Source organism: Ammospiza caudacuta, chromosome 2, assembly GCF_027887145.1.
Source record: "Ammospiza caudacuta isolate bAmmCau1 chromosome 2, bAmmCau1.pri, whole genome shotgun sequence".
NCBI classification, from domain to species: domain Eukaryota; kingdom Metazoa; phylum Chordata; class Aves; order Passeriformes; family Passerellidae; genus Ammospiza; species Ammospiza caudacuta.
Window position 1 is genome coordinate 16073171 of NC_080594.1, and position 212693 is coordinate 16285863.

At 54.0% G+C, this 212693-nt stretch overlaps 6 protein-coding genes across 9 annotated transcripts; 2 read left to right on the top strand and 4 right to left on the bottom strand.

Moving 5' to 3' along the window:
• The first annotated feature begins 12022 nt into the window (after positions 1-12022).
• Positions 12023-17795, top strand: WDR73 (WD repeat domain 73). The gene is made up of 8 exons (XM_058800220.1): positions 12023-12090; positions 12164-12231; positions 12596-12684; positions 13335-13423; positions 14515-14582; positions 15236-15409; positions 16502-16876; positions 17456-17795. Exons 1-8 carry the CDS (start codon positions 12050-12052, stop codon positions 17692-17694), a joined length of 1143 nt encoding a protein of 380 aa, XP_058656203.1. The 5' UTR covers positions 12023-12049; the 3' UTR covers positions 17695-17795.
• A 3668-nt stretch (positions 17796-21463) lies between these two features.
• Positions 21464-34685, bottom strand: ARRB1 (arrestin beta 1). Of its 2 annotated transcripts, XM_058800657.1 has the most exons (16): positions 34359-34685; positions 29153-29183; positions 28608-28668; positions 28142-28186; positions 27602-27798; positions 26846-26905; positions 26659-26726; positions 26084-26219; positions 25920-26004; positions 25757-25829; positions 25299-25436; positions 25022-25105; positions 24802-24825; positions 23886-23956; positions 23476-23527; positions 21464-22841 (listed from the first exon to the last, which is right to left on the bottom strand). In XM_058800657.1, the coding sequence occupies exons 1-16, from the start codon at positions 34376-34378 to the stop codon at positions 22730-22732; spliced, it is 1257 nt and encodes a 418-aa protein (XP_058656640.1). In that variant the 5' UTR covers positions 34379-34685; the 3' UTR covers positions 21464-22729. The 2 variants fall into 2 exon arrangements, with proteins under 2 accessions (XP_058656640.1, XP_058656641.1); XM_058800658.1 differs by lacking the exon at positions 24802-24825.
• A 4254-nt stretch (positions 34686-38939) lies between these two features.
• Positions 38940-59824, bottom strand: PDE2A (phosphodiesterase 2A). Its single transcript, XM_058800670.1, has 30 exons — positions 59729-59824; positions 48601-48690; positions 48007-48095; positions 47462-47571; positions 46918-46973; positions 46783-46842; positions 46525-46684; positions 46386-46438; positions 45821-45895; positions 45669-45710; positions 45515-45583; positions 45271-45401; positions 45031-45142; positions 44905-44944; positions 44404-44467; positions 44235-44313; positions 43974-44151; positions 42827-42939; positions 42508-42585; positions 42186-42308; positions 41912-41982; positions 41441-41563; positions 41250-41337; positions 41093-41140; positions 40911-40985; positions 40655-40754; positions 40324-40436; positions 40027-40065; positions 39779-39885; positions 38940-39570 (listed from the first exon to the last, which is right to left on the bottom strand). Exons 1-30 carry the CDS (start codon positions 59819-59821, stop codon positions 39345-39347), a joined length of 2805 nt encoding a protein of 934 aa, XP_058656653.1. The 5' UTR covers positions 59822-59824; the 3' UTR covers positions 38940-39344.
• Positions 59825-91659: 31835 nt separating this feature from the next.
• ARAP1 (ArfGAP with RhoGAP domain, ankyrin repeat and PH domain 1) lies at positions 91660-119976 on the bottom strand. 2 transcript variants are annotated; one of them, XM_058823712.1, is made up of 32 exons: positions 113016-113161; positions 111455-111522; positions 110091-110194; positions 109401-109571; positions 107770-107839; positions 107387-107507; positions 107070-107275; positions 106618-106724; positions 106336-106535; positions 106154-106239; positions 104830-105012; positions 103702-103876; positions 102547-102681; positions 102177-102312; positions 101586-101688; positions 101303-101498; positions 100933-100978; positions 100563-100726; positions 100048-100260; positions 99099-99204; positions 98729-98876; positions 98442-98525; positions 98219-98287; positions 97949-98066; positions 97011-97124; positions 96496-96638; positions 94702-94784; positions 94186-94236; positions 93739-93802; positions 93421-93576; positions 92461-92498; positions 91660-92277 (listed from the first exon to the last, which is right to left on the bottom strand). In XM_058823712.1, the coding sequence occupies exons 2-31, from the start codon at positions 111461-111463 to the stop codon at positions 92481-92483; spliced, it is 3579 nt and encodes a 1192-aa protein (XP_058679695.1). In that variant the 5' UTR covers positions 111464-111522; positions 113016-113161; the 3' UTR covers positions 91660-92277; positions 92461-92480. The 2 variants fall into 2 exon arrangements, with proteins under 2 accessions (XP_058679695.1, XP_058679703.1); XM_058823720.1 differs by lacking the exons at positions 91660-92277; positions 92461-92498 and adding exons at positions 95622-95654; positions 119312-119976 and having other exon boundaries at positions 93358-93576; positions 113016-113179.
• Positions 119977-129298: 9322 nt separating this feature from the next.
• Positions 129299-136361, bottom strand: STARD10 (StAR related lipid transfer domain containing 10). 2 transcript variants are annotated; one of them, XM_058825288.1, is made up of 6 exons: positions 136146-136361; positions 132139-132286; positions 131824-131927; positions 131526-131643; positions 130743-130795; positions 129299-130669 (listed from the first exon to the last, which is right to left on the bottom strand). In XM_058825288.1, the coding sequence occupies exons 1-6, from the start codon at positions 136326-136328 to the stop codon at positions 130442-130444; spliced, it is 834 nt and encodes a 277-aa protein (XP_058681271.1). In that variant the 5' UTR covers positions 136329-136361; the 3' UTR covers positions 129299-130441. The 2 variants fall into 2 exon arrangements, with proteins under 2 accessions (XP_058681271.1, XP_058681272.1); XM_058825289.1 differs by having other exon boundaries at positions 132139-132311; positions 136146-136180.
• A 3054-nt stretch (positions 136362-139415) lies between these two features.
• Positions 139416-212383, top strand: CLPB (ClpB family mitochondrial disaggregase). The gene is made up of 16 exons (XM_058799882.1): positions 139416-140205; positions 141053-141104; positions 154689-154775; positions 166726-166829; positions 170941-171069; positions 184931-185028; positions 191003-191117; positions 197556-197633; positions 199917-199972; positions 203144-203188; positions 205028-205189; positions 206803-206959; positions 209812-209885; positions 210340-210459; positions 210865-210969; positions 211746-212383. The coding sequence occupies exons 1-16, from the start codon at positions 139416-139418 to the stop codon at positions 211995-211997; spliced, it is 2424 nt and encodes an 807-aa protein (XP_058655865.1). The 3' UTR covers positions 211998-212383.
• The last annotated feature ends 310 nt before the right edge of the window (positions 212384-212693 follow it).

Here is a 212693-nt window from a genome sequence, read left to right on the forward strand (position 1 = left end):
AGGGACAGGGGGTAGGGGGAGAAATAGAGGGATAGAGAGGAGCCCCCAGAGTCAGAGATCAATCCTCATGGAAGTAATGATCACTGCTCAATTTATTGCAAATCTGAGGGTACATTTATATGGTAATGCAGGGTTCAGATACATGAGAACACATTTGATTGGTTACAAAGTACTATGTGTAAGACAAAGAGCTAACACATCTTTGGTCACGTAGCGTAGCTTGGCAAAAGGGTCAGCAGAACATCTTGCCCTATATCTTCTCTTCACATCCTCAGAACATCCTCCTTCACATCCCTTTTCCTTGGGTACATCTTGGCAAACTTCCTTACATTTTATGCCCAAGGACAGCATGTCTCTGCTATCAGGCACGTATGCAGGGCTGTGCAGCTTGCTTCTATCCAGCGTCTGCTCTAAATGCTCTCTACATTTGTCAGTGTATGTTGATTTCTTCTACCCCACTGGCCCTTCCCCTTTGCTCTGCCTCTCTGCCCTCATCCCATTCACTCCTGTGTTCCATCCCACCCTCGAGATCCCTCTATAAAGCCCTACTTCCCCTAACTGAGTGGCTCTTTTCTCCCAGGATTCCTGCAAGGAAGAAGCTCAAAAAAGGTGCTAGAATGCTGTCAGTCACACTAATTGAGACTGCTAAGAAAATTAATCCACAAACACCAGAGGTTTGTGTCCAGAAAGGAGACAGAGGAGTCCTTTTACTTTATTCAAATTAAGGGAGAGACCATGAGAGGTTCCCCTGGGATCTCTCAAATTTTTGGAGGATGTAACCTCTTTTTTATCCTGATTTCCTGGGCACATTTCCCTTCTCTCTTTCCCCATTGGCTGAGGTACTGGAGAGGTACAGACTTCCCAGAATGCCTGATCCCAAATATTTCCCTCTAATCTATAACCCTCCCTTTTAATTCTTATGGAATTTAGGGGTTTTTCTTCCCCATTGTTTCTTTCATCTTTCAATGTCTAATTTCATTTATCAGCAAACCTAAAGTTTATTTGTAAAAGCAAATATCTTTTTCCATTCAACAATCAGTGGAATCCTTCCCATTGTTTCTTTTATCTCCCAGTGCTAGTTTTACCTACCAGCAGACCCACAGCTTGTTAGTAAAGACAAATCCACTATTCCTCTCAGCATGGAGCAAGAATATTTTCATCTTCTTTCATCTTTCACTAGTTTTTACATATATATGCTGATAAGTCTTTTGTCCCAGTAATATCTTGTGTGAGGGAAAAAATGTAACAGTTTAATGAGTCCATGTACTAATCAGCACGTATTTGTCATGTAAATTGTTACAAGAATTCAATTTTCCCTTTCAGAGTCCTCTCTTGTATTTTTCCACTCATGAACACACACAGAGGGCACAGCTCATTTCTGATTTTGATACAGTGGTCTGTAATGGACTAATTTCCATCTCATTTTTAGCTTTATTCATTTTCATATATACAAGCCACTGGGGTTGGTCGCTTGTTTGTTTGTTTTTAAGATATAATAATTTATACATGTGGTTCACAACTTGAGATTTCAATTAAACCTTTGTGATAAGATGAGGCCAGGTTGGACAGGGCTTGCAGCAATCTAGGCTAAAGGAAGAGGTCCCTGCCCATGGCAGCAGGGATGGAATGAGATGATCTTTAAAGTCCCTTCCAACCTTAACCCTTCTGTGATTCTGTGTTCGATCACTTATTTCACTCACTTGTTTTTTCAGGACCTTGTTTCTGGTTTGGGATGGGTTTTTTCTGCTCCTTTTCCCTTCATTTTGGGGGAAGAAGACTTTCTGCATAGTAAAATAACTCAGAATTTATTGGAACGTTTATTTTTTCAAATTCAATGTATTATTTTGTCAAATCTTCTAAAAAAACCTTTTGAATAATTCTATTTTATTGAATAGCAAAATCTTTTTTGAAAGAATTTTGAGTAATTATATTTTACTGAATATCCTATAAGGACACCCTTCTCTTTTAAGCAGAGAAGAAGCCTGTGATAACCCTTAAGATCCCTGCTAGCAGGATGCATTGCTGCTGCTTGCTCACTTGGCCTGTGAGCACCTGCCTGGCTACTCTCAGAGGAGAAATGGATGATGGTTGGATTTTTCCCCATGAAAGGATCTCCTTGTTATCCAAAACCCTTATTTACAGCTGTAATTTAGGTGAGGCTTAACATTATTAAGGCAAAGTTGTTCTGCATTTCTTTAATGTTCAAATATTCCTGCTGCTAATTTTTTCTCCATTAGAAGGGAAAAGAAAAAGTTTGTGCTCTTCTTTTGAGGCAACCAACCAAAGCTGAAGTTTATTTGTTGTACATTCAAACGAATTTGAGGTGTAATCCCAGGAATAAGATTAACTTCTTCCCTTTACCCCACACAGAAGACCAAGTTCCTGATAAGCCACTGACCTACTTAAGGATGACTTTCCTGCTTGTATACAGCAGGGAAAAGATTTCTAAGGAAAACAGAGGTGCTGAGTTCCACCAAAAGGGAAGGAGTTGATCAGTAGTGGTTTTAGTAGAGTTCTCCTTTCAGGAGACATGGATTTCACAGCAGCAACTGCAAACAATTCCAAAAATAACTAATTTGCATGGCAAAAAGTTGAAAATCTCTTTCCTTCATGCTCCTGCGGCACAGAGGAGATGTATTTGGTCTCCCAGACCCCATGTTTTTCACTGCACACATCAAATATCTATTCTTCCAAAGTCTTGTTCACATTGTAATCTGGGCAGGACAACAGAGTTTCTGAGCGACACACTCGTGGGAGCTGGGGAAATGGTGTTGCATTTCTGTATTGCATTTCTGTACCAGTTCAGAATTGTTGTGCAGGGTCAGTCCTAGAGTCCACTCAGCCCCAGTCCACCACCAGTCTCAGGCAGGTATCTTGAGAAGAATATGAATAGAGCAGGAACATAGGGTACTTTCTACTAATACTGACATTACCTTCAATTATTTTCAACTCTTAAGTACTCAGTTCCTGAGGGAGAAGTGTTTTCTATGCATTTTGTAACCCAGTTCAGTCTCCCCTTTGGTTTGTCTTGAACCTGGAGTATAAGGTCATCATTTTTTGCTAGTTGGAGGTTAGGGTTTTTCCTTTTGTTTTCTTCCTCTTAGGGAAGTTTCTCCCCATGAAAAATATGTATTTTATGATTGGCTTTTCACCAATATTAAAATGAATATTATATGTGTTGTGTTAGAAAGTAATGCTGTATTAATTCTCTTAAGTAGTGTGTTAAATGTAGTTTTAGGTTATAACAAAATGTTAAAATAGAAACTATGCTATGTAAGATACTTTTTTAAGAAAGGACTTGCACCGAGACAGCAGCCACAGGGCACCTAAATCTTTCAGAGAAAAAGAATTTATTGCTCTCTTATTGAGTTCTTCCTGCCTCGCTCAGCCCTGATGACACTCTCAGGATTAAGAGGAAGAAGTTGACGCTGACCAGACAGAATCCTGTGTTTGAATGGAATTTATGCATCATGTATGAGGTGTATGAATATGCAACAGGCTGTTGTTTTTAAGGCTTAATCCTGTGTTAACGTGTGTCCGTTTTCGGGCTTATTTTGCCCAGAAAAGGTACCTGGACATCTGTAACTCTTTGTTCTTATTGTCTCATATTGTCCTAATCCTAATTGTCCAAATTATTATTACTCGAATTGTATTACTATTTTTATAACCATTTTATTACTATTAAACTTTTAAAATTTTAACAACAAGTGACTGGCTTTTTTCACATCCCATTGTGTTGCTATGAGACAGTAACGACCGGCTACCTAGGAGAGACAGAAGAAGCCTGCCGTGGGTTTTTGCTGCACTGCGGCCCTGCACTCCCTGCCTGCCAGGAGCTTCCAGCTACAGCTGCAGAGCTTCTGCTGCCTCTTGCTCGCTGTACAAGGGGGTGTACCCGCCCTGCCATTCCAGCCTGCTGCTTTCCAGGTTCCTGCCACAGCTCCTTTCGCCATCCAAAGGGGGCAGCGGATGGGCGGTGCCTGGGGCTTTGTGAGGGAAGTTCCGTCTCCATCCCTTCCTGCCCACACGGCCGAGCCCGCGCCGCAGCGCCCCCTGCAGCCGCGGGGGAGTCACTGCACGGTCCCGCCCGGCTGGGAGCCGCCAGCGCCCCTGCAGCTGTGACTGCGTCCTGGTTTAGGGCAAATTTGGGAGAAAACCACCAAAAGAGGGCCCCTCCAGAAAGCAAACCTACACGGTACCTCCCCCCAGCCGGTTCGGGAAGGATTCCTCGGAGAGAAGTGGAAAGAACCTCTTTTTTTAACAGGCACAGCACCCCCCAGCACACAAAATGAACAATACCGGATGGCACCACTCTTTCACCGCTCTGAAAAAGATGACAAATTCAGAAAGTCTCTCTCGGGGGTGGTCGCTCTGTTATCAGTTCCTCCGGCGCTGGGGCAGCTGCTGCAGCCACAAGGTGCAGACTGTCGGTGTTCCCAGGTCCCAGTCCGGAGCAGGTTCGAGTAGGTCCAAAAAAAAGGAAAGGAAAAACAGTCCAGAAAAAAATTTGGACTGCTTAGCTACTAACTAATGAGCAGAAGCAAAAAGCAAGAGCAAAGCAGAAACAAGAGCAAGAGCAAAGCGAAAAGCAAAAAGCAAAAGCAGCACCATGTACAGCCCCATCTGTGTGTCCCACCAGCCATGGGGGAGCGGCTGATAGCAAAACCAAAACAAAACTTCGCTCTTCAAAGACAGTCTTGAAAGCACAGAACATGATATCCGCATAAACACATGGATGGGGATACAAACATCATAACGTCACCCTAGGACAGACTGGAACTGCACCCAAGGGGAAAGTGCCGCAGCCGAGAGAAGGCTGCTGCTGGGTCTCTGCTTTTGTTGTTGTTGGTTGCCTTTTTTGGTTTTGTTTTGCTGTTTGCCTTTCTATACCAGTAAAGAACTGTTATTCCTTTTCCTATATCTTCACCTGAAAGCTCCTTAATTTCCCTCCAGAGGGAAGGGTGTCATATTCTCCATTTCAAGGGAGATTCCCACCTCCCTTGGCAGACACCTGTCTTTCAAGCCAAGACATCACAATAGCTTAAAATGATAATATTAATGTTATCTACTTTGCAATCAGAATTTTTCTCCTTTGGCAGACACCTGTCTTACAAATCAAGACGTGCTTGTTTGGAGAAAGAAAAGTCTTAAATAAAACTATATAATCAAATAAATGACTGAAGAGACTCAGCCCGCTGTTTCACATTACTTGTATGCAGTCAATGTCCTCTCATAGCATCTGTCATGGAATCATTCCATTAACATAAATCTGCCTCTTTCTGCAGATTTGTAGGAACAGGATGTACATCAGGGATGTATACAGGATGTATATCAGGGCAGTTCTTATGAACAACTGTAGGGAGAATAAAGCTTGATGGCAAAGGGCTGAATCAAAACCACCTAAGTATCCTTTGACTAGGAGAGTGGATAAAGTGTAAATTTGTCCCTCAAAAGCAGTCTCAGAAGTCAAGCACCATTCCTAGGTTGGCAGTACAGGGATTATCTTGGTTTTCACCCATGACTGTCCTCACAGATCCTGCTCTGGCTGCCCTCAGCTATTCACAGCAGTGTTTGTTGCTTACTTGTACCATTTTTATTCATTGTTCCCTCAAATACTGTGAAAACCAACTTCCACAACATAACACTTCATCCTTCCTTGTGTCCATCATTGCTACTGGATTTAAATTAGGCGGAGTCAGAGAGATCTTATTAAAAAGGCATGCTCAGGTCTCTCACTCTGTTTTCATTACAAATGCAATGGAAATGGCACACTTTGTACCACACAGGCTGCACATAGTCTTATATAAACCCTACTTCTCAGACATTAACATTGGCAAAACTTTTTCACAGGTGGATCTTTTTTTCTGACATCACTTCCAAGGTACCTGCTCCCTCCCAGACAAGTATTATTGTAGATGGCCAGATCTGTGTGGGTGTTAGTGTGAATGCTGCAGCAGAATAGTGGGAAGACTGGCATCCATCTGTCCTTTATTACTGCTGAGGGCCAGTAAGAAAAGTTACTGGTAATTGGAAGGATCTGAGGTCTGCTTTCCTTCTGCTTGGTCAGCAAAAGTTATGTTCTTGGCATCAGTGTTCTCAAAGTCATTGGAGCAATGCTGGCTTTTTGCTCTCTCCTGGAGAGAAGAGTTCTAACCCCAAACTAACCTGCAACAAGAGACAGGCTCACTTCTGCAGCACCTCAAGGCACGCCACAGGCACAGGCTGAGCACACACCCACAAAGCAGCACGACCCAAAACCAGGGCAGCTCTTCTGGGGGAAGTCTTGCCTTCTTCCCTCTGCTCTGGGGATATTCAGGCTCTTTGACAACTCCTCTGTATTGAGTTTGTGTGGCCAGGTTTGGATAGCAGGGAGGCTACAGGGGTGGCTTCTGTGACAAGATGCCATAAACTCCCTCCATGTCTGGCAGAGGCAACCACAGGCAGCTCCAAGGAAGATCCATCGCTGGCCAAGGCTGAGCCCATCGGCCACACTGGGAGCACCTCTCAGACAAAGCATTCAGGAAAGTAAAGAATACTGGGCAACTTCAGCTGGACAGAGTGAGAACATGTGAGTGCAGCAGCCCTGCAGTGTCCAAGATCGGTGCAGAAGGAGGGGCAAGAGGCGCCAGAGCTGAGATTCCCTGGCAGCTGATAGTTCAGCCCATGGGGAGGCAGCTGTGCCCTGCAGCTGACGGAGCGCAGGGGGAAGCAGAGATCCACCTGCAGCAGCTGCAGGACTCCATGCCAGTCAAACTGAGCCTGGACTGAACTCAGGAAGAGTGGAAGAAGACAGGAATACAGGGAGAGTGTTTTAAGATTTGGGGGTTTTCCCTCATTATCCTACTCTGCTTTGATTGATAATAAATTAAACCAATTTCTCCAAATCAAATCTGTTTTGCCTGAGACGGTAATGACTGAGTGATCTCTCTCTGCCCTTATCTTGATTCATCAGACTTTTGGCAGATTTTCTCAGCCCTGCCCTGCTGGGGAGGGGAGTGACAGAGTGGTTTTATGGGCCACACCCTCACTTCACCTCGTGAGAAGTTTTTAGCTGTTAAAAACCATGAATGAGAAACAAGGAACGCAGAAGCTGAGTAGTCCAGCCTGGACAAGGACAATAAATATGCAACTGAGGGAGTCCTGAGCCTATCTTGAAGGGAACCTGTAATTTTGAAACTGAAGGTGACAATTTCATTTTGAACATACTTGTCACAATTTAATTTTGAACATCCTTGTGAATGTTGTCATGGCAGAAACGGAACATTTACAAGAGCACGGTTGCTCTGCAAGTAATAAAGAGTGCAAAAGTGGTTTTCAGCTTTGGTGAAAATGGCTTGAGAAATGCAAAAAAGCACTTTTTTTAAGCTGCAAAAAGACAAATACAACCATATTTCACCATCTATGTGCTGTCCTCTCTTCCCTGCTGCCTTTTTAGCACTTTCTAACATGACCATGACCTCAGTGATGGATTGGGAACTCCCACTGCCAACACAGCAAACACCAACAGATCAGTACAAGCCGCACAGCCCACGGCAGCCCATGACCAGGGGCATCAGACTGTCACCTTTGCACCCAACAGGTTGAACATTACTAGAGCAGCAGCTAAAGCTGAGTAACAAATTTATCTTAGGAGATGGATTTCATCCAGCCTGTCTCTGCTGTGCTATTCCCCAAATGAACACATGCCCATCTCAGGATTTATTTTTCACCCTGCAAAGCACATTTTTTCTTTTAGGTGTGTGACCTAAAGGATTGTCACTGTGATTTTGGATGGGCCCCTCTGGACTGCAGGCTGGAAGAGTTTGAAGGCAAACATGGATATGCAGCTGAGCTCCAGTTCTGAGAGGACAGGACATACAGGGATATTCTGCTGCCTTCCTATACATTGGGTGTTTTAAGTCACTCAGCAGTGCTCCACAAACCCGTTGCACACAACAGCTGACATCCTTCCACCTCTTCCTCAACCCTCTGCTCATTCATTTGTCTACTGGCAAAGAGCTTTTAGAACTTTCTGCTGTTTACTTGCTCAGGCAGGAAGAGGCCCCAAGGCACTGCAGAATGTCAACTGTTTTGGGCAGGTAACAGTCTGTAGATCAAATCAATCATTCTTCAATTATCAACCCATGGTGACATTTCGACATTTCACCTCTGTTCCCTTGGGAGGGAATCCAAGTGGCATTCCTTTGATTTCCACTCTATCCCTCACTGAAAATGTAATCAAATGTTGAAAAAAATTACTTTAAAATAGTGTGTGAAGGATAAATTCTCTCTTATCCTCTTATCATTTTATGCATTTTTTGCAGGTCAAATGGGCTTACAAGCTTAACTGAAAGAATATGGAAATGTGGCTGTAGACCAGGAGAATGTTCAAAATCCCAGACTAGGAAATGAACTGTTCAGGAACACATTTAGAACAGGTAGCTCAGTGTGCAAGCTGCAGGTGGAGTTCTGCATGGTGAGAAATGGCAGGAAATGGCCTCTGAAGTGAGGCCAGAGGCAGGTGAGCAGCCACTCAGAGATACACCAGGATTCAGTGACTCCAAAGACCCCAGACTATTGCACACAGGATGGAAAAAACTTTTGCTATTAAAAAAAAAAAAAAAAGTAAATGAGAAAATGCTTTAAAGTTCTGTTGTGGTCTTCCGGAAGTAGAATCACAGAATCACAAGATGGTTTGGCTTGGAACAGACCTCAAAGATCATCTGATTCCAAACTCCCTGCCATGGGCAGGGACACCTTCCACTAGACCAGGTTGCTCCAAGCCCTAACCAGCCTGGCCTTGAACACTTCTAGGGACAAGGCAGCCACAGCTTCTCCAGGCATCCTGTACCAGGGCTTCCCCACCCTGACAGCCAAGAATTTCTTCACAAGATCTCATCTAAGCCTGCTCCCTGGTAATGTGAAGCCGTTACCCCTTATCCTGTCACTACATGCCCTTGTAAATAGCCTCTCTCCATCTTTCCTGTTGGCTCCCTCTAGGTACTGAAAGGGGCTCTAAGGTTTCCCTGGAGCCTTCTCATCTCCAGGCTGAACGCTCCAAATTCCCTCAGCCTTTACTCACAGCAGAGGTGCTCCACCCCTCTAATCATCTCCATGACCTCCTCTAGACTTGCTCCATCAGGTCCAGGTCCTTCCTGTGCTGGGACCCCAGAGCTGGATGCAGCTCTGCAGGTGTAGAGGTGTAGAATTCTGCTCCTCTACACCTGAGTGGTGTAGAGGGGCAGAATTCCCCCCTTCCTTGCTGCCCACAGGGCTTTGGATGCAGCCCAGCACACAGAATCTTCTGGGCTCCCAGTGCACACAGCCAGGGTATGTTCAGCCTCTCATCCACCAGCACCCCCAAGTCCTTCTCAGCAGGGCTGCTCTCAAAACCATTCCCCACCCAGTCTGGAGTTGTGCTTGGACTTGACCCAGATGCAGCACCTTGCACTTAGTCTTGTTAAACCTCATGAGATTCCCATGAGCCAGTCCTCAAGGTGTCCAAGTCCCTCTGACTGACACCCCCTCCTTCACGTGGGTCACCTGCACCACTCAGCTTGGTGTCATCTGCAAACTGGCCAAGGGTGCACTCAATGCCTTTGTCTGTGCCATTAATGAAGGTATGAAATAACTCTGGTCCCAGTACAGGCCCAGTGATGTCCATCAGGACTGAGCCACTGATCACTACCTTCTGGATGTGACCATGCAACCAATTCCTTATCCATCTCCCAGCCCTGTTGTATCTGCAGAGAATGTTGGTACTTAATGCACTGCAATTAAGGGATAAAATTACTCCAGTTGTGTAGCAGACACTGTACATTACCTATTGTTCTAGCAAAAGGGTGGCACTGTGTCCATCCAAACCTCAGCTGTGCCAAAGCAAGATGAAATATTTAGGCTCTGTTTTGGGGAAGGGGCAACAAATGATAAATCCAAATGATAAATCCAGAAAGCATTGAGGGAATAATTGAGCTCCCATGCCTAGACACAAAAAGCAGGTAGGAGGTTTCCTCAGAGGTGTGGTGTTCTGTTGACTGTGGATTCCAAGGTTGGGAGAATTGCCTAAGTTTCTAACTAAAGCAGCCAAGAATGGAGAGACAGAGAAGAGCTGGCCCCACCTGGACCCAGGTGCAGCAGGAGTACCAGACTGCATTAACTTGGTGTCAGCAGCAACTTTTACACCAAACAAGTATAGGATGATTTAAGAAGATGCATCACCCTACATCCAGCAAGCCCATTACCTCTGCCTGGTGATGGAGAACATTCCAGTGTGAGCAAGGGATGCACATTTCAAATAACCCAAAGACTGATTTAACTGATGTTCCCTCACATTACCCCGACACAGTTCTATTTGCAGTTGGCTCATCCTCTTCCCTGCAAGGACATCTCATTCCAACCCCCCTTACCCCTGGACCAGGCTGCTCCAAGCTGCTTTCAGGGATGGGGCAGCCACAGCTTCTCTGGGCAATCTGGGCCTCTTTTCCTGCTCTTTCTGAATATTTCTCTCTCCAGTTTAGATCTCTTTATCCTATGTGATAGTCTTCAGAACAGATATAATCGTGCTTTCCCCTTAACATAGTGATCCATGGCACCTCAACTAAGAGACAGGATTTAACTCCAGATTTCTATTTTCTTGTAATTTTACATATTTATGTCAGAGAACACGTGACTCATCTGCATTCAGTTGAAGGCACCTAATGCTTGTTTTTTGAAAGATGTCATTGCCACACAGAACTATCAAATGCTTTGGGTTGAAAGGGACCTTAAAGTTTATCTTGTTCCAAACCCCTGCTATGGAAGGGGCAAGGAATTTCAAACATGAAGCACTGAAGATTCTACTGGATGGAGAGCTGGATATGATCTGGCAAATGAAAGATGTGACTGTACCTGTGTTTCTGGCTGTGGCTGCTGACAGAGAGCATCCTGCAGATGTTTGATAATAGGCTTTGTCATGTCTGCAAAAGAAAACAGACCAAAAGGAAGAGGAACAAAAAGAAGAGAGCCTGGAGCAACAGAACAAGAGGAAAGCAGGTTTTATGTTTAGGAGTTACACATCCAGCTCTGGGACCCCAAACATGAGGACATGCAGCTGGTGTGGCAAGCCCAGGAAAGCCATGGAGATGCTTCAAGGTATAAAAAACATCAATCACTTGTTTCTAAAATTTTAAAAGTTTAATAAAATGATTATAAAAATAGCAATATAATTAGAGTAATAAAAATTTTGGACAATTTGAATTAGGACAATATGACACAACAGAAACAAAGAGTTACGGACATCTGGGTACCTTTTCTGGGCAGCACGAGCCCGAAAAAGGACACACATTAACAGAGAATTAACCCTTAAAAGCAATAGCCTGTTGTATATTCATACACCTCATACATGATGCACAAATTCCATTCAAACAAAGGATTCTGTCTGGTCAGTGTCAACTTCTTCCTCTGAATCCTGACGGCGTCTTCATGGCTGAGCAAGGTGGGAAGAAGTTCGTTTCTTCTGATAATGAAGCAATAAATTCTCTTCCTCTGAAAGATTTAGGTGTCCTGTGGCTGCTATCTCCCTGCGAGTCCTTTCTTTAGAAAAAAAGTATCTTACATAGCATAGTTTCTATTTTAACATTATGTTATAACCTAAATATATAACCCACTACTTAAGAAAATTAATACAGCATCACTTTGTAACACAACACATATAATAATAATTTTAATATTTGCAAAAAGCCAATCATAAAATACGCATTTTTCACACTTCCCACTGTCAGGGGACAGGGTTAGATGGGATATTGGGCAGCAATTCTTGGCTGCGAGGGTGGCGAGGCAATGGCACAGGTTGCCCAGAGAAGCTGCGACTGCTGAGTCCCTGGAAGTATTCAAGGCCAGGCTGGACAGGGCTTGGAGCAATTTAGTCCTGTGGAAGATGTCCCTTCCCATGCCAGCTTTGAGTCCCCGCCGTCCCAGCCCGCTCCGCCTCCCGCGGCTGCCGCACCGCCACTCCCCGCCCTCAGCCTGCGTGACGTCACTGCCGCGCGTCAGCGCGTGACGTCACGGTGGCGCCGTGCGGGCGGGCGTTGCCATGGAGGCGGCGGACGAGTGGCTGCTGCAGTCGCTGCGACTGTGAGGGACCCCCGGCCCCCGGCCCCGGCACCGAGCCGGGCACCGCCGCCTCACAGCCGCCCTCTCCCCGCAGGTACCGCGACCTGCACACCTTCGAGCTCCAGGCGCCCACCCGCCTCATCGAATGGGCCCGCGGGGACCGTGAGTGCGAGGCGGGGAGCGCTGAGGGGAGGAGAGGGACCAGGCTGGAGGCTCCGGGGTGCGGGGCCCGGGGCTGGCCGGAGGAAAGGAGGAGGCCCAGGGGCCGGGCCGGGGGCCATGGGCGGGAGAAGGGGGAAAGGAGGCTCTGGGCATGGGCCAGTCTGGGGTCCCGAGGGTGGCCAGGGTGCGGGACCCCAGAAGTGGGGCTGAGTGGCTGGAGCTGCTCCGGGCTCAGTCTGGGCTCCAGCTCAGGGCCTGGCGGTCCAAGGACTGTGCGGTAACTCGGGTTTGTCTCAGGGAGGGTGGGCTGGGCAGGGGCGCAGCCGTCACCATATTCCTGGCTCTTCATGCCCACCCCACCAAGGTGTCTGTGTAGCCGGGTATGGACAGTCCGATGGGAACGAGATCCTGCAGCTGATCCCACCGCCAACGCTGCTGACAAAGGAGACCCAGGTGGGTGTTGCAGCCAGACCTCTCTGACCTCCTTGGCCTGATGTTTTCAGAGGCCAAGGCAGGGCTTGGTGGCCTTCATGAGCTGTTACCTATTGCTGTGACAAGGGCATGGCCAGGGATTGAGCAGCTTTGGTTGAAAGGAAAAACACATAAATCACCTGTGTGTTGTCCAGTCGTTATCCTGCAGCTGCTCTGCTGACAGCTTGGGTTGTGGACACTTCATCTCCAGGTATGTGAATGAAAGCATTTCCTGGAGAAAGAGAACAGCAAGCCAAGTGAAGAAGGGGCTTGCTGAGCAGCTCAGGCCTGGGGGACCACCCTGCAGAGCACCAAGGTTGGCCCTTGGGTGGGTGACCTCTGCACTAGAGTAGAAGGTGCTGTTTGGGTAAGTAGAAAGCTCCTGGGCTAGATGTGCACTGATGGCAACAAACACAGGCAGAGCTCTTGGCAACACCTTTCTCCAGGCTTCAGTTCTCTCTGACTGTTTTGGAATCCTTCAGTGCTGTATCTCCTGTTGAAAAGGGCAGCGCTGGACAGGGAAGAGCTGTAACCAAGCAAGAGTTTGCTTCATGTCTCTGTCATTTTGTGTGATAACTGAGCACAAGTTGTGCACCACTGTGTGAAGAAATGACTTTGCCTTTGATTTCTAGGGCCTGTGTCCAGAGAGAGATTTCAAGGTAGAATGTGGTGGATTTTCAGAGCGCCCAGTGTACAGCCTGAAATATGTGCCAGACACCAGGTATGACCACCAGGTCCTTCCCAGGGTGTATTGGAAATGGAGAAGGGACTTTTCCACTGAGAGCAAACTCCTTTTCCATACCTGCTTCCCAACCCAGCTGGTCAATCCTGCCAGCTCTGAGACCAGTGTGAGGCCGGGCCAGTTACATACCAAGAACTGCTGTTGTTGCTGCTCCCTACCCCACTTCTGAGCAGCAGGGGCCTGTAGAGTTTTCCTGCTCTACTTTCCCTTCCTTTGGCATTTGACATTGTTTGGAGCTGCTCAGCAGCAGAACAGGACACTGGTGGCTGGTGCCACTGCTCTGCAGGACCCTGTGTGTGCAGGTTCAGGAGCTTTTATCCTGCTCTGGATTTAGACCAAACAAATACTGCTGGCTGATCTCTTGTTCTTCCTACACAAGTCCCCACTGACTGCTTTGGGGCTGTCTGGATCATTCTCAGTCTAGTCCTTCTGGAAAGTGTGATAATTAAATCATGGAATCATTTAGGTAGGAAAAGCCCTCTGAGACCATTGGTTCCAAGCATTCCCCTGTCACTGCCAAACCCACCACTGACACATGTCCCCAAGTGCCACACACACCTTCTAATCCCTCAAGGGATGGCACGTCCACTTCTGTCCTGGGCAGCCTGTACCGAGGCTGGACAACACTTTCAGGGAAGGAATTTTCCCAATGTCCAACCTAAACATCTCCTGGTGCAATTTGAGCCCATTTCCTCTTGTCCTGTCCCTTGTTCCTTGGGAGCACCCAAGTTCCCACCTGGCTGCACCCTCCTGTCAGGGAGTTGTAGAGAGCAAAAAGATGCCCCCTGAGCCTTCTTTTCTTCAGGCTGGGCACCATCTCCAGCTCTCTCAGCCACTACTCAGCAGATCCTCATAAAATATCGTCATAAATGCTCTTGCCTGGGCTGCATGGAGCACACCCTGCATGAGGAGTTCTGGGATTATGGTCCTTCCAGCCACCACTCTGCTCCAAGCAGAGGCAGGAGTTCCTGCTGACAGGAGCAGCAGACCAGTTTGTCCCAGGCTGGGGAAAACAAGGCTGTTCTCTGCTCCTGAGGAGACTCTTTTGTGAGATTCTTCTGTTTCCTCAGCTTGCTGGTGACAAGTGGCCCACCCGACAGCTCCCTCCAGGTCTGGCAGGTGTCAGCAGAGGACTCTGGTAAGGCTTTCTGAGCTCAAGTATTTCCCAATGCAGTTGTTGTTGCATCTCACATCTCTAGCTTCCCCTTCTTCCTGTGTGTCAAAAATGAGGAGAGGAGTGCCACTTCCCTGTCCTGAGTGACCACACTTGTGTGGCACAGGCTGGAGAAGGGTACAAGACAAGGGTCTACACCAGTTTTGGTGGTTTGGAGTTAACAGCACAAACCTTGTCAGAGAATTAATATGTTCAGGCCTACCACAGTAGCCTTGTACTGATGTAGTTGGCATGCTGTCCCCTAGTAACTCCAATGGTTAGCTCCATCCATTGCCTTTTGGGATGGACTGTGATCCACCTTCTCTCAAAAAGAGAGAGGCTGCTACTGGGAAATACTTGTAAACCACCAGAAAGGAGGTGCAAAAGGAGAAAACTTCTTCATTGAACATAAACATCTCAATTCACAAATTTTCATTCAGTTTGTTCAGCATTTTGTCAGCCATGCTGGATGAGTTGCAAAGGGGTTTTACCCTCAAGAAGGGGTTAGGGATAATTGGATTTCTTATTGGTTTTGCAGGTCAGTTTTACCTTTGTGAGGTATTGTTGTGAAGCAGCTTAATTGGATGGATTACTTGTTCTCAATGTGTTTTACATCTGTTTTTATCTTTTCCTAATAGATGTTATTAAATCTGTAAGCACCATAGCAACAGAAAATGGCACTGGGCAGTCCTGGGCTAAAATTGACACCATTTCAGCCAGAGCCCCATGGGTCCTTCATGGTTCAAGACTTGACAGAGTCCAAATTACAGAGGTTGAATCAAGGAAAAATGTCTACACAGCAGGCATTCAAGGCAAGTCTAATGTCTTATTTTCGGAAAGATGGAGTTTGGGTAAAGCAATGCTAATTGCCTGAGTAGCAAACATTTCACTGAGCAGGTACTTTTGGACATGTGCAAGTGGTTATAAAGATATTTGCCATAAGTATATTGTCTTGAGGAAAGAGGTGACAATGGTCAGGTCCATCTCTAGCTGCTTACCACTCACATTACACTGATTTCTCACATTTCTGCTCCAAATCTGGGCACTACCTGAGTCCTGCAGATAGTTTCAGAGTGGAGAACTGGGTTCACAGAGGGGTGCTGTGTGTGCTGTCCCAAACAAGGGAGGTGACAGCCTGGTTACAACAGGTGGTGGGTGCAGGTCTGGTTTCCTTGGGGATCTGGAGACTCTGCTTTCACTGTGCAGTGAGACTCAGTCCCACAGAGCTCATCGCTGGGGAGGGAAGAGGGGATGTGTGGCAGTATCACAGCACTGAGGAAAAGGAAGGTCTGTTTGTCACTGTCCCTGTGCCAGAGGGACTCACAGAACCTTGGAGTGGTTTGGCTTGGAAGAGACATTTAAAGCTCATCTCATTCCAACTCCCTGCCATGAGCAGAGACGTCTTCCACTAGATGAGGTAGCTACAAGCCCTGTACAAATTGCAGGCGTTAGGCAGCCACAGCTTCTCTGGACAGCCTTGTCAGGGCCTCACCACCCTCACAGACAAGAATTTCTGCCCAGTATCCCATTTAACCCTGTTCCCTGTCAGTGGGAAGCCATACCCCCATGTCACTCCAGGCCCTTGTCCAGAGTCCCTCTCCAATTCTCGTGGAAAGGTGGAGAGGGACTTTGGACAAGGGAAAGCTCGTGGAAAGCTTTTAGGCACTGGCAGGGGCTCCTTCTCTTCTCCAGGCTGAACACTCCAAGCTGTCCCAGCCTGTCACTAGGACAGAGGGGCTGTAGCCCTCAGAGCCTCTCCATGGCCTCCTCTGGACTCATTCCAGCAGCTCCAGCTGGACACATTACTGCTGAGCATCCATCCTGCTTTCTCTCTCAGGCAATACTGCAGCACAGAAATCCTGAAATGCTCCTCACTGGACCTGAGCCCTGCCTCTGTTTTGCAGCTCCCCAAGGCAGCGAGGAGCTGAGCAGCCTGGCCTTCCTGGACTGCAGCCTGCTGCTGCTGTGCAGTGCCACGGGCCGGCTGTGCCTGGCCGACACACGGCAGCCGCAGGGCCTCACGGAGGCCGTGCCAGCGCCCTCGGTGCCCAGCAGTGAGCACTGGTGCATGGGCACCCAGCATGCAGCCCAGGGTTCCCAGCCCAGCTCCCAGCCCGTGGCTCGCCTCTCGAGCAGGGGGCTCCTGGCCCTGACAGACCTCAGGAAAACCTCGGAGTTTTTGGCTGTGGCAAAGGCCAGGGTCCCCTCTCCCGGCTCAGGTGCGGAGTTCCTGTGTGTGTCCTGGGCTCCTGCTCTGGAAGGCTACCTTGCCATTTCAGGTAGGTGCTTAGGGCAGAGATCTCCTTTTCTGGGTGCTTTTTTGATTTGTGTTTTTGTGAAGGCCAGTTCACTCCACCTAAAACCCCCCAGCGACAAGGTGGCTTTTCAGTGCTGCCTCTGGAGCGAGCAGAGACACCAGCTAATTGTCCTCTGCAGCTGCCTCTTTCCAACAACTCCAGAAGGGGCCTGGGTGGGTTCTGGAAGATGCCTGCTGCCCTTCTGTGAGATGAAAGGCCCCAAGCTAACCACAAGCACTGTGTGATAGTGCCAGTCACAGCCTGGCTGCAGTGTTGAAAATGCCAGCTGGGCAGCAAGGCTGCCTCTTGACCGGAGCCTTGCATGTTCACACCCATGAGTCCACAAACTTTGGGGATCTGGTCTGGGCTCTCCGCAGCAGCTGTTTCTTTGAGACACTCTTCTCAGAGGCAGAGCTGCTCTCTTCTCACAGGTTTCTAGTCTGGGCCATTTTTCCTTGCTCCTGCTGGGAGGTGATCCTGAGCCCAGCTGGACTAGACCAAAGCAGTTAATTTCTGCATGCTCTCTTCCTTCTTTATCCTTTTAATTCCCTTTTCTCCAAGGTTTTGATGGCACCGTGCATGTGTATGACACACAGAGCTGGGACAGCTCTGGCAGGGAAGCAGAGCCCATCTTCGTTCACAAAGGCCACATATTTGGTGGAGCAGGTGGCAGCAGGGACCCTCCCCTGGTCACTGTGCACACGTGGCATCTGCAGAAACCCAGAACTTTGTTGTCAGCAGCAAGTGATGGTTCCTTGCACGTCTGGGACTGGGTTCAGCCCTGTGGGAAGTGTGGGTAGGTGGTGTTTTGGTGAGATAGGGCATTTCCTGCCTCTGCTGTAGTTTGCATGGGCTGCAGTGTGTGTGTGTTTGCCTGCAGATACTGTTTGGAGACTGTTGCAGTGAGCAGAACAACTGTAAAATTTCTATTTTAATAATAGTAAAAATTTTTGCCTGTGTTACTTGTTCTCCTGTGTACCAGCCTGCAGATGAGAGCTGTGCTTGTGGTTCTGCCTGTGTTTCTGCTGCTGGCAGAAAACATCCTGCTCTTGTTTGATCATAGGCTTGTGTCATGTCTGCAGCAAGGGAGAGGAGCAAAAAGGAGACTTGTCAAGGGCCTGGGGGGACAGGACAAGAGGGAGTGGCTTCACACTGCCCAAGGGCAGGGTTAGATGGGATATTGGGAAGAAATTCTTCCCTGTGAGGGTGGGGAGGCCCTGGCACAGGTTGCCCACAGAAACTGCTGCTGCCTCATCCCTGGATGTGCCCAAGGCCAGGCTGGATGGATCTTTCAGCAACCTGGTCTAGTGGAAGGTGTCCCTGCCCGTGGCAGGGAGTTGGAACTGGATGAGTTTTGGGGTCCCTTCCAAACCAAACCATTCTCCAATTTAATGAAAAAAAAACCCCAGGAATTTGGGGAAACAGGCTCTTCTGTGGGATATTTACCCACTGTATTCCAGGCCCAGAGCACCAAGTGGAAGCTGCACCCCTGAGGGCTGTTGACATTTATCACGTGCTCACATGTCACGAGCAGTGACCTCCGCTCAGGAAGTTTCAGTGTGAGCACTTGTGTTCCTGCTTGCAGCCTGCAAAAGGAACAGGAACAATCTTTCCTGCCACAGCCTACTGCAAACTCTGCCCCTCCCCCTCCAGATCCTGAGAGCACTGGTCTGAGACAGGGCATTGGTGTCCTTTGGCTCTTTTCCCACAGCTGCATGTTTAGATTTGATCAAATGTGTTAGATGTTTAGATGTGATTTCCTGGGCTGTGTTGCAGCTCGTACAACACTCACACTTTTACCAAGGTGTTAATTGGGAGGAACAACCTGCCTGCACAAAGGCTCCCTTCTGCTTGGGTGTCACTGAGGTGAGGAGGGGTTGAAGACAGGTGAGATGGGGGTAAAATCTGTATTTCAAGAGCACCTGGGGAAACCTTACACTGGGAATGTGCTGTACTGACTCATTCTGTGCCATGGCAACAGTTGTCTGCCTGGCAGCTGGGAACCTGCCTCATTTTTCTTCCAGGACAAGCTATATGAGCATTTCTGCTCGTCCCAGAACTCTGCCTGGCAGCATGTGAAGCAGGGGCAACGTGTCCTGCCCAAGGCTGGGGATGGTAATGTTTTGTCAGTTACTAAAGGCATGGATCTCTGTCACCAGCAATCAACAAAAGGAAAAGCCTGTTTGAGTGCTAGAGGAGCTGAGCTCTCCTGCAGGAGTGCCTGAGCATCCTTTGTGCTTCCAGGGGTCCACAGTGAAACCAATGCAGTTGAGCCAGAGCTGAACTGGAGGAAATGGCTTCTGACCAAGAGCCTGGGAGCATTTCTGCCCCATGTGGGCAGCAGGGAGGGCTCCTGGCTCTCGAGTCTCTCCATCTGCCCTTGAGTCAGTTCCTTCCGGCTCTGGTAGAGCCCAGCGTGCCCTTCCCCAGCACCAAGACCTGCAGGGTTCTGTGTTTAGCAGGTGGGGCCTTTCTGCCCCATGACTGGGACCCCCAGCAGCCCCAGGAAGGGCAGCCTGAGGTACACAGACATGAAGGGCTCCCAGAGAGGGATCTTGGAGCTCAGTGGGTTTTCCTCAAGCACCCCTGGGAGCAGGCAATTTGGCAGAGGTGCACTCAGATTGTGCAGCTCCTCCTTCCTGGGGGAAACACCCACAGAGGGAGGGTCTCACTTTGGAGAGGTGAGCTCTGAGGCAGAGAGACCATTGGAGCCTTCCCAGGACCCCAGCTACCTCTTCCTGCCTCCTTTGCTGGGACATGTGGAGGAGCTGACCCCTCCCTCATCACAGTGTTGCAGATAGTACAATAAGGACAGGGAACTGAATTTGCTTGGCTTTCAAAATGGGGCTTAAGCAATAGCTCAGTTTGTACCCATCTAAACTTCCCTTTTCTTTCCTAAAATAACTTAAGCCTTCTTGTCCAGCTTGAAGCAGATTTGACAGGGGAATGGAGATATAAAAATTACTAAGTACTCACAGATGCTGTGGGAAGGGATTATGCACATAGGAGTGATCTGGAGAGTTGTGCTGGGCAGGAGGGACATTGCTCTCAGGAATGCACCACATGGAGCCTCTGGCAATGTCCATGTGCAATCAGAGTCTGGTTGTGTGATTGTGGAGACTTTGGCTTTGCTGAAGCCAGATTTGTCTTTGGCAGGGAAGGTCGGGACAGCCTCTGGCACAAATGCCAACACCCATGAAGTGAACCAACTTAGGGACAGTCTCTTCCTCCCCATAGCATCAGCATGGCAAGGGCAGCTCAAGCTATATGGGACATGAATGTGTCCAACCTCTGCTCTCCCTGGGACCATGGAAAGGTCCTCCAGAAGGCCTGTCTTCACTGAGGCCACAGAGTTTTAACCCCTGGGCAAGGTAACACAGCTGGAGACAGAATCCTGGAATCATTCATGTTGGAAAAGCTCTTTAAGATCATGGAGTCCATTCTTTACCCACACACAGCCAAATCTATCGCTAAATCATGTATGTCTTCAATTGACACATATACATATCTGTTAAATCCCTTCAGGGATGGGGACTCCACCACTGCCCTGGGCAGCCTATCCCAAGGCTGAACAATCCTTTCAGGGAAGGAATTTTCCCTAATATCCAATCTAAACCTCCTCTGGCACAACTTGAGGCGGGGTTTCTCCTTCCTTGGCTGTGAGGGGACAAACTACAGCCCTTCCATGAGGGACTCTCCAAATTCAGGTCCAGAAATGGAGGTGTCACTTGGCTCATTCCCCAGTACTGGCTCCTGCTGCTCTCAAAGGGGATGAGAAGCTCCCTGCACCATTAACAGATGTTTGGATGTGGCTCTTGGAGATATGGTTTATGTGCTCTGTGGTTTTTTATGTGGTCAATGGAGATATGGTCCCAGCCTTGGCAGGGACCACTGGGAACCACTGGACTCTATGATCCTAGAGGGTTTTTCCAACCTCCATGATTGTGTGATCATTAAAACAATCGGCTCTGAGCAGTTGCTCAGCAGGACACAGACTGGACATGGCTTGTTTAACAAGCAGGTTGTTAGTGCCCTGTGCTCATCAAGTACTGCATGACCATGCATTTCATCTCCAAAATAATGCCCAGTCCCTGCTGTGGGATATAGAATCCTTCTTCTCCTCCTTGGCTCTTCTGCATGCACACCAGGGAGGCTGTCATCAGTGGCATGGGGTGGCATGAGCAAGCCAGGTAGCTGCTGCTCCCTGGTCCTTGTGCAGGAGGGAAAAAATGAGGATGGTGAGGCCCTGGCACAGGTTGCCCAGAGAAGCTGCCCCATCTCTAGAAGTATTCATGGCTAGGTTCAATGGATCTTTCAGCAACCTGTTCTACTGGAAGGTGTCCCTGCCCATGGCAGGGAGGATGGAACTGGATAAGCTTCAAGGTCCCTCCCAACTTAAACCATTCTATGGTTCTGTGACTTGCTGCCTGTGCCAGTTCCCCCATCCTTAGCCAAGAAAAGTGTCCAGGCATTGGGACTGTGTTTTACTGTTTCTTCTTTTTTTCTATTTTTTTTCTGAGTTTAATAAACTAGAATAATTTATTTGACAGAACACAGAAACATCACAGACAGGGTGGAGAAACCAAAGCAGCAGGTATCAATGATCAGTACAAAGGAACCACTTTACAAAAAGAAGTACCACGCTGCCCATCAGCTTTACTCAAAAATTACGGGGGGGAGGGGGGTGGGCTCAGCTCAGCACCCCACAAACAGGGTGGGGGGGATGGAGCTATCCCTACAAAATGCTCTCAGATGACAACGCTGACTGCAACAGCACAATAAATAGTGGGAATGGCCTCTCAGTGAATGGTGGGAGACCAGAGACCCTCGGAGGGGAGAGGAGGTCCAGGCACCACCAATCTGGGAGGTACAAGCATCTGTTAAAACATTGATTAGGGTGGCAAAAGCCCTGATTCTCCCCTACCCCCAAACAGGTGCTGGATCCCATGCAGGCAGAGCGAAACATCAACCAGGGGGGCTTTGCAGCTTGGCAGGACAAAAGTATCCCTGGCAACATCCTGATGGGGAACAAGGCTGTTCTGCCACAACACTGCCACGGCTGTGAAGAGGCATTTGAGGCCTCTCCCAGAGCAAGCAGTGTGTGGTGGATAGCACAGACCCACAGGGTCCCCTCTGCCGCTTTAACCTGGCACCAGCAGCTCCCAGCTCTAAGCTGGTTTCCTCCAGGGAGATTATACTGGTGTGAAAACAGATGCAGCTGAGAGGACCCCTGGGGTTGGCCACTTTGGGGGGACTTGGGGGAAGAAAAGGGCAGGTGCTGCCCACCCCCTTTGTTTGGAGCAGCTGGGGCAGGGGCCAAAGTCAAAGCCAGGCTCATGCATCCCAGGGAGGGAACACATGCAGCAGGGCCGGACAGAGGGGGATTGGTCATGGGTGAAAGGAAGGGACACCAAAGTGCACAGGTGCCTTTTCCCATGAGAAGGCTGCCTAAAAAAAACACCCCCCCCAATTCTGCTGCACCCTCCCTCCCTGTAGCAAACTGCTGTTGAGACTGGGCTTATATAAAACTCATAAAAGGGGCATCTCATAGTAAAGGGCTCTAGTGAGTGGCAGGAGGCTGGACAGGGACGGAGTTATAGTGAGCCCCAGTGCCTCCAGCACCTCCCTGGCCGTGCCCTGCACAGGAAACAGCAGCTCTGGCAGCTGGATGAAGAGACAACACGGCACAGCTGGACGGTTATAGGTCCTGTGGCCATCGGGCAATTGGTAGGCTCCCAGTACAGGTAGAAAACAAAATGAATTAATTATAGAAAAGAGAAGCAGCCTAATGTAGGGGTGTCCCTGGGGCAGGGTGGCGAGCTGGGTGGGGCTCGCTTATCTGTCGTTGAGCTGTGGGGAATTTGTCCGCTCCTCCTCATCCTCCTTGTCATCCTTCATGCCTTTCAGTCGCTGGCGGGCGAAGTCTTCAAACACAATGTCATCATCGCTAGCAGGGACACAAGGGAAGTGGGTTTAGGTGGAGTGCAAGGTGAAACACCTCCTCTCCCACAAAGCTGTCCCAGCTTGCCCAGTGAGCTCAACTTGCACCACCACCATGTTACAGCAGCTCAGGGGGCCCCAAAACTTCCCATCCCTAGCAAACAGCCTTGGTTTTCAAAGCCTTATTAAATACTTGCCCAATGCACCCCAAAAAGAGACCCCAAGCTCTCCAGCAGGTGCAGCTTTACCAGAGCCATGGGCATTTGTCCCACTCTGGGGGAACCACGGACCGGCAGGAAGTAGCTGGGTGGGTTAAGTACCCTAAAACCTCCCAAACATATCACCAGCCCTTGGAACGCTGTGGCAACAACCTCCCGCACCCCAACACGATCCCAGCGGCCTCTTACTGCAGTTTCTCCTGTTTTTTGGAAAGCCATGCAGGGAAGGGCAAGGGAGGAGAGAAGAGAGAGGGGAACAGCACACGTCATGCATTACAGGTGACATGCGTGGGGTTAATCACACGTGCCAATCCCATGGCACAGCAGGTGTTAGAGAATTGGGGGAGTGCCATGCAACCGCCATATTTCACATTCCCACAGGACATGTGGGAATTGGGGGAGGGGTGTATTTTAGTCTCTTACTTTGTATCAAGCTCTATCAGATTTGTATCTATGGGCGCTTCATTCTCTGGAACTGAACAAAGGGATGACGCAGGATTAGTCACAGGGTGGTGAGTGCCATCCCACCAAGGTGGGTGACACCTTCCCCAGGATCATCTCTGCCCTCCTATCAGGGTGGGCGAGACCACACCCCCGCCACCATCACTGCCATCCCACTGGGGTGGCTGAGATTTCCCTGGAGTCATCACCACTTCCAGTGTGTGGATGCAACCCCCCCGGAGTTTGGCTACACTGGGGTGATGGGAGCACCCCCATTTAATGAACAGGGCCAACAGGAGGCAAGAGTCTCCCTCCATGCAGCCTCACTGGCTCCCTTTGCCCCCACCCACGCCCAGGGATGCTGCCCCTGTCACTCAGGGACAGACACTCACTGTCCCGGTGTACTGGCTCCTCCCTGGGTTTGGGATGCATCAGCGTGAAGGGCAGCTCCACTGCAACGTCGCTGGAAGAGACACCAGGGTAAAGCACAGGCCTGCCTGCACTTTACATGTAGAGCAAGGCAAATTTGCAGAGGGGGAGCAGAACAGCACCCCCATTAGAGCTGCTATAGAGACCACAAAGCTGGGCAAACCCCTGTGTCAATCTCCATGGAGCTGCTCAGCAGCTCTCATGCCTCTTGGCTGAGCATGGACACCAAGGTGGGGGATCAGCACAGGCCCCCTGGGAAGCAGAGGGGCATCAGGAGGGAGAGCTGCATGACAAAAATCTGTCTTTAGCAGCTGTTGGGGGGTATCCAAAATTCCTTGAGCTTAGGCTGCAGCCAGCAGTGCCATGGGAATGGCAGGAGGTGCACCAAGTTTTCCCAGTGCTCAGTGGCCATGGTGGCATCAGGGCATGACAGCCTAAGCACAGCCACACCCAGGGGCAGGTAGGACAGAGCTCAGACAGAAGTGTCCCAAAAGAGGATGAGTAGTCCCACGGCCCCTGTAGGGACCTCCCTGTGGGAGGGAAGTGATGTGAGGATGAAGACCTAGGAAGCCCCAGAGATTTGCCTCCCCACATCCAGAGATGCTCAGCCCTATGGAGCCACCTCTGTGCCCTGCTCACTCCACAGCAGCACCCACAGGCCTCTCACTCCAGTACAAGTAGGATGATGCAGAATTCAAACCCTGCCAGCATTCCCAGCAACATCACCCCAGCCCCACCTCTGCCAGGCTTTTTGCTCTAGGTGAGACAGCATCCCCAACACAGTGGAATTCCAAGGACAAGCATGGGATCAGGTAGCACCCTGAGGGGCTGAGGGGGTGCAGTGAGGATCAGGGGGCGCTGGGGGGAGTGCGGTGTTACCTGGAGGCGAGGTCTCCCAGCAGGCTGGCATGAGTCAAAGGATACAACACGTTAGTCACTGTCCCCTCCCAAGGACACACAACCCCCACACACCTTTTGTCCCACCCATGCTGCTTAGTCCCAGGGGAGCTTTAAGGATGATGGGGCCCCACCTGCAGCACAGACCAGTCCCAAGGTTAGAAAGGAGGTGCAGCACGGTGGGGGGGTGCCCAACACTCACCCTCCTCGTGACACCACCAGCTTCACCTTCACCTTGTAGGAGACAATGATGCCCAGGATCTCCTTGTTGGCTCCATCTCTTAATCTGGAGGAAGGGGCAGGTGGGCATAAGTGAGGTAACATCCATGGGGACCAGCCCCCTGTCCTCCTGGAGGTCCCCCCATGGGATCTCCTCCACCCCAAGCATCACCCCTGAGCAGGGGCTGGATGCCCCCCAGGGCCAGGTCCTGCCCCCACGCTGCAGGGGAGGCAGGAGCCCTGGGGGTAGAGGGGCTCACAGTGTGCTGGAGGCCAGGTTGGTGTCCTCGTGCTTGAGCTTCCCATCCAGCGCCAGCCCCCGCTTCTCCCGGTTGTTGGCAAGGAAGGGGGTCAGGGTGTAGACTTTGCAGAACGTCGAGCTCGGGGCCACCATATCACTGGAGATCATTTCCAAGGTCAGCCAGAGCCCCAGCCACCCACAGCCCCACAGGCCACCCCAGACATCTCCATCTTAGCCTGGTGAACTCCACATATTCCCATCCCTGCCACAGACTGATAAACATCTCTTTCCTGGAGGACGCAGAGGGTGACATCCCCAAGATGACACCAGAAAAAAGGTCTCCATCTCCCTGTTCCTCCCACTGGTTCCTGCTTCCCAAGTGCAACATCCCAGTGGGACTGCACTGGGGCAGGAGACCTCCAATGCTCCTCCAAGACCCCCTAGAGGTCTCCAGGGCTCCAAGGAGCCCGTACTCACTCAGCATCTTCCACAGCCACTGGACACTTGTACTGGGCAGTGTTGAAGAGGCAGATGTCAGCATACTGACGCACTGGGGAGAGACACAGCGAGATGGGGATCAGGGTAGGCCCCCACAGGGATAGGAACAGGGACACCAGCAGGGCGGGGCCCTACTCTTCACCTGAGATCTTGATTTTCTTCACTGTCTTGTTGGTGTTGTTGGTGACGTGCACGTTGACACTGATGGGCTCCCCGTGGTAGTATATCTGTAGAGCAGCAGAACAGAGAGGATGGTGAGGTCCCCAGGGTCACCCCACCAGTGTACACTCCCCAGTCCCTGCCCACCTCCTTGTCCAGGGATGCCTCAAGGTGCAGGGGCTTGTCTGACATGAGGAACTGCCGGGTGGTCTCTGCCATGGGCTGGGGGCCGGGTCTCTCTGGTGCATACTGGACCTTACGGATCACCAGGCGCACCGAATTCCTGGGGGAAGACAAGAGAACTCAGGCTGCCCACAGGCTACCCTCTTTCTTGGCCCATTCTGGGTCAAATCCCTCTTTTCTTCTCGTCTGCTGGGTCAGAAGGATGCAATGGAAGGTCTTGTCTGGATGCCCACCAGAGCTACAATGGGAAAGCCCTATGGCTGGGCCAGGTTGCCCACAGCAGGTGTTGGGCTCCTTGCACAGTGATGGATATCCCAGCCCCTAGATGTTCTCTGGCCCATCCCTACCCTGGAGAACACCTCCATCCCAGCCCCATTGTGGAAAATATCCCCATCCAAGCCCCTTCCTGGATAACAACTCTATCCTATTCTGGAAAACATCTCACCCAAGGTGGGTAACAAACTGCAGTGCCCCTTTCCTGCTGCCAGTACCAGGAGGATGCTGTTCCCACCCAGGCTGGATGGATCCCCTCTGCTTACCTCTTGTGGATCTTCTCCTCCAGGTTCTCAGCACAGAAAGCTTTAACCTCATAGTCCACTCCACAGGCCTGAAAACCAGGAATGGGGGAGAAGGAGGCAGAGAAACCCTTTTGCACTCTCCAAAGAGGTGACCCCAGCAGTGGCCACTCACCACAGCCTTGTGGCATGGGAACATGGGGGACCTTACCTTCCCCGTGTCCTCTGGGCCTGGCTGCAGTGTGACGGAGCAAGGCAGGTTGGGGGGGATCTGGAAGGGAAAGGGGGGTGAGGAGCTTTCTGGGGGGCTACCAGTACTTCCCTATCCTATCCACAATGGAAAGAGGGAAATACGGAAAGGATTTCCTCATTTTACTATTGCATTTCCCAAATCCCAAAGTGTTACAAAAGTACATTATTTTAGAGGGTTTTAATTAATTGGGGACTTTGAGAAATCAGGGCATCAGGGACATTTTTGAGGCCATAGGATTGAGCAAATGTCACAGAGCTCCAGAGGGGGTGGCTGTTGCCAGCCAGGGGCTGCGTACAAACCACAAACAGGACAGGGCTGCTGAGGAACGTGCCTTGAGCTGTTTTATTTTCCAGCATCACTCTCATTACACGGTTATGACAATGGGAAGATGCCAGCAGCTCACATCCCACAGTGGCCAGCATTGCCAAAGCTTTGCTGGGGAAATCAGAGGAGCAGGGGATCTACCCCCACCCCATTCCCTGCCAGAGCTGTGCAGTGCTGGCATGGATTCCCAGTGTTACCATGGACCCCCTGGTGCTGACACAGACTGGCAGTTTCCCTACTGGTGGCTACTTTCTGCTCACGAAGATCCACCACCAGAAGTTGTGTCTTGATCACAGATCAACCCCAAGCACGACCCCACAGGGCCAGATGGGACCCTGCTGTCCCCACCAAAGGGTTCACTGTCCCTTCAAGCAGCCCAGAGCACGGTACCTCGAAGGTGAAGGGGTAGGCGTGCTCGCCCAGCTTCTTGATGAGCCGCTCCTGCAGCCGTGTCAGGGGCTTCTTGTCCTCGGGGACCGGGGGGAAGGCCTGGGAGTTGGCCACGAACAGGTCCTTGCGGAAGGTCAGCCCCAGCACATCCAGGTCCTCACGGCCATAGCGGAAGGCGCAGGTCAACGTCACAAACACTGGAGAGAGTGACAAGGGGAGGTTGGAGCAGGGTGTGGGTCATGGAGGGACCATCATGGCATGGGGGCACCAAGGCAAGGTGGCATCCTGCCACCAGCACTGGGAAGCAGTGGCTTGAGGACAGGCCATGTTGAGAAGATGAGGATTCAGCAGCCAGCTGTGCCTTTGGATGCCCACCACAGCACCCCCATTCTCCACAGGACAGGGAATCTGTCGTGGGGACAGGGGCTGGAAATTGTCACCAAAGAGCCCAGAGATGCCAATGCCTGGGTAGGATTGCATGGGGATGCTGGCATCACCCTGTGGCAGTGCCACTTCTGTGGCCCCAGGGGCAGACATTACCTTTTCTCTCCTTCAGGTATTCAGGATCCACCAGCACTACTCCATCTGCAACAGAATAGCCAGGTGAGAAATGTGCCATGGGGACGGGGGGACACACTGGCAGGGTTAGGGGACACGATGGCAGGGTCAGGAAATGCAATGGCAGGGTCAGAGGACATGCTGGTAGGGTTACAGAGGAAAATAGAGGCAGGGTTTGGGGGGACACCAGCACAGTTAAGGGGAGACATGCTCCCCCTTTACACAGAGAGTCATCACCTCCAAGCTGCCAGCTGGGGCCTGGGGGCAACACACTGCTAGCAGGGACAGTCTGCACCTACCACACCCAGGACATATGCAAAGCCACAGCAGGACATGAACATTATCCCAAATCAGCTGTTTTCTGCTCCCCAAAATCCTTCCCAGACAGCCCAGCCCACCCTGGCATGCATTTTCCTACAACTGAGGTCCCCTTCCTGCCACCACATACCCACGGGGTCCACTACGTCAATGTGGTCCACGAAATCCCTCTTCCCAAGGTAGACAGTGAGCTGCAGGGGAGAACAGGGTGTCAGGGTGCACACAGCAGACCCCCCAGGGCCCCCCATGTTGTCACCACCCAGTGGGGTCTATAGCCCTCATCATCCCCAGTGTCACCCTGTCCCTGTGGTAGCCAAAAGCCAATCCCACCCCATTCCAGTGAAAGCCTGGAACCAGATGTTCCCAGAACAGGAGACACTTTGCATTTGGGGACTCTCAGGTGGCACCCCAGGGGTTTGTACTCCACTGTCAGGAGTGGAGTGCTGCTGCCTGACCCAAAACCCCCACAGGCAGAGTCACCTGCACCCCAGCACTCCAAAACCTGTCTGCTTGACTCCTGACCTTGGGAAAGCCGCCCACCAGCCCCACTGTGCCTCAGTTTCCCTTCCTGCCACCCTGGCAGGATGCTGAGGCAGACAGGGTTCAGGGACATGCCCACCCCCACTCCCAGCCATGTTTGTGACCCCGTGGTTCCCCCCACCATGTCCCCCTTACCTTCCCGTTAGGACTGGCTTTCTTAAACACCCTGCAAAACAGCAAAGGGAGGTGAGTGCTGGAGCGAGGGGTACCCCCTACTCCTGAACCCCCCTCTGCTCCTGGCTCCCTGCCCATGGAGCTGTCCAGCTCTCCCCTTCAGGAAGGGTCTCTGGGGGAAGAAGCATCCACTGGCACAGCCCCATGGTGCCAGGTGCATCCAACCCTCAGCACCCACTGCCAGGACCCAGCTTTGGATAATGGAGGCATCAGGATCTCAGCCCACCCCTTCACCTGAGGATGGTGCCCAGAGACCACTGTGAAAGGCAGCAGCACCCCAGCAACCACCTGGCCCTGGGGACAGCGTGTGGGACCATGGGGTCAAGGCATGCACAGGATGGGAGCATCCCATGGGATGAACCCACCTGACCATTACCTCACATGGATGCATCCCAAAGCCACTGGAGAAGCAGAAAAGTCTGGGTGCTCCTGTCCCCAGTGCTTTTTATTGCCATTCCAAACAATGGAACTAGCCCCCAGACACCCCTCTCAACTCCCAAAATCCTTCCGGAACACCCCACAGAGATATGGGAGAAAGGATGTGAATCCAACATGCCACTGCTGGGGAATGCCAGAGCATTCCCAGCCTGCCTGCTGCAGGCAGGAAGTGGTCAGAGACAGGTAGGGTGCCTGGTGCTGCCAGATATTTTGGAGCCTGCCCTGGCACGAAGCCACCCATAATGGGTTCTCCTCAGATAATCCTTCCTCGCCTTTAAATTCCATTAAAACCATCCGGGAAGATTAGTAGTGGTTTTAGGCTGGAAAAAAACCAATTTCCCAGGGCAGCTGCTTGGCTCTGCCAAAATGTCAAAGGTTGCTAGTGGATGATGACCCCTCAGCCACCCCAGTGCCTGCAGCTGTCCACACCAAGCCAGGGGCAGGCAGGGAAGCAGCAGCTGCTGGGTTGCAGCCTGGGGGTGACCACCACCCCAGCAATGGGGGAGGATGCATCAGGAGATGTGTGGGCACACCCCTCACTCCCATATCCCTGAAATGCTCTGTCCCCACCTCCCTGTATCCTATCTGTGCACTCCTGCACGCCCAAGCCTCCACATCCCTCTCTTGAGAGCCATGGGGACCAGCACAGCCTGGCCAGGCTCTGCCCAGGAAGCAGGATCTGGTCTGGATAAGGGAGTGTGGGGGCTGGGGGCCCTCGTTCCCTTGTCCCCAGATAAGCCACAGGAACCCTCTGCCACACACATAAAATATTGGGGACATCCTTCTGGCTGTCCCAAGCCACTGGGAGCATCAGGAACATCCTGCTGGCTCTTCCTGGATGGCTTTTCCCTGTGGGGGTTGGGGGATTGACTCTTCCCAGCCAAAATGGGAAAGCACTTCCACAGTAGGATGTTTGTCATGAGGGTTTGCTGATGAAGGTGTGATCCTGTGCTGGTGCAAAGAAAGGTGGAATTAATGGGAATTTAGTGGGAATTTAAGCTGCTCCAATTAAGTAACTTGGGGAGATAAAGGCCTCAGCTTGCCATGGAAGGGCATCAGCACCCCACAGTTTCTGGGATTTGAAAGCCATGGGAGGATCAGTCTCCATAGTCAGGGATGGAGGGGCAATGAATGCATCCTCCTGAGAGCCCAGAGCAACTAACAGCAGGATTCTCATGGCTAATTAATGAGGCATTACTTCAGAGCAGGATAAGGAGCATCCCCTGACAGCCTGTCACCCCACACCCCACAGTCCAGCTCCCAGGGGAAGCCCCAAAGAGGGTCCAGCATGCTGGATCACAACCTGAGGCACACTGGGAAGGCTGGAGGCTCAGTGGGTGCCACTGCCAGCCCCTGTGACACGGGTGGTGCTCCCAGCCAGCCCTGAAGGCACTAACATTCCTGCTAATGAAGCCAGTGCGAGTGAGACTGATGGCAGGTGCTGCAGGAAGCCATTCCTCACCACCCTGCCTGGCACATACTCGTGCTGGCACCACAATGGAACAGGCCCCATGGAGCCTGAGCCTTGCTGAGCCACACACTGCAGGTGCAGAAGCCCCAGGTTATGGGTGCAGAAGCCCCACAGAATGCAAGAGCTGCACAGCTGCACGCTGTGCATGCAGGAGCCCAGGCTGGCTCCCTACTGTGGGTACATGAGTGTGCTGTGCCCTCATCCTGTGGGTGCAGCAGCCCTGCCTGGCCCCAGGAGCTCACACCTCCCCTGCAACACGGGTGACAGAAGGGAAGGGGCACATGGGGACACGCTGGCCTCTTGCTGCCTCCGGATCTAGAGGGAGGAAAGGAGGAAGTGTGAAGCTTTCCCTCCCCCTCCAGCCCTTCCTGGTGTCGAAATCCTGGAGACATGAGGCAGGAAGTGGCCTCTGCTGCTGCCCATCAGAGACTTGGGGCCTCATGCCCTGGGCTGGCAGTGCCAGTGCCCCCTGAGCCTGTCACACTGCCACACAGCCACATCCCATCCCGCCTGCCCTCTCCCTGCCATGGATCCCATCCCTTAATGAGCTTGTTAGGCACCCAGCCAGGGCTATTATTAGTGGGGTCTGTTGGATCTTGATTGGAAGATTTATGAGGATTTAATTCCCCTAGGCATCGGAACAGGATCCGATGGCAACACCATTGATTGCCTTTGAACCCCGGGCAGAGAATTCAGGGGTTTTGCCAGCCCTCATGCTAACAAGGTTGGCTGGCAGATCTAATTAGCTAGGGCCACGTTAGAAGGGACCTCCAGGGATAATGGAACCACCAGCAACCACATCACACACACCGGCACAACCCCGCGGTGGCGGCCAGAAGCTCCATGCCAGCCTGGACAAGCCTGGAGAACCATGCCAGCCAATCCCAAAGCAAGAGCATGCCACAGGCCCAGTGCTGCATTCTGCATCCCTGCTGCATTCATCTGTCTGTCTATCCCCTCCCAGGGTCAGCAGCAGCATCCCCCAGCAGCTGGGTCAGAGCTCCACCAACTTCCTTGGCAAGGAAACGCCTGAGCTCTGGGATCCGGGATGTGTCTGGATCCTGCTGTTATTACCAGAGTTTGCTCTCCAAACAACATCCAGGAAGCAGGAGTCCTGGGCTACCCTCTCTTTCTCTTCCCAGTGGAGATCCCTGTCCTGCTCCCACACCCTATGGCTTCACCTAGGGGGATGAATGGGATGGTGGAGGGACTGAGCAGCAGGTCTGGCGGTAGGTGAGGGTCGCCCCCCTAGCAGCAAGGAGCTGTGGTGGAATGCTGCAGAGGGGCTGGATGGTACTGCTGGGCCAGAGGAACGGTGCCAGGGGTGCTTAATGCCAGCCAAGGTGGGCTCTGGTGTACCAGAAGCACTGCAGCACTTCCCAGCCACCAGGAAGCCACCCTCAAGTCACAGGCTGGAAATCCCAGCAGCCAGGAATTCCAGTAGCTGGGCATCCTGTGTGGGGCTGCAGCTGCCCTGGCTGGGTGCTGAGTGGGAAAAGCAGGGAAAGGTGATCAATGATGCCAACAGCCACCAACTCAGCTGTATCCTCCAGCTCTTCCCACTGGTGACTCCCAAGAAAAGTGGGTTGCCACAGCAGGAATCAGCCAAAATGGGCTTTTGGGGAAATCAGATAGTAAATCAGCTCCCACAGCTGAACCTCCTGATCAAACCCAGTGGATTTGGGTTTGGAGATCCGAACTGGAGTGGAAGAGGGATTTGTCAGCCTAATTCTTCCCCCCTCACCCTCCCCCAGCTCCCACGGTACCCGCTGCGTAGGCAGGGAGAAGATCAGCTCATGCCTCTCCTGCCGGCACGCCTGCTGATGGGAATGCTGCTCACCAAGCTCCCCCTGGCACCTGAAAAACCCTGCAGGCCAATCTAGCTGCATCCTGGGGTGTGCACCCAGACATTGGGGGGGATCCAGTGGCTGCTCCAGCCCCCTGATCTGTGGGGCTGCCCGCCAGCCCCAGGAGCGCAATACAAATTCTCAAGAATTCAGGATACTGAGCAAGGAGGAAGCGGATGCTGTCAGCCATGGCTGGGCCACCAACACCCAGCAGCAGGCCGGCAGCAGCAACAGCCGCTTCCCAGAATGCTGGATGAGTTCAACAGGCACCCACAGCTCCCATCCTGCCACTCCAAAACACTGCAATGCTTCTGGAAGGTTCTGCCCAGGCAGGCCAGAAGACCCCCTCACCCTTCTCTCACACCGTGGCCATGGTGAGGGGGGAGCAGAAGCTGCACCAAAGCCCCTGATCCTGCTGCCAGGGGACATGGGGATGAGCAAAGGGAGGGCCATGGTGTTGAGGGGTGAGCAGGAGCACTCTGAAATCCCTGATCCTACATGATTAATGGCTAAGGGGGCAGAAAGGGATTGGGGCGAGGAATGGGACTGTCAACACCTTGACCACTCTGCCAGTGCCAGCCGGCGAGCGGATGTCACAGGATGTCACACCTGTGAGCGGATGTCACACCCCCAGGCCTCCCTGCAAGGGCTGGCAGGGGTCATCAGGCTCTCCCTCAAATCCCAACAGTTCCCTGCAGGATGTGCAGCCCCATGGGTCCTGCAGCTCTCCTTAAATCCCAACAGTTCCCTGCAGGATGTGCAGCCCCATGGGTCCTGCAGCTCTCCTTAAATCCCAACAGTTCCCTGCAGGATGTGTACCCTCACAGGTCCTGCAGCTCTCCCTCAAATTCCAACAGTTCCCTGCAGGATGTGCAGCCCCACGGGCCCTGCAGCTCTCCCCCAAATCCCAACAGATCCCTGCAGGATGTGCACCAGGCCCTGCCACCGTCTGCACCTGGAGCCCTGGGGGGCACAGGGGGGGTCCCCATCCACCTCTGCACAGGGGCCCCTAAAAGACAGCATCCCCGTGGCAGCATTCCCATGGGATGAAGGCGTCGCAGGCCCTCGTGTCCCGGTGTTCCAGGGCTGGCACGTGCTCCCTGACACCCCCAGCTGTGCCGCATGCCGGGAGTGACATCAGGGCCTGGGTCCCCCGGCGTCACCGCGATGACAACAGCCTCCCCCATTCCCAAATCCATGCAGGCTCCAAATCTGATGGGGAGGGAGCAGTGACGCCCCCGGTCTCCGGATGCTCACTACCGCTCGGGGAGCGCCATATCCCAGCAGCGGGGCCACCTCAGGGGACCACCAGCTCCAGCGCAGGGCACGGGCAGCGCCTGTCCCACCCCTCCCCCGCCGCTGCCGGGCATGCCCCCCCGGGATGCTCCGCTCTGTCCCGGTCCTCACTCACCGGGTGCCTTTGTCTCCCATGGCCCCGCCGATCCTGCGGGCTCAGCCGAGAAGCGCCGGCTGGGCTTGGAAAATTACTGGCTGGATGGTGGAGGGAGCGGCGGCGGGGCGGGCGCGGGGCCCGGTGCGGCCCTGCTCGGGCCCGCTCGGAACCGCTCGAAACGCTCGAGCACGCTCGGAAACACTCGGAACCGCTCGGCTCGGCCCGGGCGGACGCCACGCCGGCCGGTTCGGGGCCGCTCGGAACCGCTCGGGCAGGTTCGGAACCGCTCGGAGCCTCTCGGAACCGCTCGGAACCGCTCGGACACGCTCGGAGCCGCTCGGCAGGGCTCGGCCCGTCCCGGTTCCGGTGCGGACGCTGCCGCCGCCGCCGCCTCCGCCCGCCCCTGAGCGGCGCGGCCCCGGGGCCGGGGGCGGCGGCGCGCAAGGGCCGCACGGGCGGGGAGAGGATACGGGGAGGCGGGGGGGGCACCGGGCTGACACGGGGTGGGCGGGAAGGCGGTGAGGGGGTAGGAGAGTGTGGGGCAGTGCGCGCGCACACACACACACGGAGCGGCGGGAGCACGCGCGCGGCTCGGGGCGCCCCCCAGCGGCTGCGCGGGCACAGCGGGGAGAGTCCCGCGTGTGATCCTGGGGACACGCGTGGGGAACGGAGACCGGCGTGTCAGCCGGGACACGTCTAAGGGCACACCGAGACACGTACGTGTGCACACACGCGGCAGTGTGAGTACAAAGTGTCTGTGGGCAGAGGGACACAACTTGCACGTACACGCGCACACATGTGCATACAGACGCCATGCACACACGCGTGAACTCACGCACACACACACACACACGTGCACAAACATGCATGCTCACACAAACACGTGCACACAAAATAGTGTGTACACGTGCGCATACCCCCCATGTGCACACACATGTACGCATGTGCGCCTACAACCCTTGCACAGATAGACAGACAGACGCACACACACAGACACACACGCACTTGCGAACACCCCGCCCCCGAGGTGTCCCTCCCCTCTCCAATGGAATCCGCCTTCCTTGCAGGAACACCTCCATCCTTCCGCCCCGCCCTCCCCGTCGGCCGTGTCCCCCTCCCGCCCGCCTCCTGTCGCGGAGCAGCCCGTGGGGAACGGGGATTCAGGTGATCCCGGTGCTAGGTGCATCCCCAGCTGGAGCATCCCTTCCTATCCCGCCCCATCGTGGGGCGGATGGAGGGGACCGAGGATGGACACGCGATGTCACCTGTGCCCACTGTGGGGACACGTGCACCCCACCCACGGGGCAGCTTTACCCCATCCTTGGGGAAACCTGCTCCCCACCGTAGGGATCAGCCAGGACGAAAGGACAGGAAGCAATGACGGGCCGAGGCTGCGGTGAGGGTCTGGAAGGAAGGCCGTGATACCCTGACGGATCCAGGCAGGAATGTCACCTAAGGGCACAGAGCCCTCGGTGGCAGAGCCAGAAGTGGGGCAGCTCCTGGCTGGGAACCATAAACCCTGCTCTGGGACTAGTTCGGAGGATTAAAGGGTTTAATCCCAGGATTTGAATCGGCGCTTGGAGCGGGATGGAGGCATTTGGTAGTTTGGAACATTTGGTAGTTTGGGCAGGTTTTCACGGTTTTTCACCCCCATTTTGGCAGCTCACGGAGTGCCAGAGCGTGCCAGCACCAAAGCCTCTGGGGACTTTTCCTCTGGGTATAAAATGCCCAAAAGCTGTCAGATTGGGCTGAGATGAAAGTGCTGCATTGATTTTGGATGATAAATTGCTCCTTAGCCGGATGGCGGGAATGAAAGCTGCAGTCCTGATGGATGATGGGCAGGCTAGGGGATCCCCTCTGGGGCTGTGCAAGGATGGCTGCAGGAACCAGAGGAGCAGCTGGATTCTGCCCCAGTCCCTGCCCAGGCTCAGAGGGGTCCCAACACAGGCCTGATCCTGCATCCCAGCCTAGGATCCCCCTGCAGTCCCAGCCCAAGCTGGATCCTGCCCCAGGCCCAGCTCCCCCTGCTGCCAGGCTGGATGGGGCCCAGCATTGCAGCATTCCATGAGAGTGGAACATCCAAGGAGGGGCTGGAGCCTCCTGGGGAGTCAGAGCTACACTGCCCAAGCTGGATTCTCCCCCTGAGGGTGATTTTGGTGTTCATAAGTTTCAATTGGAGCTCCCCAGACCCCAACAAGGCCACCCACCAACCTGTCACGGGAAGGTTGACATATGAAATTTATTTAGGAAAACCAAAACCCACCAAAAAAAGAGAAATAATAATAAAGAAGGAGCAGGAGGAGGAGAAACAGTAGGGGGGGGGGGGGTGAGGAGGAAGAGGAGAAGGAGGAGGAAGAAAAGAAGGAGAATAAGAAAAGGAGGAGGAGAGGAAGAAAGAGAAGCCATCTCCTCCTTAGGCTCCATTGGAGTCCAGAACAACCAGTGCCGCAAGACAGAAGGACAGAGAAGCTGGAGGAGGTTTGCACACCCACACACGCCTGTGCACGCTCCTGGGTGAGCTGGGCTGGCTGTGAGCTGCACTCCTCACTATCCAGAGGGGTATATACAGGGGCAGGAGCTGGGAAAGCTTTGACTACCTACACACACCAGCAGCAGGGGCTGGAAAAGTGGGATACAGCTGGGAAAAGGGCATCCCTGCGTGCCCCCACCACGGTGTGGTACCCGGGATGCAGAACCCAAGTGCAGGACATCCCCACATCTGTTGGATGGGGAGATGTGTGCATTGTCAGGCATCCCTGGGTGGCACTGGGATGCAGGGGCTGTCTTTGAACAGTTGTACCTACTGGCACCTTTGTGCCAGGGCTGTGCCAATGACACAACAGGGATGGGGCTGCTGTCCTCCTCTTGCAGCTTGGGGGTTTGCTGCCTTCTGGGACCATGCCCACCCCCTGTGGCAGTGTGGGGAAGGGGGAGGGCTTAAGGGGGTCTTGGAGGCAAAACCATGGGCCAGCAGACAGACTCAGTCAGCAGGTGGGTCCCACCAGGCTTCGGGCAAAGCATCTCACTAAAGGCATCTCCGAGTAGGTAAGGCAAAAGGAATTCAGGCCACTTCAGCCACGTGGAGCAGCTCAGCGTTGAGGTCTCCCATTGTTCCTGCAGACACGCTCCAGGTATCCCGAGAACACCGGCAAGTCATTGCTCACAGACAAGCCAAGGAGAGAAGCAGCCACTGTGCAGCCCAAATCCAGGAGGGACCCACTGTGGCACCACTGGGGATGGTGCCATGGGTTACCGCAGAGCAGTGGGCATGGGGTGGCAAAGGGCCCCACGTACACTCTTGATCCCTAAAGAACCAACACCAATGCCAGCAGTCCTGGAATTTTACCCTGCTGCTCCCATTGCCTTTCCCTGGTGTGGTGGTGGACTCATCCAGCCCCCACAAGCTGGATGATGCAGCCTGAGGGCTCAGTGCACCCTAATCCCCCGATGCTGAGCACACCCACTCAGCCCCAGCCCCCTCTTCAGCTCCGCCCCAGCAGTTCCCCTGCTCAGGGGTGTTTCAGGTGGCCTTGGCTGGGGTGATGGAGCCCAGGATCACATACAGCTGGTCGGACCCTGGGGGCTGGCAGAGCCCCTGGGACAGGGAGGGTCCATATGGGTTGGGTTGTGGGACTGGAGAGACCACAGGAGGGCAGCAGGGTCCATGCACAGTGGTCTGTAGGACCAGAAAAACCACAGGAGATTGGTGGGGTGCATGCATGGCAGTAAGGACAAGGAGAGAGTCATGGGAAAACACCAGGGTCCATGCATGACCAGATCAACCATGGCTGACCAACAGCATCCATGCATGGTGCCACGTAGGACTGGAGGGACCACAGGAAAATAGCAGGGTCAATGCATGGTGGTCTGCAGGACCAGATGGACCACAGGAGACCATTGGGGGTCATGTCCAGTGGTCTGCAAGACCAGAAGGATCCCAAATGTTGGCAGGATCCATGCACAGAGGTTGGTATGGCAGGAGTTGTGAAGCCACTGTGAGCTAGGGTTACTCACAACATGGTCACCAAGCAGAGAAGCTGCTTGCAGTGAGGAGGCTCCGGGTGGACACCTCAGAGGAACACCCATGTTCCTCTGCCTATGGCAAGGACATGTATGGGACCAGAAGGTGAAGATGATGTGTGGGACCAGATGGACCCCCTGTGGAGCACAGCCTCCCTCCCCTGTGCATGCAAACCAGCAGCAGGACCCCCAGCCTTGGCAGGTGTGTAGCCCTTGTAGGGGATGTGGTTGTGTGGTTGCATGGGACTGGGCTGTGTGAGATATGAGCCCTTCCATGGGTGAGTGGGTTCAGGGGTCCTGGAGGGGTGGGGCTTTCAGCCAAAGGATGCTCAGCAGCTTCTAGGGAGAGGCTGCAGCTGGTTCTCCAGTGTGGATCCCAGCAGGGGATGCAGGCACATCCCCATGGCCATGGCCATCCCACTCTGGTGCCCCTTCCCTCCTCCAGCTGGAGCCAACCTTCTTCCATGGACCTGATCTATGGTCCCCATAGATCTCCATAACACCCCCCATACGCTCTACAGCCACCCCAGAGATGTCCCACTGCCCCTCACCACCCTGCCCCACACCATCCCCTCTGTCCTGCTGACCCATGCACACCCATGTCATGGTGACCGAGCCCTCCATGGGTGCTTCTACCAAGGACATCGTTCTTATTGTCACCCCATGGGGACAGGACCTGCAGTCTTAAGGCAGCTTAAAGCACATCCATCCCCCAGCCCCACCGTGTCCCTTGGTGCTCCCAGCCACCAAGGCAGTGTCCCATGGACTCCCGGGTGGATGGGACACCTGAACACCCGCCCTGGAGGGAGGAGATAGTCACTCAGTGGTGGGGAAGGACCAGTGGCAGCTGCTGGCAGCACACAGCCCTTGCTGTGGTAGTCCAGATTCACTGATATCCCCCCAAACCTCCTCCCCATGAGCTGGGGGATGAGGCTTGGGGATGCTCCCAGCCCAGCCATGGCTGTGGCCCCCCCATCGCCTTCTTCACTCGGCCCCAGCCTCGGCGGGCTGCCCCGCCTCAGGTTCCAGGCAGCCATTGAGCTGGGGGTCAGGGACCTGTGGGTCATATTCCTCATCCAGAAAGTCCAGGGAGTTGTTACTGGGCAACCCCCGGATGGTGAATTTGTGGGAGACCTTGGTCCACTGCTCCCGGTTGCTGGCCACCCGCTCGTAGAGCTCTGCTGCCTTGGGGAAGAGATCCTGCAGCAATCTGGGGAGTGGGGGATGCATTCCATCAGCACAGGGCTGCACCCCTTACTTCAGTGTAACCCCCTTGGCTGACTGCAACCCCCATCCCCACTGCCTGGAACGCTCCCCAACATCTGCCAGACCTGGCACACACAGCCCCCGATCCCACCCTGAGGGAGGTGGGGGTGGCAGGGGGTCCTCCCCATCCCAGCTCCAGCACTGGGGCTCACTTGTAGATGGGCATGGCAATGTGCTCCATGAAACTGATCTGCAGCTCGGGGATGTAGGCTTTCTCCCGGTCCATCATCTCCAGCGGGCTGTTCCCCATGGCTTTCTCCTGCATGGGTGGTGAGGAGGGTCAGTGCTAGTGCTTTCCCCCCATTCCCAGGCAAGACCTCTCTGCCCACTGCCCACCCCCCATCCCATTGGTGCTGTCTAGGAGCATTGGCCAAGCCCAACCTTGCCAGCTGGTACCTACCAGGTCACCCTGGGAGAAGAACTCCTTGTAGATCAGCTCCTGCAAGAGACAGGTGTCAGCACAGGGGGTGCAGCCTGGGATGATCCCCCATCCCCACTGCCCTCCACACCCCTCCCCACAGCTCTGAACCAAGCAGGGATATGGTCTGGCTTGGAGAAACTGGGTTCTGCATGGTCCAGGGTCCTGCATGGAGGAACCCACTCCACAAGGGGCAGGTGTGTGCCTGGGGACATGCAGGTGGCCTAGGTGGGTTCTGAGGTGGCATTCAGGGGTTTAGCTCGGTGGTGTGGCACTCACTGCAATCTTCCTGGTGGTCTTCCAGCCCTTGGTCTGGTCAGACAGGTCACAGGAGGTCATGAGCAGGCAGAGCAGCAGGCTGCGGTGCTGCTTGTTCTTGGAGTCATATCCCACTGTGGGCACAGTGTGGGGCAGGGCTTGGGATGGGGGGCTCAGGACAGAGCTCCATAGCCCCCTTCATGCCACATTGTGAGCATTTAAGGGACAGCCAGAACCTTCTGTGTCATGTCCCAGCCATTATCACCCCTGACATAAGAACCTCCCAGCTTTGGTGGGATGAGTTCTTACCACCCCTCAAATCCCAATCCCAATCTCCATTGAGGATCTTCACCTTCTGCCATTTTCTGGAGATCCTTGAAGATGCGGAGGTGGTGGGCCAGGTCAGTAGCCAGGATGATGTCCCGCATCAAGTCCAGCATGCGCTGATAGTCCTGAGGGCAAGGCAGCTGCTGTGACCAGCTCTGTGCCCCTGCCAGCTCCCACACCCCCCGGGATCCAGGGATGGGGAGCAGGAGGTCTGGAGAGGATGCAGGGGCTCAGCATGGGCAGGGGGTGGCAGGAGAGAGGTGTTTGGGTGGGGGACTCACCTTTCTGGAGAAGTGGTCAAAGATGTTGCAGCCTTGGCTGTTGAGGATAGCAATGGCTTGGGCAAAGTGATGCCTCTGTGGGAGAAGGCAGGATGGTGAAAGCAGGCAGGGGGCAGGCAAGGATGCTGCCACGCAGCCAGAACCCAGGAGAGATGGGCAATGAGAGATGTGAGGGATCTCACCTCCATGACAGAGCCCTCTGAACTGTAGAGCGCAGCCAGGACTGATTTCTGCAAGGTAGAGCAGCCAGAATGATGGAACTATGGGGGTGAAGACCCCCACAGTTCTCCCCATACCTCTCCTCCCGCCTCGCCCATCCCAGCTCTGGGCTCGGCTCACCGAGGCCACCTGGAAGGAGTTATTTGTTCCTCTGTGGTCCAGGTCGTGGCACATGCAGGAGATGAAGAGGGCAAAGATCTCGATGTCTCTGGGGAGGGGGAGGAGGGAAACTGAGGCAGGCAGGAGAGCAGGGAGCAACCCAGCCTGACCAGGGGTTGGAGAACAGGGGCAGGGATAGCACCTGGCCTTACTCCAGGTAGTTAACGAGCTCCAGGTTCTTGTAGAGCAGGTAGCAGAAGTGGGAGACGGAGAAGGCGTGCATCCAGTTGTGGTAGGGAGGGTCACGGTACCCCTTCTTTACCATCAGGCAGAACCTGGACAGGGGCAAGCCATGCAGGGTGGGTCTCACCCCACAGGGACCTCCACCTTACCAGGTGCCCACCAGGCAGGCACAGGCACGGGCATAGGGATCAGGATGGGGATGAGGATGGGGAAGGGTTGGGGAAGAGTGATGGGAGGGGGATGGGGACAGGGAAGGTAGACAGTTTTCTGCATGGGGATGGGCATAGGGATAGGGATGAGGATACAGACAGGGGACAGAGAAGGTGGACAGGGATGAGGATGTGGATGGGGACAAGGAAGAAGATGGAGGGGATGAGGTAGGTGGATGGGAATGGAAATGAGGATGGAGACAGGGAAGGTGGACAGGGATAAGGACTCACCTGGTGAGCGTCTGACGGTCCATCTTGTAGGTGTTGATGAAATTCATGTCTTGCAGCATACTCAGGATGGCCTGGCAGGAGGGATAGAGGGAGTGGCAAGGAATGACAATGCCCAGCAAGGTCCCCCACGAGCCATCCCTGCCCCTGCTCAACAGGAAGATGCTCAGGGCTGCAACCACAACCCTTCACCCCAGCACCCCAGGTTGGGATATATGACCTGGCTGAGGCCAGGCAGGGGATGGTGGCAGTTGAGAGTTGTCCCCATGGTCCTCACCATGGAGGTGTCGTCCTCAGGCAGTGAGCGTGGTGTGTAGGTGAAGCTGGCAAAGTTGGGGTCAATGGTGGACACAGGCTGGATGCCCTCACTCAGCAGTTTGGTGTACTCATCATCAGACACCTGCAGGAGCCATAGCCAGTCACCCACTCTGTGGCCAGATGTCACCAGGTGTCCCAAAGGCCACATGAACCACAGGGACAGCAGAGAGCCCTGGGGTATCACCACCACCCAGCTGTGTGACCACCTTGAGATAAAGGGTGGGGGCACTATGCTGGCAGTGGGGGTCCCAATCCCTGTCCCTGTCCTCATGGTACCTCACCTTCATGTGGTACATCATCATCTCGTTGGCCAGGTGGCTTCGGTACTGTGCCTCATTCACCTTCTTGTACAGCAGGGACTGTGGGGCAGGATCAGGGATGGGAGTGCTGGGGGTGGGCAGACACCTCCAGCACCCACCCTGGCACCACAGCACATCTTTGTGCCCGTGAATTCCCTTCCCATCCCAGGGCCACCACCACTTGTCCCCAAGGAATGGGGACCACAAACACACATCCCCCCATCCATCGCTCTGTGCTTGGCAGAGCTGGGAGCCCACGCTGTGTGTGACCCCCTCCAAGTGGAGGACCCCCAGCACATACATGGGCGATGCTGATGCCGCAGTAGATGGAGAAGGCAGTGGCCAGGTCCTCATCGAACTTGCTGAACCAAGGGCCATTGATCTTGTTGACCAGCTCTGCCACCCCAATGACCTCTGGAGCAGAGGGGGAACAGCAGGGGTATCAGGCCCTTGTGCTGGGAACAGGGTCATGCCTGTATGCTGGGGACAGCACCGTGTCTGTGGGCTTAGGGCAGGGTTGTGCCCAACTAGCAGGGACAGTGCTGTGCCTGTGGGCTGGGGACAGCATGACATCCACATTCTGGGGACAGCATGGCATCCACATTCTGGGGACAGTGCAGTGCCTGTGGGCTGGGGACAGCATGGCATCCACATTCTGGGGACAGTGCGGTGCCCAGGGGCTGGGGACAGCATGGCATCCACATTCTGGGGACAGTGCGGTGCCCAGGGGCTGGGACAGGCTCATGCCCAGGGACAGTACTGTGCTCATGTGTTGGTGGACAGGATCGTGCCCACATGCAGGGTACATGATCATGCCCATGTGATCAAGGACAGTGCTGTGCCCATGGGCTGGGACAGAATCATGGCCATGGGCTGGGGGACAGTGCTGAGTGTCTGTAGGGGGACAGGGTCATGTCCAGGGACCACGCTGAGCCCACGGACTAGGACAAGGTCATGTCCATGTGCTGGGGTCAGTGCTGTGTTTGTCTGCAGGGGGACAGCCACACCCAGGAACTGTGCCCTTGTACCAGGAGACAGCACTGAGCCCAAGGGTCAGGACAGGACCATGCCCACATTCATGGGACAGAATGCTGCCCTGATGCTGGGGGCAGGACTGTGACCATGGGATTGGGACAGGGTCATGCCCATGTGCTGGGGCAGTGCTCTGTGTACGGGCTGGGGGCAGAATGGAGCCCATGGGCTGGGGACAGAAAGGTGTTCACATGCTAGGGATGAAGGGGGTTCACATGCTGGGGACAGAGCTGAGCCAGGATTGTGCCCCTGTGCTTGAACAGGATTCATGCCCACAGGCTGGGGATGATGCTGTGGCTGTGCTGCATGCTGGGGACAGTGTCATGTCCACATGATGGGTGACCAAACCACCATGTGCCAAGACGCCTGCTGGGCCAGACCCCCCTGTTCCCAGTGTGCCCCCATCCCTGGCTCACCCTGGCTCTCATTCTTGATGGGGAAGCAGAGGATGTTGCGGGTGCGGAAGCCAGTGCTGTCATCCACGCCGCGGTAGAAGAGCGGGTGTGAGTAGGCATCCTTGATGTTCAGGATCTTGCCAGTGGTGGCCACGTGCCCAGCGATGCCCTGGTCTGCTGGGATGCGGATCTCGTAGCTCTGTGGGCAGGGGAAGGGGATCACCAGAAAGGCCTGTGGGGAGGGACACAACCCCAGGCCCCCAAGCTCCAGGCTGTGCTCACCTCGTCATCCACCACTCCACCATCGAACACCTTGGCCACCAGCTCGTGACTGAGCCGGTCCAGCAGGAACACAGAGCATCTGCAAGACACCCCACTGCCATTCTCACCCACTGGGGAGCTCGGTGTCCCCTGTGTCCCCTCACCCACGTGCCCCACCACCACCACTCACATCTCAGCATTGCTGAGGTTCCGGGCCTCCGTAATGATCTCCTGCAGCAGGACAGAGACATCATCTGCAGGGGTAGCAGTGAAGGGTCAGGGACCCCAGCCAGGCAGCGCTGCCCCCTCTTCCCCACTCATGCAGTGAAAGCAGGGGGAGGGTTTAGTTCAGGGTCCCAGCAGGAAGTCTGGGGGGCACAGAGGGACAGGGGCAGTGTGGGGAATGTGCCTGTATGAGCAGCACATGTGTGCAGCAGTGCAGCTGCACATGTGTACATGTGTTTCTAGGAGCTCTGTGGTCATGCTATATGCATGCATGCAGCCATGCAGCATCAGTGCGTGCCAAGTTCTGTGCCAGCTCACACTCTTCTGTTACCATTCCCCAACAAGGGGACAAGGTTTTCCCTGGCTAGGGACAGAGACCCCATTGCTACCACCCTCCAGGGCTGGGAAGTGATCATCCGTTCCCCATTCCAGCACCCTCACCATGGGTGCTCTCCAGTGCACCTACCCAGGTGGGTGAAGAGGTTCTTGGCCACCTGCAGCAGGGCCTGAGGGGACAGAGAGAATGCCATTAGTGACCAGTGCAAGATGGGGCACGCACACACGCACATGGCACTGCCCTGCACATGCTCACCTGGCACTCACACTTGAGCTTTTGCTCCTTCTGGAAGGCCAGGGTGCTCGTGAGCACCGTGGAGGTGTAGCAGAAGCAGTGCTGGATCTTGTGCTCGTCCGTGTCTGTGAAGCTGGTGGGGGCACACCTCAGTTGTCTGTCCCCATTGGTCCCCCCCCTTCTCCATGGGGACAATGCTCCAGCATCCCAAAAGTGAGGGGGTGCAGCCCCACAGAGAGTCCCAGCCAAAACGCTGCTCACCTCTCCCCACTGAGTTTGTTGAAGGCGCAGGCCAGTGCCACCACCTGGGAGGTGGCCCGGCTAATGACAGGGACACAGAGCATGGAGGTGACCTCACAGCCCAGCATGCTGCTCAGCTGCTTGTGCTCCTCCTGCAGGGAGAGGGAAGATGGGGCTGGAACCCCTGGCCCACTCCAGGAAGCCCCATAGGACACTGGGGTGACACCTGTGCCCCAGGTGTGGAAGGCACAGAGCTGGTACCCACCTCACTGATGTCCTTCAGCGTGATGGGCTTCTTGTCCTCCACCACCTGCCCCAGGCGCCCAAAGGTGAGCTGTGGGGAAAGGGAACATGTTAGCACATAGCACCCACTGCCCACCCTCTGACCTCCCAACCCCTCACCACCTCCCCTTGCTCACTGAAAAGCTGATCTCCTCATCCAGGACACGGTCCCCCACCACCTGGAAAAAATGAGAAGGAGGGGGTGCCCATAAGGAAGACACCATGCCAGGGGGTGTCCTGTAGTCCTCTGTGGGGGTCAGGCTTGGGGGGCTGGCCCAGTGGCACCTACCTGGCAGAAGAGCTGGTGGTTGTCCTCAGAGACGAGCAGGAGGCAGCAGCACAGAGACTGGGTCTCCTGCTTCAGCTGGGGAGTTAAGGGGAGAGTCAGCACCCCAGCCTGCCCCGAGCACCCCCCAGGCAGAATCCAGCCCCTCCTGTGCCCCTCTGTGCCCAAGGCACCCACGCATGGCACAGAGAACTGGGTGCCCCTCCCCAGAACCTCCTCCCCATGACACAGCAGGTTCACTCTGGAGGCTGCTGATGGCAAGGGGAAGGCTGCTCACTCTGGACACTACTGAGGGTCATACTGAGGTACAGAATGATAGAAGCAGGAGAGGAACCTGGATGTTCTCTCAAGGAGCTTTTAGCGTGACAGTGGCACTGTTAACTCTGGAGACTATTGATGGTTGTTACAAGGCTGCTCGCTCTGGTCACTACTGATGACTCCACGGGTGATGCTTGAGGCTTTTCTTGGCTTTGGGGAATTTTCTTGTTTTGAAATAAAACAGGGCTCCCTGGTGTGTCCTGGGGCTGGGGGCAGATGGGGACAGGGGGCTGGTGGAGCAGCTACTCACGTAGTTGATGACCTTGAGCTGCAGCGAGGCGGCATCCAGGTCATACAGCTCACCTGTGTGAGGGTCACAGTGCTGTGAGGGGCTGAGCATGGCTTCACCCTGCCCACACACCCCTCCCTGCCCAGTGTCCCCCAGGTACCACAGAGCTGCAGGATCTTGCAGTCCAGGTCACTGTAGCTGCTGTCAGGTGCCTTCTCAGCCTTGGCCAGAGAGGTCTGGGAGGAGCTGGTGGAGAGGCTGACCTGGGGCCAGGGCTGCAGCTTCTGCAGGGCTTGCAGGCGCCGGACCGCCACCAGGGCCTGCAAGGTTGGGCAGAGGGGACAAGGAGCAGCAGGGCTGGGGGAAAGGCTGGCAGGTTCCCAGGTGGCGGGTCCACAGTTGAGAAGGAGTCACTCACGTGTCTCTCTAGCGCACGCAGGTTCTGCTCATCTGAGTCACTCAGCTGGCCACAGTGCACCTGGAGCAGGAGTGGGGTCAGGACCCTCATGGCCAGGCCCTGTCCCCAGAGCCCTGCCCATGTTCCTGCACTCACCAGGATGACACAAACCACAGCCCCACTGTTCTTGTCCACCAGCGGGATGATGAGCACTGCAAGCAAGAGAGGGTTGGTCCCAGCTGGGCCCCAGGGCCAGCCTGGAGCTGTGGAACTCAGCTCTTGGGGTGCATGACCCCATTACATCCTGATGTGTCATGACCCAGCCAGCCAGCCAGGCAGTCAGCCAGCCATCTCTCCATCTTCCCACCCATCCATTATCCATGTGCCCACCTCTCTGCTTCCTTGTCCCTGAGAACACCTCTCAGTCCCAGTGCCCACCTGTCCCTCATGCCTCCATCCCGTTTCTACCTACCTGTCTATGCACCCATCACTCACCCACACACAGCTGTCTCAGCCACTGCCTCTGACCACCCATGGACCGACCATCCATCCATCCATCCATCCCTCCCTCCCTCCCTCCCTCCCTCCCTCCCTCTATCCACTCACATCTCAATCTCCCTCCCTGTCCCACCACCCAGCCCTACACCCACACCCCCATACATGGGTGGTGCACCAAGAGCACCCTTCCCACAGCTCCCACCTTGTGTGCCAGCGGCCAGGGGCGCTGCCAGGGGTCCCAGGTGCCGGCCAGGGAGCTCAGCAGGGAGCAGCCCCCCACATTCCAGCCGCTTCTGCTTCTGCACAGCATCTCTGTGGGGACAGGGATACTTTGAGCACCCCCTGGGAAGGTGAACCCCCAGGAAGGGGCAATCCCTGGGCAGAGACACCCACGGGATAGGGACAGGTTCAAGGACTGTGCAACACACATGCATATGTGTGTTCCTGCAGGCATGCACAGCCCCTGGACACAAATGTGTGTGCTCCTGCACACACACAGCCCCTGTGCCAACATCTGTGTCCCTGCACATACACATAACCCCTGTGCACGTGTGCACATCCAGGATGAAGAAGAGGATGGGAAGAGACAGCAGATGGCCACAAGCATGGAGATGGAATGGAGATGGAGATGAGGACAGGGATGGAAACCCTCCTGCCTTCCATACACACCATGCCTGTTCATGCACTCCAGCAGGGCCCCCCCATGTGCCCATCCATGTCCAGGGCTGGGCAGGGGACCGAGCTCACCTGAGCTTCCCGTTGGGCGGCAGCTCGTGGGGGGGGTCATCGCAGAGCAGCCGCGTGTCCCCATCCAGCAGGTAGATGTAGACGTGCTCCTGGGGTACAGGGGCAGCCACACGTGTGTGCAAACACGTGAGCACAGCCACCGGTGTGCACAAACACGTGTGCACACCCGCAGTGGCACATGCACACATGCACAAACCTAGCCCTGCCCACGCACTGAGCCCTGCTCAGGTGTGCACAGGCAACTGTGCACATGCGCCCCATTCACATCCACCCATGGCTGGGGGGGCCCATGGCATGGCACTGACTGGCACAATGCCCAGCCACCACCAGCATCAGGGTCACCAGATCAGGGCCACCAGCACCCCCAGGGTCACCACCAGCACCCTGGGGCCACCATGAGCACCAGGGCCACCACCAGCACCACCCCAGGCTGAACCCCAGCATCAACCAGCAGATAATCCACTCTCTGCTCCCTCCAGGGCTTCCCCCAATCCAGGGAGTCTCAGCACACCCATAATCCCCACCCACCCGAGGAGGATGCTCTGCTCCACATCCCTCCCAGCCCCCAGGGATGCAGATGCATCTCCCACCTACCACGGCGGGCAGCAGGGTGACAAGGGCATGGCGGAGGGCATCGCGCAGGGCAGCGGCATCAAGCGCAGCCCCCAGGCTCAGCAGAGCATCCTGCAGGGACAAGAGCAGAGCAGGGGCTCGCTGGGGGTTGATTCCATGGAGAAGGGCACTGCAGCACCCACCCTCTCTGACCCCCGCCATGGCACAGGTCCTTCTGCTCCCAGACCCCTTGCAGTGGCCTCCAGTCTGCCTGGTGCCTTTTTTGGAGCCAAACCCTCCTGTGCTGGTCAATGTCCATTATGTGGGGAGGTGGGAGGTCCCCAAAAAGGGAGAAGAGGCTTTGGCACTGAGCCACACACTGCCCTCAGTGCTAGCCATGCCATAAAGCAACCAGTGAGAAGAGAAATGGGACAGGGAGATGGATTAAAGCTCATCTGGGGATTACAACCCCGTGGAGGGCAGAGGTGTTAGGATGGACACATGGAAAAGCTGGGGGGCACATGGAAAAGCTGGGGGGCACAGGGGGCTCTGTGGTGTGACCCCCCCAACTCTGCTCCTGCTTCCAGCCTTGTCTGGGAGACTGGGATAAGGATGATGTTATGATGGAAACAGTAGATGCTTGGAATCAGACTCTGGATAATGGCGTTGGGATTTGCTCTTCCTCTGGTTCCAGCCTTGCCAGGTGGCTCCAGGCTCCGTTCCCGATAACCAGACCTGGGGACTGTCATGCCCCCCATGACCCCATCCAGGACAGCAGCCCTGTGCAGGGCCATGCCACCCACCCACCCTGGGAACATTCTTGGCCACGGGGCCACATCCATGTGGCACTGGGAGCGTGGCTGGCGGTGAGGCTGCTTCCAGCTGAAGACATGGGCACTGGATGTTATTCCAACAGGGCTGCATCTCCAGTCACTTACTCACACTGGAGACACATGCACTGTAGAATACAGCCAGGCCTCAGCCAGGTGGCTGTCCTGCTGTCCCTCTGTCCCACCAGATCCTCCACAGCGGCCCCCTGGGGCAGGGGAAGATGGGTTAGAGCCTGAGTGGGTCCTGTAGGTCTGCTTGGGGCATCAAATGCCAGTGGCATTCCTGGTGTGGGGATGGACAGGTGGCAGCTGGACATGGGTGGTGGCTTTATTAGGGCTGGGAATACAGGTCCATCCCGGAAACAGTGAGGGAAAAGCTGCAGGAGCTAAAAGAAGATATTCCCAAGACAAAGAGACAGCAGCAGATGCTGGCAGGAGGGTTTGCAGCCTTGCAAGAAGGTAGAGAGAGTGAAGTGGGCTAGGAAGGACATCACACTCATTCCACTTATCCCACTCATCCTGCTAAACTGCTTCTCCCACTCATCCCAGCCTATTCACTATATTGATCCAGTTCATCCAACTCATCCCATTTGATGGCTCATCCCACTCAACTGCTTGTCCCACTTGTCCTGCCCATCCCACTCATCCCACTCAATGGCTTGTTCCTTTCATCCAGCTCAACCCACTCATCCCACTCAGTGGCTCATCCCATTCAATGGCTCATCCCACCCCTTCCACTTGCCCCACTCATCCTGCATATCCCACTTGCTCATCCCACTAATTCCATTTGTCCCACTCATGCCACTCCCAGTCCACATCCTCCAGTCCAGAGCAGAGGTTTCCCCCAACACCCTCACCCCCTGTCCCCCAGCCCGGAGGATGCTGCAGACCCACTCTGGAGGCTCTGCTAGGACAGAGCCTGGGCCCAGAGCCAGCACAGCCAGAGCCACTACCACAGCCACATCCCAGTTACTGCCATAAACAGCCTTTCCCTTTGCTGAGGAGCCCCCTGTGTCCTATTCCCAGCAATCCACACCATCCAGGCACTACTCCAGTTTGGGTGGGGACTCCTTCAGATCCAGCACTACTGCACAAGTGTCAGGGTCTTTGGATGAGGCTGCATTGGCACACACCCCCCAGCCCCAGTGGAGAGATGAAACCATCAGCCAGCCCATGCCTGTCACCAGGAATGTCACTAGGATGCACACAGTCCTGTACCTGCACCCAGTGGGGACCAGAGCTCTCCCAGGAGGAGCTCCCAGCACCTGCTCTGCATCCCAGCTTCCATGGAGGGCAGAGCTATGGTAACACTTCCCAAGTGGGCACAGGGGATTAATTAACATCACTAAAACAGGAGAAAGCCTAGAGGGATTGCAATTCCTGGCTGCTGAAGCAGAGTCAACACCCTCATCCCAGGTGCTGCACACCCAGCAGCTCTGGAGGGAAATGCTGTCTGGAAATGGGCATGGAGAGAGGGCTTTGGGAACAGATCCAAGGACAGGGTATGGGAAGGGGACACAGCATAGCATGGTATCACTGTCAGCCCCAGGAGCTGAGGAACAGCACCCTGTCCCTGTCCTGTCCCCATGGTGCACACTCATGGCCCTGTGAAGCCCCTACCCAGGGACTGCTGTCACCTTATCTCTGGCCCAAGAGGACAAGGATACTGATGTCACCCTGCCAGACTCCCTGAGCTGACAGGGTGACCCACGGGGACCTCAATGCTGGCAGGAATTTTGCCAGCTCTCCTTGGCCAGCATCCCATGGTGGGTGCAGCACCAGAGCCACATCTGCCTCAGTATTCCCACTGGGGCCAGTGGAAGATTAATGACACCATTCATCTCCTTGGAGTAAGGATTTGTCTCTGCTCCAACATGGACACCCCCACTCTGGCAAAGCCAAATCCTGCCACAGGCCAACTCCTGCTCTCTCCCTCATGGAAAATGGCCCTTTTTCTCCCCTGCTGTTTTTGCCCCTCTTTTCCCTTTGGATAGCTGCAGAAGCATCCTGTCCCCATGCTGCCCCTCTTTTCCCTTTGGATAGCTGCAGAAGCATCCTGTCCCCATGCTGCCCCTCTTTTCCCTTTGGATAGCTGCAGAAGCATCCTGTCCCCATGCATCCTGTCCCCCTCAGCACAGGCTCCCAAGCTGCCATCCCAGGCTTCCATAGATCCTGCTGGGATTTAAAAACAGCTTTTTTTTTTTTTTTTTTTTTTTTATCAGAGGGAATTCACCAGCAGTGAAAACATGAGGATCAGCAATGTCTGACCCCCTCCCCACCCCCACCAGCTGTGGAAGCTTGGTTTGTCCTCCCTGGCACCCCCAGCTTCTCTGGATATTTATGAAATAGAGAAATCCCATCCTGGCCAGCTTCCTCTCCAGAAAGGTTCATTGCACACCTGCCATGTGCAGGGTGGGGGCCTGGAGGAGGAGGACACTGACACCACAGGATCTCAGGTCTCTGAGCTCGCATGCCTTCTCCCGGCCTTGCTCCTGGGAGATGAATGGAGGCACCCCAAGGGTGAGGAGGAACCCCCTGGCAGCAGGCAGAGGCTGGATCTGTGCAGTGAGGCACCCACTGGGATGTTCAGCCCTCCTGAGGGTACCTGGGTCTTGGGGTCTCTCTCTGAGGGGGTACACACCTGAGCATACACTCGGTGAGTGGAGTTTGCATGAAACAGAGCTCAGAACAGGGACCTGCCACCCACTGGATTCCTCTTTCACCATGGGAAAACAGGCACAGAGAGCCAGGCAGCAATTCCAGGTGCCTGGGAGCATCCTGCTCCCAGAGGAGTGCTGAGCAGGGCTGCAGCACCCCCAGCCTGCCTGGCAAGGGAGTGCTGGGCTAGGGAGGCCCCAGATGGATCCTGCCATCGCTGCCATCATCCATGGGTGCTGATTCTGCAGGGAATGCTGGCAGCAGCCCAGGCTTCAGTGGCAGACTCCTGCCACAACCCTCCCCAAAGAACCTTGAGGAAATGAATCATCTCCCTGCCGAGCTTCCAGCCCAGCTTTGCTGTAAAGATTCCAAGTAAATGATCTGCCAGAGGTGACCGCTGCAGCTTGAGGCATCCATGGCACAGTGAGCCCTCAGAGCTCACTCGGCTCCTGCCCTCCAATGGGACCTTATCCATCTGTGAGCACGGGGAAAATGAGCCCAATTAATTTTGGCAGTGGATTAGTCTATTAGCCCCTGCCTGAGCAATGACCTTTGGGATGGAGCTGGACATCGCTCTGTCTGGACAACTTCATCCCCAGTTGTGGGCCCCAAATCAAATTAGAGCTTCCAAGATGCTGAGTGGGCAGCACATCCCAGTGCCTACATCCCATGCAGATGCTTCTCACTAGATTTACAGGTTCAGGTTGCAAATGGATTGGGATCCTTGGGAGTGCAGAACACAGCGAGGAGGGGTCTGGGGCACAGCAAAGGACCCCTCTGCTGTCTGTCTCACCAGCCCCAATGTCTCTCACAGAGGGTTTGCAGACTTCAAGGACACAGGAGCTGCTCCCCAGGGAATTCCCTCCCAAGCAGAGCCCTGGATGAGGAGGGTGACCATGTGGTCACCTCATTGCAAGGCTGAGAGCCAGTGCTGGGGGCTCAGGGCTCCCTCCCACTGAGGTCTCCTCAGATAGGGCGCATTTTTAGCCACCAGCCTCTGGATCTTGTTATATTTGACAGGTGAAAAGCAAAATCACGTTTGGATTCCTGGGAGGCAGCCTGCCTCCACCTGCAGAGCCCCTCACCACTCCTTGTGTCCCACCCACAGGGTGCCTGGGTACCTGTCCCTGTCCAAGGGCTCCCTATCCACCACAGCCCTGCAGGCAGACACACCCACCCTCTCTCTGCCTTTTCCCAGCCCTTTCCCCTTTCCAGGGAAAGTGATGGGGAACCATTTTCCCCTCCTGCCTCCCCTTCAAGGAGGAAGATGCTGCTCCAGGACCCCCTTTTGCCCCCACCCATCACACCCCGAGTTGTTTCCAAGTGCACGGGGACAGATGTCCCTGCCTTTGTCACCTCTCCAGTGCACGGCTGCAGAGTGACAGCACCACGGGGAGCAGCTGATCCCCCTGGGCCTCCAAGCTGAGCCACAGCTGCCAGCAAACACCCAGCCCGCGCCCGCGCCGCCCTGCCCAAGCATTTGCCGAGCAATCTGGCGGCATTAAAAATATCCCAAAATATCCCTGAGCCATGATTCATCCTCCTCTCCCACCTCCAGCAATGCTGAGCCACCCCAGCTCCCTCCAGCCCTGGGGGGCTGCTCTCCCCTGGCTGCTCTGGCCGTGGTGGTTAAATATAGCCCGGCTCTGTGGCAACGCCGGGCTGACAACAGCAGGGCCAGGCAGGAGAACACAGCTCCGACACCGGGCATGGATGGGGAAACTCAGCTAAGGAGCAGGGAAGCAGCTCCTGAAGGCAGCAGGTCACCAGCTGTGCTGTGGGCAGGTCACCAGCTGTGCTGTGGGCAGGTGACACTGCTCAAACCCTGTCACCCTTTCCCTGCTCCCCACCCCGCTCCTTCCCCCAGGCCCAAAGCCACGATTTCTAAGGGAATCCTCCCCACAGAGCTGGGCAGCATCCCTGTTCCCACCCCCCCAGGAGCATCCCTGATACTCTTCAGCTCTGCCATCCCACTTATGGGATGTTACACTGCTCAAACCCTGTCGCCCTGGCCCTATTCCCCACACCGCTCCTTCCCCCGGGCCCAAAGCCACAATTTCCCAGGGAATCCTCCCCACAGAGCTGGGGAAATGGAGGCAGCATCCCTGTTCCCATCCCCCCAGGAGCATCCCTGACACCCTTCAACTTTGCAACAGGCTCTTACACTGCTGACACCCTGTCACCCTGCCTCTGTCACCCCCCACACTGCTCCAGGCTTCTTCCCTCTGCCCCACAGTCACAATTCCCCAGGAAAATCTCTCTGTAGGGGTGAGAAAACAGCGGCATCCCCAGTGCCCCAAAGCAGCACCCCTGATAACCCTCCAGCAGTGTCCCTGGAGCAAGGTGCAGGGCAGCAGCGGATGGAGGGATGGATGGAAGGTAGAGCTGGCAGCTCTGCCCAACTCCAGTTGGGAAGCCATCCATCCATTTCCTCCCAGCACCGCTCTTAGTCCCAAATTACATTGCTTTAATCTAATCAGGCAGCAACAACCTGCAACACGGTAGCTCCTTAATTACCTCATCTTTTCCAGGGGGATAATGAGGGCAAACAGGAAGGAAACACTTCTGGGATATCTCTTGTCTCCTCATGGTCATTTGCCTCGGGTCCTGCTGCAATGTATGGATGGGAAGCAAGGGCTGAGGTGCAGGACCCTGCCATGGAGCTACCCTGGCACCCAGTCATCCAGGCTAAGGCTTCCAAGGGCTGGAGGAGACAAATCTGTGGAATCATCCCAAAAAATCACACAAGTAGCCCTGCATGCCTGTGCCTACCTCAGTTTCCCTTTCTGTGGAGTTTCCTACCTCAGTTTCCCTACCTGCAAAGGGTCTGCTTAGAATGGCACTAGAGTTTGGTTCCACTAGAGGTGGAATGAGCCGTGCTGAGCCCAGTGTCTCCCTGGAGCTCAGTGCATCCCTTACCCCATCCTTCTCCTCCTCACCCATACATCAGCCTGGCTGGAGCCTGGCATGCTCACACTGCACAGGACATTTGCACAGACCATTTGCACATGGAGTTTCTGCAGCCTGGAACCAGACAGATGCCATTCCCTGAGGATCCCATACATTCTGAGTGGGAGGTTTGCTGAACCAAGCAAATTTCCTAACCTCTGGCAGCTCACAAGCCCTTGGGGTGCTGCTAGCCTGTCCCCCCACATCCTGGCCTGGCCTCCCGGGGCCAAGAGAACTGGGCTGGAGTCAAGGTTGCTTCCTGTTGATGTCCCTTTGTCGGGCGGGACAAATCGGGACAGCAGCCACACTCCTCAAGGATTTCCGTCCCCAGAACATCGTGGCCTTCTTGGAACAGCAGGCTCGGCCACCAGCCTAATGATCTGTCACTAGTTTGTCACTAATTAGCTCACTATTCTCAGAAAGAAGTGGTGAGGGCTGGGGGTCTCACTGTCACTTGTGTCTAAGCCAGTCAGAGAGAGGGAAAGGGACCCCCCTCAGCCCGGTGTCACTTGTCCCTAACTCATGTCAGGGAGGGACATATGGACCCTCCTGCAACAGCTGCAGGAAAGCTGCTCCATGGTTTGGGGAATCCCTGCTATGCAGGTGCCTGCACCCCAAAGGACAGAGACATCCTGGCACCAAGCTTGGGGTGGTGGCAGTGCTGGGAGAGAGGTGGCATGATGGGCATTCCTGGGACATGGCATGGCTGGGAAAACTTCCCTGGCACACAGTCCCCTTCCCATCCACGCTGGCTGGGTTTCCAGGACTTTCCTAGATGTTTTCTGATGGATTAGCCTTGCAGGGCTCTCCGTGCCTGGCTCTGCTTGGGACCATCATGGCAAAGCTCAGGGGATGCAGCCAGAGAGGGCTCAGGGGACATGTAAGTCCCTTGGGGGGATAGGAATCAGTGGGGTGGGAAGGGGGATGCAGCATTCCCACATCCATCCGTGCAGCCCCTCCTGGCATGGCTGGTGCTAATGGGATCTGCACAGTGATTAGGGACCTCATTTATCAGACTCTGATGGGATCTGGGAAAATTGAATTCCTGGCCATCTGCAGCTGGAGAGGAATTCGATTTGGGCAGTGCTCCGGAGCAGGGTGTGGGGGGCTGGGGGCTGCCAGAGCTGCCCCCCCAGGGGCTTCCACTCTGTCTGTACAGGGACTGCTCTTATTTTCCATGCCTGGGAGGGTCTGATGGCGGGATGCAGCTCTTAATTGCCATGAAGGGGTCTAGGAATTGGGGTGGTCTCACTGCTCGGATGGGGAAATTGAGGCACGGCAAGGAGAAGAGCAAAGCCCATTACATGGCAGAAAGGGTCACAGTGCTGGTGTTTAATGGGTCAGCACCCAGCCAGGGGTCTGGCCTCCAGCTCCCCCTTATGTGTGGGGAGTTACAAAGCTGGGGCCAGGGCATCCAAAGGTGCCAGACACCCTCCATCTGCTGGAGCCAGCCAGGAGCAGTGATCTCTCCTGCCCCAAGAGGAGGGAGACTCGGGAGCTAGCTCTGCTCCCTGCCATTTTCCACCCCATGGCTCTCTCAGGCAGGTCCCCACCATCCTCTCCCCCACTTCCATGTGGAGTGCTCAGGGTAAGTATGCAACAGGATTCAGCTGCAAAGGTCCCAGGCCAGTCCCCAAATCCATGGACTCAGCTCCCAGAGGACCACCCTCCAGAGCCAAGCTTGCAGGGGATCCCAGCCCACCACCTCCCTGCCAAATGTCACAGCTCGACTCCAAAAAGCCAAGGTCACCCACGGGGCTTATCCCATTCAGGGGGAAGATGCCATCATGTCATCCTGCAACAGGAGCATCCTGTCCCAGCTCTCACTGCCCAGGATGCAGCAGAACTAATCCCCTCCAACTCCTTCTGCTTGGGGTGCAGCAGGAACATCCCCATCCCAGCTCCCCTGCCTGGGGTCCAGCAGGGCACTCCCACTCCAGACCTCCCTTCCCAGGTGATGTCACGAGGCATGAGAGCACTGGAACCCATATAGCAAACCCCACTGCCCCTCAAAAACCAGCAACAGAGCACTGCAGTGCTAGCACAGGCTGACTCCACGCTGCAAGCCTCGATCACTCCTTGATCCCTGATCTGTGGGGATCCCAGACCTAGCTGGGAAACACCATGCTGCCCCCAGCCATGCCAGTTTGGGGATCCAGCTCTGCCCCTGACCCTGCTGAGCGTGGGAGGAAGCCAGCCCTGCTGCATGTCATGGAAAGAAGCCGCCACGGCCCTTTCCTCCCCTTTATTGCCCTGCTGATGTGTTTGTGTCTGCCAGAGGAAACGCAAGGACAAACGCCCGCGTACGCATGTCCCCTCACTGGCCTCAGCAGGCCCTGGGCCCACTGAACGTGGCAGGCCCCATGCGGGGGGAAACTGAGGCAGGAGGAGCCCCATGTGCTGGCTGAACCCCCCAAGTCCCTGGCAGGTCAGTAAAGGTGCCTGACTGTCCCCCACAGCCCCTCCTGCTTCTCCAGGCTGTGAACATGTATCAATTACCGTTTGATTCATGATCCAGTCTGCCAGTAATTGCATTGCAGCTCGTGGCAGGGAGGGAGAGCAGGAACAGACATTCTCAGCCTCACCCCACTGCAGGGTGTTGGAGGGGAATAATGCCCCAAGCCCTATATACCCCCTATATGCGCCCCCAGGCTCAGTCAGGGATGGGAGTTCCAGATGCAGTCAGCACCTAGGACACCAATGGGGACAGGGGTGCTGTGGTATTTTGTGGGGGATGAGCTGTGTGGGATGTGCTGGAGAAGGGGCAGGATCCATCCCCACTCACTCGTCATACACCCTGGGTCACACCCCATTGCCATACACTGGGGCTGGGGCTGCATCTCTGCCCCACCGTGTGACCCACTGCTCCTCCTCCTCCTCCTTGCCACGCCAGCACTGGGTTAAAACCAGCCTGCCCAACCCCCCATATGGGTGCATTTTGTCCCCCCCAGGCTGGCAGTTGTGGCTCCCTGACCCCCCCATCCCCAGATCCCCTTGGGGGGCTGTGCCCGGCGTTCAGAGCCTGCCCAGCTGCCAGCACCCTCCTGGGTCCGGCCCGGGTGGGTTCTGGAGAGCTGGGACCCACAGGGATCACGGGGACCCCCGTGTCCCTGCGCTGGGCGGTAAGCAGGGTCACACCCCACCGCCGTGCTCAGCGACACTTCAGATGTCCCCAAGCCGCCACCTTCCCATCCGGAGGAGGAGGGGGGCTCATTTCCCCCCGCCCGGGGCACACTGGCCCTGCTCAGCTTCTTTCTCTCCGTCAGCAGCTTTCGGCAATTTCCTTCCCTTCGCTTCCCAGCTTCAATTTCCAGGTCCTCGCTCCTGTCTCGGACCTGCAGCCCCCTGGAGCCCCCCAAGCAGCTGTACCCCCGGGGGGACCGAGGCCACGGCTCTCACACCCAAAACCATCAGCACACAGGGCAGGGATCCATCCAGGCGAACAGAGAGGAAGAAACCCTCTCAAGTCACCCCCTCCCCAAATGTGGGTGTGCTCGAAGGCGCAGGAGCAGAGGGAACAAGTGTTTTCCCACTGATGCAGCCTCCATCTCTCCAAAATGTGCAGCTGGTGTAAGGAGGGTGGGGGGCTCAGGGCTGGGTGCTGCTGGGGGTGCTGAAGGGGCTCTGTCCTTCCCAGCACACCCACCCCGAGGTCTGGCAGTAGGATGGAATTCGCAGCCGAGCTCTTGAGGCTCTCATGGCCAGAGGGGCGAGGGGACACAGGGAAGGGGGAACTCCAACCCCCCAGGAAACCAAAACCCCCAGGCACTCCCAAGCACACCGCACCCCAAAGCCCCAGGGCAGGATGGACCCCCAGCCCGAGGGCACAGCTCCCCCGGGACTCCCAGGGTATCCCTTTCCCCAGGGTCGCTCACAGTGTCCTGGAGAGTCCCCATGGCGCGGCCCGGCTCCTGGCGCGGCTGCCGGAGGGCGTGAGGGTCCCCCCGGGACCGAGCCGCCCCCCTCCCTGCCAGTCCAGCCCATTTCCTCCCGGGATCCCGCCGGGATCCGCACCCCCCAGCCCGCTGCCTCCTCCCTGCGTGTCCTCGAACCTCGGACGCGGTCGGGGCGGGGGGGAAGGGACGACGGCACAAACGGCACCGTCACCCCCGTCTCGGGAGCCCCATGTGTGCCTCAGTTTCCCTGTCAAGCTCTCCCCGTGGGGTTCAGAGCCCCCCACCGAAAAGGGAGAGACAAGCGGGTGCAGAAAGCCCTCTCCGCCCTTGGGAAGGGATGGGGGGTCCGAGCACGGCGAATCGGGAGCCCCGACTCCCAACCCCGCCCCACAGCATGAACAGGGGGATCCCCCCACCTCCGGGACCCAGTGGGAAGGGAGGCCGCGGGAATGGGGTCCCGGGTGGAAGAGGAGGTGAATCGTGTGTCGTGGTTTGGGAGGGGAGGAGGGCTGAGGGTCCCGGCTGGGAGGAGAGGTGGGGTCCCTTGGGGTGGGGGTCCCCAGTAACCGGGCAGGTGAATCGGGTGTCCCAGGTGTCGGGGGACGTGGGTGGGGGTCCCGGGTAGGAACAGAGGGGAGTCTGAGTGCCCGGGTGGGATGGGGCGGGGGAATGGGGGGGTGGGTTGAGGGTCCCAGGTGGAACGGGTGATAGTTGGGATTGGGGTCCCGAATGGGAGGGGATGCGGCTGGGGATGGAAATCCCGGTTGAGAAGAGGAGGGTCCCGAGAGGGAGGGAGGTGCGGGGGAGCCCTCGGGGTGCAGGTCCCGACGTCCCTACCTGTAGCGCCTCGGGGCCGGGAGCGGCGTCCCCCGCCCGCAGGAACCCGCGGCTGAAAAAGCGAAGGAGCGCGATGAGGAGCCGCGGCACCATCCCGGCACCATCCCGGCAGCATCCCGGTCCCGCGCACCCCCGCACCGCCCGCGGGCTGCGGGCACGCCCCCGCCGCGACACGCCCCGTCACGACACGGCCGATCGCGACACGCCCCGCACCTGCTCTGCGGGGCTCCGCGGGGCGCTGGGAAGCGAGGATGGGTGGGGGCTGTGGGGCGGCCGGGGGATCGGACATCACTCTCCAACCGGGGGTGGGGGTCCCCGGGGTCGAGAGGGTGGTCCCGATGTGGGAATCGGGATGTCACTCCCCGGTATTGGGAGGGGGTCAGGAGTGGGAGTCCCAGTGTGGGGTGGTGAAGGGGGAAACGGGAATGGGGCGGGTGCGCCCATGTGGGGAGAGGATCAAGGCATGGCTCCCCACTCTGGAGCTTGCGGGGCAGGTGCCGACGGTGCCGTCACGGCTCTGGTATCCAGGAGGGCAACAACGCCCCTCCGTGTTAAACCCTCCCCTCCTGGGGGTCGGGCCAGGAGTTTCCCCTTGCCCCTTCTCCCTTCTGGGGCATGTTTCACCTCCCAGTCAAGAGACCCCTGTCACCTTAAAGGCTGCGCCCCACGTTTGGGTTGGGGCAGTCTTCCCCTCATCCTCCCTGATGGAGGGGCCGAATCTCATCCCATCCCTCGCCCTGGGGTAACCCTGATGCAGGGCTCAGTAGAGAAAGCCTCCCCTGCCCCCCCCCCCATCCTATAGGATACTGCAGGGGATCCTACCCAGTGTTCCTCTCTTGGATAAGGAGGGACCCTCATCTTGGGGACCCCTTATAGGGTCTGTTCACCCTCACCCTCCTATATTAACCCCCCATTCCTTTCAGTGAGGAGTGACACCTCCTCCCGTCCCCCCGGCACTTACAAGGATTTCGGGATGCCGCCCCTACCCCAATGGCCCCAGGGAATCTGCACGGAGGGTGGACATGCTCAAGCCGTGTCACACGAGGGCCACATGCCACACGGTGAGAGGAATATCGCATGGTGAGAGGGATATCGGCAGCGTGACAATCTCCAGCCCTCCCCCTCCTCCTTCTCTGGGCAGAAGAGAAAGTTCTAGTCTGGGGGAGGATGGCCTGCTCTTCCTCCGGATCCCGGGACTCCCGTGTCCCCAGGCACTCCCGTGTCCCTGCATCCCTGTATCCTTGCCCCTCCATGTTCCTGTGTCCCCGCAGTCCTGTGTCCCACACTCCCGTGTCCCTGCACCCTGTACCCTTGCCCCTCTGTGTTCCTGTGTCCCTGCAGTCCCGTGTCCCCCTCCCTGCCCAGGCACCCCTGTGTTCCTGCACCTCTGTGTCGCTGTCCCCAGGGTGCCCTTCAGGGACAGGACGCTACGAGGCTCCCCTGGGGATTTGCAAAGGACTCCTCCCATGGTTTCTGAACCCTCACTAGGACAGGTGGTGATAAGGAAATGCCACCCCGAGGCAGGAGCCAAGCAGGGTAGAGTTTAAGGACACTGCATGCTGCACTGCACCCTCCATCTGGCTCCCTGCTCCTCGAGCCCCGGGTTGCCGGGCCGGGGAGCCCGAGGGAGGCTCAGGGTAGCCCGGGGAGGCTCAGGGTGGGCCGGGGAGCCCGGGGGAGGCTCAGGGTGGGCCGGGGAGCCGAGCCTGGGAGAGGCTCAGGGTGGTCCGGGGGAGGCTCAGGGTGCGCCATGGAGCCCGGGGGACGCTCGAGGTGGGCCGGGGAGCCCGGGGGAAGCTCAGGAGGGCCCGGGGAGCCCGGGGGAGGCTCAGGGCGGGCCGTGGAGCCGCGGGGCCATCTAGCGGCCAGAGCCACCAGGAGCTCCCGGCCCATCCCGGACACTGCCGCAGGAGCCCCGGCCGCCGGCCGGTCCTGCCCTGCGGGTGACACAGGGCCATGGGCGTCTCTCGCCGGGGGTGGCACAGGATCATGGATACCCCTCAGGGCAGCGTCTCACAGCGCCCATCTTTCTGATTAGGACACCACCAGAGCCGCCAGATCCCCGAGATCAGGCTGTGGAATGCCCCGCTCTGGGGTCACCCTGCTGCAGGTGTGACCGAGTGTCACCTCAGCCCGGACAGGTCCTGCTGGCACGGATGTGGGTCCGGTGATCCATGAATAAAGCAGATGAATATAGATCTGAATATAGATCCATGAATATAGCAGGTTCCCTGTGGGGCCAGCAGTGGGAACACCCAAGGAGCTGGGCGCTGGCAGGATCCATGTCCTGCTACCTGGCACAATCCTGTCACTAGAGACACCCACAGCAGCTCACAGCCAGCACAGCTGCCCAGGGAACACAGAGGCATTGCTGGGTACAAGGACACAGCATGGAGCTGTCCCTTGGGCTCGCCCAGAGGTGCCTGGGGACAGGGGATGGGACAGAGGAGCTGCAAGGACACAGGGGTGCAGGGACACAGGAGCTGCAGGGACACAGGGGGTGGGACACAGGGTGCAGGGACACAGGAGCTGCAGGGACATAGTGGGGAGGGGCGGGGGGACAAGTGTTAGGACACGGCACAAAGGCCTGGGGACAGAGAGGGAGACACAGGTACAGGGACACAGGGAAATGGGACACAGGGACATGACAGTGTAGGGACACAGGGGCACCTGGGAACAGGGGAATGGGACACGGGTGCAGGGATGCAAGGGTGCAGGGACTTGTGCTGCAGCACCACTGTTGCATTCATACATCACTGCTCATCTCCCAGTCAGTCCTGGGGTAATTATGAGCTGATCCCTGGCTTTTCTGTGTGCCCCAGGAATCGCGTTCTTGGATGGGAACATCACAGCGGTCAGATGGAGAAACACACAGCCTCAGAACCCAGCCCTGGAGCTGCTGGGGAGTAACTGTAGGTGCTCAGGAGAGGCAGCAGTGTGGGCTTCCCACATTTCCATCCATCCTGTAGTTTTCTTTTGTTCCTGGCCTGAAGTGGATCAATAAAGTGCTGTGCCTCCTGTCTCTTCCTGGGAACTGGGGAGCAGCCACGCCGCATCCCATCTGGAGGGTGTCTGATGGCATCAGTGGGAATAAAGTTCATGCAGGCAAGTAAATATTGACCTTTATTCCATGCTAATGGAATATTCCACACCAAAGACACTCACATAAACGCCACTCCAGCTTTTCCTGGGAGGTGCTGGCAGCAAATGGTACCAAACTCCCAAACTTGAAGATTTTGGAGGGTTAAGGCACCAAGATGAGCCTTCACACCCTGTGTAACCCTGAAATCCCATTTCTCCCCATCTGTGCAGCACCTGTGGGCACACTGGATATCCTGGGAGCACTGGGATGGGAGAGCAGGGCAGGAGGAGCATGGCTGTTCCCAGCTGGGCCAGGAGTGCTGTGAGGCCTGTAGGATCAGCAGTGCTCCATTAAATTATGGCACCAGTGCAGACCCAGGGCTGGATGCTGGATCTGGGGAGGCACAGCACTGTGCTGCCTTCTGGAGCATCCCTGTCCTCTGGGAAAGCAGGGGACATAGTGGCCAGTGCAGGTGGCACATGGGGCTGGGGTCCTGCCCAAGAACAGAGATGACAGAGACTGAGCTGAGCCTGGGGACACACCATGAACAGAGCTGCTGGATCCGTGAATGAATTGGGGTGTTATTGTCTGGAACTGCTGGCACAAGGTACACTGGCAGCTCTAAACCCCACCAGAAATCAATCCATCTGCTCTTCCTCTCTGCACTAATCCCCACAATGGCACCCAATCAATATCCCATTTACTGCTCTGTGGTTTCCCCATGGATAAATCCCACTCAGTGCCCAGGATGCAGCTGCAGTGCCCGAGTGGGGCAGAGAATATGGCAGGGCAGGGAATGCTGTGGGACAGGGGATGCTGTGGGACAGGGAATGCTGTGGGACAGGAGATGCTGAGGGACAGGGAATGCTGAGGGACAGGGAATATGGCAGGGCAGGGAATGCTGAGGGACAGGGAATGTTGAGGGACAGGGAATGCTGTGGGACAGGGAATGCTGCAGGACAGGGAATGCTGTGGGACAGGGGATGCTGTGGGACAGGGAAAGCTGTGGGACAGGGAATATGGCAGGGCAGGGGATGCTGTGGGACAGGGAATGCTGCAGGACAGGGAATGCTGTGGGACAGGGAATATGGCAGGGCAGGGAATGCTGTGGGACAGGGGATGCTGTGGGACAGGGAATGCTGCAGGACAGGGAATGCTGCAGGACAGGGAATGCTGTGGGACAGGGGATGCTGTGGGACAGGGGATGCTGTGGGACAGGGGATGCTGTGGGACAGGGGATGCTGTAGGACAGGGAATGCTGCGGGACAGGGAATGCTGTGGGACACGGAATGCTGCGGGACAGGGGATGCTGTGGGACAGGGGATGCTGTAGGACCGGGAATGCTGCGGGACAGGGAATGCTGTGGGACAGGGAAAGCTGTGGCATCCCTCACCGAAGCAATGCCAGGCACAGGCTGGGGGTGCTAGAAGGTTCCATGGCATCGGGTGGGTTCACTGCATGGAGCTGCTGGGAGCAGCAGGAGAGTTGGGAATGTGTGGACACAAGAAGAGCTGAATGATCTCGGGCTGGGCAGGGATGGGGTGTCCTGGCAGCAGCCCCCCAGTGGGGACAGCCCCCAGAAGTGCCAGCAGCTGCAGAGACCTGGCTGCATCAGCTCTGGGGCTTGGGCTGTCCTTGGATTCAAAGCGGGATAACAAAAGGATGAGGAAGGGATGAGGAAGCCCTGCACCCTTAACATCTTTATAAATTAATTGGACACAGGACTGAAAGTTCAGACAAAGCAAGTTCACATAAAAACCTGGGAGGGGCTGCTGGCAAATTGGAGAGTTGGACAATTGCCGTGTGTGTGAAGTTCAATAAGGATTCTGCATCTGGGATGGGGCAACCCCGGTGTACACACAGACTGGGAAATTATTTGCTGGAAAGCAGTGTCGTGGAAAGGGACCTTTCCATGACAACAGTTGAACAGGAGTCACATGAGTCACACCCATGTCCTGGGGGCACCAGGCACAGCATCACCAGCTGAGCAAGGGAGGGAATTGTCCTGCTCTGCTCTGCTCTGCACTGGGGCAGCCTCACCTCGAGTGCTAAGGGCAGTTTTGGGCATCACAAAATAAAAAAGACATTAAATCTACTAGAGAGAGTCTAAAGAAACACCGTGAGGGTGGTGAAGGGCCTTGAGGTGAAGCTGTATGAGGAACAGGTGAGGTTACTTGGGCTGTTCAGCCTGGACAGGAGGAGACTGAGAGGACACCTCACTGCAGGTACAAATTCCTTGTGAGGGGAACAGGAGGGGCAGGCACTGACCTCTGCTGCCTGGTGACCAGTGACAGTCTGAGGGAATGGTCTGAAGTTGTGTCATGGGAGGGATAGGTTGGATATTAGGAAAAGATTCTTCACCCAGAGGGTGACTGGACACTGGAATAGGCTACCCAGAGCAGGACCAAGCCTGACAGGATCTGGACAGTATTTTGGGCATGTGATGTGACTCTTCGGGAGGACCAGGAGCTGGACTGGATGCTCCTTGTGGGCTCCTTCCAACTGAGCGGATTCTGTGGAGGGGTGACAAAGGGATAAGGAAGGGCCAGGCTGATAAGTGATACCACTGATGAGTGAGTGCTGGAGTCCTTGGAGGGTCTCTGTGGAGACATTTCAGAGCGGGGCCGGGGGGCCACCAGCAGCCCACAGACGTGACAGGGGTAATGAGGGGGACAGATGGGATGGCAGAGCCCTGCTGGCCCCACTGTGCTGGTCAGGTCCCTGTGGGGCTGAGACAGCTCTTGGCTCTGCTTCCACGCCTCTGTCCCCATTCTTTGGCTGCTTTCCCAGCCAGCTCACACGGTCCTCATGGACAAGCTCTGGGCATGGTGGCCACCAGCATCTTCAGCCTGGCTGGTGGGACTTCCTCTCCTGAGTTTCACACACCTGTCCCATGAGATTGTCCTGTGTGGGCAGGGACAGAGCACACCCCCACTGTGCCCTCAGAGGGGTGAGGGAGAGGGAGTATCCATAGGGACAGCCTATGGATAGGGACTGGCATGTGCCATGGTGAGAGCAGGCACCCAGAGGGACAGCATGTGTCCAAGGGGACAGCGTGTATCCAAAGGGACAGCATGTATCCATCAGGACACTGTGTATCCATGGGGACAGCATGCATCCACAGGGACAAGTGTGTCCATGGAAACAGCCTGAATCCCGGAGGACAGCACGTGTCCGTGGGTGACAGCCTGGACCCAGCAGCACAGCGTGTGTCCAGAGGGACAACCTGCTTCCAGGGTGACAGCATGCACTCATGGGACCAGCACATGTCCAGGGGCACAGGTGACATCCTGGGGGACACCCTGTGTGTGGAAGGACACGGCACACCTGGGGACGGCACGTGTATGAGGGAGAGCAGGTGCCTGAGAGGACAGCACGTTTGCAGAGGGACAGCATGTTTGACAAGGGACAGCACATGTCCATAAGGACAGGGCTTGCCTGGAGGAACAGGATGTCACTGGAGGGTCACATGGATTTTGGGGAAATTATGTGCCAGAATGAGAGTGTACAGCAGGAGAAGGGACAGCAGGAGAAGGGACAGTGTGTACTGGGGGCACAGCAGCTCCAGGACATGCAGTGCCATGCCACTATTCCAGGTGGCCCAGCAGCAATAAGGAAGGTCCCAGCCCAGCCCAAGCATATGGGGGACAGGAATTTACTGCCAGGTTAAATAAAAGATGAGGAGATGACATCCACTTGCACTGGCTGTGTCACTCTGAGCCGACCCCACTCCAGCTGCAGGACACAAGGATTTGGCCACCTGCTCTCACTGGTCCCTGCCACTCCCCTTGGCCCCTTATTTAGGGATGGGGTTGATGCCAGGTGACAGTGGAGTGTGGTGGTGCTACCATGAGCATCCAGGGATCTGTTCAGAGACAGAGAAGAAGGCCTGGTTCCCACCAGCCTGGAGACCCCAAAGAAATGTGGCACACAGGGAATAGGGTCCCTGTCCCTGTGCTGGTACCTGATCCCACAGGGTGACAGTGTCACTTCAGAAAGGGATGTTCCAAGCCCTGACTCCAGGGATGCTCTAAGCCCTGTTCCAATGGATGCTCCAAGCCCAAATCCCAGGTGTGCTCCGAGCCCTGATCCCAGATGTGCTCCATGCCTCCATCTTAAGAATGTTCTGACCCTCTTCCTAGGGGTGCTCCAAGCTCTGGGCTCCCCAGGATGGTCTGAGTGGTGATCCTGGGACACTCTGAGCCCTGAGCCCCTCTTCCAGATTCCTCTTCCAGCTTCCTACTGGCACCCTCAGGATTTTGCTCCCCACTCAGCACAGCTTTCCATGGGCAGCCCTTGGCACCTGGATGCTTGTTGGCATTGTCTCACCTGGCACCTGCCTGCTCCAATGCTCCCTCATCATCTCTTCTGCTAGCAAAGCAATCACTCCCCAATTTAACCTGGATTAAAGCAGCATTGCTCACTTGCTCCCTCGCTAGTTCTTTTCCAATTAATTTGTTCCTCGCTTTTATTTCCTAATTAATTCTTCAGGCTCTTTGGCAAGGAAACAGCAGTGGTGCCCAGGGTCTCAGGAAGGGATCAGGATTAATTATCCCAGTGGGAATGAGCAGAGGGGAAGAGAAGCAGGGGCTTAGCCCAGGATGGGGACATGGATCTGGGGTGAGCAGTGTTCCCTGGACCACCCATAAGCATCCCATACAAAGGAGAACCATGGGATGAGGGACTCACAGCTTACATAATTTCCATCTTCCCTTGGGAATGTCACAGGGACAAAATCCTCACAGAAACCAGTATGATGCCTCTGGGGGGGGCACCCTAGGGGCAGGTTGCAGTGGGAGCTCAAGTCCTGCAAGGGTTAATGCACAGTACAGCACAGGGTGTTGGAGCTAAAAATACTGTGCCTTTCTTGGGATTTGCTCCAATGACTCATTCCTTTCTGTAATTTATTGCTCGTTACATAATCACTTTCATTTTCAGCTGGAGAAAAATGGAATATGTTTTTTTCCCCTTTTCTTCTGTTTTTTCAAATGAAAAGGGCATTTTAGCACATAAGCACCAGCCATTTTCCCAGCTCTTCCTGGCATCTTCCTGGCAAAGGGCTGGCATGCTGCCTCCAGCTCCAGCCTTCATCCAAAGGCTCCCAAGAGCGTGGGGAGCTCTGGGGTCTGCTAAAGAGGGAAAGGGGAGTGAGAGCTCTCTGGGTACTGGGAGGGCAAAACACCCTGGGGCGGCTCTGGGATGGATGGAGGGGCTGGATCCACCCTTTGTGCCCATTGCCCAGCCAGGGTGAGCACCCCTGGCACTGCTGCAAGGGCACTGCTGGGCTCCAGCTGTGTCCCAGCAAACCCAGGGCTGCATCCCAGCAAGCCCAACGTAGTACTCCAGCAATTTGGGCACCACGGCCCAGCAAACCCAGTGCCGTGTCTGAGCAATCCTGGGGCTGCATCCCAGCAAGTCCAGCTCTGTGTCCCAGCAAATCACTGGGTTTGCTGCATCCCAGAAATCCCAGTGCTCTGTTCCACTGAGCCCAACAGAGCGTTCCAGCAAGCCCAGAGCCATCTCCCAGCGATCCAAGTGTCTGCCAGCACAGCTGTCTGCACCAAAGCAGGGCAGGACACTCCACAGGGGAAGGGGGGCTCTGGCTCAGGCCCTGGCTGGGACTGGGATGATTTTCTGGCACGGAGGTGAGAGCCCCACTCTCTGCCAGCCCCCCTGCCACCTCCACAGGGGGGCCAGGAAGCCTTGTGTTTGGAGCTGCAGCCTTGGAATTAACTGTGCCAAATGTTTTATTTGCGTAGAAACACAATTATGTTAATTAAAGCATATCTGTAATTACAGCACTTAGTGGCCTATAAGTGCACAAGTGACTCTGGTGACTTTAGAGAAGCTGGAAGGCTGGAGGGTGGCTTGGCCCCAGCTCCAGAGAGCTCTGTGGAGGGGAAAGCAGCAGTGTCCCCATGGGGTGACAGTGGTGACTCCAGTGCCTGGCCACTCTGCCAGGGACGGTGCAGTGAGATGGGCGGCTCAGTACCCACAGTCACACCCTGACCAAGCCACGGTCCTGCTGCTCTGGGAGTGAAGATAAAAAGAAGAATATGCCTCCAGCATCTCAGGGAAGAAAATGGGTTCCTGAGGTAGCCAACAGTGCTGGGCAAAGGGAGTTTTTTCCGTTTTTGCAGGCAGCAGGGGCTAAAGAGTGTATCTGTGAGGGGGAAATAAAGGGGAAGCAGAGAAAGATGACAGCTGGAGCAGCAGGCAACCAGCCCATGAAATGGCTGGGATACATCCCACAGTCTCCAGGCAAAGGGAGGGAGGGAGGGAGGTGGCATCTGTCCCCACCTCAGCAGAACCCTCGTTGTGGGCAGTGTGTTATGGGGGGATCAGGACCCCAGAGGGAACCTGGTCTGGGGCCATGGAGAGCCTGGAGCAAGGGAAGCAGCAATGGCATGGCGTGGTGCTCCAGGATCCCCACACACCCAGACACCTTTCCTCCATCACCAGGGCAGCCAGCCTCCCAGGCCAACACCTGCCAATGCAGTTTCCATCTCCCCCAGCCTCCAGCAGTGACAGAAAATCCTGCAATTGCTCAGTCCAGAGCAAAACCATTTCTCTGGAGCCGAAGGATCTCACCCTTCACATCCCCAGAACAGATCCCACACACGGTTCAGCAGCACCCTGGCATCTGCCGGCAGGAAAGGCAGGGAGGGCTGCTGAGCTGCCGTGTTCCATTTGAAGCCATCGGGAACCCTGCACAACTCCAGACCTGCACAATAATGGCCTGGTGCTGCATGGCAGTGCCAGGGCAGCTGGCAGGAGCTGCGGGAAGGGCAGCGGTGGCACCAAAGCTTTGCCGGGTGGGATTTGTTTGCTGAGCAAACGAGGGGAGGCCGCTGATCCGGCTGTGGAGGCTGAGCCCTGTTTGCTCGGCAAACACGCTGCTCCGGTGCTCCGCCCTGGAGCATCAGGTCCTGTGCAAGCAGCTGCCCCCACTGCCAGGCTGGAGAGCAGCTCCCGGGGCTGCCTGGAGCCACAGGAATGCAGCTGGCCCTGGTGGTGGGGCTAGAAAGCCTGGCAGCCCCGCAAGGCTGCAAATCCCTGTCCACATTGCACGGCAACCCTGCAAATCCCCGTTGTATGGCGCTCCTGTAAATCCATTCCTGTTGTACAGCATCCCTGCAAATCCCTGTCCCCACTCCACGGCATCCCTGCAAACCCCCAGGGGTGCCAGGAGCCACAGGAATGCAGCTGGTCTCAGTGATGGCAGCCCTGCAAGGCTGCAAATCCCTGTCCACACTGCGTGGCAGCCCTGCAAATCTCCATCCCTGCTGCATGGCATCCTTGCAAATCCCACCACCGTGGGGACCTCCAAGCAAAGCCACCGGCACCCCAAGGGAGCCAAACCAGGCAGGAGCATAGCCAGGTGAGAGGGAAAACACACAGTTACCCTGAATCCCTGGGGAATTATCCTTGGATAAATGCAACCCTACAGATGCTGCCAACTCATCTTTCAATTAGTCCATTTATTTGATAACTAGAGGAGGGAAGCAAGCTGCAGTTGATCGTTGTTCAGCATGTTTTTTTCACTTTGCTTTTTTTTTTCCTTTCCAGCATTGTTTTCCCTTAAAAATAGTGGGAATAGAGCAGGAGCCAGGATCTTGCCTGTGCTTTCCACGCCCCATGCTTTCCACGAACAACAGTGCCCTAGGAGCAGGGATCGTCTCCCAAGCAACACCACAGATTTCTAACTGGATCATCCATCTGTGAACATGGCACAAGTGGGAGCCACTCACTGGGCCAGGACTTCTTCTCAAATGATCCAAATATTCCCATGAGCCAGACTTAGTGCAGAGTTAGGGAGTGGGGACCATCTGTGGAGGGACAAGAGATGACAAAGCCACTCATGCCTTGGAGGCTCATCAGGGCAGGAGTGGCTCTGTTTGACACTTTCAACCCATTTCCCAGAGCTGAGTTGAGCTTTTAGCTTCCAAAACCTCAGCTTTCCCTGAGAGGAGGGGGAAACTGGGGATGGGCTGTATGGAGTGCCAGTGGTGGGGCTGGTGTGGGTAGAGATGGAACTGGCAGAGAAATGCAGCTCAGCCCTGGGACTGGCATGGAGATGCCATATGGAATATGGAAACAGAATTATTGAGGTTGTAAAAGCCCTCTGAGAACATCAAGTGCAACCATTCCCCCAGCAGTGCCAAGCCTGCCACTAACCCATGTCCCCAAATGCCACATCCACAAAACTTTTACATCCCTCCAGGGATGGGGACTCCACCCTGTTCTGGGCAGCCTGTTCTGCACCCCTTCAGGGAAGGAATTTTCCCTAATATCCAAATTAAATCTCCCCTGGTGCACCCTTCTGGGCTGCTCTCTGGCACAGCCAACATCCCGCTGGTACTGGGACCAGTGCCGGAGCAGCCAGGCTTTTATTCCTCGACCATGCTTTCCATTAATTAATGGCTTTTCTGTGGTTGAACTGCTGGCTCCAGCTCCCCTGCCACCCTGTGCCTGGACAGAGCCCTGCCAGGATGACTGGCAGCCAGGTGCCACCTGAAAAGTGTCCCCAGCCTCATCCTCTTCCCTGTGCCACAGTGCCCATGACAGGGCTGGTTCAGGGATCCAAGTGAGCTGCACAGGAAAGGATGGAAACAGGGATCCCAGATGATCCCCATGGTCCCTCCTGGGAGCACAGTGGTTCTCTGATGTGCCTGCAGGTTCAGGAGCTGGGATCCAACTGAGCTGCACAGGTCAGGATGGAAACAGGGTTCCCAGAGTATCCCCTGGGAGCACAGCAGTTCTCTGCTGTTCCTGCAGATCGGGGGCTGCAGGAGGGAGGGGACATAGCTGGGGTCCCCCTGGCCGTGCTGCAGCTCCCTGCACTGTCAGCTGGCACGTGGAGCTCGCTGCAGGCTCTGTGCACAGCAACACACCCCGTGCCTGACTCTGCATTCTCGGCAGCCCACGGACCTGCTGTCCCTGTCCCTGCTGTCCCTGTCCCTGCCTGCGCCGCGGGGGAGAGGGGCTTCTCCAGCAGCACCCCACCTTCGCAGAGCCCTCCATCTCCACCAGCACAGCACACCCACACAGCCAGGAGCCAGCTCCCACGCTGCTCCTGGGGGAAGGAGACCTTCTTTCCATCCCTTTTTTCCATCCCTGCACAGTGGCACAGTTGCTTCATCTCCTTGAGGTAAGGGAGATGGTCACAAAGGGACATGGGGGGCCCCAAGGACATTACCCTGACCTCGGGGTTCCCAAACCACATGGAGCTGGAGGTGGCACTGGTGGCCCCTCTGCACAGCCCGAGCATGGTACACACAGCACAAACCCTGCCCCAGGCAGCTCCAGCTGTGTCCTGTTGATCTGGTAGGTGCAGGACCAGCCACAGATGCCTGACTGGGACCCACAGCCATTCCCAGGAGCATCATTTCCCTGGAGACAGTCAGATCCAACAGCAGTCCCCTCAGCCTCTTCCTGAGCCTCCCAGGGTTCATCATACCCAGCTCCCACCATGAGCAGCTTGTTTCCTGTGGCATCCTTTGGAGCAAGAGCTCACCTGGCTCTTCTGCTGCATCCACCTGCACCTGGGTCCGACCAAAGGAAAACAGCACCCAAAGGGCACCTTAGTGCCCTTGAGCTGATTCTGGGGAATGCCTCTGAAGTTTGGCTGGCATTTCCACAGGGACACTCCTCATGCCTCAAGACCTGCATTGTCCACAGCCAGTACTGTTTTTCTTCACCTGAGCTTTAGCAAAACTCCCCAGTTTTGGGGGTTTCATCAAGCAGTGTTGCTGACTCAGATGTGTCCCACTTCCCACTGAAGCCAGGACAGGTGCAAGACCAAACCAAAGCCCATGATGGGTCCCAGAGAGCCTTTAGCTCAACCAAAGGGGGAAAAACAGGGATGGGAGGGCCCCAAGGCTGTGCTGGTGGGGAAAGTGGAGCATATTCTGCTGAGGGAGAATGGAGCACTGCAGCCTTTGTCCTGGCAGACCTACACTAACCCTAGTCAAGCACTAACTGTAATGCTGATCATAGACCTAACCATAAACCTACACCTTGGCATAGCTGTAACTCTAAACTTACACCCAGCCTAGCCCTAAATATAAACCTAACTATAACCCTAACAATAAACTAAGCCTTAAATCCAGCTCTAACACAGACACTAAACTAACCTGAAACATAATTCTAACCTGAGCCCTAAACCTAATCCGAGACTAACAATAACCCTAAACCTAAGCTTAAATCTAAACCTAAGCATAAGCCTAAAATTAGTACTACTCCTAATACTAATCTGAACCTTAAACTTAGCCATAGACCAAACACCAGCCCTAGACTTAACCTAAGTTTTAACACTACTCTTAGATCTAACCAGACCCTAAATCTTTTATCTTAGCTCTAGACCTAACCTTAAAGCTAAACTTAGCTTTAGCCTTAACCTTAAACCTATCCCTAATCCAAACACTAGCCCTGAACTTGATCATAGCCCTAAACCCAGACCTAAATTTAGTCCAACTTTAGCAGTAGCTCTGACTCTGACCCTAATCCTAACCTCAGGCCCAGCTTCAGCCCCTCAGCAGCCAAAGGGAGGCCAAGCTCTACCCCTGAGGTGCTGCAGAAGGACCGAGGGGGTCCCCATATCCTGCAGCTCCCAAGGATGTCCGTGCTCAGGATCCAACACTCTCCTCTCAGGAGGGGAGCAGGAGTGCCATCCCATTGCAGGACTTCCATCCCACTGCAGGAGTTCCATCCCATTCCAGGGGTTCCATCCCATTGCAGGAGTTCCATCCCACTGCAGGAGTTCCATCCCATTCCAGGGGTTCCATCTCATTGCAGGAGTTCCTGGCTTGAACAGCTGACAATCAAATTCTTGAAAATTTCCACCACCCTGCTTGAGTCAGGAGGTTGAGGACTCTGGCACTGTTCCCCATCACTAGCACCACCTTTCTTGACCCCAATTTCTTACTTAAAGCCTTCCTGGCTTCCACCTGCTTTTTCCATGCAGGAAGGATGCTGCCATCCTCCTGTCTGTGATCACACCAGTAAAAAACATGAGGAAAGCCCTCATTTTGGGGAGAGCAAGGGAAAACACAGCAACACCCACAGCTTGTGTCCTTTCAGCCAGGCTCAAGCCAAGTGTTGGCTCGAGGACAGGGCTGTGGAGACACAGGGCAGCTCTGGTGTGAGGATAAACCCCAAACCACCAAGAAGCTGCACAGACATCCCACAGCATCACCACCAAGCAGCAACATCCTCCTGAGGCTGATCATGCCACTGCTTGGCAGGGCTCCATGCCTCAGAGCCAGGCTGGGGACCATCAGAACAAGCAGGGGCTGCAAATCCCTGCATTCCCAAATTCTGGCTGCCCTGCCAGCTTTTGCCCTCACAGGCACTGGCATTAGGGCTCTGCTGCCATGGGGTGAGATTAAATGTGCAGGGAGGTTTTCATTGGAGCATCAGCATCCTCATGCTGTGGCAAGCAGATCCTGAACTTCAGGGGACATGGACAGGTCACCCTACAGACCTCACCCCACAGCCAAGCAAAGCACAGGCACGTTCAGCTGGCACCAGCTCCAGAGAAGAAAAGGATGAAGAAAAACCCTCCACCAGTCTCTGCCTTTCAAATGCGCCTTATAAATATCTGCTCACCGTCTTCTGAGTCACCCAGCTGAAACGTGCAAGTTATTAACAGCCTGGGAAGGGGCTGGGAAGCAACTGGGAGGCAGAAGAGGCTTCTGGCTAAGTCAGCACTTTGTCCCAGAGCTGCACTGGCAGCGCTGCTGTCTGCTTTTCATTCTTTGGGTGGAGAGCAGAGGGCTCTGGGGAAGCTGAAACACACAGTGAGGCTGTCCTCGATGGATGCAATGCTCAGGCTAAGCCCCAACCCAGCCCCAGCCAAAAAAAGTCTGGGTTTCATATTTTCAGTGCGAAATGCACCCCATCCCACTTCCAAATCCCTCTCTTTGTTCTATTTGATTTATCATAGAATATACAAACTGACAAAGGCCCAAAAGGTTTGAACCCACCCAAGATTCTCCCATGTCCTTCCTCCCCTCTGACTCCACACACCAGGGATGCAGGCAGGGCTCAGAACATGGGTCCAGGAGCAGGATTTGCTGCTGGGAGCAGCATTTGGGGACAGGAGAGGACCAAGGGCTGCTGCTGCCAAATAACCAGCTTCAGGGACATTTGGCACTCAGCAAGTCCCTGAGGCTGCCATACTGGTCCATTCCCCACAGGGGATCCTGTGTGGATGACAAGGTTTGGGGACAGCTTCCTACAAGGTGTTTCCAAACACCTTCCTACACATTTCTACACGGCCAGATTGGATGAGGAGGGACCTGGTGTACTGAAAGGTGTTCCTACCCACGGCAGGGACATAGGAACTGGATGAGCTTTAAGGTTCTTTCCAACCCAAACCACTCATCCCACAATTCAGGCTCCAACCCCTGAAACATCAAATCTGGCTGTCATCTCCCATTGCTAAGGCAGGTGAGACCCTTCCACCCACCCCTGACACCTGGGCTGGGAGAAGCCAAGCTCAGGCTGCCTGCTGCCCACTCAGCAGCCTCTGCACTGCCTGACCCTGCTGCTGCTGCTGTGCAGATGGAGCCATGGCAGCAAACAAAGCCTCTCCCAACACTCCCTATCCAGCTCATTCCCCCCTCCAGACAGGCCCATCCATTCAGGAGAAAGCTGGACAGGCAGAGAGTCCCAGGCAGCTCCGGGCCCTGCCGGCATTTCTGAGCCCAGCACAGCTCCCACTGAGCCACGTGGGAGCTGGCAATGAGACAAAAGCAATGACCAGGGTCAGAGGGCAGCAGGAGGAAAGAGGGATTCCCAGAAATTGCTGCTGCATCCACCATTGCCCCCAGGGAATGCTGTATTCAGCCCTAGATGGATGCTCAGGCTCCCAGAGCCCCCAAAGCAGCACAGCTCACAGGGGATGAGCAGGGCTCTACTGCAGATGATGGCCAGGGCACACCTGGTGAGGATCCTCACTAACAGAGCCAGAATCTGGCCCAGATCCCAACACCTCCAAACAACTGGCTGTTCTGAAGCTGGAGATGCTCGGGGAGATGCCCGGGGAGATGCCCTGGGGTGATGGAGAGGAAATTCCTCATTCACCCTGGAGACCTTCCATGGACAGGAGCAGGGTGCTGGGAAGCTCCTGGCATATGCAGAATGCAGGAAGCTTGCAGCCAGGAGTTTTCCCTCTATTTTCCCTGCCAGGAACCTCCAGGCTCTGGGGCTGGGTGCACAGGCAGGTGGGTGATCCTGAAGAGCCCCAGTTACAAGTGCAGGAAGAGCCTGAGGCTTTGAAAAACCTGGAGAACCTCACCTAAGAACCTCAACAATGGGGGACCAGGTTAACCTCCTACCACTGAACCCCTTTTCCTGCTGGAGGGGGAGCAGAGCCACCCAGCCAGACTGCCAGGACAAATGGAGTGATGGGGTGGGCATTTTCCATGGCATTTTACACATGCAGCCCAGGGACCAGCAATAACCATGAAGGGTCTGGGGGGGTTCTCCAAGGGGTTTTCAGGTGCTCCAAGGCTTCCAAAGGGTGGCTGAGCCCATGCTCCCTGTGTCCCAGACAGTGTTGTGCCCTGAAGGAAGCCCTGACCCCTCCCAGCCTCCGCTGAGCTGGATCCTTCCCGCAGGGATGCTCAGAGCTGCATCTCCTCCTCTGTGTTTTCCATCTGCAGAGCTCAGTAGCTGCTTCCCCAGCCCCAGCTGCTGTCAGATGCTGTGAAAGCAGCAGCTCCAGGCACCCTGGCACCCCACCCACCTCTAACCAGGTCAGCGTCCACCCACCCGGGAGCACACATCCCGGCAGGAGAAAGGGAGGAAATGGGTTAAAACATGACCTGGATAATGCTGCACCTGCATCCCCTTGCAAAAAAAATGCACCATGCACATGGGAGAGCTGGGCCACCTCTGGATGCCAGCCCCAGCGTCACTGGCAGCCCATGGAACAGGGCAGGGCTGGAGGGGAGGCTGGGAGCAGCAGCACCTTCCCCACAGCGCCAGCCTCACACTGCAGCCCCTCCAGGGAGCACTGCAGGGCCGAGGGCATCATCCTCTGGCAACTCCTGGGAAGCTTTTCCACCTCTCTGTACCCCGTGGGGTTCACAGGAGCAGGGACAAATATGAAGGACATATCCCATGTTAAAAGGGTAAAGCAGCTGGACTCACCATTCCCACCTTGCCTGCCAATTCCCACCTGGGCACAGCCAGCCCAGCTACACCAAGCTTTTATGTCATTTACTTTTCTTAAAAAAGCCTTTAAACAGCAGCAGCAGAGGCAGGAGGGAACATGGGGCTCGCATGGCATTTCAAGACCTTTGTGTGTTTTGCTTAAAGAAAAGGACACGTGCACGTGTTCAGGCAGCACCAGGGAAGGATCTCTGCAGGGAACAAAGCACACACAGCACCAGGGAGTGAGCCAGGAGAGCTGGGGGAAGGATGCTGCCTGCAGAGACAGACCCAGCACCCACAGGAGCGTGGGAGGATCAGCACCTATTGGGGCCTTGAGAAAACAGATCCAAGGCACACATTGCATGTAGGCAAGAGAGATGCTGGAGGGTGTTTTCTACAGAGAGGGAGAGGGTTCTCACCCAAAGGTCAACTCATGAAGGTGTGAAAATTCGGTGAGGGAAATGAGTAGCGCTGGAGCAGGAGTGGATGGAAGCTTCCCTGCACACCAACAGTCCTGCCATCACCTGAAGCACCTGCTCCAGGAGAGCCCAGGCTGCTCCTGGGCACATTCCGGTCCCTCCTGCTTCTGGTGGTCCTGGTGTGAGCAGCTGAGCCAGGCAGTTCGGCCAGAGCCCGAGCATGTGGAGCTGGCACTGTCAGACAAAGGAATCCAGCACTGAGAAGCCTTCCTCCTTTCTGCCCTAGACCTGCATTTCTTCCTGTGGTCCAGCTCACCCTCCCAGAGGGCTTTTCAAAATGTGGGATCTGCTCCCACTGGAGCAGGGGGAGGAGGGACTGGGAGCACCCCAGATCCTTGGTGCCCAGAGCACACACTGCGAACATCCATGCACATCCTGCTTCCCAGCAGCTGCGGCGCAGCCAGCGCTGCACACGGGGGTGCACGCACACGGGGGGCTCTGCCAGCCCCGCCAAGCCTCTGGGCACTGGGGATCCACACACTACAAGCGGCCCCTCTTGCCACGTGGGCTCTCCAGAGCATCACCCTTCCCTGCTTCCAGGGAGCACTGTCATCCCTCAGCAAGGTCACCCACGCTGTCACACAAAGCCCGCTGTGCCCGCTGCAGCAGGAGACCACCGTGAGCCCCATCCCCACGTGGCCTTACACAGACAGGCACTGTGACACTGGGAGCCCCAAATCTGCTTCTTGGTGAGCGGGTGGCCGTGCAGGGACTGGCTTCTCTTGCCCTGTGTGAAGCTGCCGAAACCACAATTCAGAAGGCTGACCTGAATTTCACAAAGTCACCCGGGCCCCCCTGCGGCCCACCACTGGGCCAGGAGCCTTCTACCCTTGCAGGAAATCATTATGGGATGAGGGTGATGGGGAGACAGGGAGATTCAGTTCACACCAGCCCTGTGGTACAGAAACACCGGCGATGACCTGCCCCGGGGCTAACATGGGTGGCGAGTGGGGAACAGGGAGGGGTCGCGGCCTCTTGTCATTTCCTTGCCACCCCCTCCCTGACAGCTGTCAGGCAGGAGGAACTTTTTCCTGCGTCCCTGACGTCTCCTTCGCTCCTCTGCCCGGCATTACTCCCAGAGCATCCCTCCCTCTTGGCGTGGTCCCCCATCCCCGGTGCCGGCGGGAGGGAACTCACATGTCAGATGCGGCCGCCTGGTACGGCTGGCTCCGGCAGAGAATGGAGTGTCCGCAGCCCTGGCCCATGGCTCCGCATGCTTCGGCAGCCCTCCCAGCCCCGCCGCCGCCGCGCCCGCTTCTCGGTGCCGGCTGCGAGCGGAGCCTCCCGCCGCGCTCAGCTCGCTGCTGTCACCGAGCCCGATGCAGCGCGCCGAGGCGTGCGGGAGGGGAGGACGGAGCGGGGGCGACGCTGATTGACGGCGCTGCTGCGGCTCCGCGGGGCTGGGCGGGGGCCGCGCCGCTCGGCGGAGGGCCCGGAGGGGCCGGAGGGGCCGCACCTGCCGCCCGCCGCCGCCCAACCCGCGCCGCGCCCGGCCTCGCCCGTGCGCCGCGCCGCGCCGGGGAGCGCCCGCCTTTGTCTCGGAGCGCCCGCGGGACCTGCCCTCCCCGCTCGCCCCTCCGGCCCTGCTGGGAGCGCAAGCCCCGTGTGCCGTGCGCTGTTACTGCCCCGGTGGCACCGGCAGCGCCACTGGGCAGCAGTGTTCCCGCCTGTCCCTGTCCCAGAGGTACTGAGCAGCACTGGTCCCACAGGTTCCTGTCCCAGCGGCAACGAGCTGCACTAGGCAACATTTGGACCACAGGCAGGCTGCAATGTATTTCTTCTCTTGTAAGGGAGATGGCCTCAAGTTTTTCAAGAGAGGTTTGGATTTGGTATTCGGGACAATTTCTTCCCCAATACTGTTGTCAAACGCTGCAGGCACCACGCCTGTGGGGATTTAAAAGCCATGTAAATGTGATACTTGGGGACATGGTTTAGTGGTGGGCTTGGCAGTGCTGGAAAATGGTTGGATTCAGTGGTCTCAGAGGGATTTTCCAAATCATGGTTCTGTGATTCTATCATACAGAATGGCACTGGACCACAAACATGTCCCTGCCAGAGAGTGGACACCCGGCAAACAGTCCCAGCCACGTGGGTGGTGTCCAGCTTGAACCTGCTGCTCTCCTGTCCTGGGGCCCATGGGCTGAGTTCTGGCAGTGTGAGCTGCCAGCAGGGTGGGACAGTGTCAGAGGTGCCTGGAGAAGGGTAAAAGTCACTGCAGTGCCAGCACTGCCTGTGCTCTTCAGGCAATGACCCCATGCACCGGAGCTACACTCCCAGGAGGGACCCTGGGGAAGGACACCCATCCTATACTGAATTCAGGTCAGAGGTTTCTGTGAAACCTCCTGGCACAAGGGAATCAAGAAGGAGTGACAGCAACCTGAGCTTTCAAAGATATTTAAGCATTTCAGCTTCTTCCAGTGAAAGCACTGGAGACAAAAAGGGAAGCTCCTAGGGACCAGGTGCTGGACAAAGACTGTGAGGAAATCATCCAGCTGATGAAGGTCTTGACTCAGGATCACAGAAACACTGAATGGTTTGGGTTGGAAGGGACATTTGAAGCTTCTCCAGTTCCACTCCGCTGCCATGAGCAGGGACATTTTCTACTAGACCAGGTGTCTGCAAGCCCCATCCAGTCTGGCCTTGAATGCTTCCAGGGATGGGGCAGTCACTGCTTTTCTGGGCAGCCTGTGCCAGGGTCTCACCACCCTCACAGCCAAGAATTTCTTCCCAGTATCCAATCTAACCCTACTGTCTGTCAGACAAAAGCCATCCCCGCTGTCCTGTCGCTCCAGGCCATTGTCCAACATCCCTCCCCAGCTCCCTTGGAGCTCTGTTATGCAATGGAAGGGGCTCCAATGTTTCCCCAGAACCTTCTCGTCTTCAGGCTTAACACTCCCAACTCTCTCAGCCATAGGAGGGATGCCCACAGCAGATGTGTTCCAGTTTCCAGAGCATCTCCACAGCATCCTCTGTATTCCCTCCACCAGCTTCATGTCCTTCTGATGCTGGGCCCCAGAGCTGGAAGCAGCTCTGCAGGACAGGTCTCACCACAGCAGAGCAGAGCAGAATCCCTTCCTTGCCTGCTGCCCACACTCCTGGGGACCAGCCCAGGACACAGGGGGTGTCTGGGCTGTCAGTGCACATGGCCAGGGCATCCTGAGCTTTTCAACTCTCAAGTCTTTCTCCCTAGGGCTGCTCTCAATCCATTCTCCAGCCATTCTGTGTTTGTGCTTGGGAATACTCCAACCCAGGTGCAAGACCTTGACTTACCTTGTTGAATTTCATGTGGCTGGCACAGTATCCCCTCTTCAGCCTGTCCAGGTCCCCCTCAATTCCATCCCTTCCCTCCAGCATGGTGATCACACCACAGAGCTTGCTGTAAACATGCTGGGGTACCCTGGATCCCACTGCCTGTGCCACTAACAAAGATCCATGTCTTTGCCCTGCTCTCTCTCTCACCCTCAGCGTCTCTGGGCCACTGGCTGCACAGAGCCATGGACCTTTGTTCTCAGCCAGCACAGGCACACAGGTGAATCTAGAGCGTGTCTGGGGTCTGCAGGCTCCACTGCACCGCTCTGCAGGTACCTGCATCCTCTGCACTCTCTCCCCATGCTGTGTGCTGCACCACAGGCCCAAACCACGCTCCCAAACTGGGAACTTGGCTTGGTGTATTGAGATTTTGCACCAAAAAGAGCTATTTGGGTTGCTCTTCACTAGCCTTGCAGACCTCCATCTACCCAGCATCATTTGCCTGTGGGGAGAAGGGAGGAATGTGCTTTAAAGTCATTATGGATCCACCAGCTGGGACGTCAGAGCAGCAATAGATATTAAGGGATTAGCACTCAAATCACATCAGTTCCTGTCAAATTCACCAGAATTAATATCCCCATGGCCTACAGATACAGGCAGAGTATCAGTTACACAAGATCCTCTGACTTTATCTGCAAGGGGAAACTGAGGCTCAGACCTGCAATTACTTTCCCAAATTTTCCCCCAAGAGAGCTGAGAGTAGAGCTGGGACTAATTGGAGATTATTTTAAGGATCATCACTTTAATCTAACCCCTATTTCCACCCTGAGCCTCAGATTTAATGACTTAAAGATAGGTTTTCATCATATCCTGCACTCCTTTAGGGGGAGAACCTGCTGTGGAGCACCATGGGGTGCCCTGAGGACTGGGAGCCATTCCAGCACTCATCCATCTCCTCCCACCAAGGTGGCCAAGTTGTTCCCAACACTCTGCAGTGGCAGTAGTGGATGGTGGGAGCAGGGTGGCTGCCACGTATGGGCCATCCCACACCCTGCTAACCCCATCACCTTGTAACATACAAGGAGTCCCCTCCTTTCCAGAAAAGCTAGTTCCATGCCTGTTTATCCCAGCCCCTCTTATTCCCCAAGGGATGTTTTTGTCTTGCAGTGGTCCCCAGACAGAAGCAGCTGAGAAGATCAGAGCAGATGTGGGTGCAAAGACCACCAGAAGGAATCATCCATCTCCAGATGCCGGGCAAGGACCGTCACGTCTGCATATTACCTTGGAATCATGGAATTTGTGTGGGAAAAGCCATTTGAGACCATCAAGTCCAACCATTCCCCACCACTGACAAGCCCTCCACCACACTATGGACCCAAGTGCCACATCCACATGGATTCCCACCATCCCACATGCTCCAAACCCCCTGGGACTCCCTCCATGGTGCCTGTGTGATGCCTAGCTCTCTCCCTTCTCATTCCCCTCTCCAAATGTCATTCCTGGTATTTAAGAGACGTGGTTTTCTCAGCTCCACATCTGCCTGTACTATTTTCTCCTCAAGAGAAAACTATGCCCCATATCCAAGAAGCTTCTTAGAGTCCTCCTGCAAATGGCAGCACAGTGTGTGAAGTCCCAGGGGTGTCATGGAGGCTAAGAATTGGAAAAACCCTCCTGGAATGTTTTGGTGTGTTTAATTAAAATGCTCAGTTTGAGGTTGATTTTTGTTTTGGTTTTTTTTTTTTTTTTAATAAATCCTGCTAATTCTTGCTTGGAAGCACACAAGGCATTTCTGGGTGGGCATTGCTCATGGATATTGCTGGGTGGGCATCACTGGATGTGTTGGAACCCAGGAAATTCCTCTGGCTGTCCTGGAAGACTCGAGACCCTGCCAAGGGGGCTCAGAGACCTTGGCACAGAGCCCAAGACCCCTGTGCCTTTGATCTTGACCCATGGAAAAAACAATTACCTTATATGAAGATTTACAAGCCACAAAAGTTTTAGTAGAATAATAGTTAGTTTGTCACAGGGTGAAAAATAGATTTTTGAGGTTTTTAGAATAGGGGCTTGGGGTCCCAAGATGGAGGAATTTGGGCATGCCCTGTCCTTCCTTCTTCCTTCTTCCTAGCCTCCATGTTCTGGGTGATGCTGGCACTTTTAGATTGGTTTGGAGTAGAAACTCACTGTCTAACATAGGTGATAGGTATTGGGAAGTAATTGTAAATATTGTACATGTAGTTTTTAGTTTTAAAAGATAACACCACCCCGTGAGAGGCACAGTGCAGAAGCCATGCCTCTGTCTGACCTGCTGGGCAGACCTCGGCAGGCAGGAGAAAGAATGTTATAGATAAGATAAAATAAACAACCTTGAGAATGAGACCAGAAGAGTTCTGACTCCTTGTTCAAGCACTGGGCTGGGAAAAAAGACTTTCTAACACATCTCGGGGTCACTCTGACCAGCTACAGACCCCGAGAGCTGCTACAGAGCATGGACATTCCTGGTGCCATCTCCTGCACAAAGCTGCTAAAACCAGGGCTTCGCTGATCCCTCTGACAGGGCTGAGGCCCCAGTGATGGCCAGGGAGATCCTCCCAGAAACCTTCTCCAGGTGCACCTGAGAGGGGCAGCTCAGCCTGACCTCCTGGCCAGAGGGAGCAGGTCCTGGCAGACATGACAACAGTCAGAATCCTGACACAGTGTCTCCTACAAATATCACATTATCTCCTAAAAATCTCACTTGTTTCTCTTTGCTGGAGCTGCTGGGGATCCTGCACTGGGCACCAGCATGGGCTGCATGTCTTTATTTACTGCTGGGAGAGCGAAGCGGTGCCAGGTTCCGTAGGCAGCGTTCCATCTCCGTGGGCTCATGCCGATATTTGTGGCGTGAATGCGAAACGAGCCTTGCTTTGCTTTCTGCTGATGCTCCTCAGCAAGATGATTGAATTCTGTGGGCTCTGAATAGGCAGGCTTTGTCCTCGAGCACGTATTGTGCAGGATACCAATTCCAGCGCTAATGGAGATGTATTTGCTGATACAAAGCAATTTGCACCTTGAATACCTTCCCTAGAAATGCGCTCTGCATCACACCAGAGCTGTGAGCTCTCTTGCTGTGCATGCAGGGAGATACTCCCCTTCCTCTGAAGACTCCCAGTCCAGCTTCCTGGGATGGTCTGAGCCACTTTCCTGCTTTGAATCATGGAATCACAGAATCATTAAGGTTGGAAAAGCCCTCAAAGACCACCAAGTCCAGCAGCTCCCCACCACTGCCAAGCCCACCACTAAAATACGTCCACAAGTGCCATGTCTACATATCTGTTTAATCCCTCTTGGTCCTGCCATGCACATAGGCATCTCCATGAGAAAGTTCCATTTCAGCAAGTTTTGGGGATATTTTTTTCCTCTTTCTGATTTTTCCACCATTTTCCCTCATAAACCTGAAGAGTCTTTCAGGGAGAGAAGAAAATAGCAAAACAGAGAAAAGCTTTTCCATTTCCATTGACATTTATCCTGGGAACAGATAAAGAACAGAAAAAAAACACACAGAGGAACCTGGAGCCTTGTTTTTATTGCAACGTCGGTACAAGATGTTCTCAATAAAAAAAACCAAAAGGAAATAAATTCACAGTGAACCAGAAAATTATTCCCTGTGTCCAGAGGTCCAACAGCTCACCTGTGATTGGGGCAGAACAGAGAGAAACACCCTGTGTGTATTTTGGGGTGGGGATGGGTGTCCCAGGAGATGTTTGGGGCCACCACATCCCACACTGGGGCAATGCTGTCACCAGTGCCAGACCATCCCATGCTGCAGCCATGCAGGTTTGGTGCTGCTGGAGCTGGGATGGAGCTTCTGAACAGCACAGGAAGGAGCTTGGGTAGCTCCTTGAGGAGCTCCTTGGGGAGGCAAGGACTTTCCTTGGCTTTGGAAATGGGGTTTAGAGAGGGAAAGGGAAAGAAGAGGAAAGGGAAGGATGGTGAAGGGAAAAGAAGGGAAAGGGGAAGGAAAAAGGGAAATGGGGGAGGGAGAAAGGGGGAAAAAAGGCAAAGAAGGGGAAAGAAGGTGAAGGGGAGGGGGGGAAGGGAAAAGGAAAGAGGAAGAGGAAAGAAAAGAGGAAACAGAAGGGAAAAGGGAGGGGGAGGGGAAAAGGAAGAAGGAAGGGGAAGAGATCTGAGTCAGCCACCTTCTCCAGGGTTGTTCCACACCATGCTGCTGGTCTCAGCAGCCCCCCCAGGCTATAGCCCCCCAGCCCCAGCTCCCTCAGGATTGGGGTCCCACAGGCCCCTGGGATTGGCAGGGCAGAGGGAGGTGGCTGGGGACAGCTCCTGCAGCCCCTCCAGCACCTGCACCTGCCCTCCAGCCTCTGCCAGTGTCCCCTGCCTGGTCACAGCTATCAGCTGGCTGCGGGAGGGGACAGGGACCCGCTGGCCCTGTCACACTCAGGACACCATGCAGGTGACCTTCCCAGTGCTGAGCCAGGAGAATGAGGTGCTCATGGACACCAAGGGGCACCGGGGACACTCTGCCCCCACTTTCCAGCCTCACTCTTCATTGCACCTCAATTTTTTCCATCCTCCCATAGAATGATGTGTCCCTGAGCCCAAAGTATGGGAAAATATCCCTGCAGTGCCTTTCTCCAGGTGGCAGCTTCCCTACCTGGCCTATGCCAGGGGGGACACTCAGCACACAGGCAGAGGGAAACAGGGATTGAAGCGGGGCTGCAGGATCAGACCCTGGGAACTGTCAGGAGTCTCCCAGGGCTCTGCCAGGAACCACAGCCCAGGTACCATCCCCACAGTCCTTCCCCATACCAAGGACCCAGACCCGACCCCTTCCACTGATTCCTCATTCCAAAGATGCTCAAGGTTTTGGATATCCTTTATTCCACCCCTGAGCCCTTCCCAGCCCTCAAACTGCTGCCTGTGGAAGCAGGCATGGGGCACCAAGGCATCCAGTCCCAGGATGGCCCAGAATTCCCAAATGCCCTCTTCCCCCTTGCCATCACCCAGAGGCAGGGGTCTACCTGTGCTAGGAGGAGTGGAGGGGTTTTTCCTTTGCACCCAACACTGTCACACCCCCAGGATGGGTGGCAGATGAGGTGGGAGACAGGGAACAGGGCAGGAACCAGGGCAGGACACAGGAAGAGCAGGATGGAGCTCCTTGTTCCTGGGAAGAGATGTCCCTGTGTTCTGCCTTCCAGCAGCGGTGGGGCAGAAGAGAAGTGTCCCTGCACCTTCAGCAGGGGTCAGGATCAATCAGTGTCCCCTTGTCATGGCCCATGGGTGCACCCAGAAGGGAAATGGGGGCCCCATGGAGAGAGGCTGCCTTTGGGATGGTCCTTCAGGGTCATGGAAGGGATCCATGCGAGCACTGACCATCATGGGAGCTCTCTAGCACATTATCCCTCCAAATCTATCAGCATGGGATAGCATGAGGCTTCAAAAGCCTCTCCCAAAGGTTTCCCTACCCCATGTCCCAAACCATGGCTGGTGAGAGGGAAGGGGAGAGCTCAGCTCCTCCAGGTGCTGATAGCATGTCCTCTGTACTCCCCATCGTGCTCCAGAGGGCTTCTTGGGGTGGGCAGAAGCAGTGATGAAGCTTCCAGAGGTAAAGGGGGGAACTCAGTGCTCCTCTGGGGAGCAGAAGTGCCTTGAGGCATCCGTCCCTCCCAGACGGGGGCTCAGCTCTGCTCCCAACCTGCACAGGGGGTTCTGCAAGGACACCCCGCTCCCACTGTGCCTCCAGTGCCAGCCTGAGCATCCCACCAGGCGGGAGCCAGTCCTCGGGGTCTGGCCCCCAGGGCAGCGCCCCAGGGCGGGGCTGGGGCCGGTGGCGCTGGCTCGGCAGCAGCAGCAGCATCGGGCAGCACAGAGCTCGGTGCCCGGGGGGACGGCGGGGACGCGCTGGGAGGGAGGCACATGGGGCTGGCACGCTGCTGGCCCGGCTCTGGCTGCCAGGTAGCCATGGAAACCTCCCGGCGGGATGCTGCGCCGATAAATAGCCAATTTGAAGTGATTCTCCTCAAAGAGCTTTTTTTTTTCCCCTGTGTTTATTTTTTTTATATACAAAGTCTCAGGGATTTTTTAGATTTACCTTTGCTTATTTTATTGTTTCCCTTTATTTTATTATTTTTCTTGATTTTGTCATTTGTTTTCTTTTGGTTTGGGTTTTTTGGGTTTTGTTTTATTTTTTGTAGATTTTTGGTTTAGTTTGGGTTTGGTTTTTTGTTTGTTGTTGTTGTTGTTGCTGCTGTTATATTTTTCCTTTATTATTTTTTCCTTTGATTCAAGGCCTGGCCTCCACAAACACTCAAGACAGTAAGGTTTGACATCTCTGTTGTCTTCAATAAGCCAAAGCTCATTGCTATTTCAGTGGCAGCCCACGTGGAAGTGGGGTGACATCATTCAGGGCCACATGTGCACAGAGCTACTGCTCACCTGGGTACGAATTTAGGTGGGATAAATACTCATGTGTGCACCGAGCATGTATGAGTGTGTTTGGAGGCATGGTCATGCATGGAATTGCAGATCCAGGCAGGCCATACACACATCTGGAAAGCATACAGCATGCTCATGCACACATCTGGAGTCACAGCCCAAAATGGGCTCCTTGGGAATCTCCCAGCAGGTGGAACAAGGGCAAACTGAAATTTTGGAGTCCTGCTGAACCAGACTCGTGGATGGGCAGAGCTGTGCCTGCTCCTCTGCAGCTGCACCCATGTCTGGTGCACCCGGGGTCAGGGCTGGGTAGGGGACGGGTGCCCAGCCTGCAGGACATGTGGTACATCCATGGAACTGCCTGGAGCACTGTGGTCATTAGCCACGGGGCTCCTAAAGACTGATTCCATAGGGATTTCACTGCCAAAGACTGATTCCATAGGGATTTCACTGCCTTCACCTGCAGAACCTGCTGGGCTCTTGTCTGCAGCTCAGGGAGCAGCTCTGAGCCTTCACCTGGGGAAGGACGCCCCCAGGGAGGCTCCAGAGATGCTTCAGATCCCTTCTGTGACCCTTCTACAGCCCACAGGGACACTGAGTCCCCCCACCATCCCTGAAAAGCTCATCCCTGTTTCTCCCCACCCCTAGAAGTCCTGGAGCACAGAGGGGAGCAGGGCTGTCACCCAGGGGACATGCAGCAGCCAGGATGTTGACAACTCAGCAATTCTATGTATCTGCCTGTCCCACATTGCACACATCTCCCTGGGGATCTTGGCTCCAGGGGATCCTAGCTGGGCTCCGTGCCCAGCCCTGGGCAGGGATGCATCAGGAATATCTCTGGGCTGACAACCCAGAAGCATTGCTGCTGCGATGTTAATAAAGAGATTGAAAGCTCTGTTATTTTTAAATAAATGCAAATTAACATCTACTTAATGGAGAAAGACAAACCCAGATCCTCATCTGAGCCAGTGCTGTGACAGTGATGGATAAACAGCCATCAGCCAGAGTATCCTTGTTCACATGCCAGGCCCACATGCTCTGGGATGCAATGGCACCACTGGCCTCTGCTGGGAAGAAGGCTGGCAGCTGGCTGTGCCCACTGGTCCCACTGGGAAGGTCCCCCGGCAGGGAAATTCCCAGTCTGGCTCCCATCTCTGCCACCCATCACCATCTTGCTTTAGCCATGTCTCCTTGGCCAGCTGTGGCCATGCAAAGCCAAGGGCAAACATCCCTTCCTAAACACTTTCCCCATTCTCCCAAGACACCGAGCTCCCAACATCTATCACCTGCAATGTGGCATCGAGTCCCTGGCACTGCCAGCACCCCACTGGAGCTGGGAGAGGCAGATCCCCCATCCCATGGCACCCTCCTAGGCACAACCCACCTCTGCAGCCTTTCCTCCCCCCACACCAGCCCAACATTTACCTGGCTATTTAAATTTCCTTCATTTTTCTTATTAAAGTGAGAGGGCGACTGCCAGGGGGAAGCTGGGAGTGGACAGAGCAGGGGGAGGGGAGAGGGCACTGTGAAGGATAAAAAGCTTCAGGCAAGCTGGGCCTTTCCTCTGCCCCTTCACTTTCTGCTTTTAAAACCCTCCCATGGGCTCTTCTCTCCCTTCCCCAACATCCAGAGACCTTTTCCATCACTGGGCCAGGCTGAAAGTGGAATGGAGCAGGGGGAGGGGGGTTCCTGCATCAGTCTGGGGAGTGGTAGATTTCCTCAAACCCTTCCCCAGCCTGATCCCATTTTCTGGGTGGGTAAACTGATAGCTGAGGGGTGAGGTGAACCCCCTGAGAGCATCCTGAGTGTGTTGGCAGCCACATGCTCTGACAAAAAAAGCATAGATGGAGAAAAGGCAGGAGGCAAGGGAAAGGGCAAAATTATGGGGAAAAGGCTGGAAAAAGCCAGTGACAGTTTAATGGGGCTGTTGATGAAATAATGACTAGTTTAAAGTCTGCTGGAGTGTGGCTGCTCTGCAATAACCCAGGACCTGATAATCTGCTGAGTTCATTACTGAGGGGGGAGGGGGAGTGCAGGGGCAGGAGCCATTCAGCGGGACACAGAGCTGCTGTGGGTGTGGGATGCAGAGCAGAACCCCTGGGGACAACCTGTACTGGTGCCACGGGGTGATTGTGGCATTTTTCTGGGCTGTCCAGCCACCTCCTGGCTCCTCCTCAGGAGATGAGGACAGTGAATGTGGGGTATCCCCACCACAAGACACAATAGCCAGGAAAGGCAGCACCCAGGGCAGGCAGCACCTCGGGAATGGCAGCATTGTCCTTGGTGGCACCATGACCGTGACTCGAGTCTGGCATCCATCTAATCTGCATGTCTGGTGCACAAGGTCACTGATGCCACCACCAGCAGCAGATCACGGGCAAGGACAGGGACAGTGCCAAGGGCTCCAGCACCCCAGGAACAGGCTGTGGGTCCCAGCTGAGTCCCAGCCTGTGCTCGTGGAGAAGCCAGCAGACACCCTCACACGCCCAACCCCCCCCCCCCGTGTCAGTTTATTAAGTTGTTTGTAAATGTCTCTGCAATTAATCACTTGCCGATGTGCGGTGTCACATGGCACTGCCTCCGCAGCACTATGAATAGTGAGAGCTGGAGAGAGGCCTGATCCATGCTGCTCCTGGATGGATCCACCTCTCCACAGGGCAGGGCTGCACCAGCTCAGTGCACAGTGCCCTGGCCCCTCCTGTCTTTGCTGGGCTCGAGGACATCAGGGCAGGAGGTCCCCAGTGATCATCACTGTATCCTGGCTGCCCTCAGATGGGCTCTCAGGAGCTCACTGCCCAGCTCTTTCCCCAGAAAACAGTGTGAAGGTGAGGGGAACCCCAAACCTCATGCTTATGGGATCCAGGAGTTGCCAGCACCCTGCATCCCTCCTGCCCACTCCCAGTTTCCCTCAAGTGTGCCACCAGCAGCTCCCTATTGATCCCTTCCCCAAAAAATGTGGTTAGAGATGAAGGGAACCCCAAATCTCATGCTCATGGGATCCAGAAGTGCCCCCAGCATCTCCTGCTGCCCCCACACTCTGCCCCTGGTCTGGTGAGGGGTGCAGGGAGGGCAGACCCAGCCTTGGCTGGAAGCTTGGCTGGTTGGGAGCTGCAGAGTTTGTTCAGCTCCTGGAGCAGGGCAAGATGAAGAGGTTGGATGTCCTAGTGGTGAAAGACTGGGAAGGAGAGTAAGAGGGCATTGCCAGAGAGACAGGTACGCTGCTGAAGTAGGGGGTGAATTGAGGGAATGGTGGTGGGGCAGGGGAGAGACAGAGGTGGGGAAGGATGGATGGATGGATGGATGGATGGATGGATGGATGGATGGATGGATGGATGGATGGATGGATGGATGGAGAGTGAGTGAGTGAGTGAGTGAGTGGATATCTAACAATGTTGAGCACTAATGGTTATTTCTTGGCACATCCCTGGGGTTTGGTGCCAGGCATCTGTTCCTGGCCCACAGAGTCCTGGCCACTAACAGCCCCATGGAGCAACCTGGCACAGCAGAATGGGAGAGAGGTCATGAAACCAGGGGTGCTGAAGGCTCTCCTGCCCTTCCCCTCAGCCTGCCACAACAAGGAGGGGCCTGAGCCACACACTGGTGTAACTGAGGCTTGTGGGGGGCTGTTTTCAGGGGGACACAGGTCCCTTGCCTCTGTCTCCCTCTTAGTGGCTCCTCCAGCCCTTGCAGCAGTGCAGGTGACAGTGCCAGCCCCGCTGCCACCACCCTGCAGCCTGGCAGCGCCTGCAGGTGATTGACAGCCCTCCTGCTCCCACGCATGACTCACCCACAGCCCCTGTGGTGGCTCAGCGTGAGGAGGGGGTGTGGGACACCCCCACCAGGGCTGCCACAGACAACTAACAGGGACTGATGCTCCAGCCCTGCAGTTACCCTTGCATCCCTCCATCCCTGGGGACCAGCACCCCTGGCTCCCATCAGCCCTGCATCCCCACATCCATGGGGATTCCACATCCCTGGAAACCAGGGAAAGCAGAGTCCCAGCTACCTTCTGCCACTTACTGTGATGTTCCCCACCACGATGGCTGTGAGATGAATCTCAAAGGGTTTCCATGGCAAGTTCCAAGGTCACAAGCACTGGCAGGCAGCAGCAGCACACAGGATCAGCCATGGGCTATGGGGGGGAGTTCCTAAGGCTGCCATGATCCAAAGAGACAGCTCCCAGCCTCTGGCTTTGAAATGCCCATTGTGTCTCACACTGCAAGGGCCAGGCCCTGAAACACACCTGTGTTTCTTCTCCCACCCACTCCTGGTGATCTATAGTGGCAGTCCAGCACAGACACCAACCCTGGCACTGGCAAGGCTCAGAGGATTGTTGGACTGGGGTGCCACTGCTCTGTCCCAAAAAAAGGAAGCTCACTGCCTTCCCCATGGCACCCATCCTCTGGCAACCACGCAGCAGGTGTATCCAGGACTGTCCCTCTGCACTTCCAGCTCTCAGTGTTCCCCCCCTGCCCTGTGCGGCTGGCAGAGACCTGAACACTCCCACTTCATTTCTTAAGACCTTTAATATTGTCAAGAGGTGGCAGTGGGACACAGGGGCCGCTCCTGCCATCTCCATCGTGATGGGTGGAGGACAGAGCCCAGAGGCACCCCCTCCCCAGTGTTGGGTGAATACTGAGGCTCTTGTCATCCTGCCCTACCCAGCACAGAGGGGACCCTTCCCCAGGAGTGATGGGAGTAGGATGATGGCAGTGCCTGGGGCCAGGCATGCATCCCATGAGAAAGGCTAGTGCAGCATCCCACAAGAAGGGATCCCACCTGCCTTATCATTTCAGAGGAGAAAGACTTAAAAATAGGGGATGGAAGAGGAAACACAAATGCCCTCGACTGCAGCTCCCAGCCAGGCTCTGCTTCTCCTTCCGGAGCTGGGAAAAGAAGCGGTGGCCAAAGGCAGCTGGGGCACAGAGTCAGGGCTGACATCCTGTGTGCTGTGTGGCAATGGCTCCCAAGCCCAGCTCTGCTGGGTGGGGATGGCCTCGCTGCCATCTGCCCTCCTGGCTGCCCGTGGTCCCCACAGTGGAAGGTGAGAAGGCCCAGTGGAGGCTCTGGAGGCAACAGGACCCTGGCAGGTGCCGGAGTACGGGGCTGGCACGAGACCCCGAGGGCGGCCCCACTTGGAGATGAACCTGTGGCACAAGTGGAGAGCAAAGTGTCAGCAAAGGGGACAGAGCAGGCACTCCCAACCCCTTTTTTTCACCTTTGGGGACACGTGCCATGTCCCCAAGCCAGGATGGCAATAGGACAGACAGAGCCATTGGCTCCCACTGTCATCAGATCAGGACAGGGCAGGCAGGCAGGGTGAAACTCACTGGCATGTCAGTTTTCCAGCTCAGAAGTTCCGCAGAAGCTGGGGACAAAGGGCAGACAGATCACCTTTCATCCTCAGCCTCCTCCTCCTCCGTGTCTGCACATCACTGGCAGCATGGCACCCAGGGGGACACAGGGAAAATGCCCAGCAAGAGAAACTATGGTCGCCCCAGGTCACCCCACTTCAGTCCCAGAACCTCCTCCCATGCTGGCCCCATTGTGGGTGACACCCACTGTCCCCTAGGAGCCCTGGTGTGCTGGTCCCCTGCACCAGACCACACCACCACAAGCACATTGTGAAGCATAGCCCACAGCAAAGCCCCTGGAGCCTTCCCCACAGCCCTTTGTTATAAACCTGAGCCTGTGCAGGAGTTCCAGGGCAGCAAAGATGCTGCCCTCTGCCCTTGGGGCATCCCTGAGCACTCATTGGGTGATGCCCAACTGATGCTGGTGGGGGATTTCCCTGGCACAGCCCTGTCCCCTGGTTTATAACAGCAACGAGGGCCCAAGCCATGGGCTTGGAGGCAGTGGGATCATCTCTGTCCCATCACCAGCCTCGTGGCTGGGCAAGAGTCCAGCACCAGCACCCGCATGGTTGAGGGACACTCAGTGGGCAGGACAGCTGTTGCAGACAGACAAGACAGCAGGATGGGGAGGTGATCTGTGACCAGGACAGAAAACCCAACCCTGTTAGAGGAAAAATCAGGAGTATGGCCACATCCTTTCCTTTTGCATCACATGATTTGGGACCCCCTGGACCCAGGAGATTCCAGCAGCCTCCAAAGGATCAGCTCACCCCTCCAGATCCACCACTGGAGAAGATGCAGTACATAAGGAATGGGAGCAGGAGTGGGAACTAGGACATCCCCCACCCAGGTTTGGAGACCAGGACCCGCCCATCATGTGATGCAGGGAGGATGCAGCCCTGCATGAGGAGCATCCAGTGCCCCCAGATCACTCACAGTTAGGGGGTCAGTAGCAAAAGCAGCCACACTGTTCCTCATCTCGCTCTCATTGCCCCGCAGCGGGATGAGGGAGATGTTACCCAACCTGGCATCCTGCTGCGGCCGCGCCACCCGCGCCCTGGGACGCTCCGAGGGCCACAGGGCACCCCCGTTCTGCAGGCAGAGGGGACAGTCAGCCACACCAGGCACTCACCCACCCCAGGAGCTGTCTTCTGCCCCGGGGTGCTGGTGTTTAGGGATGCTTGGATACCCCAAAGGGTTTCTGCTGTCCCCCATGGGGTGCCACAGGGAGGGATCATCCAGCCCACTGCCTACCTGCACCTGAAGGAAGGTGGCAAACCACTCCCGCAGGTCAGCCTGGGTGTCACAGCACAGGTACCTGTGGAAACAGTGTCAGCAGCCAGAGAAGGTGGTGGTGGCAAGTAGGGTGTCCCCTCTGCCCACTGCAGGGACACCTGCCTGCTCCAGAGACCTCAGCTGCTGCTCTGCATGAGAGCCCAGGGCACTGAAGGGGACAGTGGCAGGGGGAACCTGTACGGGGCCAGGAGTGCTCGGCCAGGCTGTCTCCACACATCTAATGTCCCTGCCAAGGTCAGGAGGGTGCCACTGCATGATCTTCAAGGTCATTTTCCACCCAAATTAGTTTCATGATTTCTATGATTCCCCATCTCCCCCTGCCACAGCAAAGGCTCCAGAGAGCTGCCATGTGTCTGTCTGTCTGTCCCAGGGAGAACTTTAGTATCCCGTGTCACCTTCCCTCACCATTGCTGCTTCTCGTGCTTCTCGTTTTCGTAGAATACTGTAAAACCCCAGCTGGAAGAGAGGAGTGAAAACATGAATCCCAACAGCCCACACAGCCATCCTCTGCTGGCCAAGCACCCCAGCAAACCCCTCTCATCCCTTCTATCCCCATCTCTGCAAACCCCCCACTGTCCCTGCAACTGCCCGCTCCAGCCCCACAAACCCTCCCCCAGTTCTGCAAATCCCCTCAGCCACACAAACACACCCCGGGACAGGGCCAGGAACAGGGCTCCGGAGAAAGACAAGGTGGGGACAGTGTCGAACACAGGGTGGGGACAGTGTCGGGGACAGCACAGTCCCTGCTGGGTGGACCGGGCTGCAAAGCGAGCGACAGGGCTGCTCTGACACCTGGTGGCAGGAGGCCTGGCCAGCAGGGGACGGGTCCAGCAGTCAAAACTGTCCCTGTCATTTTCCCTGTCCCCATCTCCACGGCTATCCTCATCCCTCGGCGCCACAGGCCACCCCTTTGCTGCTCACCACGTCGGGGGTCGGAGCTTCTTTTTAACGCCCAGGTAGACCTTCAGGTTTCGGACAGGCCACTCCTTCTCTGGCTTGTGACTCTGGGGGAACAGGGCACCAGCACAGGGTTGGTGGCTGCCAGACCTATCCCCACCCAGCACAGTCCCCACCGGTGCTGGGATGGGGTCCTCCCCCAGCAGGGACGAAAAGCTGCAGTGATGTGTTGACAGGGAGGAGGGTGAAGCCCAGCATGGAGCAAGTGTCTGTCACCCATGGCAAGGGCCACAGGTAGCAGCAGGAAACGGACACAGGTGGCCTGTCCCCTCTAGCCAGTGCCAGCTGCCTTCTGAGCTGGGAGCAGCACTTGCACATTGTGACAGGGTCTCAATGAGAGTCTGGCAATAGACATTTCCCATGGGATCCCACCTCATATCCCTCCACAGCATCATGGCCACAGCCATGGCAGTGGTGGATCTGGATCCACTCTGCCCAGAGCACATTCCTAAGTGTCCCACTGCCATCGTGGCACAGCATGAGGACCCTTACAGTGCTGGCTGTGCCTTGCCATGATGCAGAAGCAGGTCCCACACTGGGAACCCTCCATCCATGTTCACATGCAAGCAGTGTTGACTTACAAGAGCCCGATCCAATGCCTGCGGGATGGGGGAGCAGCTCAGCCCATCCCTGTCCTCTCTGGTCCCTTCCCCAGACCCAGCTCTGGCTGCCTGGAGTGGAGGACAGCGGGACCCACAAGCCAGAGGGGCCATATGGGGAGAGCACCAGGGACAGTTCCAGTGATTGGCACATGTGTACTGCAGGATTGGATTTGAGACTGACCCTGGATTGGATCTGAGGTCAACCCTGGGCAGACTTGTAAGGGCAGAGGGCGTGGGAGCCCCTGCACCCCAGCTGAGCCCCCCGTTCCCCTCCCTACTCACGCTCTCCAAGGGGGGGCTCCGCTGCCTCAGGCTCTGTTCAACAGAGGAGAAGGGTTAACAGAGATGGGGGACCCCTCCCTGCAGCCCCGCTGTGCCCACAGGTGGGCACAGGGATGGAGTGCTAATGGAGTGGTAATGGAGTGCCACATCAGGGCAACCAGGAACTGGGGGCACAGAGGGGCTGTCACTGCACAGCCAGTATGCCAGCATGTCCCTCCTCAGCCTTGGCACTGACCAGGAGCTGTGGGATCTGCTCCAGGTCTGGGTGACAGCGCTCCAGGGGCCAGTTCTGGCACTGCCCACACCGCCCTTGGCTGCCTGAGCTGCCTGTGCCATGGCAACCCCATTGCTGCCTGCACTGCCCGAGCAATGTCAGCCCACGTGAGTCCCATGTCCTCAGGGAATCCCCAGAAAGTCACAGTGTGGCAGGGCAAGGAAGGGCAGGATGGGGAAGGGCCAGGGAAAGGGGCAGGCAAGGGAAGGAGATGAAGGGGAAGGGGAAGGGGAAGGGGAAGGGGAAGGGGAAGGGGAAGGGGAAGGGGAAGGGGAAGGGGAAGGGGAAGGGGGAGACAAAGAAGGAGGCGAAGGAGGAGAAGGAGGAGAAGGAGGAGAAGGAGGAGAAGGAGGAGAAGGAGGAGAAGGAGGAGAAGGAGGAGAAGGAGGAGAAGGAGGAGAAGGAGAAGGAGGAGAAGGAGAAGGAGAAGGAGAAGGAGAAGGAGAAGGAGAAGGAGAAGGAGAAGGAGAAGGAGAAGGAGAAGGAGAAGGAGAAGGAGAAGGAGAAGGAGAAGGAGAAGGAGAAGGAGAAGGAGAAGGAGAAGGAGAAGGAGAAGGAGAAGGAGAAGGAGAAGGAGGGGAAGGAGAAGGCAGGGCTCACCCGCACTTCTTTGTAGAGGCGCAGCCAGGAGTGGTTGAGGATGAAGTAGCGATCATGGAAGCCAGTGCTCAGCCCAAGCCCCAGCAGGTTCCTCTCCTCCCGGAATTTCATCATGCCATGCTTGCAGTCACCCACTCTGCTGGCTGGAGGCAAATGCCTGAGCGGCTCCAGTCCCCCAGGGGGGACAGGTTCCCCAAGGAGGGCACAGCCAGACCCTCACCCCCTGTAACAGCAGCCCTCCAGCTGCTGCAGAGTCCTGGCATTGCCCCTCGACTCCCAGGCCAGGCAGGAGCAGCTTCCCTACTGCTCTGGGCACAGCATTTGGCCATGACACCGTATCAGGGGACTCCAAGTCACATGCTAACTGAGCTGGTGCCTACTTGGATCTCATACCATCCTCTTCCTCACTGTCAACCCCTTCTCCATCCCCTTCCCTCCACTCTGCATCGCCATCAGTGTTCAATCCTCATCCCATCCCATTCCTTGCCATCCCAGACCATGGCCCTGCCTCTCACCAAGGTAGAGGAGCATGTTCTCCATGGACATCTGCTTCTTCACCACCAGGTAACTGTCTGTGCCCAGGCAGTGCAGGATGGGCAGAACTTTCTCCGAGTAATGCAAGGGCCGCTCTGTAAGTCAGGGGACAGTCAGGTCTCAGGAAGGGCACCCAGGGCCAGCTCCCATCCAGAGAGTGTCACACTTGTGTCCTGAGGGTCTGACATGGCCTTGCCCCTAAACTAGGTCCCCAGGTTTCACACCTACAGGTCTTGTCAATTTCTCCAGTGATATTCCACCACTGCCTTGGGCAGCCTGTGGCAGGGCTGGACAACTCTTTAGTTGAAGGAATTTTCTCAAATATCCAGCCTAAACCTCCCCTGGCATAACTTGAGGCCATTTCCTCTTGTCACTTGTTACCTAGAAAAGATTGACCCCCACCCACTGGCAGCAGGACCTCAAGGCACCAGCAGACAGGACTAGGCTCTCATCTCCTGTTTCTGTTGATCTCTCCCTTGCTGCTGCCTATGGCCAACATAGGGCTGCTCACTTTGGTGGCCAGAGAAGCTGGACACCTGCCCCATCAAAGTTTCAAAGGCACTTGAATTCCCAAGGATACAGACAGATGTCCTGGCCCAAACTTCAGCCCATCTGGAGTACTTGGCCATGTGCAAGCTGGATGAGGTGAGCAACTGTCCTCCCCTGAGCACCTGAGCCCATCCCAGACTGCTCCATGGTGCAATCACAAGGGGAGATTTTTCATATCCGTCCCTATATCCATTCCCATCTCCATCTGCATCTCTATCCCCATACCCATCCTTACTCCATCTGCATCACCATGTCCATCATCTTTTCCACCCTCATCCCCACTTCATCCCCATCTGTATCCCCATCTCCACCTCTAACATCATCCCCACTTCCATCTCCATCTCTCTACTCCTCATGTCTCTGCACCAACCTGCCTCTTCCCTCTCATTCACTTCAAAGCAGCTCCAGTAGTCCTTCTCCTTCATGACGATTTTCCGCCGGTCCAGGATCTCAAAGGTGAGCTCCTCAGCCGTCATCGTGGCTGGGATCTGAAGGAGGGGGCAAGTCTCCATTAGTCAGTGCCCTTCCATCCCCACACCACAGACACCCAGCTCAGCATGAGTCCCCATGCCACCACAGAGGCTTGGACATACAACAATGGAACCCCTGTCCCCTCTGCGCCCTCTGCCCAACCACTCACCTTGACATGCTGCTCTGTCTCTGTCTTCTTCTCCTCCAGGTAGACAGTACAGATGAAGTCACCAGCTTGCTGGAAGGCAACAGTAAAGAGTTTCAACCTGCAGCTTCTCATGTGTGGGTGAAATCCCCCCCCACCAGTGTGGACATCCCTTGCCCAGGGCATGTTCATGCTACAGTAGACACTGAGGGCCCCAGGAGAAGACGTCCCCATGTTCAGGACCCACCTGTGTTCCGCTGGATGATGCCTCCCGCATCTTCATGATGGCTGTGATTTCATCCTGCTGCTTCTTCATCTCTTGGTCATTGACCTGCCAGGGAAGAGAAGCCATCAGGGCTGACCAGACCATTCTGGCTCCAGGCTTCCACTTTCCAAGGTTTGAAAAGACATGGTCCTCTCTTCCCTTGTCTCCAAAGCAAGATGTCTACAGACAGAGCAGATCTGACTTCCTCTTCCTTCCACCTCTCCATTCCCTGTGAATGTCTGCACACTGGGACTCAGGGGTAAACCTACGTTAAAGATCTCCACGTAGTGACTGATGAGGTCCTCCACCACACGTCCTGCCTTGTAGTCCTTCCCATCCGTCTGGAAGAGTGTGGGCCCAAAGACAATGGCCAGGTTGTGTGTGTTCATCTGGTTCTCCCCAGAGAAGCACTGGACCCTGTGGGAAACTCTGTCAGGATTCCTGCCCCAAAGCCCTCCCAGACCCCTCTGTTCAACCCCCATGCAGGACACGATGCTTGGCATCAGGCACAGCTTGGCCCCAGACTCCTCTCCTTTCCTTGCAGGGGACATGAGCGAAAGGACAAGGGCTCTCCCACACCCCAGAGCCACCAAGGACCCCACAGTGGAGAGGCTGATGCCCAGGGGGTGGATGCCATACCGGAAGAGGTGATTGATGAGCGCCTTCAGCGTGGCCCGGTTCACCGGAGGGAGGGCAGCCAAGAGCTGCCGGTACTCGCCAACCTTTGCCCCCTCATCCTCCAGCGCTGCCAGAGGGAGAGAATGAACATGGAGGAGCACAAAGTGGAGATTAGGGCTCAGGGACACACCATCCCCTCCACACACTTCACTTCCCCTCTCCTGTCCCAGTGTGGGGATGAAGCACCCCAAATCCATGAGGCCAGAGGACATTTCAGGTGTGCAGAGCCAGAGCGTGCCGGAGCTGAAGCATCCCAGAATCACGGCACCAGAGTAACGCAGCATCATGGAGCCAAACCACTCCAGTCCCATGCAGCCAGACTGTCCCAGCTCCATGGGGCTGGAGCACCCTAGCTGAATGGGGAAGGAGCATCTCAGCTCCATGGGGTTGGAACCTGCCAGTTCCAAGGTGCCTGAGCATCCTAGGCCTGGAAGATCCCAGGTCCATGGGGTGATAGCACATCTGCTTTATGGGACTGAATCACCCCAGACCTATGAGGCCAGGGCACTCCAGCTCCATGGGACTACAGCATCCCAGCTCTGGAGGGCTAGATCACCCCAGATTCAGGGGAACAGAACACCTCAGCATAATGAGACTGGAGCATCATAGCATCACGGGGCCAGAGCATCCCAGCTCCATGGCACCACAGCTTGTGTCTCTTTTACTGCTGGGTGCACTAAGGGGGACCTGGCTGTCTCCCCTGGCTCAGCCCCACCTTTGCCAGAGCATGAGTCAGTACAGGGGCAGCATGAACACACTCCACTCCCCACCCACCACTTGAGATCCCAGCACAGGGGAACATGTGGAGCCCAGACATGTTTCTCTAACCCAAGAGGGGACAAATTGGCTGCACAGAACTGGCTGGCCCACACCCCTCCTCTGCCACCCCCAAGCAGCCCCCAGGGCTCACCGGTTGCCCACAGCCAGTTTGGGGCCCACCGCCGCGTGAAGAGCCCATCCCCAAGGTCACGGAAGAAGCGTTTGAGGGTGTTGGCAACATCGTCCACGTGGTGCTCGCCCTCCTTGAGGCGGACACAGCGTGCATCCCGCTGCAGCACCTCCAGCAGGCTGGTGGTCTTGGAGTTCTGCCCGCTCTTGCGGTAGATTCCCTCAGATGTCAGCCCTGTGATGGAGCCAATGGGAATGAGACCCCCTCTGCAAGAGACAGACCCCACTCCCGGCCCACCAGCTCCCCATCAAACACTGCCAGGTGCCACAGAGAATCCCATCCTGCAGGTGCTCCTGTGACTGGAGACAAAGCCGTGCTAGAGATGGAGCCCTCCCACAGAGCTGGATGTTCAGGGAGGGAGGGAATCACGTATCACAAGCATGTAGGGTTCTCAGCCTGCCACACCACACCAGTGGGGTGACCTGACTGCCACACTCTGGTCCCTGCCAGCCAGCATGCCAGGACCTGATCCATACCACACTGAGTGATGTAGTCGATGCAGCGGTCCACCAGCAGCGGGACGTCCGACTCCGTCAGCTGCTGCTCCGACAAGGTGTCTCCCGAGCTGCTCGCAGCCTTCTGGATGGCATGGACCCAGCCCAGGAAATCTAGCTTCCGCTCCCCTTGGATGTACAGCGTCCTGCCAGCAGGCCTAGGCTCAGGAGGGGGCTCCCCCCACACCCCACTGCATGTCTGCAACCCCCAGGAAGGCTGGCCCTGGGGGCCTGCAGGTGAGCCCAACTTAGTTTTGGGGGTCTACAGTCATGCCAGGGAGGGTAAAGGCACTCCAGAACAAATGAGGGGTATTTGGCTGGGGGGAGGGGGGCTTTTCCCCCACCTTCTTACCTCCGCCTCTCCACCAACACCAGAACCTCATGGTCTCCCTGGATGGCTGGAAAGGAAGGCAGGGAGCCATCACCTATGGGAACATGGGGTGCCACCGCTCCCCTAGACCCATATGCTCTGGGAGGCTCTGCCAACAGGTCTGGTTCCAGTCCAAATAGGACAAGTAGAGATGGGAAAGAGGATGGAGAGGGGGAAGAGGATGGAGAGGGGGAAGAGCAGCTGCATTCCCTCTCTTTCAAGGGACCCTGAGCTCCACAGGAGCGATATCCACCAACCTCCCACCAAAAGCTAGGAGTACACTAGAGCAAGATTTGGGGGACACACCCTTCCCCCAGCCAGGGGGTCCTGCCAGCAGGGCAGGGGTACTCACAGAGCTCCTGCAGCTTGCGCAGCTGGAGGGGCTCTTGCCGACGGCCATCCTCGGAGCAGACGTGGAGAGTGGACCCAACCAGGGCAAACCAGCCCTCCTGGGCACGCTCCAGGGTGAGACCCCCTTTGTAATGCAGTCGGCCAAGCCGCTCAAAGTCTAGTGCCAGCAGCTCCTCGGCACAGGGGTGGACAAAGGACTGAGCCAGGGAGGAGAGGAATCCATCAGCACCACTGTGTCCAGTTGCCACCAGCACCCAGGGCCACCCCAGGCCCTTGCATCCCACCTTGGCAATAGACTTGAGCCATTCTCGAGCAGAGGCAGGGCTCTCCAGCCCAAAGAGGTAGAGTCGATCTGCCTCGGTGTACACCTCAAACGTGCTCTCGATCCTTCAGGAGGGAAGAAAAGCAGAGCCTGGGTATCCACAGAGGTGGGATAGAGTTGGGTGGGTGACAGGGGTGTTCCAGGGGTGGGAGCATCCTGCTGCATGGCTGCTGATGACTCTGACAATGGCTGATCTAACATGGGACCCCCCCCCTATGGCCTGGGCAGTCCAGCATCCCTGTACTGCCAGACACATTCCAACAGGAGACATAAAGACTGCACAGGGGCCACAAAATGGTTACAAAGGAGCTGGACTGGGGTTCCAAAGGGATTACAAAGCAGCTGCAAAGAGGTCTCAAAGGCGTTACAAAAGTATTGGAAAGATGCTCTAAAGGAGCTGCAGAACCCTTGCAAAGCCATCAGTTCAGGGGCCATTGGTGGGGTAGGGGACTACAGTCCCCTGGTGACAGCCCTCATGGGGGCCCACTGCAGCCATGCCAGGCCATGCAGGAACAGAGGGGCTGTGGGGGTGCTCCAGGGAGTGCAGCCTTACCCATGGGCATGGAGTGGGTTGTTCACCAGGCAGACAATCTCCTCCACCCTGATCTCGCCATTGGGCACAGTGTTACGGTCATTCTCGTAGTAGCTGAGCACGCCATCCTGCAGCGTGCACCACCGCCTGCTGAACTCTGCATGGCACAGGAGGGCACTGAGCAGCCTCCCTGAGCTCTGGCCCGCCCCATGGCACCCACCCAACCAGTCTGAACACTGCTGGGTGCCCATCTGATGTGACCACCCACCAAACCAGCCTACCAAGTGATGCTGCACTTCCCCACCACCTTTTCAATGCCGGAGAGAACAGAGGAGGGTGCAATTTCCCCTATCAGTCTCCCAGCACCCTTTTCCCTGTCTCACACATGTACCTTCTGGGCCCTTGCGCTCACTGATGGGCTTGACCATGGAGGGGGTCTTGTAGAGGAAGCCATTGTGGGTGATGGAGGGCAGGTGCACAGAGTAGGGCTTCTCCTCACTGCACACCATCTCCAGGCGTGGCGGCTCTGCAAGCAGCGAGATCAGTCTGTCATGGGGAGCTGCCCTCCTCCCCCAGCCCCACCAGGCAGCTGGGATTCCCCCATCTCAGCGCAAGGAGCATCTCACAGGCTGCACCCCAAGCTCCCACCACAGCACAGCTGGGGTGCAAGGAACAGTGCTGGTATCCAAATCCAGGGTTGCCTGGAAGTCATTCCACATCCTGAGTCCTCCCCAAAGCTGCTCCCTAAGCACTGAGCTGGGACTGGATGGGAACAACGTGAGCCCAAGCTCTGGATTTCTCTGGCTCACTGGGGTGGCCTGGGAGGCCTCAGAGCTCTCCCAGACACCTTTAGTGCTGACGCATCAGGAAGAGCTGGGCCAGCCCCAGACCTGGGCAAATTCCAACTTCCGCAGGAACGCAGGACAGACTTGGCTGCCGAGGCAAGGGGGGAGGTGACAGCTCTGGCAGGTGCTGGCCAGCCCCCCACACCTCTGTTCCACCCACCCAAGTGTTCCTGCCCATTTGCCCAATGCCTGTATTAGGGTGCAAATCCCATGGGAGCTGTCAGCCCTCCTGGAGTCAAGTTCAGGGGCCAGGGTGCACAGCCAGCAGAATGGGACTGGTCATCAGGGGGTCAGCCCTCCTGCCCCAGGGACATGTTGGAGGTGGGGGCTGCCCATCTGACAGAGGAATGTCCCTTCCTGGAATGCCCACAGCATGCCAGAATGGTGTAGGAATACTCTCTCCTAGCCCTTCTGGTACCTGCAACGCCAGCCTGCATCACCAGCTGGCCTCCAGACCCATGTTCCCAGCTGGCATTGAGCCCCCAGGGGTGTAGGGGTTCCCAAAGCCTCTCTTCCCTCTCACAGACCCTCGACAGTGCCAGCAGATGGAGAGCCTCCCGCCAGGAAGCTGCTGGGCAGGACACAGAGCTGGGACCGGCTCAAAGCACAGCTGTGTCCCCCGGAACAGCCCAGCAGCAACTCCAGGAATGTTGTCCGTGGGTGTGAGCTCATGGTGGCGCTCCAAGGGGGTCAGCCCTTACCTGAGGTTTTGTTGTGCAGCAGGAACTCCATCTGCAGCCGCTGCCCGCTCCTCTCAGCCAGGGCCAGGGGCGTTGGGCACTGGGGGTCCCCGGTGTCACAGGTCACCGATGCCCCACAGAAGAGCAGAGCCTGCGTCTCTGCCAGGTCACTGGTGGTCACGGCCGCACACAGAGCCTGCAGCAGAGCCAGGAGGCCCGTGCTGAAGCTGATGGCTCCCACCGAGGAGGAGAAGCAGGAGGAAACCCCCGGCAAAAGGAGCCGGGAGAGTTCAACGAGCAGCCGGACCCCCGGCCGCCTCCCAGCCGCCTCCCAGCCGCCTGGTCAGAACAAAGGAGGCTCAAACTGGGAGAAAAAGTTTGGAGCCGGCAGCGAATCCCTCCCTTAAGGAGCCGGGGTGAAGTCATACGGCAGCGGGGCGGGCCGGCCAAGGCAGAGTAGGAAAACAAACAAGCCCACATGCGAATTCCCTCGGCTGGCCGGGCCCCCCATGTACCCCCACCGCTTGTAAAAACACTGCAGAAGCCACGGCAGGGACAAAGCCATGGCAGAGCAGGAGGCGAAGGTCAGCAGCCAGAGTGCCAGGATGGCATTCCATGTGTCATATTCCTTGTGTGACCGCTCTGGCCTGGCACCCTGCCAACAGCCAGCGCTGGGAATGAGTGCCACCAACAGTGATTAGGAGTGCTGGCCAGGTACTCCTGGGGAGGCATGTCACGCTGCCTCAACTGGGGTGTGCCCACAGCACCAGCTCCCCTAAGCCCCATCCAGCCCAGAGCTTGAACCCAATACAATTTCCGTGCCAGGGAGAGGTAAACCCTGGCACTGCCTGGCTGTGGTAGGGAGATCCCATCTCGGACAAGGCTCTCCAGCCTGGACATGAAGCTGATTACACCCCACGGCAGAGATGTTACCCTGTCCCCACAGTGGGCTCATCCTTCCTGGAGACCCCAGACTTGGGCTTGGGACGCACAGTGAGGACACAGGGTGTGCAATGGGGGCTGGGGGGATATAGACAGGGAGGTGAGGTGAGCAGTCTGCTTGGACACAGACTTCACTCCCCAAAGAGCCTCAGGACCCCAGCTCAGGCAGAACCCCCGAGCGGGTGCCCATCCCTGGGGGCCACTGACCCTGTCAAGCTCCTCCTGGTTGCCGAAGAGTGGGTGGTAGTGACGGTACTTGCCCTCCCGGTATTTGGCGATGAGGAAGCGCCTCCTCTCCTGGCTGCCGCTGGTGGGGCTGATGGCCTCACTGGGAGGCACATTTGCAGCCCAAAACTGGTTGGCCATTAAGTTGCCAAACCGCTGGAAGAGCTGTGGAAACAATGACAAGGAGACGGCAATACGACCACACTGCTGGGGCCTGTGGAGGCTTTGCTGTGGGCAGGGTGCTGCCCGGAGGAACAGTGGGGTGCAGGAAGAGCATGGGTGGTGTAGGGGAGTGGGCAGCGGGGGTGGGCAGGGTGCAGGTGCACCCACCCACCCACTGCAGGCATGCAGCACCTGACAGCCCCCACAGCCGCCAGCTCCCCTTCCTGCCCTGGAAAAGCACATCTGGAAAGCTGCACCCAGCGGTGGAAGGCAGGGTGGTGCTCGGTACCCATGGGGACAGATTCAAAGCGCTTTTGGTGGCCCCTTGCCATCCCGCTACCCGCAGCTGAGCAATGCCAATGGGAGATTTATCAGGAGATGCACATCTCCTCAATACCCACGGGGCTCTGCCAGCAGCCCGCAGCTCTCAGGGCTGGAACGGGTGCATGCGAGAGGGGAGAAGGGGCGGTGCGAGCCGCAGCCCTGGGGATGCCGGGGTGGTTTCGGGCAGGGTTCCCAGAGAGGGGAGGGGAAGGGGAGCAGCCGCAGGAGCAGCTGGAAGCGTTTGGGAGCTCGGGGAGCAGGCAGTGCTGGAGGCGGGGGCTGCGCGGGTGGGACGCCGAGCAGGAATGCAGGATCTGAGCGCGATGGATGGGAAGAACGGAGCCAGCCAGGCTCTGCCGGCTGGAAATGGCTGCCAGGTTAGGTCTTGAAACGAATCCCAGCTGCGCCCGCCCACCCATTCCCGGCCCTGGCTGCGCCGGCACATTCCTCTGCGCCGGCGGCCATAGCGCTTCAAGGGAGTGCTCTGCCCCCGGGCCTACTCCCGCCACACAGCCACCGTCCCACAGCCACGGCCCCACGGACAAAGAGACACCGTCTGTCTGTCTGTCTGTCTGTGGCACACAAGTGCCGCTTGTCCCTAGCGGCGTGCTGAACTGGTGGCCTGGGGTCCACAGGGACAGAATGAAAGGCTGCTGGGGTTCCTCTCCCTAGCCAAGCCACACCATGGGGTCCCCCCAAGGGCCTGGAATCAGCCTGGAAGAGCCCTGCCGTGCCCCAGCACCCCCCAGCCCACAGCTCCATAATGCAGAGGGAACGGCGTGTTGCCCCCCAAAAGGGCTTTTTGGGACTGTGCCACTACCTCTATCAGCTCCTCAGTCCACACCTTCCTGTCCATCTTCAAGCTGCGGACTTTGGTGATGCCAGGGCCCAATCCCCGGTGTTCCCCTGCCAGTGAGATGAGCCATTAGGGACCCATTTTGGGGTGGGAAGGGTCTGGGCATCCCCAGGGATCCCCATGTGTGCCCCTCTGGATATGGGTACCTGCACATCTCTTGCAGATGACAACGCAGAGGTTGATGGAGGCCCAGTCGGGTTTGGGGGAGCCGCAGTCGGCACAGAAGCGGTTGGACTCCACCGCCCAGATCCTCTCGGCCACCTCCGAGTTGGAGAGTGCCTCAGTGATGGACTGCTGCATGGCCTCCACCCACTCCTCCTTCTCCTGCTCCGAGTCAGCAGAGAAGCTGCCAGGAGGGATGGGGGTGAGATATACCATGGCTCGGGGTGGGCAGCACCCTCATCACCCCCTCCCCACCCTGGCCTTACCTGAAGATCCTGTATGGTGTGGTGAGGTCAAAGCTCCGGCGATCCATCTCCTTGACGTTCCCAACATTCATCTCAATGTAGGTGATGCCAATCCCCAGCCGATAGTCCTGGTGGGGAGCATGGGCAAGGGATGGGGGGGGGGGATGGATGATGGGATCCAGTGCCTGGGAGCTGGGGTAACTCTGTCCCTTCACTGCCTGGGTGTACCTAGGGCACCAGGGACTCTGGAAGCAGCTACAGTGGGTGTCATGCTCTTGGGATATCCCAAGGCTCAGAGCCAGCAGAGAGGGAGGGCTCAGAGGGCAGCACCCTGTGGCTTCTGTGCTGTCCCTATTTGAGGGATGGTGGCAGGCCTGGGTGCCCTGGCTCACTGCTGCTCTGCTCAGGCTGGCAGTGCAAAGGGAAGGGGCATCAGGGTTCCCCATAGTGCCACAGCCCTCCCAGCAACCCACCTCTGCATTTTTGTAAAGGAACACTTTGTCCCCAGCCACCACCACAAAGAGCTTGTGCTTAAAGCCCCGCAGCTCCAGGAAGCCACTCTTATCAGCTGGCTCAGTGGCACTGTCAGTGGCTAAGGACATCGATGTCCTCACTGCAGCTTTGCCCTTCCGCTCCTCCGCAATCTGCTGCAGGGTCCGGATCCACTCATTGCGGTCTGCTGTGGGGCCAAAGGAGAGATGGGTCAGGATCAGCCTGAGCCCAGGAGCCATCCCTTGGGCTGGGAAGGGAGAGGAGCTGGGGAATAGGGACCCCTGTCACTGTCACTCACCATCATTCTCAGCCCGGAACACGAAGTTGCGGTTGTTGGTGACAACCTCAAATTTCTGGTCCCCAACACTGGAGACGCGGGAGATGGAGGAGACGGGGATGAGCCGCTTGGAGTAGGTATCCTGGGTCAGGGAGTGGGAGACACGCTGCTCATGTCTGTGTCAAACGGGGCTGTTAGTGCCCCAGGCTCCCAATGCTCCAGCTCCAGTGTCCAGAAGGCTCTGAGCCTCATCCCCAGCACCCAGCCATGGCTGCTCCCTGGGACACTGACCCTTGGTACAGCCATGTCTCTGAGCTGGGATGCTCAGAGGGAGGTGGCCCTGCGGGGGCAGCTCCTCTGCCACCTTCTCATCCCAAACCCCGAGATCCATCTTCTCCACCCACCTTTTCACTGTCGAAATAGCGGAGGTAGTCAGGGTCAAGCTTCACCCAGCGCCTCTGGTAGATGTAGGACCTGGGAGGGGACGGGAGGGACCCATTGGAGGGGATGCCCTTGAACTCAGGATGATTCTGCTTGCGTGTTCACGCCCCAGTAACCAAAAGCCTGGGGCCACCTCAGCATTGATCCTGCCCTGTGTCCCCAGCCCTCAATGTTCCCAACCCCCCCAATCATACGCTGTGTCCCCAGCCCTCCATTCTGCCTTGTGTCCCCAACCCTTGGTCTGGTGCTATATCCCCAGTCCTCTATCCTGCACAGATATAAGAGGCCTGTCCTGGCCAGCCCTTGAAGTCCTCAGCCCTTGATCCTGTGCCCGCATGTTGCTGTTTTGGATAGCAATGGGGACTTCTTGCTTTCCTCCAGGCACCAATTAAAACATGGAGCTGAGAACAAGGGCTGCCCCTAACAGCTAGGCAGGATTCATTCCAGGAGACATTCCAGGAGGGGTCAGTGGCACCAGAGCAGAGGGAGAAGCCATGCATCTCTGTCAGGATGGGGATACAGATGAGAGGCAGGCCCCTCTGGGGGCTGAAGACAGCCCACCAGAGACCCCTTTGCCCCCCCAGCTGAAAATGCAGACCAACCATGCACCATAGGGAAAGGCAGAACATTCCTCAGCCCATAGCTATAGCATTAGGGCTGCAGGAGGAGCCAAGCCCTTTCCAACACAGCTCCTGCAAGCCTGCCCCTACCAGCATTGAACATCCAGGTCCCCCCATGCTGGTGGGGCTGTGGCAGCAGGGACACAGTTGCTCAAGGGCTTGTTTACTCAGGAAAGGTTTGCTGGAGCAGGGGTTTCCCAGGGACCTTCCAGCTGCTCTCACTTCCCCAGCAGCACGGCTGCTCTGTCGCAAACAGCTGAGGTTCCTCCTCCTCGGTGGAACTGCTGCCTCGGGGCTTACTTGGAGCCCAGATTAAGAAGCTCCAGTCACATCTCCTGCATGATTGTTGCCTCTCAGCTAGTGCAGGGGCTCTTTGAGTGGGTTGCCTGTGCACACTGTGCTGGCTGTGCTCACTGGGTTCACTAGACTCCCTGGGGATCACTGGCTCCCCATGACTCCCTGGCTCGCTCACCCTGGAGCACACAGACACAAGCCCAGCACTTCCCCTGTTTTACTGCTGCACCACTCTGACTATCCACCACGAGCCCAGGATTTGGGGCTGCTATCCCATGGGATAGGGGCTATCACCACCTCCTCCTGCAGCAAACCCAGCAATCCCAAATGCACAGCTCAGCCCACACACCCCACCTCATCCCTGACAGCTTTTCCTGTGGTCACCAACTATTCCAGGGCTCCCCCAGCTCTTTTCCCAGTGATGCAGGGTCTGAGAGGAAGGCTGAGCCGCAGCCTCCCCTTCTCAGCAAAGTCAGTACAACAACTGCTGAGAGAAGGTTCTGTCACAAAAAATGAGTGTTTCTAGCCTAAATCACAGGTTAGAAGGGAGTGGAAGGAACCCCTAGCAATGGATTTTCACCAAAGCAAAAGTACACCCCCATGAGCAGGAATGTCAGGTGAGAAAAGGAGGGGACAATTACACTTCTATGTCACACAGGGACCCCCAGTACATCACTCACCCCTGTGGTGGGTTCTTGTCCAGCCACCCTTCTCTGATGGTGGGTGACAGCAGGCTGGTGGCACTGGTGTCCTCCATGCTGTCACTGAGCGTGCCGGGGCTGCTGCCAGGGAAGGTGTCGGGCACAGGCAGATGCAGGCTGGGCTCCCTGTCACTCCAGCTGCTGCCACCACTGGGGATGAGGAGCCGAGGGAGGGGGTTAAGAGCTGGCAGGTCCCGGGAGGGGCTGAGGTTCCCCGGCATGCTTCAGCCTCCCTGTGACCTTCCCTGAGGCGCAGGCAATGCAGGCCAGCTGGATGCAAGCAGGGACACTGGGGACAGTCCACTTGGTGGAGTCCCAGCGTGTCCCAGGGACAGCCAGGGCCTGAATCCCAGCTCTGGGAGGGGGGACAGAGGCACCCCCAAGAATGCAGCCCCAACCCAGTGATGCTCAGAGCTGCTCTCTGCTCACACACACTCACACGTGCTCCCACGCACAGGTCCTGTGTGTGCCCATCTGCGGGCACGCTGTGGAGCTGTGCATGCCCAAAAGCCCTGACCTGCACACTCACCTGCCCTGCCATGCACAGGAGCTCTGTGGCTGTGCTCACACCCCCCACACAAACAAAAACACCCCCTGGGACACACACAGAGCACGTCAGCAGCATCACACACACGTGCCCTGCACACAGCACGGCAGCCAAGCTCGTACCTGGCAGGGGATGCACTGGGCTGGTCCTCACCAAACTCATCTTCACTGAAGAGGCTGTTGAAGCGCACAGAGCGTGGTCGCCCCATCCTCAGCTCAGTGTCCTCCTGCAGAGACACACACGGGTGACAGCTGGGTGTGGGGGTGCTCACAGGGGTCCCAGGACAAGGGAAGAGATGAGAATCTTGACTCCATGTTTATTTTATGATATTTATTAAAAGAAAATGATATATTAAAACTATACTAAAATAATAGAAGAAAGGATTTCATCAGAAGAATAGAAGAAAGGATTTCATCAGAAGGCTAGCAAGGAATAGAAAGGAATGGAATGATAATAAAATCTTGCTACTGACCAGAGACTGACCAACTGGACTGTGATTGGCCATTAATTAAAAACAACCACATGAGACCAATCACAGATGCACCTGTTGCATTCCACAGCAGCAGATAATCATTGTTTACATTTCATTTCTGAGGCCTCTCAGCTTCTCAGAAGAAAAAATCCTAGCAAAAGGAGTTTTCTAAAATATGTCCGTGACACCTGGGGTCTCCTTGGTGCCACCACTGCACCGTGAGGGTGCAGGCTGGATGGAAGGAGAGGGGACACAATGCCATGTCACCAGCCCACCCCCAGCTCAGTGGGCGCCCACAGTGCCAGGGTGCCCAGGAAGAGGCATGCTGAGGCTCACGGAGAGAGGAAAGTGTAGCCAAGTGAGGAGCTGAACACTGGGATTTGGGATGCAAAGTCATTTATAGCAGCTAAAAATGTCAGAGCTTCATGAGAAATCTGGCATTGCCTCCTTGGCCATGGTGTTTCCAAGCCAAGGTAGATGGGGCTTCAGATGTTCAGGGAGCTCTGCAACTTCTGGGACTCCTCAAATCCATCCGTTCCCACCCCAGAGAGTGAGGGAGGCAGATAGAAATTCACAATCTAGGGATTATATTCAAGATGCAGTGCTGGAGATGTCTACTAGCACACACTCTGTGTGGTGTGCTGCACAGCTGGAGGTGCTCCCCAGAGACCGCAGAGGAACCAGTGAGTGCTTCCTGGGGACACGTGGGTGACACCTGCTGGGTGCTCCCCAGGGACCCTCGAGTCCCAGCACCACTGAAAGACCTGATAGAAACTTCCCAAGGACATTGAAGAGCCGAGTTCCAGCCCCCCTGAGAGACACAGTGGGTTACTCCCTGGAGACCTGTGGAAGACCCAGTGGGTGCTCAGTGAGGCAGAACCCCTCTCTAGCCACTGCCAACATGCTCCTGCAGCCCTAACCAGTATCTCTGGATCATCCCAAGGCTGGTACCTGTCCTTAGGGCCAGTCACCCTGCTAGCTCCTGCCCACCTCCGGCCCCATGGTGGGACCAACCTTGGCCATCTCCCCCGTCGGTCTGGCTAATTCCTCCTCCCACGCCGAGTCCTCGTAGTCTGAATCATCTGACAAAGGAGAGGGAAGATACTGGGAATCAGCTGGGGTGGAGCAAGGGGTCCCAGTTCCCCCTGCTAGCCTGGAGCCTGTGGGGAGGATGATGCAAACATGGCTGGCTTCCCTTTGCTTTGCCCTTGGCAAATAACAACCTCATTCTTGTGACAACAAAGGTTTTATCAAGGAGTTTGGGGAAGAGCTGGGAAAGGGCAAAGTCCCGCTAGTGGCACCTCCCAGCACTGTCATGACACTCCTGGCCTCGCCAGAAGGGGACTTGGTGACACCAGCCCCAGCACCATGGCTCCATCCAGGCTCTCCTGTCTCTGCTGGGGATTCCCAGGGGATTTTTCCACAGCTGCTTTGCCAGGGTGGATTCCCCTCCCTCCTCTCCCATTCCTTATCAGCTCCCGAGCTTGTGCACTGTGGAAATGCGATCCCGGAGGATGATGGGAGTGAGAGATGATTCCTCCTCCCCCAGCACTCACATCAGCAGGAGTCCTGGTCAGGATTGTAACCCCACAGGGAACAAATGGTCCCAGACAGCCTGGCCCTGGCAGACACCCACTCCCAAATCCCACTGAGAATCTGGATCAGATTCCTCCCAAAACCACAACCCAGATGATGGTGTTTGGGCCCTGGCAGCAGGTGAGGATGCTCTCAGGCTTCAGGGGGCTGAGGGGTGCAGGTAGGTGCTCACCTTGGCACCACAGAAACGCCCTGCAAACTCTGCATCCCAAACCCATCAGGGTGGGAGCAGCTTTCCTCCCTGCACCCCCAACAAACAGATAAGCTCTGTCCTGATAACCTGTCCACGGCTTCTCCCAGCTTCTGAAACACATCCCAGGTCCCAGTTAAGCCAGTGCTGCTTCCTGCAGGGCTGCTGGCCTTGAGAGGCACCCAGCACCCCACACAACTCAGCCCTTCCCCTTCCTTGCAGCAGAGCTGTTCCAGCTGAAGTACAGTCCAGCCAGGGCTGCACCCTGAGACCAAACTTTCAGCTCTCCATGGGGGTCCCCAGCTCAGCACTGCTCACTGCAGTTGGCTGAGCCCCAGGGACACCCTGAGGGAGATCCAAAGGCATTCTGGGATTCCAGAATCAGGGACATCTGCATTTCACCTCCCAATAGGTTCACTTTTCCTCTGTGAGTGAGTGTGGGTGCTGGAAGCACCCACAGAAACCTTTGCTCTGCCCTAGGAGAGGCTGCACCCAAACCCCCAGTCCACATCTCCCATCCCCTGAAACTACCAATCCAGGTCTTACACCCCTTCCCTGAAGTCCTCATACACCCTAAATCCCCCAGCCCAGGCCTTGCACCCCTGACTCTCCCAGCCCAGAAGACAAGAAAGGGGATAGAGAAGAAAGAGACCACAGCAAGGACAGAGGAACAAACTGCCAAGAAGGCAGGCACAGCACCCACGGGATGGATGCTGATGGATTGGCAGCCAGCTATCCCAAGGCAGGATTTGTGACAGGGGGAGAGTGGAGAGGCCCCCTGGTACTCACCAAACTCTGGCACGAAGGGAAGGCTGGCCTTGGAGGGCAGTGCCGGTGGCGTCGGTGCCGGTGGCGTCGGTGCTGGCGCCTTGCAGCGGGGCGGGGGCAGCGGGGAGCACAGGGTGGCACTGGCTGCTCTCTCAGTGATGGGCACCTCCTCCTTCACAGGGATGCTGTGGGGGAGAGGAGCAAGCACTGCCTTGTGCCAGCCCCTGCCTCGCTTCCCAACCCTGATACACCTGCAGGGGGGTCACAGAGAACCCCCAAAAGGGACCAAACCCCAGCAGACCCAGACCCACAAAGCAATCCCAAAGACCCCGGGGTAAAGCCTTTCCTGTGCTTGGGTTATATGACTACTTTTGTAGTCTGGAAATGTTTTCCTGGCATCCAGCCTCACTCCCCTGTGTGTGCTTCACAGCCCAGGATCCTTATCTGACTCTGGGACACCTCAAGCCACCCACAGCCTTGAAGCTACATCCCAGAGCAGGTTGTTTTCTTTCCTCCAGTCTAAACAATGGCAGAGTTGCTTCCTTAGCTGTTTTGCAAGTGGCTGCAGGGTTCCTTGAGTAGGATGGGGGTCCTGGGAGTCCTAGGGGTGCTCTGTGCCACCAGCTTCCTCATGGTGGAGTGGACACTAGAGATCCAGGGTGGCTGTTACAGCAGCAAGAAATTCTGGAAATGGAGCTTTTCCTGGCTCAGTGACGAATGCCCCCAGCCCCAAAGCCGTGACCAGTGGGGAGAGGGACCATGGGGGACTGTCCTCCTCTGCACAGAGCCCGAGCAGCTGAGCTCAGCCACTCCTACCTCCTATTCCTTGCTTCCTGCCTTCCTGAGACTGTAAAGTGACAGGCAATCAATAGAAACCTCTGGGGTAATGGTGTTTTCAAGGGCAGGAAATTAAGAAGTTTCTCTAGGGTATAAAAATACAAGGTACCTTTGAAGCATCCCTGAATGCAGGGAGAGGGCAGAGGCAGTGGGCAGAAATCCACCCCAAGCCCCAGGGAGGTGAGCCCCAGGGGAGCTGCATGCTGGCACCATCCCCATCCTTGCCCCAGCTACCTCCCACTGCACCACAAAAAGGAACAGCTGGTTAGACTGGGTATTGGGAAGAAGTTCTCCCCTCTGAGGGTGGTGAGGCCCTGGCACAGGTTGCCCAGAGAAGCTGTGACTGCCCCATGCCTGCAAATGTTCCAGTCCAGGTGGGATGGGGCTTGGAGCAAGCTGGTCTAGTGGGAGGTGTCCCTGCCCTTGGCAAGGGGGGTGGAACTAAACGAGCTTTAAGGTCCCATCCAATCCAAACCATTCTGTGATGCCATGATTCCATGGCCAAGGATGCCATCAGCACACCATGGTTTCTGGGGATGTGCCTCCCAGCACCATGGCTGGTGCACAAGAGCTTTCCCTTAGCTTGGAGTGAGCTGCAGAAGAAGCTTCTCCCTGGCTGGAGCAGGAAGCAGGGAAGGATGGGAGTGCTGGCTCTCCCTGGGTCAGCCTGACCTCATTTCTCAGCAGCCATTTCCATGGGAACCAGCCACAACCATCCATACATTAGGGAATGCTGGCAGGGAAGGAGGGGAGCACGGGCAGGGAAGCAGCACCGCTCCCAACACCACCAGGCAGGAGCTGCCAGAGCACCCAGGTGTGCAGAGACCCAGAGACACAGAGGTGACAGTGCACAAGCCACAGAGCCTCCAGCACAAGCCTGGCTGGGCTCTGCATCCATGCAGCCACCCAGGATGGTGTTTGTCCCCTGGGGTGAGGGTGGGGGGCTGCAACACAAGCCCCATGGCCAGCAGTGAGATGACAAGCCTCAGGCTCAGAAGGGCTCTGGCTCAGCCCCAGTCCTGTGCAGCCCCAGCCCCACCATCCCAGGGACCAGCAGGATGGGCACCCCCAGAGCTCAGGCACAAATAACACCCCAGTTTCCCAAAACAGCCTCCCCACTGCTCTGCCCACCCCACCTGTCACCATCTGCTGCTGTGGCATCGCTGGGTTTCAGGTCCCCCCATGGCTCCCTGGGGCAGTGTGGGTGCCCTGTCACCCCCTGTGCCCTATCACCCCCTGCACTTCCCAGACCCCTCTGCAGCCATGCCCAAAGGATGCCAGTCCTGCTCCAGGCAGGATCTGCCTGGTGCCACCTCTGCCATCAGACAAGTGGCAAACCAGTGCCTTATGTGCTGTCCCTTATCTGAGCAGCACCTTAATGCTACCCTTTATCTATTTACGCCTTATCTACCCTTTTATACCCTTTATCTAGGCCTCTCTTCTAAGGGGGGCAGAGAGGGCAGCTCTCCCACAGCCATCACCACAAAGCCAAAGCTCTGCCCAGGCCACCACCCCTGCCCAGGCCACCCAGACCTCCAAAATGAGTCTTCTGTCATCACCTCCTTGGACATCACTTTGTGCAACCCCCTCTCCACACCAGCTGCTCAGGGGGCTGCTCTAATCCCTAGATCACTTCCTGGGCATGGAGAGGGTGTGCCCCCCCTCAGTGACAGCCTTATCCCACAATCAGGATGCAGACATGCTCATGGGATCCTCTGTGGGGTGTCTAGGTCTGAGCCATCAATGGCCAAAACTGGGGGGCTCACAGCCCCGCTGCTGGCACTGGAAGGGTGGCATGAAGTGCAGAAGTGGTGAGAGAGCTCCCAGTGTTGGACACAGCTGCTGCCATCAACCCGTGGCAGGTGGTATCTCACACATCCCACACCCAGCAGGGCTGGGACGATCCTGTCACCTCCTAGCACAGAAATGCTTGGGGTGGCCCCGGGTTTGGGGGGGTGGTGAGAACTCAGAGTTGAACATGGCCTGGAGGAAACCACAATATGGCTCTGCAAGCAGCTAGGAGGAAGCACCAGGGACCACGGCAGCAAGCCGGAAGTGAGGGGAGATGGGTGGATGGTGTCACCCCAGAAATGCCCAGGTCACTTGCTCTGCTCCCAGGCTGTTTGCATACACAGGGCTGCTCCAGCTCTTCCTCAGCCCTCACTCTCAGAGATCCCTCCCTGTGAGAACCTCCATCTCCACATGGTGGGGTCTCATTCCCACTCAGAGACAGGGGCAGACCAATGCAGCTGCCTCACAGCTGATGGCAAAGAGCCCCAGTCGCAGCCTGGATGCAGTGAGCATCACCCTGATGTGGGCAGGTACCATCCAGACCTGGGCAAGCATCACCCTGATGTGGGCATCAGCTCAGCTGGATGGGCAAGGAACATCCAGACATGAGCAGCCATCAGCCCCAACATGGGCAAGCATCCCCCACTGTGGTTGGTCCTTGGGCAGCCCAGCAGTATCCCCCCAACCCCCCATTTCATGTTCACGGGCTGCAGGCACCCCAGGGGACAGGAGGTGGGTTTGGGGCCAACAGCAGCACCCCAGGGCTGTGGGGCTCCCTCAGACCCAGCACAGGGCACTGTGGCCAGTCACCCATCACTGCAGGGAGCCCCAGTGTGGATTGCTTCCCAAGCTCCCAGCAGAGGCTGCCCCACACACAGAGCTGGGACCCAAAACCCACCACAGGGTGACTCATACCCTCACCCTGCTGAATGCACCCCTTGTCCATGCCAGCTGTCCTGCCCCACAGCACCTCCTCCAGCCAGGGCATGGCCAGGCACCAGCACGGGCCAAAGAGCCACAGAACTATGGAATGGTTTGGTTGGGGAAAGACTTTAAAGCTTTTCTCATGCCATGGGCAGAGACACCTACAACCCCAGGTTACTCCAAGCCCCATCCAACCCAGCTCTGAACACTTCCAGGGATGGGGCAGCCCCATCTTCTGTGGGCAGCCTGTGCCAGGGCCTCACCACCCTCAGAGAGAAGAATTTCTTAGGAAATCACAGCTCTTTATTTTTAAAATGTTCTCAAAACAAAAACCTACCTATAGCAAATATATTCCTGGTCATACAATTAAAGTGACTTTTGAAATCAGAATTTTGGGGTTTGGCTGGTTAGTTCTGAATCCCCAATATATCCACATAATAGACATATAACATACATAGGGGTGCATAGATAGACTCCTGGATATATTCACTACAGCATCAAGACCTATGTGAGAAATATATATACACACACACACACCCATACATATTTTGTTTTGTTGCTACCAAGCACCCACACATACCTTGAGGTATCTCTATGTTATGAGTGCATGACAGCACACCAGGCGCCGGGGCCCTGTGGCCACCCAGCTGTCCCACAGTGGCACAGTCCCCGGGGCTCTGCCACAGTGTCCCCAGAGTCCCCCAAGCCACGGGAGCACCCTTGTGTCGGGGGGTGCTGCTCAGCCACCGCCTGGCCCATCCCATCCCGAGTCTCACAATGCAGCTCCCAAGGGACCCTTACGCACCCCCAGATCCCGCGGGGCGGCTCCGGGGGGCAATCCCGGCCCCCAGTGCGCAGCCTGGGGGGTGCCGTGCCAGGATGGGCAGCGCCTGTCCCGCGGCAGGATGCCCTGGAGTCCCCGGGCAGCAGGAACCGGCAGTGCCCGTGGCTCACAGGCCAGGGCAGGAAACAGCGGCACGGCGAGAGGCGCACCCGGTAGCGCCGGCAGCGCTCGATCCCATCCCCAAAATCCCTCCGCCCCGGGCCCGCCGGCCGCCCCTGCGCGGCACGCCCGGCACCGCGCCCGCCGTGCCCCCCTACCTGGGCAGGTGACAGCGACCGCGGGGGGACCGAGCGGCACCGCGGGCAGGGCCGGGGGAGGCCGGCGGGGAGCGCAGCTTCTCACCCCGGCACTTCCTGCGGGCTAAAAACAGCAAAACTTCCTGAGCTGGCCGAAGCAGAGGCATGGCTAACAGCAAATCCTCAGAATGGGCAGAAAGAGCCCGCGGCACGGCCAGCACCAGAACGCTGGCACAGCTGGCATTCAACACCCAGCATGGATGGCACTAAATCACGGCACAGCTGGCATCCAACACCCAGCACAGACTGCACTAAATCACGGCACAACTGGCACCAAACCAGCATGGCAAGAACCAGAACACTGGCATAGCTGGCATCCAGCACCCAGCACGGATGGCACCAAACCCATGGCACAGCTGGCACCAAACCAGCATGGCAAGTACCAAACCGATGGCACAGCTGGCACTAAACCCACAGCACAGCTGGTATCCAACACCCAGCATGGCAAGTACCAAACCGATGGCACACCCAGCACCAAACCAGCATGGCAAGAACCAGAACACTGGCACAGCTGGCATCCAACATCCAGCACAGGCAGAGGGATCACCTCCACCCACCTTACCACAAAAAGGCCATTGGGACACAGAGATGGGAAGCTGGAGGGAAAACCCAGCCTTCCCATTCTCATCCTGACTGCACACATCCAACACCATCAGTCCAGCTGGATGGTCCCATCCATCACCTTCAGTCAGAACAAACCCAGCCTCACTCCCAGGACCCCCCTGAGGGGACCACCTAGACCCCCCCAGCTCCAGGAGCATATCCCTTAGAGTCTGTGGGTCCTGGGGAGGTTGCAGGGAAGGACTCCTGGGGCATAGGGGCCACACCAGCCTGGTGACATTCCCTCACCTCATTCTGGGAGGGTGCTGGTACCCAGGAGCTTGTCTGCCCCCTCCAAACTGCATTCCCAGTCCTCATCCCCACATCTGCTTGTGCTCTGCAGGATTTGGGAGTGCACTGGGTGGTTGGGACATCAAAGGGGGGGCTGCAAGTGCTGCTGTCCCAAAATTCCAGCCTGCTCCCATGTCACCTGGCCACAGCAGCTGGCAGCAGCTTGCCCCATGCTCCCTGTGTGTGGCAGTTCACTGCCTGGCACCCACTGGTGTCCAGAGTTCCTCAGGCTTCAGCACTGCCTACACTGCAGGTGGGGGGAAGGCAGGGCTCTGCATTGTTGTGGGATGGCACCCAGCCCATGCCAGGCTGAGGTGACCTGGCTGACTGGGATGAGCAGGGTGGATACACCCAGCTAGAGCTAAAATGAATATTTCAGCACCCCCCACCCCGGTGCTGGTCGGGAAATGTGCCGTGCCCTGGGGCAGGGGTACCCCAGGGGTTGTGCAGGGGTTGGGGGAAGGGTTAGTACCCCCATGGGATGTACTGGGGCTAGGGATACCCCCATGGGTTGTACTGGGGTTGGGGGTACCCCCAGCAGTTGTGCTGGGGTTGGGGGAAGGGTTAGTACCCCCATGGGATGTACTGGGGCAGGGAGTACCCCCAGGACATGTTCTAAGGTCTGGGGAGAGCATAGGCAAGCCATGTTGTGACCCCAAGGTCCCACCCACATCCCAGCAGTCCCCCACACAGACTCGGCCACCTTGGGGCCGTGTCCCTGCCCCCCCCCTTACCTCCTGTGGGACACAGCACGGGGGGGCAGCACGGGGGGGCGCTCAGGCACTGGGGGGCCCTTCAGGCTCTGGCACTTGGTTTCCACTTGGTGTCTCTTGGCCGGCAGTGGGGGTCTGGCCCTGCTGTCGGCGGGGGGCTTGTCCCCAAAGGCTGCTGGAGAGGGGTCCTCCAGGGCTGGGAGATGGCTGCAGGATGCAAGGGGGGGTTCGGGGTTGTCCCCCGATAGCGATGGCGAGAATTTGAGGGGCGGGCGGCAGCCCACCCTCGGTGGGATGGGTGGGGGCAGCTGGGGGAAGCCTGCCCCCCTCTCCGGCTCCAGCGGGGGGGTCCCAGCGGGCACCGGCGGGCACCGGGGCTCCCGCGGCTCCGGCGCTGCCGCAGCGCTCGGGCGGAAGATGTGGCGCTTCATGGGGACAGGTCTGGTGCCAGGGGGCTGCTGAGTCCCTGCGGGCGGCGGCGCCTCGGCGAAAGCTTTCTGCAAGCCCAGGAGGATACGGCGGCGGTGGCCGGGCAGCAGCACCCCAAGGCGGGTGAGCCCCTCGTCCGTCAGAGCCCGGCAGTCCCACACCGACCACAGCCCGCTTTGCTGGAAGCTCTCCACATACTGGTCGAGATGGACGGCAGACAGCCAGGCAGACACCGGCAGGGATCCCTCCTCCTCCATGGCAGGGGGCTGGCCACGGAAACCTGCACCACTCAGTGCATCTTGTGCTGCCAGCAAGGCTCAGGATGACATCAGGACCTGGGAATGGAGACAACAGGTGAAGCCTGGAGTCCCAAAACACACACCAGGTGAAGCTTGGAGTCCCAAAACCAATATTCCCAGCCTCCAACCATGCTGTGCCCCCAGGATCACCCACTCCTGAACTGGGGGGCTGCAGGGGTGTGGAAATGCTGGAGGGTCCCAGTTTAGGCATTGAAACATAGAGGTCATCCCTTTACAGATGAAGGCACCATGGGGCCCCAGCTTGGTCCCAGGGGTGACATTTGGGCTGTGGGACAGAGCAGTAGGGGATTATCCACATTGTGGATAATCAGGGAATGTGCCTGAATATGCATGATTCAAGGGCAGGGGAGCTGTTAGCTGCACCTCAGGGCTGTCACCCTCTAGGATGCAGCTCCTCTGGTTTACAGCAGCAAGCCAGGATAGGGTGACATGGACAGTTGGATCCAGAAGGCTGTCCCTTCTCCCAGGCTGTCCCTATCACAGCCCGTGGCAGGGTGCTGTCACTGGAGCCCCCAACCCAAACCACACCAAACCCCTCCTCACAGACCATATGCCCACTATGGCATTGCTCCCAGCTCCAGAGCCCTGTCTGTCCTTAGCATTGCTCCCAGCTCCAAAGCCCTGTCTGTCCCTGGCATTGCTCTGGCATGGCACCACACCCTGGAGTGCTGGCAGAGCACCTTGGTGCTCACACCTAGCACAGTGCCCTTGTGGCATCCAGAGCTTGGCACATGGGGCTCATTTGTTGTCCCAGCTCCTGCAGCAGAACACCCATCCCACACCATAGCTGTTGGCAGGGCAAATCCCTGTTATCCCCCAAGCAGCAGATGGGATGCCCTGCCCTTCCCACCCACCAGCATCACGGCCTCAGCAGGCTCCAGGCAGGAGGCAGATCCCGTCACGCTGGCACACACAGCGCTGCTCGTGACCCCGGCACCATCTTATTTTGTGTTTGCTGGAGGTTTCTCTAGACCTGCTACGAAGGAGCCAGAGGATTTCCTGGAGCTGTAAATAGGCCAGTCTGATCTGCTGTCAGAGTCACATTTGCTGTGACTCAGGCAGGCCCCCCTCAGCAGCACTTGCGGTTTCGGTGCAAAGTGCACAGCTGAGCAAAGCTCGCTCTCAAGCCAGCACAAACTGGACACTGCCAGGGTCCCTGCAGCCAGTGAGCCCTGCACCTGGAGACACCAGCATCCCAGTGGTGCTGCTGGGGTGTGGCCACAGTGCCACTTCCCTGGCACATCCTGGCACAGTTTGGCTTTGCTTCAGGCTCCAAGGATCAAGTGTCCAAGGAAGGAGCAACAGCGCTGGCTGACCCCTGTGGCTCCTTGCTGGCAGCACCAGAGAAATCAGCAGCACCCAGGACCCTCCCAGCACCCAAAAATCCCTGATTCAGAATAAAATCCCTGGTCCCAGCACCACAAAAATCCCTGATTCAGAATAAAATTCTTTCTTCCACCTCCACACCTATAAAGCCCTCATCTATTACTGAAAATGTGATAGTGCTGGGTGACATTGCTGTCACCACATCTCAGTGGCACCAGCACAGGCAGGCTCCACCCCAGCTGGGCACTGGCTGTGGAGGAGCAGAGAGAAACACAGTGACAGCAGGATGGGGCTCCCACAAATGCCCCCTGTCCTGGCTAGAGCCAAGGAATCGCCACCAGTGTCACCCACTGACACCAGTGCCAGCATCCCCAGCTGTGCCAGGACACGGATGCAGTGGTGGGACAGAGCTGGCAGGAAGGGACAGCTGCACCAGCACTCACCACTGGCGCTGTCCCAGCACTATCTGGGGTGGCTGAGGGCCCTCCTTGCTGCTCACCAGGGACAGGGATGGGGACACAACGCCAGTGAGGGAAGTCCCCGGTGTGCCAGGCTGGCAGCTCCCGTTGCTGTCGGGCCCTTTGCCCTCACCAAGTAAATAATTCATCAGGCCTCTGCTAGGTTCCCTCCTCCAATCATTAATCATTTAACCTCTGTGCTAAACAAGATGAGGATATTCCAGAAGCAAAACCAAGACAGGGAGATGCTGTGACCCAGCTGGCTGCTGGGGTTTGGGGGGTGACCCTGGCTGTGGCCCCTGCCCAGCACAAATCCTCCCAGTGCTGACCCACTGCATTCCTCCCTGGGATTAGGCAACACCACAGGGGCTGTTTTGTAAGAGACTTAAAGGCTGGACAAATGGTGTGAGGAGGGAATGGCAAGGGCTGCCAGCACCCTGGCACTGTGGCTGGTGCTCTGGGGGGATAAGTTAGAATGCCAAAATACCCCTCAGCCCCATCCCAAACCCACAGAGCCCTCACTCTCACAGTGCTGGGGATGAAGGATCTGGGGGTGCCTGGTGCTGGTTCCCTTTTTCTGGACCAAGGGGCTCAGCAAGCCCCTCTCTCCCCAAATTTCGGTGTTGGCTGCTTTTCTGGAGGCTTCTGCAGCTACCCCAGCCCACCAGATGCCCTCAGCTCAAGAGAGCATTTGGGATTCACCTCTTCCCCCAGCAGAGCTGAGCATGCTGGCCCCAGAGAGTAGCCCCCCATGATGCAGGGGTGTGCCCACCCTTCTCCCACTGCATCCCACCACACTCTCAGGGCCATGGGCTTCCCAGCCCTCAGGTAGGGCACTAATGAGGGCTGGGCTTGCTTGATTAAGGAGCTGTGCATGCCATGGAAGCTATGGGCTCTGACTGAAGTGACAGGCGAGCACGCTTCCTTCACTGGCTCCAGCTTCCCCTGGGTAATCACTGTTACCCCTAACAACGTGCCAGGAATCCAGCAGTGTGACCAAGGCCATCAGGATGTCACTGACAGAGCTGCACTCAGCACCCAGGCACCAGGTAATGAAGTGGTGGCCATCCCACAGCTCTTCCCTGCCACAGAATAGTGGCCACGAGCCAGGAAAATCCAGCACAGGAGCCCTGCTGGGTGTTTGGCACCCACTTGATTACCTAGTTCCCACTGCAATTCCTCCTCCAGTGCAGGCAAACCCTGCTGCACCCCACGTTCCCCTTGCCCAGCTCTGTGGGAAATCAAGGAAAGCTCATTACCAGCACAGGTCCCTGGGCTCAGCAGCAGCAGCAGCAGCAGGAGGTGGCCAGCCTGCCCGTGGTCCAGCTGGAGCACTGGAGGTTTGCCCAGGGGTCTCTGCCGGCCCCGGCACTTCCTCAAACGCCACCTCAGCAATGGGAACTTTCCGGAAAGCCGAGCAGAGCTCTGAGCTAGGATGTGGTGCAAGAGCCCAGCAGAGCTGTGAGGCCTCAGTGTGGTGAGGCACTGACCACAGCTGCCATGAGAAGGCTGGATCTGAGGTGCTGTGAGCCCTGGGTGACAGAAGGATGGGGCAGGGCTTTCAGCAGGAGAGGAAGGAAGAGCCAGGCAGGGTGGTCTCTGGGAAGTGAGAGCTCAGCACTGCTGCAGCAGGAACCAGGTACCAAGGACAGGGCGTTGTGGGGCTGCAGGACAAGCTGAGCTCTGGCCACTGGGCAGAAAGGGACAAGCAGGCAGGTGGCTGCCATGTCCCAACACCCCAGGACCCCTGTGGATTCCCTGAGAGGGCAGTAAGCTGTAACCCACCAGAGTAAAGCCAGGTGGCAGAAGGACCCGTGGGAACAGGAGGAAGGGGCTTCTTCAGCCACCAAGCTTCAGCAGCACTGGGCAACCAGACCCACACCACAGCAATTTTTACCCTTTCCTGCCTAAATTAAGGAGAGATCCTCAGCACTAAAGCCACAGACAGCCAGAATAAGGCCAATGTCACCAGTGTCCCTGCTGGATCCAGAGGGTGAATGTGATGTCCCCAACAGAGCTCCCAGGACCACTGCAGATTCCCCACCCAGCTGGGAATCGAAAGCACCACATCCTCACCCCGAAACTGCCCAAGCAGGATCCTCAGCAAGCAGTGATTACCCCACACTCCACAGACCCCTTCCCACCCAAACCCTCCACACCCCACCTCAGTGGGTGCCCACCTGCACAGCAGCACCCAAGGTATTTCCTGGGAAGGTGAGGCTTTTTCATTTTCAAGATCTTCTCAGCCAAAGAAATTGCAAATGATATTCAAACCCCCCAGGCGCTGTTCAGGGATCAAGTTCAGGCTTGTGGAATCACAATCCAGAGGTGGAATTGCCTCTCTGGAGCCTCCTCCCTCTGCCATGAGTTGCCATTTCCAGGTGGTTCATGTGAAGAAGCCAGAGGGCTCACACACACATACACACCAGGGTGTGCCCAGACAGGGGAGCTGCTTCAAGCCAGCTCTGTGTGCATAGAGGGTGGGAGGTGAGCAGTGATGAGGTGGGTGAGGAGTTAGGAACAAGGGGGCAGGAAAACTGAGGATTCCTCACTTCCCCAAGGTCCCACTTGCATTCCCCTTCCTCCATGGAAGCAAAACCTGGGAGGGTGAAATATGTCCCAGGCTGTGGCACAAACAAACAGATGAGTTTGCATCAGTGAACAGCATTCCCTTCCAAGGTGTTGCTGCCTGCCTCAAAAATCTAGCCAGAAAAGGGGCAAATACAGCCAGAAATTAGCAAATCCAGTAAAAAAAATGTGGTAAATCTGACCAGAAATGAGGAAATGCAGCCAGAAAAGGGGTAAATACATCTGGCAATGCTGTCACTACCCACTAAGTTCCACTGGAATGCTCTCAGCTCCTGACACACTTTATGGAAGCTGCCAGCAAACTAGGTCAGGAAGCCAAACCCCACGTGCACAGCCACCCCAGAGGAGCCCCAGTGTCCCAGGGTCTGGTGATGCTGGGGGGGCTGTGCCAACAGCCTGGCTGCAGAGGATGGGACTCTGTCCCTGATGGGTCCCTGGGAAGCAGGGCACCTCCTTCCTCCATGAGAAATCAGCCCCATTTACCAGCACTACAACCATGCAGGTCCCTCTTTCACTTTCTCATAAGTAGGAAGTGAAAGTGTTGTGGGAAGGGGTGACCCCTCCAGCTGTGGATGGGGTGCACCCTTTTCCAGCCCTGATGCTCTCCAACCTCTGCTTCATGCTCATTGGGGTGCACAGGCCCTGTCCCCCACAGCAGGGTCACACCATACTGGGGCCATCCCCTGGATCCCCCTGGCCACCACAGGACTGCAGATAAGCCAAGGCAGGGGATGCTGCAGCAGAGACAGAAGCACAGGGACTGCCAAACACATGCACCCACTCCCCCTTTGTGAAAGACTTTCTACACAGCCAGGCTTTCCCTCATCTGTAGATTTGGGGGACCCATCTGCAAAGTGTCCCCAAGCATCAAACCCCCCACAGCCAGAGTCCTGCCACAGGAGCTGCATTACTCCCTGCCTCCCACGAGACACCCCTAAAATCTCCAGGGCTCACCTTGTTCTGAGGCTAAGTTCTGGCAGCAAACACATCCTCAATATTGCTCTAAATATCTCTATCCCTGAAGTCCTGGCTGTGGCCCATAAAAACACATCCCCAGTAGCTGCTGGAGCACCCCCAGAAAGGCACCATAAGCTCTTGGAGGAGTTTTCCTTGCTGCCTTTCTCCCAGCACCCCAGAATAGCCACCCAGCCCTAGCACTCAGCCCTGTGCCTCCAAAAATTGGCTTTTGGGGCTGAACCCACAAATTAAAATTGCTGTCCCTGCAGTGGTGCTGGACCTAGGAACCTGCCGTGCAGGTGCAGCCCCTGGGCACCTCAAACCCCAACCCGATGGCCCCAGCAGTGTGAAGGTGTCCCGTGGAACCAGCTTGCCATTACTGCAGGACAAAGCAACCACCATCCCAGTTCCAGCTGCACAGCACTGGCAAAGCTCCAGGCTTCACCAGACAGACTGGGAAGCAGTGAGGAAGAGGAGGAGGAAGGCAAGGGAAGCCCACTACCAGCATCAGCTGGCATCTGGGTGCTGTTGGTGGTGGTTAGTGCGGCACAGGCATTGCTGGCAGGGGCCAGCAGCTGACGCTGGTTTTTGGCTATGAACAGGGACATGCCAGATCCCCAGCAGAAAACAAATCTGCCAGCTGGGCCCTCAGGGTCCCCTTGTCCCAGCTTCACTCCTGGCATGGGCAGCACAACCACCTAGTGTCTCCCAACATGTCACTCACCCTAACCGGGCAACAGGAATGGGGGCTATCAGCAATGCCAGGGCTCCCTGGAGACTGGGACTGAGCTGGTTTATACTGGGGCTGAGCTGGGGTCTGCTCAGGAGAGCTGTGATATGCTGGAAGTGAACTGGGAAGGCTGGGGTTAAACTGGGGTTAAGCTGAGATGTCCTGGTATTGAGCTGGGAGGTGTTGGGGTGAATTGGAATATACTGGGGAGGAGCTGGGACGTGCTGGGGAATACTGGGATTAAACTGGGATGAACTGGCTTTGAGCTGGGATGCGCTGAGGTGAACTGGGGTGTGCTGAGATTTAGTGGGGGTGCGCTAGGAATGAGTTGGGGTCTGCTTGGGGGCACCTGAGCAGTAGCAGGGTTCAGCTGGAGCATGCTGGGGTTGAGCTGGGATTGAACTGGGGTGTGCTGGGGGTAAACTGGGATTGAGCTCGGGTGAGCTGGGATTGAGCTCGGGTGTGCTGGGGGTGAGCTGGGATTGAGCTCGGGTCTCCTGGGGGGCAGCTGGAGCATACTGGAATTGAACCAGGGTTGAGCTGGGATGTGCTGGGATTGCGGTGGAGGGGTCTGGGGGTGAACTGGAGCACACTGTGATCGAGGTAAGGTGTGCTGAGAGCCAGCTGGGGCGTACTGGAATGTGGCTGGGGAGTACCGGGGCTGAGCTGGGGTATACCGGGGCAATCTGCAGCACGATTACCCCAGTCGGGGGGGTTGGGGGGGCACACCACTGCTGCACTGAGCCGGGGAACAATCCCTACTCCCCCCACCGCCCCAGCAGCTCCCAGTATCGCCAGTGCCCCCCTGTGTGCCCACAGAAACACGTGGAAAGAAACACAACCTCCCCCAGGAGAGAAACGGCGCTGAGAAGGCAGAGTGTCCCCCCTCCCATGTCCCCTGTCCCCGCCCGAGCCGGGGGTGCCCCCGCAGCCCCCCGGAGCACCCGGTACCTCTGTCCGGTGGCAGCGGCGGCTCCCAGAGGATGCCGGGGCGCTTCCCGGGGCGGGGGCACTCCGGGCCCCCCTTGCCAGGCCCGGGCTTGTTCCTGCACGGAGCTTTGGCTGCCTCATGGAAACAGGATTCAAGGGGAAAGCTGCCAGGACTTTCCCCAAAAAAATAATGAACGGGTTGCGAGTGGGCTTCTTGCCTCCCCGCACAATTCCCAAGGTCTTAGTGGGGGGTAAGAAGGAGAGTGGGAGGGCGGGGGGACACAGAGGGGACGTGGGGTGTCCATGGCCAGCCCTCACGGCTGCCCAGCCTGGGACAATGGTCCTTTCATCCGGCGCTCAGGGACCGGGACACGCTGGCTGCCGGCTCCGGGGGTGGCAGCCCCCCCTGCTCGGCCCCTCGCCCACGCGAGGCCAGGGCAGGAGGGGCCAGATCAGCCCCACAGCCCGGCCATGCTGCTGCTGCTCGGGGGCCAGATCAGCCCCACAGCCCGGCCATGCTGCTGCTGCTCGGGGGCCAGATCAGCCCCACAGCCCGGCCATGGTACTGCTCGGGGAGCCAGATCAGCCCCACAGCCCGGCCATGGTACTGCTCGGGGAGCCAGATCAGCCCCACGGCCCGGCCATGGTACTGCTCGGGGAGCCAGATCAGCCCCACGGCCTGGCCATGGTCCTGCTCGGGGAGCCAGATCAGCCCCACGGCCCGGCCATGGTACTGCTCGGGGAGCCAGATCAGCCCCACAGCCCGGCCATGGTGCTGCTCAGGGGGCCAGGCTCAGCCCCACAGCCCAGCCATGGTGCTGCTGCTCAGGGGGGCTCGGCCTGGGGGCCAGCATGAAATACCCCAAAAAGCTCCTTTACTGCCTGCATCCCCCCTACTCCATCAGCCCACCACCGCTCCCTACCCCACTCCCCGGAGCCATCACATCCCCCACATTATCCCATCCTGCTCCCCAGACCCAATCACACATCCCTGCTCTCCTTCGGATCCACCAGGGGGGATACCCTCCCAGACCTTCGGATCCACCTGGGGGGATACCCTCCCAGAGCCTTTGGCAGAGGATAAGGGTGCCATGGCCTTACCCGCTTCGGGGGTGTCACACAACAAAGTCCTGTCTGAGACCCCAGGGGCCTGCAGCAATGCCTAATCCCTGAAGGGCTGAAGCCTTGTACCCCTTCCCAGCAGCATTTCACAGATGACCCCTGTCAGTCAGTCCCTGAGGATGTGCCCAGCACAGCCCTTAGATCACTGCCCCCCTCCACATATCCTACCTGTGCCCCAGCTCTTCTCAGACCCCTGGCACCAGACATGTTCCAGAGCATATTCCATTTCCCTTTGGAGCCATCAGCTCTGGTCCTGCAGCTCTGGGTCTCCAGCTGTACCTCCCAGAGCTGACAGAGCTAAGCCCTCCCCACGAGGGGCTTTACCCCATCACCTGTCCTGCTCCGTGTCCCCCTGGCTCAAGCTGCTGCAGTGTGTCCTGTATCCAGTTCGGCTCCATTTCCAACCTGCCAGGTGGGTGGTGGCCAGGTTCCTTTTTAATTGGGTTCTATTTTTAATTGGGAGCAGTGCAGGAGGGTGGGAGGAGGTGGAAATTAACAGGAGAAATGGGAAGCAAGTCCCTAGTGCCCACCCCAGCCCCACAGGTGACAGAGACACAGGCACAGAGGATGGCACATGCTGGACAATGCCACTCACCAAGATCCTGCTGGGGCACACAGAAGGGTGGGGGCCTGCTGAGGTGTTGGGGTGCCACAGCACTGGGAGGGCAGAGATGGGGTGCACAAGCAGCTTTGTCCCTGGGTGCACCCCAGGAGGAGACAAGAATCCCAGGACTCCACGATCCAGGCAGTGCCAGCTCTGTTCCCCAGTATTCTCCTCCTGGAGAAGCCAGGATGTATTCCCCCAGAGTGCCCCCAAAGTTCAGCCCCCCACGTCTCCTCTCCCAGAGGAGGTTTTGGGGGAAATGTGCTGGTGGTACTGTCTTGGCTGGGGCTGTGGGAAAACCAACTATAAGGAGTGTGTGGCCTCATGCCTAATCAGTGCCCAGTGTAAATTCATTTTAGGGGTTTCTCTGCCACCCTCTGGTGGCATCACCATCACCCAGAGCCCCCCTGGAGGTGAGGGTCCCACAACCCCTGAGGGTCCCCCCAGGAACCACCATGAGCAGGGACCCCCTGTCTGAGTGCACTGTGGGGACAGGGATGGCTACCAAAGGACGAAGGTGGGACAGAGGCCAAATCCCTCCCATGCCAGATTCAATTATTTTATTCCTAAATAATCAACTCTGGTACAAGGTACAAAATCTCCCATGTCCCTGTGCACCCCCAGAAAAGGAGGAGGCAGGAGCATGGCCAAAGACCAGCTCCCAAACCCCCAGTCAAGGCCTCAAATTCCAGTGGAGGAAGGGTCCAGGCACCCAGCTTGGAAAGGGTCCCCATCCTAGAAAGGCAGGGGACAGGACAGGAGCCTTCAGAGACCCACAGAACACCAGGAGGTGCCAGGAGCCTCCCCCAAGTCCTTTCAACGTGCCTGAAGATGCTGGGAGCCCCTAGAGATACTGGGCACATCTGGAGGTGTGAACTTACCCCAAAACCTCCCCCACACAAACCTGAAGATGCTGAGACTCCATAAGACCCTCCCTCAACATGAATGGAGATCCCAGGAGCCCCCAAAATGCCCACCACAACACATCTGGAGGTGCCATGAGCCCCTCAACTCCTCCCACATGCCTGAAGGTAAGACCCCAACATCCCCTCCAACATGCTGGAGGTGCCAGGAGCCTAGAAGCTTCCCCTCTACATGCTTGGAGATGCCAAAAAACCCCAAAGGCCCTCCTTCCCAGCATGCCAGGAGGTGCCAGAAGCCCCCCAAACCCCTCTGCACACCCAGAGGTGCAGGCAGGTGCCCAAGCACCCCCTGGTACTTGTCTGCTGGGGGTGGGGATCCCATGGGATGAAGGCAATTCTGTTGGACCATAATAGAGAGATGGGGAGCAGGAATGGGGGGCAGAGGGGGAGTGCAGTGGAAGGGTCTCCAAGACTGAGGAGCAGGCACAGGGCCCCCCTTTTCCTCTGCCCCCCCCAAAAGCTGAAGGTCACTTTGGGTTTGCCACCTATAGGGACAACTCCAGTGTCCCACAAGGGCTCAGCGACCAGACAACCCCCAACTTCTCACCCTGGGGGACCCACTATGTCCCTGCTGTCCCCAGACAGGGGTACACCAATGAGGGGGGTCCCCCTGAAACCCAAAGTGGGGGTGCATGTGTACAGGTGTGTGAGATAGAGACACAAACCATGTTGGAAGTGGGGGGATAGGGAGAGGAGCCCCCAGGGTGGGGGTCATGTCAGGCTGTCCTAGCCAGGGGAACGAGGAGAGGAGCTCCCAGGGGAATCAGGTCAGGCTGTCCTCGTCGCTGCCCTCGCCACGGTCCTCCTTGCTCTCGGCCAGGGAGCTCTCGTCGATGTTTTCCAGGGAATCCGCGTGCTGCAGGGACAGCTCGGACAGGGCCAGGGCTGGGAGCCGGCTCTGCTCCGGGAACAGCCAGGGCTTGAAGTGAGGGTCATGCTTCTGCTTCCACTCAGGGTACTTGAGGCATGCCTTGTACATCTTCTTCATCGCCTGGGAGGAAGAGGGAGATGGGCACGGAGACCCCTCACCCCACATTAGCCCCCCCCCTGTGCCACAGACTCACCTTGGGGGCCAGGAACTGGGAGGATTTATTCACCACCCACTTCGGTAAGGAACCTGGAGAGAAGGGAGGGCAGCTGGGAGTGGGACCCCCAGCATCCCCCCAGTGCCTAAAAACCAGGACCCCCACATGTGTGACCCCAACAGCACTCTCAGTGGGCACATGTGGTTAGAGAGGGAACAGGGTTCAATCCATACTGCTCTCCGCTCTTGCAGAGGTCAAAAACAGTGATTTCAGCATTTTGGGTCCCTCTTCAAGCCACAAAAATGAAAGATTTGAAGAGAATAGGCCCAAGATGTTTCCTCCTGACATTGCTCCATGCTCCATCCCAAGGTGCTCCTGCTGATGAGCCCTTTCAAGCCCACCTTGAGCATATCCACAGGTCCTCCTGCACCCACCCTGAGTCCCACCGAGCTCAACCTGAGACTTCCTGAAGCCCTACTGACACTGCCCTGAGTGCCAGACCCCCAAATGAATCCCCACTGAGCCACCCCCAGCCCAGGCTGAGCTCCCACTGAGCCCCCATTAAGTCCAAGTCAGTGCCCATTCAGCTTCCCCCAGCCCACCCTGAACCCCCCAAGCTACTCTTGAGCCCCCACTGAGCCCACAGCCCCCATTAAGGCCCTGAACTCCCAATGAGCCCACACTGAGAGCCCATGAGACCCCCACTAAGCCCCCCCTGAGTTCCACCAGGACCCCACTGGGTCCCCCAAGCACACACTGACACAAGGGAAGGACTTGAGGGTGCTGAGCCCCAGGGCACAGAGCTGGGGGTCCCTCTCTCACCTTTGGGGTCCACCTGTGCCAGGTAGGTGATAGTGCAGCTCTTGGCTCCCGTGCCCTCGATCAGGTAGCCTGTCTGGATGGAGACAGCCCGCACCATGTCCTTGCGGGGGGGATACTTCTGTGGGGGGCACCAGGGAGGGAGCACAAGTCACTGGCAGGGCAGGGGGGGCACAGAGGCACCAGCCACAAGCAGGGCTTGTGCAGAGCCCCTCAACTCTCCTACCTATCCCCCCAAGATCTGAGTGAGCCCCAGCCCCAGCCCAGCATCACAGCACCCCCGGTGCCCCGCTAAACTCACAGGATGCTTGACAGAGTAGTTCATGATGATGTAGTCAGAGCCTATGGGCAGCCAGGAGCGGAGTGTGACCACGTCCCGGTTCTTCAGGGGCTTGGGACACCTCCCTAGGGACAGCACCAGGTGGGATGTTCCAGAGTGAGACAGTCACTTTCAAGATCCCCTTCTGCCCTCCAAATCCCCCAAAACTGGTATGCAGACTCCTCCCTTCCACGCCACACACCATGGAACCCCCAGATGCCAGCCCAGGGTGGAGTGGTAGCTGCCCAGGGATTGAGCCCTCCCCAGGAGCACCCAGACCCCCAGACCCCTCCTCACAGGCGTAGTATCCCACATCTGAGTTGGCGGTCAGCCTCCCGATGTCGAAGGTCTCGATGACGTTGGTGTCCCACTTCTTGCGGTACTCGATGTCATGGAGCACGTCGTAGAGCGTCTCCGCCGGCACGTCCCTGCACTCCATCCTGCACTGCAAGGCAGGGGCCATCAGACACCTGCCAGGGACCCCCAGGGCAGGAGCTCAGCTGTGGGGACCCCAACAGGGTGGCAGTGGGGACCTCGTGGTGGGGGGATGGCCATTGGGACCCCCGGGTGGGCAGGGGGGATCCCAAAGCGTGAGAGTGGCTGTGGGGACCCCTGGGAGAGAAGGAGGCCATGGGGACCCCCAAGTGGGAAGGCAGCTGTGGGAAGCCCCAGCAAGTGGCGGCGGGGAGGTGTCTCCTTTCAGATGTTAAAAAAAAATAAAATCAATGCAGTCTCCTCCAAGAAGACCTGGATCCCAACCTGGATCCCAGCCATCCCTGTAGCACAGGCACACAGGGCCTCAAGGCAGTGTGGAGCTGAATCCTGGGTACTCAGGGACCCTCCTTCCCACCTGCCCCCCATCACTGTGGATGTGCTCTCCCCAGAGTGGTATCTCTGTACAAGGGGAGCCAAGAGGAGCCTGTGCCTGGTGCCTTGGGGCAGCATGGATCATACAGTAGGGGTTGAGGGGTGCAGAGTGGGGAGCTGCTCTGTCACTACGGCAGCCAGATCCAGGGAAGGCGAGGAGACAAGGAGAACGGAGAAGGTGAAGGGAGGGGATGCATCTGCTGAGATCAAGGGTGCTGGAGCCAACTGTGGGGCAGGGAGAGCAGCCAGCAGCCTGTCCCTGGGAATGCCACTGGCTCCTGTTTATCCCCAGGGATAGCATCAGCTCCTCCGGCCCCCAGACCCTGCAGTTCAGGATTTAGGGCTGGCCCTGTCACCCCAGCACACAGTACTAGAGACTCCCCAGCCCTGGAAAGAGGCACAGAAGCACCCAGCAATGGGGCACAGCCTCACATGGCCCCTTGGTGGGACACAGCCATGGAGTCTGTTCCCCCACAGTACTCACCCTCAATCCCATCCTTGCCCCACAGAGCCCAGCCCCACCCCCACCGTGCTCAGATCTATCCCTGCCCCATGGAGTCTGTTCTCAACCCCACTGTGCTTATCCTCAATCTCAGAGACCCATCCCTGTTCCACAGAGCCCATCTCCTGCTCCTCCATTCACCCAAAAACTTGTCTGGGAACAGGCACCACTGCAGGGCAGGTTTGGGGAGGGCCTGCCTGGATGACTTCCTTGAAGAAGCCCCACTCCCCCTGCACCATGCTCAGGTGCACGATTCCCAGAGCAGCAAGGCTGGTCAGGCCAGTAGTGCAGGACTCGTGCCCTGCAGGTGACTCACATCCTGGGGGGGTGCCAGGAGGGTCGCAGCAGGAGAGGGGATGGTGCCACCTGGGAAGTGCCTGGAAACACATGCCCCAGCCTTGAGTCAATATTGACTAATGGGGTGAGGAGGAGGAGGAGGAGGAGGAGGAGGAGGAGGAGGAGGAGGAGGAGGAGGAGGAGGAGGAGGAAGAGGAGGAAGAGGAGGTGGAGGAGAAAGACATGAAGTCCCCAGGGCTGGGGTTATGCTGTGCCTGAGGGAACAAGGAATGGGTGCCAGACTGTGGGACAACAGCAGATCCAAAGGGACACCCACCACCCCTGCCTGCAGCCACCAAGGGAGTCCCCAAGCTCATCCTCACTGGCAGCTTTACCAACACCCCAGACCCCCCCTCTGCTGCATCCTACAGGATGGCTCCTGGCCATCCTTTGGACAGCCCATTTAGAGGGGAAACCATCATCCCTGGGAGATCCCAGATGCCCAGGTACCAACTCACTGCCCCACCGAGTAGGATGGGGTGTCCTGGCTGGGTTTCCCCAACCTGTAGCCAGTCCCAAGGCCACCAAATGTCCCACTGAGAAATCAGCCATGGCACCAGCTTGTTCCCAGACTCCAGAAAACAGGTTAGACGGGAGCTGCATCCCTAATGGAGGGGGGCGGGGAGGAGGGGGCGGCAGCCTCAAAGCAGGGCGAGACCTTCAGGTTCCACATAATTAGGCAAGGAATCCAGGAGGAATCCAGGATGAATTCAGGGGGAAACCAGCTCTTGGGAAGCTGCAGAGAATGCCCAGCACCCACACAGAGACCCCCAGCATGAGGGGCAAACCCCTGGGCTGCACCTTGCCGTGCCACGTCATCAATGCCACGTGTCCCTCCCTTCAAAATCCAGCAGGAGCATTTCATCCTGGGTGGGATGGTGGGCCTGGCTGCTGCTGGGGACCACGGGGTGGGGAGAAGGAGTGTTACCCCACAGGGTCTCCAATACCCAGTGGCACACACATGGCATCAACACATGAACACCCAGCAGGACCTTTCCAAGCAGGATTTGTCTAGGAGGGCATGAAAAGAGGCAGGACCTGGCTCAGGGACCCCCGCAGGCAAAGACAGCTCCAGGTGCGGTGGCAGGAGCAGCTGTTCCAGGACATCCTGGAGTGGGCTGGGTCCCTGCCATGCCAACGTGGCACACTGGGATTGTGGGACAGGCAGGGGACGCACCCAAGCGCCACCTCAGTCCAGGGGATGCTTTGGGATACAACCCCCAAGTGCAAGCAGCAGGGCTGGGGGACACAAGGAGCTTGGGGGGGGTGCAGGGGAGGGTCAGGATGCACTGTCACACAGAGCTATGCCTGTGCCATCGTGCCTGGATGCCACAAGGATGGACACTCTGCATCCTACCCAATATGGGTCCCCACCTCTGCAGGGATGGGGCAGGGTGCAGGTGGCACCAGTGACCCCCTATACCCCAGAGAGTACCATCCCCCTTCCCAGGGCTCACTGGTGCCACCAGGGCACAACAGGGACCCGTTCCTGAGTCACAGCAGCCCAGACTCCTCCAACACACTATAGTGGAAGCAACCCAGTGGTTCCAGGCAGGAGCCGGGCACAGCCACTGCCAGTGCCCCAGGGACAGGTTTCCCCAGCAGGGCCAGTGCCAGCTGCTGCAGAGCAGTGTGTGAGCAGGCCGCGTCGTCATTGCTGCCACTGCCATCGTCACCACCCGGGCTCGACACCACGGCAAGGATGATGCCACCCACTATACCAGGATAGCTTAATGAAGGTGCCACCAGGGACAGGGACACCTGCCAGAGACTCAATTGTAACCCCATCCTTACGCTGCTCCTGTCTCAAGTTGTCTGTTGATTGCCGGTGTCCCTGCTTTGCCAGGATAAGAGTGTACCTGCCTGTGCCAGCACACTGGCACCAAGAGGGAAGGGACCCACGGGGAAATGCAGTGGGGACATAGGGAGCTCTGGGCAAGGGGGACAACCCCAGTGATGGCAGGCCAGTGGCTGCAGACTCCAGAGAATCCCCAAGCCAAGCCCTGATGTGCAGCAAGCATGGGAGGGACATTCCCAATGGGTGAAGCAGGGAGAAAGCAGCACCCAGGACCTACGGCCCCACACACCCTGGGGATTCCTGTTTGTCCCCAGTGTCCCTGCACAGTCCTCAGCGGTGCCTGCTTGTCCCTAGCTCAGCCCTGCTGGAGTTGTGTTTGTCCTGGCGTCCCCAGACTGCCCATTTGTCCTGCTGTGCCAGTTAACCCCACCTGTCCCGGCGTCCCTGCTGCCATCAGGGTCCAGCTCGGCCTAGAGCCCCCTCGCCCCAAGATGCTGCATCACCTGAGGGACCCCACGATTCCCTGGGATTCCCCCTCACCCCTGACTGGTGGTTAAGCCCCCGAACTCCCACTCAGCCCGTTCACTGTGGGGTTCCCCTCCCTCCCCCCAAGCCCAGGGTGCAGCATCTCCCCCAGGGTCCCTGCTGCCCTCAGGTCCCCGTGCCCCCCTTTTGCTGCTGGGTACCCCGGTACCGGGGGGATGCCGGGCGGGTGGGGGGGTCTCACCGCGGACTGGGGGTGCCCAGGGTGGATGGGGATGTCTCACCGTGCACCAGGGTGTGCCGGGCGGGAGATCTCACCTTGATCTTGTGGAGGGCGCGCTCGGGCTCCAGCAGCTGCACCCAGACGCCCACCCCGCCCTTGCTGTAGGTGAGGCTCCAGCCCTGCTCCGACTCGCACTGCGCCCGGAACGCCCCGAAGTCCCGGTCGTCGGGGATCTGCACGCTGTCGCGACTCGACATGCCGCCGTCGTCACCCGACATGGCCCCGGAGCGCCGCAGCCCGCCGGTGCCGGTGCCGCCAGCCCCTAGGGCGGCATTGCGGGGCGCGGGGCGCGATGGGACCGGCAGGGGCGGGCCCGGGGCGGGGCCGGGAAGCGCCGGGAAGCGCCGGGGGCGGGAGCGGGGGAGACCTGAGGGAAAATGGGGGGAACGGGAGCGCCGGGAGGGAGGAGTTGGGGGATGTCGGTGGGGGTGGGGTTACCGGGAGGAGCCGGGGGAAAACGGGAAGGTCGGAGCTGCAACCGGGAAGAGCAGCGGGAAGCGAGAGCTCTGACTGGGAGGAAGGGCAGGCTGTGGGAGAGGGGAGCAGCCTGGACCGGCGGGATACCGGGAGCAGCTGCAGGACACGCGTGCAGAGTTGTGGCACTTGCAGGGACACCTGCACTGTGTGCCAGGGAAGGTTTAGGTTGGATATGGGAAGCTTTCTTCACTGAAAGGATTTTCCGGCCCTGGCACTGGTGGAGTCCCCATCTCCGAGGGGTTTAAAAGGACAGATGTGACACTCCAGGACATGGGTTAGTGGTGGCCTTGGCAGTCCAGGGGGAGTGCTTGGACTCAATGGTCCCAGCGAGCTTTTCCAACCCAAACGATTCCATGATTGCAGTCGGGGTAGGAGAGGACACGAGTGCAGGACAGAGGCCCCTCTGTGGGTTGTGTGTCACCCTGATGTGACACTGCCAGCTGTGAGCCCGTGCCCTGTGCCCGTGCATTATCCATCCTTTGTGCCAGTGCTGGGCCTTGCCTGGCATCCCCACGGTGCCGTGGCCAGGAGCAGGTGGGCATGCTGCCATTGGCAGTGCTGACTGGGATGTGTTATTTTTGGAAAAGCTCAGGCTGTGGCTCCCATCCAGCTCTGAAAATGCTGCCGACTCAGGATTTCTTTCTTTCCATTTGGGAGCACCGAGGAACGCTCTTCCAGCTCTCGTGAATAACTGTGTGCATGATGACAGAGCAGTGTGGCATGTGCCTAGACTGGCAAAGCAAAGCCAGGAATGTGGGACCGAGTTCCTTATCCAGGATGAGGCCCTTCCCAGGGATGCCATAGCCGGAGGGATAGGAGAGCACAGAGATGTCACCATGCTCAGCACCTGTGAGAAGACAAGAACCTGGCACCACAGGGCTCACTATGCCACAGCACTGCTCCCAGCATCCTCACCTGGGAAAAGGAGCCAAGGGAATCCCTGGCATCCTATCCCACTGGAAGTGGACACCCACAGTAGATGGTTGGGTGCTGTGGCTGGTGCAGGGGGACCCTCTCCCCTCATCCTTCTCTCCTTGCCCTTTCTGCCAGCTCTGCTATGAAAGCCTGGCCTTTCCCTGTATCCAGGGAAGCAGAAAGGTGAAAGCCATCATACTATAGCCCTTCCCAGCCCCAGCACTCCTGCCACTGGAAGCAGGAGCACCCACATTCCCAGCAAGTCCAGCCATGTGGCACCACATGCCATTCCTAGTCTGGAACACAGATGGCATGGAAGGCATGGCATAGGGAGGACAGGCTGGGGGAATGGGGGAGCTGGGCTGGGGAAACTGTGCTAGAGAACTGGGCTGTTGCAGCAGGGAGAAGTGGGGGAGCTGGGCTGGAGAAGCTGTTGAGCTGAGCTGGAGAGCATGGTGGGAGGAGCTGGAGAGACTGGGCTGGGTACCCGGGGGAACTGGGCTATCAGAGCTGGAAGAACTGGACTGAGCAACTGAGCAAGGGCAGCAAACACTCAGTGTGGGGAAGCTGGGCTGGGGAACGGGGAGCTGTGGGCTGATCTGGCAGTAAGAACTAGGCTGGGGAACTACCAGCACTGGGCTAAAGGAGTTGGGAAACTAGGAGCACTGAGCTAATGGAGCTGGGCTGGGGAAGTGGGAGCACTGAGCTGATGGAGCTAGGGGAAGTGGACTGGGGAACTGGGAGCAGTGGGCTTTCTGTAACAACTCCCAGTCCTGCTGGCCCCAGTCAGGGTGCAGAAATGCCCATTTCTGACACCTTCCTCTCCCACATTCCTGGTTCTTTCTCAGATCCCTGGGTTCCAATCCTTATTCCTGCTCAACCATCCCACATCTGCAAGGAGCAGATGCAGAAATCAGTATTTGGAGTGTGCAGAGCTAAATGCAGGAATCAGTAATTCAGGCAATAAAACCAAGCCTTCTAATTATTTTTTTTATCAAATCCCTAAAATGCATCTTCTTACCAGCTCTGTTTAATCCAGGAGTTTGTCAGACCCCGTAGAAGCGCTGGAGTGATGGTGGGACGGCCAACTGGGCAAACAGCTGCTGGGATAATGGGAAATTGAGGGAATTGGGGTGAAACAGGAGGAAATGGGTAGAATGGGAATTGCTGGTGGCAAATCCTGGGCGGGAAGGCACTCACACACAGATGTACCCACACAGGCGTCCCCCAGAGGCATCTGCGCTGAGCCCAGCCCGCAGCAGATGCCCAGGATTCATTCATAGCACCACATGAAGCCTTCCTGGGGGTACAAGCGCTGCACACGCGTGTGCCCCGCTGCCCAGGGGATGCGTACACAGGAGAGCACGCGTGCCTGCAGGTGTGCGCAGGTGTGGCACTGCGTTTGTGCATGCAGAAACGCCCCTGTGCGTGCGCGCCAGTGCACGTGTTTGTGTGCGCCCCGTGTGTGAATAAACGCGTGTGCACGAGTGTCCATGTGAGTGCCCATGTGTGTTTGGCGTCTGTCCGTCCGTCCGTCCGTCCGTCCGTCCGTGCCCGCCCCCGCGCGCGCGACCCCACTGCGTCACACAGGCACGCGCCCGAGCGCCCTGCCCCGACCCGCGCTGCGCCCCCTGCCGGAGCCCGCCCGCCACTACTCCCCTGCGTGTCCCGCAGCAGACGCCAGCTTCCCGGCATGCCCCGGGAAGGCCGCGCCGCGGCGCCTCCTGGGGGTTGTAGTCCGCCGCGGCGGATAAGCGCGCCGCAGGGCGTGGTGGGGACTACATCTCCCGGCACGCCTTGCGCCGCCCTCTTCATCAAGCTTCGCCGGCCGGCAAGCCGCCATCTTGTCCACCGGCCTCAGCGACGGGGGGGGGGTAAGGTGCGAGTGGCGCAGCGGGAGGAGCGAGGGAGCTATGCTGGCGTCTCTGGCGCTGTGGCCGCTGCCGCAGGGGCTGGCGCGGCTCCTCCGAGCGCGGCCATGGTGGTCGCCGTCACGTGCGACCTACGGGACTGCGGCGGCGGCCGGGACTGAGGGGGCCGGGGGCGCCCGGCTGCGGCTCCTCCCGGTATTGGCCGCCAGGGGGCGCCGTGGGCTCGCTCCGACCTCAGGCGCGAGGCTGTCATGGCGGACCGCTGCCTGCAGGGGGCGACAGGGGAGCCTGGGGGGCGAACCCCCGGTAGCGGGGCCGGTGCCCGGGGGCTCTCCGGTGCCTGCCCCGCCAGGCCCCACTTTGCCAATGGGCCCGGTGCCCGGGGGCTCTCCGGTGCCTGCCCCGCCAGGCCCCACTTTGCCAATGGGCCCGGTGCCCGGGGGCTCTCCGGTGCCTGCCCCGCCAGGCCCCACTTTGCCAATGGGCCCGGTGCCCGGGGGCTCTCCCTTAGGTAATGGGCCAGGCCTAAAGGGCAGCACCGCAGCGGAGAGGCCAGGGCTGCCTGTTCCAGGCCTGGCCGCACTGCAGACACCCCGGCCACCTGCCACCCGCCCGGCCAGCAATGGCTGCCTTGTGCCAGCAACATCGTCCAGCCGCATGGCATCCCTCAGAGAGCCGGCGCCATGGCCCTCGGGCGCAGAGCAGCGCTGCTGTCATGCGGGAGACCCCGGCGGGCGTCAGAGTGGAGCTGGGAGCTGCTCCCCGGGAGCAGGGCTGCCTGCCCTCATCGCTGCGCTGGCTTACTGCTACCTGCGGGACCGCCTGTCCAAGGGTGACTATCGCTGCTGGGGCCGGCCCCAGGGCGGGAGGCGTGGGATGCTGCACAGAGAGTCCCTTTGGAGAGTCTCCTGCCCTTTGGGAGGGGATGTGGGGTCCCTCCTTGGGGATGGAACCTGCCTGCTGGCTGTAACCTGGGAAGGGTTATCCTTAATGCTTTAGTGCGTAAAGGGGCTCCAAGAGAGCTAGGGAGAGACTTTGGACATGGGTCTGGAGAGACAGGATAAGGGGGAATGGTTTCCCACTGACTGGTTTCTTCTAACCCTGAGGGCAGGCTTAGATGGAATATTGGGAAGAAATTCTTGCCTGTGAGGTTTGGTGAGACCCTGGCACAGGTTGCCCAGAGAAGCTGTGGCTGCCCCATCCCTTGGAAGTGTTCATGGACAAGGCTGGGAGCAGTGTGGTCTGGTGGAAAGAGTCCCTTCTCATGGCAGAGAGGTGAAATGAGATAAGCATTTTAGGTCCCTCCCAACCCGTCCCTTATCCCATCTCCCAGAGCTGGATGCTGCTCTTCCCTTCTCTAGCCAGGGGGTGTCATTCTGACTCTGTAGGAACACTTCTGTGGTGTCTGGGAACCTCTAGCTGAGGCTGACACCGTGGGGTGACAGTGCCCACTGCCCTGGGATGCCTGCTGCTGTTCTCAGGGTGTGTGGTGGGGGCTGCCGTCAGTCACCAAGGCAGCGGGGAGCTTTTAGATAACCTGCTGGCAGGACTGGGCTCTTGCTCACTGGGGTGGTCAGTGAGAGCTCTGAGCAGCAGCAGCAGCCCCTGCACATTCCAGATTAGGGTGTCCATGTGTGTTCTCCCTGCTAACTCCCTCCTCCCTTCTGTCTGCATTTCAGAGGATGCTCTTCTGGAAGCTGCAAGGATTAACAACGTTTCAGAAGTCAAGAGGTGAGCAGAGTTCTGAGACGTGAGAGCAGTGTCCCAAGGGCTGGGAGGGCAGGAAAAACCTGTCAGCACACGGGGAAGGAAGGGGCTGGCTGCTCCCAGCCCCCATGGGATGCTCCCCTCACCGTCTCAGATCCGGAGTGGGTGGGGACAGATGGGGAGCGCCCTTACCTGTTGGGTAGGAGGTGGATTGCAGATCCCTGTGCTGAGAGAGGACAGTGTGAGGCCATACTGTGCAGATGTGGGTGTATGCACTGCAGAAGCTCATCTCTTGGGGTCTGTCTCTGAACAAACTGCCCTTGGGGGTTCCTCAGCCTAAGCCAGCAGTTCTCCAGGGGCCTTTTGTCCCACACGGAGCAGAGGAGAGAGCTCTACCCAGCCAAGGAAGTCAGGGAAGTGAGTGGTTGTGTGACCAATGACATAGCTGTTAGGGAGTGGAGCATCTCCAGAGCTCCTGTCCCATGGCAGCAGGCTTTTTGTCCCAGTTGGGTGTGCCTGCCTCACTGGGGTGGTGCCATGGCACCTTTCAGGTGCATCTGGCAGCGTTATATTCCCTGAGGGGGTAACAAAGGGCCAGGCTCAGCATGTGTAGTCCCCAGGAGGCACCTTCTTTCTGCAGCCAAACCTCCAGGGAGGGACTCAGAGGTTCTCAGGATGGTTTGTGAGCAGCAGTGCCATGTCACTGACATGCTCCAGTGATGGCTCCACCCAATGCTGAGGACAAGCTCTGGCACTGTGGGAGGAAAACAAGTCTGCCCTAAAGTGGGAAGAGAAGTGTGAGAACCTTGGAGCTGCTTCTTGAACGGATCCTGGCACTCCTACCTGGTCTGTCTCATAATGCCAGAGGTCTCCCAAGTGCTGCCCTCAGCCAGTATAGAATTCAGACCCTTTTGGCAGCCTGGCAGCTTGTGTAGGATGGGAAGAGCCATTGCTGCTCTCCTGTGTACACCACACGTGTTCCTGTCTCTGGCTGAGATGTCCCACCCAGCACAGGCCCCTGGGGAGGTAGGAGCTGCCATCCCTGTGTAGAAGCAGAGGATGGGTGCAGAAGAGGACAGGGAGAGGAGAGCCCTCTTGGCCTGCAGCCAGGGGATGTTCCATCCAGTTTCCAGGACCTTGGATGAAGCACCTGGCTCTGCTGCACCCCAGGGCTGAGATCTGGCCTAGATCAAGGGCCAAAGAGGATATTGGTGTGCAGCTAATTGGCACATGTGTTCTGCTGCTTGTAATTGCAGGAAGCTGCTGTTCAGGGATGTCTGGGTGATTTGTGAGCCTGGTCAGGCAGATCAGCAAGAGGGATGCTCTGTGCTCCAGCTGCTCAGGGCAGGGCTGGTGGCTGTACACCATCCTGCTGGGCTGCACGTCTGCAGCTTCTCCCTTTGTTTCTGTACTCTGTCACAGAATCACAGAATCACTTGGGTTGGAAAAGCCCTCTGAGATTATTGAGTCCAACCATTCCCCCAGCACTGCCAAGCCCACCACTAAGCTGTGTCCCCAAGTGCCACATCTGCATGTCTGTTCAATCCCTCCAGGGATGGGGACTCCACCACTGCCCTGAGCAGCCTGCACCAGGGCTTGATGACCTTTTCCATGAAGAAATTTTCCCAAACATCCAACCCAAACCTCCCATAGCACAACTTGAGGCTGTTTTTTCCTCCAATACAGTCATTTGTTACCTGTGAGAATAGCCTGATCCCCATCTGGCTACACCCTCCTTCCACAGAGCTGTACAGAGTGAGAAGGTCCCTCTGAGCCTCCTTTTCTCCAGGGTGTCCCCCCACCTCCCTCAGCCTCTCCTCATGGGCCCCTTTGGTCCAGAGCCTTGAGCAGCTTCAATGTCCTTCTCTGGACCCATCCAGCACCTCCGAGTCTTTCTGCTCACCAGGAGCCTCACACTGCACACAGGATTTGAGGTGCCTTGCCCAGTGCAAGGGAACAAGGATCTGCCTTGGGCTTGCTGGCCACACTGTAGCTGATACAAGTTAGGGTACCATTTGCATTCTTGCCACACCTGGCTTATGTTCAGCCACTGTCAGCCAGCACCCCCAGGGCCTTTCCTGCTGTGCCCTTTTCAGCCACTCTGCTCTCAGCTTGTATCTCTGCACAGGGTTGTGGTGACCCAGGTGCAGGACCCAGCACTTGGCCTTATTGAAACCTTGTAGAGTGACCTCAACCCATGGAGCCAGCCTGCAAAGGCTCTCCTGGGCCTTCCTTCCCATCCTGTTCCCTGTGGGGCTGGCAGCCCTCCCACTGTTTGAAGCTGTGCCTAACTCTGCTTTTTGCCTGTGTGAGAAGCATGAATGGTAAAAATCATGACTTGCCCTGCTGCAGGCAGTTTCAGCCTCAAACACGATGAAGGGACTGGAGCATCCCTCTTACAAGCAAAGGCTGAGGGAGATGGGGCTGTGCAGCCTCAAGAGGACACAACTTGAGAGGGAAACTCATCTATGTCTGTCAGTGTCTGCAGGGAGGTTGTCAGAGGATTGACCAGTTCTGCTTCATAGGGCCCAGCAATGGGGCAAGAGGCATCAGGAGAAACTGGTGCACAGGAAGTTCCATCTCAATGTGAGAAAGAACTTTGTGCTGTGAGTGTGACAGAGCACTAGAACAGCCTGCCTAGAGAGCCTGTGGAATCTTCTTCCTCAGGGATATTCAAACCCCACTTGGACCCAATCCTTTGCAGCCTGCTCTGGGTGAACCTGCTCAAGGAGAAGGTTGGACACAGTGATCTCCAAAAGGTGCTTCCCACCCCAACCACTGTCTGATTCCATGAATCTCCTTACAACAAACTTCCACAGCCAAAGATTGCCAGACCTGCTGCAGAGCTGACAGAGGAAATACAAAGAGTCTTGCCTTCAATGCTCTCTCCACCTGCAAGGGGTAAAGTCCAGACTCAGCTTTGACAGGGTGGGAGTGTGACAATCCAGCTGGGCAGCCATCCATGGAACATTACCTGTCCTCCTGCCACGCTGCTGTCCCCTGCCTGCATTGTCTGTCCCCTGGGGTGGTGTTTCTTATCCAGCTTCAAGCTTGTTTGAAGGGGGATGCTGATCTTTTCCAAGTGCCTTCAGCTGGCAGCTGGTCATGGCCCTCTGCACATGAAAACACCAGAATACAGTTACTAGGAAATACAGTCTTAGTCTGAGGTGTGGAAAATGGCTGTGTGAGAGAGGGTGAGCAGTACCAAGAAGATCATGAGATCCCACCTGATTCTAGCTCTGGGGCCCTCATCATGAAAAGGCTGTGGAGCTGCTGGAGTGAGCCCAGAGGAGGCCATGGAGATGCTCCAAGGGCTGGAGCCCCTCTGTTCTGGAGACAGGCTGGGAGAGCCGGGGTGTTTAAGGCTCCTGGGAGACCTGGGAGCCCCTGCCAGTGCCTAAAGGGGCTCCATGACAGCTGAAGAGGGACTCCAAGGGCACGGAGTGACAGGGCAAGGGAGGATGGCTTCAAACTGATGGAGGGCAGAGTTAGATGGGATATTGGGAAGAAATTCTTCCCTGTGAGGGTGGGGAGTCCCTGGCACAGGCTGGCCAGAGAAGCTGTGGCTGCCCCATCCTTGGAAGTGATCAAGGCCAGGTTGGATGGGGCTTGGAGCAGCCAGGTCAAGTGGAAGGTGTCCCTTCCCATGGCAGAGGGGGTTAGAACTAGCTGAACTTTCAGGTTTCTCCCAACCCAAACCATTCCATGATTTTGTGATTATTCCAAGCAGTGATTTTTAGCTCTGAAAAGGAGCAGGCCTTTCAGGCATAGCAGACAGACCTCACTGGAATACACATTTATATTGCTGTGGGAAGAATGCCTATCCACAGGCTGAATCCAGCCCTCTGCTGTAGGCTTGCCTCTACCATCTCTGGCTCCTCTGAGCTTCCAGCCAGGTTTTCTCATCTCTAACCACTTGTTGAATGCAGGGAACCAGGTTGAATTCTTCATTGACCTGAGAGAATGTGCTAACTTCTGAGAGCATCCCCTTTGGAGCATGTGGCAAACCAGCTCTTCCCACCAAGCCCTTCATGCTGTTAGCCAGCACAAAATATAATACCTAATTGATGTAGATAGTTTAATTTCCCTCAGCCTCAGTTGTTCTGTGCATTTGGAGGGAAAGCAAGAAGCAAAGGCATAAAAAAATGCCCACCTCACTCCCACTTGTGTTGATATTCAGTATTAATATTGATTCCTTGTGTTCCAGCTTTGTTTCTTAGTAAGCCACCCCAAGAGCACAGGCTTTCAGCAGTTTCCTGAGCAGATAAGCATGATGGAGCAGTGTTTTCCTCAGCCCTGTGCAGCTGTGACTCATGGAGACACAGAGCATGTGTCAGATGGCTGTTATCAGCCTCATTCCTAACAGCAGGCAGCCACTCAGATCTGTCTGGTAATGAGATCTGGAGCTGACCAGGTGCTCTCCCGCTCTCAGGGATCCAGACAGATGTGGCAGTGGGGCAAGAAGCTCCATGTCAGTTGCTTCAGCTGAGACTGCTCTCTCCAAGCTGATTTTTTAGTTGGAGGAGATGCAGAAACAGCTGAGTCAGGCTTGATTGCCCCAAACAGTGATCTCTCAATTTTCAAGCAGCGCCACTCATCTTGGCTCTGACTCATGGCAGTTCTGCCTCCTCCAGACCAGGCTTGTCTCTTCTCCCTTGTTTGTAAGCAGCACAGCTCATTGAGCACAATTTCCCCCATCCCTGTCCCTGGAAGTGTTCAAGGCCAGGGTGGACAGGGCAGTGGGAGGTGTTCCTGCTCATGGGAGGGAGTAGAAACAAGATGAGCTTTAAGGTCTCTCCCAGCTGTAACCCTTTCAGTTCTCTCCAGTTTGGGGGCTGGACTGGGGGTACAGTCCCCCAGTATTTTGTTTGCTTCCTGGCTCAAGTGTTCGTTACAAGAATTCAGAGACTGGGTAAAAAATCCCTCTGCATTGTGTCTGGCTTTGTTTACCTGGAACATCAGATCATTGAAAGGCACTGTGTGGAGGAGGTGGGCCTTTATGGGAACCATGTTGTACCTGTTGAAGCATCTTCTCTCACAGCATAGTTGTGAGTGTCATGACTGAGGCTCGAGGGGTGCCTGAATTGCCTGAATACTTTGTAGGGTGAGCAGAAGAGTCATGTCATTGGCTCCTGGCCACTAGCCATCATGTACCTTATCTCAGTCCTGAACAGCTGTGACATCTTCAGCAGGGGTAGTGGGAGCAGGTTGGAAACAGGATTGGAAGATGATTTATAATTATATTTTTTTCCACTGCTCCATGCTTATATATGATGTTGAGCCTGCATTTGTCTGTATCTGAGTTACAGACACCTAGGATTTTTAGGATAACAATATGTTTATCATGTAAATGTCCCCTTTAATCTTTTCTCCTAAATGACCAGATTTTCCAGGACTGTGTTTCAGTGAAAGTCTTGTTACTGATTATTGAGTTTGAACTGGCTTGTGGCTGCTGGAATTCAGAGCACATACAACAGCCCAGATTTCTTCATGTTGGCAATGAAGTATTGGGGGAGACATATTTGTGCTGTGCTTTCCTATTCTAGATAGCTGGAAAACTGCCCTTTTTGATCTGCTTCTTGGTGTATTTTGCCCTCCCAGGATTGTTTGAGTTTGCACACTGAGTCACAGAGCAGTGTCTCTGCAGTCGGTGCCAAACCAACAGGAGATCTCATTCTTCTGTCCAAAACAGCTTTAAAGCCCATAAATCCCAGTTCCCTCTCTCTAGAAGCAGACACCAACACACCTGGAATACTCCTGGGAACCATCACAGGGTTAATTCCAGTTATGGAGATGTTTATCAGCAGGGCTGAGTGCAGGAAAGCCTCCTGAGCAGCTCTGGGTTTGGAGGAGCAGCAGTCCACCAGCATGGATGTGGCCTGTACAACCAGGGGAGCAATTATTCCACAATTATTCCACTTCCCTCACAGCTCAGGAGCTAAGGGACACCTTGGAAGATGTGAGGTAGCAGGTTAAAAGCATGTTGCTTACACAGCACATAAATGTGAATGTTGGTGGATGTGAGGGAGTCTGACATGTGGGTTCAGACCTGTGCACAGTAAGTCAAGCAGGTAACACATGCCACCTCCTGTAGCAATGGATTGTCAGAAATTAGTGTATTGTGCTCAAATTCCTCTGCAAACAGTGATGGCTCATTTCCCACTTACACTGCTGGCTCTGCCAGAGCAGGCTGAAGGCTGGTAGGGTATTTTTCTGGCACACAGCTCAGCTGTTGCATTGGGGTGACTGAACTGGGACTGTTCCATGTAAGGTTTCACATGCCCTTCCAAACCTGGTGATGCCACCTGTCAAATCACAGAAGGATTTGGGTTGGAGGGGATTTTGAGCTCATCCACTTCCAGCCCCCTGCCATGGACAGGGACATCTTCTACTAATCCAAGTTGCTCCATGCCCTGTCCAACATGGTTTTGAACACTTACAGGCATGGGGCAGCTACAGCTACTCACATGTCTGTATTGGCTGTTTCATGCTTGGGTTGTACCTCTTTGACTTTTCCCACTCCATGTGCTTCACCCATGGTGGTTTTGCCCACCCTCTGTGCTCCCAGACCTGCTCTCCTCTTTGAGTTGGCTTCATCTCCTCAAACTTGGATTTATAAGAGCTTCCCTTTGATTTTGAGAATTTGTTTCCAGGAGTTTCTCCTTGGCCCCTGGCCTGTTTGTGCTGTCAGGGCTAGGCTTACCAGGATTCCTCCAGGATCCCCTGTGTCCTGGGAGCAGCTTTCCTGCCTTGAGAGCTGCAGAGAAATGCTGTTCCTCTCTCCCTTCCCCTTCCCTTCCCTCCCTTCCCCACAATGTGCTGCTCCATGTTTTCACAGAGCACCATGGTGTGTTTCTGGCCCTGCAAAGGTGGTGAAGGGTGAGAGACAGCAATGAGCTCTCTCCAAGAATACAGCAGCCACATTAAAGGGTTTCAAGCAGCTCACTGTGTCCTCCTGTCCAAGCAGATCCTTTCCCTGGCAGGAAAATCTAGCAGGGATTGTGCTTTCATGTTCCAAGATATTGTTCAGTTGGGATGTTTTACTTCCCCCCCTTCTTCTGCAAAGCAGAGAGCAGTTCCCAAGAGGGTGAGCACATCTGAGGGTGTCCCACACTCTGCAGTTAAACAGTGACATATTGGGACAGGGCTGGGGGAAATGTCTAAGAGGCTGACAGAAACAGAAGCTATTGTTGCTGCAAAAGTTCAAGTTTCCAGCTTCCTCTTCCTCCACCTGTCAGGATGGAGTGCTGGGCATGCTCCCAGCACTGAGCACAAACTCAAACATGCCCTCTGGGCTCAGCAGTGTCACCGAGTCAGTCACCCAGAACCCCAGTGACGGGTGAATAGAAGGCACATCTGTCCGGGGGCAGCGGGGGGAGAAGGCTCATCGCTGCGATGTGCGCTCTTTATCTCTTCTGCAGGGATCAAAGTGCTAAAGCTTGGGAGCTGCTGGCTTGGCTAAAATAGGGCATATGCACAAAGCAGTAGGTTCTGCTCTGCCCAGATTCCTTCAGCAAATTCCACAGCAGACAGGGATGTTCATAGAGTCAGGGAATCACAGAGTGGTTTGGGTTGGAAACGACCTTAAAGTTCGCCCAGTTCCAGCCCTCTGCCATGAGCAGGGACACTTTCCACTAGACCAGGTTGTTTCAAGCCCCATCCAGCTTGTCCTTGAACACTTAAAGGGATGAGGCAGACATGGCTTCCCTGAGCAGCCTGTGCTTCCCTTCCCTGAGCCTTACCACACTCATAGGAAAAAAATTCTCCCTAATATTAAATCTAACCCTGCCATCTGTCAACTTTCTGCCCTAAAACCATTACAAAAAAAAAAAATTTATTGAAATCCCTTAAATATGAGTACTTCCCCAGTCACAAACAGCACCAGCTCTGGTTCGGGGCTCTTCCCCTGACCAGGTCTTGAATTGCAGCATCCCAGAAGAGTTCATGTTGGAAGAGACATTTAAAGGTCATCCAGTCCAACTCCTGCCAGGGGAAGGGACATCTTGGTGCCACCACTGCAGTCAAAGAACAGTTTGTCATTTGAGAAACACTGGAAATGGCGCTAATAGAGCTGTATCCATGTGAGAAACTCCTTAGGAGGGGAGTGTCCTGGATCTTACTTGGTTAAAATGTGGATAAACATCCTAAACATTGATCAGAGAATTTTATTTAATTAAAATAAAATACTCCTGCTGGTAAATACATTTGGCTGTCTGGGATCTGAGCAGTGGTCTTGGCTTTATCGATTGTCATATCATTAAATCAGGCGGAGAAGAAATAAATGGTGGGCCTGAAGACCCTGAACATAAAGTTCAGTTGTCTGAAAATCTGTTAAGTTGCTGAGCATCTTGCAATGATTTAACCAAAAAAAAAAAAAAAAGCAGTCCAGCTTCTAAATGAAATGTCAATGCATATTATGGTAGATGGTATGATACAAGTAATTCCCTCGCTGGGCTCAGTGATGTGGCATTCCAGATGCTTATGATGATCTAGATTCCTGAATGGAAAACTACTTGACTGATCTTAATACCTTTGCTCCAAGCCTGTAACCTAATGCCACGGGAGAGGCTCCAGCATCCTTCCTGTTGGATGCACGATGATTAAACAGGTTTGGCTGCCAGACTAGGATCTCTTTCATTATTTTTTTTAAAGAATGAAGATAATTCATTATTCAGTATGTCCTTCCGGTGTGTCTGTAGAGAAAAAAGCCTTTCAGTACTCATAGGTATTTTTCAGTGGCTCCAAAGTGTCTTGAGAATTCTAAAATCACAGGATGGTAGAATGGCTTTGGTTGGAAGGGACCTTAAAGATCATCTAGTCCCAACCCTATGCCATGGACAAGGACACCTCCCACTAAACCAGGTTGCTCAAAGCCCCGTCCAGCCTGACTTTGGACACTTCCAGGGATGGGGCAGCCACAGCTGCTCTGGGCAACCTGTGCCAGGGCCTCACCAACTTCACAGGGAAGAACTTCTTCCCAATGTCTAACGTAAATCTCTCATCTTTTAGTTTAAAACATCATCTTTTTATTTGAAATAAGGGCTGATGTCCTGTCCTTTGTCTCAAAGGGATATATTGAAGAGTTACACTGCAAGTCCTATTTATGAGAAAACAAATGTAACAGGAGAAGGGGGTTGACTTCACACTGCCATAATGCAGGGAAGAAACTGGGAAAGAAATATCCATTCACATGGCTACCCCATCCCTGGAAGTGTTCAAGGACGGGTTGCATGGGGCTTGGAGCAAACTGGTCTAGGGGAAGGTGTCCCAGGATGTGACAGTGGGATTGGAACTGGATGATCTTCAAGGTCATTTCCAGTCCAAACCCTCCCATGAAATGTTAAAACTCATGACAGGTGAAATTAAGACAGACTCTTTGCAGCAGAGCAACCTAGTGGCTAGCAGGTGACCAGGATGGTCTCTCTGCCCCTTTAATGTAAAATCATATAAAACACCACGGTCAAGTGCAAATGGGCCTGATGCTTTGCAAAATTACATCAGTTAAACTCTGCTGGGGATATTAATCAGTGGTTGGTGTTGGGCTTTAAGGCTTTTATTGCCAGGCAGAAGCTCCCAGCCTGAAGGGGTTTGTGTGCCTCCATCCTGGCATAGCTGATGCCTTCTCACCTGCAGTTTTGGTGTTGGGGTTACCGTGCCCCTTCTGGGTTCTTTCTTCAGGCTCCCTCTCCCTTGTCATCCAGATGCCTTTATTTCCTGGATTTTCTGTGGCTATTAGGCTGTCACAGTGACACAATGTAGGAAGGGGGTGATGTGAATGTTCCTGCTTTCAAATGATTTCCAAATGGACAAGTAAATACAATGAAATTCAGAAATGACTTGGACATGTTGGTCCACCTCTCTGAGACAGGTGGAAGGGGATTTGGCATCACAATATCTGGGAAAGGATTGTTGGAAGTAATTAGGGTGAGCCAGGGGAGACACTAAGATGTCTGCCATTGCATCCTGAGCTCTGGTGCTGGTGGGAATGGCTCCTTGGGGTCTGGGGGAGCTGGGTGTGAGTTTGTTCCTTCAGTGGCAGCGAGCAAGCAGTTTTCCAGCTGAGGGAGCAGCTCCCTGTGCCTGTGCAGAGGACACGGCACACATGGCGGCACAGATGGAGCTGTGGTGTGGATTTCTGCTGCAGGCAGTGTCCTTCCAGCTGGAGCAGGTGACAGTGTGACCAGCAGCAGCCATGGGTCTGAGTCAGGCTACCTTATCTCTGTTGTGAGTGCAAACACCTCTGTAAGGGGAGCTGCAAAGGGAGCTGATCTGTGCAGATAGCAATCTGCTCTCCCCTGTGTGTCTGGGCACATCACCAGGATGGAAAGCTGTGGGGCTGCACAGGGATATTTCTCCTTTCAGCATTCTGTTGTCTGAGAGTGCTCTTCAGCACTGCAGAACTGGCAGCACACTCTTGGCATTCACTTGCAGGGATGTGGTGCTGGCAGAAGGAGAAAGCATAAGGATATTTCACAAATTCTTCATAGAAAGGGTTGTCCAGCCCTGGCACAGGCTGCCCAGGAGAGTGGTGGAATCCCCATCCCTGGAGGGATGTAATAGATGTGTGGATGCAGCACTTGGGGATGTGGGTTAGTAGTGAGCTTGGCAGTGCTGGGGGAATGGTTGGATTCAATGGTCTCAGAGGGGCTTTTCCAACCCAAATGATTCCATAATTCTGTGCCATACTCTGCAGGGGACCAAGGCTGCTCTTGTGCACCTCCCCAGATGAGTTTACTGGGCCCCTGGATAGTGCAGGGGCTGCAGCTTGACCAGTGTTGGCCATATGCAGGGCTGTGTAGATCCAAACCCCCATAAGGCTGTAGGTGAATCATCCCTGCTCTCCATCACACTGCTGGGTGGTTCTTCAGGTATTAAACCACATAGAAAAAGGAAATCAAAATTGAATCTGGAGTGGATTCTGTGTGAAAATTTGTTCTTCAAGTATCAGACTTCTTTGGACCTAGGTCCTGTTGTTGACTGCCAGATAGTTCATTACCACTGAACTTTAAATTGTAACCCTGGTAAAGAGATGTGGTAATTTACAGTGGTCACAGCCTCCTGAGTCACAGTTGGGAGCTACAAATGGAGGCTGCCAGTTATAATTCTAGTATTTCAGCTATTAGGTTTCTGTCCAAGTGTGTGATGAACAGTTCAGAGCATCCAGAACCACAGCACTAACACTGGCCACTCCTGTCAAGAAAAGGGTGGTGAGATTGTCCACCCAGACCCATTCCCTGTGTATCCTACCACCACTCCAATCAGAAGAGTTCACCAACATGCTTCTGTGTAGGGCTTGGCTGAAGCCATCTGCCTGTTGGCTCTCTCAAGCCCTACTCTCTGTCAAATAAGGCAAGTAGTTCAGCTGGAGAGGAATACAGGCTTTTTATTCACATGATGTTTATCTGGCTGGTTTGTCCAGTCAGTGGGTGAACTGTGTTCAACTGTGCTCAAGATACCAGCCAAAGTTCAGGCATTGCTACTTGGAAATAACTTTAGGATTATCATACCATATATTGTAGCACTGAGGGGTTTGGTTGGGAGGGAGCTCCAAGACTATCTAGTTCCAACCCTTCTGCCATGGACAGGGACAGCTTCCACTAGACCAGGCTGCCAGAAGCCCTGTCCAACCTGGTATTGGACACTCCCAGGGATAAGACAGCCACAGCTTCTTTGGGAAACTTGTGCCACAGCCTCACCACCCTCACATCCAAGAATTTCTTCCTGATATCCCATCTAACCCTGTCCTCTGTCAATGGTAAGCCATTCCCTCTTGTCCTGTCTCTCCAGGCCCTTGTCCAAAGTCCCTTCTCCAGGTCTTCTGGAGCCCCTTCAGGCACTGGCAAAGGCTCTAAGTTCTCCCTGGAGTCTTCTCTTATTCAGGTTGAACACACCAGGTGTCTCTGTATGTAAGTGTATTTGTTCCTTGGGATAAGTTTCTAGTGAAACTACTGTGGAGGTTTCCAATGAGGTGGAGGAAGGTTGGCAAGACACCCTGGGTATATCTGTGAGTGTTCTCTGGACCAGCTTTCCTTTTTTTCCCAACTGTAGGAAGAGGAATATGGTTCGTTTACCTCCTTTTCACTCATTCCATCCCAGCACTGTTAACCAGTGAGAGCATTGCCACCAGAGCAGACCAAGGGTGAGGAATTTGGAAAGGCTGTCTAAGTTCTGATGTGAACCTCTCCAGGTCCTTAAAGAGCTGATCTGACTTGTTCAGTGCATGCAGGCACTCACACCTGACCTTGACTTCCTTGCCTGAGATTCTGGGCAGAATTTTAAGACTTCAAGTGTGTTGCTTGCACAGGTGGAACATGGCTGCTGTGTTCACTTGTGTGTCTCCCAGCAGGGAGTTTAATGTCAGCTCTTCCCTGTTATACCTGTGTGGAGGATGCACTGTGCAGGGACAGCCTCACCCAAAAAGGAAGGTGAAAAAGCCTTAATGTGTGAAAAGGGAGAGGGATAAACCAAGGGGCAGAGAACTGCTGACTCTTGCATGGTCCACCCTGCTTTCTAAAGCCTGACCCACGGCTTCCCTGTCTTGGTACTGGCAGCACCTTGCTCCTGCAAGAAAAATGGGTTTGTAATCATGGATTTGGTTGTGTGGAGGGACCTTTTACACAGGCAGAAAGTGGCAGGACAAGGGAAAATGGCTTCAAACTGACAGAGGGGAGATCTACATTAGACATGGCAAAGTTCTTCCTTGAGAGGGTGGTGAGGCCCTGGCACAGGTTGCCCAGAGATGCTGTGGCTGCCCCCTCCCTGGAAGTGTCCAAGGCCAGGTTGGACAGGTCTTGGAGCAACCTGGTCTAATGGAAGGTGTCCATGCCTATGGCAGAAGTGATGGAGCAAGATGGCCTTCAAGGTACCTTCTAGCACAAACCCTTCTGTGAATCATTCTTTGATTCTATGGCTTGAACATGCAGGGTTTAGAGTTTGTCTCATTTAACTTGAGCACTGTAAAATTTGTGTCTCAATTCTGAACTTCCTTTCTTCCTTACGGTATGCAGAGAGAACTATCATACTGCCTGGGTTCAGCACATGTTATAGGTTGAGCTAAAGTACCTGCTGCAAAACCTGTCCCTTGCCATTATCTTGCAAAAGCTGAGAAAATTTTGGAGACATGAGGATAGTATGGTTCCTAATATATTTAAGGGTTGTCTTATTTGTTCTTATGCTGTATGAGAAAACTGTGAAGTGTCTGCAGGTGGCATGGGCTTTGGAGGTCCACTGAGCTGCTTCTGAAGCCTAATGGGTGCTTTGCAGCCAAAGGATTCAAATGTCATTGGAATTTGGGTTTATCAGTTTTGCTACTGATTGGTTCTTCAGAAATTAGACTGAACAGAATAAATAAACAAATGTACAAACAATACAGAAAGCAAGATGTTGGCACTGCACCCTTTGAAAGGAGTGGGATTGCCATCACCTGAATGTTTGTTTAAGTTTGGTCACCTTTGAGAACTATTGAATCAACTTCATGTTGGGTCTTTTCTGGGCCATGCTGGAGCAGGTGCCTGCACAGTAAAACATTCTGCTTTCCCTCATTAGCTCCAGAATGGCTGAGCTACTCTCTTCATATCTGTTTCCTGACCATATCTCTCCTCTTTCCAGGTTGTTGGAAGAAGGCACAGATGTGAATGCAAGGCACAAGCTTGGCTGGACGGCTCTCATGGTGGCAGCCATCAGCAGGCACTCCAGGTATGTGCATCTCACATCATGATTACTCACTTCAACCTTCTTCTAAAGTCACACTGAGCTCTGTAGAGGGTCCTCATAAAGTTTGGGATGTGTTGTGAAGCTTAACCCAAGGGAGCTTATCATTCTCCTTATGCCTAGCATGTGGTGTAAAAGATCAGGGCAGGCTGCTCCCCCGTCCCGCGGATGTGACAGCTGAACTGATGGTGCCATTCCACACCAGCTCTCAGGTTTTGGCCATGGATGAGCCCATACCTGTGGGATGTTGTTGTGGTGGGCACCCCACCAGCCAAAATCCCTCCTGTCCCATATCTTCTCCCTGGGGATGGTGTCACTGGGGCTGAATGCTGTGCCCTTGCTCCACAGTTCCCATGATGATCACTCTGGCTGTTTGTAACCTTTTAAAGACACTCCTAAATATATTCAGTCTACAACTAAATTCAATTAGGTTTTTTTTTTTATTTAAGGAAAAAAAGAGAAAAAGAAATCCAATTTTGGAAAATGTGGGACAGACGGGAGAATGAGCTTTGATGTTACAACCTCTCAGGGATGCTTTACTTAGTCACAAGTTCATAAGTAAAAAAGCTTAATTACTTGGGAAAACACAGGATTAAAGCAGTGCACAAAGGCTGAATATCCGCTCTCGGGTGACACTATCCCAATCCATGTGCTGAGTTCGTGTGTGGTGCAAACTTTGATGTGTGCTATGACAAGCTGAAAGTCGTGACCTCCTCAGGGAGCTCCTTAAAACAGGCCCAGAGGTGGGGGCTTGTGAATGTTTGTTTAACTTTGATGTCCGAGCAGCAACGGGCTCTGTTATTTGCCTGCCCATGAAGGGATGGGCTTGGGAGCCTCCCACCTTTCCCAGTGGACAATGGTCAGCAGCAGAGTGTGACGACTGTTGACCATTCCAAGTGACTGGTGAAGCAGAACAGGACTTCCCGAGTTGCAAAGGCTAAGGGGAGACAGGGAGAAAGGCTGTTCATGGGACAATAATTACCTAAAATCAGGCCTAAAATCAAGTGGAAATGCTAATGAAAACATCTTGACAAAAAAAGTGTGGACTCCAGGCTGGTCCCTTCTCAGAGGGCAGAGTCATCACCACGTCTGTCTTTGTTGTGTACCTGGCCAAAAGAAAAAGGGTTTGGCTGTGTTGGGCAAATTCTGTTTATTTTTCCCACATTTTAGATGAATACTGACTTAAAGTGAAAATTAAGAACACCTTGAATACCTGAAGCTCAGTATAACTTTTCTCCAGATAGCAGAAGAGTAATTAGATACTGTTGGACTTGGTCTTAAAGGTCTTTTCCCACCTTTGTGATTCTGATTCTATCCTTTCTGGAGGCAAACATAAATGAAAGCTTATTGCTTATGTAACAGCTCTGGCATTGTGCCAGACAAGGTTTTGGCCCTCAGTCCTGTTTCTAGACTTGAAATGTTCACAGTGCAGAGTGGGAAATGCATTGAGCTGGAGCATGACCCACAGAGAGTTTGAAATTCCTTACAAATAGTTTGTTAATCGACCTAGTCCACAGGGTGAACTGTGTAACTGAAGCTAGATGTTGTGGCCAGGGTGTAATGGGAGGGGAGTCAAAGGCACAAGGATGCAGGATGGTTTTGTTTATAGAGTGTGGTCCTCTGTAAAAGGTTGTGCTCTAAATCTGCTTTCTCCAGCCACAGCAGCTGATCTCAGAATCAGAATCATGGGTTCCACCCTTCTGCTGTGAGCAGGAGCACCTTCCACTAGACCAGGTTGCTCCAAGCCCAGTCCAACCTGGTCTGGGACACTTTCAGGGATGGGGCTGCCACAGCTTCTCTGGGCAACCTGTGCCTGAGCCTCACCACTCTCTCAAGGTAGAATTACTTCCCTATATTCAATCTAACCCTGTCTTCTGGCAGTGTGAAGCCATCCTCCCTTGTCCAATTGCCTGTGTAATCCACCTGATGTGATGGATTTGAAGTTGTTATGACTTTTGGTCCTTCACACCTCAGGCCAGCACCTCTGGAGAGGTGAGCTGGGCTGTCCCTGGCTCAGAGATGGCTGAGGTGCAGCCAGCTGCACAGAACCTACAGGTACTGCTTGCCTGCAAAAAGATCAAGGGCATTCCATTTTAACTTATTGGCTTTCTCACCACTTCCTATTTTATGGCTAATGATACCTCCACAGGTTCCTCAGCATGGTTTTGAAGGGCTGGCATGCTGGGAACTGGGATGAGTGTTTTCAGCTAATAAAAAGGAAGTCTTCATCCTCAACCCCTTTCCAAAGGTGTTTTTCAGAGAGGAACGATGTTTTCAGTCTCCACTGTACGCTGGAGATTTCTGTGACCTGTCCTTTAGCTTTGTCATGTTTCCCAGTTTCCACAGCCCTCACTCTTCCAATTAGACAGCCCCAGTCCATCTGTTTAATTTAATTCCAGAGGCACTGCTTTAATGATTTCTGTCAGTTGCCATCAGCTACAAGATGAAATCCAGCATGCTGGAAGGCAAGTTTGGGGTCCATCTTTTCTTTTTACAGCAAAACAGTGATCATCTTCTTCCTCTTGAAAATGTCTTGTATCTAAAATGTGGGGAGGCATTAAGAAGCATTCTGCAATATTGCCATGGATAGGTCTGGAGGAGACTGGTGTCTGCCTGGGAGGGGAGATAGAGTAGTGGATCTAGTGGAGACAGATATTTAGGGTTTCATTTTTACATGAGACAATGTCCAAATTATTTGGCTCCATGATGATACATGTTGTAACTGGGTTGTGGGCTAAAGACACATCAGCTGTGACCATGTTTACAGCAGCAAAGGAAGGTTTTATTTGTAATTCCCATTGCTGTGGGAATTGCCATAGCATTGTCATATTTTTAGTATTTAAGCTTTAATTAAATGCATACTCAGAGCTTTGTGGGGTTTGGGCATTTGTTAAAATAAGCAATAAAGCTATCATAAATGAAACCCCAAAGCAGGTAGGACTTTAACTGTATGGCTGTATTCTGTAGAATAGTGACCTTTTCTATATCTGGTTATCAGCTACTCCGATTTTTATCATTTCCACAGAAATAAAGTGACAGTGAAATATCAAGTCATCTCCTCTGCCTCCTCTGAGGCAGAGAACTGCTTGTGTGGTAGGGGAGACTAATGCACAGAGCAGCATGGAAAGTCTGAGTCCCAGTGGGATAAGTTTGAGTAGTTGTGAAAAACACTGGAACCTGCTTCTGCTCCCATTCAACCACATTGGCACAACCCCTGGGCAGCAATTCTGAAGGCTGGAGCATGAGCATGAGTCTGATGAGGGGTGGCTGGGGGTCTCAGCCTGGAGAAAAGGAGGCTCAGGGGCGACCTTCTCACTCTGTAAAACTCCCTGAGAGGTGGGTGGAGCCAGATGGGGGTCACTCTCTTCTTCCAGGTAACAAGGGACAGGGGAAAAAAGGAAACAGCCTCAAATTGTGCCATAGGAGCTTGAGGATGGCTATTAAGGAAAATTCCAAGCCTGAAAATATTGTCAAGCCCTGGAAGAGACTGCCCAGTGCAGTGGTGGGGTCACCATCCCTGGAGGGATTTAAAAGTCCTATGGAAGTGGCACCTGGGGACAAAGTTTAGTGGTGGCCTTGGTAGTGCTGGAGGAACAGTTGCACTCAATGATCTCAAAGGGGTTTTCCTACCTAAATGGTTCTGTGATTCTGTGATTTTAGGGCTTCCAGAGTTTTCTGCATGGCTTAGGTGGTGGGGAGGAGCACCTGGGTGCACTCACAGGGATTCCTTTCTCAGAATGCAGTTCAAGTGCAGTTCAAGCCTGTGCAAGTCTCCATAAAGGCTTTCACAGTAGCAGCAGCAGCAATACCCATGTTTTAATTGGACAGAAGTGCTCCAGCCCTCAGAACATCATTTTGTTCCTCTCTGGACTCACACCAGCAGCTTCACCTTCTGATTTTGGGTTGCCCAGAGATGGAGGCAGCACTGCATGTAGGGTCTCACCTGAGAGGAACAGAGGGTCAGAATTGCCCCCTCCTCTGCTGTCCATGCTGTGGGATCAGCCCAGGGCACAGATTTCTGACAGTGCACTGCCAGGACATGCTGAGCTTTGCCTTCCTGTTTCACTGGGGGCTTTAGCCTCCAAATTCCCTTGACTCTTCCCTACATCATCTGCTCATCTTCATTTTCTTTTTGCAGCTTTTATTTCCTGCACACCCTTTCTTCTTCTGCCTTCCTCTTCAGGTCTGCATCTCTTTGCATTTCTTCACCTTTGCTTCTCAACACCTTTCTTCTGGGAATGACGAATGCCAAGTGACTCCTCCCTGAGCCTTGGCTCTCCTTTTCCTGCTCTGCCTTTCTGTGAAGATCAAAGAGCTGTGGGTCAAGGTTCTCCCATGGAACCAGCAGGGCTTGGGCCAGCGCTCCAGCCCTCCTTAGGGAGAGGAGTCAGGAAGGAGTTTGTTCTTTGTCTCCATGTACACTGCTGGGAGCTGTGCCTCATCCACATGTGCATTGAAGATGCTCCGTGGCTGTTTTATATTGGTAATGACAATTCCTCATGCACTGTGATTTTCTAGTGGGTTTGTTCTGAGATTGGTGAAGGGTGACTGATCTGGAGCTGTTCCCTGTCTACAGGCAGTGACATGATGAACTGGTGCAGTCTTGTTGTCTATATTAGGTACATACATCTGTTCCATGGGGGTTTCTTCACTCCTTTCACTTTAGTCAAGTCATTCAGAGCTGTCTGCAGTGGAGCTGGAGAAATATCTGAGTACCTTTGGAAGAAGATAGGGCCCAATGTGTCACCTGTCAGAGAGCTGAGGAGTTGGGTGTGGGTTTCAGCTGTGGTGACAGAATGTTAGGAGGGCCTGATCCTACAAACTGGGGCATTGACTTTCAGCCACTTCCTGTCTGGGTGTTTTTGATGAACAGTGACCACTTGGCTGTTCCTGCAGCTGTTACTCACACCTCTGCCTTGGCAGCACCCCCATCTCAGACCCTGGGGCATGAGCATCTCTGTTTTCAGGGATGAACACCCTCTGATATCTTGCAACTCAGGCACAATGTGATACTGTCAATTTAGCAGGTTCCTGCACCTCTCCAAGCCACAGAAATGGCTTCTCTTCACATTTTCTTCCTGCTCCAGGCAGGGAGCAGGGCTGCTAAGCCTCCTCAACTCCCTTGTGTGCCTTCACCATGCCTCTGAAACATGATTCACCCATGTCACACTCTAAAGAAAACTGACGAATATAACAATTACCACCCTTCAAGATTTTCCCCCTTTTTTTGGATTCCATAGTCCCTTTTTATTCCTTTTTGAGGAGTCAGTCATTTTCATCTGGGTTAATAATAACACATCACAGCACAAGGGGTTGCTGCGGCTGCCTGGCTCTCTGTGCCATGGGTAGCTGTAAACATGCTCCTGGGAAGGCACACATCCACGTTTAGCTTCTTCTGAGCAACAGTTCCTCCCAGCCCTCCTGCTGGGCTGAATTTTGCACAGTTAAGATATAACCAGGCAAGGATGTTCTTTGTGTCCAGGCAGGACATGTGGCTCCTGCCAGAGCTCAGGGCAGCCGCGGATCAAAGCCCAGCCGGGCGATTGCATTGTGCTGATAACACACGGTCATGGGGATCACCAGGCTTCTTGGTTCACCAACCCCAGCTGCCGGCGGTGGTCCAGGCATAGCATCTCTCTTGAGGCAGCCCCAGTCACCTCCCACCATCTCAGCATTGATTTCCCCACCCCCTGTATTGTATTTATGTATTTATTTATTGAACAATATGTTAGTGCAGCCATTACAAGCAGAAAGCACTTTTCCCAATCGATCGAACTGCCCAGCCAGCTCTAGCTCAGCATTGCCCTCTGAGTCATCACCAGGGTCAATTTAGATTTATATTCATGCTGATGAATAGGCTCTGCCTCTAATCCAATCAAAACTTGATCAGCAAATTAAAACTCAGCTTGTTGAGGCTGTTGAACCCAGGTGAGTTATGGAGGGAGCTGGAACAGCCCAGCTGGACAGTGGCATCCCACTCCTTCTAGGATCTGGTGTAGGGTGTTGTTCTGCCCCAGTGCCTCACAGCAAGAGGCAAAACACAAAAAGTGTATGGGCCAGAGAATCCCTCATTTGAAACTCACTCATCGTGGGATGGTTTGGGTTTGGAAGGGCCTTAAAGCTCATCTGATTCCAATCCCCCTGCCATGGACAGGGACACCTTCCACTAGACCTGGTTGCTCCAAGGCCCATCCAACCAGGCCTCAAATACTTCCAGGGACTGAGGCAGTCACAGCTTCTCTGGGCAACCTGTGCCAGGGCCTTGCTACGCTCTCACGGAAGAATTTCTTCCCAATATCCCATCTAACCCTGCCTCTGTCACTTTGAAGTCATTCCCCCTTATCCTGTCACTCCAGGCCCTTTCCAAAGTCTCTCTCCAGCTCTCTTGGAGCCTCTTTAATCACCTGATTTTGCAAGTCCCTTCCTTTTTTCCAGGAACATTCACATGCTTTGCATCACTGAGTACAGTTCCTTTGCATTTTCATGGGGCTGTACCCTTTCCTACGGGGTAATTTGCTTGAATGTCCCTTTACCTGCAAATTGGATAGGTGCAATTAATAGCTGTGATTCCAGGAGTCTAGCTGATGGACAAGTGCTTGGAGGGGTCAGCACATCCCAAAAGCAGGAGATGTGATTGAAAGATGATTGGAAAGGAAGGCTGGATGTGTGATGTGTTGTTATTAGATTAGTGCCAGTATTTTGGCACAGCAGATTTTGCCAGGAAGTGATGATATCAGTGCTTATTATTAAGCTTGAGTCTCCCAGCCATCCTAAGAGCTATGGAGATGTTTCTTACCACAGGGAATATGGTGCAGAGGGTAACTCACAGGGAGAGCAGAGCACCATCACCTGCTACACCACTCTCAGACCACCTTGCATCTAGCAGTTGTGCTCCTCTGAGCTCAACTTCTCATAGAAGGTCACTTCCCAGAGAAGAATGCTGAACATGTAGGCAGTGGATGAAAAGGACAGGGCTTCCTGAGTATCTGAGAGCACATAGAAGTAGTATGTGACGTGCAGGTGGGAAGAAGAAAGCTTATTTCAGTGTAGTCACTGAGGGCACAAAAAGCAGAGGGATGGAGTTATGCACAAAATGACAAATCCTATTTTACCATATGATTCATTCAGTACCTGTAGCTCAGGGGCCACAATGTTGTGGATTAAAGTCCTACACTGGGACAAGGGATCATTTCCTTTAAAATGAGGCACAGTCAGGGACCTGAAGGTATATCACAGCCTGTGAGCTAAAATTGAAGTTGAAGGATCTCTTTGGTGGTAATAGCCATGAGAATGGAATCCAAGAAGGGTGGTTTGGCCATATCAGAACCTGTACTTCCAAAGACTTGAGTGATCTGTGAGGCTTAGCTGCCTGGTGGGATGCTGGAAACCCTGATTGCAAGAATCACAGCAAGCCAGCTGCTAGGGCAAGATCAACAAAGGCTTCATTGAAGCATGTAATTTCTTGCCTGAAGGAGTTGTCCAGCCCTGTCACTGCCAAGGCAGTGGCTGCCCAGGGCAGTGGTCAAGTCCCTATCCCTCCAGGGATTTAAAAGCCATGATTCTATGATGTTCAGTAGGTAGATGTCCATCTCTAGTAGCCCAGAGGTTGTCAATACAGGTCCCATAAAAACAGCAGGACATAACCTGCCCCACCATTTTCCATCCTGCACCTCCTGCTTTCATGGGGGCATCTTCTTCAAGGTCTTTGATGCAGTTCTCTTGATGACTGGGTTGACCACAGTCACACCGAGTACTGGAGATGCAGGATGTTTCCAGAGGAATCCAGCACTGGATCTTCCAGGACAACTTTGCACAGATCAGTGACCTGTGCTGGAGCTTTCCCAACTAGAAAGACTGGATGTGGTGCATCTCCCTCTGTTCCACAGTCTTTGACAGATGGCTCAGTGCCACACAGATACTAAGGGTGGGTCTGTCCTACCTAGTGACCAAAGGTGGGAGAGCCTGGGTGGGTGGCCTGTGGCCACATCTGTTCTGGGTGTCCCAGGCCACGCACTTGGCCTCACAGGGCTTTTCTTGCAGCCAGACCTTCCTTGCTTTGCATTTTGCTGCAGCCATAGAGGGCAGTGGTATAGGTCCAGGTTCAGAAGCAGAGGTGGTAGTGGAGCTAGGCATGGTGAGCAGCCCTTCCTAGAGCTGCTGAAGGAATTTCAGGATACATTTTGTGCCCTGTGCCTTTTCCATGCTCCTAAGGTAGTCCAGAAGGATCTGTAGGCTTGTTGTGGCACTCCTACATGGGATGTGCTCACTGATAGGGCCTTAAGGAGCAGTGTAGCAAGACAGTGTAGACATGTCTCTTCTGAACATGGAGCAGATATTTGGATCAGTGTCTTTTCCGTGGCATCACAGTTCTGTTCTCAGATCATAGTGTGGCCAGGGAGTGCACTACCATGGAGGCCTGAGGATGACATAGTGAGGTTGTCTCACTGGAACTGTACTGAAGATTGTGGGTTATCTCCCATGCTGATCCTTCAAACAAAAATCAAAACTACTTGATGAACTGGGAGAAAACTCAGGCTCATTGAAGAGATTTGTGTGGTAGAGAGTGAGCACATCTGTGATGCAAGGGTGCTCTGGGCTTTGTGGCTTCCACTGCTGATGTCTGAAACTAGATGAAGTGATCCACCATCAAGAAAGATGTCAACCTGTTGGAACAAGTACACAGGAGGCCATGGAGATGCTCCAGGGACTGGAGAGAGGCTGAGAGAGGTGGGGCTGTTCAGAAGAGAAGGCTCCAGTGAGACCTTAAGCCCCTGCCAGTGTCTAAAGAGACTCCAAGAGACCTCTAGAGGGACTTTGGACAAGTGTCTGGAGTGACAGGACAAGGGGGAGTGGCTTCACACTGCCAGAGGGCAGGGTTAGATGAGATATTGGGAAGAAATTCTTCCTTGTGAGTGTGGTAAGGCCCTGGCACAGGTTGCCCAGAGAAGCTGTGACTGCCCCATGCCTGGAAGTGTGGCTTAATTGGACGGAGCTTGGAGCAATCTGGTCTAGTGAAAGGTGTCCCTGCCCATGGCAGGGGGCTGAAATTAGATGAGCTTTAAGGTCCCTGTCTAACCCAAAGCATTCCAGGTTTTCATGATGCCCATCCTTAGTGCCTGTTCTAAGCTATCAGGTATGATCATGGCTGTACAATTCAATCCACTCAAGAACTTGTGCATTGCAGCTTCTGATGACTGAAAAGGGGAAGGGTCATAATTGGAAATTGCTGTTTGCAGAATGAGAGCCAGAACCTCTCAACCTAAATATTATAGAACAAACTATATTATCTAAATATGGAAATAAATGAAGTATGGATATTAATGGAGTACAGAAGTAAATGAGCTCTGTATGCTCACCAGGATTGCCTGAAAGGAGAGTGGAGCCAGGTGGGGGTCAGTCTGTTCTCCCAGGTAACAAGTGACAGGACAAGGGAAACAGCCTCAAGTTGTACCAAGGGAAGTTTAGGTTGGATATTGGGAAAATTTCTTCCCCAAAAGGGTTGTCCAGCTCTGGTACAGTCTGCCCTGGGGAGTGGTGGAGTTACCATTCTTGAAAGCTTTAAAAACATTTGGATGTTTGACATAGGGATGTAGTTTAGGGGGGAGTGATACCTAAGATTTTTAGCTTTTTATATATTTTATATATTTGTAGCTTTGTAGATTGCTAAAGCATAGCTGTAGCTTCTAGTATTTTTCCTATCTTTCCTTCCTACATTTAGGAATGATAAGCTAGCCTTATAAACATATTCCTAAGTACTGTTTAGTCTTATTCCAAGAAAAGAACCAGCTACAAAGACATTCTCTTTTCCAATCAGAATCAGGACCAGACATAACAGAAATGGGGCAAAAGAAACCTCTGAACTGCTTCCAGTGGAACAAGACCCCAGCAATTATTCCCTAACCAATTAACCTTTTAATTGGACAGTATATGATAAGCACACTAATCAACTAACCTTATAAAAATTGTAGAATTAATATACCACATGCAGTTTTCACCACATTTTGTACCTGAAAGCTTTCAAGTAAAGATTTGCTTTTATATTCACTTTATATGTAAAGATATGCTTTTATATTCACTTTAACATTGTTGGAAAGATCTATTACATTTCCCAGGTATCAGTGAGTGACAGTGCTGGGGGAACAGTTGGACTCAATGGTTTTAGAGGGCTTTTCCAACCTAAAAAGTTCCATGATTCTATCTCCTGCCCCCAGTCTTGGTGCTGTGCTCACTAGAAGTGACTTTATACATGGTGAGGAGCACACCAGTGCTAGTAAAGAGCTGGCCTCTGCTATACCATGCTGAAATAATAAGATAACCACCCTTGATTCTGCTAATGCATTTATAGGGTAAATGGAAGAGGAGCTTAAGTTGAATTCCACATGTGACTTGACAAGCCACAGCCTGCAGGTACATGTCAGGCTGTGGCACACATCACTGTCAGCCTGTGAGCCATGTCACTGGTGATGAATGCTAACAAATGAGTTACTGTCTAGTTGTCAGGGGAAGCCTGCATGCTGAAAAAAAAAAATTAAGAATTAACTGGCTTTAAGCTGCTTTCAGAAGGAGTGAGAAATTTAATTCTTACCTGATAATTGTTTGGATTCAGAAGCAGAGAGTGAGGACTTCCACACCAAAATGCCTGGGCAGTGCATCCCATGTCCCACTGCAGCATGTTCATAACGCGCAGCATTTGCTGGCAGCTCAAAATCCAGCATGTCCTGGACTGATCCCCAGCTCCATGGGCAGCAGGGCAAGGGAAAAGCTTCTGACCTTCTGCTCCATTCTGATGAGACCCCACCTGCAGAGCTGCATCTGGCTCTGGGGTCCTACCTCAGAAGTGTGGGAAGCTGCTGGAGCGACAATGTGGAGTGCAGTGAAGCTGCTTGGATACACCAAGGAGGTGCTCCAAGGTCTGGAGCACCTCTGGAGACAGACTGGGAGAGCTGAGGTTGTTCAGCCTGGAGAAGGGAAGGTTTCAGGGACACCTTAGGGCCCCTTCCAGTGTCTAAAAGGGCTGTGAAGTTCAAGTCATAGAAACAGGATTGTTTGGGCTGAGTGGATCTTTAAGCCATGTCATTCCATCCCCTGCCATTGTCAGGGACACCTACCACTAGATCAGTTTGCTCCAAGCCTCAGTCTGCCCTGGCACACTCCCAGGGATGGGGCAACCACGACTTCTCTGGGCAACCTGTGCCAGGGCATCACCACCCTCACAGGTAAGAATTTCTTCCTGCTATCCAGTCTATCCTCTGTCAGTGGGAAGCCATTCCCATTGTCCTGTCGCTCCAAACCCTTGTCCAAAGTCTCTCTCCAGGACTTTTGGAGCCACTGTAGGCCCTAAGGGGCTCTAAAGTCTCCCTGGAGCCTTCTCTTCTCCAGGCTGAACACCTGTCTTCTCTCAGCCTGTCTTCTTGAGCAGAGGTGCTCCAGCCCTCTGATTATCTTCAGAGCCTCCTCTGAACAGCTTGCGGTGGGAGTTGTTTGCACTTCCTGTGGCAGGATGGCACCTTTAGTACCAGAGATGCAGGTGCTGTACAGTTGCCTCCCAAAAGCAGTGCAGTTTTGCTTCCCGTAGTCTGCAGATTGTTACAGTAATCTTCCTTTTGGCAGGGACAGGGGTGGCCTTGGAGCCAAGGTCTGTGTCTAGGAATATTTCTTGTGCTAGAAGCATGTTCTGTGCATGTCACCTCAGAAGGATTGCATGTCTCTAAAGTGTCACCCCTTCCTCCAGTCCCTCCCCATATAATTCATTTTAGCCTATGCTGGTGGAGCTCCATTTGATGAAATGTTCAGTTATGGTTGTGGGTTAACTTCCCTGGAATGTTAACATTCCCAGGAATATTTGAAGAGGGCTTTCTGAGCACTTCTCAGTCTCTGAAGGACTTCAATTCTTCATCTACTACTTCTACCTTACTTTCCTTCTGTTTTGTGACAGTGTGGTAAAGGCTCTGCTCACAGCTAATGCTGATCCAAACCTTGGGGATGATTTCAGCAATGTGTATGAGATTGCCAAAGAGAAAGGCCTCCATTCCTTGGAAGGTAAGATGGCTTGTGTGTAGCTACTGACATTTGCTTTTCAGCTCCCAAAATTTTGGTTCCTGATCTGACCTCATGGGGTTTCTTTAGAGCTTGTTTCATCTTCTTACTTTTAAATGCAAAGTAATTGATGGTACTTGGGTGAATGTATGTCTGAAGAGGAAAGAAACATTATATAGATATTATATGGAAGCAATACTTCAATTTACCAGAGATAAACTGGTTTTATATATCCAGAGCAAAATACAAAGTCATACATAGGAATGTCATTCCATTGACTCACATGCAGCCACATCTTGGGGAAGGGTTCAGGGCAGTGTATTCCACCAGCAGCCTTAATCCAGATCTTATCAGGAGCTGTGAAATGCAGACAAACTTGGCCAATTGAAATAAAGCTGAATGATGCAAGTGGTTGCAGTGACTGCTGTTAGGTTTGGGCAGGCATCAGTATCAGCTCTCAGCCCTAGATGACTTTCCATGGAAACAAGGTCATTTTCTGCAGAGTCATGTCATCTCATTATGGATATTCTTGGCAGATCTCAGTTTCCATGCTCACCCCTTCATTATCCTCATCACTGGTTGATGCAGACTCAGAATCATAGAATCATGGGATGGTTTGGGTGGGAAGGGACCCTTAAAGCCCATCCAGTCCACCCCCCTGCTATGGCATGGATACCTTCCACTAGGCCAGGTTTCTCAGACACCTGCTTTGTTAATTCAGATCTATATAAATTTCCCAGACAGTTTCCACTTTTCATGACAATAAATGGTGGTAAAATTTTCTTGGTTTTATGATTATCAGGATATGTCTGGATTCTAGGTGGCCAGCTGTGCTTTGGAGCAGCCAGCTGCATGTTCAGAGATTCTTCTGTTCCTCATGCTGGCAGGAATGATAGTAGGACTTAACCCTCCTAAAGTATCCCTGTCTTTCCTTCCCCATCCCAGAAGCCTTTTCTCTATCCAGGCACTGTGCTGACCTGCCAACCTCACCTCTGAGCTGGCAGACTATGGGATTTTTCCCAGACATCCCCCTTGCCCTGCCAGAGTCAGCCAGCCACTGGGACTTGCACTCCCAGGTGCACCTGCACCCACAGTGGCTGCTTTTGTGTGCTCTGACTTGTTTGGAAGTTAAACCTTGTTCCTGCTGCTCTGGGAGGAAAATGGGAGGAAGTCACGCAGTTTGTCCAGAGCCTCAGTCTGCACTGCATGGTTTGCATAGAGTCATAGAATAGAATAATGAAATTATTTCAGTTGGAAAAGCCCTTCCAGACCATAGAGTCCAACCATTCTCCCAGCACTGCTGAGGCCACCACTGTGTCTCCAAGTGCCACATCCACATGACTTTTAAAGCCCTCCACGGATGGGCAGATGGTGCCAGAGCTTAACAACTCTTTCCATGAAGAAATTTTTCCCTGTACCCATCCTGAATCTCCCCTGGCACAGCTTGAGGACATTTCCTCTTGTCCTGTCCCTTGTTCCTTAGGAGCAGAGCCTGACCCCCACCTGGCTCAACTCTCCTGTCAGGGAGTTGAGGAGAGTGAGAAAGTCCCTCCTGAGCCTCCTTTTCTCCAGGCTGAGCCCCCAGCTTCCTCAGCCACTCCTCACCAGACTTGTGCTCCACACCATTCCACAGCTCCATTGCCCTTCTCTGGACATGCTCCAGCCCCTCAATGTCCTTCTTGGAGTGAGGGGTCCAGAGCTGAGCCCAGGTGTGGCCTCAGAGCACCCAGCACAGGGTCACTTCCCTGGTCAGGCAGCCACACCATGGGTGCTGCTGAAGCACAGGGACATTATCCACGGGCCTGTCTGTGCTTTTGGCTTGGTGCTCAGTTCTGTGAAAGCCTAATGAAGGTGTAATATTTGAACCTTTCATAAAGCACAGGTTGAGTTAAGAAGATGGAGCAGTGAGGCGACAGCTTTGACAGGGCATTATTCTGTATTTTTAAAAGCTCCCTGCTCTCATCCCTCACTGTGACCCACCCGTGCAGCAGACCTACTTCTTGCTGGTAGAGAGAGTGTACATAGATCATATCCCTATAGCAGGGAATGTAAAATGTATGAAACTGCATTAAAAAATGAGCAATAGAATGCCAATACATAATGCATGTACATAGACTTTATTTAAGATAAAGTGTATCAACCAAGAAAGTTAATTGTTTTTGTCTGCATTCATCCCTCTCTAATGTTATATATTTTGGGGTGAAGAAAAGATAAGGCCACTCCATGAGAAGTTGCATTAATTCTTTGGTTGACGTGTTTTATTAAAAAGAATAAATTCAGTTGCGTTTTTAAAAAGAGAGAGAGAAACTGCCTTTGTTTTTTCCTTTTTTTTTAGACATTTACATATTTCGTGTATAAATATTTTTTCATAAAAACATCCAAATCGAGAGGGTGTGCTCCACAACCACTGCACAAAATATATTACAGACATTTATATGGATGGCAGGAAGGGAGACAGAGGGCTGAAAATTTCCAGGCACCCAGTGATGGATGGTGGACGAGGCTTCCCCTGACGCTTTATTGAGTTTCCGATGATTATCTTTCTCAGAGACATTTTTTACAGATGACGGCCGAGCTGTCACAACGGACCATGGGGGAAAAAAACCAACAATAATAACACTTTAATCTCTTTACTGCGCTGCTCCCTAGTATCTCAGATTCATCTTCCCTGACGCACGCAGTTCATTATCCTGCTCCTCCCTGGGTAGGAAATGACGACAAATAAATATACATACTCACCCTGTGTGCTTGGAGAAAGGACCCAGGGAAGGAAAGGAGCCAGGGCATTAATTGATCTTCCTGGAGGGACTGTGGTTCATTAGTGGAGATGCTGGGCTCGGACAGCATCAGGTATTCATCACAGTGTTTCTCTCTTCAGAACTTTTCAAATCTCCTAGAAATCTTTTGATGGCTCTTAGGAGGGACTGTGAAGAAGTCCCTGCAGCCCGTCGGTTTTCCAGCTCTGCTTGTTTTGCCATAGTACAGTATGAGGTGGTCAGAGCACTTGGGAGCTCTCCCAGCCCCTGGATCTGGCTCTGATGAGTTTTGGGTACAGACCCTTTCACCAAAGAGTTGGACACACCTCCAGGAGCAGAATTTGGCCCACCAGTGGGTGGTGTTCATTTGAATGGAGACAGCATACACCAATTCCACCATCACTCATGCTCCATGGTGGGACAGGGTATTTATGGGGCTTCCTCTGGGCAACCAGGGCCATTGTCTCACCACCCTCACAGGGAAGAATTTCTTCCCAATATTCAATCTTACGCTGCCCACTGTGAGTTTGAAGACATTCCTACTTGTCCTGTCACAATCTGCCCCTGTAACAAGTCACTCTCTCTTATTTTTTTGCTGATGACTAAAGCAAAGAGTTTAAAATCCAGGTTTTCTAAAGCCTAATCCTTAAACCAGCTACAGGAGATCAGGGGTGCTGCAGACCCTTCCTTTAGAGCCATGCCCTGCTGAGCCACGTGGACTTATGTGCTGGAGACTCCCAAAACCAGGAATTTGCTTAAAGATCAAGCCATAGTGGAGCAGCATTCATTCCTGTCACAGCTTCCCTTCTGTTTGCTAAAAACATTATTTAGATTAGATATTGGTAAGAAATTCTGCCCTCTGAGGGTGGCAAGGCCCTGGCACAGGTTGCCCAGAGAAGCTGTGACTGCCCCATCCCTGGAAGTGTTCAAGACCAGGCTGAACACAGCTTGGAGCAGCCTGGTCTTGTGGAAGGTGTCCCTGCCCATGGCAGGGGGATAGAACCAGATGAGCTTTAAGGTCTCTTCCAAGTTACCCTACAATAAATGGCTGGGAAAAGGCTGAGATCTTTGCTCAGGTGCTCTCCACCCACCTCCTCCCCTGCCTGGGCACTGTGTAGGCAGTCACTGGGATACATGGAAACCATGTTGTCCTTATCTTTACTGCTGCTCAGTGGAGTGGGGGCAATGCCCACCAGAAACACCCACTGGGGTCCTGGTGGTCCCAGAAGAGGTCACAAAGCCCTTAAGAAGCTTCCTGCCTGGTGAGGGGTGGTGGGTCCATGCTGCTGCTGCACATCCAGATGAGCAGTTCTGTAATTCTCTCAGTGAGCTGAGCTTTCACTCTCTGTCCCCTGCAGTCCTTGTCACCCGGGAGGATGACTTCAACAACCGTCTCAACGTCCGAGCCAACTTCAAGGGCTGCACAGCTCTGCACTACGCCGTTCTGGCTGACGACTACCTGACAGTCCAACTGCTGCTGGATGCAGGTGAGTTTTGTAGTTCCACCCAGCTCATGGGCCAGGAGCACTTCTGAGTCAACCCATCCTACAAAACTGTCAGGTTCAGACACAGGTCACACTCTGTCACTGTCACAATTTGGTGTGATTTGCTGTTTGCTTTCATCTCTTTACTTTTTAGTTTCTGTGTTCCCGTTCATTTCCAGTGTTTTTTCTCCATGTGCTTTCGGTGGCTCTTCTCACCTTAGTCATTGAGTTTTCCCTTTCCTCCTGCAGTTAAACATCCGGGGAATCATAGAATCCTGGAATGGTTTGGGCTGGAAGGAACCTCAAAAATCATCCGTTTCTAACTCTCTGCCATGGGCAGGGACACCTTTCACTAGACCTGGTTGCTCTGTGCTGCATCCAACCTGGCCTGGAACACTTCCAGGCATGGGGCAGTCACAACCTCTGTAGGCAACCTGTGCCAGGGCCTTGTCACCCTCAGAGGGCAGAATTTCTTCCCAATATCCCATCTAACCCTGCCCTCTGTCAATGGGAAGCCACTCCCCCATGTCCTGTCACTCCAGGCTCTTGGAGTACTCTCCAGCTCTGTTTGAGCCTCTTTAGACACTGGCAGGTGCTCTAAGGTCTCCCTGGAGCCTTCCCTTCTCCAGGCTGAACACCTCCCACTCTCTCAGCTGTCTCCTTGGAGAGCCCTTGGAGAGTTTCTGTGACCTCCTCTGTCCTCACTCCAGCAGCTCCACACTCTTCTAATGCTGGGAGCCCCAGAGCTGGACTGGGTACCCCACATGCACCCACTGGTTTCTGCTTAGTATTTTTTCATTTCCCACCTGCAGTATTCACTCAGGCCTTCTGTCATATCCCTCATGTCCCTTTGTGGAATGGAAGGGTCCCCACTACACCAGGAATGGATCTGCTCTGTAGCCAGGGCACAGAATAGGTGCTGGTACCCAGATGAAATGGGGGACACTCAAATACTGTTGGACCGGGACAGTGCAGCTCTTGTGAGAATTGGTCGGAATTATGCAGTTACTGATCCTCCTGGTTAAATCACAGAGCCCTTCTCCTCACAGAGCCTGCTTCACTGTCTTCTCTTGTATACTCACCTGGGCAACCTGCTCAGTGCTCAGCTGTCTTCATGGGGAAAAAGCTTTTCAGCACTAGTGGAATAGAATGAGAAGAAGCATTTAGCGAACAGAACAGGAATGTGCTGCCCTGGCAAGGGTTTTTATATGTACCCTCCTGCTGTTCATTCTGGGATGATATTTGTGACTCTTGTGCTGTTCTCCAGAGCTGGCATCTGCTTAGTGTGTACCTGCACATGCACTGTGTGCCAGACCACCAAGCTGGTCTATAGTTCTGCTTTCATCCAGATGTGATGTCCTTTGTCCCCAGCATTCCTTCTCCTCCAGCAATTTCAACAGATCTCCTCCTGTGATGTCCCCAAGGTCACTTGGAGATGAGCCAGCCACAGCAATGCTGTCCCTGCCTCAGGTGTATGCTGCCAGCAGCCAAGTGGAACATAAAGTGGTCACCTGTCACAGCCTGGCCCTACAAAGACAGGCTCACTAGGGTCTGGTTGGCCAGATGCTGATTTTTGCAAATATTTGAGAAATGTTGTAGTCTTTGTGATGTGGACATCTCAGAAGTTAATTCTAGGGAAGCACACAAGTATGTAATGGCATGATGTGGTCTCATAAGGCTCATTCTTTAAGAAAGCAGCTAAAAAGATAATAGAAAGTAGTATCTGTGATGGCTAAATGTCCCCAGATGGGATGAGGAAAATTAATTGTGGCAACATTGAACCTTGATACTCATCTGTATTATCTGCTTATTATCTTTCACAAATAGAAATATAACAGTGAAAGGGTGAGATTCTGTAGCACTGAACTCCAGGTCAGAGTTTCCCTGGGAGCCTTACAGATACCAGAGCCCCAGCTCCTGGCCATAAATTAATCCAAAACCAAAGGAACCAGTGAAAGAAATTCTATTGCAAAGGCAGGGCTCCTTGCAGGGAAGAGAGCTAAAAAAGAAGGCAACTGCTTAGGAAGCTGTGGGACTGTGTGGACATGGTGACTGGGAAGTCTTCAGACAAAAATACTGCCCCCCCTAAGTGGGATCCACTGCATTTTTCTGACATAGAAGCCCCCCTCAGTGTGGGCATTGTGTGAACACAGAACCTGGCACGGTCTCAGAGCATATGACTGACTGCATGTCTGTTCCATGGGCCAACAGCACCTGCTCTGCAGTCACTTGGCCATGGGCACTGACGATCAGAAGGTCTCCCAACAAGACCTCTGGGATCCCACAGTTATGTCAGGGGATGCCCACGGGAGGAGCAGAGCAGAGTGGAGCGGGCTTTACCTGCTTGAGCAATGGGTTGTGAATGCCCAGACCTGGAAGGGCTTTGTGGGAGAGTGCAGGGGGCTCTGGAGTGTTACAGAGAGTGGCAATGGGGTAGAAGGGCTGGAAAAGTCCTTGTCACAGCAGTATTGGGAACAGGTCTGTGCAGAGAGTCTGTACAGAGAGTGGAGAGTGTTTGACAAATGTCATGGTGTGAATCATAGAATCACAGAATGGTTTGGACTGGCCATTCCCAGCTCTCCCATCCTGTCTCCGGAGCAGAGGGGCTCAGCCCTCAGAGCACCTCTGTGGCCTCCTCTGGACTCACTCCAGCATTTGTAGAACCTTCTGTTGTTGGACCCCAGAGCTAGAGGCAGCACTGCAGGTGGGTTCTCACCAGAGTGGGGCAGAGGGGCAGAATCACCTGGAATAGCATTTTCTACAAAGATACCTGCTTCTCATTTCTGCCTTGGAAAGCCTCCTTACATGGCACATATTATCAGTTGATTGAAAGTACTAGGGCAGCTCCTTGGTTACCCTAAGTACAGGTAAAAGATGGGTGTGAATAACTGAAGTTGGCACTAAAGAATTTTTCCATCCTGAATAAATCATTGTAAGGAGTAAGTCCACCTTATTTCTCCAGTTGTGCCCTGCTTAGCTCTCCAAGTACTCTTCCAATCCAGGCCTCACTGCACAGAGGCAACTGTTCTTTATGTTCCAGAGATATTTCTGTGTCTGTCCTGGAGCCACTGCCATCCCTGTGAATGGCCCTTTCTCTGCTTGGTGCCCACAGAGAGTTCTTTGTTAGTAGCAAAGTGTCTCAGCTTGAAAGAACTCCCTTGGATCTCAGGAAAAAAAAGCATTTAACAATCTGTGGGACTGTGTTTGTTTGGGTACAAATGGAAGGATTGTGTGAAATCAAAGTAAAAATTCAGAATTTAGCCAGAAGATGTGATGCTCACTCATCACTGTTCCATTCTTAGTCCAGCCCCACAGAAATCCTTCTGGATCCTGCTCAAGAGCCTCAGAGTTCATTTCCAAGCGGAAATCCTTGTCTTGTAGAGCATGTCCCAGTGCTCAGATCCTGGAGACAGCAAGCCACCAGTGGGAATCTCCATTTGGCAGTGGTGACATTCCCATTGGAGCTCCTCCCAAGGTTGAGTTCACAGTGTTCCTCAGATTAATAATCAGCATCCACAATACCCACTTACCCTTTGCAGTCATGGTTTAGGGTGCAGATTTATGAGGATTATTTGCTAAATGTAATAAACTTCACCTTTCTGTCAGGTGGACTCTGAGCTGCTGGGGTGACAGCAGACCCTCCCCTGCCCTTTCAGCCAGTTTTGGGTGCTGGAATTGGATTTCCTGATGAGTGCATGATAGGAGGATTTCAGGGCATTCACTGGAGGCGTTCCCCTCCTCCCAAAGCAGGGCATCCCTGCCTCCTGGTCAGTGTAATCTGGGATGAATACATGGCCAAGGGTCTTGGTGTGGAGATCGAGCCCCGTTCAGCCCTTTGTGAGGGTAATGCCCCTGTGCTGCCATTGACATCACACACACAGGGTGGCTCCTGGTTGCTGACATGGAACAGGCTCCCCTTGATCCCTCCCTACACCTGCTTTTACTAACTCTCTATTTACTCTAACTTCTCTGGCTGGTGTTCTGCCCTGGGGCCAAAGCCATTAACTGCCCAGCCCCTCTCTGCTCCAGCCACTTCCCGACCCCCCTGTTGTTTTTAAGGGAAGCCCCCTGCACTTGCCCCTCACCCCACATCCCTGGCCTTTTGTGGCCCATTCAGTGACTCGCTTGACCCCTCCAGGACCTTACAGCCCTTTGGTCAGCATGTGTGTGCCCAGCAGACCGCGAGATGAAGTGGCAGCTCTGTTGTCCTTTCGGGCAGTTGTTGGTGACATTTCACAGTCCCCTGACCTGAGGCGACACCGTAAATGTCGGTGTTTGGGGAAGGGGTGGGTGAGCGCTCCCATCCGCACCGTGCACCAGTTGCTACTGCAGGCACAATTGATTCCAGGGACTTTGTGTTTAGCTCAGAGGAAGGCAGGCAGGGTCACCAGCTTGCTGGTGACAGAAATCCCCTTGTTTTAGAGGGAGCTTTTATTATGTCAGTATTTAAGTGATATAGCAGTATTAAAAGGTGCAGCTTTCCGGCAATGGTGTAACCCTGCCGTGGAGCATAGCCAACATCAACCTCCCTTCTACAAACAGTTCTGCTCCAGAATCTGTTGCTGAAATGCAGGGAGGCACTGATTCATGTGTCCAGAGTCATGGAGATTGTTCAAGGGCTGGAGCCCCTCTGATCTAGAGACAGGCTGGGAGAGCTGGGGTTGTTCACCTTGGAGAACAGAAGGCTCCAGGAAAACCTTAGAGCACCTGCCAGTACCTAAAGAGGCTCCAAAATAGCTGGAGAGGGACTCTTTATAAGTACATGGAGTCACAGGACAAGTCAGGGCTCCCCACTGACAGAGGGCAGCATTAGATGGGATATTGGGAAGAAATTCTTCCCTGTGAGGGTGGTGAGGCCCTGGCACAGGTTGCCCAGAGCAGCTGTGGCTGCCCCATCCCTGGGACTATTCCAGGCCAGGTTGGGTAAGTCTGGGAGCAACCAGGTCTTGTGGAAGGTGTCTCTGCCCATGGCAGGGTGATTGATATGAGGTGGGCTTTAAGGTCTGTTCAGCCCAAACAATGTTGTGATTCTGTGATTCAGAGCTAGGGACAGCACTGCTGCTGCTCAGGGATTTGCCCTGCAGGTAAATGACCCTTCTCCCAATATGAGAAACTGTTCCCTTTTCACAGCCTTGTACTGGGAAGAGTTGTCATAGCTGTGGTAACCTTTCAGTAAATTAAAGTTACACTAGACAGAGCACAGAAGAAGATGCTGCAGGAACTGTCTTAGGTTGGAGCTTACAAAATGTAAAATCAGAATATTGTGAGCACTTGCTTATGTATACCCCTGAGAAACCAGGCACAGGAATAAGCGTAGAAGCAAGGTTCCCCTGGTGTGTAGCAGCTCACTGCCATTTTTCTAGGATCTCAAAATTAATTTCCAAGAACTTTTCCAAGGTGTGTTTGGTGTGTGTGTGTGTGTGTGTGTGTGTGTGTCTCCACGCAGCAAGGGGTTGTCTGAACTGTCATCTGCTGATGTGTGGAAGCGTTGTTTCTGCATGGTCGTGTGGCAGTGCACTACTCTGTGCTGCACATAGGTGGGTAGGGGCTTGTATTTCCAACCCTTGCCTAAAAACAGAGCAGTTCCTTCCTTCAGAGATTGACCCATGCCAGTTCCTGGGACTTCCCTCTCTCTATCCCCACTGCAGAAAGCAACACCTGCCCTTCTGCCAAACCTGAGCAGGCTCCATATGTCCCCCATTCTCTCCTGTGCTCTCCTCATCCCTGACTGCCCTGCTTTCTATTTCCCATCTTCAGGAATCATCCCCTCTGCTCCCAGCTCCTCCTAGAGTCAGCACACAGGCTGACCAGGCTGTTACTGCATTGGAAATGCCTCCTGCAGTACATCCACAGGGGATCACATGAGCACAAAATGGTTTGGGTTGTAAGGGACCTTAAAGATCTTCTCATTCCACCCCACTGCCATGGGCAGGGACACCTTCCATTAATTCAGATTGCTCCAACCCCATCCAACCTAGCCTTGAACATTTCCAGGGATGGGGCAGCCACAGTTTCTCTGGGCAACCTGTGCCAGGGCCTCACCAGCCTCACATGGAAGAATTTCTTCCCAATACCTGATCTAACCCTGCCCTCTGTCCATGGGAAGCCATTCCCCCTTGTCCTGTCACTCCTTGCCCTTGTCCAAAAGTCCTCTTCAGCAATCTTGGAGTCTCTCATCTCTAATTAGATGTGAAAGAGAGAGAGGAAGAAATGAACATACATTTGTGAAAACATTTTAGCTGAAGCTGCAATAAGCTGGTCTGCTGAACTTGATTTGTTAGTAAATTTAGCCCAGTGCATTTGTTCATAATGTTGTGCACTCATCTCCTCAGTCCAATGTAATTGCAGATCTTGTGAGTAGGGTAAGTGATGGGTAAACAGATTATGGAGCCAGCATTGCAAGGGATGGGCTTTGGCCATCAGAAAGCAAAAGTGCTTATGGTATTCTCTGGAAAAATCAGGTTCTAATTAATTGGGTTTTTTCTAACCCAATTAATTTCTTATTAACTACTACTTAATAGGTCTTGGAGTGTTTTCTGTTGCATCCCAGATTAAAAGGGTCCATTCTTCCAGAGGGAGAGTAAAGGATATCCCTAGAGAGTAGGCTCTCAGGTCCCCAGCAGCCACTTCCAGAGAGGAGAGAGCTTTGGTTTTAACACATCCAGAGAAAGTAACATTGTGGTTTTGCTGCGGTCAGCAGTTACCACAGTAAAAAAGAGCTCAGGGCAGAACTCCTCCCTCTCTACAACTCCCTGAAAGGAGGGTGGAGTCAGGTGGTGGTCAGGCTCTTCTCCCAGGTAACAAGCAACAGGATTAGAGGAAACTGCCTCGAGTTGTGCCAGGGGAGGTTTAGTTTGGATATAGGGAAAATTTCTTCTCCAAAAGGGTTGTTCAGGCTTGGCACAGGCTGCCCAGAGCAGTGTTGGAGTCCCCATCCATGGAGGGATTTAAAGGCCTTGTGGGTGTGGCACTTGGGGACATGGGTTGTTGCTGAGGGAGTGGTTGGACTTGATGGTCTGGCAAGGCTTTTCCAACCCAGAAAATTCCATTAAACTCTATGACAGACTCTGTAAACCACGCTGTGCAGAGTAAGGCTCTCCACAACCTGTGTGGCTTCCTCCTGTTTTTCCTTTAGAGTGGCTGGGACAAGGTTTAGCTTACAATCAGGTCAGATCATACAAATGCAGCCTCTGTGGGTGCAGCTGTCCCAGGAATGCACGTCCCAGTGGCTGCCTGGGCCCTTTTTGGTGAGTCACAGGCGTGGTAGCTGTCCTGGGTGGTCTGTGGTGGAGGTTTGCTGCCCTGACCAGCTGTCATGCCAGAGTGCCTGACATCTCTCTCCCTCTCCATGCTCATATTTACAAGGGAATGGGATAAATTCCGTATTGATTCCTTCTGTTGCACTGTAAATTTTGCAAAAGATGATTAAATAGTGCAATAGCATCTGCGAGTGCCGAGGCTCAATATGTTCTGGGCCGGCGTATCGATCCTTCGTCTGACCGCAGCCAGTTCCACTCCCTGCCATGCCAGACCAGTAATTAAAATCCTATGAAACTGGGATTTAGAAACCAATCATATCCCAGCATCGAGGCATCCAGCATCCCACTGTGGTGAGAGCAATATGAGTCCAAAGTGCCAGCACATTTCTGTCTGTGTTGAAGCACTTAGGAATAGTTTTCCCTTAGGACAGGGGAGTAAACAGATCCCTCTTGAAGTGTTTCTGGGACAAACTTGACAGTGACAACATGTTTGGAATGATATTAGGAGCTCTGCACACATGGGTATATGGAGAAAGGGTGATGAATATATAGGAAGAGTATGATTTTGTAGTTTCCTCTCTCTTACCTTACAAAACAAGAGTCAGGTGGATTGTTTTCACATGCAGTTGTCAAGTAGGCATAGACCAAATTACACTCAGGCTCCAATAAAGCAAAAGTGAAAGGTGCACACATTTAAGACATTTATTAATCATTTCCATATTTCTTCTAGTTCAACTTTCCCATTTGCCATAGAATCAGAGAGCAGTTTTGGATTGAAAGTGACCTTCAGGCTCATGTTGTTACAAACCCTCACCATGGACAGGACACCTCTCAATAGATCAGGTTGCTCCAAGTTCTGTCCAGCCTGGCCTTGATCTTTATCACTTATGAAAACTCACTGTCTCAGGCTGACTTCCAGCTTCTCTTACGGCTCAGAGGTCCTAGCTTTCCTTCTTAAAGAAGGAGCTTCTTTTAAATCCTTTTTTACCTGTGGGTTTTTTACATTTAATTTGCCAGAGCAAACACTTCATTTGGATTTTCTTCATTCACCCTGGGTTTGGAAGAATGATGGTATGGTTTCTCCCTTTAGAAGAAGGCCCTAACTCTTCTTATGATAAGAACTTTAATAAATATCATGGGTTTCTTCAGTCTTTATATCCATGTTTCTGACAGTTACCTGCTGGTGGGCTGCTGCTTTATTTCAAGCAGGATCCATGTTTTCCCCTTGTAGTACAAAGCTCCTTGGCCATGGATTCTTTGCTGGATATTCTGGTGAGGAAGTTCGGCAAGAACGTGTCCCATTGCAGTGGGGTACTTAGGAGCTGAGGTTTGGAGAAAGCCTTTTGGTTTGTCCAAGGCTGAATTAAAGCTTGCACCTTGTCTTGGAAGCTTTTTGACTGCCAGAGCTCTTAGTCTCTGGTTTCCACCAGTTTAACAATTTATTGGTGTTTTGCTCTTTATCCTTGCAGTCCCTGAGCTAGTTTTCTGTGTGTTGCAGTGCCCTTCAGTGTCTCAGAGGGGTGACCTTCATGCTGTATTTTCCCTGTTTGGTCAGGGCATTTCATTCATTTAATCCTGTGTCGCTGGCTCATACTATTGCCTTTCTTACCTTCATTTTGTTTCCAGTCTTTAACAGCTGACCTCACCCTCCACCAGTGGGGCTCAGTCCTTACCTGCAGTCCAGTTTACATGCTGCTTCGACCAGTCTCCTCCTAAGCCTCTGTTCCAGCTTATACATCCTGGTCCTGAGACTATTGTGTCTGTCCAAGTACATAAAGATTTGTGTTCAGTCTGGTTCACAAGGTTTGGGAGCACTGGTTAAGCTGCCACCTCCAAGAGGACCTCTCCTTGCTGGTTGCTACCTGCCCTTGTCAGCATCTGACCTGCATCTCAGACCTCTGGGTCTCTGGGTGTCTGGGTATCTGCTTTTCCATGTAAAGTCTACCCCAGAAATCTCTAATTCTTAGTTAAGTCTAAATCCTTCCTTCACAGAATCACATCATGATTTGGAAGAGACCTCATCCAGTTCCAATCCCCTGCCATGGGCAGAAACACTTTCCACTAGAACAGGTTGCTCTAAGACCTTGTTTGCCCCTCTAGCTGGACAAATTTAGGTTGGAAAGGCTTCTTGTGTTTTGAGAGTGAGGCCAAGGACCAAGGGAGCACAGATCTTGTTCTCTGGAGCTCTGTGAGGGCTGCTGCCAGCCCAGGGCTGTGTGTTAGGCAGTACTTGATGTGGTGGAACTGGAGCTGGTGCAGGTGCAGTGTGTGTGCCCAGGTGGACCATGAGACCAAGGGGATCTTGGCTTGTGTCACCAATAGTGTGGCCAGCAGGACCAGGACAGTGACTGATCCCTGTACCAGGCACTGGTGAGGTCACACCTCAGATCTTGGGGTTAGCTTTGTGCCCCTTATGGGAAAAAATGGAGGTTCAGGTGTGACCTTCTCAGTCTCTGCTGTACTCAAAAAGAGGTTGTAGCCAGGTTCTCCCAGGCAACAAGTGACAGGACAAGAAGAAACGGCCTCAAGTTGCACCAGGGGAAGTTTAGGTTGAATATTAGAGGAAATTTCTTCCCTGAAAGTGTTGTCCAGCCCTGGCACAGGCTTCTCAGGGCAGTGGTGGAGTCCCCATCCCTGCAGGGACTTAACAGATGTGTAGTTGTTCCACATGGGGACATCCTGGTCTAGGGTGATGGCTGCTCACTGTGTCCACTTCCAGCACCCTCAGCAGCAACCACCATGGCTTTGGTACTTCCAGGCTCCTCTTTCTGAGATTTAGTGCCCTTCAACAGAAAAAAAGAGTTTATTTCCCACTCACTTTTGGGATATTGGATCCAGCAGAGTCTGCTGCAGGGAAAGGGATGCTCTCCAAGTCCCCTCAGTGTGCTGGAGCACAGGATGGGTCCAAGGCAGTGACCTAGGCAGAATGGGTGCTCACAGGGCCTGGTAAAAATCTTGAGGTACTCCTGGGTGCAGTGCCATGAGGAGCAGAGAGAAGTGCCTTCAAGGTTCATCCTTGTTGACTGTACCCAGACCTTGCCTGTACCTGTCCTGCCAGGGGCCAAGTGTGCTCAGACCCTCCACTCAGGACAAGCTCAGTGCTGGTTCTATATTGGAGAGAATAGCTTTATACTGGAGAAAATAGCTTTATGCTGGGGAGAATGGCATCCCTATTCATGGCAGGAGGGTTGGAAATAAATGGTCTTTATGGTCTCTTTGGACTCAAACCAATCAGCAATTCTGTGATTCTATGAATGGTTTTATAGTGGGGAAAATCAATTCAAACTTCTCCTCAGTTTTATACTGGGGAGAGTGGCTTTATGCAGTGGCTGTATTATGTAGGTGGGGATTTGTATCTACTCTGAAATAACAAGTGATAGATAGGACAAGAGGAAATGGCCTCAAGTTGTGCCAGGGGAGTTTTACATTGGTTATGGGGAAAATTCCTTCCCTTGAAGGGTTGTCCAGCCCTGGCACAGGCTGCCCAAAGCAGTGGTGGAGTCCCCATCCCTGAAAGGGATGGCCATGTAGTTGTGGCACTTGGGGACATGGGTTAGTGGTGGCCTTGGCTGTGCTGGGGCTATGGTTGGACTCAATGGTGTCAGAGGACTTTTCATACCTAAAATGTTCTGTGATTCTGTCCTTGTTGAATGGCTTTGTAGTGGGAGAATGGCTTTCCCTGACTTTGGTGACTGAAGCAGTGTAGTCTTCTGTGCCAGAGATTTGCACAAGCCCTCAGTTTCCACCTCCACCATATCGTACCTTCTGGACACCAGAGAAGGAAGATGGGAGACATTGAACATTTTGGCATCTTGTCTTTCCATAACACAGGTCACCACAGGCCACTGCTGCTGCCCAGTGGCATCAGACAGGGACTGTGTCATGCCACTTCTCTGTCCCCACACCCACTGCTGGGAACGGCTCAGGACCCAAACACTCAGCCAGAGACTGCCTGTGGGTATGCCCAGGAGGAGGAGGTTTCACACCATCTGGCTGGGCTGTGAAACAAGGTCCTCAAGGGTCCTTTCCTTGTCCCAGTAACTGGGGCTTTCTCAAGCTGTGATCTGTCCACTCTGCAGAGCAGTGTCATTCTCTGGTTGTCCGTGTGAGTCTCCAGTGCCACTGTGTGCCCTGTCCTGTCTATTGGAAGTGTGAACCTTGCTCTGGCAGCAGCAGGCTCAGATCTGCTAGTGTTCTGCTCTGACAGGATGGAGTGACAAGAGCAGAGTCTTGGGGCTGCCAAGGACAAGGGACCATCACTGGGATGTTTCTCCAGGTTCTGCCTGTGCCTTTTGGCATCCTCCTTTTCCCCCTGCCATTTCTCCCTCCTCCTGCCATCCCCATCTCTACACTGACAGCAGTGGGGGACCTAAGTACCAGTATCCGCTGCGTCGCCAGCTCTATTGACAGTTATCCAGAATCTGAAGGAATTCAAGACAAATTGTTAAGAGGATGGAGTTAATAAAATTTGAAAAATTGAGGCCTGTCACTCCACTAAACTTTTTTCGATCCCACTGACAGAAACATATTTCCCCAATGAGTGACCTTCTGCAGCTGCTGCAGCACCACAATGCAGGGCGGGTGCAGGGAGAGAACCCCCACGCTATTTATCAAATATTATCAGCCAGGGCCTTCTAATATGAGCATGGAGGGTGGGAGGAGGCCACGGGCTCATACAGCCTGAGGTGCTGCCCAGGTGTCCATCTCCAGCTACAGACAGCGAGTGGGAGGTGACAAATTGCCTTCTATTAAGTCGCGGAAGGTTGACATCCCCTTGGATACTGCTGCAGCCTGTGGCACAGGGTGGGAGAGGGCAGGAGAGGAGGTGGGGATGCGGAGTGGGGTCAGCCAGGGCACTGACAGACCAGTGGCCACTTTTACCTTCTATTAGCAAGCCAAGTGATACTGTTATTTATGGCAGCATAATATTTTATTGCTGCCGGTACTCGAGGTTGGAATCGACCAGTTATAGGAGTCGGGTTCTATCAATTATTGCAGCAATTAGTCAAGTCGTCAAAGCCATTAACAGGGGGATTAGGCCAATATTGGAGAGCCATTATTGATAGATCCAGGGCAAAGCCAAACAAACCCTCCATCAGAAATGAAAGCACGCCTAGCCTCGAGTATGTCATCATTTGGAGAAGTCAGGAACGTGCCCCACTGGTCACTGACAGACCCAGGTGGGTTTTGTGGGGGGGTGGGGGGATCGTGGGAGCACTGTCTCTTTAATGTCTATGGAGCAGCCAGCCCCAGCAGTGTGTAATCTCACCTGTCTTGATCATGGTCTTTATTTGTGAAGACAAGGCTTGCCATAGAAATTAGTCCATGTCAAATGTTTATGGAGCACATTTTTCATTCTGTAAGCAAATATAGTTCCTTGATGCTAAAGCCTGGGAATGGCTAATCTCTGCGGCCCCGCTCCCACAGACTCCCCTTGCTTCATTCATCTGTTCTGATTGCTGCTTGCCCTTATTGAGCACTCCTGGTGCTTTACACTGTCTCATGGCACAGAAGCAGCTTGGTCTGCCTCTGCCAAGGTACTTGTCTCACTTCCATGTTTTCAGCAGGGTCATAGAATGATTCAGACTGGAAGGGACATCAGTGGAGTCATCTGGACCGACTCCCTTGCTCAAGCAGGAGCACATTGCACAGAATTGCAGTGGAAGGATTGGAATAGAAGTCATCCCAGACCTGCTGAGCACAGTTATGGGGTCTTCCTCCACCAGATTGCTTTCCAAGGCTTGATGACTAGTGGGAGGGTCAGTTTCAGCACCAGTTTGGGGAGTTTGGGACCAATTTGAAGGTTCATTCTCATAAACTCTAGCAGTTAGGAGCTGCTGTGGGGTCATGGAGTGCACCAGTGTTAGTGACAAGTCTCTGCCTTAGAGACAGCTCCTGAGATACTGAGAGTCAGAGATGAATCCTGAGACCTTGTTTGCCCCTCTGGCTATTGCCATTACCCCTGTCTCCTGATATCATTGAGTTTCCCTCCCTGTACTTCCCATCACTGCAACTGGACCAGTTAGACATGGAATTCTCTTCTGCAACCCAGTGTATCTAGGAGGGAGAGCTCTCTCCATGTGTGTGTGTTTCTGTGGGGTGCCCATCCAACTCAGTCTAGCTCAGTCTTTGGGGTTTGTTGTTTTTGGGGTCTTTTTAATTATACTGCAAGGAAGGGTGTGATTTTCCCCCAGAAATGTTCCAGGGGCTCAGTGGAGCAGCTGGTCCACAGGCAACAGCCAGCTCCAGCTTCAGCTGCAGCTGGCACAGGCAGCATATCCAATTGAAGCTGTAATGGTCCCATGTGGCTCCCACAGGACTGAGAGTGGGTGCTTTTGTGAGACTGTATTTCCTTCTGGTGACCATGTGCTCTCATCCCTGCACAGCAGCTCTTCACTGACAGGCCAGCTGTTAGCAGTGACAATCCCTTTTCTTCCTCCCTGGAGATCCATGCTTGTAACTGCTGCTTTTACATTCTGTCTTTCTGATCCAGACACCCTCCAGAGCAAAGGTTAGGAGGGGACACAGAGGGATGTGCTTCCTGCTCCTTCTTTCCCAAGACTGAACTCTGAGCTCCTGATCTTACTCATTTCTTGTGCTGTCAGGTGCCAACCCTCTGCAGAAGAATGAAATGGGACACACACCCCTGGATTACGCCCGTGAAGGGGAGGTCATGAACCTTCTGAGAGCATCAGAGGCAAAGGTGAGCCTGAGATTCTGGCCAGTTTGGGTTTCCTTTCCCACTACAAGAACAACTTCAAAGATGTCGTGTGAATGTGGCATGTGGGGACATGGGTTAGTGGTGGCCTTGGTAGTGCTGGGTGAGCAGCTGGATTTGATGATCTGAAAGCTCTTTTCCAACCCAAATCATTGTATGATTATATGATTTTAGGGTGCAAGCAATGGAAGGCCACCTTAGCACCCCTACAGCTCCATCCTTTTCCAAAAGAAGTCTGTAAAAATTAACAATTTAATGCATAAGGAAAAGCATCCACTTCTGTAGTATTTTAACTGTGGCTGTGCCCACCTCTTCCAAGTTACCATTTCTCACTCAGGAGTGACCTGCCCAGGACCAGTAATGCTGCTCTGTAACCCCTGGATGCAGTAAAATCCAGAGCCTGTTTTTACTGTATTTTCTGAAACTGTCTGTCGATCAGACTGGGCTGAGAATCAGAGTTCAGCTATGGCCGGGGATCCAGGTGTTCATGTGCACCAATCTAAGGTAGAAGGCACCCATTTCCATGGTGGGATCTCATGCCTTCAGCATCCATGTCCCATTTGCCATCATGGTTCCAGTAAAAATGCCAGGAATCAGTACATTTGTGGCAGTGGGCTACTAGATAATGAGGGATCTGCAGCTAGATCTCAGGGATTTAAAATTCCTGGGCAGAGGCCTTGTTCAGTGAATTATGGTAGGAGAGGCCATCACAGCAGTGGCTGCCTCATCCCTGGAAGTGTTCAAGGCCAGATTGGATGGGGTTTGGAGCAACCTGGTCTAGTAGAAGGTGTCTCTGCCCATGGGAGGGGTTGGAACTGGGTGAGTTTAAGGATCACTTCCAACCCAACCCCTTCTGTGATGCCTTGTGAGCATCATCTTTCCAAGCAGCACAGATCAGCTGGGGCAGGGCACTCCCAGATAAGGGGCATTCCCTTGTCACCAGACCACAAGAGCAGGAACTGAGGCACAAGGGGACCAAGTTTGTTCCTGGCTGCAAAGTTCCTCTGACATTGTGTACCTCAGTGTTTGTTTTATGGGTTTGGAATTTAAACTTGCATGCTATAAACCTGAGGCTAAGAACTTACCACAAGTGGAGGATGAAGGTAATTAAAACTGTGTCAATTAGTGCACTGAGGAGGTATTACCATGAAATAAACCTGCCAGGTGTCAACTGCTGCATTGTCTGTGCTCTCCTCTTAAAGTCAGCACTCAGGCAGGAGTTCAAAACCACATTCCCCTGTGCTAAATAAACCTCTGTCCTTAGTAGGGACAGACTGATCTTTCCTCTGGGGCTCTCTGTATTCCTTCCTGGCAAAGGAAATGCTGCCATGGCTGTCCTCTCTGGTCCTGATGGCTGCTTTTGTAGCCAGTATGTGGTCACTGTGGCAGCTCTGAGAGGTTTTCATAAAATCATGAAGGAAGAAACCTTAAAGTTCATCTCATTCCACTCCACTGCCATGGGCAGGGATACCTTCACTAGACTTGGCTGCTCCAAGCCCCATCCAATGTGGCCTTGAACACTTCCAGGCATGGAACAGCCGCAGCTTCTATAGGCAATCTGTGTCAGGGCCTCACCATCCTCACAGAGAAGAATTTCTTCCCAATATCCTATCTAATCCTGCCCTCTGTCTTCCAGGAGAAACCATTCCACTTTGTCCTATCCCTCCACACCCTTATTCAGTCACTCTCCAACTCTCTTGGGGCCCTTTAGGCCCTGGCAGGGGCTCTAAAGTCTCCCTGGAGCCTGCCCTTCTCTGGGTATGCACCCCTAGCTCTCAGCCTGTCTCCAGAGCAGAGGTGATCCAGCCCTTGGAGTACCTCCATGTTCATCAGCTTCATTATCCATTATCCCTCCAGCATCCCTCCCAAGCATGGCTGCATTTATGAGAAAACACTCCAAGGGAAGAGGCTCATGAGCACAGCACCAGCAGAACCAAACCTTGGCATAAAACCTACAAAGAGTGACAGTGTCTTTCACTTTATAGGAAAAAGAATTTGAAATACTAAAGGAAAACAGGATTTAAACTGATCAGCCCAGATGATGTCAGGGACATGTGCTAAGCTGTGATAGCTTTGTGGAGGTCTGGAGAGGGGTTCTTCCATAGGACGGGCCAAACAAATCTTGAGGTAATTCTTGTGGGTTTAAGAGAGGTTAAAATGAGCTTTCACTGCTCCAAACTCCACATAGAAGGTTGTGGCCAGATTAACCAACAGCCAGCTTTTAAATAACCAAGAGAGACATTTTTCTCATGAAATGTGCTTAAACCAGCAACCTGAGGATGTTCAGGATGGAAAAAGAAGCACATGAGTCACAGCTGGAGGCTTGTTTTCTTGGAAAGGCCTATCAAAGGGGATGACTAGGATTAAGTGAGCACCAGCTTCTGGTCAGGAGGTCTCACACTGCTGCTTCCAGAAGGGAAAGGGCAACTCTATGCTCTTCCTAGCTGAAATAGTCCTTAAAAATCCTTCATCAGACTCTGATGAAGACAGGGGAGGTCACCAGATTGGTCTGATAGGGTGCAAAGAGGATCTGAATGGCAAAGACAGACTTGCAAGAGCCAAGCTCAGTCCAGGCACTGCTATCCCTCTAGGGACAGAGGAAAGACACCATTTTCAAGTGTTTTTCCTCCCTTTTAGTCATAGATACAGAAGTGCTTATTTTAGTTTCTTCAGTTCTTCAGACTGTTTAGCACTGGAAACCAACTGAGGAGTCCTCAACACTAGGCAAGTGTGGTCTAAGCTCAGGAAAAGCACACACAGAGTTCTGGTTTGTTTTTTTTGTTTGTTTTTTTTTTTTTTTAAAGAATAAAGGAAATCAAAATAAATTAAAAATACATATGAAAACTCCTTGTTATTCTGTCACAAGGATATGTAAATAAAATCTATGGGATATGTCCATCCCATAATAGTTCTGTCTATTCATTCTCTAGCAGTGATTAAAATGAGCAATAAATTCTCAAAGACTCTCAGTGGAATGTGGCTGCTGGGGAGGATGAAACCCCGGGAGCACCAGTTTCCCCCCAGCTGAATATTCATCACAGGCTGGCTTGGCAGTCTGCTGGTTTATATACAAGTACAATCATCTTCCTCAGGAACAGCTCCAGAGATATATTTCCTTTCTCTCCTTCAACTATTACTTAAGCATAAAAACCAAGGCAAGTTTCAAACTGTTCAGGGCAGGTTTCCTTATTGGTGCTGGGCTCAAGAGAGCATTTACCCCAGCAGATAATTCTACCCCTCCTGCTCTTGAAGAGTTCAGTTATTTTATTCTCCACTTTTCTTGCTTAAAACAACATGTACTGGCAGTCCAAAAGCCCCCTGTGTCCTGGGCTGATCCCACAGCATGGGCAGCAGGTGAGTGGGGATTTTGCCCCTCTGCTCCACTCAGGTGAGATCCCACCTGCAGAGCTGCCTCCAGCTCTGGGATCCAACATCAGAAGGACGTGGAGCTGCTGGAGCAAATCCAGAGGAGGCCACAGAGATGCTCTGAGGGCTGGAGCCCCTCTGCTCTGGAGACAGGCTGGGAGAACTGGGGGTATTCAGCCTGGAGAGAAGTTCCAGGGAGACCTTAGACCTCCTGCCAGTCCCTAAAGGGGCTGCAAGAGAGCTGGAGAGGGACTTTGGACAGGGACCTGGGGAGACAGGACAAGGGGGAATGGTTTCACACTGCCGGAGGGCAGGGTTAGATGGCACATTGGGACGAAATTCTTCCCTGTGAGGGTGATGAGGCTCTTGACACAGATTGTGCAGAGAAGCTGTGGCTGCCCCATTCCTGGAAGTGTTCAAGGCCAGGTTGGATGGGGCTTGGAGCAACCAGGTCTAAGTGGAAGGTGTCCCTGCCCATGGCAAAGGGGTTGGAATGGGATGGTCTGTAAGGTTTCTTAAAATCATCCTTCTGTGACTCCATGACTGCCATGCCCACCCCAGTAATAGGCAGACAACTGTTATCACCTGCCAAAGCACAGACTGAGTCCTTCTCTTTTTAAAAATTAAGATTTCTGATCTTTTGGCCTTGCATCAGGAGAACTTCTTAACCCAGTTGAGTGCAGAAGTCTGGTTGCCTCCAACATGAGAGCAGAGCAGTGCTCCCTGCATGGCTCTCCAAGCAGGTAGCGCCACTGTGCTCCACTTAAGTGCTGATACTGAGCCAGGCAGGGGTCATCAGGACAAGGGAAGATCAGCTGCCAGAGGGTGGGGACACAATGCCCACCAACACCATTGCACACCACAAAGTGAGAAGGTGGGAACAGCTGGATGTGTATGGAGAGGGGAGCAGATGAGAGAGAAGTTTGTGTCTTATGTAAAGTCCAGAATTAGTGGGGCTTTTTCTTGGAGGTTCTGTCACCAATGCATCTAAAATATGTTTTTCTTGCTGGGTTTTCTTGTCCCAGTGTTCCCTGTACAGTGCAAGCTAAGGCAGATGCTCAGGATGCTCCAGGCCAGCTGCATGACCCAGCCAGGAGCTGTGTTATCACTTCTGGCCCACTGAGTAGCTGCCATGAGTGCAGGGCTCTCCAGATCAGCTCCTGAGCAGAAAATGGTACTTGTGCACAGGACTTGTACTGTGTCAGCTCTCCAAGGACAGAGGGAGAGGGCATTGCAGAGGATGGGTATCCCTTCCTTCTCTTCCTGCACATCTTACCCACTCTCCATAAACCCATGGGAATTGTTGGGTGTCCTAACATCACTGATCACATTCCTGCATCTTCCAAAAGGCCAGAGAGGAGGGAGAGAGAGAGAAAAGATTTGTCAGGATCCTACAGACAGACATATGGTGAGGTCGTACCCAGTGCCGGGGGGATCAGCACAGGCAGGATGTCTGTCCCAGAGCTGCTCCACTGGGATCTGCAGGGAAGTTATTGCTCTGTGTGAGGATCAGGGCTCATGGCATCTCTGTTACACGTGAGACTGATAGCACTGGCCAAAATTGGATTGTTCACTATTTATTATTTTTTAACTTCTGTCAGAATCGCTGCTAGCCCAGGAGATGTCAGCAGCCTGGCTGGGGGTTACCCACTCCAGCTCCAGCAGCTGGATCCTGCTGCAGCTTTGGCACCTGCCTTCTGGCTTTGCTGAGGGTGTTTCCCCTTAGTGAGATGGATTCAATGACAGGGACTGTTCTGTGGGTGCAGTTACTCACTTGGCAAACCCCATGGGATCTTTATGTTCTGTCTTATCTGAGTCTGGCTTGCTCCATGCTCAGGTTGTGGCAAGAAGAGTGCTCAGCAGCCTTTCTAAAGATCTTAGAATCACAGGTTTTGGGTTGGAAGGGACTTTACAGCTCACCTAATTTCACCCCCTGCTGTGGGCAGGGTCACCTTTCACTAGACCAAGTTGATCCAGGCCCCATCCAACCTTGCCTTGGACACTGCCTGGGATGGTGCAGCCACAGCTGCTCTGGGAAATCTGTGCCAGAGCCTTACCACCCTCACAGGAAATAATTTCTTCCCAATATCCCATCTAATCCTCAATGGGAAGCCATTCCCCCTTGTCCTGTCACTCCATGCCCTTGTCCAAAGTCCCTCTTCAGCTCTCTTGGATGTAAGGCATAGTGATACTCTGCCATCCCTGCAGGATCTGGTTGGAGTCTTTGAACAGGAAATGATTGGAGGGTAGGAAGACAAATCTAGGTAGAGCAATCCCAAAATAAATAGCACCTAATGGTTAAGAGCTGTTGAGCAGTGCCATTGTTCCCTCTTTGTCACCAGTACAGAGGTAGCACAGGGTCTGGTTTCCCATCAGCAGAGCAGGATCCCTATTCCCACTCACCCCAACTTCCATTCCATGACAGATTCAGAAATTTCCTCTTGCTAGGGCTGGAGCATCCAGACCAAACTGCATGTGCCCTGGGGATGCTCTGGCTCCATGTCAGAGGGATCCCCATACAGGGCTCTGACATCTGTGTAGTGACCCAGTGCTCTGTCAAGTCTCTGATCCCTATGTTTTCTTCCCTCCACAGTTCCAGGAGGAGCAGCGCAGGAGGGAGGTGGAGGAGCGGCGGAGATTCCCACTGGAGCAGCGGCTGAAGGAGCACATCATTGGTCAGGAGAATGCCATAGCCACAGTGGGGGCAGGTAGGACCCTTCACACGCTGCCAGCTCTGCCCTCCACACCTGCTCCACAGGGGAGAAAGCTGTTGCCTCAAGCCTTGATCTGAGGCTGCCTCTGGGCAGCCTTGCAAGGTTGCTGGGGAATTCACAGTGGATGTCCCATCCATGGAAGTGTTTAAAGCTAGGTTGGATGGGACTTCAAGCAATATGGGAGGTGTCCCTGCCCATGGCAGAGAGTTGGAATGAGATGAGCTTCCTTCCAACACAAACCATTCTGTCATTCCATGTGATCAAGGCTCTGGCAATCTGGGCTGGGTTTGATTTGCCAGTCCAAAGCCTCTGGATCCTGTCAATAATTCCTGATCCATCCGTGCATCCCAGTTAATTCCTGAAAATGGGACAGCAAAATAAGAGCTGTTGAGGCCAGGGCAGAATCACAAGGAGCGTGCTGTCAGAAACACAAACCCTTTGCCTTTAGTTAACAAAGAGGAGCCCAGTGTGGGCTGGGAGCTGAGAAGGAGCCGGGAAGGAGCTGGGAAGGAGTCTACACTCCTGCAAAAACAACAGCCACCCTGTGTGTTCAGAGAACGGCTGTGCCTGGGGGCAGCAGCCCTGCTAATTGGGGAGCTGTGATTAATGGGCAGTGCCTGTTCCTGACACAGGTGGCGTTTCTGCGCATTAACGTCCTTGCCTTTATGGAGGTTTTTCTTATTGAATTATAGGGAATGTGCTTGATACCCCTACAGCCTCAGGATATTGGACCAAAAGGTAGTGGGAGACTCTCTGTCCTCTCCTCTCCCCCCTTCCCTTCTGTCCAGTTTTTCTTTTCATTTTCTTTTCTTTTTGTTTTCTGTCCAGAAGGATGAATTTTAAGACAGGACTTTCTCTCTCAAGCACTTCCTCTCTATCTTTGCTATTTATTTTGTGCCCAGCTGGTTTTCCTGCTGCTTTGTGGACCCTGCATCCCTCCACTCTGCTCTCACCGCTGCCATTTGCTGGTGAGCAGACCTGCCACACACCACATCTTCAGATCCACCAAGCCTGCCTGATATGTTTAATTTATAACTGGTGCCTTAATTGAATAATTGGATTTAATCCGTCACTCGGTGCATGATCCAAACAGTCTCCAGAGGGGCTTAGCCAGAATACAAAGGGAACGTGTGGTCTGGGGTTAGAAACACAAGGTCTGGAGCAATGGGGATAGAATGGAGTCACAGAATTATGGAATAATTTAGAAAAACCCTCTAAGATCACCAAGTCCAGCTGTTATCCCAGCAACCCTCTGCAAGGGGATGCACCCGGAATCAGCCACACGGCAGCCACAGCCCCAACACCATGGCATCACTGCCAGAGGGAAAATCCTTCCCCATTGCCTCCATAGGATATATCCAAGCCCTGCAGCACTCTTTTCTGATATGTGGAGCAGGACAGGACTGGGAGAAGGTGGATGATGGTTAACTGATTGTGACTGGGCATCTCCCAGCATGCAAGATTTCTCCTGGTGCCTGACTGGTTGATAGTGGGAGGCAGCTTGGCCACCCCCTCGACTGAACTGTAGATGTTCAGTTCATCTTAACAAAATCCCCATTAAATATTCCATCTCCTGACATCAGAAACAGGCAGGTCATTGCTGCCATCTCAGGAACTGCTGGGGTTCTCTAACTGGTACATACAAATGAGCAGCTAAAAGGCTTAGGGTTGTGTTTTTCAAACCTACCACTTCCCCTTTTCAGGGGGAATAAACCTTGAGGGTTGAAGCACTCTGTTCCAGCTCTTCCTGAAGTTGAATAAGAACCGAGGAAGGAAAAGTGTTGTTTATTTTTCAGGATTTTTGAAGAAAGGGTAGTGCACAAAAATCTATGTTTTAATGATAAAATCCCCAATTTTAGCAGCTATGATATTGAAAATCAGTCAGTGTTTCAAAACTGTAGGGAAATGGATAAGAAGGACTATCATCCTGCTCTGGTCCAAAGGAAACTGGGGTTATTTTGGACAATATAGGATCCTTTTATGAGGGCTGTTTTTTGGTGTGTGTTGCTGCCTGCAGGTCAGGTGAAACTTTGCAAGGACACAGCTTTGATCTAATTTGGGGTTCCATAAGCCTGAGCCACCAGCAGCAGGGCTGGAAGAGAGCTTCTTTGGGAATGCTGCAGACCCTGGAGCATCAGTGCAGTACCTGGATGGAAGCAGTGATCCCAGGATGGGTTTGGCCCCAGAGCCTTCGCCCTGCGGTACCCCAAACCCGGACAGGCTGAGGAGCCCCGCAGAATGAATTGATTTGATAAATGGACATTTATTACACTCACAAATTGGCTGAAACCAATTTCAGTCACATCAAGTGCTGATAACTGCTGGGGTATTGATTTGTGTAAAGTAATACAGTGAATTTATCAGTTCAATAGCGGGTTGAAGGGCCTCTTGGAGACACAGGGCTGCAGTCACACTGTTACAGATGGACGAAATAAAGCGAGAGCACGGCAGCAATGCCAGGAACAGCTCTGCAGAAGAAGGCCCCAGCGTCATCATCATCAGGCTCTTGTTTTGGACATTGGGGCTGAGTGTCATAATGAGATTTCAGCACAGCAGTGTGACCTCCCTCCTGGTATTTATTTATTTATTTATTTATTTATTTATTTATTTGTGCCAGGAGGAAGGAAGGGGGCAGCTTTCCCAGAGGCAGAGCATGGATTTCATGCTTGGGTGACAATGAAGAGCGGTCAGCGTGGCCAGCAGCTGCTTTGGCAGTGCAGACTCCAAGGAGAGGAGTGCTTCTGTGGCTTTCCTAGCTGAAATTTTCATCCTTGGAACTGGTACTGATGTTCTGCTTTGGCCCAGGATGGGGCTTCTGTTCCTACTGCTGAAGCTGAACACTGCACTGAACAGCCTCAGAGAGCCTCCTCCAGCCCCAGTGGTAGAACCTAGGGACTGGTGTCCCTTCCCTAGGGATATCCAGATTTTTTAAGTTTTTCCAAACTTCAAGAGTGCTGTGTGGTGGAATAGCTCATCATTTTCAGGCTGCTTGTAGAAAAGCATTTACACCTCTTCACTCTGTTGATCTGATTAAGCTGCTGACTAGTGAGGGTGGAACAGTTTGGCTTAGAAGAGTCCTTAAAGCCCATCTCATTCCAACCCCCTGACATGGACAGGGACACCTTCCATTAGACCAGGTCACTCTAAGCCCAGTTCCAGTCTGGCCGTCCAGGCACAACTTTTCTTGCCAACCTGTGCCAGTGCCTCACTAGCCTCATAGGAAAAAATTTCTTCCTAAATATGATGCTCGGCATCTTCTGACAGAGATCACGTGCTGAATCTAAGCTCTGACTTTATGGCAGTTTTTTAAGGGATGCTTTATATCCCTGGAGCTGCTTTGAGTATTTATCCATAAACTCTGGCATCCTGCTGCAGAGGGGAGGGGAAGAAGGCAGCACTTAACCCCACTGTCTTTGGACCCTGAACGTGCTTGACCCTGTGAGTGGTCACTCCATGCCCCAAAGCAGAAGTTTATTACTTTTATTACCATTATTATCTTAGCCGAGATAGCTGCAGGAATTATTGGCGGTTGTGTTACTCCCCATCAGTTTTTATGAAATTTCTCACCCCAGGTGTTTGACCTCTCGTTCATTGCTGTAAAGGGTTGAGAAGGAACATATGCAGTGCTGGGAAGGGCACACAGAGGGATGCAGCACAGACCCTTCCCTGCACCTCCCTGTCAGGTGGCTGATTCCAGGGATGACATGGTCAGGGAGCAGCTGAAGGACAGGATGGGATTCCCACCAGTCTTTGCCCAGGATTTTGAACAGAACCAGATTGCTGGCTACAGCCAAGCTGGTCTGTCATGCTGATATGCCCAGGCAGGGTGAGATGGAGCCAGGCACCAGCCAGTGCTGCATCTGGCCTTGGCCCAAGCTAATTAGGCCTTGGCAGGAGTCAGGACTCATCAGCATGGCCAGGGGGACAGGTAATGCATCTGCCTGTGTCCAGGCAGGGAATGGCAAGTCCTTGAGGCACTAAGGTTCAGCTCCCACTAAATGCACAATCCCAGCACTCAGTCCCATTTCTGAACGGGTTGGAACTGTGGTCTTTAAGGTCCCTTCCTACCCACACTCTTCTACAATTACATGATACTGCATGCCTTGGATTTAAGGTTAAATTGGGGATTTTTTTTTGATGTTTGGACAGGGATGCAAACCTTCATCTTCATCCTGAGCTACCGCTGCCTTTTGGGAGGCCCTTCTGAATTTCCCTGCAGACTTTACAGGGATTAGGAATTCAGTCCCACTCTCTTCCTAAGTGGCTGCAGTGGTTAATCACCTTTGTTATTAAAACTGTTCTGCTTTATTTGTAGTTTGATCCTCTTGCTACAGGCCCTGGAGCGCCTTAATTTTCTCTGTCGCTGAGCAAGTTCAGTGCCTTCTTGGGGAGATACTTAATGACTGTGGTCAGGTCACTCCTCACACCCCTCATCATTAACCTCAGCTCACTGATTTGTTCTTGTAGTGAGGCTTTTCTCACTGGATCTGCTGGCTCCCCTGCTACCTGAGTCTCCTGGAATACAAGCATGGACTCTGAGGAGGGAGGTTTCATGCAGGTCTTGCAGCTCCAAATTCCCATGAGACCCCTCCATGCATCTCTAAACTCCAGCTGCTGGAATATCTGACTTGAGCTGCTGCTGTTTAACATCTTCCCAGTGTGTCCCTGCTGGCACAGGCAGCATTTCCATGTCAGGCTGTAGCCTGTGACATTCCATTTCTTATTATTTGCAAAATGGAAATATTGTTTAAATATTTTTATATGCAAATCTTTTTTGTGCAAAATGGCACTATTTATTTCCCATGTCAGTTTCTTCTCCTGTGCAGGAAGGACTCGTGGCATGCCGTGCCTAGGATGCCTTTTTTTAGGTACCTTCTATTTACCACACCCCATCAAGAAAAGGGTTTTATGGGCTGACTTTGGGATTGAATTTAAGAATTCTGCAGTTTTAAAAGCCACTCTTGTGCCTTTCTGCCAGCTCAGGGAAGAAAATAAACCCACAGCTCCCCACAGAGCCAGCCAGTGCCTCATTCAAGGGAGACACAGGACTGAGGCACAAGGACAGAGGCTGAGGCCCAGGATAGTGGCCAGAAGAAGAGGAGGAAGCTGTGTTTTCAGGGTGACAGTGACAAAGAGAAGTGGGTTTATTCTTTCTTGGCTTTATTCCTGTTTTTGCTGTGGACACCACTGAAAGGCAGCAGAGGCTGAGCTTTGCCATGCCTGTGTGCAGCAGCATTCCAAGAGCTTTAAGCCACAGCTCTCCCAGTGTTTTCCTTCTGCTCATCCCACCTCCAGTGCTATTGTTTTTCCCCACTACTTTCAAATTCCTTGTCAGTTACAATTTTTGGGCATCTTGCTGTTTCCATGCCCTGCTTCCTCATGTGCCATATTTTGGGTTTGGCTGCATCTGGAGGTGCCATGTGCCACTCATGAGACCTTGCTGGGTCTGAGGGGTCCTGAGACTGTACACAGTGCATGTTCTCTTTTGCAAAACACCTTACAAGATTTACAGGCTGTATTGAAATACTGCAGATAAAGCAGAAAGGCTGGAATGTCAGAATCTCTCACACTGAACTGGAAGCTGCTCTGATCCAGGGAAACCACTTCTCTGTTCCAGAGACCACATCCAGCCAGCAGAGGATGAGATTTGATCTTTTGGCCTCAAAAGCAGTTCCTCCTCCTTCAAATAAGCCCAGTGCAATGATGTTACAGGTCACAGAGCCTGAGGCTGCTCTGGGGGGCTGGAGAGTACCTTGGGGAGCTGTGGGCACCCATGGGGATAGGAGCTATCACCCACTCTGCACAGCAGATCCATGTCTGTCCTGAAGAAGGGCTGTACTGGTCAGACTGGGAGTTTGGGAAGGAATCAGAGCTCTTGCCTTTTGTAAAATTTTCCACTGGTATCTCACCCAGGATGCACTTGGATGCCACTGTCCAGGGAGGCACTGAGATAATCACCACACTTTTCCCAATCCTTGCACCAATTCAGAGCATTTGTGACCTTCAGCCACCTCTTTCTTCCCATTCCATGCCAGAAATAACCTATAAACCTCTTCAAAACTGATGGTTTTTCCTCACAGAAAGGCTGCACTTGGGAGCTGGCGAGGCAGAGCGCCTCTCCATCCCTCTGTCCATCCATCCATCCTTGTCCCCCCCTCCACCATCTCCCTGGCAACGCTGAGTGCACATCCTGGAAAACTTTATCCGAAATCTGCTCTGGGCAGCTTTCCAAATCCATGCTAACCTTATTAGGTGTCTCTGGGGCCTTGGCTAGCTAATCAAATTAGAGAGCGCTAATGGCAGGGAGGACTGGGAGTGGGTAGAGAGCAGTAAAACATAGTGTATACTTAGTGATAATTACACTTGCTTTCTGGCATTGATTTATATGCTTCCCCCCTCCTCTTTTTTTGTTTTCATTGTCTTCAAATGCAGCGATTCGGAGGAAGGAAAATGGCTGGTATGATGAGGAGCACCCGCTGGTGTTTCTTTTCTTGGGATCATCTGGAATAGGTAACATTTGGGTTGTGGGGAGGGGGATGGAGAGCCCTGAGGAGAGGGGGTAGAAGCTGTTGCAGGGCTGCAGGGTCTGAATGAAATACCAGTTAAACACACTGTCGTCTTTGAGCAGGTCACCCATCCTCCAGCAGGGTGACACCAGCACACACAGGCACATCCAGCCTCATGCTGAGTTATCCCACAGGACAGCCCCCCTCCAAGTCTCAAAAAGGAGCAGTTTTCAGAGTAAAAGTATTACTCTAACAACTTTCTGGTGAAAACCCCTCTATTCCAATGGGAATGGAGGGATAATAGTAGAAATTTGCTGCCTGCAAACTGAATCTCTGCTCATTTGCTCCTGTGGGCACAGATTGCTTTGGAATGACAGGATTTTATTGACACCGATAAGATTTGTCCTCCAGCCCAATCAAATGCCACATGACAGCTGATCAGTTCATGAAATGGTCCAAATGACTTTTAGTTGTGGAAAAAAACCCCAACAAAACAGCTTCAAAGTAACTGATTTGTGACATTTGGAACAACCTCAGGGCTTCTCCTGCCTCCACTGCCTCCCAAAGGGCTCCAGAAGGTGCTGATGCTCCAGTGCTGGAGGGGTTAAAGGGGCACAGGTGAGATTTTGCTCCTGCTGCAGAACAGTACCAGGCCCAGCATTAACTCCAAATAAGTTGCTATAAAGCTGTATAAAATCAGGACAAAATATTTTTGATACTTCATTGCCCCGCTGAATCTAAAGATTCAGGGATGTAAATTGTTGGCTCTTCCATTCCCATGAAATTCCATGGGGGGTTTTCTTTTCTCTTTTCTTTTCTTTTCTTTTCTTTTCTTTTCTTTTCTTTTCTTTTCTTTTCTTTTCTTTTCTTTTCTTTTCTTTTCTTTTCTTTTCTTTTCTTTTCTTTTCTTTTCTTTTCTTTTCTTTTCTTTCTTCTCTTTTCTTTTCTTTCTTCTCTTCTCTTTTCTCTTTTCTTTTCTGTCTCCTCTCCTCTCCTCTCCTCTCCTCTCCTCTCCTCTCCTCTCCTCTCCTCTCCTCTCCTCTCCTCTCCTCTCCTCTCCTCTCCTCTCCTCTCTCATCTCTCTTTTTCCTCTCTTTCTTTTTTATAGGAAGCATAGTTTCTTGCATCCTTACACATCAGGAGCTCTGATCCAGCATCATCCAGAATCAGCAAAGCTCAAAGTGAAATCAAATGCAAAATTTTGGCAGAGATTTATCAGGTGGAGCAGAGCACACCCCATGAATTCCTGTATTTGTAGCCCTTTTTTTGGTGCTTTATTGATCTGACCCACCAGATCTATTGTCCCTGCAAAGCAACTGTGGTTAGATATACAATACTCCAGTAAGAATGTACTTTTCCACCTAATTTCCTTTTAAAAACATGTTGGTTTTTTCCTTCAGAATAGTTATTTCTGTCCCTGCTCATTTATTTTTCAGTATGCAAGTAAATCCATCAGGGATCCATATGCAGTACACTGCTGACAGGTGTGCAAGGGACAAGTGTGAACCCCCAGAACATCCATCCTCCAGAGGGCTGACTGGCTTCACCTCAGCTTTGCTGGTCACCCCAGGAGCTAAAACTGGCCCAGTCCTTCCCCTGATCAACCTGACAAAACCAGCAGTGTCATGCTGGGGGGTAGCAGCAGGAAAGAAAAGTTTTCCACATTTAATAAAACTGCTTTTTCAATGAAGTTTTTCCCCAAATGGATGGGCTGGGAGAACAGGACATGGCCTGGCATGAGCTGGTACGTGTGTTCACCCTCAATAAATGCCTCGGGCCTCTGTAAATGCCTTTCAGGGTGGGTTTGCTTCATTACTGATTGTTCCTAATGCCAGAATTTTTTTACTGTCATCTTATATAAAGCAAAGAAAAAACACCCCATTTCCTTGAAATTCTTTATTTGGAGACTACAAGGCATTGCACAAGGAACTTGAAATATTGAGGGTAAATATAGCAAGAAATCTGATCTATCCAATATAGCAAAACTCTGATCTATCAACATCTTTTTGTGGAAAAAATCAAGAGCTTTGTTCCCATCATGTGAGAGTCAGTTAAAGCTGAGGGAGCCAATGCAGAGATGTCGCTGTTCTAATGCATCTGTTCACCCTGCCCAGGCTGGGAACACCACTGAATGTGATCCTGGAGACAAAACAGCAATGCCACTTCCCAAGGAAAATCCATGTATTGGTTGCAGGAGGTGCCAGCCCTGGTGTTAGCAGAGCTGATGAACAGACAGAAGATGGACAGACCTGGTTTAATGAAGGTTTTTTTTCTCTCTCCAAAACAGGTAAAACAGAGCTGGCCAAGCAAACAGCCAAGTACATCCATAAAGACATCAAAAAGGTAATGGCTCATCCCAGCTTTGTGCCGGCAGTAAAGGGATGCTGGGAGGGTCATCAGGGTGTTCATTGTGTGGCTGTGCTGCCCTGAGAAAGGGCTTCTTCTGCACTGAGAGGGGCCTGTCAAGGTCATGGAGTCACAGACAAGTCTGGGCTGGAAGGGTGTTTTAAGCTCATCCAGTTCCACCTCTCCTGTCAAATGCAGGGACACTTTCCACTAGACCAGGTTGTTCCAAGCCACATCCAAATTGGCCTGGAACACTTCCAAGGATGGGGCAGCCAAGCTTCTCTGGACAGTCTGTGCCAGGGCCTCACCACCCTCACAGGGAAGAATTTCTTCAATCTTCCCCTGCCCTCTGTCAGTAGGAAGCTGTTCCCCCTTGTGTTGTCATTCCACGCCCTTCTCTTGCAGCCCCTTTAGGCCCTGGAAGGATCTCTAAGGCCTTCTGGGAGCCATCTCTTCTCCAGGCTAAACACCCCCAGCTCTCCCAGCCAATCTCCATGGCCTCCTCTGGGCTCACTCCAACAACTCCACATCCCTGTGATGTTGGACCCCAGAGCTGGAGGCAGCTCTGTAGGTGGGCTCTCACCTGAGCAGAGCAGAGGGACAAAATCCCCACTTGACCCTGCTGCTCACACGGTTGGGTCAGCCCAGGACACTGTCTATGCTCCTATGTTACCAGAATATTTGAATTGGAAAAATTTAAATGGATGTAACATTTGTGCTTCCTGTTGAATTTTGCTCTAATTTTGACATCCTGTGTTGTGAACATTTTTTTTTACCTCTATTACTAATATCACTGTAAGTTAGAAGGATAAAATTCCTGAAATCTGTTTTCCATGTCCTCACCTCCACCACTTGTCATATCCTGCCAGTATGGACTGTAGTCATGCAACATTGATTTCCTGCTCAAAATTTTAAGTGCTGAAGTGTTTGGTATCCAGAAGCAGTTTGAATTATTTAGTTTGTTACCCAGTGGTTAGATTTTAGAGAAGATGGGTTGGAATTATTTCATGGAGGAGGTGGTGGCTTTGCAGGAGAACACTTCAGTGGTGTCTGAGGTTTCTATTCCATTCTGTTCTATTCTATTCTATTCTATTCTATTCTATTCTATTCTATTCTATTCTATTCTATTCTGTCCCATCCTGTCCTCTTCCATTCCATTCCATTCCATTCCATTCCATTCCATTCCATTCATTTCTAACCTGTCCCATTCTTTGTATTGTTTCTTTCCAATCTATTCTATTTCATTCTGCCAATTCTATTCCATTACAATTATTTCAATCCATTCAATTGCAATGTATTCTACTCTGTTCTGTTCTATTCCATTCCAATATTCTATTCTATTCCAGTCAAATCCATACCATTCCATACCCATCTTTCATTCTGATCTGTTCTGTTCCATTCTGTGCCGTTCTATTCAATCCCAGTCTTCCATTCCATTCCATTCCATTCCATTCCATTCCATTCCATTCCATTCCATTCCATTCCATTCCAATGGAATTTTCTTCCATTCCATTTTCTCCCATTCCATTCTGTTACATTGCATTCTCCTCCATGTTTCACATTTAAGCCTCTGCCTACCTGTAAGAGGTACTTAGCTCTCTCCCACATGGAGCCAGGGGAAAGAAGGAAAGACAAGCAGAGCTGTGCATAGATGAATCCCTCTTCCCCACATCCTCCAGCAGTGAATGGACACACAGTGCAGCAACACATGTAGAAAGAACAAACTGAAACCAGTGCTGTAAAAACAGCTCTTCTGGTTTCTTTTCCTTATGCCTCTATAAATGCCTTCCAGAAGCCATAAATCATGCATCTAGAGCACCTTCATCCCTTATCCTGCACGTGGAACTGCTCCATGGCCAGACATCCAATGGGGAAATCAGTTAAACCCTGAGTGTTGTGTTAATTTGATAGCAGCAGGAATCTGAGGTTTATTGGGAATGAACCAGCTCAGCCATTGGGCCCCTTAATGAGGGATTAGGCTCTGATGAGGGGCAGCAATTCACAGGAACTGATGGATTAAGAAGGGAAAACCTGAAATTGTCCCCCTTTCATTTGCAAGACAGTCAATTTTTCCATCTTGCTCTGCCCTGGGCAGTTTTTAGATATTTTAATAATTTTCAGGGAAATTTTTGCATGGGAATATTTTACCCAGAGAACCTTTGGCTGTCCTGTCCCTGAAAGTGTTCAAAACCAGGTTGAATGAGGCTTGGAGCCACTTGGCCTGGTGGAAGGTGTCCCTACCCATGGCAGGGGGGTTGGAATGGGATTATCCTAAAGGTCCATTCCAACCCAAACCATTCTCTGATTCCATTATTTTCCCAGGTAACAAATGACAGGACTAGAGGAAACTGCCTCAAGTTTCAACAAGGGAGGTTTAGGTTAGATATTAGGGGAATTTTTTTCTGCTCAGCTCTGGAAAAGACTGACCAGGGCAGTGGTGGAGTCCCCATTCCTGAAGAGATCACACATGTGGATGTGTGGATGTGGCACTTGGGGACATGGGTTGGTGCTGGGCTTGGCAGTGCTGAGGGAACAGCATGGCTCTGTTGTCCCAGAGGGCTTTTCCAACCCAAAAGGTTCAGGGATTGTGTTCTCTAATTCTGGGATCCCTGTGTGTCTGTGAGTGTCCAAATGAGATGTGTTCCCAGACGTGTCTCATGTCTCATTCTCCCTCATGGACAGGGGTTGTGGCTGGTTGACTATCCCAGGATGATGCTGGGAAGTTGAGGCTTGGCTTCTCCTTGGTCAGCTGGATGACAGGATCACTGTGGGTCCTTTCCAACTGAAATATTCCTATTCCCTCCCCTTCCCTCTCCTCCCTTCTTTTCCTTTCCCATCTAGGATGTGGATTACAGCTCCATGATCACAACATTCAGTACCTGCAGTGAATCATCAGCTTTTCAGATGCAAAATGGATACTTGGGTGGATGCTATAAATTCTCTAACACTATTCTCTGTTCTAGGTGATCACCCACAAGTCCAGTTCTCCTCAGCTTTATGATTTTTGCTGGATTTTTGTGGAGGGGTGTTGCATTCTTCTTGTGATTGATTTCTAAAAAGCTGAACCACAAAAATATCTATTTTATTTGGGAAATTTCAGCCCTGTCAGTACTGCTCCAGCTCTGGCAGCGAGCAGATTGATCAAATCTCATCCTAAATCTCTTGCAGGGTTTCATCAGACTGGACATGTCGGAGTTCCAGGAGAGGCATGAGGTCAGTAAATGGGCTCTGAAGGGAGCAGCTTCAAATTTAATCCAGAAAAAAATGGGCATTTTGGTGTCTCAAGGTGGGAGCACAGCAGAACAACAGGAGTTGCTACAAGTTGTGCACTAAATTGCAAGTAAATTGCCAGAAAAGAACCTTAATTGGGTGTTGTGGTTTAGACATAGTACTCCCCAGTTTAGTGCTCCCACTGAGACACTCCAAACCAGGAGCCTCTCACTCCCTGCCTCCCCTTGTCCCTCCCCACAGCAGTGGACTGGAGAGGAGAACTGGAGGCTCAAAAGGTAAAGGCTGTGGGTTGAGACAACAACAATTTACTGGAAACAGAAATGACATAAGAAAACAAACAAGCAACAATATTAAAAACAAAAGCATGTAAAAGAGAGAGAGAGAAAGAGAGGCTGTCCAAACCCAGCCATGCCCTCCAGCTCAAAACCAGCTACTTCATGTATTCCACATCCTTCTGCTGCTCTTATTTGACCAGAAGGAACCCATTCTCCCCAGAAGATTCCTTTCCCTCTGCTCCATGACATGAGGTAATACAGAATATCCTCCAGGTCCAAGCCTTGCCCCTCCCTTACTGCAAAAATTAACCCTGTCCTGGCTGGAACCAAGACATAGAGGAAAATTAGGAGCAGAGACAAAGGAGCAAGGAAAACTTTAACAATATGTGTCCAGTGCTATGAATTCCCTTGGGGTGGGGTCGGCCCTTGGGGAGAGAGCAGCTGAGAAGAGATGATGGAATCCAGAGGATCATCTTGAACAGCCACATGCTGTTCATCACCTAACATTGCCCAGGCAGGCACAGCTTACCCCAAACCCCTTATCCCCAAAACATGGCTAAGTCCAGTGTGGGATTTTTGCCTCAGCCTGCCTTCCATGTAGGAAAGGAGGAGAATCCAACAGGATACAGGACAATGGTGCCAGGTGCAGCCCTCCCATCACAACTTCTGCCCAGTTCTGGTGCCATGGGAGGTCCAAGGTGCCAAGTTTTCTGTGATTCTTGCCAAGGTCACCCCTGGACCTGAGCCCTCCCTTTGGTGAGCTCTGTCTCCCCAAAAAGTAGCAAGGTCCTAGCAATGAGAGTGGTTAAACACTGGCACAGGTTGCCCAGTGAAGCTTTGGCTGCCTCATCCTTGGAAGTGTTCAAGGCCAGATTGAATGGGGCTTAAAGCAACGTGATGGTGTGGAATGTGTCCCTGTGTATGGCAGCAGGGCTGGCACTACATGGTCCCTTCCAATCCAAACCATTCCATGGTTTGGCTGTGACTTTGGGTGACATTCAGACATGAGTAGATGTAAGATGCACCAAGTTATGTGTCAAAAATTGTCATTTTGCCAAAACTTTCCTGTTGTCAGAAATACTATTCTATATAAACTTCTAAATTTCTAAATGTTTTTTAAAAACACCATGGCAAGAAGTGATGACATAGGAAAAGTATTTTACTTGTGGCTTTGATTCTGCACCAGTACCACCTGCCACTTACAATCCTTTGAATTCTTCCTCTTAAAAGGCTAAAAGGGATGAAAATAGGTCTTGGACATCTCAGACAGGTTGCTCAGACCCTGCATAGCAAAGCAGGGCTGGTGCCTTCCCACCTGACCATGCCTCCTCCTTGGATTCTGCTGGTTTGAGCTCTGGGCAGGGAACTGCTTAATCCTTATTTTGCTTAATTGTTGCTTATTAAAATTATTTTGGTAGGTGTCACAAAGAACATAGAATTTGTTTTGTCAGCAGCAAAGAGTGGTGGTAGCCTGATGAGCTACCAGAATGGCTTCATTCCCACTGTCCATGGGTCAGCCTTCACCTTTCCTGTTCCTTCCTCCCAGGTGGCGAAATTCATCGGCTCACCACCCGGCTACGTGGGCCATGAGGAGGGAGGACAGCTCACCAAAAAGCTGAGGCAGTGCCCAAATGCTGTGGTGCTCTTTGATGAGGTGGACAAAGCCCACCCTGATGTGCTCACCATCATGCTGCAGCTGTTTGATGAGGTAAGTCCACGTCAGAGGTTAGAATCAACACAAGGGACATGGAGAAGGGGACAGTGGGGGGTGAGAGGGGTGACAGATGGAGGAGTTTGGGTTGGAAGGTACCTTAAAAGCACAATAGTCCACCCCTCCTGCCATGGGCAGGGACACCTTCCACTAGGCCAGGTTGCTCTAAGCCATGTCTGACTTGGTCTTGAACATTTCCAGGCATGGGGCAGCCACAGTTTCTCTGGGCAACCTGTGCCAGGGCCTCACCACCCTCACAGGGAAGAATTTCTTCCTAATATCCCACCTAACCCTGCCCTCTGGCAGTGTGAAGCCACTCCCCCTTGTCCTGTCTCTCCAGGCCCTTGTCCAAAGTCACTCTCCATCTCTGGTTGATTTTGAAGGTCCCAGTCTGTCCTCAGAGGCCTCCAAACTCCAGAGCAACATGCTGGAAGATTTTGAAGGGGTTTTTTTGTTTTGTTTTAAGGATTAATAACACCATTTTTCTTGCATAGATCATCACAGTAGCAGTTCAATGTGAAATCAATTCCTGTACCAGGAACTTGACAGGGCAATAACCCAAATGTTAATCTCAAGCACCCAACAAGGATTTGTGTCATTGTGCTGGATCTCTGCTGTTGGAGATGGATTGAGGAAAGAAACAGCCTGGGGAGATGCTGCTTTTCTCCTTATTTCCCTCTCTTTTTATATTATTAATCAAGAGCACTGGTGCTTTGGAGGTTCCTGGATTGGTTTGGGGGCTGAGGGTTGATGTCACTTCAGCAGTGGTGGTGCTGGGCAGCCCTGGTTTGCCAGGAGGTCAGTCCCACAGGGATGAGGAGCTCTGTTACTCAGGTCACTCTGTTACAGCCATAACATGGTTATTTGTGGGCTCTGCCCAGCCCAGACCTGTGCTGAGCTGAGCCTGGGGCTTGTGTCAGACCTAAAACCATCACAGGGAAGTAGGCAGAGGGTCAGAGGCTGGGGAGTTACATATGGGCAGCCACACAGTCATGGAATCATTGAGGGTGGAAAAGCCCCCTGAGACCATCAAGTCTAACCCTTCCCTCAGCACTGCCACATCCACACAGCTTTTAAATCCCTCCAGGGATGGGGACTCCCACACTGCCCTGGGTAGTCTGTGCCAAGGCTGGGCAACACTTTCAGGGAAGAAATATTTCCTGATACCCAACCTGTTCCATCCCTGGTGCAACTTGAGGCCCTTTGTTCTTGTCTGTCCCTTGTTACCTGGGAGGAGACCAAGACCCCCATTGCAGATCTGTCTTCCTGTCAGGGAGCTGAGGAGAGCAAGAAGTGCCTCCTTCTCTCCAGGCTGAGCAAGGACATGGTTTGGCCCAATCCTCCTCCTGGAGGCATCTCCCAGTGCTTCCATCACTTCTGTCCTGGATGGGGCAGGCTGGGACCATGTGCAGGAGAAGTTCCTGCCATTCATGGAGAGACAAGGACTTCTCCAACGTCATCCTTGCTTCCTTCCACCTCAATCCTTGGGTATCCCTTCAAAATTAAATTGACTCTGGGGAAAAACAGGACCCATGTTCTTTTTCCTGGTGTTTTGGCTATGTCCTCCAGCACCTGCTGACAGGGCTGGTGTCATCTTGCTGTTGTTGCAGGGCAGGCTGACAGATGGAAAGGGGAAGACCATTGATTGCAAGGATGCCATCTTCATCATGACCTCCAACGTGGCCAGTGAGGAGATTGCCCAGCACGCGCTGCAGCTCCGGCAGGAGGCCATGGAGATGAGCAAGAAAAGGATTGCAGAAAACTTAGGTACTGGAGCTTCACTCTTCAAACCCCTAAAGAACCTCCCTGCTTCCTAATACAACTTTGGAACCAGCTCAGCCATCCCTTGGCAGGGGGCACACCCAGACCCTTCAGTCCCCTCTCCACTGGTCCCAGCTGGTCCACATGGCTTGGGAATGCTCCTCTGCCAAGAAGTCAAGAAATCCCAGAAGGGTTTGGGTTGGAGGGGACTTTAAAGACCATCCCATTCCAACCCCCTCCATGGGCCAGGACACCTTCCACCAGACCAGGTTGCTCCAAGCCCCATCCAACCTGGCCTGAAACACTTCCAGGGAAGTGAGCACAGGATGAGAAAGGCTGAGAGGTTGGACAGAGCCTTAAAGATGCAGTCTTCCTCTGACAGATACAATGTCAAATAATGAGGATTTCAGAGCAGGTGGGTTGAAACTGGATGGTCTTTAGGGTCCCTCTCAATCCAAACTCTTATGTGATTCCATGACTCTCTTTATCAAATCACCCTTCATTTTCTTTTGAGACCCTTCCAAATTCCTCCTGCAAAAGACTGTGCTTGGTTCAGGTGCTCATATGAAAGAGGAAAAGTTTTGTTTCCTCTCAGTCCTTCCCAAAAGAACTGAGCTTAGTGAATTTTACTGCACTGTGGAATGGGAGCCCTGGCCTCATATATCAGGCTCCTGGAGAAAAATTTCTCAAAAATAGTGAATTAGGTAATAAAAGGGGAATAAGGAGAGCAAGGGCAGCCTCTGAGATTGAAAATGAACAACTTGATGTGCAACATCCAGTGCCTTTGGGGGTAGCTCTGAGGATATACAGATGGATGGTGGTGTTAGCACCAAGGACTGTCTCTTTTGGGCCATGTTTGTCACATGGAGAGAGGAAAAGCCTGTTTCCATCAGGTGCTGCTGTGCCTATGGAGAACCAGAAAACCATGGACAGTGACTGCATCCTTTCTTTTCTCATCAGTTTTAAAAAAACTTACTTTGGGGTTTTTAAGATCCTTTTATGATCTTAATTGTCTGGATGCCACATTTTTCTCAAGGTATCCAGCAGCCTGTGCCATCTCAGACACACATTCCTGCATCAGCTCCACAGGAGCAGGAAAAAACATTGGATTTTGTCATCAAATCTATTTTCCAGCTTCTTTTTCCCAGTCTCTTCCTTTTACTTTGGAGAAGTGGCTGTCGACACTGGCTTAATTCAGAATCTTTAAACTTCAATCAGGCTGGGTAAAGGACAGAACACATCATCAACTGAACCTTCCAGAATAACATTTGAAAATGCCACAGTTTCCCTGCTCAATGAGGAGAGCATTGAATTTTAATTTGTGGGACAGTACAGCTGCAGCAGGAGAGGAGCTGGGGAGGGCATTTGGGCACAGCAGCTGCCCTCAGTTGGCTTTCAAGGAGCTCCTGCCCATTTTCTGAGCTCTCAGTGTGGAGGTGCCATGGCAGGAAGTCACTAAAGTGCCTGGCAGGGAGATAAATGGGAAGATAAAGGGAAGGAGCAGATTCTTCAGTGGGCTCTGCATCTACCAGTGGCAGGAGCAGATATTACATGTGGGAAATGGGAATGCTGGTAGCAGTGCTGGCTCCTCTGCCTTTCCCCTGCTCTCCTCTGCCAAAACACTAGGACTTATTGGCATCCTTGCCCCAGAGAGAGGGGTTGGAACCGGATCAGGTGATTCCAGAGCACCTCTTTGGGCATTAGGGGGAACCTCCTCACTCCCTACAGCTGCCTGAACAGAGGATGCAGCCACTTGGGCATCAGTGTATCCTTCCAGGTAACAAGTGACAGGACAAGAGGAAACAGTCTCAATTTATGCCAGGAGAGGTTTGAGTTGGATATTGGGAAAATGTACTCCCCACAAGTGTTGTCCAGCCATGGCACAGGCTGCCCTGAGCAGTGGTGGACTTCCCATCCCTGGAGGATTTAAAAGATATGTGGATGTGGAACTTGGGAACACATTTAGTTGTGGGCTTGGCAGTGCTGGGGATTGCTTGGACTCAATGGTCTCAGAGGGCTTTTCCAACCTAAACTACCTGTTGAGAATCCCTTCTGCCACTGCTGGTGTGGGGCAGCAATCTTCATCAAGGCTGCAAAGCTGGGACAGGGTCCCAGCACCCAGCATGGGCCTGTGTCCCCTGCCCTGCCCTCCCTGCCTGCCAGGATCCAATCCAGAGCACAGGAATCTCCTCCCTGTGAGCACCCCGGTGTCAAACAGCACATGGAGGCAAATGGGGTGGATTGGGTGAAGCTGTGGGAAGAACTGGGATGATGAAGACAAAGAGAAAGACAGCACTGGGAGGAAGAAGGGTGATGCTGCAGCCAAGCATGCAGAGTGTCTGGGAGGCAGGATTTGAGAGCAGCCAGACCCTGGCTCCATCTGCAGTCAGCAGAGGGAAGTAGACTGCAGCCTGAGCAGTGCTGCAGGCACCCTGAGCAGGAGTTTGGTGCTTGCTGAGAGACCACAGGCTCTTTCAGTTCTACAGCCCCAGAGGGCCAGTGTGCTCTGTGTGACAGGTCATTGGCTGCTCTGGAGCCCAGCTGGGCTCTTCAGCTTCCCAAAACCCCTGGGAGCAACTCCTGTGGGCGCAGAGCAGGGAGCAGAGGCAGAGCCAGGGCTCTTTGGCCATTCAAGGGAGCCACATCAGCACAGGATGTTCCCCTGCAGCACCCCAGCACCAGAACTGCTGTCCAAGTGCAGGGACACCACAGTGCCAAAGCAAACTGCTGGCACATGTGGAACTCCCAGGTCTGTCCTGCAGCACCTCCCAGAGCCTTCCTTGCTCTCAGCTCACCAGACAGAGATGGAGCCACTGTCCCACTGTCCCTACTGACACCCCTCTCCACCTCTCTTGCAGAGGATGTCCAGATGACCGACAAGATCACCATTTCCAAGCAGTTCAAGGAGAAGGTTATTCGCCCCATCTTGAAGGTATGGATTTTCATGGCTCAGGTTTCAGGTGTCCTGAGCTTTGGTCCCAGACTCCCTCCCTGTGCTTCTCTACCAGCTATGAGAAAGGGATGTAACCCCACTATAAATGTTGGAGAGGTCAGAGCCCAGCAGAAATAAATCACACCTTCTTTATTCTTGGAGTGGAGCTATGGTGTAAAGGAGACTCAGGCAAGAAGTGCTGCAGTGATTTGGGGGTTCTCTGTTCTCTCAAGGTCAGGAAAGCCTGACTGCAGTGACATCCCCACGATCTTCAGTTTAAGATGTTTCTGTTGCTGTCCAGCTCCATGGTGTGGGGGTTGGATGGCTCTTGGGAGCTATGGGAGGTGGGATGATCCCTGGGGAGCTCCTTCTGCAGTGCCACTCTCCCTGCTGTTCCCATCAGGGTCACCATCCCTGTCCCTGCTGACCTCCTCCTCCTCCCTTGTTCTTGCAGGCTCACTTCAGACGGGACGAGTTCTTGGGCAGGATCAATGAAATTGTCTATTTTCTCCCTTTTTGCCACTCAGAGCTCATCCAGCTGGTCAACAAGGAGCTCAATTTTTGGGCCAAAAAGGTAAAAAATCATCAGTGGCTTTAGAGGAGACTTGTCAGAATAACTCCAGAAGAAATCACTTCTGGAGCATCTGCCCTGGGGTCATCATACAAGCTGTTGAACTTGGGGTGCTGGGGAGAGCTGGGACCTCTGGGAGCAGCAGAGATGGTTCCTCTTGGACTGCAGCAGGAATGAGCTCCAGGCTGCCTTTATAGATGTCATTTGTCTAATTGGTCTTTGCATGTCTGAGCTCTCTGAGGGCTAAATGGGATTTTGGGGTTCCTTTGTTGTGGAGGAACTGGCCTGGTGGAGCTCAGCCCTTCTCAGCCCCCCAGTGCAGCATCCTCACTGCTTGAGGTGAAGGCTGCCAGGTTTGCTGGGGAACATCCATAATTCTTCTTCCTTTTCCTCCCTCCCCCCTGGCAGGCCAAGGCAAGGCACAACATCACCCTGCAGTGGGACAGGGAGGTCATGGACGTGCTGGCTGATGGCTACAACCTTCACTATGGTGCCCGCTCCATCAAACACGAGGTGAAGGCAAGAGGGAAGTTGGGGTGAAGTTTGTGAAGTCATCTCCAGCCCCACTGCCCAGGGAGAGCCAGAATTGGAAAGGCATCAAAAGAGAGATGGAGTCATGGAGCAAATCCAGAGGATGTCATGGAGATGCTCTGAGGGCTGGAGCCCCTCTGCTCTGGAGACAGGCTGGGAGAGCTGGGGTGTTCATACTGAGCAAGAGAAGGCTCTGGGGAGACTTTAGAGACCCTGCCAGTGCCTTAAAGGGCACCAAGACAGCTGGAGAGGGACTTTGGACAAGGGTCTGGAGTAATAAATTAAGGGAGAATGGCTTCAAACTGGAAGAGGGTGGGGTTAGATGGGATATTGGGAAGAAATTCTTCTCTGTGAGGGTGGTGGGGCTCTGATACAGATTGCCCAGAGAAGCTCTGGCAGCCTCATCCCTGAAGTGTTCAAGGCTAGGTTGGATGTGGCTTGGAACAACCTGGGATAGTGGAAGGTGTTCGTGCACCTTCCTGGCAGGGGGGTGTGGAATGTTAACAAACTTTGAAAAGTCCTTTTCATCCCAAACCCTTCCATGATTTCATGACTGTGTGGGTCTGACTGTCCTCAGCTCTGGGGAGATGTCTGTGGTCTTGTGGAGGAAGGGGCGCACCCACACTCCAGAGACAGGGAATAAGTGGGATGAGGAAGAGGTTGCATGATTTTGCACTGCCTGAGGGTGGGGAGGAGCTGGCCATCTCCATGGGAGACTCTCCACAGGGATTCCCTGACAGAATCTGTCTGTCCCTCAGGTGGAGCGGCGCGTGGTGAACCAGCTGGCAGCTGCCTACGAGCAGGACCTGCTGCCACGGGGCTGCACCCTCAGGATCATCGTGGAGGACTCGGACAAGCAGCTGCTGAAAACCACAGAGGGCTCTTCCCCCAGCACAGAGAAATGCAAGGTGCCGACCCTGCGGCTGGAGATCGTGGAGAAGGACCGCAAGGCCCGGAAACTGGAGATCCAGGCGCCGCTGAACCCCAAAAACATCACTTACTTCTTGTGAGTGCTGGCCACTCCCAGTGACAATAAAACACCCCAGGAGCTGGAGCGAGGGGCCAGAGAGGGCAGAGCCACAGCCCTGCCACGCTGGGCACGGACACAGACATGGATGCGGACATGGACATGGATACGGACATGGACACGGGCAGGAGCTGCCCTGGGATGGGCATGGAGGGCTCCAGGGGTGCAGCTGTGTGTGACAAGGGGCCCTGGTGCCATCCAGGCATGGGGCAGTGGATGGTCCTGGGCTTTCACAGGGTGCTGGAGTTTTTTAAGGAAGGGGGAAGCAAACTGCAGACCATGTGGGAATTTGTCATTCCCGTGGGAGGGGGCTTGCTGGGTCAGCTGGGCTGGCAAGGTGAGGAATGGGAACTGAGTGAGGATAAAAGCCACCAGGCACTTGCTCTGTGTTGTCCCCATTTCTTTGTGGCAATAAACATGCTATGTGCATCCAACCCTTTGTGTCCCCACAAGGAGCAGCTGTTGACATCACCACCCTCATCCCAAGACACTCCTGGGTTTCCTGCTCATCACCAGGAGCCAGGAATGTCACCAAGAGTGGGGAATACCACTGGGAGCTGGGACCCACTGTCACATCTCCCCAGCCCAGCCAGGCTGGGTGCAAACCCCTGGCTGAATCTTTTTCTGATGACCTTCTTCCAGGAAATATTTAATATCTCAAGTGGAACTGAGCTGTCCA

Bases quoted from the DNA above. Each gene is read 5' to 3' on its own strand.
- WDR73 (XM_058800220.1), top strand. From the start codon at position 12,050: ATGGAGGCGGCGGACGAGTGGCTGCTGCAGTCGCTGCGACT. The intron at 12,232-12,595 runs GTGAGTGCGAGG...CACCCCACCAAG, and splicing joins CGAATGGGCCCGCGGGGACC to GTGTCTGTGTAGCCGGGTAT. The intron at 16,877-17,455 runs GTAGGTGCTTAG...CTTTTCTCCAAG, and splicing joins AGGCTACCTTGCCATTTCAG to GTTTTGATGGCACCGTGCAT.
- ARRB1 (XM_058800657.1), bottom strand. From the start codon at position 34,378: ATGGGAGACAAAGGCACCCG. The intron at 27,799-28,141 runs GTAATGTCTGCC...CACTCTCTCCAG, and splicing joins ATACCTGAAGGAGAGAAAAG to TGTTTGTGACGTTGACCTGC. The intron at 25,830-25,919 runs GTGAAGAGTAGG...GTCTCTCCCCAG, and splicing joins GAAGAAAATCAAGATCTCAG to TGCGTCAGTATGCTGACATC.
- PDE2A (XM_058800670.1), bottom strand. From the start codon at position 59,821: ATGGTGCCGCGGCTCCTCATCGCGCTCCTTCGCTTTTTCAGCCGCGGG. The intron at 41,564-41,911 runs GTGAGTCCTTAT...GCCCCTGTCCAG, and splicing joins GACCGTCAGACGCTCACCAG to GTTCTGCCTGATGGTAAAGA. The intron at 40,986-41,092 runs GTGAGATCCCTC...CTTCTCCCACAG, and splicing joins CAGAGGGCTCTGTCATGGAG to AGGCATCACTTTGCCCAAGC.
- ARAP1 (XM_058823720.1), bottom strand. From the start codon at position 119,976: ATGGAGGAGGAGGGATCCCTGCCGGTGTCTGCCTGGCTGTCTGCCGTC. The intron at 98,526-98,728 runs GTAGGTTTACCC...CTTCCCTGGCAG, and splicing joins ACTACGTGGAGATCTTTAAC to GTCAATGACCAAGAGATGAA. The intron at 94,237-94,701 runs GTGAGCAGCAAA...CCTCTCTTCCAG, and splicing joins AAGCTCCGACCCCCGACGTG to CTGGGGTTTTACAGTATTCT.
- STARD10 (XM_058825288.1), bottom strand. From the start codon at position 136,328: ATGTCGGGTGACGACGGCGGCATGTCGAGTCGCGACAGCGTGCAGATC. The intron at 131,644-131,823 runs GTGAGTTTAGCG...TGCCCCCCACAG, and splicing joins ACTACTCTGTCAAGCATCCT to AAGTATCCCCCCCGCAAGGA. The intron at 130,796-131,525 runs GTGAGAGAGGGA...CCTTCTCTCCAG, and splicing joins GGCACAGGTGGACCCCAAAG to GTTCCTTACCGAAGTGGGTG.
- CLPB (XM_058799882.1), top strand. From the start codon at position 139,416: ATGCTGGCGTCTCTGGCGCTGTGGCCGCTGCCGCAGGGGCTGGCGCGG. The intron at 203,189-205,027 runs GTCAGTAAATGG...CCTTCCTCCCAG, and splicing joins AGTTCCAGGAGAGGCATGAG to GTGGCGAAATTCATCGGCTC. The intron at 210,460-210,864 runs GTAAAAAATCAT...CCCCCCTGGCAG, and splicing joins TCAATTTTTGGGCCAAAAAG to GCCAAGGCAAGGCACAACAT.